The sequence below is a fragment of the Microcebus murinus genome, chromosome 8 (genome assembly GCF_040939455.1).
Source record: "Microcebus murinus isolate Inina chromosome 8, M.murinus_Inina_mat1.0, whole genome shotgun sequence".
Taxonomy (NCBI): domain Eukaryota; kingdom Metazoa; phylum Chordata; class Mammalia; order Primates; family Cheirogaleidae; genus Microcebus; species Microcebus murinus.
In genome coordinates this window covers 190,614-465,115 of record NC_134111.1, presented here as the reverse complement: position 1 = coordinate 465,115, position 274,502 = coordinate 190,614, and the positions used below count along the sequence as shown (strand labels likewise).

Below are 274,502 nucleotides of genomic sequence, written 5' to 3'. Positions count from 1 at the left end.
ACTTGCGAGTGTTGGGCAGGCAGGGTGCTGGTGTTACTGGCTGTGTCCACTCCCCCAGTGGGAGACGAGCTGGCACGGTGCTGTGTGGAACTGGTTGTGTCCACTCACCGACGGGAGATGGGCAGGCAAGGTGCTGTGTGGAACTGGTTGTTTCCACACACCCACGGGAGACGGGCAGGCACGGCACAGTGTGGAACTGGTTGTGTCCACTCACCCATGGGAGACGGGCAGGCAGGATGCTGTTTGGAACTGGTAGTGTCCACTCACCCACAGGAGACGATCAGGCAGGGAGCTGTGTGGAACTTACTCTGTCCACTCTGCCATTGGAGATGGATAGGCAGGGCGCTGTGTTGAACTGGCTGAATCCACTCACCCAAGGGAGACGGGCAGGCTGTACGCTGTGTGGAACTGGCTGTGTCCAGACACCTACAGGAGACGGACTGGAACTGCGCAGTGTGGAAATTGCTGTGTCCACACACCCACAAGAGACTTGGAGGCAGTGCGCTGAGTGGAACTGGCTGTTTCCACACACCCTAGGAAAACGGGCACGCAGGATGCTTTTTGGAAATGGCTGTGTCCACACACCCACGCGAATGGGCAGGCAAGGCGCTGTGTGAAACTGGCTATGTACACACACCCAAGGGAGATGGGCAGGCGGTACGCTGTGTGGAACTGGCTGTGTCCACACACCCACAGAAGACAGACGGGGTGCTAGGTGGAACTGGCTGTGTCCACACACCCATGGGAGATGGGCAGGCAGGGGGATGTGTGGAATGGGCTGTGTCCACACACTTAAGGAACGGGCAACCATGACTCTGTGTGGAAATTCTGTGTCCACACACCCACAGGAGACAAGCAGGCAGGGTGCTGTGTGGAGATGGCTGTGTCCACGCAGGCACGGGAGATGGGAAGACAGGGTGCTGTGTGGATATGACTGTGTCCACACACCCACGGGAGACGGGTTCGCAGTGCTCTGTGTGGATCTGTCTGTGTCCACACACCCACCGGAGATGGGCGAGCAGGACTCGATGTGGAACTAGCAGTGTCCCCACACCCATGGGACACGGACAGTCAGGGGGTTGTTTGGAACTGGCTGTGTCCATGCACCCCCAGGAGATGGGTGCGCAGGGTGTGTTGTGGAACTGGTTGTGTCAACACACCCACGGGAGACGGGCAGGCCGGGCGTTGTGTGGAACTGGCGGATTCCACACACCCACGGAGACAGGCATGACGGGTACAGTGTGTAACTGGTTGTGTCCATTCACACACTGGAGACGGGCTGGCAGGATGTTGGGTGGAACTCGCTGTGTTCACACACCCACGGGAGACAGACATGCAGGGCACTGTGTGGAACTGGCTGTATCCACACACTCATGGTAGACGGGCAGGCAGGGCGCTGTGTGGAACTGGCTGTGTCCACTCACCCACAGGAGACGGGTAGGCAGGGCGCTGTGTGGAACTTGCTGTGTCCACTCACACAAGGGAGACGGGCAGGCTGGATGTTTTGTGGAACTGGCTATGTCCAGACACCTACAGAAGACGGTCTGGAATTGCGCGGTGTGTAAACTGCTGTGTCCACACACCCACGGGAGACTTGGAGGTAGGGCGCTGAGTGGAACTAGCTGTTTCCACACACCCTAGGGAAACGGGCACGCAGGACGCTTTTTGGAAATGGCTGTGTCCACTCACCCACGCGAGATAAGCATGCAGGGCGCTGTGTGGAACTGGCTATGTACACACACCCAAGGGAGATGGGCAGGCGGTACGCTGTGTGGAACTGGCTGTGTCCACACACCCATGGGAGACAAACAGGGTGCTAGGTGGAACTGGCTGTGTCCACACACCAATGGGAGATGGGCAGGCAGGGCGCTGTGTGGAATGGGCTGTGTCCACACACCTAAGGAGACGGGCAACCATGACTGTGTGTGGAAATACTGTGTCCACACACCCACAGGAGACAAGCAGGCAGGGTGCTGTGTGGAGATGGCTGTGTCCACGCAGGCACGGGAGATGGGAAGACAGGGTGCTGTGTGGATATGACTGTGTCCACACACCCACGGGAGACGGGTTCGCAGTGCTCTGTGTGGATCTGGCTGTGTCCACGCACCCACCGGAGATGGGCGAGCAGGACGTGATGTGGAACTGGCAGTGTCCCCACACCCACGGGACATGGGCAGGCAGGGGGTTGTTTGGAACTGGCTGTGTCCATGCACCCACAGGAGACGGGTGCTCAGGGCGTGTTGTGGAACCGGTTGTGTCCACACACCCACGGGAGACGGGCAGGCAGGGCGTTGTGTGGAACTGGCGGATTCCAGACACCCACGGAGACGGGCATGTCGGGTACAGTGTGTAACTGGTTGTGTCCACTCACACACTGGAGACGGGCTGGCAGGAAGTTGGTTGGAACTCGCTGTGTTCACACACCCATGGGAGACAGACATGTAGGGAACTGTGTGGAACTGGCTGTGTCCACACACCCACGTAGACGGGCAAGGTTAGGGTTAGGGTTAGGGTTAGGGATAGGGTGAGGGTTAGGGTTAGGGTTAGGGTTAGGGTGAGGGTTAGGGTTAGGGTTAGGGTTAGGGGTAGGGTGAGGGTGAGGGTGAGGGTTAGGGTGAGGGTGAGGGTTAGTGTTAGGGTTAGGGTTAGGGTTAGGGTTATTGTCCAGGTCAGGGTCAGGGTTAGGGTCGGGTTTAGGGTTAGGGTTAAGGTTAAGAGTTGGAGTTAGGGTTAGGGTTAGTGTTAAGTGTTAGGGTTAGGGTTAGGGTTGGAGTTAGGGTGGGTGTTAGGGTTAAGGTTAGGGTTAGGGTTAGGGTTAGGGTTAGGGTTAGGGTTGGGGTTAGGGTTAGGGTTGTGTTTAGGGTTAGGGTTAGGGTCGGGGTTAGGGTTATGTTTGGGGTTAGGGTTAAGGTTGGGCTTAGCATCAGGGTTAGGGTTGGAGTTGGGTTTGTGTTGGGGTTGGGGTTAAGTTTAGCGTTGGGGTTAGGGTTAGGGTTAGGGTTAGGTTTAGAGAGGGGTTTAGGTTTAGGGTTAGTCTTAGGGTTGGGGGTCACGGTTAAGGTTAGGTTTAGGGTTGGGGTTAGGTTTAGATTTAAGGTTGGTGTTAGGGTTAGTGGTAGGGTTGGGTTGAGGGTTATGGTTAGGGTTGGTGTTAGGGTTAGCTTTAGGGTTAGGGTTAGGGTAGGTTCATCGTCAGTGTCAGTAATAGGGTTAGGGTCGGGGTTAGGGTTATGGTTGGGGTTAGGGTTAAGGTTGGAGTTGGGTTAGTGTTAGGGATGAGGTTAGGGTTAGCCTTCCGGTTTGGCTTGGGGTTAGGGAGGGGGTTAGGTTTATGGTTAGATTTAGGGTTAAGGTTAGGTTTAGGGTTAAGGGTTAGGGTTATGGATAAGGTTAGGGTTAGAGTTAGAGTTAGGACTGTGTTCACTCATTCTCTGGAGACAGATAGGCAGGGCGCTGTGTGGAACTTGCTGTGTCCTCTCACCCACGGGAGACAGGCAGCCACAGTGCTTTTGGTAACTGGCTGTGTCCACTCACCCATTGGAGATGGGTAGTCAGGATGCTATGTGGAAAAGGGTGTGTCCACTCACTCATGAGAGATGGGCAGGCTGGGCGCTGTGTGGCACTGGTTGTGTCCATTCCCCTAGGGGGAGACGGGCAGGCACGGCACTGTGTGGAACTGGCTGTGTGCACTCACCGACGGGAGATGGGCAGGCACGGTGCTGTGTGGAACTGGTTGTTTCCACACACCCACGGGAGTCGGGCTGTCACGGCGCTGTATTGAACTGGTTGTTTCCACTCACCCACGGGACACGGCTAGGCTGGGTACTGTTTGGAACTGGCTGTGTCCACTCATTCACAGGAGACGGGCAGGCAGGGCATTGTGTGGAATTTGCTGTGTCCACTCTGCCACCCGAGACGGACAGGCAGGGCGCTGTGTTGAACTGGCTGAATCCACTCACCCATGGGAGACGGGCAGGCTGTACGCTGTGTGGAACTGGCTGTGTCCAGACACCTACAGGAGACGGACTGGAACTGCGCAGTGTGGAAATTGCTGTGTCCACACACCCACGGGAGACTTGGAGGCAGGGCGCTGAGTGGAACTGGCTGTTTCCACACACCCTAGGAAAACGGGCACGCAGGACGCTTTTTGGAAATGGCTGTGTCCACACACCCACGCGAGATGGGCAGGCAAGGCGCTGTGTGGAACTGGCTGTGTCCACACACCCACGGTAGACGGGCAGGGTGCTAGTTTGAACTGGCTGTGTCCACACACCCATGGGAGACGGGCAGGCAGGGCGCTGTGTGGAACTGGCTGTGTCCACACACCCACGGTAGACGGGCAGGGTGCTAGTTTGAACTGGCTGTGTCCACACACCCATGGGAGACGGGCAGGCAGGGCGCTGTGTGGAATGGGCTATGTCCACACACCAAAGGAGATGGGCAACCATGACTGTGTGTGGAAATACTGTGTCCACACACCCACGGGAGACAAGCAGGCAGGGTGCTGTGTGGAGATGGCTGTGTCCACACAGCCACAGGAGATGGGAAGACAGGGTGCTGTGTGGATATGACACTGTCCACACACCCAAGGGAGACGGGTTCGCAGTGCTCTGTGTGGATCTGGCTGTGTCCACGAACCCACCAGAGATGGGCGAGCAGGATGTGTTGTGGAACTAGCAGTGTCCCCACACCCACGGGACATGGGTAGGCAGGGGTTGTTTGGAACTGGCTGTGTCCAGACACCTACAGGAGACGGGCTGCAATTGCGCGGTGTGGAAATTGTTGTGTCCACACACCCACAGGAGACGGACAGGCAGGACGCTGAGTGGAACTGGCTGTTTCCACACACCCTAGGGAAACGGGCACGCAGGATGCTTTTTGGAAATGGCTGTGTCCACACATCCACGGGAGATGGGCAGGCAGGTCAAAGTGTGGAACGGGTTGTGTCCACACACCCATTGGTTTGGGCAAGCTGGACTCTGTATGGAACAGGCTTTGTCCACATACCCGCTCGAGATGGGCAGGCAGGGCACTGTGTGGAACTGGCTATGTACACACACCCAAGGGAGATGGGCTGGCGGTACGCTGTGTGGAACTGGCTGTGTCCACACACCCACGGTAGAGGGGCAGGGTGCTAGTTTGAACTGGCTGTGTCCAAACACCCATGGGAGATGGGCAGGCAGGGTGCAGTATGGAATGGGCTGTGTCCACACACCTAAGGAGACGGGCAACCAAGACTCTGTGTGGAAATACTGTGTCCACACACCCACGGGAGACAAGCAGGCAGGGTGCTGTGTGGAGATGGCTGTGTCCACGCAGCCACGGTAATGGGAAGACAGCGTGCTGTGTGGATATGACTGTGTCCACACACCCATGGGAGACGGGTTCGCAGTGCTCTGTGTGGATCTGGCTGTGTCCACGCATCCACCGGAGATGGGCGAGCAGGACGCGATGTGGAACTGGCAGTGTCCCCACACCCACGGGACATAGGCAGGCAGGGGGTTGTTTGGAACTGGCTGTGTCCACGCACCCACAGGAGACAGTTGCCCAGGGCGTGTTGTGGAACTGGTTGTGTCCACACACCCACAGGAGACGGGCAGGCAGGGCGTTCTGTGGAACTGGTGGATTCCACACACCCACGGAGATGGGCATGACGGGTACAGTGTGTAACTGGTTGTGTCCACTCACACACAGGAGACAGGCTGGCAGGATGCTGGGTGGAACTCGCTGTGACCACACACCCATGGTAGACGGGCAGGGTTAGGGTTAGGGTTAGGGTGAGGGTTAGGGTTAGAGTTAGGGTTAGGGTTAGGGTTAGGGTTTGGGTTTGGGTTAGGGTTAGGGTGAGGGTGAGGGTTAGGGTTAGGGTTAGGGTTAGGGTCAGGGTTAGGGGTTAGGGTAGGTTAGGGTTAGGGTTAAGGGTTAGGGTTAGGGTTAGGTTGAGGTTTAGGGTGAGGTTTAGGGGTAGGGTCAGGGTCAGGGTTAGGGTGAGTGTCAGGGTCAGAGTTAGGGTTACGGTCAGCGTCAGGGTTAGCGTCCGGGCCGGGTGAGGGTCAGGGTTAGGGTCAGGGTCAGGGTCTGGGTTAGATCAGGGTGAGGATTAGGGTCAGTGTTAGGGTTAAGTTTTGGTTCATGGTTAGGATTAGGGTTAGGTTTAGGGTTAGGGTTAGGGTTAGGGTTAGCGTTAAGTTCAGGGTCAGCGTTAGGGCCAGGGTCAGGGTCAGGGTCAGAGTCAGGGTCACGGTCCGGGTCAGGGTCAGTGTCAGTATTATGGTGTGGGTTATGGTCAGGTTTAGGTTTAGAGTTGGGGTTAGGGTTAGGGTTGGTGTTAGTGTTAGGGTTAGGGTTAGGGTTAGGGTTGGCATTAGGTTCAGGGTTAGGGTAGTAGTTGGGGTTAGGTTAGGGGTTAGGGTTAGGTTTAGCGTTGGGGTTAGGGGTATGTTTAGGGTTATGGTTAGGGATGGGGTTAGGTTTAGGATTATAGTTAGGGTTGGGTTTAGGTTGGGTTTAGGGTTGGGGTTATGGTTAGGGTTAGGGTTGGGTTTAGGGTTAAGGTTAGGGTTAGGGTTAGGTTTAGGATTAAGGGTTGGAATTAGGGTTAGGTTTAGGGTTAAGGGTTATGGTTAGGGTTAGAATTTCGGTTAGGATTATAGTTAGGGTTAGTGTTAGGGTTAGGGTTGGGGTTATGGAGGGGGTTAGGGTTAGGGTTAAGTTTAGGGTGGGAATTAGGGTTAGGGTTTGGTTTAGGGTTAGGGTTAGATTTAGGGTTAGGGTTAGGCTTGGGGTTAAGATTATGGTTAGGGTTGAAGTTAGGTTTAGGATTGGGTTAGGGTTAGGGTTAGGGCTGTGTCCACTCACTCTCTCGTAATGTATAGGCAGGGCGCTGTGTGGAACTAGCGGTGTCCACTCACCCACGGGAGACAGGCAGGCACAATGCTTTGTGTAACTGGCTGTGTCCAGTCACCTATTGGAGACGAGCAGTCAGGGCGCTATCTGGAAGTGGCTGTGTCTACTCACTCACGAGAGGCAGGCAGGCTGGACACTGTGTGGAACTGGCTGTGTCCACTCCCGTAGGGGAAATGGGCAGGCTCGGTGCTGTGTGGAACTGGTTGTGTCCACTAACCGATGGGAGATGAGCAGGCAGGGTGCTGTGTGGAACTGGTTGTTTCCACACACCCACGGGAGATGTGCAGGCACAGCGCTGTGTGGAACTGGTTGTTTCCACTCACCCATGGGAGACAGGCAGGCAGGGCGCTGTGTGGAACTGGTTATGTCCACTCACCCACAAGAGATGGGTAACCAGGGTGCTGTTTGGGACTGGCTGTGTCCACTCACCCACGGGTGACGGGCAGGCAGGGAGCTGTGTGGAACTTGCTGTGTCCACTCTGCCACTGAAGACGGACAGGCAAGGTGCTGTGTTGAACAGGCTGAATCCACTCACCCAAGGGAGACGGGCAGGCTGGACGCTGTGTGGAACTGGCTGTGTCCAGGCACCTACAGGAGACGTGCTGGAATTGCGCGGTGTGGAAATTGCTGTGTCCACACACCCACGGGAGACTTGGAGGCAAGGCACTGAGTGGAACTGGCTGTTTCCACACACCCTAGGGAAACGGGCACGCAGGATGCTTTTTGGAAATGGCTGTGTCCACACATCCACGGGACACGGGCAGGCAGGGCGCAGTGTGGAACGGGTTGTGTCCACACACCCATGGGTTTGGGCAAGATGGACGCTGTGTGGAACAGGCATTGTCCACACACCCATGGGAGATGGGCAGGCAGGGCGCTGTGTGGAACTGGCTGTGTCCACACACCCATGGGAGACGGGCAGGCAGGGCGCTGTGTGGAATTGGCTGTGTCCACACACCTAAGGAGACGGGCAACCATGACTCTGTGTGGAAATACTGTGTCCACACACCCACGGGAGACAAGCAGGCAAGGTGCTGTGTGGAGATGGCTGTGTCCACGCAGCCACGGGAGATGGGAAGACAGGGTGCTGTGTGGATATGACTGTGTCCACACACCCACAGGAGACGGGTTCGCAGTGCTCTGTGTGGATCTGGCACCCACCGGAGACGGGCAGGCAGGGCACTGTGTGGAACTGGCAGTGTCCCCACACCCACGGGACACGGGCAGGCAGGGGGTTGTTTGGAACTGGCTGTGTCCACGCACCCACAGGAGACAGGTGCGCAGAGCGTGTTGTGGAACTGGTTGTGTCCACACACCCAAGGGAAATGGGCAAGTAGGGCACTGTGTGGATCTGGCTATGGGCGAACACCCACAGGAAAATGGCGAGCAGAGCGCTATGTGGAAATAGCTTATCCACACACCCACGGGAGACGGGCAGGCAGGACACTGTGTGTAACTGGCTGTGTCCACACACCCAACGGAGACGGGCAGGCAGGGTGTTGTGTGGATCTGGCTGTGTCCACACACTCACGGGAGATGGCAAGGCATGGCACTGTGTGGACCTGGCTGTGTCCACTCACACACGGGAGACGGGCAGGCAGGGCGCTGTGTCGAACTGGCTGTGTCCACACACCCACGGAAGACGGGCAGGTAGGGCGCAGTATGGAACTGGCTGTGTCCACACAATCATGGCAAACGGGTGGGTAGGGCGCTGTGTGGAACTGGCTGTGTCCACTCACCAATGGGAGATGGGCAGGCAGGGCACTGTGTGAATCTGGCTGTGTCCACACACCTATGGGAGACGGGCAGGCAGGGCGCTGTGTGGAACTGGCGGTGTACACACACCTATGGGAGACGGGCAGGCAGGGCGCAGTGTGGAACTGGCTATGTCCAGTCACCCACGGGAGACAGGCAGGCTTGGCGCTGTGTGGAACTGGCTGTGTCCCCTCACCCATTTGATACGGGCAGGCAGGGCGCTGTGTGGACCTGGCTGTGTCCACACTTTCACTGGAGATGGGCAGGCCAGGCGCTGTGTGGATCTGGCTGTGTCCACTCACCCACGGGACACAGCTAGGCAGGGCGACATGTGGAATTGCCTTGTCAACACACACACATGAGATGGGCAGGCAGTGCGTTGTGTGGAACTGGCTGTGTCTACTCACACACAGGTGATGGGCAGGTAGGGCGCTATGTGGATCTGGCTGTGTCCACACACCCATTGGAGAGCGGCAGGCTGGGCGCTGTGTTGAACTGGCTGTGTCCTCTCACCCACGCGAGACTGTCCGGCAGGCCCCTGTGTGGATGTGGCTCTCTCCACACATCCACTGGAGACAGGCAGGCAGGGCGCTGTGTGGAACTGGCTGTGTCCACACACCCATGCGAGACGGCAGGGAGCGCCCTGTGTGGATCTGGCTGTGTCCACAAACCCAAGGGAGACAGGCAAGCAGGGCACTGTGTGGATCTGGCTGTGTCCACACACCCAAGGGAGACGGGCAGGCAGGGCGCAGTGTGGAACTTGCTGTGTCCACTCACCCACGGGAGACAGGCAGGCAGGGTGATGTGTGGATCTGGCTGTGTCCACTCACCAACAAGAGATGGGCAGGCAGGGCCCTGTGTGGATCTGGCTGTGTCCACTCACCCACGGGAGAAGAGCAGGCAGGGCGTTTTGTGGATCTGGCTGTGTACACTCAACCATGGGAGCTGGGTAGGCAGGCCACTATGTGGATCTGGCCGTGTCCACTCACCCACGGGAGATGGGCAGTAAGGGCGCTGTGTGGAACTGCCTGTGTCCACTCACCCACGGGAGACGGGCAGGCAGGCCCCTGTGTGGAACTAGCTGTATTCACACACCCATGGGAGATCGGCAGGCTGGGCGCTGTGTTCAACTGGGAGTGTCCACTCACCCACGTTAGATGCGCAGGTAGGGCGGGGTGTGGAACTGGCTGTGTTCAGACACTCATGGGAGACAGGCAGTCATTGCGCTTCATGGAACTGGCTATGTCCACTCACCCTCAGGATACGGGCATGCAGGGTGCTGTGTGGAACTGGAGATGTCCACAAACCCATAGGAGACGGACAGGCAACGCGCTGTGTGGAACTGGGTGTCTCCACTCAACCACGGGAGATGTGCAGGCAGGGCCTTGTGGGGAACTGGCTGTGTCCACTCACTCACAGAAGACGGCCAGTCAGGGCGCTGTGTGGCACTGGCTGTGTCCACACACACACACGTGACGGGCAGGCAGTGCGCTTTTTGGAACTGGCTGAGTCCACTCACCCACAGAAGACGGGCAGGTAGGGCGCTGTGGGTATAATGGCTGTGTCCTCACACCCATGGGAGAGCGGCAGGCTGGGCGCTGTGTGGAACTAGGTGTGTACACTCGACCACGGGGACACGTGAACAGGGCGCTGTGTGGAACTGGCTGTGTCCACTCACCCACGGGCGACGGGCTGGCAGGCACTGTGTGGATGTGGCTGTGTCAATACACCCAAGGGAGACGGGCAGGCAGGGCACTGTGTGGAACTGGCTGTATCCACTCACCCACAGGAAACGGGCTGGCACTGTGCTGTGTGGAACTGGCTGTGTCCACACACACACGGGAGATGGGCAAGCAGGGCGCTGTGTGGAACTGGCTGTGTCCACATACCCTCCTGAGACGGGCAGGTAGGACGCTGTGTGGAACTGCCTGTATCCACTCACCCACAGGAAACGGGATGGCACGGTGCTGTGTGGAACTGGCTCTGTCCATACACCCACAGGACACGGGCAGGCAGGGCGCTGTGTGGAACTGGCTGTGTCCACACTCCCACGGGAATCTGGCAGGCACGTCGCTGTTCGGAACGGTCTGTGCCCAAACACCCACGGGTCACGGGCAGGCAGGGGCCGGTGTGGATCTGGCTGTGTCCACTCACCCATGGGAGATGGGCAGGAAGGGCGCTGTGTTGAACTGGCTGTGTCCACTCACACATGGGAGACGGGCAGGCATGGCGCTGTGTGGAACTGGCTGTGTCCACACACCCACGGGAGATGGGAAGGTAGAATGCTGTGTGGATCTGGCTGTGTCCACACATCCATTGGAGATGGACAGGCAGGGCACTGTCTGGAACTGGCTGTGTCCACACACCAACGAGAGATGTGCAGGTAGGATGCTGTGTGGATCTGGCTGTGTCCACACACTCATGGAAGATGGGCAGGAAGGGCCTGTTTTGGACTGACTGTGTCCACTCACCCAAGGGAGACAGGCATGCAGGGCGCTGTTTGGAACTGGCTGTATCCACACACCCAGGGGAGACGGGAAAGCAGGACGGTGTGTGGAACTGGCTGTATCCACTCAACCACGGGAGACGGGCAGGCAGGGCACGGTGTGGAACTGGCTGTGTCCACTCACCAATGGGAGACGGGCAGGCAAGGCGCTGTGTTTAACTGGCTGTGTCCACACAGCCACGGGAGACGGGCAGGCAGGGCGCGGTGTTGGACTGGCTGTGTCCACTCACTCACGGGAGACGGGCAGGCAGGGTGCTCTGTGGAACTGGCTGTGTTCACACACCCAAGGGCGACGGGCTTCCTGGGTGCTGTGTAGAACTGGCTATGTCCACTCACCCATCGGAGATGGGCAGGCAGGGCGCTGTGTGGAACTGGCTGTGTTCACTCACCCACGGAAGACGGGTAGGCTGGATGCTGTGTCGAATTGGCTGTGTCCACTCACCCACGGGAGACGGGCAGGCAGTGCCCTGTGTGGATCTGGCTGTGTCCAATCACCCACGGGAGACGGGCAGGCAGGGCGCTGTGTGGAACTGGCTGTGTCCACTCACCCACGGGAGATAGGTAGTCAGGGCGCTGTGTGGAACTGGCTGTGTACACTCACCCACGGGAGACCGGCAGGCAACGCCCTGTGTGGATCTGGCTGTGTCCATACACCCACGGGAAATGGGCAGACAGGGCACGGTGTGGAACTCGCTGTGTCCACAAAACCACGCAAGATGGGCAAGCAGGATGCTGTGTTGAACTGGCTGTGTCCACTCACCCACGGGAGACTGGCAGGTAGGGCGCAATGTTGAACTGGCTGTGACCACGAAACCACGAAGGATGGCCAGGTAGGGCGCTGTGTGGAACTGACTGTGTCCAATCACCCACGGGAGACGGGCAGGCAGCGCACTGTGTGGAACTGGCTGTGTCCACTCACCCATGAGAGAGAGGCAGGCAGCGCGCTGTGTGGAACTGGCTGTGTCCCTTCACCCATGAAAGATGGGTAGGCAGGGCGCTGTGTGGAACCGGCTGTGTCCACTCACCCATTGGAGACAGGAAGGGAGCGCGCAGTGTGGAACTGGCAGTGTCCACACACCCACGCAAGATGGGCAGGCAGGGCACTTGTGGAACTGGCTCTGTCCACACACCCATGGGGGACAGGCAGGCAGGGCGCTGTGTGGAGCTGGCTCTGTCCACACACCCACAGGGACGGGCAAGCAGGGTGCTGTGTGGAACTGGCTGTGCTACTCACCCACGGGAGACGTGAAGGCAGGGCGCTGTGTGGAACTGGCTCTGTCCACACACCCATGGGAGACGGGCAGGCAGCGCCCTGTGTGGATCTTGCTGTGTCCACACATCCAAGGAAGACGGGCAGGCAGGGCGCTGTATGGATCTGTCTGTGTCCACACCCCAATGTGAGACCAGCAGCCTGGGAACTGTGTTGAACAGGCTATGTCCACTCAGCCACGAGAGACGGGCATGCAGGGTGCTGTGTTGAACTGGCTGTGTCCACTCACCCACGGGAGAGGCGCATTTACGGCGGGGTGTGGAACTGGAGGCGTCCACAGACTCACAGGATATTGGCAGGCAGGGCGTTGTGTAGAAGTGGCTGTGTCCAGACACTCATGGGACACAGGCAGTCAGGGCGCTGTGTGGAACTGGCTGTGTCCTATCAACCACGGGAGAAGGGCAGGTAGGGCGCCACCTTGAACTGGCTGTGACCACGAAACCACGAAGAACGGGCAGGCTGGGCGCTGTGTGGAACAGGCTGTGTCCACTCACCGACGGGAGATGGGCAGGCAGCGTGCTGTGTGGAACTGGCTGTGTCCGTTCACCCTCTAAAGACGGGCAGGCAGGGCCCTGTGTGGAATTGGCTGGGTCCACTCACCAACAGGAGTCGGGCTAGTAGGGCACCGTGTTGAACTGGCTGTGTCCATTCACCCATGGGAGACGGGCAGACAGGGCGCTGTGTGGATCTGGCTGTGTCAACTCAACCATGGGAGACGGGCAGGCAGGGCGCTGTGTGGATCTAGCTCTGTCCACTCACCCACGGGAGACGGGCACGCTGCACGCTCTGTGGAATTGGCAGTGTCCCTCACCCTTGGGAGATGGGCAGGCAGGTTGCTGTGTGGTACTGGCTGTGTCCACTCACCCACGGGAGACGGGCAGTTAGGGCACTGTGTGGATCTGGTTGTGTCCACACACCCATGGGAGACCACCAGGTTGGTCGCTGTGTTGAACTGGCTGTGTCCACACACCCACGGGACACGGGCAGGCAGGGCGCTGTGTTGAACTGGCTATGTCCACACACCCATTGGAGACGGGCAGGCATGGCGCTTGGTGGTACTGGCTGTGTCCATTCACCCTTGGGAGACGGGAAGGCAGGGCGCTGTTGGTCCTGGCTGTGTCCACTAACAAATGGGAGCCGGGCAGGCAGGACGCTGTGTGGAACTGGCTGTGTCCACTCACCCACGGGAGATGGACATGCAGGGCGCCCTGTTGAACTAGCTGTGTCCACTCACCCACGGGAGACGGGCAGGCAGTGTGCTATGTTGAACTGGCTTAGTCCACTCACACACTGGAGATGGGCAGGCAGGGTGCTGTGTTAAACTGGCCGTGTCCACACACCCATGGTAGACGGGCAGGCAGGGTGCTGTGTGGAACTGGCTGTGTCCACTCACCCAAGATAGTTGGGCAGGCAGGGCGCTGTGTGGAACTGGCTGTGTCCTCACACCCATGGGAGACGTGCAGACAGGCGCTGTGTGGAACTGGCTGTGTCCACTACATACAGGAGACAGGCAGGCTGGGTGCTGGATGGAACAGGCTGTGTCGACTCACCCACGGGAGATGGGCAGGCAAGGCGCTGTGTTGAACTCACTGTTTACACTCACCCACGGGAGATGGGCAAGCAGGGCGCTGAGTTGAACTTGTTGTGTCCACTCACCCACAGGAGACTGGCAGGCAGGGAGCATTGTGGAACTGGCTGTGCCACACACCCAGGGAAGACGGGCAGGCACGGCGCTGTGTGAACTGGCAGTGTACATACACCCATGGGAGAAGGGCAGGCAGGGCATGGTGTGGATCGGGCTGTGTCCACACACCCATGGAAGACGGGCAACCCCGGCTCTGTGTGGATCTGGCTGTGTCCACTCACCCGCGAGAGACGGACAAGAAGGGCACCGTGTGGAACTGGCTGTGTCCACATACCCATGGGAGACTGGCAGGCAGGGCGCCGTGTGCAACTGCTGTGTCCACACACCCACGGTTGACGGGCAGGTACGGCACTGTGTTGAACTTGCTGTGACCACTCACCCACGAGAGATGGGCAGGAAGGGCGCTGTGTGGAACTGTCTATGTCAACACACCCATGGGAGACGGGCAGGCTGGGTGTTGTGTGTAACTAGCTGTGTCCATACACCCATGGGAGGCGGGCAAACAGGTCGCTGTGTGGAACTGGCTGTGTCCACTCACCCACGGTAGACGGGAAGGCAGGGCGCTGTCTCGATCTGACTGAGCCCACTCACCCAGGTGAGACGAGCAGGCAGGGCACTGTGTGGAACTGGCTGTGTCCACTCACCCACGGTAGATGGGCAGACACGGCTCTGTGTGGATCTGGCTGTGTCCACTAATTCATGGGAGACAGGCAGGCAGGGGGCTGTGCGGATCTGGCTATGTCCATTAACCAACGGGAGACGGGCAGGCAGGGCGCTGTGTGGAACTGACTGTGTCCACACACCCACGGGAGACGGGCAGGCTGGGCGTTGTGTGGAACTGGCTGTGTCCACTCACCCATAGGAGATGGGAAGGCAGGGCGCTATGTGGAACTTTCTAGGTCCACACACCCAGGGGAGACGGGCTGGCACGGCGCATTGTTGAACTGGCCATGTCTTCACAACCATGGGAGATGGGCAGGCAGGGCATGGTGTTGGACTGGCTATGTCCACTCACCCACGGGAGATGGGAAGGTAGAGCACGCTATGTGGAACTGGTTCTGTCTACTCACAGGAGACGGGCAGGCAAGGCGCTGTGTAGAACTTGCTGTGTCCACACACCTACGGGAGATGGGCTGGTACAGCGCATTGTTGAACTCGCCGTGTCTTCACACCCACGGGAGACGGGCAGGCTGGGCGCAGAGTTGGACTGGCTGTGTCCACTCACCCTCGGGAGACGGGATGGCTGGTCGCTGTGTGGAACTGGCTGTGTTCACACACTCATGGGCGACGGGCATGCTGGGTGCTGTTTGGAACTGGCTGTGTCCAGTCACCCAAGGGAGATGGGCAGGCAGGGCACTGTGAGAAACTGGCTGTGTCCACTCACCCACAGGAGATGGGCAGGGAGTCAGCTGTGTTGAACTGGCTGTGTCCACTCACCCACTGGAGATGGGCAGGCAAGGTGCTGTGTGGAACTGGCTGTGTCCATTCACCCACGGGAGACAGGCAGGGAGTGCGCTGTGTTTCACTAGCCGTGTCAACACACCCATGGGAGACAGGCAAGCAGGGCGCTGTGTGGAACTGGCTGTGTCCACTACCAACGGTAGACAGGCGGGCAAAGCGCTGTGTGGAACTGGCTGTGTTCACTACCCACGGTAGACGGGCAGGCATGGCACTTTGTGGAACTGGCTGTGTCCACACACCCACAGGACATGGACATGCAGGGCGCGGTGTGGATCTGGCTGTGTTCACACACCCACAGGAGACGGGCAGGCAGGGTGTGGTGTGGAACTGGCTGTTTCCACTCACCCACGGGAGATGGGCAGGCAGGGCACCATGGGGAACTGGCTGTGTCCACATACCCACAAGAGACGGGCAGGCAGGGCACTGTGTGGATCTGGCTTGTCCACACACCCACGGGAGACGGGCAGGCAGGGCGCTGTGTGGAACTGGCTGTGTCCACACACCCTCGGGAGATGGGAAGGCAGGGCGCTCTGTGTAACTGGTGTGTCCACTCACCCACGGGAAAAGGGCAGGTAGTACGTTGTGTGGAACTGGCTGTTGCCACACACCCACGGGAGATGGGCAGGTAGGGCGCTGTGTGAAACTGGCTGTGTCCACTGACCCACGGGAGACAGGAAGGCAGGGCACTGTATATATCTGGCTGTGTCCACACACCCACGGGAGACGGGCAGACAGGGCGCTCTGTGGAACTGGCTGTGTCCACACACCCATGGGAAACAGCCAGGCAGGGCGCTGTGTGGAACTGGCTGTGTCCACACACGCAATGAGGAGGGCAGTTAGGGCGCTGTGTGGAACTGGTTGTTCCACGCACTCACGGTAGAGTGGTAGGCAGGGTGCTGTGTGGAATTGGCTGTGTCCACACACCCACGGGAGACGGGCAGGCAGGGTGCTGTGTGGAACTGGCAGTGTCCACACCCCCACAGAAGACTGTCAGGCATGGCCCTGTGTGGATCTGGCTGTGTCCACACACACAGGGATATGGGCAGGCAGGACGCTGTGTGGAACTGGCCGTGTCCCCACACCCAGTGAGACGGGCAGGCAGGGCACTGTGTGGAACTGGCTATGTCCTCTCAGCCACGGGAGATAGGCAGAAAGGATGCTGTGTGGATCTGGCTGTGTCCAAACACCCACAGGAGACTGGAGGCAGGGCGCTGTGTGCATCTGTCTGTGTCCACACCCCAATGTGAGACCAGCAGCCTGGGCACTGTGTTGAACAAGCTGTGTCCACTCACAAACGGGAGACGGGCATGCAGGGTGCGGTGTGGAACTGGCTGTGTCCACTCACCCAAGGAAGATGGGCAGGTAGGGTGCTGTGTGGGTCTGGCTGTATCCACAACCCATGGGAGACGGGCAGGCAGGGCGCTGTGTGGAACTGGCTGTGTCCACTCACCCACAAGAGACGGGCAGGCAGGGCGCTGTGTGGAACTGCCTGTGTCTACTCACTGACGGGAAAAGGGCAGGCATGGCCCTGTGTGGATCTGGCTGTGTCCACTCACACACGGGAGACGGGCAAGCAGGGTGCTGTGTGTAACTGACTGTGTCCACTCACCCACAGGAGATGGGCAGGTAGGGTGCTGTGTGGATCTGGCTGTTTCCACACACCCAGGGGAGACGGGCAGGCAGGGCGCTGTGTAGAACTTGCTGTGTCCACTCACAGACGGAAGACGGGCAGGCAGGGCGCTGTGTGGATCTGGCTGTGTCCACATACCCACGGGAGACTGGCAGACAGGGCGCTGTGTGGAACTGGGTGTGTCCACTCACCCACTGGACACGGACAGGCAGGGCGCTGTGTGGAACTGGCTGTGTCCCCTCACCCATGGGAGAACGGCAGGCAAGTCGCTGTGTGGAACTGGCTGTGTCCACTAACCCACGGGAGACGGGCAGGTAGGGTGCCGTGTTGAACTGGCTGTGACCACAAAACCACGAAAGACGGGCAGGCAGTGCGATGTATGGAACTGGCCATGTCCGAACACTCACGGGATATTGGCAGGCAGGGCGCTGTGTGGATCTGGCTGTGTCCACTCACCCACGGGAGACGGGCAGGCAGCGCGCTCCGTGGAACTGGCTGTGTCCCCTCACCCATGAGAGACGGGCAGGCAGGGCGCTCTGTTGAACTGGCTGTGTCTACTCACCTACGGGAGATGGGCAGGCAGGGCGCTGTGGGTAACTGCCTGTGTCCACTAACCCACGGGAGACGGGCAGACAACGCGCTGTGTGGAACTGGCTGTGTCCACACACCCACGTGAGACGGGCATGCAGGGTGCTGTGTGGACAAGGCTGTGTCCACTCACCCACGGGAGACAGGGAGGCAGGGCCCTGTGTGGATCTGGCTGTGTCCACACACCCATGGGAGACCGTAAGGCTGGATGCAGTGTTTAACTGGCTGTGTCCACTCACCCATGGGAGACGGGCAGGCAGGGCTTTGTGTGGATCTGGCTGTGTCCACACACCCACAGGAGATGGGCAGGCAAGGCACGGTGTGGAACTGGCTGTGTCCACTCACCCATGGGAGACGGGCAGGCAGGGCACGGTGTTGGACTGGCTGTATCCACTCATCCATGGGAGATGGCCAAGCAGGGCGCTGTGTTGAACTGGATGTGTCCACACACCCATGGAATACTGCCATGCTGGGTGCTGTGTGGAAATGGCTGTGTCCAATCACCCATGGGAGATGGGCAGGTAGGGTGCTGTTTGGAACTGGCTGTATCCACTCACCCACAGTAGTCGGGCAGGCATGGGGCTGTGTGGTACTGGCTGTGTCCATTCACCCACGGAAGACGGGCATGTAGGGTGCTGTGTTGAAATGGCTGTGTCCATACACCCTTGGGAGACAGGAACGAGGGCGCTGTGTTTAACTGGCTGTGTTCCCTCACCCATAGGAGATGGGCAGACAGGGTGCTGTGTGGAACTGACTGTGTCCACTCACCCACTGGACACGGGCAGGCAGGGTGATTGGGGAACTGGCTGTGTCCAAACACTCAAGGGACAGTGGCAGGCAGGGCGCTGTGTGGAACTGGCTGTGTCCAGACACTCATGGGAGACGGGCAGGCAAGGCACTGTGTTGAACTGGCTGTGTCCACTCACCCACTGGACACGGGCAGGCAGGGCGCTGTGTGGAACTGGCTGTGTCCCCTCACCCATAGGAGACGGGCAGGCAGGGCGCTGTGTGGAACTGGCTGTGTTCCCCCCCCCATGGGAAACGTGCAGGTAGGGCGCCGTGTTGAACTGGCTGTGACCACGAGAGCTCGAAGGACGGTCAGGCAGGGCGCTGTGTGGATCTGGCTGTGTCCACTCACCCACGGGAGACGGGCAGGCAGGGGCTGAGTTCAAGTAGCTGTGTCCACTCAGTCATTGGAGACGGGCTGGCAGGGCGCTGTGTGGAACTGGCTGATCCACTCAACCACGGGAGATGGGCAGGTAGGGCGCCATGTTGAACTGGCTGTGACCACGAAACCACGAAGGACAGGCAGGCAGGGGGCTGTGTGGAACTGGTGGTGTCCACTCACCCACGGGAGACGGGCAGGCAGCGTGCTCTGTATATCTGGCTGTCTCCACACACCCATGGGAGACCGGCAGGCTGGGCCCTGTGTTGAACCGGCTGTGTCCACTCAGCCACGGGAGACGGGCAGGCAGGGCGCTGTGTGGAACTGGCTGTGTCCACTCATTCACGGGAGATAGGCATGTAGGGTGCAGGGTTGAACTGGCTGTGTCCACTCAACCACGGGAGACTTGCAGGCAGGGTGCTGTGTGGAACTGGCTGTGTCCACTCACCCACAAGAGACGGGCAGTCACGACGCTGTGTGGAACTGGCTTGTCCACACACCCACAGGAGACGGGCAGGCAGGGGGTTGTGTGGATCTGGCTGTGTGCACTCACCCACGAGAGACAGGCAGGCACGGAAATCTGTGGATCTGGTTGTGTCCACTCACCCACGGGAAAGGGGCAGGCAGGGTGTGGTGTTGAACTGGCTGTGTCCCCACACCCGCGGGAGACGGGAAGGCAGGATGCTGTGTTGAACTGGCTGTGTCCACTAACCCACGGGAGACGGGCAGGTAGGGTGCTCTGTATGTGTCTGTGTCCACACAACCATGGGAGACGGGCTGGCATGGCGCTGTGATTAACTGGCTGTGTCAACACACCCACGGGAGCCGGGCAGGCAGGGCGTTGTGTGTAACTGGCTGTGTCCACTCACCCAGGGGACACGGGCTGGCAGGGTGCTGTGTGGAACTGGCTGTGTCCACTAACCCACGGGAGACGGGCAGGTAGGGTGCTCTGTATGTGTCTGTGTCCACACAACCATGGGAGACGGGCTGGCATGGCGCTGTGATTAACTGGCTGTGTCAACACACCCACGGGAGCCGGGCAGGCAGGGCGTTGTGTGTAACTGGCTGTGTCCACTCACCCAGGGGACACGGGCTGGCAGGGTGCTGTGTGGAACTGGCTGTGTCCACTCACCCATGGGAGACGGGCAGGCAGGGCGCTGTGTGGAACTGGCTGTGTCCACTCACCCACGGGAGACGGGCAGGCAGGGCGAGGTGTGGAATAGGCTGTGTCCACTCACCTACTGGGGACGGTCAGGCAGGGTGCTGTGTTGAACTGGCTGTGTCCAAACACCCACGGGAGATGGGCAGGCAAGCCGCTGTGCGGAACGGGTCGTGTCCACACACCCATGGGAGATGGGCAGGCAGGGCACTGTGTTGAACTGGCTGTTTCCACACACCCACGGGAGACGGGAAGGTAGGATGCTGTGTGGATCTGACTGTGTCCACACACCCATGGGAGACGGGCAGGCAGGGCGGTGTGTGTAACTGGCTGTGTCCACTCACCCATGGAAGAACGGCAGGCAAGTTGCTGTGTGCAACTGGCTGTGTCCACTAACCCACGGGAGACGGGCAGGCAGGGTTATGTGTGGAAATGGCTGTGTCCTCTCACCCATGGGAGACGGGCAGGCAGGGCACTGTGTTGAACTGGCTGTTTCCACACACTCACAGGAGATGGGCAGGTAGGATGCTGTGTGGATCTGACTGTGTCCACACACACGGGAGACGGGCAGGCTGGGTGCTGTGTTGAACTGGCTGTGTCCACACACCCATGGAAGACTGGCAGAGAGTGCGCTGTATCGATCTGGCTGTGTCCACCCACCCACGGGAGACGCTCAGGCAGGGCCGGGTGTGGAACAGGCTGTGTCCATTCACCCAAGGGGGAAGGGCAGGCCAGGTGCTGTGTTGAACTGGCTTTGTCCACTCACCCATGGGGATGGAGAGGTAGGGCACTGTGTGGAACTGACTGTGTCTACTCACCCACGGGAGACGGGCAGGCAGGGTACTGTGTTGAATTGGCTGTGTCCACACACCCATGGGAGACTAGCAGCCTGGGTGCTGTGTTGAACTGGCTGTGTCCACTCACCCACGGGAGACGAGCACTCTGGGTGCTGTGTGGATCTGGCTGTGGCCACACACCCATGAGAGAAGGGCAGGCAGGACGCTGTGTTGAACTGGCAGTGTCCACATACCCATGGGAGATGGGCAGTCACAGTGCTGTGTTGAACTGAGCGTGTACTCACACCCACAAGAGACGGGCAGGCACGGCTTTCTGTGGAACTGTCTGTGTCCACTCTCCGAGAGGACAAGGGCAGGCAGGCCCTGTGTGGAACTGGCTGTGTCCACCCACCCACGTGAGACGGGCAGGCAGGGCGCCGTGTGGAACTGGCTGTGTCCACTCACCCAATGGAGACGGGCAGTCAGGGTGCTGTGTGGAACTGGCTGTGTCCACTCACCCACTGGAGATGGTCAGGTAGGGTGCTGTGAGGATATGGGTGTGTCACACACCCATGGGAGACGGGCAGGCTGGTTGCTGTGTTGAACTGGCTGTGTCCACACACCCACGGGAGACGGCCAGGCAGGGTGCCGTGTGGAATTGGCTGTGTACACTCACACATGGGAGACGGGGAGCCACAGTGCTGTGTGTAACTGGCTGTGTCCACTCACCCACTTGAGACGGGCAGGCAGGGCAAAGTGTTGAACTGGTTGTGTCCACTCACCCACGGGAGATGGGCGGGCACGGTGCTGTATGGAACTGGCTGTGTCCACACACCCACCGGAGTCGGGCACGCAGGGCGCTGTGTCGATCTGGTTGTGTCCACACACCCACGGGAGACGGGCAGGCAGGGCGCTTTGTGGAACTGGCTGTGTCCACACACCCACGGGAGACTGGCAGGCAGGGCGCAGTGTGGAACTGGCTTTGTCCACTCACCCATGGGAGACGGGCAGGCATGGCGCTGTGTTGAACTGGATCTGTCTACCCACTCACGGGAGACCGGCAGTCAGGGTGCTGTGTAAAACTGGTTGTGTCCACAAACCCTCGTGAGATGGGCAGGCATGGCGCTGTGTGGAACTGGCTGTGCCCTCTCACCCACGGGAGACCGGCAGGCAGGGCGCTGCGTGGAACTGGCTGTGTCCACACACCCGTGGGAGACGGGCAGGCACAGCGCTGTGTGGGTTAGGGTTAGGGTTTTGAGCCATGGTTACGCATAGGAGATCCTTAGAAAGAACCTTATGGTTGTTTTACGAATGTGAAGGCAAACTGTAAACACTTGTTCAGTTGTCTGGGAGACACAAGTTTATAATCAATGCACATTGTGACTTCTTTGTGTAACTGTAAATATGTGTCTTTATAATATCTGTATGATATAACTCATTGAAACTTAGCGTTGTTTTCTAAGAACTGTACACACTGCTTCCATCCTCAGAAACTGCAAGTGTGTAAGGAATGCACATTGTGGCATCTTTGTGTAAGTCGATGTGAATATTTTCCTTGGGACGTTATTTGTCTAATAACTTATTGTACCTTAGGTGTGTTTTCTATGAAACTCTACAAAATGCTTCATTCCTCAGAGAAAAGCAACTGCATTATCAATGCAATTTCTCATTTCTTTGTGTAAGTCACTTTTATATTTGGCTTTTGCGACTTCTTTATGAAGTTATAGACTGTTATTTCTGTTGGATTCACAGGAAACTAGAAACTTATCTTTCAGAGGAAGCAAGCGTATATTCAATGCACTTCTACGATAGTTTTAGGGTGAGGGTTTGGGTTTCACACTAGGGTTAGGGTTAGACTCAGGATTTAGTGTTCGATTTAGGGTTGGGGTGAAGGTCAGAGATAGAAAGAGGGGTAGAATTTTGAGCTAGGTTTAGGGTTAGGGTTAGGAAGGGCTGGGCTAATGTTAAGCTTAGGGTTAGCGTGAAGGGCAGAAATAGGGAGAGGTTTAGGGTTTTCAGCTACGGTAAGGGTTAAGGTTAAGGGCTGGGCTAGAGTTGGTACTAGGGTTCGCTTTAAGGGATGGGTTAGGGTTAGGGTTAGGGTTAGGTGTTAAGGTTAGAGTTAGGGTTAGGCGTTAGGATTAGGATTAGAGTTAGGGTCAGGGTCAAGGTGAGGGTCAGGGTCAGGGTCATGGTTACAGTCAGGGTCAGGGTCATGGGTCAGTCAGGGTCATGTTTAGCGTTAGGGTCTGGGTCATGGTCAAGGTCAAAGCCAGGGTCAGGGTAAGGGTCACGGTTAGGGTCAGTGTTCGGGTTAGAATACGATTAGAGTTAGGGTTTGGGTTAGGGTTAGGGTAGGGTTACGGTTAGGGTTATGGGTAAGGTTAGGGTAAGGGCTAAATGCAGAGCTAGGGTTAGGGTTACAGTTAGAGTTAGGGTTAGGTTTAGGGTCAGGGTCAAGGTCAGGGTCAATGTCAAGGTCAGGTTCAGGGTCATGGTTACATTCAAGGTCATGGTCAGGGTCATGGTTAGCGTTAGGGTCTTGGTCAGAGTCAAGGTCAAATCCAGAGTCAGGGTCAGTGTTGGAGTTAGAGTAAGGTTAGGGTTAGGGATAGAGTTAGGGTAGGGTTATGGATAGGGTTATGGTTAAAGTAGGGTAAGGGTTAAATGCAGAGCTAGGGTTAGGGTTAACATTACGGTTAGGGTTAGGGTCAGGGTCATGGTCTGGGTCAGCGTCAAGGTCAGGGTCAGGGTCCTGGTTACGGTCAAGGTCAGGATCAGGGTCATGGTTAGTGTTAGGGTTAGGATCAAGGTCAAAGCCAGGGTCTGGGTCAGTGTTCGGGTTAGAGTAATGTTAGAGTTAGGGTTAGGGTAGGGTTATGGTTAGGGTTATGGTTAAGGTTAGGGTAAGGGTTAAATGCCGAGCTATGGTTAGGGTTAGAGTTAGTGTTAGGGTTAGGTTTAGGGTCACGGTCAAGGTCAGGGTCAACTTCAATGTCAGGGTAAGGGTCATGGTTACATTCAAGGTCAGGTTTAGGGTCATGGTTACCTTTAGGGTCTGGGTAAGACTCAAGGTCAGAGCCAGGGTCAGGGTCTGTGTTCGGGTTTAAGTAATGTTAGGGTTAGAGTAGGGTTACAGTTAGGGTTATGGTTAAAGTTAGGGTAAGGGTTAAATGCATAGCTTGGGTTAGGGTTAGAGTTAGGATTAGCGTTAGGGTCAGGGTCAAAGTCAGTGTCAGCATCAAGGTCAGGGTCAGGGTCATGGTTACGGTCTACATCAGGTACAGGGTCATGGTTAGCGTTAGGGTCAGGTAAGAGTCAAGATCAAAGCCAGGGTCAAGGTCAGTGTTCGGGTTAGAGAAAGGTTCGAGTTAGGGTTAGTTTCAGGGTTAGGGTTAGGGTATGGTTACGGTTTGGGTTATGGTTAAGGTTAGGGTAAGGGTAAATGCAGAGGTAGGGTTACGGTTAGAGTTTTGAGCTAGCGTCAGGGTTAGGGTCCTCTATCGATATCATTGGAAGGAACAGTATGTTTGATGTATGAATATGACCAGAAACTACAAACACTGGTTCAGTAGTGAGGGAAACACAAGTTTCTTATCAATACACACTGTCACTCTATATGTAACCTTAAAGACGTATCTTTTGAATATCTTTATGATGTAACTCATTGAATCTTACGGTTGTTTCCCAAGAACTCTACGCACTGACTCCGTGTTTCAAGAAAAGCAAGTGTGTAAGTAATGTACATTGAGGCTTCTTTTGTAAGTCACTGTAAATATTTACTTTTGGAAGTTATGTATGTCATTTCTCATTGTACTTTATTCGTGTTTTTCTATGAAACTCTACGCACAGCTTCACTACTCAATGCAATTTCTTTCTTCATTGTGAACTCACTCTAAATTATTGCATTTGGAAATTCTTTATGAAAGTATATGCTGTTACTCTGTTCGATTCACAGGCAAGTACAAACACATCATTCAGAGGAAGCAAACATGTATTCAATATACTGCTAGGATAGTGTCAGCTTTAGAGTTTGGGTTTGACACTAGGGTTATGGTTAAAATTAGTGTTTCCTGGTAGTGCCAGGGGAAAGGTTAGAGTTAGGGTTAGGTTTCGGGTTCGGGTAAGGGTTAAGGGCAAGGTTAAGATTAGGGTTATTGTTTTGAGCCATGGTTTCGCATAAGGTTTTATGTGGATATCTTTAGAAAGAACCGTATGGTTGTTTTACGAATGTGAAGGCAAACTGTAAACACTTGTTCAGTTGTCCTGGAGACACAAGTTTATAATCAATGCACATTGTGACTTCTTTGTGTAACTGTAAATATGTGTCTTTATAATATCTGTATGATATAACACATTGAAATGTAGCGTTGTTTGCTAAGAACTGTACACACTGCCTCAGTTCTCAGAAACTGCAAGTGTGTAAGGAATGCACATTGTGGCATCTTTGTGTAAGTCGATGTAAATATTTTCCTTGGGACGTTATTTGTGTAATAACTTACTGTACCTTAGGTGTGTTTTCTACGAAACTCTACAAAATGCTTCATTCCTCAGAGAAAAGCAACTGCATTATCAATGCAATTTCTCATTTCTTTGTGTAAGTCACTTTAATATTTGGCTTTTGCGACTTCTTTATGAAGTTATAGACTGTTATTTCTGTTGGATTCACAGGAAACTAGAAACTTATCTTTCAGAGGAAGCAAGCGTATATTCAATGCACTTCTATAATAGTTTTAGCGTTAGGGTTTGGGTTTCACACTAGGGTTAGGGTTAGACTTAGGATTTAGTGTTCGGTTTAGGTTTGGGGTGAAGGTCAGAGATAGAAAGGGGTAGAATTTTGAGCTAGGTTTAGGGTTAGTAAGGGCTGGGCTAATGTTAAGCTTAGGGTTGGGGTGAAGGGCAGAAATAGGGAGAGGTTTAGGGTTTTCAGCTACGGTAAGGGTTGGAGTTAAGGGCTGGGCTAGGGTTAGTATTAGGGTTAGCTTTAAGGGATTGGTTAGGGTTAGGGTTAGGGTCAGGGAAAGGGTCAAGGTCAGGGTCAGGGTAATGGTTACGGTCTGGGTCAGGGTCAGGGTCATGTTTAGCTTTAGGGTCTGAGTCAGGGTCAAGGTCATAGACAGGGTCAGGGTTAGGGTTAGGGTCACGTTTAGGGTTAGTGTTCGGGTTAGAGTAAGGTTAGCGATAGAGTTAGGGTAGGGTTACTGTTAGGGTTATGGTTAAGGTATGGTAAGGGTTAAATGCAGAGCTAGGGTTAGGGTTAGAGTTAGGGTTAGGGTTATGGTCAGGGTCAATGTCTTGGTCAGCTTCAAGTTCAGGGTCAGGGTCATGGTTATGGTCAATGTCGGGATCAGGGTCATGCTTAGCGTTAGGGTCAGGGTCAGGGTCAAGGTCAAAGCCGGGGTCAGGGTCAGTGTTTGGGTTAGAGTAAGGTTAGATTTAGGGTTAGGGTAGGGTTACTCTTAGGGTTATGGTTAAGGTTAGGGTAAGGGTTAAATGCAGAGCTAGGGTTAGGGTTAGAGTTAGGGTTATTGTCAGGGTCAAGGTCAGCATCAGCATCACGGTCAAGGTCAGGGTCATGGTTACAGTCAATGTCAGGGTCAGGGTCATGATTACCGTTAGTGTCAGGGTCAGGGTCAAGATCTAAGTCAGGGTCAGAGTCAGTGTTCGGGTTAGAGTAATGTTAGAGTTAGGGTAAGGTTATGGTTAGGGTTATGGTTAAGGTTATGGTAAGGGTTAAATACAGAGCTAGGGTTAGGGTTAGAGTTTGGGTTAGGGTTAGGGTCAGGGAAAGGGTCAAGGTCAGGGTCAGGGTCATGGTTACGGTCAAGGTCAGGATCAGGGTCATGCTTAGCATTAGGGTCAGGGTAAGGTTCAAGGTCAAAGCCAGGGTCTGGGTCAGTGTTCGGGTTAGAGTAAGGTTAGAGTTAGGGTTTGGGTAGGGTTACGGTTAGGGTTATGGTTAAGTTTAGGGTAAGGGTTAAATGCAGAGCTAGGGTTAGGTTTAGAGATAGTGTTAGTGTTAGGTTTAGGGTCAGGGTCAAGGTCAATGTCAGCTTCAATGTCAGGGTAAGGGTCATGGTTACATTCAAGGTCAGGTTCAGGGTCATGGTTACCGTTAGGGTCTGGGTAAGATTCAAGGTCAAAGCCAGGGTCAGGGTCAGTGCTCGGGTTAGAGTAAGGTTAGGTTTTGGGTAGGGTTACGGTTAGGGTTATGATTAAGGTTAGGGTAAGGGTTAAATGCAGAGCTAGGGTTAGAGTTAGGATTAGGTTTAGGGTCAGGGTCAAGGTCAGGGTCAGCGTCACTATCTGGGTCAGGGTTATGGTTATGGTCAAGGTCTGGGTCAGGTTCATGGTTAGAGTTAGGGTGAAGGTCATGGTCAAGGTCAAAGACAGGGTCAGAGTCAGTGTTCGGGTTAGAGTAAGGTTAGAGTTAGGGTTAGGGTTAGGGTTCGGGTAGGGTTACGGTTAGGCTTATGGGTAAGGTTAGGGTAAGGGTTGAATGCAGAGCTAGGGTTAGGGTTACAGTTAGGGTTAGGGTTAGGTTTAGGGTCAGAGTCAAGGTCAGGGTCAGCGTCAAGGTCAATGTCAGGGTCATGGTTACGTTCAAGGTCATGAACAGGGTCAAAGTTAGCATTAGGATCTGGGTCAAAGTCAAGGTCAAATCCAGGGTCAGGGTCAGTGTTCAGTTAGAGTAAGGTTAGGGTTAGGGTTAGGGTTAGGGTAGGGTTACTGTTAGGGTTATGATTACGGTTAGGGTAAGGGTTAAATGCAGAGCTAGGGTTAGAGTTAGGGTTATCATCAGGGTCAAGGTCAGCGTCAGCGTCATGTTCAAGGTCAGGGTCATGGTTATGGTCAAGGTCAGGGTCAGGGTCATGAATACCGTTAGTGTCAGGGTCAGGGTCAAGATCTAAGTCAGGGTCAGAGTCAGTGTTCGGGTTAGAGTAATGTTAGACTTAAGGTAAGGTTACGGTTAGGGTTATGGTTTAGGTTATGTTAAGGGTTAAATGCAGAGCTAGGGTTAGGGTTAGAGTTTGGGTTAGGGTTAGGGTCAGTGTCATGGTCATGGTCAGGGTCATGATTACGGTCAACATCAGGATCAGGGTCATGGTTAGTGATAGGGTCATGTCAGCTTGAAGGTCAAAGCCAGTGTCAGGGTCAGTGTTCGGGTTAGAGTAAGGTTAGAGTTAGGGTTAGGGTACGTTTTCAGTTAGGGTTGGGTAGGGTTAGGGTTAGGGTTAGGGTTAGGGTTAAAGTTAGTGTAGGGTTACTGTTAGGGTTATGGTTAAGATTATGGTATGGGTTAAATGCAGAGCTAGGGTTAGGGTTAGACTTAGGGTTAGGGTTATGGTCTGGGTCAAGGTCAGGGTTATCGTCAAGGTCAGGGTCAGGGTCATGGTTTCGATCAAGGTCAGGGCCAGGGTCATGATTACCGTTAGAGACAGGGTGAGGGCCAAGGTCAAAGCCAGGGTCAGTGTCAGTGTTTGGGTAAGAGAAATGTTAGAGTTAGGTTAGGGTTCCGGTTAAGGTTATGGTTTAGGTTAGGTTAAGGGTTAAATGAAGAGTTACGGTTAGTGTTATAGTTAGGGTTAGGGTTAAGGTCAGGGTCAATTTCATGGTCAGCATCAAGGTCAGGGTCAGGGTCATGGTTACGGTCAATGTCAGGGTCCGGGTTATGGTTAGGGTTAGGGTTAAGGGTTAGTGTTAAGGTTAGGGTTAGGGGAGTTAGGGTTACGGCTGTGTCCACTCACTCTCTGGAGATGGATAGGCAGGGTGCTGTGTGGATCTAGCTGTGTCCTCTCACCCACGAGAGACAGGCAGGCACACTCCTTTTTGTAACTGGCTGTGTCCACTCACCAATTGGAGACTGGCAGTCAGGGTGCTATGTGGAACAGGCTGTGTCCACTCACTCATGAGAGACGGGCAGGCAGGGCGCTGTTTGTGACTGGCTGTGTCCACTCACCCATGGGAGATGGGCAGGCAGGGCACTGTGTGGAACTGGCGGTGTCCACACACCTACGGGAGACATGCAGACAGGGTGCTGGGTGGAACTGGGTGTGACCACTGACCCACGGTAGACGGCCAGGTGGGCACTTTGTGGAACTGGCTGTGTCCACTCACCCACGGGAGACGGGCAGGCAGGGCGCTGTGTGGAACTGGCTGTGTCCACAAACCCAAGGGATACGGCTATGCTGGGTGATGTGTGTAACTGGCTATGTCCAGTCACACATGGGAGATGGGCAGTTAGGGTTCCCTGTGGAACTCGCTGTGTCCACACACCCACGGGAGACGGGCAGGCAGGGCACTGTGTGGAACTGGCTATGTCCACACACCCACAGGAGACGGGCTGGCATGGCGCATTGTTGAACTGGCCATGTCCTCACACCCACGGGATATGAGCTGTCAGGGCGCTGTGTGGACCTGGCTGTGTCCACAAACCCACGGGTGATGGGCAGATACGGCGCTGTGTGGAACTGCCTGTGACCACTCACCCATATGAGACGGGCAGGCAGTGCGCTGTGTGGAACTGGCTGTGTCCACACTCCCATGGGGGACGGGCTGGCACAGCGCATTGTTGAACTGGCCATGTCCTCACACCCACGGGAGACGGGCAGGCAGGGAGCTGTTTGGAACTGTCTGTGTCCACACACCCATGGGCGACGGCCATGCTGGGTGATGTGTGGAACTGGCTGTGTCCAGTCACACATGGTAGATGGGCAGGTAGAGTGCTCTGTGGAACTGGCTGTGTCCATACACCCATGGGAGACGGGCAGGCAGGACACTGTGTTTAAACTGCTATGTACACACACCCACGGGAAATGGGTAGGCAGGGCGCTGGGTGGAACTGGCTGTGTCCACTCACCCATGGGAGACAGGCAGGCAGGGCACTGTGTGGAACTGGCTCTGCCCACTCACACACGGGAGACGGGCAGTAAGGGCGCTCTGTGGAACTGGCTGTGTCCAAACACCCACGGGAGATGGTCATGCACGGCGCTGTGGTGAACTGGGCAAGTTTTCACGCACACGGAAAACGGGCAGGTAGGGTGCTGTGTTTAATGGCTGTGTCCACTCACCCACGGGAAACGGGCAGGCAGGGTACTGTGTGAAACTGGCTGTGTCCACTCACTGACGGGAGACGGGCAGGCAGGGTGCTGTGTGGAACTGGCTGTGTCCACTCACCCACGGGAGACGGGAAGTCATGGCGCTGTGTGGATCTTACTGTGACCACTCACCCACAAAAGATGGGCAGGCAGAGCACCGTGTGGAACTGGCGGTGTCCACACACCCACGGAAATGGGCAGGCAGGGCTCAGTGTGGAACTGGCTGTGACCACTCACCCACGGGAGAGGGGCAGGTGGGCGCTGTGTGGAACTTGATTTGTCCACTCACCCACAGGGGACGGGCAGGCAGGGCGCTGTGTGGAACCAGCTGTGTCCAGTCACACATGGGAGACAGGCAGGTTGGGCGCTGTGTGGAACTGGCTGTGTCCACACACCCACGGGAGACGGACAGGAAGTGCACTGTGTTGAACTGGCTGTGTCCACTCACCCACAGGAGACAGACAAGTCGAGCGCTGTGTTTCACTGGCCGTGTACACACAGCCATGAGAGACGGGCAGGCAGGGCGCTGTGTGGAACTGGCTGTGTCCACTCACCCACAGTAGACGGGCAGGTACCGCACTGTGTGTAATTGGCTGTGTCCACTCACCCATGGGAGATGGTCAGGCAGGGTGCTGTGTAAAAGTGATTGTTTTCACACACCCACTGGAGACGGGCAGGCACGGCACTATGTGGAGCTAGCTGTTTCCACTAACCCACGGGAGACGGGCAGGCATGGCGCGGTTTGGATCTGGCTGTGTTCAAACACACATGGGAGCAGGCAGGCAGGGCGCTGTGTGGAACTGTCTGTGTCCACTCACTCACGGGAGACGGGCACGCAGGGTTCGTTGTGGAATTGGCTGTGTCCAATCACCAACAGGAGATGGGCAGGCAGGGCGCTGTGTGGAACTGGCTGTGTCCAGTCACCCACGGGAGACGGGCATCAGGGCACTGTGTGGAACTGGCTCTGTCCAGTCACCCATGGGAGACAGTCAGGCACGGTGGTGTGTGGAACTGGCTGTGTCCACACACCCACGGGGGACGGGCAGGCAGGGAGCCGAGTGGAACTGGCTGTGTCCACTGACCCACGGGAGATTGACAGGCTGGGCGTTGTTTGGAAACGGCTGTGCCCACACACCCATGGGAGACGTGCAGACAGGGCGTTGAGTGGAACAGGCTGTGTCCACTCACCCACTGGAGACGGGCAATCACGGCACTGTGTGGATCTGGGTGTGTCCACTCACCCACGGGAGACTGGCAGTCAGGGCGCTGTGTTACCGGCTGTGTCCACACACCCACTGGAGACGGGCACGCAGGGTGCTGTGTTGAACTGGCTATGTCCACACACCACAGGAGACGGGAAAGAAGGGCGCTGTGTTTAACTGGCTGTGTCCACACACCCACGGGACATGGGCAGGCAGGGTGCATTGTGGAACTGGCTGTGACACACACCCACGGAAGACGGGCAGGCACGGTGCTGTGTGGAACTGGCATTGTCCAAACACCCACTGGAGACCAGCAGATAGGACGCGGTGTGGAACTGGTTGTGTCCACACACCCACGGGTGACGGGCATGCTAGGTGCTGTGTGGAACTAGCTGTGTCCAGTCACACAATGGAGACAGGCAGGTAGGGCACTGTATGGAACTGGCTGTGTCCACACACCCACGGGAGATGGGCAGGAGGGCGCTGTGTTTCACTGGCTATGTCCACACACCCAAGGGACATGGGAAGGCAGGGCATTGGGTGGAACTGGCTGTGTCCCCTCACCCATGGGAGACGGGCAGGCAGGGCGCTGTGTGGTCCAGGCTGTGTCCACTAACACACGGGAGACAGGCAGGCAGTGCGCTGTGTTGAAATTGTGGAGTCCACTCATCCACTTGAGATGGGCAGACAGGGCTCTGTGTGGATCTGGCTGTGTCCACTCACGCATGGTAGACGGGCCGCACAGTGCTGTGTGTAATTGGCTGTGTCCACTCACCCACGGGAGATGGGCAGGCAGGCTGCTGTGTGGAACTGGTTGTTTCCACTCATCCAAGGGAGACGGGCAGGCAGGGCTCTGTGTTACTGGCTGTGTCCACTAACCCACCGGAGACGAGCAGGCAGGGTGCTGTGTGAACTGGCTATGTCCACACACCCATGGGAGACGGGTAAAAAGGGAGTTGTGTGGAACTGGCTGTGTACACTACCCACGGGAGATGAACAGGCAAGGCGCTGTGTTTACTGACCATGTCCAAATACCCATGGGAGAGGGGCAGGCAGGGCGCTGTGTGGAACTGGCTGTGTCCACTCATCCACGGGAGATGGGCAGGCAGGGCATACTGTGGAAATGGCTATGCCACACACCCATGGAAGACGGGCAGGCATGAAGCTGTGTGGAACTGGCAGTGTGACTCACCCACGGGAGAAGGGCTGGCAGTGCGCTGTGTTGAACTCGCTGAGTCCACTCACCCGCTGGAGATGGGCATACAGGGCTCTGTGTGGAACTGGCTGTGTTCACTCACCCACGGTAATTGGGCCGCACAGCGCTGTGTGTAATTGGCAGTGTCCACTCACCCACGGGAGACGGGAATGTAGGCTGCTGTATTGAACTGGCTGTGTCCACTCACCCAAGGGAGACGGGCAGGCAGGGCGCTGTGTGGAACTGGCTGTGCCACACAACCACGGAAGACGGTCAGGCACGGCGCTGTGTAGAACTGGCTGTGTCCACACACCCACGGGAGAAGGGCAGGCAGGGCGCTGTGTGGAACTGGCTGTGTCCACACAACTACAGGAGACGGGCTGGCACGTCGCATTGTTGAACTGGCCATGTCCTCACACCCACGGGAGATTGGCAGGCAGGGCGCGGTGTTGGACTGGCTGTGTCCACTAACCCACGGGAGAAGGGCAGTCAGGGCACTGTGTGGAACTGGCTGTGTCCACACACCCACGGGCGACGGGCATGCTGGGTGATGTGTGGAACTGGCTGTATCCAGTCACACAAGGGAGACGGGCCGGCAGGGCACTGTGTTGAACTGGTTGTGTCCACTAACCCACCGGAGACGAGCAGGCAGGTCGCTGTGTTGAACGGCTGTGTCCACTCACCCACGGGAGATGGGCAGGCACGGCCCTGTGTGGAACTGGTTGTGTCCACGCACCCACGTGAGTCGGACCTGTGTGACGCTGTGTGGAACTGGCCGTGTCCACACACCCATGGGAGACGTGCAGACAGGACGCTGTGTGGAACTGGCTGTGTCTACTCACCCATGGGAGACGGGCATGCAGGGTGCTGTGTGAAACTCGCTGTGTCCACACACCCACAGGAGATGGACAGGCAGGGCGCTGTGTGGAACTTGGTGTGTGCACTCACTCATGGAAGACGAGCAGGCAGGGCGCTGTGTTGAACTGGCTGTGTCCACACACTCATGGGAGACGGGGAGGCAGGGCGCTGGGTTGAACTGGCATGGTCCATTCACCCACGGCAGACGGGCATGCAGGGCGCTGTGTTGAACTGGCTGTGTCCACACACCCACAGGTGACGGGCAGGCAGGGCGCTGTGTGGAACTGGCTGTGTCCACACACCAACGGGAGATGGGCAGGTAGGGCGCTGTGTGGAACTGGCTGTGTCCACTCACCCACGGGAGACGGGAAGGCTGGGCATTGTGTGGAACTTGCTGTGTCCACACACCCATGGGAGAAGGCAGACAGGTCGCTATGTAGAACTGGCTGTGTCCACTCTCCCATGGGAGACGGGAAGGAAAGGCTCTGTGTGGAACTGACTGTGTTCACTCACCCACAGGAGATGGGCAGGCAGGGCGCTGTGTGGAACTTGCTATGTCCACACACCCACGGGAGATGGGATGGCACGGTGCATTGTTGAACTGGCCGTGTCTTCACACCCACGGGAGACGGGCAAGCAGGGCGCAGTGTTGGACTGGCTGTGTCCAGTCACACATGGAAGACGGGCAGGCAGGTCGCTGTGTGGAACTGGCTGTGTCCACAAACCCACGGGCGACAGGCATGCTGGGTGCTGTGTGGAACTGGCAGTGTCCAGTCACCCACGGGAGATGGGCATCAGGGCACTGTGTGGAACTGGCTCTGTCCAGTCACCCACAGGAGACAGGCAGGCACGGTGGTGTGTGGAACTGGCTGTGTCCACACACTCACAGGAGACGGGCAGGCAGGGCGCCCTGTGGAACTGGCTGTGTCCACACACCCACAGGAAACGGGCAGGCAGTGCGTTGTGTGGACTGGCTGTGTCAACACACCCACGGGTAACGGGCTGGTATGGCGCAGTGTGGAACTAGCTGTGACCACTCACCCATGGGACACAGGCAGACAGGGCGCTGTGTGGATCTGGCTGTGTCCACTCGCCCACAGGAGACAGGCAGGCACGGTGCTGTGTGGAACTGGCTGTGTCCACACACCCACGGGAGACGGGCAGGCAGCGTGCTGTGTGGAACTGGCAATGTCAACACACCCACAGGTAACGGGCAGGTACGGCGCAGTGTGGAACTGGCTGTGACCACTCACCCAAGGGAGATGGTCAGGCAGTGCGCTGTGTGAATCTGGCTGTGTCCACTCACCCAAGGAAAATGGGCAGGCAGGTCGCTGTGTGGTTCTGGCTGTGTTCACACACACACGGGCGACGGGCATGCAGGGTGCTGTGTGGAACTGGCACTGTCCAGTCACCCACGGGAGACGGGCAGGCACGCCCCTTGTGGAACTGGTTGTGTCCACACACCCACGGGAAACGGGCAGGCAGGGCTCAGTGTGTATCTGGCTGTGTCCACACACCATTGGGAGACGGGCAGGCACGGCACTGTGTGGAACTGGCTGTATCCACTCACCACGGGAGACGGACAGGCAGGGCGCTGTGTTAAACTGGCTGTGTCCACACACCCACAGGAGACGGGGATCCTGGGTGCTGTGTGGAACTGGCTGTGTCCACACACCCACAGGAGACGGGCAGATACGGAGCAGTGTTGAACTGGCTGTGTCCACTGACCCACGGGAGATGGACAGGCTGGGCGTTGTTTGGAAACGGCTGTGTCCACACACCGATGGGAGACGTGCAGACAGGGCATTGAGTGGAACAGGCTGTGTCCACTCACCCACCGGAGACGGGCAATCATGGCACTGTGTGGATCTGGGTGTGTCCACTCACCCACGGGAGACGGGCAGGCAGGGCACTGTGTTGAACTGGCTGTGTCCACACACCCACGGGAGACGGGCAGACAGGGCGCTGTGTGGAACTGTCTGTGTCCACTCCCCCACGGGAAACGAGCAGGCACGGCGCTTTGTGGAACTGGCTGTGTCCACTCACCTACGGGAGATGGGCAGGCAGGGTGCTGTGTGGAACTGGTGGTTTCCACTCACACACGGGAGATGGGCAGGCACGGCGCTGTGTCGAACTGGGTGTGTCCACTCACCCACGGGAGATGGGCAAGTAGGGTGCTGTGTTGAACTGGCTTTGCCAACACCCCCACTCTACACGTGCAGGCAGGGCACATGGTTGAACTGGCTGTGTCCACTCACCCACGGGAGACAGACAGGCAGGGCGCTGTGTAGAAATGGCTGTGTCCATTCACCCAAGGTAGACGGGCAGGCAGGGCGCTGTGTGGAACTGGCTGTGTCCATTCACCCAAGGTAGACAGGCAGGCAGGGCGCTGTGTGGAACTGGCTGTGTCCAATCACCCACGGAAGACGGGCAGGCAGGGCACTGTGTTTAACTGGCTGTGTCCCCTCACCCACGGGAGATGGGCAGGCAGGGGCTGTGTTGAACTAGCTGTGACCACTCACTCACTAGAGACAGGCAGGCAGGGCACTGTGTGGAACTAGCTGTGTCCACTATCCCACGGGACATGGGCAGGCACAGTGCTGTGTGGAACTGGCCGTGTCCACTCACACACTGGAGACGGGCAGTCAGGGCGCTGTGTGGAACTGGCTGTGTCCACACACCCCCGGGTGGCGGGAAGGCTGGCCTCCCTGTTGAACTGGCTGTGTCCACACACCCACGGGAGGCGAGCATACAGGGCGCTGTGTGGAACTGGCTGTGTCCATTCACCCACGGAAGACGTGCAGGCAGGGTGTTGTGTTGAATTCGCCGTGTCCACACACCAATGGGAGACGGGCAGACAGGGCGCTGTGTGGAACTGGCTGTGTACACTCACCCACGGAAGACGGGCAGGCAGGGCGCTGTGTTGAACTTTCTGTGTCCACTCACCCATGGGAGATGTGCAGGCAGGGCGCTGTGTGGAATTGTCTGTGTCCAGTCACCCACAGGAGACGGGCAGGCAGGGCGTTGTGTTGAACTCGCCATGTCCACACATCAATGGGAGACGGGCAGACAGGGCGCAGTGTGGAACTGGCTGTGTCCACTCCTCCAGGGGAGACGGGCAGGAACGGCGCTGTGTGGAACTGGCTGTGCCCACTAACCGATGGGAGATGGGCAGGCAGGGTGCTGTGTGGAACTGGTTGTTTCCACACACCCATGGCAGACGGGCAGGCACGGCGCTGTGTGGAACTAGTTGTTTCCACTCACCCATGGGAGACGGGGAGGCAGGGTGCAGTGTGGTCTGGCTGTGTCCACACACCCACGGGAGACGGGTAGGTAGGGCGCGGTGTGGACCTGGCTGTGTCCACACACACACAGGAGATGGACAGGCATGGCAGGGTGTTTAACTGGTTGTGTACACAGTGTCACGGGAGACGGGGAGTCAGGTCACTGTGTTGAACTGGCTGTGTCCACTGACCCACAGGATAAGGTCACGCATGGTGCTGTGTTGAACTGGCCGTGTTATCACACCCACGGGAGACGGGCAGGCAGGGCGTTGTGTAGACCTGGCTTCATCCACACACCCACGGGAGTCAGGCAGGCAGGGCGCTGTGTGGAACTGGCTGTGTCCACACACCCACGGGAGACGGGCAGGCAGGGCGCTGTGTTGAACTGGCTGTGTACACTCACCCACGGGAGACGGGCAGGCAGGGCGCTGTGTTGAACTGGCTGTGTACACTCACCCACGGGAGACGGACAGGCAGGGCGCTGTGTGGAACTGGCTGTGTCCACTAACCCACGGAAGAGGGACAGCCATGGCGCTGTGTGGAACTGCCTGTGTACACACACCCATGGGAGACGGACAGGCAGGGCGCTGTGTTGAACTGGCTGTGTCCACACACCCACGGGAGAACGGCAGGCATGGCACTGTGTTCAACTGGACATGTCCTCACATCCACAGGAGATGGGCAGGCAGGGTGCTGTGTGGAACTGTTGTGTCCACTCACCGACAGGAGATGGGCAGGCAAGGCGCTTTGTGGAACTGGCTGTGTCCACTCACTCACTGGAGAACGGGAGGCAGGGCGCTGTGTGGAACTAGCTGTGTCCACTCACCCATGGGAGATGGGCAGGCAGGGTGCTGTGTGGAACTGTCTGTGTCCACTCACCCACGGGTGACGGGCAGGCAGGGTGCTGTGTTAAACTGTCTATGTCCACTCCCCCACGGGAAATGGGCAGGCAGTGCGCTGTGTGGAACTGGCTGTGTCCACTCACTCTCTGGAGATGGACAGACAGGGCACTGTGTGGAACTAGCTGTGTCCACTCACCCACGGGAGACAGGCAGGTACAGTGCTGTGTGTAACTGGCTGTGTCCAATCACCCATTGGAGACGGGCAGTCAGGGCGCTATGTGGAACTGGCTGTGTCCACTCACTCATGAGAGACGGGCAGGCAGGGCACTGTGTGGAACTGGCTGTGTCCACTCACCTACGGGAGATGGGCAGGCAGGGTGCTGTGTGGAACTGGTTGTTTCCACACATCCACAGTAGACGGGCAGGAACGGCGCTCTTTGGAACTGGTTGTTTCCACTCACCCATGGGAGACGGGCAGGCAGGGCGCTGTGTGGAACTGGCTGTGTCCACTCACCCACGGGAGAAGGGCAGTCACGACGATGTGTTCAACTGGCTTTGTCCACTCACACACGGGAGAAAAAGAAGGCATGGCACTGTGTTCAACTGGCCGTGTCCTCACACCCAAGGGAGACGGGCAGGCAGGGCGCTGTGTGGAACTGGCTGTGTCTACTCACGCACCGGAGATGGGCAGGAAGAGGCTGTGTTGAACTAACTGTGTCCACTCACCCACGGGAGACGGGCAGTCAGGACGCTGTGTGGAACTGGGTGTGTCCACTCACCCACCGGACACGGGCATGTAGGGTGCTGTGTTGAACTGGCTTTGTCAACACCCCCACTCTAGATGGGCAGGCAGGTCGAAGGGTTGAACTGGCTGTGTCCACTCACCAACGGGAGACTGGCAGGCAAGGCGCTGTGTGGAACTGGCAGTTTCCAAGAACCCACGAGAGACGGGCAGGCACGGCGCTGTGTGGAACTTGCTGTGTCCACACACCCAAGGGAGACGGGCAGGCAGGGTGTTTTGTGCATCTGGCTGTGTCCACTCACCCACGGCAGATGAGCATGCAGGGCATTGTTTTGAACTGGCTCTGTCCACTCACCCACGGGAGATGGGCAAGCAGGGAGATGTGTTGTACTGGCTGTGTCTGCACACCCACGTGAGACGAGCAGGCAGGGCGCTGTGTGGAACTGGCTGTTTCCACTCACACAGAGGACATGGGCAGGTAGGGTGCTGTGTTGAACTGGATGTGTCAACAAACCAAGAGGAGACGGGCAGGCAGGGCGCTGTGTGGAACTGGCTGTTTCCACTCACCCAGGGGAGACGGGCAGGCATGGCGTGGTGTGGAACTGGCTGTGTCAACTCACCCATGGGAGACGGGAAGGTGGGGTGCTGTGTGGATCTGGCGGTGTCCACACACCCAAGGGAGATGGGAAGGTTAGGTGCTGTGTTGAACTGGCTGTGTCCACTCACCCATGCGCGAGGTGCCAGCAGGGCGTTGTTTGGAACTGGCTATGTCCACAAACCCAAGGGAGACGGGCAGGCAGGGCGCTGTGTGGAACTGGCTGTGTCACCACACCCACTGGAAACGGGAAGGCAGGGCACTGTGTGGAACTGGCTGTGTCCAAACACCCATTGGAGACGGGCAGGCAGTGCGCTGTGTGGAACTGGCTGTGTCAACTCACCCAAGGGAGACGGGCAGGCAGGGCGCTGTGTGGAACTGACTGTGTCAACTCACCCACGGGAGACGGGCAGGCAGGGTGCTGTGTGGTCCTGGTTGTGTCCACTAACACACGGAGACAGGTAGGCAGGGCGCTGTGTTGAACTGGCTGTGTCCACTCACCCACCAGAGACTGGCTGGCAGGGCGCTGTGTGGTACTGGCTGTGTCCACTCAACCAGGGGAGATGGGCAGGCAGTGCACTGTGTTGAACTGGCTGAGTCCACTTACCCACTGGAGACGGGCAGACAGGGCCCTGTGTGGAACTGGCTGTGTCCACTCACCCACGGTAGACGGGCAGGCATGGCGGTGTGTGTAATTGACTGTTTCCACTCACCCATAGGAGATGGGCAGGCAGGCTGCTGTGTGGAACTGGTTGTTTCCACTCACCCAGGGGAGACGGGCAATCAGGGCGCTGTGTAACTGGCTGTGTCCACACACCCACTGGAGTCAGGCAGGCAGGGTGCTGTGTTGAACTGGCTATGTCCACACACCCATGGGAGATGGGTAAGAAGGGCGCTATGTAGAACTGGCTGTGTCTACTCCCACGGTAGACGGGCAGGCAGGGTGCTGTGTTTAACTGACCGTGTCCACACACCCATGGGAGACGGGCAGGGAGGGCGCTGTGTGGAACTGGCTGTGTCCACTCACCCACGGGAGAGGGGCAGGCAGGGCGCTGTGTGGAACTGGCTGTGTCCACTCACCCACGGGAGAGGGGCAGGCAGGGCGATGTGTTAAACTGGTTGTGTCCACTCACATATAGAATACAGGCAGGCTGGGTGCTGTGTGGATCTGGCTGTGTCCACACACCCACCAGAGACGGGCAGGCAGAGCGCAGTGTTTAACGGGCTATGTCCACACACCCACGGGAGTCGGGCAGGCAGGGCGCTATGGGGAGCTGGCTGTGTGCACTCATCCACGGGAGAAGGGCAGGCAGGGTGCTGTATTGAAATGGCTGTGTCCACTAACCCAAGGGTGATGAGCAAGCAGGGCGCTGTGTTGATCTGGCTGTGTCCACTCACCAACGGGAGACGGGCAAGCACGACGCTGTGTGGAACTGTCTGTGTCCTCACACCCACGGTAGATGGGCAGGCAGGGCGCAGTGTGGAACTTGCCGTGTCCACACACCGATGGGAGACGGGCAGATAGGGCGCTGTGTAGAACTGGCTGTGTCCACACACCCACGGGAGACGGGAAGGCAGGGCGCTGTGTGGAACTGGCTGTGTCCACACACCCACGGGAGAGGGGCAGGCAGGGCGATGTGTTAAACTGGTTGTGTCCACTCACATATAGAATACAGGCAGGCTGGGCGCTGTGTGGAACTGGCTGTGTCCACTCACCCACGGGAGACGTGCCGGCAGGGGGCTGTGTGGAACTGGGTGTGACCACTCCCCCACGGGAAACGGGCAGGAAGTGCACTGTGTTCAACTGGCTATGTCCACAAACCAATGGGAGATGGGCAAGTAGTGAGCTGTCTTGAACTGGCTGTGTCCACACACACACTGGAGACCTGCAGGCAGGGCGCAGTGTTGAATTGGCTGTGTCCACTCTCCCACAAGAAACGGGCAGGAAGTACGCTGTGTTGAACTGTCTGTGTCCACACACCCACGGGAGATGGGCAGGCATGGCGCTGTGTGGAACTGGCTGTGTCCACTCACGCTCTGGAGACGGGCAGGCAGGGCGCTGTGTGGAACTAGCTGTGTCCACTCACCCACTGGAGACAGGCAGTCAGGGCGCTGTGTGGAATTGGCTGTGTCCACTCACCCAATGGAGATGGCAGGCATGGCGCTGTGTTTAACTGGTGTGTCCACACACCCAAGGGATACGGGCAGGCTGGGCGCTGTGTGGAACTGGCTGTGTCCACACACCCATGGGATACGGGCAGACAGGGCGCTGTGTTGTACTAGCCGTGTCCACACACTCATGGGAGACAGGAAGACAAGGCGCAGTTTGGAACTGGGTGTGTCCACACAGCCACGGGAGACGGGCAGGCAGGGCGCTGTGTGGAACTGGCTGTGTCCACTCACCCAAGGAAGATGCGCAGGCAGGGCGCTGTGTGGAACTGGCTGTGTCCACTCACTCACTGGAGACCTGCAGGCAGGGTGCTGTGTGCAACTAGCTGTGTCCACTCACCCATGGGTGACGGGCAGGCACGGCGCTGTGTGGAACTGGCTGTGTCCACTGACCCACTGGAGACGGGCAGTCAGGGCGCTGTGTTGAACTGGCTGTGTCCACACAACCACGGTTAATGGGCATACAGAGTGCTGTGTGAAACTGGCTGTGTCCACTCACCCACGGAGTACGTACAGACAGGGCGTTGTGTTGAACTGGCCGTGTCCACACACCCATGGGAGACGGGCAGAAAGGGCGCTGTGTGGAGCTGGATGTGTCCACACACCAATGGGAAACGGGCAGGCAGGGCGCTGTGTGGAACTGGCTGTGTCCACTCACCCATGGGAGACGGGCAGGCAGTGCGCTTTGTGGAACTGGCTGTGTCCACTCACTCACTGAAGAATGCCAGGCAGGGCACTTTTTGGAACTAGCTGTGTCCACTCACCCACAGGAGAGGGGCAGGCACGGCACTGTGTGGAACTGGCTGTGTTCTCTCACCCATGGGAGACAGGCAGGCAGTGCGCTTTGTGGAACTGGCTGTGTTCACTAACTCACTGAAGAACCCCAGGCAGGGCGCTTTGTGGAACTAGCTGTGTCCACTCACACACAGGAGAGGGGCAGACACGGCGCTGTGTGGAACTGGCTGTGTTCTCAAACCCACTGGAGATGGGCATTCAGTGTGCTGTGTGGAAATGGCTGTGTCCACTCACCCTCTGAAGATGGGCAGGCAGGGCACTGTGTTGAACTGGCTGTGTCCACACACCCACGGGAGATGGGCAGGCATGGCGCTTTGTGGAACTGGCTGTGTCCACTCACCTACGGGAGATGGGCAGGCAGGGTACTGTGTGGAACTGGCTGTTTACACTCACACATGAGAGACGGGCAGGCTCGGCGCTGTGTGGAACTGGGTGTGTCCACTCACCCACGGGAGACGGGCAGGTAGGGTGCTGTGTTGAACTGGCTTTGTCAACACCCCCACTCTAGACGGGCAGGCAGGGCACAGGGTTGAACTGGCTGTGTCCACTCACCCACGTGAGACGGACAGGCAGGGTGCTGGGTGGAACTGGCTGTGTCCACACACTCATGATAGACGGGCATGAACGGTGCTGTGTGGAACTTGCTGTGTCCACACACCGGTGCGAGACGGGAAGGGAGGGCGCTTTGTGCATCTGGCTGTGTCCACTCACCCACGGGAGACGGGCAGGCAGGATGCTGTGTTGAACTGGCTGTGTCCACTCACCCACGGTCACGGGCAGGCAGTGCACTGTGTTGTACAGGCTGTGTCCACACACCCACATGAGACGACCAGGCACGGCGCTGTGTGTAACTGGCCACGTTCTCACACCCACGGGAGACGGGCAGACAGGACACTGTGTGTTACTGGCTGTGTCCACTCACCCATGGCAGATGGGCAGGCAGGGCACTGTGGGGATCTGGCTGTGTCCACACACTCATGGGTAGTGGCAGGCAGGGCGCAGTGTAGAAGTGGCAGTGTCCACTCTCCCACGGGAAACGGGCAGGCAGGGCGCTGTGTGGAACTGACTGTGTCCACTCACCCACGGGAGATGGGCAGGCAGGGTGCTCTGTGGAACTGGCTGTGTCCACTCACCACGGGAGACGGGCAGGTAGGGCGCCTTGTGGTTCTGGTTGTGTCCACACACCCATGGGGGACGTGCATGTAGGGCGCTGTGTGGATCTGGCTGTGTCCACACACCCACAGGAGATGGGCAGGCAGGGCGCTGTGTGGAAATTGCTGTGTCCACTGACACCCGCGACACGGACAGGCAGGGGGCTGTGTGGATCTGGGTGTGTCCACACACCCCTGGTTGACGGGCAGGTAGGGCGCTATGTGAAACTGCCTGTGTCCACACACCCATGGGAGACAGGCAGGCAGGGTGCTGTGTGGAACAGGCTGTGTCCACTCACCTACAGGAGATGGGGAGGCAGGGCACTGTGTGGATCTGGCTGTGTCCACACAATCACAGGACACGGGCAGGCAGGGCGCTGTGTGGAACTGCCAGTGTCCACTCATCCACGGGAGACAGGCAGGCAGGGCGCTGTGTGGATCTGGCTGTGTATACACACCCATGGGAGACGAGCAGGCAGGGCCCTGTGTGGAACTGGCTGTGTATACACACCCATGGGAGACAAGCAGGCAGGGCGCTGTGTGGATCTGGCTGTGTCTACTCACCCTCGGGGGACGAGCTGGCAGGACGCTTTGTGGAACTGGCTATGTCCATTCACCCACCGTAGATAGGCAGGTAGGGCGCTGTGTGTATCTGGCTGTCTTGACACGCCCACCGAAGAGGGGCATGTAGGGCGCTGTGTGGATCTGGCTGTGTCCACACACTCAAGGGAGAGTGACAGGCAGGGTGCTGTGTGGAACTGGCTCTGTCCACTCTCCCACAGGAGACGGGCAGGCAGGGCGCTGTGTAGATCTGGCTGTGTCCACACACCCATGAGAGACGGGTAGGTAGGGCGCTGTGTGGAACTGGCTGTGACCACTGACCCACGGGAGTTGGGCAGGCAGGGCGCTGTGTGGATCTGACTGTGTCCCCACACCCACTTGAGACGGGCAGGCAGGGCGCTGTGTGGAACTGGCTGTGTCCACTCACCCACGCGAGATGGGCAGGGAAGGCGCTGGGTGGAACTGGCTGTGTCCGCTCACCCACGGGAGACGGGCAGGGAGGGCGCTGTGCAATTCTGGCTGTGTCCACACACCCACGGGAGACGGGTAGGTAGGGCGCTGTGTGGAACTGGCTGTGACCACTGACCCACGGGAGATGGGCCGGCAGGGTGCTGTGTGGAACTGGCTGTGACCACTCACCCACGGGAGATGGGCAGGGAGGGCGCTGTGTGGAACTGCCTGTGTCCACTCACCACGGGAGTCCGGCATGTAGGGCGGTGTGTGGATCTGGCTGTGTCCACACAGCCATGGGAGATGGGCAAGCAGGGCGCTGTGTGGATTAGGCTGTGTCCACTCACCCACAAGAGATGGGCAGGCAGGCGCTGTGTGGACCTGGCCGTGTCCATACACTCACGGGAGAGAGGCAGGCAGGGCGCCTTGTCGTTCTGGTTGTGTCCACACACCCATGGGAGACGTGCATGTAGGGCGCTGTGTGGATCTGGCTGTGTGCTCACACCCAAGGGAGATGGGCAAGCAAGGCGCTGTGTGGAAATGGCTGTGTCCACTGACCCACGGGACACGGGCAGGCAGGGGGCTGTGTATATCTAGGTGTGTCCACACACCCATCGTAGACGGGCAGGCAGGGCGCTGTGTGGAACTGGCTGTGTCCACACACCCATGGGAAACAGGGAGGAAGGGCGCTGTGTGGAACTGGCTGTGTCCACTCACCCACGGGAGATGGGCAGGCAGGGGGCCGTTTGGATCTGACTGAGTCCACTTACCCACGGGAGATGGGCAGGCAGGGCGCTATGTGGATCTGGCTGTATCCACACAACCTCAGGAGACGGGCTGGCAGGGCACTGTGTGATACTGGCAGTGTCCACTCACCCACGGCAGATGGGCAGGCAGGGCACTGTGTGGATTTGGCTGTGTCCACACACTCATGGGAGATGGTCAGGTAGTGCGCTGTGTGGAACTGGGAGTGTCCACTCACACACAGGAGATGGGCAGGCATGGCACTGTGTGGAATTGGCTGTGTCCACTCACCCACGGGAGATAGGCATGTTGGGCGCTGTGTGGATCTGGCTGTGTCCACTGTTTCATGGGAGACAGGCAGGCAGGGCGCTATGTGGATCTGGCTATGTCCACACACCCACGGGAGACAAGCAGGCAGGGTGCTGTGTGGAACTCTCTGTGTCCACACACCCTCGGAGGACAGGCAGACAGGGCGCTGTGGAACTGGCTGTGTCCACTCACCCAAGGGAGACGGGCAGGCAGGGTGCTGTGTGGATCTGGCTGTGTCCACTCACCCACGGGAGACGAGCAGGTAGGGTGCTGTGTGCATCTGGCTGTGTCTACACACCCACGGGACACGGGCAGGCAGGGCACTGTGTGGAACTGGCTGTGTCCATTCAGCCATGGGAGACTGGTTGGCAGGGCGCTGTGTGGATCTGGCTGTGTCCACACACCCTTGGGAGATGGGCAGGCAGGGTGCTGTGTGTATCTGGTTGTGTCCACTCAGCCATGGAGACGGGCAGGCAGGGCACTGTGTGGAACTGCTGTGTCCCTCAGCCATGGGAGACGGGCAGGCAGGACGCTGTGTGTATCTGGCTGTGTCGACACACCCACGGGAGACAGGTAGGCAGGGCGCTGTGTGGATCTGGCTTTGTCCACACACCCACAGGAGACGGACAGGCAGGGCGCTGCATGGAACTGGCTGTGTCCACTCACTCACGTGGGATGGGCAGGCAGGGGGCTTTGTGGATCTGGATGTGTCCACACACTCATGGGAGATGGTCAGGTAGGGTGCTGTGTGGAACTTGCAATGTACACTCACCCACGGGAGACGGGCATGTAGGGCGTTGTCTGGATCCCGCTGTGTCCACACACCCATGGGAGACGGGCAGGCAGCGGGCTGTTTGGATCAGGCTGTGTCCACTCACCCTCGGGAGATGGGCAGACAGGGCGCTGTGTGGATCTGGCTGTGTCCACACATCCATGGGAGACTGGATGACAGGGCACTGTGTGGAACTGGCTGTGTCCACTCACTCACGGGAGACGGGCAGGTAGGGCGCTGTGTGGAACTGGCTTTATCCACCCACCCACGGGAGACGGGCAGGCAGGGCGCTGTGTTGAACTGGCTGTGTCCACTCACCCACGGGAGACGGGCAGGCAGGGCAATGTGTGGATCTGGCTGTGTCCACTCACCCATGGGAGATGGGCAAGCAGGGCGCTCTTTAGAATTGGCTGTGTCCACACACTCACTGGGGACGGGCAGGCAGGGCGCTGTGTGGAACTGGCTGTGTACACTCTCCCACGGGAGGGGGGCAGGCAGGGCGCTGTGTGGATCTGGAAATGTCCACACACCCATGGGAGATGGGCAGGCAGGGCGCTGTCTGGATCAAGCTGTGTCCACTCACCCATGGGAGATGTTCAGTCAGGGCTCTGTGTGGTTCTGGCTGTGTCCACACACCCACGGGGTTGGGCTGGTAGGGTGCTGTGTGGACCTTGCTGTGTCTACTCACCCACGAGAGACAGGCAGGCAGGGCGCTGTGTGGATCTGGCTGTGTCCACTCACCCACGGGAGATGTGCAAGTGGGGCGCTGGGTGGAACTGACTGTGTCCACTCAGCCACGGGAGACGTGCAGGCAGGGCACAGTTTGGATCTGGCTGTGTCCACTCACCCACGGGATATGGGCAGGTAGGGCGCTATGTAGAACTGGCTGTGTCCACTCAGCCACCGGTGACGGTTTGCAGGGCACTGTGTGAAACTGGCTGTGTACGCTGAGCCACGGGAGACGGGCAGGCAGGGCAAAGTGTGTATCTGGCTGTGTCCACACACCCACGGGAGACGGACAGGCAGGGCGCAGTGTGGAACTGGCTGTGTCCACTCACCCACGGGAGACGTGTATGTAGGGCGCTGTGTGGATCTGGCTGTGTCCACACTCCCACGAGAGACGGGCAGGCAGGGCACTTGTGGAACTGGCTGTGTCCACACACCCATGGTAGATGAGCAGGCAGGGTGCTGTGTGGAAATGCCTGTGTCCACACACACACAGGAGATGGGCTGGCAGGGCGCTGTGTGATACCAGCTGTGTCCACTCACCCACGAGAGATGGGCAGTCAGGACGCTGTGAGGATCTGGCAGTGTCCACACACTCACGGGAGACGTTCAGGTAGTGCGCTGTGTGGAACTGGCAGTGTCCACTCACCCATGGGAGACGGGCAGGTAGGGCGCTGTGTGGATCTGGCTGTGTCCACACACCCATGGGAGACAGGCAGGCAGGGGGCTGTGTGGATCAGGCTGTGTCCTCTCACCCACGGGTGATGGGCATGCAGGGCACTGTGTGGATCTGGCTGTGTCCACACACCCTCGGGAGACGGGAAGGCAGGGCGCTGTATGAATCTGGCTGTGTCCACTCAACCACGGGAGATGGTCAGTTATGGCGCTGTGTGGAGCTGGCTGTGTCCACACACCCACGGGAGACGGGCAGGCAGGGCGCAGTTTGGAACTGGCTATGTCCACTCACCCACGGGAGACAGGCAGGTAGGGTGCAGTGTGGAAATGGCTGTGTCCACTCAGCCACGGGAGACGGGCAGGCAGGGCGTTCTGTGGAACTGGCTGTGTCCACACACCCATGGGAGATGGGCAGGCAGGGCGCTGTGTGGAACTGGCTGTGTTTACTCACCCAGGGGAGACGGGCAGGTAGGGCGCCGTGTTAAACTGGGTGTGACCACGAAACCAGGAATGGCGGGCAGGCAGGGTGTTGTGTGGCACTGGCTGTGTCGACTCACCCAAGGGAGACAGGCAAGAAGGGCACTGTTCTGAACTGGCTGTATCCACTCCCCCACGGGAGACGCACAAACAGGGCGCTGTGTGGATCTGGCTGTGTCCACTCACCCACGGGAGACAGGCAGGCAGGGCGCTGTGTGGAACTGGCTGTGTCCACGCAGGCACAAGATCCGGGCAGGCCGGACGCTGTGTGGATCTGGCTGTGTCCACTCATCCACGGGAGATGGGCAGGTAGGTCGGGGTGTTGAACTGGCTGTGTCCACACACTCACGGGAGCGTGGCAGGCAGGGCGCTGTGTGGAAATGGCTGTGTCCACTCACCCACGGGAGACGGGTAGGTAGGGTGCTATGTGGATCTGGCTGTGTCCACACACACACGGGATAGTGGCAGGCAGGGTGCTGTGTGGAACTGGGCGTGTCCACTCACCCACGAGAGACGGGCAGGCAGGGCACTCTGTGGAACTGGCTATGTCCACTCACCCACCGGAGACGGGCAAGCAGGGCACTGTGTGGAACTGGCTGTATCCACACACCAACGGGAGATGGACAGGCAGGGCGCTGTGTGGAACTGGCTGTGTCCACTCATCCACGGGAGACGGGCAAGCAGGGCTCTGTGTGGAACTGGCTGTGCGAATCACCAACGGGAGACGGGCATACTGTGCGCTGTGTGGAACTGGCTGTGTCCACTAACGCATGGGAGACGGGAAGGCAGGGTGTTGTGTGGAAGTGGCTGTGTCCACTCACCCACGGGAGATGGGTAGGTAGGGCACAGTGTGGATCTGGCTGTGTCCACACACACACGGGATAGTGGCAGGCAGGGTGCTGTGTGGAACTGGCTATGTCCACTCACCCACCGGAGACGGGCAAGCAGGGCACTGTGTGGAACTGGCTGTGTCCACACACCCACGGGAGACGGGCAGGCAGGGCGCTGTGTGGAACTGGCTGTGTCCACTTATCCATGGGAGATGGGCAGGCAGGGCTCTGTGTGGAACTGGCTGTGTCCACTCATCCATGGGAGACGGGCAGGCAGGGCACTCTGTGGAACTGGCTATGTCCACTCACCCACCGGAGACGGGCAAGCAGGGCACTGTGTGGAACTGGCTGTGTCCACTCATCCACGGGAGACGGGCAGGCAGGGCTCTGTGTGGAACTGGCTGTGCGAATCACCCACGGGAGACGGGCATGCAGTGCGCTGTGTGGAACTGGCTGTGTCCACTCACCCACGGGAGACGGGCAGGCAGGGCGCTGTGTAGAACTGGCTGTGTCCACTCACCCATGGGAGATGGGCAGGCAGGGCACTGTGTGGATCTGGCTGTGTCCACACACACAAGGGAGAGTGGCAGGCAGGGTTCTGTGTGGAACTGGCCGTGTCCACTCACCCATGGGAGACGGGCAGGCAGGGCGCTGAGTGGAGCTGGATGTGTCTACACACCCACGGGAGACGGGCAGGCAGGGAGTTGTGTGCAACTCGCTGTGTCCACTTACCCATGCTAGACGGGCAGGTCAGGTGCTGTGTGGAACTGGCTGTGTCCACTCTCCCACGAGAGACAGGCAGGCAGGGAGCAGTGTGGAACTGGCTGTGTCCACACACCAATGGGAGACGGGCAGGTAGGGCGCTATGTGGATCTGGTTGTGTCCACACACACAAGGGAGAGTGGCAGGCAGGGTTCTGTGTGGAACTGGCCGTGTCCACTCACCCATGGGAGACGGGCAGGCAGGGCGCTGAGTGGAGCTGGATGTGTCTACACACCCACGGGAGACGGGCAGGCAGGGAGTTGTGTGCAACTCGCTGTGTCCACTTACCCATGGGAGACGGGCAGGTCAGGTGCTGTGTGGAACTGGCTGTGTACACTCTCCCACGAGAGACAGGCAGGCAGGGAGCGGTGTGGAACTGGCTGTGTCCACACACCAATGGGAGACGGGCAGACAGGGCACTGTGTGGAAGTGGTTGTGACCACACACCCACCAGAGATGGGCAGGCACGGCGCTGTGTTGAACTGGGCGTGTCCTCACACCCATGGGAGATGAGCAGGCAGGGCACTGTGTTGAACTGGAAGTTGCCACTGACCCACGGTAGATGGGCAGGCAGGGTGCTGTGTTGAACTGGCTGTGTCCACTCTCCCACGGGAGACGGACTGGCAGGGAGCGGTGTGGAACTGGCTGTGTCCACTCACCCACGGTAGACGGGCAGGCAGAACGCTGTTTGGATCTGGCTGTGTCCACTCACCCACGGTAATGGGCAGTTAGGGCGTTGTGTGGAACTGGGTGTGTCCACTGACCCGCCGTAGACGGGCAGGTAGGGTGCTGTGTGGAACTGGCTGTGTCCACTCACCCACAAGAGTCGGTCAGTTAGGGCGCTGTGTGGAACTGGCTGTGTCCACTGACCCATGTGAGACGGGCAGGCAGGGCCCTGTGTGGAACGGGGTGTATCCACTCACCCACGGGAGTCGGGCATGTAGGGCATTGTGTGGATCTAGCTGTGTCCACACACCCACGGGAGACGGGCAGGCAGGGCACTGTGTGGAACTGGCTGTGTCCACTCACTCACTGGAGACTGGCATGTAGGGCGCTGTGTGGATCTGGCTGTGTCCACACACCCATGCGAGATGGGCAGGCAGGGCGCTGTGTGGAACTGGCTGTGTCCACACACCCACCGGAGGCGGGCAGGTAGGGCGGGGTGTGGAACTGGCTGTGTCAACACACCCACAGGAGACAGGCAGGCAGGGAACTGTGTGGAACTGACTGTGTCCAGTCACCCACCGGAGACGGGCATGTAAGGCGCTGTGTGGATCTGGCTGTGTCCACACACCCACGGAGACATGCAGGCAGGGCGCTGTGTAGAACTGGCTGTGTCCACTCACCCACGGGAGACGGGCAGGCAGGGCGCGGTGTGGAACTGGCTGTGTCCACTCATCCATGGGAGACAGGCATGCAGGGCGCTGTGTGGATCTGGCTGTGTCCACACACACCCGGGAGATGGGCAGGCAGAGCGCTTGTGGAACTGGCTGTGTGCAGTCAGTCATGGGAGAAGAGCAGGCCGGTAGCTGTGTGGATCTGGATATGTCCAGTCACCCACGGGAGAAGGGCAGGTAGGGCAGGCTGTGGAACTGGCTGTGTCTACACACTCACAGGAGAGTGGCAGAAAGGGTGCTCTGTGGATCTGGCTGTGTCCACTCACCCAGGGGACACGGGAAGGCAGGGTGCAGTGTGGAACTCGCCATGTCCACTCACCCACGGGAGACGGGCATCCAGGGCGCTGAGTGGAACTGGCTGTGTCCACACACCCACGGCAGACGGACAGGCAGGGCGTTGTGTGCAACTGGCTATGTCCACTCACCCATGGAAGACGGGCAGGTCGGGTGCTGTGTGGAACTGGCTGTGTACACTCACCCACGGGAGAAGGGGAGGCAAGGTGCGGTGTGGAACTGGCTGTATCCACACACAAACGGGAGATGGGAAGGCAGGGTGCTGTATGGAAATGCCTGTGTCCACTCTCCCACGGGAGATGGGCAGGCAGGGCTCTGTGTGGAACTGGCTGTGTCCACACACCCATGGGAGATGGGCAGACAGGGTGCTTTGTGGATCTGGCTGTGTCCACTCACCCACGGGAGACAGGCAGGCAGGGCGCTGTTGGATCTGGCTGTGTCCACACACACACGGGAGACAGGCAGGCAGGGCGCTATGTGGAACTGGCTGTGTCCACTCAGGCATGGGATCCGGGCAGGCCGGGCGCTGTGTGGATCTGGCTGTGTCCACTCACCAACGGGAGATGGGCCGGTAGGTCGGGGTGTTGAACTGGCTGTGTAAACACACTCATGGGAGCCTGGCAGGCAGGGCGCTATGTGGAAATGGCTGTGTCCACTCACACACGGGAAAAGGGCAGCCCGGGCGCGGTGTGGAACTGGCTGTGTCCACACACCCATGGGAGAGGGGCAGGCAGGGAGCTGTGTGGAACTGGCTGTGGCCACTCACATTCAGGAGATAGGCAGGTAGGGCACTCTGGTGAACTTGCTGTGCCCACTCAGCCATGGTAGAATGGTAGGTATTCATTTACCTCTCATGTCGTTCCAGCGTATTGTGGGGGCACCAATGTTAAGGTCGGGTACGTTGCCCTCTCCAAGCCTCCCCCCTCGGGTCAGAGCTTCAAGTGCGCCCATCCCCCAGTCGGTGCGCACCCACCCCATTCCTAATGGATGTGTATGCCCATCCCCTCCCCCCACCCGCCCGACACCCACCCGATGAAGGTGATTCCTCTGTGTCCACTTAGGTGTCCATCGGTTCGTACCCATTTGCCGGTGAGCGCGAGCACGTGGTGCTCGTGTGTCCATTCTTGGGATACCTGGCTTACTGGAACGGGTTCCAGCTCTGGCCAGGAGAACCACGAGAGGTGCCCTCTCACCGCTGCTCCTCACAGCCGAATAGCACTCCGTGGTGTCCACGCGCCACATTTTATTGACGCACTCGTGGGTCGATGGGCACTCGGGTCGCTTCCAGGTCTTTGCGATTGTGACTTGTGCCCTGACTCTAACCCTAGCCCTTACCCAGCCCGTCTCCTCCTCGGCCCCTGCCTGACTGACTCCTTCCCGCCCCCGGCCTGTCACCTGTCACCAACTTCAGCCCCTGCCTGACACTCTCCTCCGCACCCAGGCCGTCACTGTCCTCGGCCCCTGCCTGACGGGGCTCCTCAGTCGCCTGGGCCTTCCAAGGGCTTGGTGTGGACGCTGCTTCAAGGACGCCCTCCCAGGAAACTGGTAGCAGGGCGGCCGCAGCGTCTCCCTCAACCCAACCGTCCGTTGGCCGCCGTCGCTAAGTGGCCTGCAGAGGACGTGCTCCCGCTGTACCGCGGGCACCCAGCCTGGTGTCTTCTCTGAGGCCCCGCGGCTGCTGCTCCCCACAAGGCGAGAGCCTCGGAGGTGGGACCACCTCCTCATGGGGACGTACACCCAGCTCTCCACGTCGGATTCCGGGGCTCTCTGTCCTGCCAGAAGGCCCAGCTGGCCTGTGGGTCCTTAGAGTGGCAAAAACATCCGAAAACTGAGATTGAGGGTCCGGTGAGTGTCTGCACTTTTGTGCTGGGCACCCCAGGGAGGCCCGGGGGCTGGCTGGACAACGCGGTCTGCTGGGCGGGGGGGTTTGGAGGAGCAACTGATGCCCTTTGCACTTTGGGTAGCCAGTGTCTGAGGTTCTCAGAGCCCTGCACCATGTCCATGGAAGGAGGAAGACGAGGAGGAGGAGGAGGAGGAGCGGGGGGCCGTGACCTGCAGTCGTGTTCCCAGGTTGGCACGACATGTGGCTTCTTCCACAGGCTGCTTGGCCTGAGCTCCCTGCACCTGGGCCTTTGGAGGACTGGCCCTGTGCTTGCCAACACTTCCTGCAGGGACCCAGAGCTGGGAGGTTGCATCTCTCAGCCCTGGGTCGGGCAGAGCCCCAGCGGGCCATGCCCACAACCTCTCTCAGCACGGGTCCCCCAGAAGGCTCCTTTGGGACCAGGATTCTCTTGCGGGTGACTCTTTAAGGTCTGGCCCCTGGATGGAGGGGCACCAGGAGTAGAGGAGCAGGAAGGGGAAGGGGGTGGCCATGCGAGGGGACACTTTCAGGCCAAGTCCCAGCTTCAGCCTGATCCTCCTAGGAACCCCGGGGTGGACATCACACCTCCTGGTTGCCCCGCTCTGAGACAAGGAGCCGGGCTTCGCATTCCCACAGCAGCCAGTCGTGGGCTGAGGACACCTGGGGCGTTGGGAACTCCCTGGCTTCTCCTTGGTTTAACATCTGGAGCTGCTTGGGAATTGTGCCGCCACACACACCCGAGTGCAGGTGTCTTCTGCACAGACTGCGGGCCTCGCTCTTCTGAATGCCGCTAGCTCGCCACCCACCCACGGGTGAACCTGGTCAGGGTGCTTTCTCTCAGGGGCAGACTCTGATCCGGGCGGGCTACCGGTGTGTCTCTGTTTGCTCCTTTCTTTCTTCCATTTCGGGAAAGGCTTCCCTACTGGGTGTGGAAATCTCCTATGCCTTTCCTCGCCTATTCTGTCAGCTTTCAAATTCTCTTTCAGTTGCCACCCTCACAGATGGATTAGGAAACTCTTTCCGGTGCACTCATTAGTGAAATGACCTCAATGACGCTGGAATCCAATATCTAATCGCCGATTGTTAGCGAGTCCACACGCCAGGGTGGTTGGGGTCCAATGCAGCCCCGGCCAGGCCCAGGCCCCTTGGACTGGGCCACAGGAGGACACAGAGGAGGGTCCCGGCCCCCACGGTAGCGTTGCCGGCAGTTCTCCAAGGGCTCGGGGGTTTTCCAGAGGGAGGAGATGGAGGGGACTGATTTCTTCAGCGCCCCACAAACCACGCCACCCCACCCCACCCATGGGACACATCCCGAGAGAGAGAGACGCCCCATACACTCGCTCCCCTCCCCCGTGCGCTGTGCCCCAGCCCTGGCCCGGGGGAACAGGCGGCCGCCGGGCCACAGGGTGGGGGGAGCAGCTGAAAGGGGTTGTGGGGGAGGGCGGCCCCTGGCTGGGGTCAAAGGGCGAGCGCCCCGCCCGCCCGCGCGCAGTCAGCGGCGCTGGGGGTGGGGGCGGGGAGGTGAAGGAGGCCAGGCGAGGAGAGGAGGGGGGCTGGAAGGTCTCCACCTTGGCGGGTCCAGCCGTGGAGGCGCATCTTGTGTGAGTGTGAGTGAGAGACTGAGTGTGAGTGTGTGTGTATAGAGAGACAGCCCCCAACCCCGGCCCGCCGCTCCCTGCCCGCCCCGCCTGTCACCCCCGTCCCTGGGAGCCCGCCGGACCCGGCCGGCGAACTCAACAGGCCCGGCCCGGCGCGGGTCAGCGCCGGCGCGGGGCCTGGGGCGGGAGGAGGCGGCGGGGAAGCGCAGAGAGGCTCCGCTTCTTGAGCGGGGCAGGGGCGCCCTCCGCCGTCCACGGCCACACCACCCCGAACGCGCCCGATCCCGTCTGGTCTCGGAAGCTAAGCAGGGTCGGGCCTGGTTAGAACTTGGATGGGAGACCGCCCGGGAATACCGGGTGCCGTAGGCTTCTTCTTCTTCTTCTTTTTTTTTTTTTTGCCTCTGGTTCTGTCGCGTTTCTGGGAGTGCGGGGGCGGCCCCGGGTGGGGGTGACCCCCACCCTCAGCGCCCGCCGCGGTGCCTGGCGCCCCAGCCCGCACTGTGGGGCCTCCTCTTGTCCCGAGCCGCGACACCGCCGCCACGCGGCAGCATGCGTGGCTTCTGGACTGTCAGGTCTCAGACCAAAGGTCTGCTCTGTGGGAACCGACACGCTGGAGGAAACCTTGAGAGTCTGAGAGGGGAGGGAGTTGCAGAAGAAGGCCAGGATGTCATTTTGAGGGAGTATGTGACCAGAACTCGTCCCGTTGCTTTTGGGGTTCTATGGGCTACACGCAGGAATCTTTGGTGGTGGCACCTGATGTTGGGGGATCCGGAGTCACACCCAGACCTGCTCCACAGGCCTCCTTTGACTTTTCTCTTCGGATTCATTATTTTTAAAAAGTGTCTCTTATCTCTAGTATTGCATTTTCTTTTCTCTCTCTTTTCAAGCAGATGATGGGAGTCCAAGTATTAAGGTGACATGTGTTGCCCGTGCCCCCCTACCCCCTGTGTTCTTATTCATTTACCTCTCATGTTGTTCCAGCGTATTGTGGGGGCACCAATGTTAAGGTCGGGTACATCGCCCTCTCCCCGCCTCCCCCCTCGGGTCAGAGCTTCAAGTGCGCCCATCCCCCAGTGGGTGCGCACCCACCCCGTTCCTAAGGGATGTGTATGCCCATCCCCTCCCCACGCCCGCCCGACACCCACCCGATGAAGGTGATTCCTCTGTGTCCACTTAGGTGTCCATCGGTTCGTACCCATTTGCCGGTGAGCGCGAGCACGTGGTGCTCGTGTGTCCATTCTTGGGATACCTGGCTTACTGGAACGGGTTCCAGCTCTGGCCAGGAGAACCACGAGAGGTGCCCTCTCACCGCTGTTCCTCACAGCCGAATAGCACTCCGTGGTGTCCGCGCGCCACATTTTATTGACGCACTCGTGGGTCGATGGGCACTCGGGTCACTTCCAGGTCTTTGCGATTGTGACTTGTGCCCTGACTCTAACCCTAACCCTTACCCAGCCCGTCTCCTCCTCGGCCCCTGCCTGACTGACTCCTTCCCGCCCGGCCTGTCACCTGTCACCTGTCACCGTCCTCGGCCCCTGCCTGACGGGGCTCCTCCGTCGCCTGGGCCTTCCAAGGGCTTGGTGTGGACGCTGCTTCCAGGACGCCCTCCCAGGAACCCGGTAGCAGGGTGGCCGCAGCGTCTCGCGCAACCCAACCGTCCGCCTGCCGCCCTCGCTAAGTGGCCTGCGGGGGACGTGCTCCCGCTGTGCCGCGGGGGCCCAGCCTGGTGTCTTCTCTGAGGCCCCGCGGCTGCCACTCCCCGCAAGGGGGGAGCCGCGGAGGTGGGGACCGGCTCCTCATGGGGACGTACACCCAGCTCTCCACGTCGGATTCCGGGGCTCTCTGTCCTGCCAGAAGGCCCAGCTGGCCTGCGGGTCCTTAGAGTGGCAAAAACATCCGAAAACTGAGATTGAGGGTCCGGTGGGTGTCTGCACTTTTGTGCTGGGCACCCCAGGGAGGCCCGGGGGCTGGCTGGACAACGCGGTCTGCTGGGCTGGGGGGGGGGGTTTGGAGGAGCAACTGATGCCCTTTGCACTTTGGGTAGCAAGTGTCTGAGGTGTCTCTGGGCCCTGCGCCATGTGGGGGCGGGGGCGGGGGCAGGGTGGGAGGAGGAGGAGGAGGAGGAGGAGGAGGAGGAGGAGGAGGAGGAGGAGGAGGCGGGAAGGGCCGTGGCCTGCAGTCGTGTTCCCCGGGGTGGCACAGCATGTGGCTTCTTCCACGGGCTGCTTGGCCTGGGCTCCCTGCACCTGGGCCTTTGGAGGACTGGCCCTGTGCTTGCCAACACTTCCTGCAGGGACCCAGAGCTGGGAGGTTGCATCTCTCAGCCCTGGGTCGGGCAGAGCCCCAGCGGGCCATGCCCACAACCTCTCTCAGCACGGGTCCCCCAGAAGGCTCCTTTGGGACCAGGATTCTCTTGCGGGTGACTCTTTAAGGTCTGGCCCCTGGATGGAGGGGCACCAGGAGTAGAGGAGCAGGAAGGGGAAGGGGGTGGCCATGCGAGGGGACACTTTCAGGCCAAGTCCCAGCTTCAGCCTGATCCTCCTAGGAACCCCGGGGTGGACATCACACCTCCTGGTTGCCCCGCTCTGAGACAAGGAGCCGGGCTTCGCATTCCCACAGCAGCCAGTCGTGGGCTGAGGACACCTGGGGCGTTGGGAACTCCCTGGCTTCTCCTTGGTTTAACATCTGGAGCTGCTTGGGAATTGTGCCGCCACACACACCCGAGTGCAGGTGTCTTCTGCACAGACTGCGGGCCTCGCTCTTCTGAATGCCGCTAGCTCGCCACCCACCCACGGGTGAACCTGGTCAGGGTGCTTTCTCTCAGGGGCAGACTCTGATCCGGGCGGGCTACCGGTGTGTCTCTGTTTGCTCCTTTCTTTCTTCCATTTCGGGAAAGGCTTCCCTACTGGGTGTGGAAATCTCCTATGCCTTTCCTCGCCTATTCTGTCAGCTTTCAAATTCTCTTTCAGTTGCCACCCTCACAGATGGATTAGGAAACTCTTTCCGGTGCACTCATTAGTGAAATGACCTCAATGACGCTGGAATCCAATATCTAATCGCCGATTGTTAGCGAGTCCACACGCCAGGGTGGTTGGGGTCCAATGCAGCCCCGGCCAGGCCCAGGCCCCTTGGACTGGGCCACAGGAGGACACAGAGGAGGGTCCCGGCCCCCACGGTAGCGTTGCCGGCAGTTCTCCAAGGGCTCGGGGGTTTTCCAGAGGGAGGAGATGGAGGGGACTGATTTCTTCAGCGCCCCACAAACCACGCCACCCCACCCCACCCATGGGACACATCCCGAGAGAGAGAGAGAGAGAGAGAGAGAGAGAGAGAGACGCCCCATACACTCGCTCCCCTCCCCCGTGCGCTGTGCCCCAGCCCTGGCCCGGGGGAACAGGCGGCCGCCCGGCCACAGGGTGGGGGGAGCAGCTGAAAGGGGTTGTGGGGGAGGGCGGCCCCTGGCTGGGGTCAAAGGGCGAGCGCCCCGCCCGCCCGTGCGCAGTCAGCGGCGCTGGGGGTGGGGGCGGGGAGGTGAAGGAGGCCAGGCGAGGAGAGGAGGGGGGCTGGAAGGTCTCCACCTTGGCGGGTCCAGCCGTGGAGGCGCATCTTGTGTGAGTGTGAGTGAGAGACTGAGTGTGAGTGTGTGTGTATAGAGAGACAGCCCCCAACCCCGGCCCGCCGCTCCCTGCCCGCCCCGCCTGTCACCCCCGTCCCTGGGAGCCCGCCGGACCCGGCCGGCGAACTCAACAGGCCCGGCCCGGCGCGGGTCAGCGCCGGCGCGGGGCCTGGGGCGGGAGGAGGCGGCGGGGAAGCGCAGAGAGGCTCCGCTTCTTGAGCGGGGCAGGGGCGCCCTCCGCCGTCCACGGCCACACCACCCCGAACGCGCCCGATCTCGGAAGCTAAGCAGGGTCGGGCCTGGTTAGAACTTGGATGGGAGACCGCCGGGGAATACCGGGTGCCGTAGGCTTCTTCTTCTTCTTCTTTTTTTTTTTTGCCTCTGGTTCTGTCGCGTTTCTGGGAGTGCGGGGGCGGCCCCGGGTGGGGGTGACCCCCACCCTCAGCGCCCGCCGCGGTGCCTGGCGCCCCAGCCCGCACTGTGGGGCCTCCTCTTGTCCCGAGCCGCGACACCGCCGCCACGCGGCAGCATGCGTGGCTTCTGGACTGTCAGGTCTCAGACCAAAGGTCTGCTCTGTGGGAACCGACACGCTGGAGGAAACCTTGAGAGTCTGAGAGGGGAGGGAGTTGCAGAAGAAGGCCAGGATGTCATTTTGAGGGAGTATGTGACCAGAACTCGTCCCGTTGCTTTTGGGGTTCTATGGGCTACACGCAGGAATCTTTGGTGGTGGCACCTGATGTTGGGGGATCCGGAGTCACACCCAGACCTGCTCCACAGGCCTCCTTTGACTTTTCTCTTCGGATTCATTATTTTTAAAAAGTGTCTCTTATCTCTAGTATTGCATTTTCTTTTCTCTCTCTTTTCAAGCAGATGATGGGAGTCCAAGTATTAAGGTGACATGTGTTGCCCGTGCCCCCCTACCCCCTGTGTTCTTATTCATTTACCTCTCATGTTGTTCCAGCGTATTGTGGGGGCACCAATGTTAAGGTCGGGTACATCGCCCTCTCCCCGCCACCCCCCTCGGGTCAGAGCTTCAAGTGCGCCCATCCCCCAGTGGGTGCGCACCCACCCCGTTCCTAAGGGATGTGTATGCCCATCCCCTCCCCACGCCCGCCCGACACCCACCCGATGAAGGTGATTCCTCTGTGTCCACTTAGGTGTCCATCGGTTCGTACCCATTTGCCGGTGAGCGCGAGCACGTGGTGCTCGTGTGTCCATTCTTGGGATACCTGGCTTACTGGAACGGGTTCCAGCTCTGGCCAGGAGAACCACGAGAGGTGCCCTCTCACCGCTGTTCCTCACAGCCGAATAGCACTCCGTGGTGTCCACGCGCCACATTTTATTGACGCACTCGTGGGTCGATGGGCACTCGGGTCACTTCCAGGTCTTTGCGATTGTGACTTGTGCCCTGACTCTAACCCTAACCCTTACCCAGCCCGTCTCCTCCTCGGCCCCTGCCTGACTGACTCCTTCCCGCCCGGCCTGTCACCTGTCACCTGTCACCGTCCTCGGCCCCTGCCTGACGGGGCTCCTCCGTCGCCTGGGCCTTCCAAGGGCTTGGTGTGGACGCTGCTTCCAGGACGCCCTCCCAGGAACCCGGTAGCAGGGTGGCCGCAGCGTCTCGCGCAACCCAACCGTCCGCCTGCCGCCCTCGCTAAGTGGCCTGCGGGGGACGTGCTCCCGCTGTGCCGCGGGGGCCCAGCCTGGTGTCTTCTCTGAGGCCCCGCGGCTGCCACTCCCCGCAAGGGGGGAGCCGCGGAGGTGGGGACCGGCTCCTCATGGGGACGTACACCCAGCTCTCCACGTCGGATTCCGGGGCTCTCTGTCCTGCCAGAAGGCCCAGCTGGCCTGCGGGTCCTTAGAGTGGCAAAAACATCCGAAAACTGAGATTGAGGGTCCGGTGGGTGTCTGCACTTTTGTGCTGGGCACCCCAGGGAGGCCCGGGGGCTGGCTGGACAACGCGGTCTGCTGGGCTGGGGGGGGGTTTGGAGGAGCAACTGATGCCCTTTGCACTTTGGGTAGCAAGTGTCTGAGGTGTCTCTGGGCCCTGCGCCATGTGGGGGCGGGGGCGGGGGCAGGGTGGGAGGAGGAGGAGGAGGAGGAGGAGGAGGAGGAGGAGGAGGAGGAGGAGGAGGCGGGAAGGGCCGTGGCCTGCAGTCGTGTTCCCCGGGGTGGCACAGCATGTGGCTTCTTCCACGGGCTGCTTGGCCTGGGCTCCCTGCACCTGGGCCTTTGGAGGACTGGCCCTGTGCTTGCCAACACTTCCTGCAGGGACCCAGAGCTGGGAGGTTGCATCTCTCAGCCCTGGGTCGGGCAGAGCCCCAGCGGGCCATGCCCACAACCTCTCTCAGCACGGGTCCCCCAGAAGGCTCCTTTGGGACCAGGATTCTCTTGCGGGTGACTCTTTAAGGTCTGGCCCCTGGATGGAGGGGCACCAGGAGTAGAGGAGCAGGAAGGGGAAGGGGGTGGCCATGCGAGGGGACACTTTCAGGCCAAGTCCCAGCTTCAGCCTGATCCTCCTAGGAACCCCGGGGTGGACATCACACCTCCTGGTTGCCCCGCTCTGAGACAAGGAGCCGGGCTTCGCATTCCCACAGCAGCCAGTCGTGGGCTGAGGACACCTGGGGCGTTGGGAACTCCCTGGCTTCTCCTTGGTTTAACATCTGGAGCTGCTTGGGAATTGTGCCGCCACACACACCCGAGTGCAGGTGTCTTCTGCACAGACTGCGGGCCTCGCTCTTCTGAATGCCGCTAGCTCGCCACCCACCCACGGGTGAACCTGGTCAGGGTGCTTTCTCTCAGGGGCAGACTCTGATCCGGGCGGGCTACCGGTGTGTCTCTGTTTGCTCCTTTCTTTCTTCCATTTCGGGAAAGGCTTCCCTACTGGGTGTGGAAATCTCCTATGCCTTTCCTCGCCTATTCTGTCAGCTTTCAAATTCTCTTTCAGTTGCCACCCTCACAGATGGATTAGGAAACTCTTTCCGGTGCACTCATTAGTGAAATGACCTCAATGACGCTGGAATCCAATATCTAATCGCCGATTGTTAGCGAGTCCACACGCCAGGGTGGTCGGGGTCCAATGCAGCCCCGGCCAGGCCCAGGCCCCTTGGACTGGGCCACAGGAGGACACAGAGGAGGGTCCCGGCCCCCACGAAGCGGTGCCGGCAGTTCTCCAAGGGCTCGGGGGTTTTCCAGAGGGAGGAGATGGAGGGGACTGATTTCTTCAGCGCCCCACAAACCACGCCACCCCACCCCACCCATGGGACACATCCCGAGAGAGAGAGAGACGCCCCATACACTCGCTCCCCTCCCCCGTGCGCTGTGCCCCAGCCCTGGCCCGGGGGAACAGGCGGCCGCCCGGCCACAGGGTGGGGGGAGCAGCTGAAAGGGGTTGTGGGGGAGGGCGGCCCCTGGCTGGGGTCAAAGGGCGAGCGCCCCGCCCGCCCGTGCGCAGTCAGCGGCGCTGGGGGTGGGGGCGGGGAGGTGAAGGAGGCCAGGCGAGGAGAGGAGGGGGGCTGGAAGGTCTCCACCTTGGCGGGTCCAGCCGTGGAGGCGCATCTTGTGTGAGTGTGAGTGAGAGACTGAGTGTGAGTGTGTGTGTATAGAGAGACAGCCCCCAACCCCGGCCCGCCGCTCCCTGCCCGCCCCGCCTGTCACCCCCGTCCCTGGGAGCCCGCCGGACCCGGCCGGCGAACTCAACAGGCCCGGCCCGGCGCGGGTCAGCGCCGGCGCGGGGCCTGGGGCGGGAGGAGGCGGCGGGGAAGCGCAGAGAGGCTCCGCTTCTTGAGCGGGGCAGGGGCGCCCTCCGCCGTCCACGGCCACACCACCCCGAACGCGCCCGATCTCGGAAGCTAAGCAGGGTCGGGCCTGGTTAGAACTTGGATGGGAGACCGCCGGGGAATACCGGGTGCCGTAGGCTTCTTCTTCTTCTTCTTTTTTTTTTTTTTGCCTCTGGTTCTGTCGCGTTTCTGGGAGTGCGGGGGCGGCCCCGGGTGGGGGTGACCCCCACCCTCAGCGCCCGCCGCGGTGCCTGGCGCCCCAGCCCGCACTGTGGGGCCTCCTCTTGTCCCGAGCCGCGACACCGCCGCCACGCGGCAGCATGCGTGGCTTCTGGACTGTCAGGTCTCAGACCAAAGGTCTGCTCTGTGGGAACCGACACGCTGGAGGAAACCTTGAGAGTCTGAGAGGGGAGGGAGTTGCAGAAGAAGGCCAGGATGTCATTTTGAGGGAGTATGTGACCAGAACTCGTCCCGTTGCTTTTGGGGTTCTATGGGCTACACGCAGGAATCTTTGGTGGTGGCACCTGATGTTGGGGGATCCGGAGTCACACCCAGACCTGCTCCACAGGCCTCCTTTGACTTTTCTCTTCGGATTCATTATTTTTAAAAAGTGTCTCTTATCTCTAGTATTGCATTTTCTTTTCTCTCTCTTTTCAAGCAGATGATGGGAGTCCAAGTATTAAGGTGACATGTGTTGCCCGTGCCCCCCTACCCCCTGTGTTCTTATTCATTTACCTCTCATGTTGTTCCAGCGTATTGTGGGGGCACCAATGTTAAGGTCGGGTACATCGCCCTCTCCCCGCCTCCCCCCTCGGGTCAGAGCTTCAAGTGCGCCCATCCCCCAGTGGGTGCGCACCCACCCCGTTCCTAAGGGATGTGTATGCCCATCCCCTCCCCACGCCCGCCCGACACCCACCCGATGAAGGTGATTCCTCTGTGTCCACTTAGGTGTCCATCGGTTCGTACCCATTTGCCGGTGAGCGCGAGCACGTGGTGCTCGTGTGTCCATTCTTGGGATACCTGGCTTACTGGAACGGGTTCCAGCTCTGGCCAGGAGAACCACGAGAGGTGCCCTCTCACCGCTGTTCCTCACAGCCGAATAGCACTCCGTGGTGTCCACGCGCCACATTTTATTGACGCACTCGTGGGTCGATGGGCACTCGGGTCACTTCCAGGTCTTTGCGATTGTGACTTGTGCCCTGACTCTAACCCTAACCCTTACCCAGCCCGTCTCCTCCTCGGCCCCTGCCTGACTGACTCCTTCCCGCCCGGCCTGTCACCTGTCACCTGTCACCGTCCTCGGCCCCTGCCTGACGGGGCTCCTCCGTCGCCTGGGCCTTCCAAGGGCTTGGTGTGGACGCTGCTTCCAGGACGCCCTCCCAGGAACCCGGTAGCAGGGTGGCCGCAGCGTCTCGCGCAACCCAACCGTCCGCCTGCCGCCCTCGCTAAGTGGCCTGCGGGGGACGTGCTCCCGCTGTGCCGCGGGGGCCCAGCCTGGTGTCTTCTCTGAGGCCCCGCGGCTGCCACTCCCCGCAAGGGGGGAGCCGCGGAGGTGGGGACCGGCTCCTCATGGGGACGTACACCCAGCTCTCCACGTCGGATTCCGGGGCTCTCTGTCCTGCCAGAAGGCCCAGCTGGCCTGCGGGTCCTTAGAGTGGCAAAAACATCCGAAAACTGAGATTGAGGGTCCGGTGGGTGTCTGCACTTTTGTGCTGGGCACCCCAGGGAGGCCCGGGGGCTGGCTGGACAACGCGGTCTGCTGGGCTGGGGGGGGGGTTTGGAGGAGCAACTGATGCCCTTTGCACTTTGGGTAGCAAGTGTCTGAGGTGTCTCTGGGCCCTGCGCCATGTGGGGGCGGGGGCGGGGGCAGGGTGGGAGGAGGAGGAGGAGGAGGAGGAGGAGGAGGAGGAGGAGGCGGGAAGGGCCGTGGCCTGCAGTCGTGTTCCCCGGGGTGGCACAGCATGTGGCTTCTTCCACGGGCTGCTTGGCCTGGGCTCCCTGCACCTGGGCCTTTGGAGGACTGGCCCTGTGCTTGCCAACACTTCCTGCAGAGACCCAGAGCTGGGAGGTTGCATCTCTCAGCCCTGGGTCGGGCAGAGCCCCAGCGGGCCATGCCCACAACCTCTCTCAGCACGGGTCCCCCAGAAGGCTCCTTTGGGACCAGGATTCTCTTGCGGGTGACTCTTTAAGGTCTGGCCCCTGGATGGAGGGGCACCAGGAGTAGAGGAGCAGGAAGGGGAAGGGGGTGGCCATGCGAGGGGACACTTTCAGGCCAAGTCCCAGCTTCAGCCTGATCCTCCTAGGAACCCCGGGGTGGACATCACACCTCCTGGTTGCCCCGCTCTGAGACAAGGAGCCGGGCTTCGCATTCCCACAGCAGCCAGTCGTGGGCTGAGGACACCTGGGGCGTTGGGAACTCCCTGGCTTCTCCTTGGTTTAACATCTGGAGCTGCTTGGGAATTGTGCCGCCACACACACCCGAGTGCAGGTGTCTTCTGCACAGACTGCGGGCCTCGCTCTTCTGAATGCCGCTAGCTCGCCACCCACCCACGGGTGAACCTGGTCAGGGTGCTTTCTCTCAGGGGCAGACTCTGATCCGGGCGGGCTACCGGTGTGTCTCTGTTTGCTCCTTTCTTTCTTCCATTTCGGGAAAGGCTTCCCTACTGGGTGTGGAAATCTCCTATGCCTTTCCTCGCCTATTCTGTCAGCTTTCAAATTCTCTTTCAGTTGCCACCTTCACAGATGGATTAGGAAACTCTTTCCGGTGCACTCATTAGTGAAATGACCTCAATGACGCTGGAATCCAATATCTAATCGCCGATTGTTAGCGAGTCCACACGCCAGGGTGGTTGGGGGGCAATGCAGCCCCGGCCAGGCCCAGGCCCCTTGGACTGGGCCACAGGAGGACACAGAGGAGGGTCCCGGCCCCCACGAAGCGGTGCCGGCAGTTCTCCAAGGGCTCGGGGGTTTTCCAGAGGGAGGAGATGGAGGGGACTGATTTCTTCAGCGCCCCACAAACCACGCCACCCCACCCCACCCATGGGACACATCCCGAGAGAGAGAGACGCCCCATACACTCGCTCCCCTCCCCCGTGCGCTGTGCCCCAGCCCTGGCCCGGGGGAACAGGCGGCCGCCTGGCCACAGGGTGGGGGGAGCAGCTGAAAGGGGTTGTGGGGGAGGGCGGCCCCTGGCTGGGGTCAAAGGGCGAGCGCCCCGCCCGCCCGCGGGCAGTCAGCGGCGCTGGGGGTGGGGGCGGGGAGGTGAAGGAGGCCAGGCGAGGAGAGGAGGGGGGCTGGAAGGTCTCCACCTTGGCGGGTCCAGCCGTGGAGGCGCATCTTGTGTGAGTGTGAGTGAGAGACTGAGTGTGAGTGTGTGTGTATAGAGAGACAGCCCCCAACCCCGGCCCGCCGCTCCCTGCCCGCCCCGCCTGTCACCCCCGTCCCTGGGAGCCCGCCGGACCCGGCCGGCGAACTCAACAGGCCCGGCCCGGCGCGGGTCAGCGCCGGCGCGGGGCCTGGGGCGGGAGGAGGCGGCGGGGAAGCGCAGAGAGGCTCCGCTTCTTGAGCGGGGCAGGGGCGCCCTCCGCCGTCCACGGCCACACCACCCCGAACGCGCCCGATCTCGGAAGCTAAGCAGGGTCGGGCCTGGTTAGAACTTGGATGGGAGACCGCCGGGGAATACCGGGTGCCGTAGGCTTCTTCTTCTTCTTCTTTTTTTTTTTTTTTGCCTCTGGTTCTGTCGCGTTTCTGGGAGTGCGGGGGCGGCCCCGGGTGGGGGTGACCCCCACCCTCAGCGCCCGCCGCGGTGCCTGGCGCCCCAGCCCGCACTGTGGGGCCTCCTCTTGTCCCGAGCCGCGACACCGCCGCCACGCGGCAGCATGCGTGGCTTCTGGACTGTCAGGTCTCAGACCAAAGGTCTGCTCTGTGGGAACCGACACGCTGGAGGAAACCTTGAGAGTCTGAGAGGGGAGGGAGTTGCAGAAGAAGGCCAGGATGTCATTTTGAGGGAGTATGTGACCAGAACTCGTCCCGTTGCTTTTGGGGTTCTATGGGCTACACGCAGGAATCTTTGGTGGTGGCACCTGATGTTGGGGGATCCGGAGTCACACCCAGACCTGCTCCACAGGCCTCCTTTGACTTTTCTCTTCGGATTCATTATTTTTAAAAAGTGTCTCTTATCTCTAGTATTGCATTTTCTTTTCTCTCTCTTTTCAAGCAGATGATGGGAGTCCAAGTATTAAGGTGACATGTGTTGCCCGTGCCCCCCTACCCCCTGTGTTCTTATTCATTTACCTCTCATGTTGTTCCAGCGTATTGTGGGGGCACCAATGTTAAGGTCGGGTACATCGCCCTCTCCCCGCCTCCCCCCTCGGGTCAGAGCTTCAAGTGCGCCCATCCCCCAGTGGGTGCGCACCCACCCCGTTCCTAAGGGATGTGTATGCCCATCCCCTCCCCACGCCCGCCCGACACCCACCCGATGAAGGTGATTCCTCTGTGTCCACTTAGGTGTCCATCGGTTCGTACCCATTTGCCGGTGAGCGCGAGCACGTGGTGCTCGTGTGTCCATTCTTGGGATACCTGGCTTACTGGAACGGGTTCCAGCTCTGGCCAGGAGAACCACGAGAGGTGCCCTCTCACCGCTGTTCCTCACAGCCGAATAGCACTCCGTGGTGTCCACGCGCCACATTTTATTGACGCACTCGTGGGTCGATGGGCACTCGGGTCACTTCCAGGTCTTTGCGATTGTGACTTGTGCCCTGACTCTAACCCTAACCCTTACCCAGCCCGTCTCCTCCTCGGCCCCTGCCTGACTGACTCCTTCCCGCCCGGCCTGTCACCTGTCACCTGTCACCGTCCTCGGCCCCTGCCTGACGGGGCTCCTCCGTCGCCTGGGCCTTCCAAGGGCTTGGTGTGGACGCTGCTTCCCGGACGCCCTCCCAGGAACCGGGTAGCAGGGTGGCCGCAGCGTCTCGCGCAACCCAACCGTCCGCCTGCCGCCCTCGCTAAGTGGCCTGCGGGGGACGTGCTCCCGCTGTGCCGCGGGGGCCCAGCCTGGTGTCTTCTCTGAGGCCCCGCGGCTGCCACTCCCCGCAAGGGGGGAGCCGCGGAGGTGGGGACCGGCTCCTCATGGGGACGTACACCCAGCTCTCCACGTCGGATTCCGGGGCTCTCTGTCCTGCCAGAAGGCCCAGCTGGCCTGCGGGTCCTTAGAGTGGCAAAAACATCCGAAAACTGAGATTGAGGGTCCGGTGGGTGTCTGCACTTTTGTGCTGGGCACCCCAGGGAGGCCCGGGGGCTGGCTGGACAACGCGGTCTGCTGGGCTGGGGGGGGGGTTTGGAGGAGCAACTGATGCCCTTTGCACTTTGGGTAGCAAGTGTCTGAGGTGTCTCTGGGCCCTGCGCCATGTGGGGGCGGGGGCGGGGGCAGGGTGGGAGGAGGAGGAGGAGGAGGAGGAGGAGGAGGAGGAGGAGGAGGAGGAGGAGGAGGAGGAGGAGGCGGGAAGGGCCGTGGCCTGCAGTCGTGTTCCCCGGGGTGGCACAGCATGTGGCTTCTTCCACGGGCTGCTTGGCCTGGGCTCCCTGCACCTGGGCCTTTGGAGGACTGGCCCTGTGCTTGCCAACACTTCCTGCAGGGACCCAGAGCTGGGAGGTTGCATCTCTCAGCCCTGGGTCGGGCAGAGCCCCAGCGGGCCATGCCCACAACCTCTCTCAGCACGGGTCCCCCAGAAGGCTCCTTTGGGACCAGGATTCTCTTGCGGGTGACTCTTTAAGGTCTGGCCCCTGGATGGAGGGGCACCAGGAGTAGAGGAGCAGGAAGGGGAAGGGGGTGGCCATGCGAGGGGACACTTTCAGGCCAAGTCCCAGCTTCAGCCTGATCCTCCTAGGAACCCCGGGGTGGACATCACACCTCCTGGTTGCCCCGCTCTGAGACAAGGAGCCGGGCTTCGCATTCCCACAGCAGCCAGTCGTGGGCTGAGGACACCTGGGGCGTTGGGAACTCCCTGGCTTCTCCTTGGTTTAACATCTGGAGCTGCTTGGGAATTGTGCCGCCACACACACCCGAGTGCAGGTGTCTTCTGCACAGACTGCGGGCCTCGCTCTTCTGAATGCCGCTAGCTCGCCACCCACCCACGGGTGAACCTGGTCAGGGTGCTTTCTCTCAGGGGCAGACTCTGATCCGGGCGGGCTACCGGTGTGTCTCTGTTTGCTCCTTTCTTTCTTCCATTTCGGGAAAGGCTTCCCTACTGGGTGTGGAAATCTCCTATGCCTTTCCTCGCCTATTCTGTCAGCTTTCAAATTCTCTTTCAGTTGCCACCCTCACAGATGGATTAGGAAACTCTTTCCGGTGCACTCATTAGTGAAATGACCTCAATGACGCTGGAATCCAATATCTAATCGCCGATTGTTAGCGAGTCCACACGCCAGGGTGGTTGGGGTCCAATGCAGCCCCGGCCAGGCCCAGGCCCCTTGGACTGGGCCACAGGAGGACACAGAGGAGGGTCCCGGCCCCCACGGTAGCGTTGCCGGCAGTTCTCCAAGGGCTCGGGGGTTTTCCAGAGGGAGGAGATGGAGGGGACTGATTTCTTCAGCGCCCCACAAACCACGCCACCCCACCCCACCCATGGGACACATCCCGAGAGAGAGAGAGAGAGAGAGAGAGAGAGAGAGAGAGAGAGAGAGACGCCCCATACACTCGCTCCCCTCCCCCGTGCGCTGTGCCCCAGCCCTGGCCCGGGGGAACAGGCGGCCGCCCGGCCACAGGGTGGGGGGAGCAGCTGAAAGGGGTTGTGGGGGAGGGCGGCCCCTGGCTGGGGTCAAAGGGCGAGCGCCCCGCCCGCCCGTGCGCAGTCAGCGGCGCTGGGGGTGGGGGCGGGGAGGTGAAGGAGGCCAGGCGAGGAGAGGAGGGGGGCTGGAAGGTCTCCACCTTGGCGGGTCCAGCCGTGGAGGCGCATCTTGTGTGAGTGTGAGTGAGAGACTGAGTGTGAGTGTGTGTGTATAGAGAGACAGCCCCCAACCCCGGCCCGCCGCTCCCTGCCCGCCCCGCCTGTCACCCCCGTCCCTGGGAGCCCGCCGGACCCGGCCGGCGAACTCAACAGGCCCGGCCCGGCGCGGGTCAGCGCCGGCGCGGGGCCTGGGGCGGGAGGAGGCGGCGGGGAAGCGCAGAGAGGCTCCGCTTCTTGAGCGGGGCAGGGGCGCCCTCCGCCGTCCACGGCCACACCACCCCGAACGCGCCCGATCTCGGAAGCTAAGCAGGGTCGGGCCTGGTTAGAACTTGGATGGGAGACCGCCGGGGAATACCGGGTGCCGTAGGCTTCTTCTTCTTCTTCTTTTTTTTTTTTTGCCTCTGGTTCTGTCGCGTTTCTGGGAGTGCGGGGGCGGCCCCGGGTGGGGGTGACCCCCACCCTCAGCGCCCGCCGCGGTGCCTGGCGCCCCAGCCCGCACTGTGGGGCCTCCTCTTGTCCCGAGCCGCGACACCGCCGCCACGCGGCAGCATGCGTGGCTTCTGGACTGTCAGGTCTCAGACCAAAGGTCTGCTCTGTGGGAACCGACACGCTGGAGGAAACCTTGAGAGTCTGAGAGGGGAGGGAGTTGCAGAAGAAGGCCAGGATGTCATTTTGAGGGAGTATGTGACCAGAACTCGTCCCGTTGCTTTTGGGGTTTATGGGCTACACGCAGGAATCTTTGGTGGTGGCACCTGATGTTGGGGGATCCGGAGTCACACCCAGACCTGCTCCACAGGCCTCCTTTGACTTTTCTCTTCGGATTCATTATTTTTAAAAAGTGTCTCTTATCTCTAGTATTGCATTTTCTTTTCTCTCTCTTTTCAAGCAGATGATGGGAGTCCAAGTATTAAGGTGACATGTGTTGCCCGTGCCCCCCTACCCCCTGTGTTCTTATTCATTTACCTCTCATGTTGTTCCAGCGTATTGTGGGGGCACCAATGTTAAGGTCGGGTACATCGCCCTCTCCCCGCCACCCCTCTCGGGTCAGAGCTTCAAGTGCGCCCATCCCCCAGTGGGTGCGCACCCACCCCGTTCCTAAGGGATGTGTATGCCCATCCCCTCCCCACGCCCGCCCGACACCCACCCGATGAAGGTGATTCCTCTGTGTCCACTTAGGTGTCCATCGGTTCGTACCCATTTGCCGGTGAGCGCGAGCACGTGGTGCTCGTGTGTCCATTCTTGGGATACCTGGCTTACTGGAACGGGTTCCAGCTCTGGCCAGGAGAACCACGAGAGGTGCCCTCTCACCGCTGTTCCTCACAGCCGAATAGCACTCCGTGGTGTCCACGCGCCACATTTTATTGACGCACTCGTGGGTCGATGGGCACTCGGGTCACTTCCAGGTCTTTGCGATTGTGACTTGTGCCCTGACTCTAACCCTAACCCTTACCCAGCCCGTCTCCTCCTCGGCCCCTGCCTGACTGACTCCTTCCCGCCCGGCCTGTCACCTGTCACCTGTCACCGTCCTCGGCCCCTGCCTGACGGGGCTCCTCCGTCGCCTGGGCCTTCCAAGGGCTTGGTGTGGACGCTGCTTCCAGGACGCCCTCCCAGGAACCCGGTAGCAGGGTGGCCGCAGCGTCTCGCGCAACCCAACCGTCCGCCTGCCGCCCTCGCTAAGTGGCCTGCGGGGGACGTGCTCCCGCTGTGCCGCGGGGGCCCAGCCTGGTGTCTTCTCTGAGGCCCCGCGGCTGCCACTCCCCGCAAGGGGGGAGCCGCGGAGGTGGGGACCGGCTCCTCATGGGGACGTACACCCAGCTCTCCACGTCGGATTCCGGGGCTCTCTGTCCTGCCAGAAGGCCCAGCTGGCCTGCGGGTCCTTAGAGTGGCAAAAACATCCGAAAACTGAGATTGAGGGTCCGGTGGGTGTCTGCACTTTTGTGCTGGGCACCCCAGGGAGGCCCGGGGGCTGGCTGGACAACGCGGTCTGCTGGGCTGGGGGGGGGGTTTGGAGGAGCAACTGATGCCCTTTGCACTTTGGGTAGCAAGTGTCTGAGGTGTCTCTGGGCCCTGCGCCATGTGGGGGCGGGGGCGGGGGCAGGGTGGGAGGAGGAGGAGGAGGAGGAGGAGGAGGAGGAGGAGGAGGAGGAGGAGGCGGGAAGGGCCGTGGCCTGCAGTCGTGTTCCCCGGGGTGGCACAGCATGTGGCTTCTTCCACGGGCTGCTTGGCCTGGGCTCCCTGCACCTGGGCCTTTGGAGGACTGGCCCTGTGCTTGCCAACACTTCCTGCAGGGACCCAGAGCTGGGAGGTTGCATCTCTCAGCCCTGGGTCGGGCAGAGCCCCAGCGGGCCATGCCCACAACCTCTCTCAGCACGGGTCCCCCAGAAGGCTCCTTTGGGACCAGGATTCTCTTGCGGGTGACTCTTTAAGGTCTGGCCCCTGGATGGAGGGGCACCAGGAGTAGAGGAGCAGGAAGGGGAAGGGGGTGGCCATGCGAGGGGACACTTTCAGGCCAAGTCCCAGCTTCAGCCTGATCCTCCTAGGAACCCCGGGGTGGACATCACACCTCCTGGTTGCCCCGCTCTGAGACAAGGAGCCGGGCTTCGCATTCCCACAGCAGCCAGTCGTGGGCTGAGGACACCTGGGGCGTTGGGAACTCCCTGGCTTCTCCTTGGTTTAACATCTGGAGCTGCTTGGGAATTGTGCCGCCACACACACCCGAGTGCAGGTGTCTTCTGCACAGACTGCGGGCCTCGCTCTTCTGAATGCCGCTAGCTCGCCACCCACCCACGGGTGAACCTGGTCAGGGTGCTTTCTCTCAGGGGCAGACTCTGATCCGGGCGGGCTACCGGTGTGTCTCTGTTTGCTCCTTTCTTTCTTCCATTTCGGGAAAGGCTTCCCTACTGGGTGTGGAAATCTCCTATGCCTTTCCTCGCCTATTCTGTCAGCTTTCAAATTCTCTTTCAGTTGCCACCCTCACAGATGGATTAGGAAACTCTTTCCGGTGCACTCATTAGTGAAATGACCTCAATGACGCTGGAATCCAATATCTAATCGCCGATTGTTAGCGAGTCCACACGCCAGGGTGGTCGGGGTCCAATGCAGCCCCGGCCAGGCCCAGGCCCCTTGGACTGGGCCACAGGAGGACACAGAGGAGGGTCCCGGCCCCCACGAAGCGGTGCCGGCAGTTCTCCAAGGGCTCGGGGGTTTTCCAGAGGGAGGAGATGGAGGGGACTGATTTCTTCAGCGCCCCACAAACCACGCCACCCCACCCCACCCATGGGACACATCCCGAGAGAGAGAGAGACGCCCCATACACTCGCTCCCCTCCCCCGTGCGCTGTGCCCCAGCCCTGGCCCGGGGGAACAGGCGGCCGCCCGACCACAGGGTGGGGGGAGCAGCTGAAAGGGGTTGTGGGGGAGGGCGGCCCCTGGCTGGGGTCAAAGGGCGAGCGCCCCGCCCGCCCGTGCGCAGTCAGCGGCGCTGGGGGTGGGGGCGGGGAGGTGAAGGAGGCCAGGCGAGGAGAGGAGGGGGGCTGGAAGGTCTCCACCTTGGCGGGTCCAGCCGTGGAGGCGCATCTTGTGTGAGTGTGAGTGAGAGACTGAGTGTGAGTGTGTGTGTATAGAGAGACAGCCCCCAACCCCGGCCCGCCGCTCCCTGCCCGCCCCGCCTGTCACCCCCGTCCCTGGGAGCCCGCCGGACCCGGCCGGCGAACTCAACAGGCCCGGCCCGGCGCGGGTCAGCGCCGGCGCGGGGCCTGGGGCGGGAGGAGGCGGCGGGGAAGCGCAGAGAGGCTCCGCTTCTTGAGCGGGGCAGGGGCGCCCTCCGCCGTCCACGGCCACACCACCCCGAACGCGCCCGATCTCGGAAGCTAAGCAGGGTCGGGCCTGGTTAGAACTTGGATGGGAGACCGCCGGGGAATACCGGGTGCCGTAGGCTTCTTCTTCTTCTTCTTTTTTTTTTTTTTTGCCTCTGGTTCTGTCGCGTTTCTGGGAGTGCGGGGGCGGCCCCGGGTGGGGGTGACCCCCACCCTCAGCGCCCGCCGCGGTGCCTGGCGCCCCAGCCCGCACTGTGGGGCCTCCTCTTGTCCCGAGCCGCGACACCGCCGCCACGCGGCAGCATGCGTGGCTTCTGGACTGTCAGGTCTCAGACCAAAGGTCTGCTCTGTGGGAACCGACACGCTGGAGGAAACCTTGAGAGTCTGAGAGGGGAGGGAGTTGCAGAAGAAGGCCAGGATGTCATTTTGAGGGAGTATGTGACCAGAACTCGTCCCGTTGCTTTTGGGGTTCTATGGGCTACACGCAGGAATCTTTGGTGGTGGCACCTGATGTTGGGGGATCCGGAGTCACACCCAGACCTGCTCCACAGGCCTCCTTTGACTTTTCTCTTCGGATTCATTATTTTTAAAAAGTGTCTCTTATCTCTAGTATTGCATTTTCTTTTCTCTCTCTTTTCAAGCAGATGATGGGAGTCCAAGTATTAAGGTGACATGTGTTGCCCGTGCCCCCCTACCCCCTGTGTTCTTATTCATTTACCTCTCATGTTGTTCCAGCGTATTGTGGGGGCACCAATGTTAAGGTCGGGTACATCGCCCTCTCCCCGCCTCCCCCCTCGGGTCAGAGCTTCAAGTGCGCCCATCCCCCAGTGGGTGCGCACCCACCCCGTTCCTAAGGGATGTGTATGCCCATCCCCTCCCCACGCCCGCCCGACACCCACCCGATGAAGGTGATTCCTCTGTGTCCACTTAGGTGTCCATCGGTTCGTACCCATTTGCCGGTGAGCGCGAGCACGTGGTGCTCGTGTGTCCATTCTTGGGATACCTGGCTTACTGGAACGGGTTCCAGCTCTGGCCAGGAGAACCACGAGAGGTGCCCTCTCACCGCTGTTCCTCACAGCCGAATAGCACTCCGTGGTGTCCACGCGCCACATTTTATTGACGCACTCGTGGGTCGATGGGCACTCGGGTCACTTCCAGGTCTTTGCGATTGTGACTTGTGCCCTGACTCTAACCCTAACCCTTACCCAGCCCGTCTCCTCCTCGGCCCCTGCCTGACTGACTCCTTCCCGCCCGGCCTGTCACCTGTCACCTGTCACCGTCCTCGGCCCCTGCCTGACGGGGCTCCTCCGTCGCCTGGGCCTTCCAAGGGCTTGGTGTGGACGCTGCTTCCCGGACGCCCTCCCAGGAACCGGGTAGCAGGGTGGCCGCAGCGTCTCGCGCAACCCAACCGTCCGCCTGCCGCCCTCGCTAAGTGGCCTGCGGGGGACGTGCTCCCGCTGTGCCGCGGGGGCCCAGCCTGGTGTCTTCTCTGAGGCCCCGCGGCTGCCACTCCCCGCAAGGGGGGAGCCGCGGAGGTGGGGACCGGCTCCTCATGGGGACGTACACCCAGCTCTCCACGTCGGATTCCGGGGCTCTCTGTCCTGCCAGAAGGCCCAGCTGGCCTGCGGGTCCTTAGAGTGGCAAAAACATCCGAAAACTGAGATTGAGGGTCCGGTGGGTGTCTGCACTTTTGTGCTGGGCACCCCAGGGAGGCCCGGGGGCTGGCTGGACAACGCGGTCTGCTGGGCTGGGGGGGGGGTTTGGAGGAGCAACTGATGCCCTTTGCACTTTGGGTAGCAAGTGTCTGAGGTGTCTCTGGGCCCTGCGCCATGTGGGGGCGGGGGCGGGGGCAGGGTGGGAGGAGGAGGAGGAGGAGGAGGAGGAGGAGGAGGAGGAGGAGGAGGAGGAGGAGGAGGAGGAGGCGGGAAGGGCCGTGGCCTGCAGTCGTGTTCCCCGGGGTGGCACAGCATGTGGCTTCTTCCACGGGCTGCTTGGCCTGGGCTCCCTGCACCTGGGCCTTTGGAGGACTGGCCCTGTGCTTGCCAACACTTCCTGCAGGGACCCAGAGCTGGGAGGTTGCATCTCTCAGCCCTGGGTCGGGCAGAGCCCCAGCGGGCCATGCCCACAACCTCTCTCAGCACGGGTCCCCCAGAAGGCTCCTTTGGGACCAGGATTCTCTTGCGGGTGACTCTTTAAGGTCTGGCCCCTGGATGGAGGGGCACCAGGAGTAGAGGAGCAGGAAGGGGAAGGGGGTGGCCATGCGAGGGGACACTTTCAGGCCAAGTCCCAGCTTCAGCCTGATCCTCCTAGGAACCCCGGGGTGGACATCACACCTCCTGGTTGCCCCGCTCTGAGACAAGGAGCCGGGCTTCGCATTCCCACAGCAGCCAGTCGTGGGCTGAGGACACCTGGGGCGTTGGGAACTCCCTGGCTTCTCCTTGGTTTAACATCTGGAGCTGCTTGGGAATTGTGCCGCCACACACACCCGAGTGCAGGTGTCTTCTGCACAGACTGCGGGCCTCGCTCTTCTGAATGCCGCTAGCTCGCCACCCACCCACGGGTGAACCTGGTCAGGGTGCTTTCTCTCAGGGGCAGACTCTGATCCGGGCGGGCTACCGGTGTGTCTCTGTTTGCTCCTTTCTTTCTTCCATTTCGGGAAAGGCTTCCCTACTGGGTGTGGAAATCTCCTATGCCTTTCCTCGCCTATTCTGTCAGCTTTCAAATTCTCTTTCAGTTGCCACCCTCACAGATGGATTAGGAAACTCTTTCCGGTGCACTCATTAGTGAAATGACCTCAATGACGCTGGAATCCAATATCTAATCGCCGATTGTTAGCGAGTCCACACGCCAGGGTGGTTGGGGTCCAATGCAGCCCCGGCCAGGCCCAGGCCCCTTGGACTGGGCCACAGGAGGACACAGAGGAGGGTCCCGGCCCCCACGGTAGCGTTGCCGGCAGTTCTCCAAGGGCTCGGGGGTTTTCCAGAGGGAGGAGATGGAGGGGACTGATTTCTTCAGCGCCCCACAAACCACGCCACCCCACCCCACCCATGGGACACATCCCGAGAGAGAGAGAGAGAGAGAGAGAGAGAGAGAGAGAGAGAGAGAGAGACGCCCCATACACTCGCTCCCCTCCCCCGTGCGCTGTGCCCCAGCCCTGGCCCGGGGGAACAGGCGGCCGCCCGGCCACAGGGTGGGGGGAGCAGCTGAAAGGGGTTGTGGGGGAGGGCGGCCCCTGGCTGGGGTCAAAGGGCGAGCGCCCCGCCCGCCCGTGCGCAGTCAGCGGCGCTGGGGGTGGGGGCGGGGAGGTGAAGGAGGCCAGGCGAGGAGAGGAGGGGGGCTGGAAGGTCTCCACCTTGGCGGGTCCAGCCGTGGAGGCGCATCTTGTGTGAGTGTGAGTGAGAGACTGAGTGTGAGTGTGTGTGTATAGAGAGACAGCCCCCAACCCCGGCCCGCCGCTCCCTGCCCGCCCCGCCTGTCACCCCCGTCCCTGGGAGCCCGCCGGACCCGGCCGGCGAACTCAACAGGCCCGGCCCGGCGCGGGTCAGCGCCGGCGCGGGGCCTGGGGCGGGAGGAGGCGGCGGGGAAGCGCAGAGAGGCTCCGCTTCTTGAGCGGGGCAGGGGCGCCCTCCGCCGTCCACGGCCACACCACCCCGAACGCGCCCGATCTCGGAAGCTAAGCAGGGTCGGGCCTGGTTAGAACTTGGATGGGAGACCGCCGGGGAATACCGGGTGCCGTAGGCTTCTTCTTCTTCTTCTTTTTTTTTTTTTGCCTCTGGTTCTGTCGCGTTTCTGGGAGTGCGGGGGCGGCCCCGGGTGGGGGTGACCCCCACCCTCAGCGCCCGCCGCGGTGCCTGGCGCCCCAGCCCGCACTGTGGGGCCTCCTCTTGTCCCGAGCCGCGACACCGCCGCCACGCGGCAGCATGCGTGGCTTCTGGACTGTCAGGTCTCAGACCAAAGGTCTGCTCTGTGGGAACCGACACGCTGGAGGAAACCTTGAGAGTCTGAGAGGGGAGGGAGTTGCAGAAGAAGGCCAGGATGTCATTTTGAGGGAGTATGTGACCAGAACTCGTCCCGTTGCTTTTGGGGTTTATGGGCTACACGCAGGAATCTTTGGTGGTGGCACCTGATGTTGGGGGATCCGGAGTCACACCCAGACCTGCTCCACAGGCCTCCTTTGACTTTTCTCTTCGGATTCATTATTTTTAAAAAGTGTCTCTTATCTCTAGTATTGCATTTTCTTTTCTCTCTCTTTTCAAGCAGATGATGGGAGTCCAAGTATTAAGGTGACATGTGTTGCCCGTGCCCCCCTACCCCCTGTGTTCTTATTCATTTACCTCTCATGTTGTTCCAGCGTATTGTGGGGGCACCAATGTTAAGGTCGGGTACATCGCCCTCTCCCCGCCACCCCTCTCGGGTCAGAGCTTCAAGTGCGCCCATCCCCCAGTGGGTGCGCACCCACCCCGTTCCTAAGGGATGTGTATGCCCATCCCCTCCCCACGCCCGCCCGACACCCACCCGATGAAGGTGATTCCTCTGTGTCCACTTAGGTGTCCATCGGTTCGTACCCATTTGCCGGTGAGCGCGAGCACGTGGTGCTCGTGTGTCCATTCTTGGGATACCTGGCTTACTGGAACGGGTTCCAGCTCTGGCCAGGAGAACCACGAGAGGTGCCCTCTCACCGCTGTTCCTCACAGCCGAATAGCACTCCGTGGTGTCCACGCGCCACATTTTATTGACGCACTCGTGGGTCGATGGGCACTCGGGTCACTTCCAGGTCTTTGCGATTGTGACTTGTGCCCTGACTCTAACCCTAACCCTTACCCAGCCCGTCTCCTCCTCGGCCCCTGCCTGACTGACTCCTTCCCGCCCGGCCTGTCACCTGTCACCTGTCACCGTCCTCGGCCCCTGCCTGACGGGGCTCCTCCGTCGCCTGGGCCTTCCAAGGGCTTGGTGTGGACGCTGCTTCCAGGACGCCCTCCCAGGAACCCGGTAGCAGGGTGGCCGCAGCGTCTCGCGCAACCCAACCGTCCGCCTGCCGCCCTCGCTAAGTGGCCTGCGGGGGACGTGCTCCCGCTGTGCCGCGGGGGCCCAGCCTGGTGTCTTCTCTGAGGCCCCGCGGCTGCCACTCCCCGCAAGGGGGGAGCCGCGGAGGTGGGGACCGGCTCCTCATGGGGACGTACACCCAGCTCTCCACGTCGGATTCCGGGGCTCTCTGTCCTGCCAGAAGGCCCAGCTGGCCTGCGGGTCCTTAGAGTGGCAAAAACATCCGAAAACTGAGATTGAGGGTCCGGTGGGTGTCTGCACTTTTGTGCTGGGCACCCCAGGGAGGCCCGGGGGCTGGCTGGACAACGCGGTCTGCTGGGCTGGGGGGGGGGTTTGGAGGAGCAACTGATGCCCTTTGCACTTTGGGTAGCAAGTGTCTGAGGTGTCTCTGGGCCCTGCGCCATGTGGGGGCGGGGGCGGGGGCAGGGTGGGAGGAGGAGGAGGAGGAGGAGGAGGAGGAGGAGGAGGAGGCGGGAAGGGCCGTGGCCTGCAGTCGTGTTCCCCGGGGTGGCACAGCATGTGGCTTCTTCCACGGGCTGCTTGGCCTGGGCTCCCTGCACCTGGGCCTTTGGAGGACTGGCCCTGTGCTTGCCAACACTTCCTGCAGGGACCCAGAGCTGGGAGGTTGCATCTCTCAGCCCTGGGTCGGGCAGAGCCCCAGCGGGCCATGCCCACAACCTCTCTCAGCACGGGTCCCCCAGAAGGCTCCTTTGGGACCAGGATTCTCTTGCGGGTGACTCTTTAAGGTCTGGCCCCTGGATGGAGGGGCACCAGGAGTAGAGGAGCAGGAAGGGGAAGGGGGTGGCCATGCGAGGGGACACTTTCAGGCCAAGTCCCAGCTTCAGCCTGATCCTCCTAGGAACCCCGGGGTGGACATCACACCTCCTGGTTGCCCCGCTCTGAGACAAGGAGCCGGGCTTCGCATTCCCACAGCAGCCAGTCGTGGGCTGAGGACACCTGGGGCGTTGGGAACTCCCTGGCTTCTCCTTGGTTTAACATCTGGAGCTGCTTGGGAATTGTGCCGCCACACACACCCGAGTGCAGGTGTCTTCTGCACAGACTGCGGGCCTCGCTCTTCTGAATGCCGCTAGCTCGCCACCCACCCACGGGTGAACCTGGTCAGGGTGCTTTCTCTCAGGGGCAGACTCTGATCCGGGCGGGCTACCGGTGTGTCTCTGTTTGCTCCTTTCTTTCTTCCATTTCGGGAAAGGCTTCCCTACTGGGTGTGGAAATCTCCTATGCCTTTCCTCGCCTATTCTGTCAGCTTTCAAATTCTCTTTCAGTTGCCACCTTCACAGATGGATTAGGAAACTCTTTCCGGTGCACTCATTAGTGAAATGACCTCAATGACGCTGGAATCCAATATCTAATCGCCGATTGTTAGCGAGTCCACACGCCAGGGTGGTTGGGGGGCAATGCAGCCCCGGCCAGGCCCAGGCCCCTTGGACTGGGCCACAGGAGGACACAGAGGAGGGTCCCGGCCCCCACGAAGCGGTGCCGGCAGTTCTCCAAGGGCTCGGGGGTTTTCCAGAGGGAGGAGATGGAGGGGACTGATTTCTTCAGCGCCCCACAAACCACGCCACCCCACCCCACCCATGGGACACATCCCGAGAGAGAGAGACGCCCCATACACTCGCTCCCCTCCCCCGTGCGCTGTGCCCCAGCCCTGGCCCGGGGGAACAGGCGGCCGCCCGGCCACAGGGTGGGGGGAGCAGCTGAAAGGGGTTGTGGGGGAGGGCGGCCCCTGGCTGGGGTCAAAGGGCGAGCGCCCCGCCCGCCCGTGCGCAGTCAGCGGCGCTGGGGGTGGGGGCGGGGAGGTGAAGGAGGCCAGGCGAGGAGAGGAGGGGGGCTGGAAGGTCTCCACCTTGGCGGGTCCAGCCGTGGAGGCGCATCTTGTGTGAGTGTGAGTGAGAGACTGAGTGTGAGTGTGTGTGTATAGAGAGACAGCCCCCAACCCCGGCCCGCCGCTCCCTGCCCGCCCCGCCTGTCACCCCCGTCCCTGGGAGCCCGCCGGACCCGGCCGGCGAACTCAACAGGCCCGGCCCGGCGCGGGTCAGCGCCGGCGCGGGGCCTGGGGCGGGAGGAGGCGGCGGGGAAGCGCAGAGAGGCTCCGCTTCTTGAGCGGGGCAGGGGCGCCCTCCGCCGTCCACGGCCACACCACCCCGAACGCGCCCGATCTCGGAAGCTAAGCAGGGTCGGGCCTGGTTAGAACTTGGATGGGAGACCGCCGGGGAATACCGGGTGCCGTAGGCTTCTTCTTCTTCTTCTTTTTTTTTTTTTTGCCTCTGGTTCTGTCGCGTTTCTGGGAGTGCGGGGGCGGCCCCGGGTGGGGGTGACCCCCACCCTCAGCGCCCGCCGCGGTGCCTGGCGCCCCAGCCCGCACTGTGGGGCCTCCTCTTGTCCCGAGCCGCGACACCGCCGCCACGCGGCAGCATGCGTGGCTTCTGGACTGTCAGGTCTCAGACCAAAGGTCTGCTCTGTGGGAACCGACACGCTGGAGGAAACCTTGAGAGTCTGAGAGGGGAGGGAGTTGCAGAAGAAGGCCAGGATGTCATTTTGAGGGAGTATGTGACCAGAACTCGTCCCGTTGCTTTTGGGGTTCTATGGGCTACACGCAGGAATCTTTGGTGGTGGCACCTGATGTTGGGGGATCCGGAGTCACACCCAGACCTGCTCCACAGGCCTCCTTTGACTTTTCTCTTCGGATTCATTATTTTTAAAAAGTGTCTCTTATCTCTAGTATTGCATTTTCTTTTCTCTCTCTTTTCAAGCAGATGATGGGAGTCCAAGTATTAAGGTGACATGTGTTGCCCGTGCCCCCCTACCCCCTGTGTTCTTATTCATTTACCTCTCATGTTGTTCCAGCGTATTGTGGGGGCACCAATGTTAAGGTCGGGTACATCGCCCTCTCCCCGCCTCCCCCCTCGGGTCAGAGCTTCAAGTGCGCCCATCCCCCAGTGGGTGCGCACCCACCCCGTTCCTAAGGGATGTGTATGCCCATCCCCTCCCCACGCCCGCCCGACACCCACCCGATGAAGGTGATTCCTCTGTGTCCACTTAGGTGTCCATCGGTTCGTACCCATTTGCCGGTGAGCGCGAGCACGTGGTGCTCGTGTGTCCATTCTTGGGATACCTGGCTTACTGGAACGGGTTCCAGCTCTGGCCAGGAGAACCACGAGAGGTGCCCTCTCACCGCTGTTCCTCACAGCCGAATAGCACTCCGTGGTGTCCACGCGCCACATTTTATTGACGCACTCGTGGGTCGATGGGCACTCGGGTCACTTCCAGGTCTTTGCGATTGTGACTTGTGCCCTGACTCTAACCCTAACCCTTACCCAGCCCGTCTCCTCCTCGGCCCCTGCCTGACTGACTCCTTCCCGCCCGGCCTGTCACCTGTCACCTGTCACCGTCCTCGGCCCCTGCCTGACGGGGCTCCTCCGTCGCCTGGGCCTTCCAAGGGCTTGGTGTGGACGCTGCTTCCAGGACGCCCTCCCAGGAACCCGGTAGCAGGGTGGCCGCAGCGTCTCGCGCAACCCAACCGTCCGCCTGCCGCCCTCGCTAAGTGGCCTGCGGGGGACGTGCTCCCGCTGTGCCGCGGGGGCCCAGCCTGGTGTCTTCTCTGAGGCCCCGCGGCTGCCACTCCTCGCAAGGGGGGAGCCGCGGAGGTGGGGACCGGCTCCTCATGGGGACGTACACCCAGCTCTCCACGTCGGATTCCGGGGCTCTCTGTCCTGCCAGAAGGCCCAGCTGGCCTGCGGGTCCTTAGAGTGGCAAAAACATCCGAAAACTGAGATTGAGGGTCCGGTGGGTGTCTGCACTTTTGTGCTGGGCACCCCAGGGAGGCCCGGGGGCTGGCTGGACAACGCGGTCTGCTGGGCTGGGGGGGGGGTTTGGAGGAGCAACTGATGCCCTTTGCACTTTGGGTAGCAAGTGTCTGAGGTGTCTCTGGGCCCTGCGCCATGTGGGGGCGGGGGCGGGGGCAGGGTGGGAGGAGGAGGAGGAGGAGGAGGAGGAGGAGGAGGAGGAGGAGGCGGGAAGGGCCGTGGCCTGCAGTCGTGTTCCCCGGGGTGGCACAGCATGTGGCTTCTTCCACGGGCTGCTTGGCCTGGGCTCCCTGCACCTGGGCCTTTGGAGGACTGGCCCTGTGCTTGCCAACACTTCCTGCAGGGACCCAGAGCTGGGAGGTTGCATCTCTCAGCCCTGGGTCGGGCAGAGCCCCAGCGGGCCATGCCCACAACCTCTCTCAGCACGGGTCCCCCAGAAGGCTCCTTTGGGACCAGGATTCTCTTGCGGGTGACTCTTTAAGGTCTGGCCCCTGGATGGAGGGGCACCAGGAGTAGAGGAGCAGGAAGGGGAAGGGGGTGGCCATGCGAGGGGACACTTTCAGGCCAAGTCCCAGCTTCAGCCTGATCCTCCTAGGAACCCCGGGGTGGACATCACACCTCCTGGTTGCCCCGCTCTGAGACAAGGAGCCGGGCTTCGCATTCCCACAGCAGCCAGTCGTGGGCTGAGGACACCTGGGGCGTTGGGAACTCCCTGGCTTCTCCTTGGTTTAACATCTGGAGCTGCTTGGGAATTGTGCCGCCACACACACCCGAGTGCAGGTGTCTTCTGCACAGACTGCGGGCCTCGCTCTTCTGAATGCCGCTAGCTCGCCACCCACCCACGGGTGAACCTGGTCAGGGTGCTTTCTCTCAGGGGCAGACTCTGATCCGGGCGGGCTACCGGTGTGTCTCTGTTTGCTCCTTTCTTTCTTCCATTTCGGGAAAGGCTTCCCTACTGGGTGTGGAAATCTCCTATGCCTTTCCTCGCCTATTCTGTCAGCTTTCAAATTCTCTTTCAGTTGCCACCCTCACAGATGGATTAGGAAACTCTTTCCGGTGCACTCATTAGTGAAATGACCTCAATGACGCTGGAATCCAATATCTAATCGCCGATTGTTAGCGAGTCCACACGCCAGGGTGGTCGGGGTCCAATGCAGCCCCGGCCAGGCCCAGGCCCCTTGGACTGGGCCACAGGAGGACACAGAGGAGGGTCCCGGCCCCCACGAAGCGGTGCCGGCAGTTCTCCAAGGGCTCGGGGGTTTTCCAGAGGGAGGAGATGGAGGGGACTGATTTCTTCAGCGCCCCACAAACCACGCCACCCCACCCCACCCATGGGACACATCCCGAGAGAGAGAGAGACGCCCCATACACTCGCTCCCCTCCCCCCGTGCGCTGTGCCCCAGCCCTGGCCCGGGGGAACAGGCGGCCGCCCGGCCACAGGGTGGGGGGAGCAGCTGAAAGGGGTTGTGGGGGAGGGCGGCCCCTGGCTGGGGTCAAAGGGCGAGCGCCCCGCCCGCCCGTGCGCAGTCAGCGGCGCTGGGGGTGGGGGCGGGGAGGTGAAGGAGGGAAGGCGAGGAGAGGAGGGGGGCTGGAAGGTCTCCACCTTGGCGGGTCCAGCCGTGGAGGCGCATCTTGTGTGAGTGTGAGTGAGCGACTGAGTGTGAGTGTGTGTGTATAGAGAGACAGCCCCCAACCCCGGCCCGCCGCTCCCTGCCCGCCCCGCCTGTCACCCCCGTCCCTGGGAGCCCGCCGGACCCGGCCGGCGAACTCAACAGGACCGGCCCGGCGCGGGTCAGCGCCGGCGCGGGGCCTGGGGCGGGAGGAGGCGGCGGGGAAGCGCAGAGAGGCTCCGCTTCTTGAGCGGGGCAGGGGCGCCCTCCGCCGTCCACGGCCACACCACCCCGAACGCGCCCGATCTCGGAAGCTAAGCAGGGTCGGGCCTGGTTAGAACTTGGATGGGAGACCGCCCGGGAATACCGGGTGCCGTAGGCTTCTTCTTCTTCTTCTTTTTTTTTTTTTGCCTCTGGTTCTGTCGCGTTTCTGGGAGTGCGGGGGCGGCCCCGGGTGGGGGTGACCCCCACCCTCAGCGCCCGCCGCGGTGCCTGGCGCCCCAGCCCGCACTGTGGGGCCTCCTCTTGTCCCGAGCCGCGACACCGCCGCCACGCGGCAGCATGCGTGGCTTCTGGACTGTCAGGTCTCAGACCAAAGGTCTGCTCTGTGGGAACCGACACGCTGGAGGAAACCTTGAGAGTCTGAGAGGGGAGGGAGTTGCAGAAGAAGGCCAGGATGTCATTTTGAGGGAGTATGTGACCAGAACTCGTCCCGTTGCTTTTGGGGTTTATGGGCTACACGCAGGAATCTTTGGTGGTGGCACCTGATGTTGGGGGATCCGGAGTCACACCCAGACCTGCTCCACAGGCCTCCTTTGACTTTTCTCTTCGGATTCATTATTTTTAAAAAGTGTCTCTTATCTCTAGTATTGCATTTTCTTTTCTCTCTCTTTTCAAGCAGATGATGGGAGTCCAAGTATTAAGGTGACATGTGTTGCCCGTGCCCCCCTACCCCCTGTGTTCTTATTCATTTACCTCTCATGTTGTTCCAGCGTATTGTGGGGGCACCAATGTTAAGGTCGGGTACATCGCCCTCTCCCCGCCACCCCTCTCGGGTCAGAGCTTCAAGTGCGCCCATCCCCCAGTGGGTGCGCACCCACCCCGTTCCTAAGGGATGTGTATGCCCATCCCCTCCCCACGCCCGCCCGACACCCACCCGATGAAGGTGATTCCTCTGTGTCCACTTAGGTGTCCATCGGTTCGTACCCATTTGCCGGTGAGCGCGAGCACGTGGTGCTCGTGTGTCCATTCTTGGGATACCTGGCTTACTGGAACGGGTTCCAGCTCTGGCCAGGAGAACCACGAGAGGTGCCCTCTCACCGCTGTTCCTCACAGCCGAATAGCACTCCGTGGTGTCCACGCGCCACATTTTATTGACGCACTCGTGGGTCGATGGGCACTCGGGTCACTTCCAGGTCTTTGCGATTGTGACTTGTGCCCTGACTCTAACCCTAACCCTTACCCAGCCCGTCTCCTCCTCGGCCCCTGCCTGACTGACTCCTTCCCGCCCGGCCTGTCACCTGTCACCTGTCACCGTCCTCGGCCCCTGCCTGACGGGGCTCCTCCGTCGCCTGGGCCTTCCAAGGGCTTGGTGTGGACGCTGCTTCCAGGACGCCCTCCCAGGAACCCGGTAGCAGGGTGGCCGCAGCGTCTCGCGCAACCCAACCGTCCGCCTGCCGCCCTCGCTAAGTGGCCTGCGGGGGACGTGCTCCCGCTGTGCCGCGGGGGCCCAGCCTGGTGTCTTCTCTGAGGCCCCGCGGCTGCCACTCCCCGCAAGGGGGGAGCCGCGGAGGTGGGGACCGGCTCCTCATGGGGACGTACACCCAGCTCTCCACGTCGGATTCCGGGGCTCTCTGTCCTGCCAGAAGGCCCAGCTGGCCTGCGGGTCCTTAGAGTGGCAAAAACATCCGAAAACTGAGATTGAGGGTCCGGTGGGTGTCTGCACTTTTGTGCTGGGCACCCCAGGGAGGCCCGGGGGCTGGCTGGACAACGCGGTCTGCTGGGCTGGGGGGGGGGTTTGGAGGAGCAACTGATGCCCTTTGCACTTTGGGTAGCAAGTGTCTGAGGTGTCTCTGGGCCCTGCGCCATGTGGGGGCGGGGGCGGGGGCAGGGTGGGAGGAGGAGGAGGAGGAGGAGGAGGAGGAGGAGGAGGAGGAGGAGGAGGAGGCGGGAAGGGCCGTGGCCTGCAGTCGTGTTCCCCGGGGTGGCACAGCATGTGGCTTCTTCCACGGGCTGCTTGGCCTGGGCTCCCTGCACCTGGGCCTTTGGAGGACTGGCCCTGTGCTTGCCAACACTTCCTGCAGGGACCCAGAGCTGGGAGGTTGCATCTCTCAGCCCTGGGTCGGGCAGAGCCCCAGCGGGCCATGCCCACAACCTCTCTCAGCACGGGTCCCCCAGAAGGCTCCTTTGGGACCAGGATTCTCTTGCGGGTGACTCTTTAAGGTCTGGCCCCTGGATGGAGGGGCACCAGGAGTAGAGGAGCAGGAAGGGGAAGGGGGTGGCCATGCGAGGGGACACTTTCAGGCCAAGTCCCAGCTTCAGCCTGATCCTCCTAGGAACCCCGGGGTGGACATCACACCTCCTGGTTGCCCCGCTCTGAGACAAGGAGCCGGGCTTCGCATTCCCACAGCAGCCAGTCGTGGGCTGAGGACACCTGGGGCGTTGGGAACTCCCTGGCTTCTCCTTGGTTTAACATCTGGAGCTGCTTGGGAATTGTGCCGCCACACACACCCGAGTGCAGGTGTCTTCTGCACAGACTGCGGGCCTCGCTCTTCTGAATGCCGCTAGCTCGCCACCCACCCACGGGTGAACCTGGTCAGGGTGCTTTCTCTCAGGGGCAGACTCTGATCCGGGCGGGCTACCGGTGTGTCTCTGTTTGCTCCTTTCTTTCTTCCATTTCGGGAAAGGCTTCCCTACTGGGTGTGGAAATCTCCTATGCCTTTCCTCGCCTATTCTGTCAGCTTTCAAATTCTCTTTCAGTTGCCACCCTCACAGATGGATTAGGAAACTCTTTCCGGTGCACTCATTAGTGAAATGACCTCAATGACGCTGGAATCCAATATCTAATCGCCGATTGTTAGCGAGTCCACACGCCAGGGTGGTCGGGGTCCAATGCAGCCCCGGCCAGGCCCAGGCCCCTTGGACTGGGCCACAGGAGGACACAGAGGAGGGTCCCGGCCCCCACGAAGCGGTGCCGGCAGTTCTCCAAGGGCTCGGGGGTTTTCCAGAGGGAGGAGATGGAGGGGACTGATTTCTTCAGCGCCCCACAAACCACGCCACCCCACCCCACCCATGGGACACATCCCGAGAGAGAGAGAGACGCCCCATACACTCGCTCCCCTCCCCCCGTGCGCTGTGCCCCAGCCCTGGCCCGGGGGAACAGGCGGCCGCCCGGCCACAGGGTGGGGGGAGCAGCTGAAAGGGGTTGTGGGGGAGGGCGGCCCCTGGCTGGGGTCAAAGGGCGAGCGCCCCGCCCGCCCGTGCGCAGTCAGCGGCGCTGGGGGTGGGGGCGGGGAGGTGAAGGAGGGAAGGCGAGGAGAGGAGGGGGGCTGGAAGGTCTCCACCTTGGCGGGTCCAGCCGTGGAGGCGCATCTTGTGTGAGTGTGAGTGAGCGACTGAGTGTGAGTGTGTGTGTATAGAGAGACAGCCCCCAACCCCGGCCCGCCGCTCCCTGCCCGCCCCGCCTGTCACCCCCGTCCCTGGGAGCCCGCCGGACCCGGCCGGCGAACTCAACAGGACCGGCCCGGCGCGGGTCAGCGCCGGCGCGGGGCCTGGGGCGGGAGGAGGTGGCGGGGAAGCGCAGAGAGGCTCCGCTTCTTGAGCGGGGCAGGGGCGCCCTCCGCCGTCCACGGCCACACCACCCCGAACGCGCCCGATCTCGGAAGCTAAGCAGGGTCGGGCCTGGTTAGAACTTGGATGGGAGACCGCCCGGGAATACCGGGTGCCGTAGGCTTCTTCTTCTTCTTTTTTTTTTTTTGCCTCTGGTTCTGTCGCGTTTCTGGGAGTGCGGGGGCGGCCCCGGGTGGGGGTGACCCCCACCCTCAGCGCCCGCCGCGGTGCCTGGCGCCCCAGCCCGCACTGTGGGGCCTCCTCTTGTCCCGAGCCGCGACACCGCCGCCACGCGGCAGCATGCGTGGCTTCTGGACTGTCAGGTCTCAGACCAAAGGTCTGCTCTGTGGGAACCGACACGCTGGAGGAAACCTTGAGAGTCTGAGAGGGGAGGGAGTTGCAGAAGAAGGCCAGGATGTCATTTTGAGGGAGTATGTGACCAGAACTCGTCCCGTTGCTTTTGGGGTTTATGGGCTACACGCAGGAATCTTTGGTGGTGGCACCTGATGTTGGGGGATCCGGAGTCACACCCAGACCTGCTCCACAGGCCTCCTTTGACTTTTCTCTTCGGATTCATTATTTTTAAAAAGTGTCTCTTATCTCTAGTATTGCATTTTCTTTTCTCTCTCTTTTCAAGCAGATGATGGGAGTCCAAGTATTAAGGTGACATGTGTTGCCCGTGCCCCCCTACCCCCTGTGTTCTTATTCATTTACCTCTCATGTTGTTCCAGCGTATTGTGGGGGCACCAATGTTAAGGTCGGGTACATCGCCCTCTCCCCGCCACCCCTCTCGGGTCAGAGCTTCAAGTGCGCCCATCCCCCAGTGGGTGCGCACCCACCCCGTTCCTAAGGGATGTGTATGCCCATCCCCTCCCCACGCCCGCCCGACACCCACCCGATGAAGGTGATTCCTCTGTGTCCACTTAGGTGTCCATCGGTTCGTACCCATTTGCCGGTGAGCGCGAGCACGTGGTGCTCGTGTGTCCATTCTTGGGATACCTGGCTTACTGGAACGGGTTCCAGCTCTGGCCAGGAGAACCACGAGAGGTGCCCTCTCACCGCTGTTCCTCACAGCCGAATAGCACTCCGTGGTGTCCACGCGCCACATTTTATTGACGCACTCGTGGGTCGATGGGCACTCGGGTCACTTCCAGGTCTTTGCGATTGTGACTTGTGCCCTGACTCTAACCCTAACCCTTACCCAGCCCGTCTCCTCCTCGGCCCCTGCCTGACTGACTCCTTCCCGCCCGGCCTGTCACCTGTCACCTGTCACCGTCCTCGGCCCCTGCCTGACGGGGCTCCTCCGTCGCCTGGGCCTTCCAAGGGCTTGGTGTGGACGCTGCTTCCAGGACGCCCTCCCAGGAACCCGGTAGCAGGGTGGCCGCAGCGTCTCGCGCAACCCAACCGTCCGCCTGCCGCCCTCGCTAAGTGGCCTGCGGGGGACGTGCTCCCGCTGTGCCGCGGGGGCCCAGCCTGGTGTCTTCTCTGAGGCCCCGCGGCTGCCACTCCCCGCAAGGGGGGAGCCGCGGAGGTGGGGACCGGCTCCTCATGGGGACGTACACCCAGCTCTCCACGTCGGATTCCGGGGCTCTCTGTCCTGCCAGAAGGCCCAGCTGGCCTGCGGGTCCTTAGAGTGGCAAAAACATCCGAAAACTGAGATTGAGGGTCCGGTGGGTGTCTGCACTTTTGTGCTGGGCACCCCAGGGAGGCCCGGGGGCTGGCTGGACAACGCGGTCTGCTGGGCTGGGGGGGGGGTTTGGAGGAGCAACTGATGCCCTTTGCACTTTGGGTAGCAAGTGTCTGAGGTGTCTCTGGGCCCTGCGCCATGTGGGGGCGGGGGCGGGGGCAGGGTGGGAGGAGGAGGAGGAGGAGGAGGAGGAGGAGGAGGAGGAGGAGGAGGAGGAGGCGGGAAGGGCCGTGGCCTGCAGTCGTGTTCCCCGGGGTGGCACAGCATGTGGCTTCTTCCACGGGCTGCTTGGCCTGGGCTCCCTGCACCTGGGCCTTTGGAGGACTGGCCCTGTGCTTGCCAACACTTCCTGCAGGGACCCAGAGCTGGGAGGTTGCATCTCTCAGCCCTGGGTCGGGCAGAGCCCCAGCGGGCCATGCCCACAACCTCTCTCAGCACGGGTCCCCCAGAAGGCTCCTTTGGGACCAGGATTCTCTTGCGGGTGACTCTTTAAGGTCTGGCCCCTGGATGGAGGGGCACCAGGAGTAGAGGAGCAGGAAGGGGAAGGGGGTGGCCATGCGAGGGGACACTTTCAGGCCAAGTCCCAGCTTCAGCCTGATCCTCCTAGGAACCCCGGGGTGGACATCACACCTCCTGGTTGCCCCGCTCTGAGACAAGGAGCCGGGCTTCGCATTCCCACAGCAGCCAGTCGTGGGCTGAGGACACCTGGGGCGTTGGGAACTCCCTGGCTTCTCCTTGGTTTAACATCTGGAGCTGCTTGGGAATTGTGCCGCCACACACACCCGAGTGCAGGTGTCTTCTGCACAGACTGCGGGCCTCGCTCTTCTGAATGCCGCTAGCTCGCCACCCACCCACGGGTGAACCTGGTCAGGGTGCTTTCTCTCAGGGGCAGACTCTGATCCGGGCGGGCTACCGGTGTGTCTCTGTTTGCTCCTTTCTTTCTTCCATTTCGGGAAAGGCTTCCCTACTGGGTGTGGAAATCTCCTATGCCTTTCCTCGCCTATTCTGTCAGCTTTCAAATTCTCTTTCAGTTGCCACCCTCACAGATGGATTAGGAAACTCTTTCCGGTGCACTCATTAGTGAAATGACCTCAATGACGCTGGAATCCAATATCTAATCGCCGATTGTTAGCGAGTCCACACGCCAGGGTGGTCGGGGTCCAATGCAGCCCCGGCCAGGCCCAGGCCCCTTGGACTGGGCCACAGGAGGACACAGAGGAGGGTCCCGGCCCCCACGAAGCGGTGCCGGCAGTTCTCCAAGGGCTCGGGGGTTTTCCAGAGGGAGGAGATGGAGGGGACTGATTTCTTCAGCGCCCCACAAACCACGCCACCCCACCCCACCCATGGGACACATCCCGAGAGAGAGAGAGACGCCCCATACACTCGCTCCCCTCCCCCCGTGCGCTGTGCCCCAGCCCTGGCCCGGGGGAACAGGCGGCCGCCCTACCACAGGGTGGGGGGAGCAGCTGAAAGGGGTTGTGGGGGAGGGCGGCCCCTGGCTGGGGTCAAAGGGCGAGCGCCCCGCCCGCCCGTGCGCAGTCAGCGGCGCTGGGGGTGGGGGCGGGGAGGTGAAGGAGGCCAGGCGAGGAGAGGAGGGGGGCTGGAAGGTCTCCACCTTGGCGGGTCCAGCCGTGGAGGCGCATCTTGTGTGAGTGTGAGTGAGAGACTGAGTGTGAGTGTGTGTGTATAGAGAGACAGCCCCCAACCCCGGCCCGCCGCTCCCTGCCCGCCCCGCCTGTCACCCCCGTCCCTGGGAGCCCGCCGGACCCGGCCGGCGAACTCAACAGGCCCGGCCCGGCGCGGGTCAGCGCCGGCGCGGGGCCTGGGGCGGGAGGAGGCGGCGGGGAAGCGCAGAGAGGCTCCGCTTCTTGAGCGGGGCAGGGGCGCCCTCCGCCGTCCACGGCCACACCACCCCGAACGCGCCCGATCTCGGAAGCTAAGCAGGGTCGGGCCTGGTTAGAACTTGGATGGGAGACCGCCCGGGAATACCGGGTGCCGTAGGCTTCTTCTTCTTCTTCTTTTTTTTTTTTTGCCTCTGGTTCTGTCGCGTTTCTGGGAGTGCGGGGGCGGCCCCGGGTGGGGGTGACCCCCACCCTCAGCGCCCGCCGCGGTGCCTGGCGCCCCAGCCCGCACTGTGGGGCCTCCTCTTGTCCCGAGCCGCGACACCGCCGCCACGCGGCAGCATGCGTGGCTTCTGGACTGTCAGGTCTCAGACCAAAGGTCTGCTCTGTGGGAACCGACACGCTGGAGGAAACCTTGAGAGTCTGAGAGGGGAGGGAGTTGCAGAAGAAGGCCAGGATGTCATTTTGAGGGAGTATGTGACCAGAACTCGTCCCGTTGCTTTTGGGGTTCTATGGGCTACACGCAGGAATCTTTGGTGGTGGCACCTGATGTTGGGGTATCCGGAGTCACACCCAGACCTGCTCCACAGGCCTCCTTTGACTTTTCTCTTCGGATTCATTATTTTTAAAAAGTGTCTCTTATCTCTAGTATTGCATTTTCTTTTCTCTCTCTTTTCAAGCAGATGATGGGAGTCCAAGTATTAAGGTGACATGTGTTGCCCGTGCCCCCCTACCCCCTGTGTTCTTATTCATTTACCTCTCATGTTGTTCCAGCGTATTGTGGGGGCACCAATGTTAAGGTCGGGTACATCGCCCTCTCCCCGCCTCCCCCCTCGGGTCAGAGCTTCAAGTGCGCCCATCCCCCAGTGGGTGCGCACCCACCCCGTTCCTAAGGGATGTGTATGCCCATCCCCTCCCCACGCCCGCCCGACACCCACCCGATGAAGGTGATTCCTCTGTGTCCACTTAGGTGTCCATCGGTTCGTACCCATTTGCCGGTGAGCGCGAGCACGTGGTGCTCGTGTGTCCATTCTTGGGATACCTGGCTTACTGGAACGGGTTCCAGCTCTGGCCAGGAGAACCACGAGAGGTGCCCTCTCACCGCTGTTCCTCACAGCCGAATAGCACTCCGTGGTGTCCACGCGCCACATTTTATTGACGCACTCGTGGGTCGATGGGCACTCGGGTCACTTCCAGGTCTTTGCGATTGTGACTTGTGCCCTGACTCTAACCCTAACCCTTACCCAGCCCGTCTCCTCCTCGGCCCCTGCCTGACTGACTCCTTCCCGCCCGGCCTGTCACCTGTCACCTGTCACCGTCCTCGGCCCCTGCCTGACGGGGCTCCTCCGTCGCCTGGGCCTTCCAAGGGCTTGGTGTGGACGCTGCTTCCAGGACGCCCTCCCAGGAACCCGGTAGCAGGGTGGCCGCAGCGTCTCGCGCAACCCAACCGTCCGCCTGCCGCCCTCGCTAAGTGGCCTGCGGGGGACGTGCTCCCGCTGTGCCGCGGGGGCCCAGCCTGGTGTCTTCTCTGAGGCCCCGCGGCTGCCACTCCCCGCAAGGGGGGAGCCGCGGAGGTGGGGACCGGCTCCTCATGGGGACGTACACCCAGCTCTCCACGTCGGATTCCGGGGCTCTCTGTCCTGCCAGAAGGCCCAGCTGGCCTGCGGGTCCTTAGAGTGGCAAAAACATCCGAAAACTGAGATTGAGGGTCCGGTGGGTGTCTGCACTTTTGTGCTGGGCACCCCAGGGAGGCCCGGGGGCTGGCTGGACAACGCGGTCTGCTGGGCTGGGGGGGGGGGTTTGGAGGAGCAACTGATGCCCTTTGCACTTTGGGTAGCAAGTGTCTGAGGTGTCTCTGGGCCCTGCGCCATGTGGGGGCGGGGGCGGGGGCAGGGTGGGAGGAGGAGGAGGAGGAGGAGGAGGAGGAGGAGGCGGGAAGGGCCGTGGCCTGCAGTCGTGTTCCCCGGGGTGGCACAGCATGTGGCTTCTTCCACGGGCTGCTTGGCCTGGGCTCCCTGCACCTGGGCCTTTGGAGGACTGGCCCTGTGCTTGCCAACACTTCCTGCAGGGACCCAGAGCTGGGAGGTTGCATCTCTCAGCCCTGGGTCGGGCAGAGCCCCAGCGGGCCATGCCCACAACCTCTCTCAGCACGGGTCCCCCAGAAGGCTCCTTTGGGACCAGGATTCTCTTGCGGGTGACTCTTTAAGGTCTGGCCCCTGGATGGAGGGGCACCAGGAGTAGAGGAGCAGGAAGGGGAAGGGGGTGGCCATGCGAGGGGACACTTTCAGGCCAAGTCCCAGCTTCAGCCTGATCCTCCTAGGAACCCCGGGGTGGACATCACACCTCCTGGTTGCCCCGCTCTGAGACAAGGAGCCGGGCTTCGCATTCCCACAGCAGCCAGTCGTGGGCTGAGGACACCTGGGGCGTTGGGAACTCCCTGGCTTCTCCTTGGTTTAACATCTGGAGCTGCTTGGGAATTGTGCCGCCACACACACCCGAGTGCAGGTGTCTTCTGCACAGACTGCGGGCCTCGCTCTTCTGAATGCCGCTAGCTCGCCACCCACCCACGGGTGAACCTGGTCAGGGTGCTTTCTCTCAGGGGCAGACTCTGATCCGGGCGGGCTACCGGTGTGTCTCTGTTTGCTCCTTTCTTTCTTCCATTTCGGGAAAGGCTTCCCTACTGGGTGTGGAAATCTCCTATGCCTTTCCTCGCCTATTCTGTCAGCTTTCAAATTCTCTTTCAGTTGCCACCCTCACAGATGGATTAGGAAACTCTTTCCGGTGCACTCATTAGTGAAATGACCTCAATGACGCTGGAATCCAATATCTAATCGCCGATTGTTAGCGAGTCCACACGCCAGGGTGGTTGGGGTCCAATGCAGCCCCGGCCAGGCCCAGGCCCCTTGGACTGGGCCACAGGAGGACACAGAGGAGGGTCCCGGCCCCCACGGTAGCGTTGCCGGCAGTTCTCCAAGGGCTCGGGGGTTTTCCAGAGGGAGGAGATGGAGGGGACTGATTTCTTCAGCGCCCCACAAACCACGCCACCCCACCCCACCCATGGGACACATCCCGAGAGAGAGAGAGAGAGAGAGAGAGAGAGAGAGACGCCCCATACACTCGCTCCCCTCCCCCGTGCGCTGTGCCCCAGCCCTGGCCCGGGGGAACAGGCGGCCGCCCGGCCACAGGGTGGGGGGAGCAGCTGAAAGGGGTTGTGGGGGAGGGCGGCCCCTGGCTGGGGTCAAAGGGCGAGCGCCCCGCCCGCCCGTGCGCAGTCAGCGGCGCTGGGGGTGGGGGCGGGGAGGTGAAGGAGGCCAGGCGAGGAGAGGAGGGGGGCTGGAAGGTCTCCACCTTGGCGGGTCCAGCCGTGGAGGCGCATCTTGTGTGAGTGTGAGTGAGAGACTGAGTGTGAGTGTGTGTGTATAGAGAGACAGCCCCCAACCCCGGCCCGCCGCTCCCTGCCCGCCCCGCCTGTCACCCCCGTCCCTGGGAGCCCGCCGGACCCGGCCGGCGAACTCAACAGGCCCGGCCCGGCGCGGGTCAGCGCCGGCGCGGGGCCTGGGGCGGGAGGAGGCGGCGGGGAAGCGCAGAGAGGCTCCGCTTCTTGAGCGGGGCAGGGGCGCCCTCCGCCGTCCACGGCCACACCACCCCGAACGCGCCCGATCCCGTCTGGTCTCGGAAGCTAAGCAGGGTCGGGCCTGGTTAGAACTTGGATGGGAGACCGCCCGGGAATACCGGGTGCCGTAGGCTTCTTCTTCTTCTTCTTTTTTTTTTTTGCCTCTGGTTCTGTCGCGTTTCTGGGAGTGCGGGGGCGGCCCCGGGTGGGGGTGACCCCCACCCTCAGCGCCCGCCGCGGTGCCTGGCGCCCCAGCCCGCACTGTGGGGCCTCCTCTTGTCCCGAGCCGCGACACCGCCGCCACGCGGCAGCATGCGTGGCTTCTGGACTGTCAGGTCTCAGACCAAAGGTCTGCTCTGTGGGAACCGACACGCTGGAGGAAACCTTGAGAGTCTGAGAGGGGAGGGAGTTGCAGAAGAAGGCCAGGATGTCATTTTGAGGGAGTATGTGACCAGAACTCGTCCCGTTGCTTTTGGGGTTCTATGGGCTACACGCAGGAATCTTTGGTGGTGGCACCTGATGTTGGGGGATCCGGAGTCACACCCAGACCTGCTCCACAGGCCTCCTTTGACTTTTCTCTTCGGATTCATTATTTTTAAAAAGTGTCTCTTATCTCTAGTATTGCATTTTCTTTTCTCTCTCTTTTCAAGCAGATGATGGGAGTCCAAGTATTAAGGTGACATGTGTTGCCCGTGCCCCCCTACCCCCTGTGTTCTTATTCATTTACCTCTCATGTTGTTCCAGCGTATTGTGGGGGCACCAATGTTAAGGTCGGGTACATCGCCCTCTCCCCGCCTCCCCCCTCGGGTCAGAGCTTCAAGTGCGCCCATCCCCCAGTGGGTGCGCACCCACCCCGTTCCTAAGGGATGTGTATGCCCATCCCCTCCCCACGCCCGCCCGACACCCACCCGATGAAGGTGATTCCTCTGTGTCCACTTAGGTGTCCATCGGTTCGTACCCATTTGCCGGTGAGCGCGAGCACGTGGTGCTCGTGTGTCCATTCTTGGGATACCTGGCTTACTGGAACGGGTTCCAGCTCTGGCCAGGAGAACCACGAGAGGTGCCCTCTCACCGCTGTTCCTCACAGCCGAATAGCACTCCGTGGTGTCCACGCGCCACATTTTATTGACGCACTCGTGGGTCGATGGGCACTCGGGTCACTTCCAGGTCTTTGCGATTGTGACTTGTGCCCTGACTCTAACCCTAACCCTTACCCAGCCCGTCTCCTCCTCGGCCCCTGCCTGACTGACTCCTTCCCGCCCGGCCTGTCACCTGTCACCTGTCACCGTCCTCGGCCCCTGCCTGACGGGGCTCCTCCGTCGCCTGGGCCTTCCAAGGGCTTGGTGTGGACGCTGCTTCCAGGACGCCCTCCCAGGAACCCGGTAGCAGGGTGGCCGCAGCGTCTCGCGCAACCCAACCGTCCGCCTGCCGCCCTCGCTAAGTGGCCTGCGGGGGACGTGCTCCCGCTGTGCCGCGGGGGCCCAGCCTGGTGTCTTCTCTGAGGCCCCGCGGCTGCCACTCCCCGCAAGGGGGGAGCCGCGGAGGTGGGGACCGGCTCCTCATGGGGACGTACACCCAGCTCTCCACGTCGGATTCCGGGGCTCTCTGTCCTGCCAGAAGGCCCAGCTGGCCTGCGGGTCCTTAGAGTGGCAAAAACATCCGAAAACTGAGATTGAGGGTCCGGTGGGTGTCTGCACTTTTGTGCTGGGCACCCCAGGGAGGCCCGGGGGCTGGCTGGACAACGCGGTCTGCTGGGCTGGGGGGGGGGTTTGGAGGAGCAACTGATGCCCTTTGCACTTTGGGTAGCAAGTGTCTGAGGTGTCTCTGGGCCCTGCGCCATGTGGGGGCGGGGGCGGGGGCAGGGTGGGAGGAGGAGGAGGAGGAGGAGGAGGAGGAGGAGGAGGAGGAGGAGGCGGGAAGGGCCGTGGCCTGCAGTCGTGTTCCCCGGGGTGGCACAGCATGTGGCTTCTTCCACGGGCTGCTTGGCCTGGGCTCCCTGCACCTGGGCCTTTGGAGGACTGGCCCTGTGCTTGCCAACACTTCCTGCAGGGACCCAGAGCTGGGAGGTTGCATCTCTCAGCCCTGGGTCGGGCAGAGCCCCAGCGGGCCATGCCCACAACCTCTCTCAGCACGGGTCCCCCAGAAGGCTCCTTTGGGACCAGGATTCTCTTGCGGGTGACTCTTTAAGGTCTGGCCCCTGGATGGAGGGGCACCAGGAGTAGAGGAGCAGGAAGGGGAAGGGGGTGGCCATGCGAGGGGACACTTTCAGGCCAAGTCCCAGCTTCAGCCTGATCCTCCTAGGAACCCCGGGGTGGACATCACACCTCCTGGTTGCCCCGCTCTGAGACAAGGAGCCGGGCTTCGCATTCCCACAGCAGCCAGTCGTGGGCTGAGGACACCTGGGGCGTTGGGAACTCCCTGGCTTCTCCTTGGTTTAACATCTGGAGCTGCTTGGGAATTGTGCCGCCACACACACCCGAGTGCAGGTGTCTTCTGCACAGACTGCGGGCCTCGCTCTTCTGAATGCCGCTAGCTCGCCACCCACCCACGGGTGAACCTGGTCAGGGTGCTTTCTCTCAGGGGCAGACTCTGATCCGGGCGGGCTACCGGTGTGTCTCTGTTTGCTCCTTTCTTTCTTCCATTTCGGGAAAGGCTTCCCTACTGGGTGTGGAAATCTCCTATGCCTTTCCTCGCCTATTCTGTCAGCTTTCAAATTCTCTTTCAGTTGCCACCCTCACAGATGGATTAGGAAACTCTTTCCGGTGCACTCATTAGTGAAATGACCTCAATGACGCTGGAATCCAATATCTAATCGCCGATTGTTAGCGAGTCCACACGCCAGGGTGGTCGGGGTCCAATGCAGCCCCGGCCAGGCCCAGGCCCCTTGGACTGGGCCACAGGAGGACACAGAGGAGGGTCCCGGCCCCCACGAAGCGGTGCCGGCAGTTCTCCAAGGGCTCGGGGGTTTTCCAGAGGGAGGAGATGGAGGGGACTGATTTCTTCAGCGCCCCACAAACCACGCCACCCCACCCCACCCATGGGACACATCCCGAGAGAGAGAGAGACGCCCCATACACTCGCTCCCCTCCCCCCGTGCGCTGTGCCCCAGCCCTGGCCCGGGGGAACAGGCGGCCGCCCGGCCACAGGGTGGGGGGAGCAGCTGAAAGGGGTTGTGGGGGAGGGCGGCCCCTGGCTGGGGTCAAAGGGCGAGCGCCCCGCCCGCCCGTGCGCAGTCAGCGGCGCTGGGGGTGGGGGCGGGGAGGTGAAGGAGGGAAGGCGAGGAGAGGAGGGGGGCTGGAAGGTCTCCACCTTGGCGGGTCCAGCCGTGGAGGCGCATCTTGTGTGAGTGTGAGTGAGCGACTGAGTGTGAGTGTGTGTGTATAGAGAGACAGCCCCCAACCCCGGCCCGCCGCTCCCTGCCCGCCCCGCCTGTCACCCCCGTCCCTGGGAGCCCGCCGGACCCGGCCGGCGAACTCAACAGGACCGGCCCGGCGCGGGTCAGCGCCGGCGCGGGGCCTGGGGCGGGAGGAGGCGGCGGGGAAGCGCAGAGAGGCTCCGCTTCTTGAGCGGGGCAGGGGCGCCCTCCGCCGTCCACGGCCACACCACCCCGAACGCGCCCGATCTCGGAAGCTAAGCAGGGTCGGGCCTGGTTAGAACTTGGATGGGAGACCGCCCGGGAATACCGGGTGCCGTAGGCTTCTTCTTCTTCTTCTTTTTTTTTTTTTGCCTCTGGTTCTGTCGCGTTTCTGGGAGTGCGGGGGCGGCCCCGGGTGGGGGTGACCCCCACCCTCAGCGCCCGCCGCGGTGCCTGGCGCCCCAGCCCGCACTGTGGGGCCTCCTCTTGTCCCGAGCCGCGACACCGCCGCCACGCGGCAGCATGCGTGGCTTCTGGACTGTCAGGTCTCAGACCAAAGGTCTGCTCTGTGGGAACCGACACGCTGGAGGAAACCTTGAGAGTCTGAGAGGGGAGGGAGTTGCAGAAGAAGGCCAGGATGTCATTTTGAGGGAGTATGTGACCAGAACTCGTCCCGTTGCTTTTGGGGTTTATGGGCTACACGCAGGAATCTTTGGTGGTGGCACCTGATGTTGGGGGATCCGGAGTCACACCCAGACCTGCTCCACAGGCCTCCTTTGACTTTTCTCTTCGGATTCATTATTTTTAAAAAGTGTCTCTTATCTCTAGTATTGCATTTTCTTTTCTCTCTCTTTTCAAGCAGATGATGGGAGTCCAAGTATTAAGGTGACATGTGTTGCCCGTGCCCCCCTACCCCCTGTGTTCTTATTCATTTACCTCTCATGTTGTTCCAGCGTATTGTGGGGGCACCAATGTTAAGGTCGGGTACATCGCCCTCTCCCCGCCACCCCTCTCGGGTCAGAGCTTCAAGTGCGCCCATCCCCCAGTGGGTGCGCACCCACCCCGTTCCTAAGGGATGTGTATGCCCATCCCCTCCCCACGCCCGCCCGACACCCACCCGATGAAGGTGATTCCTCTGTGTCCACTTAGGTGTCCATCGGTTCGTACCCATTTGCCGGTGAGCGCGAGCACGTGGTGCTCGTGTGTCCATTCTTGGGATACCTGGCTTACTGGAACGGGTTCCAGCTCTGGCCAGGAGAACCACGAGAGGTGCCCTCTCACCGCTGTTCCTCACAGCCGAATAGCACTCCGTGGTGTCCACGCGCCACATTTTATTGACGCACTCGTGGGTCGATGGGCACTCGGGTCACTTCCAGGTCTTTGCGATTGTGACTTGTGCCCTGACTCTAACCCTAACCCTTACCCAGCCCGTCTCCTCCTCGGCCCCTGCCTGACTGACTCCTTCCCGCCCGGCCTGTCACCTGTCACCTGTCACCGTCCTCGGCCCCTGCCTGACGGGGCTCCTCCGTCGCCTGGGCCTTCCAAGGGCTTGGTGTGGACGCTGCTTCCAGGACGCCCTCCCAGGAACCCGGTAGCAGGGTGGCCGCAGCGTCTCGCGCAACCCAACCGTCCGCCTGCCGCCCTCGCTAAGTGGCCTGCGGGGGACGTGCTCCCGCTGTGCCGCGGGGGCCCAGCCTGGTGTCTTCTCTGAGGCCCCGCGGCTGCCACTCCCCGCAAGGGGGGAGCCGCGGAGGTGGGGACCGGCTCCTCATGGGGACGTACACCCAGCTCTCCACGTCGGATTCCGGGGCTCTCTGTCCTGCCAGAAGGCCCAGCTGGCCTGCGGGTCCTTAGAGTGGCAAAAACATCCGAAAACTGAGATTGAGGGTCCGGTGGGTGTCTGCACTTTTGTGCTGGGCACCCCAGGGAGGCCCGGGGGCTGGCTGGACAACGCGGTCTGCTGGGCTGGGGGGGGGGTTTGGAGGAGCAACTGATGCCCTTTGCACTTTGGGTAGCAAGTGTCTGAGGTGTCTCTGGGCCCTGCGCCATGTGGGGGCGGGGGCGGGGGCAGGGTGGGAGGAGGAGGAGGAGGAGGAGGAGGAGGAGGAGGAGGAGGAGGAGGAGGAGGCGGGAAGGGCCGTGGCCTGCAGTCGTGTTCCCCGGGGTGGCACAGCATGTGGCTTCTTCCACGGGCTGCTTGGCCTGGGCTCCCTGCACCTGGGCCTTTGGAGGACTGGCCCTGTGCTTGCCAACACTTCCTGCAGGGACCCAGAGCTGGGAGGTTGCATCTCTCAGCCCTGGGTCGGGCAGAGCCCCAGCGGGCCATGCCCACAACCTCTCTCAGCACGGGTCCCCCAGAAGGCTCCTTTGGGACCAGGATTCTCTTGCGGGTGACTCTTTAAGGTCTGGCCCCTGGATGGAGGGGCACCAGGAGTAGAGGAGCAGGAAGGGGAAGGGGGTGGCCATGCGAGGGGACACTTTCAGGCCAAGTCCCAGCTTCAGCCTGATCCTCCTAGGAACCCCGGGGTGGACATCACACCTCCTGGTTGCCCCGCTCTGAGACAAGGAGCCGGGCTTCGCATTCCCACAGCAGCCAGTCGTGGGCTGAGGACACCTGGGGCGTTGGGAACTCCCTGGCTTCTCCTTGGTTTAACATCTGGAGCTGCTTGGGAATTGTGCCGCCACACACACCCGAGTGCAGGTGTCTTCTGCACAGACTGCGGGCCTCGCTCTTCTGAATGCCGCTAGCTCGCCACCCACCCACGGGTGAACCTGGTCAGGGTGCTTTCTCTCAGGGGCAGACTCTGATCCGGGCGGGCTACCGGTGTGTCTCTGTTTGCTCCTTTCTTTCTTCCATTTCGGGAAAGGCTTCCCTACTGGGTGTGGAAATCTCCTATGCCTTTCCTCGCCTATTCTGTCAGCTTTCAAATTCTCTTTCAGTTGCCACCCTCACAGATGGATTAGGAAACTCTTTCCGGTGCACTCATTAGTGAAATGACCTCAATGACGCTGGAATCCAATATCTAATCGCCGATTGTTAGCGAGTCCACACGCCAGGGTGGTCGGGGTCCAATGCAGCCCCGGCCAGGCCCAGGCCCCTTGGACTGGGCCACAGGAGGACACAGAGGAGGGTCCCGGCCCCCACGAAGCGGTGCCGGCAGTTCTCCAAGGGCTCGGGGGTTTTCCAGAGGGAGGAGATGGAGGGGACTGATTTCTTCAGCGCCCCACAAACCACGCCACCCCACCCCACCCATGGGACACATCCCGAGAGAGAGAGAGACGCCCCATACACTCGCTCCCCTCCCCCCGTGCGCTGTGCCCCAGCCCTGGCCCGGGGGAACAGGCGGCCGCCCGGCCACAGGGTGGGGGGAGCAGCTGAAAGGGGTTGTGGGGGAGGGCGGCCCCTGGCTGGGGTCAAAGGGCGAGCGCCCCGCCCGCCCGTGCGCAGTCAGCGGCGCTGGGGGTGGGGGCGGGGAGGTGAAGGAGGGAAGGCGAGGAGAGGAGGGGGGCTGGAAGGTCTCCACCTTGGCGGGTCCAGCCGTGGAGGCGCATCTTGTGTGAGTGTGAGTGAGCGACTGAGTGTGAGTGTGTGTGTATAGAGAGACAGCCCCCAACCCCGGCCCGCCGCTCCCTGCCCGCCCCGCCTGTCACCCCCGTCCCTGGGAGCCCGCCGGACCCGGCCGGCGAACTCAACAGGACCGGCCCGGCGCGGGTCAGCGCCGGCGCGGGGCCTGGGGCGGGAGGAGGTGGCGGGGAAGCGCAGAGAGGCTCCGCTTCTTGAGCGGGGCAGGGGCGCCCTCCGCCGTCCACGGCCACACCACCCCGAACGCGCCCGATCTCGGAAGCTAAGCAGGGTCGGGCCTGGTTAGAACTTGGATGGGAGACCGCCCGGGAATACCGGGTGCCGTAGGCTTCTTCTTCTTCTTTTTTTTTTTTTGCCTCTGGTTCTGTCGCGTTTCTGGGAGTGCGGGGGCGGCCCCGGGTGGGGGTGACCCCCACCCTCAGCGCCCGCCGCGGTGCCTGGCGCCCCAGCCCGCACTGTGGGGCCTCCTCTTGTCCCGAGCCGCGACACCGCCGCCACGCGGCAGCATGCGTGGCTTCTGGACTGTCAGGTCTCAGACCAAAGGTCTGCTCTGTGGGAACCGACACGCTGGAGGAAACCTTGAGAGTCTGAGAGGGGAGGGAGTTGCAGAAGAAGGCCAGGATGTCATTTTGAGGGAGTATGTGACCAGAACTCGTCCCGTTGCTTTTGGGGTTTATGGGCTACACGCAGGAATCTTTGGTGGTGGCACCTGATGTTGGGGGATCCGGAGTCACACCCAGACCTGCTCCACAGGCCTCCTTTGACTTTTCTCTTCGGATTCATTATTTTTAAAAAGTGTCTCTTATCTCTAGTATTGCATTTTCTTTTCTCTCTCTTTTCAAGCAGATGATGGGAGTCCAAGTATTAAGGTGACATGTGTTGCCCGTGCCCCCCTACCCCCTGTGTTCTTATTCATTTACCTCTCATGTTGTTCCAGCGTATTGTGGGGGCACCAATGTTAAGGTCGGGTACATCGCCCTCTCCCCGCCACCCCTCTCGGGTCAGAGCTTCAAGTGCGCCCATCCCCCAGTGGGTGCGCACCCACCCCGTTCCTAAGGGATGTGTATGCCCATCCCCTCCCCACGCCCGCCCGACACCCACCCGATGAAGGTGATTCCTCTGTGTCCACTTAGGTGTCCATCGGTTCGTACCCATTTGCCGGTGAGCGCGAGCACGTGGTGCTCGTGTGTCCATTCTTGGGATACCTGGCTTACTGGAACGGGTTCCAGCTCTGGCCAGGAGAACCACGAGAGGTGCCCTCTCACCGCTGTTCCTCACAGCCGAATAGCACTCCGTGGTGTCCACGCGCCACATTTTATTGACGCACTCGTGGGTCGATGGGCACTCGGGTCACTTCCAGGTCTTTGCGATTGTGACTTGTGCCCTGACTCTAACCCTAACCCTTACCCAGCCCGTCTCCTCCTCGGCCCCTGCCTGACTGACTCCTTCCCGCCCGGCCTGTCACCTGTCACCTGTCACCGTCCTCGGCCCCTGCCTGACGGGGCTCCTCCGTCGCCTGGGCCTTCCAAGGGCTTGGTGTGGACGCTGCTTCCAGGACGCCCTCCCAGGAACCCGGTAGCAGGGTGGCCGCAGCGTCTCGCGCAACCCAACCGTCCGCCTGCCGCCCTCGCTAAGTGGCCTGCGGGGGACGTGCTCCCGCTGTGCCGCGGGGGCCCAGCCTGGTGTCTTCTCTGAGGCCCCGCGGCTGCCACTCCCCGCAAGGGGGGAGCCGCGGAGGTGGGGACCGGCTCCTCATGGGGACGTACACCCAGCTCTCCACGTCGGATTCCGGGGCTCTCTGTCCTGCCAGAAGGCCCAGCTGGCCTGCGGGTCCTTAGAGTGGCAAAAACATCCGAAAACTGAGATTGAGGGTCCGGTGGGTGTCTGCACTTTTGTGCTGGGCACCCCAGGGAGGCCCGGGGGCTGGCTGGACAACGCGGTCTGCTGGGCTGGGGGGGGGGTTTGGAGGAGCAACTGATGCCCTTTGCACTTTGGGTAGCAAGTGTCTGAGGTGTCTCTGGGCCCTGCGCCATGTGGGGGCGGGGGCGGGGGCAGGGTGGGAGGAGGAGGAGGAGGAGGAGGAGGAGGAGGAGGAGGAGGAGGAGGAGGAGGCGGGAAGGGCCGTGGCCTGCAGTCGTGTTCCCCGGGGTGGCACAGCATGTGGCTTCTTCCACGGGCTGCTTGGCCTGGGCTCCCTGCACCTGGGCCTTTGGAGGACTGGCCCTGTGCTTGCCAACACTTCCTGCAGGGACCCAGAGCTGGGAGGTTGCATCTCTCAGCCCTGGGTCGGGCAGAGCCCCAGCGGGCCATGCCCACAACCTCTCTCAGCACGGGTCCCCCAGAAGGCTCCTTTGGGACCAGGATTCTCTTGCGGGTGACTCTTTAAGGTCTGGCCCCTGGATGGAGGGGCACCAGGAGTAGAGGAGCAGGAAGGGGAAGGGGGTGGCCATGCGAGGGGACACTTTCAGGCCAAGTCCCAGCTTCAGCCTGATCCTCCTAGGAACCCCGGGGTGGACATCACACCTCCTGGTTGCCCCGCTCTGAGACAAGGAGCCGGGCTTCGCATTCCCACAGCAGCCAGTCGTGGGCTGAGGACACCTGGGGCGTTGGGAACTCCCTGGCTTCTCCTTGGTTTAACATCTGGAGCTGCTTGGGAATTGTGCCGCCACACACACCCGAGTGCAGGTGTCTTCTGCACAGACTGCGGGCCTCGCTCTTCTGAATGCCGCTAGCTCGCCACCCACCCACGGGTGAACCTGGTCAGGGTGCTTTCTCTCAGGGGCAGACTCTGATCCGGGCGGGCTACCGGTGTGTCTCTGTTTGCTCCTTTCTTTCTTCCATTTCGGGAAAGGCTTCCCTACTGGGTGTGGAAATCTCCTATGCCTTTCCTCGCCTATTCTGTCAGCTTTCAAATTCTCTTTCAGTTGCCACCCTCACAGATGGATTAGGAAACTCTTTCCGGTGCACTCATTAGTGAAATGACCTCAATGACGCTGGAATCCAATATCTAATCGCCGATTGTTAGCGAGTCCACACGCCAGGGTGGTCGGGGTCCAATGCAGCCCCGGCCAGGCCCAGGCCCCTTGGACTGGGCCACAGGAGGACACAGAGGAGGGTCCCGGCCCCCACGAAGCGGTGCCGGCAGTTCTCCAAGGGCTCGGGGGTTTTCCAGAGGGAGGAGATGGAGGGGACTGATTTCTTCAGCGCCCCACAAACCACGCCACCCCACCCCACCCATGGGACACATCCCGAGAGAGAGAGAGACGCCCCATACACTCGCTCCCCTCCCCCCGTGCGCTGTGCCCCAGCCCTGGCCCGGGGGAACAGGCGGCCGCCCTACCACAGGGTGGGGGGAGCAGCTGAAAGGGGTTGTGGGGGAGGGCGGCCCCTGGCTGGGGTCAAAGGGCGAGCGCCCCGCCCGCCCGTGCGCAGTCAGCGGCGCTGGGGGTGGGGGCGGGGAGGTGAAGGAGGCCAGGCGAGGAGAGGAGGGGGGCTGGAAGGTCTCCACCTTGGCGGGTCCAGCCGTGGAGGCGCATCTTGTGTGAGTGTGAGTGAGAGACTGAGTGTGAGTGTGTGTGTATAGAGAGACAGCCCCCAACCCCGGCCCGCCGCTCCCTGCCCGCCCCGCCTGTCACCCCCGTCCCTGGGAGCCCGCCGGACCCGGCCGGCGAACTCAACAGGCCCGGCCCGGCGCGGGTCAGCGCCGGCGCGGGGCCTGGGGCGGGAGGAGGCGGCGGGGAAGCGCAGAGAGGCTCCGCTTCTTGAGCGGGGCAGGGGCGCCCTCCGCCGTCCACGGCCACACCACCCCGAACGCGCCCGATCTCGGAAGCTAAGCAGGGTCGGGCCTGGTTAGAACTTGGATGGGAGACCGCCCGGGAATACCGGGTGCCGTAGGCTTCTTCTTCTTCTTCTTTTTTTTTTTTTGCCTCTGGTTCTGTCGCGTTTCTGGGAGTGCGGGGGCGGCCCCGGGTGGGGGTGACCCCCACCCTCAGCGCCCGCCGCGGTGCCTGGCGCCCCAGCCCGCACTGTGGGGCCTCCTCTTGTCCCGAGCCGCGACACCGCCGCCACGCGGCAGCATGCGTGGCTTCTGGACTGTCAGGTCTCAGACCAAAGGTCTGCTCTGTGGGAACCGACACGCTGGAGGAAACCTTGAGAGTCTGAGAGGGGAGGGAGTTGCAGAAGAAGGCCAGGATGTCATTTTGAGGGAGTATGTGACCAGAACTCGTCCCGTTGCTTTTGGGGTTCTATGGGCTACACGCAGGAATCTTTGGTGGTGGCACCTGATGTTGGGGTATCCGGAGTCACACCCAGACCTGCTCCACAGGCCTCCTTTGACTTTTCTCTTCGGATTCATTATTTTTAAAAAGTGTCTCTTATCTCTAGTATTGCATTTTCTTTTCTCTCTCTTTTCAAGCAGATGATGGGAGTCCAAGTATTAAGGTGACATGTGTTGCCCGTGCCCCCCTACCCCCTGTGTTCTTATTCATTTACCTCTCATGTTGTTCCAGCGTATTGTGGGGGCACCAATGTTAAGGTCGGGTACATCGCCCTCTCCCCGCCTCCCCCCTCGGGTCAGAGCTTCAAGTGCGCCCATCCCCCAGTGGGTGCGCACCCACCCCGTTCCTAAGGGATGTGTATGCCCATCCCCTCCCCACGCCCGCCCGACACCCACCCGATGAAGGTGATTCCTCTGTGTCCACTTAGGTGTCCATCGGTTCGTACCCATTTGCCGGTGAGCGCGAGCACGTGGTGCTCGTGTGTCCATTCTTGGGATACCTGGCTTACTGGAACGGGTTCCAGCTCTGGCCAGGAGAACCACGAGAGGTGCCCTCTCACCGCTGTTCCTCACAGCCGAATAGCACTCCGTGGTGTCCACGCGCCACATTTTATTGACGCACTCGTGGGTCGATGGGCACTCGGGTCACTTCCAGGTCTTTGCGATTGTGACTTGTGCCCTGACTCTAACCCTAACCCTTACCCAGCCCGTCTCCTCCTCGGCCCCTGCCTGACTGACTCCTTCCCGCCCGGCCTGTCACCTGTCACCTGTCACCGTCCTCGGCCCCTGCCTGACGGGGCTCCTCCGTCGCCTGGGCCTTCCAAGGGCTTGGTGTGGACGCTGCTTCCAGGACGCCCTCCCAGGAACCCGGTAGCAGGGTGGCCGCAGCGTCTCGCGCAACCCAACCGTCCGCCTGCCGCCCTCGCTAAGTGGCCTGCGGGGGACGTGCTCCCGCTGTGCCGCGGGGGCCCAGCCTGGTGTCTTCTCTGAGGCCCCGCGGCTGCCACTCCCCGCAAGGGGGGAGCCGCGGAGGTGGGGACCGGCTCCTCATGGGGACGTACACCCAGCTCTCCACGTCGGATTCCGGGGCTCTCTGTCCTGCCAGAAGGCCCAGCTGGCCTGCGGGTCCTTAGAGTGGCAAAAACATCCGAAAACTGAGATTGAGGGTCCGGTGGGTGTCTGCACTTTTGTGCTGGGCACCCCAGGGAGGCCCGGGGGCTGGCTGGACAACGCGGTCTGCTGGGCTGGGGGGGGGGGTTTGGAGGAGCAACTGATGCCCTTTGCACTTTGGGTAGCAAGTGTCTGAGGTGTCTCTGGGCCCTGCGCCATGTGGGGGCGGGGGCGGGGGCAGGGTGGGAGGAGGAGGAGGAGGAGGAGGAGGAGGAGGAGGCGGGAAGGGCCGTGGCCTGCAGTCGTGTTCCCCGGGGTGGCACAGCATGTGGCTTCTTCCACGGGCTGCTTGGCCTGGGCTCCCTGCACCTGGGCCTTTGGAGGACTGGCCCTGTGCTTGCCAACACTTCCTGCAGGGACCCAGAGCTGGGAGGTTGCATCTCTCAGCCCTGGGTCGGGCAGAGCCCCAGCGGGCCATGCCCACAACCTCTCTCAGCACGGGTCCCCCAGAAGGCTCCTTTGGGACCAGGATTCTCTTGCGGGTGACTCTTTAAGGTCTGGCCCCTGGATGGAGGGGCACCAGGAGTAGAGGAGCAGGAAGGGGAAGGGGGTGGCCATGCGAGGGGACACTTTCAGGCCAAGTCCCAGCTTCAGCCTGATCCTCCTAGGAACCCCGGGGTGGACATCACACCTCCTGGTTGCCCCGCTCTGAGACAAGGAGCCGGGCTTCGCATTCCCACAGCAGCCAGTCGTGGGCTGAGGACACCTGGGGCGTTGGGAACTCCCTGGCTTCTCCTTGGTTTAACATCTGGAGCTGCTTGGGAATTGTGCCGCCACACACACCCGAGTGCAGGTGTCTTCTGCACAGACTGCGGGCCTCGCTCTTCTGAATGCCGCTAGCTCGCCACCCACCCACGGGTGAACCTGGTCAGGGTGCTTTCTCTCAGGGGCAGACTCTGATCCGGGCGGGCTACCGGTGTGTCTCTGTTTGCTCCTTTCTTTCTTCCATTTCGGGAAAGGCTTCCCTACTGGGTGTGGAAATCTCCTATGCCTTTCCTCGCCTATTCTGTCAGCTTTCAAATTCTCTTTCAGTTGCCACCCTCACAGATGGATTAGGAAACTCTTTCCGGTGCACTCATTAGTGAAATGACCTCAATGACGCTGGAATCCAATATCTAATCGCCGATTGTTAGCGAGTCCACACGCCAGGGTGGTTGGGGTCCAATGCAGCCCCGGCCAGGCCCAGGCCCCTTGGACTGGGCCACAGGAGGACACAGAGGAGGGTCCCGGCCCCCACGGTAGCGTTGCCGGCAGTTCTCCAAGGGCTCGGGGGTTTTCCAGAGGGAGGAGATGGAGGGGACTGATTTCTTCAGCGCCCCACAAACCACGCCACCCCACCCCACCCATGGGACACATCCCGAGAGAGAGAGAGAGAGAGAGAGAGAGAGAGAGACGCCCCATACACTCGCTCCCCTCCCCCGTGCGCTGTGCCCCAGCCCTGGCCCGGGGGAACAGGCGGCCGCCCGGCCACAGGGTGGGGGGAGCAGCTGAAAGGGGTTGTGGGGGAGGGCGGCCCCTGGCTGGGGTCAAAGGGCGAGCGCCCCGCCCGCCCGTGCGCAGTCAGCGGCGCTGGGGGTGGGGGCGGGGAGGTGAAGGAGGCCAGGCGAGGAGAGGAGGGGGGCTGGAAGGTCTCCACCTTGGCGGGTCCAGCCGTGGAGGCGCATCTTGTGTGAGTGTGAGTGAGAGACTGAGTGTGAGTGTGTGTGTATAGAGAGACAGCCCCCAACCCCGGCCCGCCGCTCCCTGCCCGCCCCGCCTGTCACCCCCGTCCCTGGGAGCCCGCCGGACCCGGCCGGCGAACTCAACAGGCCCGGCCCGGCGCGGGTCAGCGCCGGCGCGGGGCCTGGGGCGGGAGGAGGCGGCGGGGAAGCGCAGAGAGGCTCCGCTTCTTGAGCGGGGCAGGGGCGCCCTCCGCCGTCCACGGCCACACCACCCCGAACGCGCCCGATCCCGTCTGGTCTCGGAAGCTAAGCAGGGTCGGGCCTGGTTAGAACTTGGATGGGAGACCGCCCGGGAATACCGGGTGCCGTAGGCTTCTTCTTCTTCTTCTTTTTTTTTTTTGCCTCTGGTTCTGTCGCGTTTCTGGGAGTGCGGGGGCGGCCCCGGGTGGGGGTGACCCCCACCCTCAGCGCCCGCCGCGGTGCCTGGCGCCCCAGCCCGCACTGTGGGGCCTCCTCTTGTCCCGAGCCGCGACACCGCCGCCACGCGGCAGCATGCGTGGCTTCTGGACTGTCAGGTCTCAGACCAAAGGTCTGCTCTGTGGGAACCGACACGCTGGAGGAAACCTTGAGAGTCTGAGAGGGGAGGGAGTTGCAGAAGAAGGCCAGGATGTCATTTTGAGGGAGTATGTGACCAGAACTCGTCCCGTTGCTTTTGGGGTTCTATGGGCTACACGCAGGAATCTTTGGTGGTGGCACCTGATGTTGGGGGATCCGGAGTCACACCCAGACCTGCTCCACAGGCCTCCTTTGACTTTTCTCTTCGGATTCATTATTTTTAAAAAGTGTCTCTTATCTCTAGTATTGCATTTTCTTTTCTCTCTCTTTTCAAGCAGATGATGGGAGTCCAAGTATTAAGGTGACATGTGTTGCCCGTGCCCCCCTACCCCCTGTGTTCTTATTCATTTACCTCTCATGTTGTTCCAGCGTATTGTGGGGGCACCAATGTTAAGGTCGGGTACATCGCCCTCTCCCCGCCTCCCCCCTCGGGTCAGAGCTTCAAGTGCGCCCATCCCCCAGTGGGTGCGCACCCACCCCGTTCCTAAGGGATGTGTATGCCCATCCCCTCCCCACGCCCGCCCGACACCCACCCGATGAAGGTGATTCCTCTGTGTCCACTTAGGTGTCCATCGGTTCGTACCCATTTGCCGGTGAGCGCGAGCACGTGGTGCTCGTGTGTCCATTCTTGGGATACCTGGCTTACTGGAACGGGTTCCAGCTCTGGCCAGGAGAACCACGAGAGGTGCCCTCTCACCGCTGTTCCTCACAGCCGAATAGCACTCCGTGGTGTCCACGCGCCACATTTTATTGACGCACTCGTGGGTCGATGGGCACTCGGGTCACTTCCAGGTCTTTGCGATTGTGACTTGTGCCCTGACTCTAACCCTAACCCTTACCCAGCCCGTCTCCTCCTCGGCCCCTGCCTGACTGACTCCTTCCCGCCCGGCCTGTCACCTGTCACCTGTCACCGTCCTCGGCCCCTGCCTGACGGGGCTCCTCCGTCGCCTGGGCCTTCCAAGGGCTTGGTGTGGACGCTGCTTCCAGGACGCCCTCCCAGGAACCCGGTAGCAGGGTGGCCGCAGCGTCTCGCGCAACCCAACCGTCCGCCTGCCGCCCTCGCTAAGTGGCCTGCGGGGGACGTGCTCCCGCTGTGCCGCGGGGGCCCAGCCTGGTGTCTTCTCTGAGGCCCCGCGGCTGCCACTCCCCGCAAGGGGGGAGCCGCGGAGGTGGGGACCGGCTCCTCATGGGGACGTACACCCAGCTCTCCACGTCGGATTCCGGGGCTCTCTGTCCTGCCAGAAGGCCCAGCTGGCCTGCGGGTCCTTAGAGTGGCAAAAACATCCGAAAACTGAGATTGAGGGTCCGGTGGGTGTCTGCACTTTTGTGCTGGGCACCCCAGGGAGGCCCGGGGGCTGGCTGGACAACGCGGTCTGCTGGGCTGGGGGGGGGGTTTGGAGGAGCAACTGATGCCCTTTGCACTTTGGGTAGCAAGTGTCTGAGGTGTCTCTGGGCCCTGCGCCATGTGGGGGCGGGGGCGGGGGCAGGGTGGGAGGAGGAGGAGGAGGAGGAGGAGGAGGAGGAGGAGGAGGAGGAGGCGGGAAGGGCCGTGGCCTGCAGTCGTGTTCCCCGGGGTGGCACAGCATGTGGCTTCTTCCACGGGCTGCTTGGCCTGGGCTCCCTGCACCTGGGCCTTTGGAGGACTGGCCCTGTGCTTGCCAACACTTCCTGCAGGGACCCAGAGCTGGGAGGTTGCATCTCTCAGCCCTGGGTCGGGCAGAGCCCCAGCGGGCCATGCCCACAACCTCTCTCAGCACGGGTCCCCCAGAAGGCTCCTTTGGGACCAGGATTCTCTTGCGGGTGACTCTTTAAGGTCTGGCCCCTGGATGGAGGGGCACCAGGAGTAGAGGAGCAGGAAGGGGAAGGGGGTGGCCATGCGAGGGGACACTTTCAGGCCAAGTCCCAGCTTCAGCCTGATCCTCCTAGGAACCCCGGGGTGGACATCACACCTCCTGGTTGCCCCGCTCTGAGACAAGGAGCCGGGCTTCGCATTCCCACAGCAGCCAGTCGTGGGCTGAGGACACCTGGGGCGTTGGGAACTCCCTGGCTTCTCCTTGGTTTAACATCTGGAGCTGCTTGGGAATTGTGCCGCCACACACACCCGAGTGCAGGTGTCTTCTGCACAGACTGCGGGCCTCGCTCTTCTGAATGCCGCTAGCTCGCCACCCACCCACGGGTGAACCTGGTCAGGGTGCTTTCTCTCAGGGGCAGACTCTGATCCGGGCGGGCTACCGGTGTGTCTCTGTTTGCTCCTTTCTTTCTTCCATTTCGGGAAAGGCTTCCCTACTGGGTGTGGAAATCTCCTATGCCTTTCCTCGCCTATTCTGTCAGCTTTCAAATTCTCTTTCAGTTGCCACCCTCACAGATGGATTAGGAAACTCTTTCCGGTGCACTCATTAGTGAAATGACCTCAATGACGCTGGAATCCAATATCTAATCGCCGATTGTTAGCGAGTCCACACGCCAGGGTGGTTGGGGTCCAATGCAGCCCCGGCCAGGCCCAGGCCCCTTGGACTGGGCCACAGGAGGACACAGAGGAGGGTCCCGGCCCCCACGAAGCGGTGCCGGCAGTTCTCCAAGGGCTCGGGGGTTTTCCAGAGGGAGGAGATGGAGGGGACTGATTTCTTCAGCGCCCCACAAACCACGCCACCCCACCCCACCCATGGGACACATCCCGAGAGAGAGAGAGACGCCCCATACACTCGCTCCCCTCCCCCGTGCGCTGTGCCCCAGCCCTGGCCCGGGGGAACAGGCGGCCGCCCGGCCACAGGGTGGGGGGAGCAGCTGAAAGGGGTTGTGGGGGAGGGCGGCCCCTGGCTGGGGTCAAAGGGCGAGCGCCCCGCCCGCCCGCGCGCAGTCAGCGGCGCTGGGGGTGGGGGCGGGGAGGTGAAGGAGGCCAGGCGAGGAGAGGAGGGGGGCTGGAAGGTCTCCACCTTGGCGGGTCCAGCCGTGGAGGCGCATCTTGTGTGAGTGTGAGTGAGAGACTGAGTGTGAGTGTGTGTGTATAGAGAGACAGCCCCCAACCCCGGCCCGCCGCTCCCTGCCCGCCCCGCCTGTCACCCCCGTCCCTGGGAGCCCGCCGGACCCGGCCGGCGAACTCAACAGGCCCGGCCCGGCGCGGGTCAGCGCCGGCGCGGGGCCTGGGGCGGGAGGAGGCGGCGGGGAAGCGCAGAGAGGCTCCGCTTCTTGAGCGGGGCAGGGGCGCCCTCCGCCGTCCACGGCCACACCACCCCGAACGCGCCCGATCTCGGAAGCTAAGCAGGGTCGGGCCTGGTTAGAACTTGGATGGGAGACCGCCCGGGAATACCGGGTGCCGTAGGCTTCTTCTTCTTCTTCTTTTTTTTTTTTTTGCCTCTGGTTCTGTCGCGTTTCTGGGAGTGCGGGGGCGGCCCCGGGTGGGGGTGACCCCCACCCTCAGCGCCCGCCGCGGTGCCTGGCGCCCCAGCCCGCACTGTGGGGCCTCCTCTTGTCCCGAGCCGCGACACCGCCGCCACGCGGCAGCATGCGTGGCTTCTGGACTGTCAGGTCTCAGACCAAAGGTCTGCTCTGTGGGAACCGACACGCTGGAGGAAACCTTGAGAGTCTGAGAGGGGAGGGAGTTGCAGAAGAAGGCCAGGATGTCATTTTGAGGGAGTATGTGACCAGAACTCGTCCCGTTGCTTTTGGGGTTCTATGGGCTACACGCAGGAATCTTTGGTGGTGGCACCTGATGTTGGGGTATCCGGAGTCACACCCAGACCTGCTCCACAGGCCTCCTTTGACTTTTCTCTTCGGATTCATTATTTTTAAAAAGTGTCTCTTATCTCTAGTATTGCATTTTCTTTTCTCTCTCTTTTCAAGCAGATGATGGGAGTCCAAGTATTAAGGTGACATGTGTTGCCCGTGCCCCCCTACCCCCTGTGTTCTTATTCATTTACCTCTCATGTTGTTCCAGCGTATTGTGGGGGCACCAATGTTAAGGTCGGGTACATCGCCCTCTCCCCGCCTCCCCCCTCGGGTCAGAGCTTCAAGTGCGCCCATCCCCCAGTGGGTGCGCACCCACCCCGTTCCTAAGGGATGTGTATGCCCATCCCCTCCCCACGCCCGCCCGACACCCACCCGATGAAGGTGATTCCTCTGTGTCCACTTAGGTGTCCATCGGTTCGTACCCATTTGCCGGTGAGCGCGAGCACGTGGTGCTCGTGTGTCCATTCTTGGGATACCTGGCTTACTGGAACGGGTTCCAGCTCTGGCCAGGAGAACCACGAGAGGTGCCCTCTCACCGCTGTTCCTCACAGCCGAATAGCACTCCGTGGTGTCCACGCGCCACATTTTATTGACGCACTCGTGGGTCGATGGGCACTCGGGTCACTTCCAGGTCTTTGCGATTGTGACTTGTGCCCTGACTCTAACCCTAACCCTTACCCAGCCCGTCTCCTCCTCGGCCCCTGCCTGACTGACTCCTTCCCGCCCGGCCTGTCACCTGTCACCTGTCACCGTCCTCGGCCCCTGCCTGACGGGGCTCCTCCGTCGCCTGGGCCTTCCAAGGGCTTGGTGTGGACGCTGCTTCCAGGACGCCCTCCCAGGAACCCGGTAGCAGGGTGGCCGCAGCGTCTCGCGCAACCCAACCGTCCGCCTGCCGCCCTCGCTAAGTGGCCTGCGGGGGACGTGCTCCCGCTGTGCCGCGGGGGCCCAGCCTGGTGTCTTCTCTGAGGCCCCGCGGCTGCCACTCCCCGCAAGGGGGGAGCCGCGGAGGTGGGGACCGGCTCCTCATGGGGACGTACACCCAGCTCTCCACGTCGGATTCCGGGGCTCTCTGTCCTGCCAGAAGGCCCAGCTGGCCTGCGGGTCCTTAGAGTGGCAAAAACATCCGAAAACTGAGATTGAGGGTCCGGTGGGTGTCTGCACTTTTGTGCTGGGCACCCCAGGGAGGCCCGGGGGCTGGCTGGACAACGCGGTCTGCTGGGCTGGGGGGGGGGTTTGGAGGAGCAACTGATGCCCTTTGCACTTTGGGTAGCAAGTGTCTGAGGTGTCTCTGGGCCCTGCGCCATGTGGGGGCGGGGGCGGGGGCAGGGTGGGAGGAGGAGGAGGAGGAGGAGGAGGAGGAGGAGGAGGAGGCGGGAAGGGCCGTGGCCTGCAGTCGTGTTCCCCGGGGTGGCACAGCATGTGGCTTCTTCCACGGGCTGCTTGGCCTGGGCTCCCTGCACCTGGGCCTTTGGAGGACTGGCCCTGTGCTTGCCAACACTTCCTGCAGGGACCCAGAGCTGGGAGGTTGCATCTCTCAGCCCTGGGTCGGGCAGAGCCCCAGCGGGCCATGCCCACAACCTCTCTCAGCACGGGTCCCCCAGAAGGCTCCTTTGGGACCAGGATTCTCTTGCGGGTGACTCTTTAAGGTCTGGCCCCTGGATGGAGGGGCACCAGGAGTAGAGGAGCAGGAAGGGGAAGGGGGTGGCCATGCGAGGGGACACTTTCAGGCCAAGTCCCAGCTTCAGCCTGATCCTCCTAGGAACCCCGGGGTGGACATCACACCTCCTGGTTGCCCCGCTCTGAGACAAGGAGCCGGGCTTCGCATTCCCACAGCAGCCAGTCGTGGGCTGAGGACACCTGGGGCGTTGGGAACTCCCTGGCTTCTCCTTGGTTTAACATCTGGAGCTGCTTGGGAATTGTGCCGCCACACACACCCGAGTGCAGGTGTCTTCTGCACAGACTGCGGGCCTCGCTCTTCTGAATGCCGCTAGCTCGCCACCCACCCACGGGTGAACCTGGTCAGGGTGCTTTCTCTCAGGGGCAGACTCTGATCCGGGCGGGCTACCGGTGTGTCTCTGTTTGCTCCTTTCTTTCTTCCATTTCGGGAAAGGCTTCCCTACTGGGTGTGGAAATCTCCTATGCCTTTCCTCGCCTATTCTGTCAGCTTTCAAATTCTCTTTCAGTTGCCACCCTCACAGATGGATTAGGAAACTCTTTCCGGTGCACTCATTAGTGAAATGACCTCAATGACGCTGGAATCCAATATCTAATCGCCGATTGTTAGCGAGTCCACACGCCAGGGTGGTTGGGGTCCAATGCAGCCCCGGCCAGGCCCAGGCCCCTTGGACTGGGCCACAGGAGGACACAGAGGAGGGTCCCGGCCCCCACGAAGCGGTGCCGGCAGTTCTCCAAGGGCTCGGGGGTTTTCCAGAGGGAGGAGATGGAGGGGACTGATTTCTTCAGCGCCCCACAAACCACGCCACCCCACCCCACCCATGGGACACATCCCGAGAGAGAGAGAGACGCCCCATACACTCGCTCCCCTCCCCCGTGCGCTGTGCCCCAGCCCTGGCCCGGGGGAACAGGCGGCCGCCCGGCCACAGGGTGGGGGGAGCAGCTGAAAGGGGTTGTGGGGGAGGGCGGCCCCTGGCTGGGGTCAAAGGGCGAGCGCCCCGCCCGCCCGCGCGCAGTCAGCGGCGCTGGGGGTGGGGGCGGGGAGGTGAAGGAGGCCAGGCGAGGAGAGGAGGGGGGCTGGAAGGTCTCCACCTTGGCGGGTCCAGCCGTGGAGGCGCATCTTGTGTGAGTGTGAGTGAGAGACTGAGTGTGAGTGTGTGTGTATAGAGAGACAGCCCCCAACCCCGGCCCGCCGCTCCCTGCCCGCCCCGCCTGTCACCCCCGTCCCTGGGAGCCCGCCGGACCCGGCCGGCGAACTCAACAGGCCCGGCCCGGCGCGGGTCAGCGCCGGCGCGGGGCCTGGGGCGGGAGGAGGCGGCGGGGAAGCGCAGAGAGGCTCCGCTTCTTGAGCGGGGCAGGGGCGCCCTCCGCCGTCCACGGCCACACCACCCCGAACGCGCCCGATCCCGTCTGGTCTCGGAAGCTAAGCAGGGTCGGGCCTGGTTAGAACTTGGATGGGAGACCGCCCAGGAATACCGGGTGCCGTAGGCTTCTTCTTCTTCTTCTTTTTTTTTTTTTGCCTCTGGTTCTGTCGCGTTTCTGGGAGTGCGGGGGCGGCCCCGGGTGGGGGTGACCCCCACCCTCAGCGCCCGCCGCGGTGCCTGGCGCCCCAGCCCGCACTGTGGGGCCTCCTCTTGTCCCGAGCCGCGACACCGCCGCCACGCGGCAGCATGCGTGGCTTCTGGACTGTCAGGTCTCAGACCAAAGGTCTGCTCTGTGGGAACCGACACGCTGGAGGAAACCTTGAGAGTCTGAGAGGGGAGGGAGTTGCAGAAGAAGGCCAGGATGTCATTTTGAGGGAGTATGTGACCAGAACTCGTCCCGTTGCTTTTGGGGTTCTATGGGCTACACGCAGGAATCTTTGGTGGTGGCACCTGATGTTGGGGGATCCGGAGTCACACCCAGACCTGCTCCACAGGCCTCCTTTGACTTTTCTCTTCGGATTCATTATTTTTAAAAAGTGTCTCTTATCTCTAGTATTGCATTTTCTTTTCTCTCTCTTTTCAAGCAGATGATGGGAGTCCAAGTATTAAGGTGACATGTGTTGCCCGTGCCCCCCTACCCCCTGTGTTCTTATTCATTTACCTCTCATGTTGTTCCAGCGTATTGTGGGGGCACCAATGTTAAGGTCGGGTACATCGCCCTCTCCCCGCCTCCCCCCTCGGGTCAGAGCTTCAAGTGCGCCCATCCCCCAGTGGGTGCGCACCCACCCCGTTCCTAAGGGATGTGTATGCCCATCCCGTCCCCACGCCCGCCCGACACCCACCCGATGAAGGTGATTCCTCTGTGTCCACTTAGGTGTCCATCGGTTCGTACCCATTTGCCGGTGAGCGCGAGCACGTGGTGCTCGTGTGTCCATTCTTGGGATACCTGGCTTACTGGAACGGGTTCCAGCTCTGGCCAGGAGAACCACGAGAGGTGCCCTCTCACCGCTGTTCCTCACAGCCGAATAGCACTCCGTGGTGTCCACGCGCCACATTTTATTGACGCACTCGTGGGTCGATGGGCACTCGGGTCACTTCCAGGTCTTTGCGATTGTGACTTGTGCCCTGACTCTAACCCTAACCCTTACCCAGCCCGTCTCCTCCTCGGCCCCTGCCTGACTGACTCCTTCCCGCCCGGCCTGTCACCTGTCACCTGTCACCGTCCTCGGCCCCTGCCTGACGGGGCTCCTCCGTCGCCTGGGCCTTCCAAGGGCTTGGTGTGGACGCTGCTTCCAGGACGCCCTCCCAGGAACCCGGTAGCAGGGTGGCCGCAGCGTCTCGCGCAACCCAACCGTCCGCCTGCCGCCCTCGCTAAGTGGCCTGCGGGGGACGTGCTCCCGCTGTGCCGCGGGGGCCCAGCCTGGTGTCTTCTCTGAGGCCCCGCGGCTGCCACTCCCCGCAAGGGGGGAGCCGCGGAGGTGGGGACCGGCTCCTCATGGGGACGTACACCCAGCTCTCCACGTCGGATTCCGGGGCTCTCTGTCCTGCCAGAAGGCCCAGCTGGCCTGCGGGTCCTTAGAGTGGCAAAAACATCCGAAAACTGAGATTGAGGGTCCGGTGGGTGTCTGCACTTTTGTGCTGGGCACCCCAGGGAGGCCCGGGGGCTGGCTGGACAACGCGGTCTGCTGGGCTGGGGGGGGGGTTTGGAGGAGCAACTGATGCCCTTTGCACTTTGGGTAGCAAGTGTCTGAGGTGTCTCTGGGCCCTGCGCCATGTGGGGGCGGGGGCGGGGGCAGGGTGGGAGGAGGAGGAGGAGGAGGAGGAGGAGGAGGAGGAGGAGGAGGAGGAGGCGGGAAGGGCCGTGGCCTGCAGTCGTGTTCCCCGGGGTGGCACAGCATGTGGCTTCTTCCACGGGCTGCTTGGCCTGGGCTCCCTGCACCTGGGCCTTTGGAGGACTGGCCCTGTGCTTGCCAACACTTCCTGCAGGGACCCAGAGCTGGGAGGTTGCATCTCTCAGCCCTGGGTCGGGCAGAGCCCCAGCGGGCCATGCCCACAACCTCTCTCAGCACGGGTCCCCCAGAAGGCTCCTTTGGGACCAGGATTCTCTTGCGGGTGACTCTTTAAGGTCTGGCCCCTGGATGGAGGGGCACCAGGAGTAGAGGAGCAGGAAGGGGAAGGGGGTGGCCATGCGAGGGGACACTTTCAGGCCAAGTCCCAGCTTCAGCCTGATCCTCCTAGGAACCCCGGGGTGGACATCACACCTCCTGGTTGCCCCGCTCTGAGACAAGGAGCCGGGCTTCGCATTCCCACAGCAGCCAGTCGTGGGCTGAGGACACCTGGGGCGTTGGGAACTCCCTGGCTTCTCCTTGGTTTAACATCTGGAGCTGCTTGGGAATTGTGCCGCCACACACACCCGAGTGCAGGTGTCTTCTGCACAGACTGCGGGCCTCGCTCTTCTGAATGCCGCTAGCTCGCCACCCACCCACGGGTGAACCTGGTCAGGGTGCTTTCTCTCAGGGGCAGACTCTGATCCGGGCGGGCTACCGGTGTGTCTCTGTTTGCTCCTTTCTTTCTTCCATTTCGGGAAAGGCTTCCCTACTGGGTGTGGAAATCTCCTATGCCTTTCCTCGCCTATTCTGTCAGCTTTCAAATTCTCTTTCAGTTGCCACCCTCACAGATGGATTAGGAAACTCTTTCCGGTGCACTCATTAGTGAAATGACCTCAATGACGCTGGAATCCAATATCTAATCGCCGATTGTTAGCGAGTCCACACGCCAGGGTGGTTGGGGGGCAATGCAGCCCCGGCCAGGCCCAGGCCCCTTGGACTGGGCCACAGGAGGACACAGAGGAGGGTCCCGGCCCCCACGAAGCGGTGCCGGCAGTTCTCCAAGGGCTCGGGGGTTTTCCAGAGGGAGGAGATGGAGGGGACTGATTTCTTCAGCGCCCCACAAACCACGCCACCCCACCCCACCCATGGGACACATCCCGAGAGAGAGAGAGACGCCCCATACACTCGCTCCCCTCCCCCGTGCGCTGTGCCCCAGCCCTGGCCCGGGGGAACAGGCGGCCGCCCGGCCACAGGGTGGGGGGAGCAGCTGAAAGGGGTTGTGGGGGAGGGCGGCCCCTGGCTGGGGTCAAAGGGCGAGCGCCCCGCCCGCCCGCGCGCAGTCAGCGGCGCTGGGGGTGGGGGCGGGGAGGTGAAGGAGGCCAGGCGAGGAGAGGAGGGGGGCTGGAAGGTCTCCACCTTGGCGGGTCCAGCCGTGGAGGCGCATCTTGTGTGAGTGTGAGTGAGAGACTGAGTGTGAGTGTGTGTGTATAGAGAGACAGCCCCCAACCCCGGCCCGCCGCTCCCTGCCCGCCCCGCCTGTCACCCCCGTCCCTGGGAGCCCGCCGGACCCGGCCGGCGAACTCAACAGGCCCGGCCCGGCGCGGGTCAGCGCCGGCGCGGGGCCTGGGGCGGGAGGAGGCGGCGGGGAAGCGCAGAGAGGCTCCGCTTCTTGAGCGGGGCAGGGGCGCCCTCCGCCGTCCACGGCCACACCACCCCGAACGCGCCCGATCTCGGAAGCTAAGCAGGGTCGGGCCTGGTTAGAACTTGGATGGGAGACCGCCCGGGAATACCGGGTGCCGTAGGCTTCTTCTTCTTCTTCTTTTTTTTTTTTTGCCTCTGGTTCTGTCGCGTTTCTGGGAGTGCGGGGGCGGCCCCGGGTGGGGGTGACCCCCACCCTCAGCGCCCGCCGCGGTGCCTGGCGCCCCAGCCCGCACTGTGGGGCCTCCTCTTGTCCCGAGCCGCGACACCGCCGCCACGCGGCAGCATGCGTGGCTTCTGGACTGTCAGGTCTCAGACCAAAGGTCTGCTCTGTGGGAACCGACACGCTGGAGGAAACCTTGAGAGTCTGAGAGGGGAGGGAGTTGCAGAAGAAGGCCAGGATGTCATTTTGAGGGAGTATGTGACCAGAACTCGTCCCGTTGCTTTTGGGGTTTATGGGCTACACGCAGGAATCTTTGGTGGTGGCACCTGATGTTGGGGGATCCGGAGTCACACCCAGACCTGCTCCACAGGCCTCCTTTGACTTTTCTCTTCGGATTCATTATTTTTAAAAAGTGTCTCTTATCTCTAGTATTGCATTTTCTTTTCTCTCTCTTTTCAAGCAGATGATGGGAGTCCAAGTATTAAGGTGACATGTGTTGCCCGTGCCCCCCTACCCCCTGTGTTCTTATTCATTTACCTCTCATGTTGTTCCAGCGTATTGTGGGGGCACCAATGTTAAGGTCGGGTACATCGCCCTCTCCCCGCCACCCCTCTCGGGTCAGAGCTTCAAGTGCGCCCATCCCCCAGTGGGTGCGCACCCACCCCGTTCCTAAGGGATGTGTATGCCCATCCCCTCCCCACGCCCGCCCGACACCCACCCGATGAAGGTGATTCCTCTGTGTCCACTTAGGTGTCCATCGGTTCGTACCCATTTGCCGGTGAGCGCGAGCACGTGGTGCTCGTGTGTCCATTCTTGGGATACCTGGCTTACTGGAACGGGTTCCAGCTCTGGCCAGGAGAACCACGAGAGGTGCCCTCTCACCGCTGTTCCTCACAGCCGAATAGCACTCCGTGGTGTCCACGCGCCACATTTTATTGACGCACTCGTGGGTCGATGGGCACTCGGGTCACTTCCAGGTCTTTGCGATTGTGACTTGTGCCCTGACTCTAACCCTAACCCTTACCCAGCCCGTCTCCTCCTCGGCCCCTGCCTGACTGACTCCTTCCCGCCCGGCCTGTCACCTGTCACCTGTCACCGTCCTCGGCCCCTGCCTGACGGGGCTCCTCCGTCGCCTGGGCCTTCCAAGGGCTTGGTGTGGACGCTGCTTCCAGGACGCCCTCCCAGGAACCCGGTAGCAGGGTGGCCGCAGCGTCTCGCGCAACCCAACCGTCCGCCTGCCGCCCTCGCTAAGTGGCCTGCGGGGGACGTGCTCCCGCTGTGCCGCGGGGGCCCAGCCTGGTGTCTTCTCTGAGGCCCCGCGGCTGCCACTCCCCGCAAGGGGGGAGCCGCGGAGGTGGGGACCGGCTCCTCATGGGGACGTACACCCAGCTCTCCACGTCGGATTCCGGGGCTCTCTGTCCTGCCAGAAGGCCCAGCTGGCCTGCGGGTCCTTAGAGTGGCAAAAACATCCGAAAACTGAGATTGAGGGTCCGGTGGGTGTCTGCACTTTTGTGCTGGGCACCCCAGGGAGGCCCGGGGGCTGGCTGGACAACGCGGTCTGCTGGGCTGGGGGGGGGGTTTGGAGGAGCAACTGATGCCCTTTGCACTTTGGGTAGCAAGTGTCTGAGGTGTCTCTGGGCCCTGCGCCATGTGGGGGCGGGGGCGGGGGCAGGGTGGGAGGAGGAGGAGGAGGAGGAGGAGGAGGAGGAGGAGGAGGAGGAGGCGGGAAGGGCCGTGGCCTGCAGTCGTGTTCCCCGGGGTGGCACAGCATGTGGCTTCTTCCACGGGCTGCTTGGCCTGGGCTCCCTGCACCTGGGCCTTTGGAGGACTGGCCCTGTGCTTGCCAACACTTCCTGCAGGGACCCAGAGCTGGGAGGTTGCATCTCTCAGCCCTGGGTCGGGCAGAGCCCCAGCGGGCCATGCCCACAACCTCTCTCAGCACGGGTCCCCCAGAAGGCTCCTTTGGGACCAGGATTCTCTTGCGGGTGACTCTTTAAGGTCTGGCCCCTGGATGGAGGGGCACCAGGAGTAGAGGAGCAGGAAGGGGAAGGGGGTGGCCATGCGAGGGGACACTTTCAGGCCAAGTCCCAGCTTCAGCCTGATCCTCCTAGGAACCCCGGGGTGGACATCACACCTCCTGGTTGCCCCGCTCTGAGACAAGGAGCCGGGCTTCGCATTCCCACAGCAGCCAGTCGTGGGCTGAGGACACCTGGGGCGTTGGGAACTCCCTGGCTTCTCCTTGGTTTAACATCTGGAGCTGCTTGGGAATTGTGCCGCCACACACACCCGAGTGCAGGTGTCTTCTGCACAGACTGCGGGCCTCGCTCTTCTGAATGCCGCTAGCTCGCCACCCACCCACGGGTGAACCTGGTCAGGGTGCTTTCTCTCAGGGGCAGACTCTGATCCGGGCGGGCTACCGGTGTGTCTCTGTTTGCTCCTTTCTTTCTTCCATTTCGGGAAAGGCTTCCCTACTGGGTGTGGAAATCTCCTATGCCTTTCCTCGCCTATTCTGTCAGCTTTCAAATTCTCTTTCAGTTGCCACCCTCACAGATGGATTAGGAAACTCTTTCCGGTGCACTCATTAGTGAAATGACCTCAATGACGCTGGAATCCAATATCTAATCGCCGATTGTTAGCGAGTCCACACGCCAGGGTGGTCGGGGTCCAATGCAGCCCCGGCCAGGCCCAGGCCCCTTGGACTGGGCCACAGGAGGACACAGAGGAGGGTCCCGGCCCCCACGAAGCGGTGCCGGCAGTTCTCCAAGGGCTCGGGGGTTTTCCAGAGGGAGGAGATGGAGGGGACTGATTTCTTCAGCGCCCCACAAACCACGCCACCCCACCCCACCCATGGGACACATCCCGAGAGAGAGAGAGACGCCCCATACACTCGCTCCCCTCCCCCGTGCGCTGTGCCCCAGCCCTGGCCCGGGGGAACAGGCGGCCGCCCGACCACAGGGTGGGGGGAGCAGCTGAAAGGGGTTGTGGGGGAGGGCGGCCCCTGGCTGGGGTCAAAGGGCGAGCGCCCCGCCCGCCCGTGCGCAGTCAGCGGCGCTGGGGGTGGGGGCGGGGAGGTGAAGGAGGCCAGGCGAGGAGAGGAGGGGGGCTGGAAGGTCTCCACCTTGGCGGGTCCAGCCGTGGAGGCGCATCTTGTGTGAGTGTGAGTGAGAGACTGAGTGTGAGTGTGTGTGTATAGAGAGACAGCCCCCAACCCCGGCCCGCCGCTCCCTGCCCGCCCCGCCTGTCACCCCCGTCCCTGGGAGCCCGCCGGACCCGGCCGGCGAACTCAACAGGCCCGGCCCGGCGCGGGTCAGCGCCGGCGCGGGGCCTGGGGCGGGAGGAGGCGGCGGGGAAGCGCAGAGAGGCTCCGCTTCTTGAGCGGGGCAGGGGCGCCCTCCGCCGTCCACGGCCACACCACCCCGAACGCGCCCGATCTCGGAAGCTAAGCAGGGTCGGGCCTGGTTAGAACTTGGATGGGAGACCGCCGGGGAATACCGGGTGCCGTAGGCTTCTTCTTCTTCTTCTTTTTTTTTTTTTTGCCTCTGGTTCTGTCGCGTTTCTGGGAGTGCGGGGGCGGCCCCGGGTGGGGGTGACCCCCACCCTCAGCGCCCGCCGCGGTGCCTGGCGCCCCAGCCCGCACTGTGGGGCCTCCTCTTGTCCCGAGCCGCGACACCGCCGCCACGCGGCAGCATGCGTGGCTTCTGGACTGTCAGGTCTCAGACCAAAGGTCTGCTCTGTGGGAACCGACACGCTGGAGGAAACCTTGAGAGTCTGAGAGGGGAGGGAGTTGCAGAAGAAGGCCAGGATGTCATTTTGAGGGAGTATGTGACCAGAACTCGTCCCGTTGCTTTTGGGGTTCTATGGGCTACACGCAGGAATCTTTGGTGGTGGCACCTGATGTTGGGGGATCCGGAGTCACACCCAGACCTGCTCCACAGGCCTCCTTTGACTTTTCTCTTCGGATTCATTATTTTTAAAAAGTGTCTCTTATCTCTAGTATTGCATTTTCTTTTCTCTCTCTTTTCAAGCAGATGATGGGAGTCCAAGTATTAAGGTGACATGTGTTGCCCGTGCCCCCCTACCCCCTGTGTTCTTATTCATTTACCTCTCATGTTGTTCCAGCGTATTGTGGGGGCACCAATGTTAAGGTCGGGTACATCGCCCTCTCCCCGCCACCCCCCTCGGGTCAGAGCTTCAAGTGCGCCCATCCCCCAGTGGGTGCGCACCCACCCCGTTCCTAAGGGATGTGTATGCCCATCCCCTCCCCACGCCCGCCCGACACCCACCCGATGAAGGTGATTCCTCTGTGTCCACTTAGGTGTCCATCGGTTCGTACCCATTTGCCGGTGAGCGCGAGCACGTGGTGCTCGTGTGTCCATTCTTGGGATACCTGGCTTACTGGAACGGGTTCCAGCTCTGGCCAGGAGAACCACGAGAGGTGCCCTCTCACCGCTGTTCCTCACAGCCGAATAGCACTCCGTGGTGTCCACGCGCCACATTTTATTGACGCACTCGTGGGTCGATGGGCACTCGGGTCACTTCCAGGTCTTTGCGATTGTGACTTGTGCCCTGACTCTAACCCTAACCCTTACCCAGCCCGTCTCCTCCTCGGCCCCTGCCTGACTGACTCCTTCCCGCCCGGCCTGTCACCTGTCACCTGTCACCGTCCTCGGCCCCTGCCTGACGGGGCTCCTCCGTCGCCTGGGCCTTCCAAGGGCTTGGTGTGGACGCTGCTTCCAGGACGCCCTCCCAGGAACCCGGTAGCAGGGTGGCCGCAGCGTCTCGCGCAACCCAACCGTCCGCCTGCCGCCCTCGCTAAGTGGCCTGCGGGGGACGTGCTCCCGCTGTGCCGCGGGGGCCCAGCCTGGTGTCTTCTCTGAGGCCCCGCGGCTGCCACTCCCCGCAAGGGGGGAGCCGCGGAGGTGGGGACCGGCTCCTCATGGGGACGTACACCCAGCTCTCCACGTCGGATTCCGGGGCTCTCTGTCCTGCCAGAAGGCCCAGCTGGCCTGCGGGTCCTTAGAGTGGCAAAAACATCCGAAAACTGAGATTGAGGGTCCAGTGGGTGTCTGCACTTTTGTGCTGGGCACCCCAGGGAGGCCCGGGGGCTGGCTGGACAACGCGGTCTGCTGGGCTGGGGGGGGGGTTTGGAGGAGCAACTGATGCCCTTTGCACTTTGGGTAGCAAGTGTCTGAGGTGTCTCTGGGCCCTGCGCCATGTGGGGGCGGGGGCGGGGGCAGGGTGGGAGGAGGAGGAGGAGGAGGAGGAGGAGGAGGAGGAGGAGGCGGGAAGGGCCGTGGCCTGCAGTCGTGTTCCCCGGGGTGGCACAGCATGTGGCTTCTTCCACGGGCTGCTTGGCCTGGGCTCCCTGCACCTGGGCCTTTGGAGGACTGGCCCTGTGCTTGCCAACACTTCCTGCAGGGACCCAGAGCTGGGAGGTTGCATCTCTCAGCCCTGGGTCGGGCAGAGCCCCAGCGGGCCATGCCCACAACCTCTCTCAGCACGGGTCCCCCAGAAGGCTCCTTTGGGACCAGGATTCTCTTGCGGGTGACTCTTTAAGGTCTGGCCCCTGGATGGAGGGGCACCAGGAGTAGAGGAGCAGGAAGGGGAAGGGGGTGGCCATGCGAGGGGACACTTTCAGGCCAAGTCCCAGCTTCAGCCTGATCCTCCTAGGAACCCCGGGGTGGACATCACACCTCCTGGTTGCCCCGCTCTGAGACAAGGAGCCGGGCTTCGCATTCCCACAGCAGCCAGTCGTGGGCTGAGGACACCTGGGGCGTTGGGAACTCCCTGGCTTCTCCTTGGTTTAACATCTGGAGCTGCTTGGGAATTGTGCCGCCACACACACCCGAGTGCAGGTGTCTTCTGCACAGACTGCGGGCCTCGCTCTTCTGAATGCCGCTAGCTCGCCACCCACCCACGGGTGAACCTGGTCAGGGTGCTTTCTCTCAGGGGCAGACTCTGATCCGGGCGGGCTACCGGTGTGTCTCTGTTTGCTCCTTTCTTTCTTCCATTTCGGGAAAGGCTTCCCTACTGGGTGTGGAAATCTCCTATGCCTTTCCTCGCCTATTCTGTCAGCTTTCAAATTCTCTTTCAGTTGCCACCCTCACAGATGGATTAGGAAACTCTTTCCGGTGCACTCATTAGTGAAATGACCTCAATGACGCTGGAATCCAATATCTAATCGCCGATTGTTAGCGAGTCCACACGCCAGGGTGGTCGGGGTCCAATGCAGCCCCGGCCAGGCCCAGGCCCCTTGGACTGGGCCACAGGAGGACACAGAGGAGGGTCCCGGCCCCCACGAAGCGGTGCCGGCAGTTCTCCAAGGGCTCGGGGGTTTTCCAGAGGGAGGAGATGGAGGGGACTGATTTCTTCAGCGCCCCACAAACCACGCCACCCCACCCCACCCATGGGACACATCCCGAGAGAGAGAGAGACGCCCCATACACTCGCTCCCCTCCCCCGTGCGCTGTGCCCCAGCCCTGGCCCGGGGGAACAGGCGGCCGCCCGACCACAGGGTGGGGGGAGCAGCTGAAAGGGGTTGTGGGGGAGGGCGGCCCCTGGCTGGGGTCAAAGGGCGAGCGCCCCGCCCGCCCGTGCGCAGTCAGCGGCGCTGGGGGTGGGGGCGGGGAGGTGAAGGAGGCCAGGCGAGGAGAGGAGGGGGGCTGGAAGGTCTCCACCTTGGCGGGTCCAGCCGTGGAGGCGCATCTTGTGTGAGTGTGAGTGAGAGACTGAGTGTGAGTGTGTGTGTATAGAGAGACAGCCCCCAACCCCGGCCCGCCGCTCCCTGCCCGCCCCGCCTGTCACCCCCGTCCCTGGGAGCCCGCCGGACCCGGCCGGCGAACTCAACAGGCCCGGCCCGGCGCGGGTCAGCGCCGGCGCGGGGCCTGGGGCGGGAGGAGGCGGCGGGGAAGCGCAGAGAGGCTCCGCTTCTTGAGCGGGGCAGGGGCGCCCTCCGCCGTCCACGGCCACACCACCCCGAACGCGCCCGATCTCGGAAGCTAAGCAGGGTCGGGCCTGGTTAGAACTTGGATGGGAGACCGCCGGGGAATACCGGGTGCCGTAGGCTTCTTCTTCTTCTTCTTTTTTTTTTTTTTGCCTCTGGTTCTGTCGCGTTTCTGGGAGTGCGGGGGCGGCCCCGGGTGGGGGTGACCCCCACCCTCAGCGCCCGCCGCGGTGCCTGGCGCCCCAGCCCGCACTGTGGGGCCTCCTCTTGTCCCGAGCCGCGACACCGCCGCCACGCGGCAGCATGCGTGGCTTCTGGACTGTCAGGTCTCAGACCAAAGGTCTGCTCTGTGGGAACCGACACGCTGGAGGAAACCTTGAGAGTCTGAGAGGGGAGGGAGTTGCAGAAGAAGGCCAGGATGTCATTTTGAGGGAGTATGTGACCAGAACTCGTCCCGTTGCTTTTGGGGTTCTATGGGCTACACGCAGGAATCTTTGGTGGTGGCACCTGATGTTGGGGGATCCGGAGTCACACCCAGACCTGCTCCACAGGCCTCCTTTGACTTTTCTCTTCGGATTCATTATTTTTAAAAAGTGTCTCTTATCTCTAGTATTGCATTTTCTTTTCTCTCTCTTTTCAAGCAGATGATGGGAGTCCAAGTATTAAGGTGACATGTGTTGCCCGTGCCCCCCTACCCCCTGTGTTCTTATTCATTTACCTCTCATGTTGTTCCAGCGTATTGTGGGGGCACCAATGTTAAGGTCGGGTACATCGCCCTCTCCCCGCCACCCCCCTCGGGTCAGAGCTTCAAGTGCGCCCATCCCCCAGTGGGTGCGCACCCACCCCGTTCCTAAGGGATGTGTATGCCCATCCCCTCCCCACGCCCGCCCGACACCCACCCGATGAAGGTGATTCCTCTGTGTCCACTTAGGTGTCCATCGGTTCGTACCCATTTGCCGGTGAGCGCGAGCACGTGGTGCTCGTGTGTCCATTCTTGGGATACCTGGCTTACTGGAACGGGTTCCAGCTCTGGCCAGGAGAACCACGAGAGGTGCCCTCTCACCGCTGTTCCTCACAGCCGAATAGCACTCCGTGGTGTCCACGCGCCACATTTTATTGACGCACTCGTGGGTCGATGGGCACTCGGGTCACTTCCAGGTCTTTGCGATTGTGACTTGTGCCCTGACTCTAACCCTAACCCTTACCCAGCCCGTCTCCTCCTCGGCCCCTGCCTGACTGACTCCTTCCCGCCCGGCCTGTCACCTGTCACCTGTCACCGTCCTCGGCCCCTGCCTGACGGGGCTCCTCCGTCGCCTGGGCCTTCCAAGGGCTTGGTGTGGACGCTGCTTCCAGGACGCCCTCCCAGGAACCCGGTAGCAGGGTGGCCGCAGCGTCTCGCGCAACCCAACCGTCCGCCTGCCGCCCTCGCTAAGTGGCCTGCGGGGGACGTGCTCCCGCTGTGCCGCGGGGGCCCAGCCTGGTGTCTTCTCTGAGGCCCCGCGGCTGCCACTCCCCGCAAGGGGGGAGCCGCGGAGGTGGGGACCGGCTCCTCATGGGGACGTACACCCAGCTCTCCACGTCGGATTCCGGGGCTCTCTGTCCTGCCAGAAGGCCCAGCTGGCCTGCGGGTCCTTAGAGTGGCAAAAACATCCGAAAACTGAGATTGAGGGTCCAGTGGGTGTCTGCACTTTTGTGCTGGGCACCCCAGGGAGGCCCGGGGGCTGGCTGGACAACGCGGTCTGCTGGGCTGGGGGGGGGGTTTGGAGGAGCAACTGATGCCCTTTGCACTTTGGGTAGCAAGTGTCTGAGGTGTCTCTGGGCCCTGCGCCATGTGGGGGCGGGGGCGGGGGCAGGGTGGGAGGAGGAGGAGGAGGAGGAGGAGGAGGAGGAGGAGGAGGCGGGAAGGGCCGTGGCCTGCAGTCGTGTTCCCCGGGGTGGCACAGCATGTGGCTTCTTCCACGGGCTGCTTGGCCTGGGCTCCCTGCACCTGGGCCTTTGGAGGACTGGCCCTGTGCTTGCCAACACTTCCTGCAGGGACCCAGAGCTGGGAGGTTGCATCTCTCAGCCCTGGGTCGGGCAGAGCCCCAGCGGGCCATGCCCACAACCTCTCTCAGCACGGGTCCCCCAGAAGGCTCCTTTGGGACCAGGATTCTCTTGCGGGTGACTCTTTAAGGTCTGGCCCCTGGATGGAGGGGCACCAGGAGTAGAGGAGCAGGAAGGGGAAGGGGGTGGCCATGCGAGGGGACACTTTCAGGCCAAGTCCCAGCTTCAGCCTGATCCTCCTAGGAACCCCGGGGTGGACATCACACCTCCTGGTTGCCCCGCTCTGAGACAAGGAGCCGGGCTTCGCATTCCCACAGCAGCCAGTCGTGGGCTGAGGACACCTGGGGCGTTGGGAACTCCCTGGCTTCTCCTTGGTTTAACATCTGGAGCTGCTTGGGAATTGTGCCGCCACACACACCCGAGTGCAGGTGTCTTCTGCACAGACTGCGGGCCTCGCTCTTCTGAATGCCGCTAGCTCGCCACCCACCCACGGGTGAACCTGGTCAGGGTGCTTTCTCTCAGGGGCAGACTCTGATCCGGGCGGGCTACCGGTGTGTCTCTGTTTGCTCCTTTCTTTCTTCCATTTCGGGAAAGGCTTCCCTACTGGGTGTGGAAATCTCCTATGCCTTTCCTCGCCTATTCTGTCAGCTTTCAAATTCTCTTTCAGTTGCCACCCTCACAGATGGATTAGGAAACTCTTTCCGGTGCACTCATTAGTGAAATGACCTCAATGACGCTGGAATCCAATATCTAATCGCCGATTGTTAGCGAGTCCACACGCCAGGGTGGTCGGGGTCCAATGCAGCCCCGGCCAGGCCCAGGCCCCTTGGACTGGGCCACAGGAGGACACAGAGGAGGGTCCCGGCCCCCACGAAGCGGTGCCGGCAGTTCTCCAAGGGCTCGGGGGTTTTCCAGAGGGAGGAGATGGAGGGGACTGATTTCTTCAGCGCCCCACAAACCACGCCACCCCACCCCACCCATGGGACACATCCCGAGAGAGAGAGAGACGCCCCATACACTCGCTCCCCTCCCCCGTGCGCTGTGCCCCAGCCCTGGCCCGGGGGAACAGGCGGCCGCCCGACCACAGGGTGGGGGGAGCAGCTGAAAGGGGTTGTGGGGGAGGGCGGCCCCTGGCTGGGGTCAAAGGGCGAGCGCCCCGCCCGCCCGTGCGCAGTCAGCGGCGCTGGGGGTGGGGGCGGGGAGGTGAAGGAGGCCAGGCGAGGAGAGGAGGGGGGCTGGAAGGTCTCCACCTTGGCGGGTCCAGCCGTGGAGGCGCATCTTGTGTGAGTGTGAGTGAGAGACTGAGTGTGAGTGTGTGTGTATAGAGAGACAGCCCCCAACCCCGGCCCGCCGCTCCCTGCCCGCCCCGCCTGTCATCCCCGTCCCTGGGAGCCCGCCGGACCCGGCCGGCGAACTCAACAGGCCCGGCCCGGCGCGGGTCAGCGCCGGCGCGGGGCCTGGGGCGGGAGGAGGCGGCGGGGAAGCGCAGAGAGGCTCCGCTTCTTGAGCGGGGCAGGGGCGCCCTCCGCCGTCCACGGCCACACCACCCCGAACGCGCCCGATCTCGGAAGCTAAGCAGGGTCGGGCCTGGTTAGAACTTGGATGGGAGACCGCCCGGGAATACCGGGTGCCGTAGGCTTCTTCTTCTTCTTCTTTTTTTTTTTTTTGCCTCTGGTTCTGTCGCGTTTCTGGGAGTGCGGGGGCGGCCCCGGGTGGGGGTGACCCCCACCCTCAGCGCCCGCCGCGGTGCCTGGCGCCCCAGCCCGCACTGTGGGGCCTCCTCTTGTCCCGAGCCGCGACACCGCCGCCACGCGGCAGCATGCGTGGCTTCTGGACTGTCAGGTCTCAGACCAAAGGTCTGCTCTGTGGGAACCGACACGCTGGAGGAAACCTTGAGAGTCTGAGAGGGGAGGGAGTTGCAGAAGAAGGCCAGGATGTCATTTTGAGGGAGTATGTGACCAGAACTCGTCCCGTTGCTTTTGGGGTTCTATGGGCTACACGCAGGAATCTTTGGTGGTGGCACCTGATGTTGGGGGATCCGGAGTCACACCCAGACCTGCTCCACAGGCCTCCTTTGACTTTTCTCTTCGGATTCATTATTTTTAAAAAGTGTCTCTTATCTCTAGTATTGCATTTTCTTTTCTCTCTCTTTTCAAGCAGATGATGGGAGTCCAAGTATTAAGGTGACATGTGTTGCCCGTGCCCCCCTACCCCCTGTGTTCTTATTCATTTACCTCTCATGTTGTTCCAGCGTATTGTGGGGGCACCAATGTTAAGGTCGGGTACATCGCCCTCTCCCCGCCACCCCCCTCGGGTCAGAGCTTCAAGTGCGCCCATCCCCCAGTGGGTGCGCACCCACCCCGTTCCTAAGGGATGTGTATGCCCATCCCCTCCCCACGCCCGCCCGACACCCACCCGATGAAGGTGATTCCTCTGTGTCCACTTAGGTGTCCATCGGTTCGTACCCATTTGCCGGTGAGCGCGAGCACGTGGTGCTCGTGTGTCCATTCTTGGGATACCTGGCTTACTGGAACGGGTTCCAGCTCTGGCCAGGAGAACCACGAGAGGTGCCCTCTCACCGCTGTTCCTCACAGCCGAATAGCACTCCGTGGTGTCCACGCGCCACATTTTATTGACGCACTCGTGGGTCGATGGGCACTCGGGTCACTTCCAGGTCTTTGCGATTGTGACTTGTGCCCTGACTCTAACCCTAACCCTTACCCAGCCCGTCTCCTCCTCGGCCCCTGCCTGACTGACTCCTTCCCGCCCGGCCTGTCACCTGTCACCTGTCACCGTCCTCGGCCCCTGCCTGACGGGGCTCCTCCGTCGCCTGGGCCTTCCAAGGGCTTGGTGTGGACGCTGCTTCCAGGACGCCCTCCCAGGAACCCGGTAGCAGGGTGGCCGCAGCGTCTCGCGCAACCCAACCGTCCGCCTGCCGCCCTCGCTAAGTGGCCTGCGGGGGACGTGCTCCCGCTGTGCCGCGGGGGCCCAGCCTGGTGTCTTCTCTGAGGCCCCGCGGCTGCCACTCCCCGCAAGGGGGGAGCCGCGGAGGTGGGGACCGGCTCCTCATGGGGACGTACACCCAGCTCTCCACGTCGGATTCCGGGGCTCTCTGTCCTGCCAGAAGGCCCAGCTGGCCTGCGGGTCCTTAGAGTGGCAAAAACATCCGAAAACTGAGATTGAGGGTCCGGTGGGTGTCTGCACTTTTGTGCTGGGCACCCCAGGGAGGCCCGGGGGCTGGCTGGACAACGCGGTCTGCTGGGCTGGGGGGGGGGTTTGGAGGAGCAACTGATGCCCTTTGCACTTTGGGTAGCAAGTGTCTGAGGTGTCTCTGGGCCCTGCGCCATGTGGGGGCGGGGGCGGGGGCAGGGTGGGAGGAGGAGGAGGAGGAGGAGGAGGAGGAGGAGGAGGAGGCGGGAAGGGCCGTGGCCTGCAGTCGTGTTCCCCGGGGTGGCACAGCATGTGGCTTCTTCCACGGGCTGCTTGGCCTGGGCTCCCTGCACCTGGGCCTTTGGAGGACTGGCCCTGTGCTTGCCAACACTTCCTGCAGGGACCCAGAGCTGGGAGGTTGCATCTCTCAGCCCTGGGTCGGGCAGAGCCCCAGCGGGCCATGCCCACAACCTCTCTCAGCACGGGTCCCCCAGAAGGCTCCTTTGGGACCAGGATTCTCTTGCGGGTGACTCTTTAAGGTCTGGCCCCTGGATGGAGGGGCACCAGGAGTAGAGGAGCAGGAAGGGGAAGGGGGTGGCCATGCGAGGGGACACTTTCAGGCCAAGTCCCAGCTTCAGCCTGATCCTCCTAGGAACCCCGGGGTGGACATCACACCTCCTGGTTGCCCCGCTCTGAGACAAGGAGCCGGGCTTCGCATTCCCACAGCAGCCAGTCGTGGGCTGAGGACACCTGGGGCGTTGGGAACTCCCTGGCTTCTCCTTGGTTTAACATCTGGAGCTGCTTGGGAATTGTGCCGCCACACACACCCGAGTGCAGGTGTCTTCTGCACAGACTGCGGGCCTCGCTCTTCTGAATGCCGCTAGCTCGCCACCCACCCACGGGTGAACCTGGTCAGGGTGCTTTCTCTCAGGGGCAGACTCTGATCCGGGCGGGCTACCGGTGTGTCTCTGTTTGCTCCTTTCTTTCTTCCATTTCGGGAAAGGCTTCCCTACTGGGTGTGGAAATCTCCTATGCCTTTCCTCGCCTATTCTGTCAGCTTTCAAATTCTCTTTCAGTTGCCACCCTCACAGATGGATTAGGAAACTCTTTCCGGTGCACTCATTAGTGAAATGACCTCAATGACGCTGGAATCCAATATCTAATCGCCGATTGTTAGCGAGTCCACACGCCAGGGTGGTCGGGGTCCAATGCAGCCCCGGCCAGGCCCAGGCCCCTTGGACTGGGCCACAGGAGGACACAGAGGAGGGTCCCGGCCCCCACGAAGCGGTGCCGGCAGTTCTCCAAGGGCTCGGGGGTTTTCCAGAGGGAGGAGATGGAGGGGACTGATTTCTTCAGCGCCCCACAAACCACGCCACCCCACCCCACCCATGGGACACATCCCGAGAGAGAGAGAGACGCCCCATACACTCGCTCCCCTCCCCCGTGCGCTGTGCCCCAGCCCTGGCCCGGGGGAACAGGCGGCCGCCCGACCACAGGGTGGGGGGAGCAGCTGAAAGGGGTTGTGGGGGAGGGCGGCCCCTGGCTGGGGTCAAAGGGCGAGCGCCCCGCCCGCCCGTGCGCAGTCAGCGGCGCTGGGGGTGGGGGCGGGGAGGTGAAGGAGGCCAGGCGAGGAGAGGAGGGGGGCTGGAAGGTCTCCACCTTGGCGGGTCCAGCCGTGGAGGCGCATCTTGTGTGAGTGTGAGTGAGAGACTGAGTGTGAGTGTGTGTGTATAGAGAGACAGCCCCCAACCCCGGCCCGCCGCTCCCTGCCCGCCCCGCCTGTCACCCCCGTCCCTGGGAGCCCGCCGGACCCGGCCGGCGAACTCAACAGGCCCGGCCCGGCGCGGGTCAGCGCCGGCGCGGGGCCTGGGGCGGGAGGAGGCGGCGGGGAAGCGCAGAGAGGCTCCGCTTCTTGAGCGGGGCAGGGGCGCCCTCCGCCGTCCACGGCCACACCACCCCGAACGCGCCCGATCTCGGAAGCTAAGCAGGGTCGGGCCTGGTTAGAACTTGGATGGGAGACCGCCGGGGAATACCGGGTGCCGTAGGCTTCTTCTTCTTCTTCTTTTTTTTTTTTTTGCCTCTGGTTCTGTCGCGTTTCTGGGAGTGCGGGGGCGGCCCCGGGTGGGGGTGACCCCCACCCTCAGCGCCCGCCGCGGTGCCTGGCGCCCCAGCCCGCACTGTGGGGCCTCCTCTTGTCCCGAGCCGCGACACCGCCGCCACGCGGCAGCATGCGTGGCTTCTGGACTGTCAGGTCTCAGACCAAAGGTCTGCTCTGTGGGAACCGACACGCTGGAGGAAACCTTGAGAGTCTGAGAGGGGAGGGAGTTGCAGAAGAAGGCCAGGATGTCATTTTGAGGGAGTATGTGACCAGAACTCGTCCCGTTGCTTTTGGGGTTCTATGGGCTACACGCAGGAATCTTTGGTGGTGGCACCTGATGTTGGGGGATCCGGAGTCACACCCAGACCTGCTCCACAGGCCTCCTTTGACTTTTCTCTTCGGATTCATTATTTTTAAAAAGTGTCTCTTATCTCTAGTATTGCATTTTCTTTTCTCTCTCTTTTCAAGCAGATGATGGGAGTCCAAGTATTAAGGTGACATGTGTTGCCCGTGCCCCCCTACCCCCTGTGTTCTTATTCATTTACCTCTCATGTTGTTCCAGCGTATTGTGGGGGCACCAATGTTAAGGTCGGGTACATCGCCCTCTCCCCGCCACCCCCCTCGGGTCAGAGCTTCAAGTGCGCCCATCCCCCAGTGGGTGCGCACCCACCCCGTTCCTAAGGGATGTGTATGCCCATCCCCTCCCCACGCCCGCCCGACACCCACCCGATGAAGGTGATTCCTCTGTGTCCACTTAGGTGTCCATCGGTTCGTACCCATTTGCCGGTGAGCGCGAGCACGTGGTGCTCGTGTGTCCATTCTTGGGATACCTGGCTTACTGGAACGGGTTCCAGCTCTGGCCAGGAGAACCACGAGAGGTGCCCTCTCACCGCTGTTCCTCACAGCCGAATAGCACTCCGTGGTGTCCACGCGCCACATTTTATTGACGCACTCGTGGGTCGATGGGCACTCGGGTCACTTCCAGGTCTTTGCGATTGTGACTTGTGCCCTGACTCTAACCCTAACCCTTACCCAGCCCGTCTCCTCCTCGGCCCCTGCCTGACTGACTCCTTCCCGCCCGGCCTGTCACCTGTCACCTGTCACCGTCCTCGGCCCCTGCCTGACGGGGCTCCTCCGTCGCCTGGGCCTTCCAAGGGCTTGGTGTGGACGCTGCTTCCAGGACGCCCTCCCAGGAACCCGGTAGCAGGGTGGCCGCAGCGTCTCGCGCAACCCAACCGTCCGCCTGCCGCCCTCGCTAAGTGGCCTGCGGGGGACGTGCTCCCGCTGTGCCGCGGGGGCCCAGCCTGGTGTCTTCTCTGAGGCCCCGCGGCTGCCACTCCCCGCAAGGGGGGAGCCGCGGAGGTGGGGACCGGCTCCTCATGGGGACGTACACCCAGCTCTCCACGTCGGATTCCGGGGCTCTCTGTCCTGCCAGAAGGCCCAGCTGGCCTGCGGGTCCTTAGAGTGGCAAAAACATCCGAAAACTGAGATTGAGGGTCCGGTGGGTGTCTGCACTTTTGTGCTGGGCACCCCAGGGAGGCCCGGGGGCTGGCTGGACAACGCGGTCTGCTGGGCTGGGGGGGGGGTTTGGAGGAGCAACTGATGCCCTTTGCACTTTGGGTAGCAAGTGTCTGAGGTGTCTCTGGGCCCTGCGCCATGTGGGGGCGGGGGCGGGGGCAGGGTGGGAGGAGGAGGAGGAGGAGGAGGAGGAGGAGGAGGAGGAGGCGGGAAGGGCCGTGGCCTGCAGTCGTGTTCCCCGGGGTGGCACAGCATGTGGCTTCTTCCACGGGCTGCTTGGCCTGGGCTCCCTGCACCTGGGCCTTTGGAGGACTGGCCCTGTGCTTGCCAACACTTCCTGCAGGGACCCAGAGCTGGGAGGTTGCATCTCTCAGCCCTGGGTCGGGCAGAGCCCCAGCGGGCCATGCCCACAACCTCTCTCAGCACGGGTCCCCCAGAAGGCTCCTTTGGGACCAGGATTCTCTTGCGGGTGACTCTTTAAGGTCTGGCCCCTGGATGGAGGGGCACCAGGAGTAGAGGAGCAGGAAGGGGAAGGGGGTGGCCATGCGAGGGGACACTTTCAGGCCAAGTCCCAGCTTCAGCCTGATCCTCCTAGGAACCCCGGGGTGGACATCACACCTCCTGGTTGCCCCGCTCTGAGACAAGGAGCCGGGCTTCGCATTCCCACAGCAGCCAGTCGTGGGCTGAGGACACCTGGGGCGTTGGGAACTCCCTGGCTTCTCCTTGGTTTAACATCTGGAGCTGCTTGGGAATTGTGCCGCCACACACACCCGAGTGCAGGTGTCTTCTGCACAGACTGCGGGCCTCGCTCTTCTGAATGCCGCTAGCTCGCCACCCACCCACGGGTGAACCTGGTCAGGGTGCTTTCTCTCAGGGGCAGACTCTGATCCGGGCGGGCTACCGGTGTGTCTCTGTTTGCTCCTTTCTTTCTTCCATTTCGGGAAAGGCTTCCCTACTGGGTGTGGAAATCTCCTATGCCTTTCCTCGCCTATTCTGTCAGCTTTCAAATTCTCTTTCAGTTGCCACCTTCGCAGATGGATTAGGAAACTCTTTCCGGTGCACTCATTAGTGAAATGACCTCAATGACGCTGGAATCCAATATCTAATCGCCGATTGTTAGCGAGTCCACACGCCAGGGTGGTTGGGGGGCAATGCAGCCCCGGCCAGGCCCAGGCCCCTTGGACTGGGCCACAGGAGGACACAGAGGAGGGTCCCGGCCCCCACGAAGCGGTGCCGGCAGTTCTCCAAGGGCTCGGGGGTTTTCCAGAGGGAGGAGATGGAGGGGACTGATTTCTTCAGCGCCCCACAAACCACGCCACCCCACCCCACCCATGGGACACATCCCGAGAGAGAGAGACGCCCCATACACTCGCTCCCCTCCCCCGTGCGCTGTGCCCCAGCCCTGGCCCGGGGGAACAGGCGGCCGCCTGGCCACAGGGTGGGGGGAGCAGCTGAAAGGGGTTGTGGGGGAGGGCGGCCCCTGGCTGGGGTCAAAGGGCGAGCGCCCCGCCCGCCCGCGGGCAGTCAGCGGCGCTGGGGGTGGGGGCGGGGAGGTGAAGGAGGCCAGGCGAGGAGAGGAGGGGGGCTGGAAGGTCTCCACCTTGGCGGGTCCAGCCGTGGAGGCGCATCTTGTGTGAGTGTGAGTGAGAGACTGAGTGTGAGTGTGTGTGTATAGAGAGACAGCCCCCAACCCCGGCCCGCCGCTCCCTGCCCGCCCCGCCTGTCACCCCCGTCCCTGGGAGCCCGCCGGACCCGGCCGGCGAACTCAACAGGCCCGGCCCGGCGCGGGTCAGCGCCGGCGCGGGGCCTGGGGCGGGAGGAGGCGGCGGGGAAGCGCAGAGAGGCTCCGCTTCTTGAGCGGGGCAGGGGCGCCCTCCGCCGTCCACGGCCACACCACCCCGAACGCGCCCGATCTCGGAAGCTAAGCAGGGTCGGGCCTGGTTAGAACTTGGATGGGAGACCGCCGGGGAATACCGGGTGCCGTAGGCTTCTTCTTCTTCTTCTTTTTTTTTTTTTTGCCTCTGGTTCTGTCGCGTTTCTGGGAGTGCGGGGGCGGCCCCGGGTGGGGGTGACCCCCACCCTCAGCGCCCGCCGCGGTGCCTGGCGCCCCAGCCCGCACTGTGGGGCCTCCTCTTGTCCCGAGCCGCGACACCGCCGCCACGCGGCAGCATGCGTGGCTTCTGGACTGTCAGGTCTCAGACCAAAGGTCTGCTCTGTGGGAACCGACACGCTGGAGGAAACCTTGAGAGTCTGAGAGGGGAGGGAGTTGCAGAAGAAGGCCAGGATGTCATTTTGAGGGAGTATGTGACCAGAACTCGTCCCGTTGCTTTTGGGGTTCTATGGGCTACACGCAGGAATCTTTGGTGGTGGCACCTGATGTTGGGGGATCCGGAGTCACACCCAGACCTGCTCCACAGGCCTCCTTTGACTTTTCTCTTCGGATTCATTATTTTTAAAAAGTGTCTCTTATCTCTAGTATTGCATTTTCTTTTCTCTCTCTTTTCAAGCAGATGATGGGAGTCCAAGTATTAAGGTGACATGTGTTGCCCGTGCCCCCCTACCCCCTGTGTTCTTATTCATTTACCTCTCATGTTGTTCCAGCGTATTGTGGGGGCACCAATGTTAAGGTCGGGTACATCGCCCTCTCCCCGCCACCCCCCTCGGGTCAGAGCTTCAAGTGCGCCCATCCCCCAGTGGGTGCGCACCCACCCCGTTCCTAAGGGATGTGTATGCCCATCCCCTCCCCACGCCCGCCCGACACCCACCCGATGAAGGTGATTCCTCTGTGTCCACTTAGGTGTCCATCGGTTCGTACCCATTTGCCGGTGAGCGCGAGCACGTGGTGCTCGTGTGTCCATTCTTGGGATACCTGGCTTACTGGAACGGGTTCCAGCTCTGGCCAGGAGAACCACGAGAGGTGCCCTCTCACCGCTGTTCCTCACAGCCGAATAGCACTCCGTGGTGTCCACGCGCCACATTTTATTGACGCACTCGTGGGTCGATGGGCACTCGGGTCACTTCCAGGTCTTTGCGATTGTGACTTGTGCCCTGACTCTAACCCTAACCCTTACCCAGCCCGTCTCCTCCTCGGCCCCTGCCTGACTGACTCCTTCCCGCCCGGCCTGTCACCTGTCACCTGTCACCGTCCTCGGCCCCTGCCTGACGGGGCTCCTCCGTCGCCTGGGCCTTCCAAGGGCTTGGTGTGGACGCTGCTTCCAGGACGCCCTCCCAGGAACCCGGTAGCAGGGTGGCCGCAGCGTCTCGCGCAACCCAACCGTCCGCCTGCCGCCCTCGCTAAGTGGCCTGCGGGGGACGTGCTCCCGCTGTGCCGCGGGGGCCCAGCCTGGTGTCTTCTCTGAGGCCCCGCGGCTGCCACTCCCCGCAAGGGGGGAGCCGCGGAGGTGGGGACCGGCTCCTCATGGGGACGTACACCCAGCTCTCCACGTCGGATTCCGGGGCTCTCTGTCCTGCCAGAAGGCCCAGCTGGCCTGCGGGTCCTTAGAGTGGCAAAAACATCCGAAAACTGAGATTGAGGGTCCAGTGGGTGTCTGCACTTTTGTGCTGGGCACCCCAGGGAGGCCCGGGGGCTGGCTGGACAACGCGGTCTGCTGGGCTGGGGGGGGGGTTTGGAGGAGCAACTGATGCCCTTTGCACTTTGGGTAGCAAGTGTCTGAGGTGTCTCTGGGCCCTGCGCCATGTGGGGGCGGGGGCGGGGGCAGGGTGGGAGGAGGAGGAGGAGGAGGAGGAGGAGGAGGAGGAGGAGGCGGGAAGGGCCGTGGCCTGCAGTCGTGTTCCCCGGGGTGGCACAGCATGTGGCTTCTTCCACGGGCTGCTTGGCCTGGGCTCCCTGCACCTGGGCCTTTGGAGGACTGGCCCTGTGCTTGCCAACACTTCCTGCAGGGACCCAGAGCTGGGAGGTTGCATCTCTCAGCCCTGGGTCGGGCAGAGCCCCAGCGGGCCATGCCCACAACCTCTCTCAGCACGGGTCCCCCAGAAGGCTCCTTTGGGACCAGGATTCTCTTGCGGGTGACTCTTTAAGGTCTGGCCCCTGGATGGAGGGGCACCAGGAGTAGAGGAGCAGGAAGGGGAAGGGGGTGGCCATGCGAGGGGACACTTTCAGGCCAAGTCCCAGCTTCAGCCTGATCCTCCTAGGAACCCCGGGGTGGACATCACACCTCCTGGTTGCCCCGCTCTGAGACAAGGAGCCGGGCTTCGCATTCCCACAGCAGCCAGTCGTGGGCTGAGGACACCTGGGGCGTTGGGAACTCCCTGGCTTCTCCTTGGTTTAACATCTGGAGCTGCTTGGGAATTGTGCCGCCACACACACCCGAGTGCAGGTGTCTTCTGCACAGACTGCGGGCCTCGCTCTTCTGAATGCCGCTAGCTCGCCACCCACCCACGGGTGAACCTGGTCAGGGTGCTTTCTCTCAGGGGCAGACTCTGATCCGGGCGGGCTACCGGTGTGTCTCTGTTTGCTCCTTTCTTTCTTCCATTTCGGGAAAGGCTTCCCTACTGGGTGTGGAAATCTCCTATGCCTTTCCTCGCCTATTCTGTCAGCTTTCAAATTCTCTTTCAGTTGCCACCCTCACAGATGGATTAGGAAACTCTTTCCGGTGCACTCATTAGTGAAATGACCTCAATGACGCTGGAATCCAATATCTAATCGCCGATTGTTAGCGAGTCCACACGCCAGGGTGGTCGGGGTCCAATGCAGCCCCGGCCAGGCCCAGGCCCCTTGGACTGGGCCACAGGAGGACACAGAGGAGGGTCCCGGCCCCCACGAAGCGGTGCCGGCAGTTCTCCAAGGGCTCGGGGGTTTTCCAGAGGGAGGAGATGGAGGGGACTGATTTCTTCAGCGCCCCACAAACCACGCCACCCCACCCCACCCATGGGACACATCCCGAGAGAGAGAGAGACGCCCCATACACTCGCTCCCCTCCCCCGTGCGCTGTGCCCCAGCCCTGGCCCGGGGGAACAGGCGGCCGCCCGACCACAGGGTGGGGGGAGCAGCTGAAAGGGGTTGTGGGGGAGGGCGGCCCCTGGCTGGGGTCAAAGGGCGAGCGCCCCGCCCGCCCGTGCGCAGTCAGCGGCGCTGGGGGTGGGGGCGGGGAGGTGAAGGAGGCCAGGCGAGGAGAGGAGGGGGGCTGGAAGGTCTCCACCTTGGCGGGTCCAGCCGTGGAGGCGCATCTTGTGTGAGTGTGAGTGAGAGACTGAGTGTGAGTGTGTGTGTATAGAGAGACAGCCCCCAACCCCGGCCCGCCGCTCCCTGCCCGCCCCGCCTGTCATCCCCGTCCCTGGGAGCCCGCCGGACCCGGCCGGCGAACTCAACAGGCCCGGCCCGGCGCGGGTCAGCGCCGGCGCGGGGCCTGGGGCGGGAGGAGGCGGCGGGGAAGCGCAGAGAGGCTCCGCTTCTTGAGCGGGGCAGGGGCGCCCTCCGCCGTCCACGGCCACACCACCCCGAACGCGCCCGATCTCGGAAGCTAAGCAGGGTCGGGCCTGGTTAGAACTTGGATGGGAGACCGCCCGGGAATACCGGGTGCCGTAGGCTTCTTCTTCTTCTTCTTTTTTTTTTTTTTGCCTCTGGTTCTGTCGCGTTTCTGGGAGTGCGGGGGCGGCCCCGGGTGGGGGTGACCCCCACCCTCAGCGCCCGCCGCGGTGCCTGGCGCCCCAGCCCGCACTGTGGGGCCTCCTCTTGTCCCGAGCCGCGACACCGCCGCCACGCGGCAGCATGCGTGGCTTCTGGACTGTCAGGTCTCAGACCAAAGGTCTGCTCTGTGGGAACCGACACGCTGGAGGAAACCTTGAGAGTCTGAGAGGGGAGGGAGTTGCAGAAGAAGGCCAGGATGTCATTTTGAGGGAGTATGTGACCAGAACTCGTCCCGTTGCTTTTGGGGTTCTATGGGCTACACGCAGGAATCTTTGGTGGTGGCACCTGATGTTGGGGGATCCGGAGTCACACCCAGACCTGCTCCACAGGCCTCCTTTGACTTTTCTCTTCGGATTCATTATTTTTAAAAAGTGTCTCTTATCTCTAGTATTGCATTTTCTTTTCTCTCTCTTTTCAAGCAGATGATGGGAGTCCAAGTATTAAGGTGACATGTGTTGCCCGTGCCCCCCTACCCCCTGTGTTCTTATTCATTTACCTCTCATGTTGTTCCAGCGTATTGTGGGGGCACCAATGTTAAGGTCGGGTACATCGCCCTCTCCCCGCCACCCCCCTCGGGTCAGAGCTTCAAGTGCGCCCATCCCCCAGTGGGTGCGCACCCACCCCGTTCCTAAGGGATGTGTATGCCCATCCCCTCCCCACGCCCGCCCGACACCCACCCGATGAAGGTGATTCCTCTGTGTCCACTTAGGTGTCCATCGGTTCGTACCCATTTGCCGGTGAGCGCGAGCACGTGGTGCTCGTGTGTCCATTCTTGGGATACCTGGCTTACTGGAACGGGTTCCAGCTCTGGCCAGGAGAACCACGAGAGGTGCCCTCTCACCGCTGTTCCTCACAGCCGAATAGCACTCCGTGGTGTCCACGCGCCACATTTTATTGACGCACTCGTGGGTCGATGGGCACTCGGGTCACTTCCAGGTCTTTGCGATTGTGACTTGTGCCCTGACTCTAACCCTAACCCTTACCCAGCCCGTCTCCTCCTCGGCCCCTGCCTGACTGACTCCTTCCCGCCCGGCCTGTCACCTGTCACCTGTCACCGTCCTCGGCCCCTGCCTGACGGGGCTCCTCCGTCGCCTGGGCCTTCCAAGGGCTTGGTGTGGACGCTGCTTCCAGGACGCCCTCCCAGGAACCCGGTAGCAGGGTGGCCGCAGCGTCTCGCGCAACCCAACCGTCCGCCTGCCGCCCTCGCTAAGTGGCCTGCGGGGGACGTGCTCCCGCTGTGCCGCGGGGGCCCAGCCTGGTGTCTTCTCTGAGGCCCCGCGGCTGCCACTCCCCGCAAGGGGGGAGCCGCGGAGGTGGGGACCGGCTCCTCATGGGGACGTACACCCAGCTCTCCACGTCGGATTCCGGGGCTCTCTGTCCTGCCAGAAGGCCCAGCTGGCCTGCGGGTCCTTAGAGTGGCAAAAACATCCGAAAACTGAGATTGAGGGTCCGGTGGGTGTCTGCACTTTTGTGCTGGGCACCCCAGGGAGGCCCGGGGGCTGGCTGGACAACGCGGTCTGCTGGGCTGGGGGGGGGGTTTGGAGGAGCAACTGATGGCCTTTGCACTTTGGGTAGCAAGTGTCTGAGGTGTCTCTGGGCCCTGCGCCATGTGGGGGCGGGGGCGGGGGCAGGGTGGGAGGAGGAGGAGGAGGAGGAGGAGGAGGAGGAGGAGGAGGAGGAGGCGGGAAGGGCCGTGGCCTGCAGTCGTGTTCCCCGGGGTGGCACAGCATGTGGCTTCTTCCACGGGCTGCTTGGCCTGGGCTCCCTGCACCTGGGCCTTTGGAGGACTGGCCCTGTGCTTGCCAACACTTCCTGCAGGGACCCAGAGCTGGGAGGTTGCATCTCTCAGCCCTGGGTCGGGCAGAGCCCCAGCGGGCCATGCCCACAACCTCTCTCAGCACGGGTCCCCCAGAAGGCTCCTTTGGGACCAGGATTCTCTTGCGGGTGACTCTTTAAGGTCTGGCCCCTGGATGGAGGGGCACCAGGAGTAGAGGAGCAGGAAGGGGAAGGGGGTGGCCATGCGAGGGGACACTTTCAGGCCAAGTCCCAGCTTCAGCCTGATCCTCCTAGGAACCCCGGGGTGGACATCACACCTCCTGGTTGCCCCGCTCTGAGACAAGGAGCCGGGCTTCGCATTCCCACAGCAGCCAGTCGTGGGCTGAGGACACCTGGGGCGTTGGGAACTCCCTGGCTTCTCCTTGGTTTAACATCTGGAGCTGCTTGGGAATTGTGCCGCCACACACACCCGAGTGCAGGTGTCTTCTGCACAGACTGCGGGCCTCGCTCTTCTGAATGCCGCTAGCTCGCCACCCACCCACGGGTGAACCTGGTCAGGGTGCTTTCTCTCAGGGGCAGACTCTGATCCGGGCGGGCTACCGGTGTGTCTCTGTTTGCTCCTTTCTTTCTTCCATTTCGGGAAAGGCTTCCCTACTGGGTGTGGAAATCTCCTATGCCTTTCCTCGCCTATTCTGTCAGCTTTCAAATTCTCTTTCAGTTGCCACCCTCACAGATGGATTAGGAAACTCTTTCCGGTGCACTCATTAGTGAAATGACCTCAATGACGCTGGAATCCAATATCTAATCGCCGATTGTTAGCGAGTCCACACGCCAGGGTGGTCGGGGTCCAATGCAGCCCCGGCCAGGCCCAGGCCCCTTGGACTGGGCCACAGGAGGACACAGAGGAGGGTCCCGGCCCCCACGAAGCGGTGCCGGCAGTTCTCCAAGGGCTCGGGGGTTTTCCAGAGGGAGGAGATGGAGGGGACTGATTTCTTCAGCGCCCCACAAACCACGCCACCCCACCCCACCCATGGGACACATCCCGAGAGAGAGAGAGACGCCCCATACACTCGCTCCCCTCCCCCGTGCGCTGTGCCCCAGCCCTGGCCCGGGGGAACAGGCGGCCGCCCGACCACAGGGTGGGGGGAGCAGCTGAAAGGGGTTGTGGGGGAGGGCGGCCCCTGGCTGGGGTCAAAGGGCGAGCGCCCCGCCCGCCCGTGCGCAGTCAGCGGCGCTGGGGGTGGGGGCGGGGAGGTGAAGGAGGCCAGGCGAGGAGAGGAGGGGGGCTGGAAGGTCTCCACCTTGGCGGGTCCAGCCGTGGAGGCGCATCTTGTGTGAGTGTGAGTGAGAGACTGAGTGTGAGTGTGTGTGTATAGAGAGACAGCCCCCAACCCCGGCCCGCCGCTCCCTGCCCGCCCCGCCTGTCATCCCCGTCCCTGGGAGCCCGCCGGACCCGGCCGGCGAACTCAACAGGCCCGGCCCGGCGCGGGTCAGCGCCGGCGCGGGGCCTGGGGCGGGAGGAGGCGGCGGGGAAGCGCAGAGAGGCTCCGCTTCTTGAGCGGGGCAGGGGCGCCCTCCGCCGTCCACGGCCACACCACCCCGAACGCGCCCGATCTCGGAAGCTAAGCAGGGTCGGGCCTGGTTAGAACTTGGATGGGAGACCGCCCGGGAATACCGGGTGCCGTAGGCTTCTTCTTCTTCTTCTTTTTTTTTTTTTTGCCTCTGGTTCTGTCGCGTTTCTGGGAGTGCGGGGGCGGCCCCGGGTGGGGGTGACCCCCACCCTCAGCGCCCGCCGCGGTGCCTGGCGCCCCAGCCCGCACTGTGGGGCCTCCTCTTGTCCCGAGCCGCGACACCGCCGCCACGCGGCAGCATGCGTGGCTTCTGGACTGTCAGGTCTCAGACCAAAGGTCTGCTCTGTGGGAACCGACACGCTGGAGGAAACCTTGAGAGTCTGAGAGGGGAGGGAGTTGCAGAAGAAGGCCAGGATGTCATTTTGAGGGAGTATGTGACCAGAACTCGTCCCGTTGCTTTTGGGGTTCTATGGGCTACACGCAGGAATCTTTGGTGGTGGCACCTGATGTTGGGGGATCCGGAGTCACACCCAGACCTGCTCCACAGGCCTCCTTTGACTTTTCTCTTCGGATTCATTATTTTTAAAAAGTGTCTCTTATCTCTAGTATTGCATTTTCTTTTCTCTCTCTTTTCAAGCAGATGATGGGAGTCCAAGTATTAAGGTGACATGTGTTGCCCGTGCCCCCCTACCCCCTGTGTTCTTATTCATTTACCTCTCATGTTGTTCCAGCGTATTGTGGGGGCACCAATGTTAAGGTCGGGTACATCGCCCTCTCCCCGCCACCCCCCTCGGGTCAGAGCTTCAAGTGCGCCCATCCCCCAGTGGGTGCGCACCCACCCCGTTCCTAAGGGATGTGTATGCCCATCCCCTCCCCACGCCCGCCCGACACCCACCCGATGAAGGTGATTCCTCTGTGTCCACTTAGGTGTCCATCGGTTCGTACCCATTTGCCGGTGAGCGCGAGCACGTGGTGCTCGTGTGTCCATTCTTGGGATACCTGGCTTACTGGAACGGGTTCCAGCTCTGGCCAGGAGAACCACGAGAGGTGCCCTCTCACCGCTGTTCCTCACAGCCGAATAGCACTCCGTGGTGTCCACGCGCCACATTTTATTGACGCACTCGTGGGTCGATGGGCACTCGGGTCACTTCCAGGTCTTTGCGATTGTGACTTGTGCCCTGACTCTAACCCTAACCCTTACCCAGCCCGTCTCCTCCTCGGCCCCTGCCTGACTGACTCCTTCCCGCCCGGCCTGTCACCTGTCACCTGTCACCGTCCTCGGCCCCTGCCTGACGGGGCTCCTCCGTCGCCTGGGCCTTCCAAGGGCTTGGTGTGGACGCTGCTTCCAGGACGCCCTCCCAGGAACCCGGTAGCAGGGTGGCCGCAGCGTCTCGCGCAACCCAACCGTCCGCCTGCCGCCCTCGCTAAGTGGCCTGCGGGGGACGTGCTCCCGCTGTGCCGCGGGGGCCCAGCCTGGTGTCTTCTCTGAGGCCCCGCGGCTGCCACTCCCCGCAAGGGGGGAGCCGCGGAGGTGGGGACCGGCTCCTCATGGGGACGTACACCCAGCTCTCCACGTCGGATTCCGGGGCTCTCTGTCCTGCCAGAAGGCCCAGCTGGCCTGCGGGTCCTTAGAGTGGCAAAAACATCCGAAAACTGAGATTGAGGGTCCGGTGGGTGTCTGCACTTTTGTGCTGGGCACCCCAGGGAGGCCCGGGGGCTGGCTGGACAACGCGGTCTGCTGGGCTGGGGGGGGGGTTTGGAGGAGCAACTGATGCCCTTTGCACTTTGGGTAGCAAGTGTCTGAGGTGTCTCTGGGCCCTGCGCCATGTGGGGGCGGGGGCGGGGGCAGGGTGGGAGGAGGAGGAGGAGGAGGAGGAGGAGGAGGAGGAGGAGGAGGAGGCGGGAAGGGCCGTGGCCTGCAGTCGTGTTCCCCGGGGTGGCACAGCATGTGGCTTCTTCCACGGGCTGCTTGGCCTGGGCTCCCTGCACCTGGGCCTTTGGAGGACTGGCCCTGTGCTTGCCAACACTTCCTGCAGGGACCCAGAGCTGGGAGGTTGCATCTCTCAGCCCTGGGTCGGGCAGAGCCCCAGCGGGCCATGCCCACAACCTCTCTCAGCACGGGTCCCCCAGAAGGCTCCTTTGGGACCAGGATTCTCTTGCGGGTGACTCTTTAAGGTCTGGCCCCTGGATGGAGGGGCACCAGGAGTAGAGGAGCAGGAAGGGGAAGGGGGTGGCCATGCGAGGGGACACTTTCAGGCCAAGTCCCAGCTTCAGCCTGATCCTCCTAGGAACCCCGGGGTGGACATCACACCTCCTGGTTGCCCCGCTCTGAGACAAGGAGCCGGGCTTCGCATTCCCACAGCAGCCAGTCGTGGGCTGAGGACACCTGGGGCGTTGGGAACTCCCTGGCTTCTCCTTGGTTTAACATCTGGAGCTGCTTGGGAATTGTGCCGCCACACACACCCGAGTGCAGGTGTCTTCTGCACAGACTGCGGGCCTCGCTCTTCTGAATGCCGCTAGCTCGCCACCCACCCACGGGTGAACCTGGTCAGGGTGCTTTCTCTCAGGGGCAGACTCTGATCCGGGCGGGCTACCGGTGTGTCTCTGTTTGCTCCTTTCTTTCTTCCATTTCGGGAAAGGCTTCCCTACTGGGTGTGGAAATCTCCTATGCCTTTCCTCGCCTATTCTGTCAGCTTTCAAATTCTCTTTCAGTTGCCACCCTCACAGATGGATTAGGAAACTCTTTCCGGTGCACTCATTAGTGAAATGACCTCAATGACGCTGGAATCCAATATCTAATCGCCGATTGTTAGCGAGTCCACACGCCAGGGTGGTCGGGGTCCAATGCAGCCCCGGCCAGGCCCAGGCCCCTTGGACTGGGCCACAGGAGGACACAGAGGAGGGTCCCGGCCCCCACGAAGCGGTGCCGGCAGTTCTCCAAGGGCTCGGGGGTTTTCCAGAGGGAGGAGATGGAGGGGACTGATTTCTTCAGCGCCCCACAAACCACGCCACCCCACCCCACCCATGGGACACATCCCGAGAGAGAGAGAGACGCCCCATACACTCGCTCCCCTCCCCCGTGCGCTGTGCCCCAGCCCTGGCCCGGGGGAACAGGCGGCCGCCCGACCACAGGGTGGGGGGAGCAGCTGAAAGGGGTTGTGGGGGAGGGCGGCCCCTGGCTGGGGTCAAAGGGCGAGCGCCCCGCCCGCCCGTGCGCAGTCAGCGGCGCTGGGGGTGGGGGCGGGGAGGTGAAGGAGGCCAGGCGAGGAGAGGAGGGGGGCTGGAAGGTCTCCACCTTGGCGGGTCCAGCCGTGGAGGCGCATCTTGTGTGAGTGTGAGTGAGAGACTGAGTGTGAGTGTGTGTGTATAGAGAGACAGCCCCCAACCCCGGCCCGCCGCTCCCTGCCCGCCCCGCCTGTCACCCCCGTCCCTGGGAGCCCGCCGGACCCGGCCGGCGAACTCAACAGGCCCGGCCCGGCGCGGGTCAGCGCCGGCGCGGGGCCTGGGGCGGGAGGAGGCGGCGGGGAAGCGCAGAGAGGCTCCGCTTCTTGAGCGGGGCAGGGGCGCCCTCCGCCGTCCACGGCCACACCACCCCGAACGCGCCCGATCTCGGAAGCTAAGCAGGGTCGGGCCTGGTTAGAACTTGGATGGGAGACCGCCGGGGAATACCGGGTGCCGTAGGCTTCTTCTTCTTCTTCTTTTTTTTTTTTTTTGCCTCTGGTTCTGTCGCGTTTCTGGGAGTGCGGGGGCGGCCCCGGGTGGGGGTGACCCCCACCCTCAGCGCCCGCCGCGGTGCCTGGCGCCCCAGCCCGCACTGTGGGGCCTCCTCTTGTCCCGAGCCGCGACACCGCCGCCACGCGGCAGCATGCGTGGCTTCTGGACTGTCAGGTCTCAGACCAAAGGTCTGCTCTGTGGGAACCGACACGCTGGAGGAAACCTTGAGAGTCTGAGAGGGGAGGGAGTTGCAGAAGAAGGCCAGGATGTCATTTTGAGGGAGTATGTGACCAGAACTCGTCCCGTTGCTTTTGGGGTTCTATGGGCTACACGCAGGAATCTTTGGTGGTGGCACCTGATGTTGGGGGATCCGGAGTCACACCCAGACCTGCTCCACAGGCCTCCTTTGACTTTTCTCTTCGGATTCATTATTTTTAAAAAGTGTCTCTTATCTCTAGTATTGCATTTTCTTTTCTCTCTCTTTTCAAGCAGATGATGGGAGTCCAAGTATTAAGGTGACATGTGTTGCCCGTGCCCCCCTACCCCCTGTGTTCTTATTCATTTACCTCTCATGTTGTTCCAGCGTATTGTGGGGGCACCAATGTTAAGGTCGGGTACATCGCCCTCTCCCCGCCTCCCCCCTCGGGTCAGAGCTTCAAGTGCGCCCATCCCCCAGTGGGTGCGCACCCACCCCGTTCCTAAGGGATGTGTATGCCCATCCCCTCCCCACGCCCGCCCGACACCCACCCGATGAAGGTGATTCCTCTGTGTCCACTTAGGTGTCCATCGGTTCGTACCCATTTGCCGGTGAGCGCGAGCACGTGGTGCTCGTGTGTCCATTCTTGGGATACCTGGCTTACTGGAACGGGTTCCAGCTCTGGCCAGGAGAACCACGAGAGGTGCCCTCTCACCGCTGTTCCTCACAGCCGAATAGCACTCCGTGGTGTCCACGCGCCACATTTTATTGACGCACTCGTGGGTCGATGGGCACTCGGGTCACTTCCAGGTCTTTGCGATTGTGACTTGTGCCCTGACTCTAACCCTAACCCTTACCCAGCCCGTCTCCTCCTCGGCCCCTGCCTGACTGACTCCTTCCCGCCCGGCCTGTCACCTGTCACCTGTCACCGTCCTCGGCCCCTGCCTGACGGGGCTCCTCCGTCGCCTGGGCCTTCCAAGGGCTTGGTGTGGACGCTGCTTCCAGGACGCCCTCCCAGGAACCCGGTAGCAGGGTGGCCGCAGCGTCTCGCGCAACCCAACCGTCCGCCTGCCGCCCTCGCTAAGTGGCCTGCGGGGGACGTGCTCCCGCTGTGCCGCGGGGGCCCAGCCTGGTGTCTTCTCTGAGGCCCCGCGGCTGCCACTCCCCGCAAGGGGGGAGCCGCGGAGGTGGGGACCGGCTCCTCATGGGGACGTACACCCAGCTCTCCACGTCGGATTCCGGGGCTCTCTGTCCTGCCAGAAGGCCCAGCTGGCCTGCGGGTCCTTAGAGTGGCAAAAACATCCGAAAACTGAGATTGAGGGTCCGGTGGGTGTCTGCACTTTTGTGCTGGGCACCCCAGGGAGGCCCGGGGGCTGGCTGGACAACGCGGTCTGCTGGGCTGGGGGGGGGGTTTGGAGGAGCAACTGATGCCCTTTGCACTTTGGGTAGCAAGTGTCTGAGGTGTCTCTGGGCCCTGCGCCATGTGGGGGCGGGGGCGGGGGCAGGGTGGGAGGAGGAGGAGGAGGAGGAGGAGGAGGAGGAGGAGGAGGCGGGAAGGGCCGTGGCCTGCAGTCGTGTTCCCCGGGGTGGCACAGCATGTGGCTTCTTCCACGGGCTGCTTGGCCTGGGCTCCCTGCACCTGGGCCTTTGGAGGACTGGCCCTGTGCTTGCCAACACTTCCTGCAGAGACCCAGAGCTGGGAGGTTGCATCTCTCAGCCCTGGGTCGGGCAGAGCCCCAGCGGGCCATGCCCACAACCTCTCTCAGCACGGGTCCCCCAGAAGGCTCCTTTGGGACCAGGATTCTCTTGCGGGTGACTCTTTAAGGTCTGGCCCCTGGATGGAGGGGCACCAGGAGTAGAGGAGCAGGAAGGGGAAGGGGGTGGCCATGCGAGGGGACACTTTCAGGCCAAGTCCCAGCTTCAGCCTGATCCTCCTAGGAACCCCGGGGTGGACATCACACCTCCTGGTTGCCCCGCTCTGAGACAAGGAGCCGGGCTTCGCATTCCCACAGCAGCCAGTCGTGGGCTGAGGACACCTGGGGCGTTGGGAACTCCCTGGCTTCTCCTTGGTTTAACATCTGGAGCTGCTTGGGAATTGTGCCGCCACACACACCCGAGTGCAGGTGTCTTCTGCACAGACTGCGGGCCTCGCTCTTCTGAATGCCGCTAGCTCGCCACCCACCCACGGGTGAACCTGGTCAGGGTGCTTTCTCTCAGGGGCAGACTCTGATCCGGGCGGGCTACCGGTGTGTCTCTGTTTGCTCCTTTCTTTCTTCCATTTCGGGAAAGGCTTCCCTACTGGGTGTGGAAATCTCCTATGCCTTTCCTCGCCTATTCTGTCAGCTTTCAAATTCTCTTTCAGTTGCCACCTTCACAGATGGATTAGGAAACTCTTTCCGGTGCACTCATTAGTGAAATGACCTCAATGACGCTGGAATCCAATATCTAATCGCCGATTGTTAGCGAGTCCACACGCCAGGGTGGTTGGGGGGCAATGCAGCCCCGGCCAGGCCCAGGCCCCTTGGACTGGGCCACAGGAGGACACAGAGGAGGGTCCCGGCCCCCACGAAGCGGTGCCGGCAGTTCTCCAAGGGCTCGGGGGTTTTCCAGAGGGAGGAGATGGAGGGGACTGATTTCTTCAGCGCCCCACAAACCACGCCACCCCACCCCACCCATGGGACACATCCCGAGAGAGAGAGAGACGCCCCATACACTCGCTCCCCTCCCCCGTGCGCTGTGCCCCAGCCCTGGCCCGGGGGAACAGGCGGCCGCCTGGCCACAGGGTGGGGGGAGCAGCTGAAAGGGGTTGTGGGGGAGGGCGGCCCCTGGCTGGGGTCAAAGGGCGAGCGCCCCGCCCGCCCGCGGGCAGTCAGCGGCGCTGGGGGTGGGGGCGGGGAGGTGAAGGAGGCCAGGCGAGGAGAGGAGGGGGGCTGGAAGGTCTCCACCTTGGCGGGTCCAGCCGTGGAGGCGCATCTTGTGTGAGTGTGAGTGAGAGACTGAGTGTGAGTGTGTGTGTATAGAGAGACAGCCCCCAACCCCGGCCCGCCGCTCCCTGCCCGCCCCGCCTGTCACCCCCGTCCCTGGGAGCCCGCCGGACCCGGCCGGCGAACTCAACAGGCCCGGCCCGGCGCGGGTCAGCGCCGGCGCGGGGCCTGGGGCGGGAGGAGGCGGCGGGGAAGCGCAGAGAGGCTCCGCTTCTTGAGCGGGGCAGGGGCGCCCTCCGCCGTCCACGGCCACACCACCCCGAACGCGCCCGATCTCGGAAGCTAAGCAGGGTCGGGCCTGGTTAGAACTTGGATGGGAGACCGCCCGGGAATACCGGGTGCCGTAGGCTTCTTCTTCTTCTTCTTTTTTTTTTTTTTGCCTCTGGTTCTGTCGCGTTTCTGGGAGTGCGGGGGCGGCCCCGGGTGGGGGTGACCCCCACCCTCAGCGCCCGCCGCGGTGCCTGGCGCCCCAGCCCGCACTGTGGGGCCTCCTCTTGTCCCGAGCCGCGACACCGCCGCCACGCGGCAGCATGCGTGGCTTCTGGACTGTCAGGTCTCAGACCAAAGGTCTGCTCTGTGGGAACCGACACGCTGGAGGAAACCTTGAGAGTCTGAGAGGGGAGGGAGTTGCAGAAGAAGGCCAGGATGTCATTTTGAGGGAGTATGTGACCAGAACTCGTCCCGTTGCTTTTGGGGTTCTATGGGCTACACGCAGGAATCTTTGGTGGTGGCACCTGATGTTGGGGGATCCGGAGTCACACCCAGACCTGCTCCACAGGCCTCCTTTGACTTTTCTCTTCGGATTCATTATTTTTAAAAAGTGTCTCTTATCTCTAGTATTGCATTTTCTTTTCTCTCTCTTTTCAAGCAGATGATGGGAGTCCAAGTATTAAGGTGACATGTGTTGCCCGTGCCCCCCTACCCCCTGTGTTCTTATTCATTTACCTCTCATGTTGTTCCAGCGTATTGTGGGGGCACCAATGTTAAGGTCGGGTACATCGCCCTCTCCCCGCCACCCCCCTCGGGTCAGAGCTTCAAGTGCGCCCATCCCCCAGTGGGTGCGCACCCACCCCGTTCCTAAGGGATGTGTATGCCCATCCCCTCCCCACGCCCGCCCGACACCCACCCGATGAAGGTGATTCCTCTGTGTCCACTTAGGTGTCCATCGGTTCGTACCCATTTGCCGGTGAGCGCGAGCACGTGGTGCTCGTGTGTCCATTCTTGGGATACCTGGCTTACTGGAACGGGTTCCAGCTCTGGCCAGGAGAACCACGAGAGGTGCCCTCTCACCGCTGTTCCTCACAGCCGAATAGCACTCCGTGGTGTCCACGCGCCACATTTTATTGACGCACTCGTGGGTCGATGGGCACTCGGGTCACTTCCAGGTCTTTGCGATTGTGACTTGTGCCCTGACTCTAACCCTAACCCTTACCCAGCCCGTCTCCTCCTCGGCCCCTGCCTGACTGACTCCTTCCCGCCCGGCCTGTCACCTGTCACCTGTCACCGTCCTCGGCCCCTGCCTGACGGGGCTCCTCCGTCGCCTGGGCCTTCCAAGGGCTTGGTGTGGACGCTGCTTCCAGGACGCCCTCCCAGGAACCCGGTAGCAGGGTGGCCGCAGCGTCTCGCGCAACCCAACCGTCCGCCTGCCGCCCTCGCTAAGTGGCCTGCGGGGGACGTGCTCCCGCTGTGCCGCGGGGGCCCAGCCTGGTGTCTTCTCTGAGGCCCCGCGGCTGCCACTCCCCGCAAGGGGGGAGCCGCGGAGGTGGGGACCGGCTCCTCATGGGGACGTACACCCAGCTCTCCACGTCGGATTCCGGGGCTCTCTGTCCTGCCAGAAGGCCCAGCTGGCCTGCGGGTCCTTAGAGTGGCAAAAACATCCGAAAACTGAGATTGAGGGTCCGGTGGGTGTCTGCACTTTTGTGCTGGGCACCCCAGGGAGGCCCGGGGGCTGGCTGGACAACGCGGTCTGCTGGGCTGGGGGGGGGGTTTGGAGGAGCAACTGATGCCCTTTGCACTTTGGGTAGCAAGTGTCTGAGGTGTCTCTGGGCCCTGCGCCATGTGGGGGCGGGGGCGGGGGCAGGGTGGGAGGAGGAGGAGGAGGAGGAGGAGGAGGAGGAGGAGGAGGAGGAGGCGGGAAGGGCCGTGGCCTGCAGTCGTGTTCCCCGGGGTGGCACAGCATGTGGCTTCTTCCACGGGCTGCTTGGCCTGGGCTCCCTGCACCTGGGCCTTTGGAGGACTGGCCCTGTGCTTGCCAACACTTCCTGCAGGGACCCAGAGCTGGGAGGTTGCATCTCTCAGCCCTGGGTCGGGCAGAGCCCCAGCGGGCCATGCCCACAACCTCTCTCAGCACGGGTCCCCCAGAAGGCTCCTTTGGGACCAGGATTCTCTTGCGGGTGACTCTTTAAGGTCTGGCCCCTGGATGGAGGGGCACCAGGAGTAGAGGAGCAGGAAGGGGAAGGGGGTGGCCATGCGAGGGGACACTTTCAGGCCAAGTCCCAGCTTCAGCCTGATCCTCCTAGGAACCCCGGGGTGGACATCACACCTCCTGGTTGCCCCGCTCTGAGACAAGGAGCCGGGCTTCGCATTCCCACAGCAGCCAGTCGTGGGCTGAGGACACCTGGGGCGTTGGGAACTCCCTGGCTTCTCCTTGGTTTAACATCTGGAGCTGCTTGGGAATTGTGCCGCCACACACACCCGAGTGCAGGTGTCTTCTGCACAGACTGCGGGCCTCGCTCTTCTGAATGCCGCTAGCTCGCCACCCACCCACGGGTGAACCTGGTCAGGGTGCTTTCTCTCAGGGGCAGACTCTGATCCGGGCGGGCTACCGGTGTGTCTCTGTTTGCTCCTTTCTTTCTTCCATTTCGGGAAAGGCTTCCCTACTGGGTGTGGAAATCTCCTATGCCTTTCCTCGCCTATTCTGTCAGCTTTCAAATTCTCTTTCAGTTGCCACCCTCACAGATGGATTAGGAAACTCTTTCCGGTGCACTCATTAGTGAAATGACCTCAATGACGCTGGAATCCAATATCTAATCGCCGATTGTTAGCGAGTCCACACGCCAGGGTGGTCGGGGTCCAATGCAGCCCCGGCCAGGCCCAGGCCCCTTGGACTGGGCCACAGGAGGACACAGAGGAGGGTCCCGGCCCCCACGAAGCGGTGCCGGCAGTTCTCCAAGGGCTCGGGGGTTTTCCAGAGGGAGGAGATGGAGGGGACTGATTTCTTCAGCGCCCCACAAACCACGCCACCCCACCCCACCCATGGGACACATCCCGAGAGAGAGAGAGACGCCCCATACACTCGCTCCCCTCCCCCGTGCGCTGTGCCCCAGCCCTGGCCCGGGGGAACAGGCGGCCGCCCGACCACAGGGTGGGGGGAGCAGCTGAAAGGGGTTGTGGGGGAGGGCGGCCCCTGGCTGGGGTCAAAGGGCGAGCGCCCCGCCCGCCCGTGCGCAGTCAGCGGCGCTGGGGGTGGGGGCGGGGAGGTGAAGGAGGCCAGGCGAGGAGAGGAGGGGGGCTGGAAGGTCTCCACCTTGGCGGGTCCAGCCGTGGAGGCGCATCTTGTGTGAGTGTGAGTGAGAGACTGAGTGTGAGTGTGTGTGTATAGAGAGACAGCCCCCAACCCCGGCCCGCCGCTCCCTGCCCGCCCCGCCTGTCACCCCCGTCCCTGGGAGCCCGCCGGACCCGGCCGGCGAACTCAACAGGCCCGGCCCGGCGCGGGTCAGCGCCGGCGCGGGGCCTGGGGCGGGAGGAGGCGGCGGGGAAGCGCAGAGAGGCTCCGCTTCTTGAGCGGGGCAGGGGCGCCCTCCGCCGTCCACGGCCACACCACCCCGAACGCGCCCGATCTCGGAAGCTAAGCAGGGTCGGGCCTGGTTAGAACTTGGATGGGAGACCGCCGGGGAATACCGGGTGCCGTAGGCTTCTTCTTCTTCTTCTTTTTTTTTTTTTTTGCCTCTGGTTCTGTCGCGTTTCTGGGAGTGCGGGGGCGGCCCCGGGTGGGGGTGACCCCCACCCTCAGCGCCCGCCGCGGTGCCTGGCGCCCCAGCCCGCACTGTGGGGCCTCCTCTTGTCCCGAGCCGCGACACCGCCGCCACGCGGCAGCATGCGTGGCTTCTGGACTGTCAGGTCTCAGACCAAAGGTCTGCTCTGTGGGAACCGACACGCTGGAGGAAACCTTGAGAGTCTGAGAGGGGAGGGAGTTGCAGAAGAAGGCCAGGATGTCATTTTGAGGGAGTATGTGACCAGAACTCGTCCCGTTGCTTTTGGGGTTCTATGGGCTACACGCAGGAATCTTTGGTGGTGGCACCTGATGTTGGGGGATCCGGAGTCACACCCAGACCTGCTCCACAGGCCTCCTTTGACTTTTCTCTTCGGATTCATTATTTTTAAAAAGTGTCTCTTATCTCTAGTATTGCATTTTCTTTTCTCTCTCTTTTCAAGCAGATGATGGGAGTCCAAGTATTAAGGTGACATGTGTTGCCCGTGCCCCCCTACCCCCTGTGTTCTTATTCATTTACCTCTCATGTTGTTCCAGCGTATTGTGGGGGCACCAATGTTAAGGTCGGGTACATCGCCCTCTCCCCGCCTCCCCCCTCGGGTCAGAGCTTCAAGTGCGCCCATCCCCCAGTGGGTGCGCACCCACCCCGTTCCTAAGGGATGTGTATGCCCATCCCCTCCCCACGCCCGCCCGACACCCACCCGATGAAGGTGATTCCTCTGTGTCCACTTAGGTGTCCATCGGTTCGTACCCATTTGCCGGTGAGCGCGAGCACGTGGTGCTCGTGTGTCCATTCTTGGGATACCTGGCTTACTGGAACGGGTTCCAGCTCTGGCCAGGAGAACCACGAGAGGTGCCCTCTCACCGCTGTTCCTCACAGCCGAATAGCACTCCGTGGTGTCCACGCGCCACATTTTATTGACGCACTCGTGGGTCGATGGGCACTCGGGTCACTTCCAGGTCTTTGCGATTGTGACTTGTGCCCTGACTCTAACCCTAACCCTTACCCAGCCCGTCTCCTCCTCGGCCCCTGCCTGACTGACTCCTTCCCGCCCGGCCTGTCACCTGTCACCTGTCACCGTCCTCGGCCCCTGCCTGACGGGGCTCCTCCGTCGCCTGGGCCTTCCAAGGGCTTGGTGTGGACGCTGCTTCCAGGACGCCCTCCCAGGAACCCGGTAGCAGGGTGGCCGCAGCGTCTCGCGCAACCCAACCGTCCGCCTGCCGCCCTCGCTAAGTGGCCTGCGGGGGACGTGCTCCCGCTGTGCCGCGGGGGCCCAGCCTGGTGTCTTCTCTGAGGCCCCGCGGCTGCCACTCCCCGCAAGGGGGGAGCCGCGGAGGTGGGGACCGGCTCCTCATGGGGACGTACACCCAGCTCTCCACGTCGGATTCCGGGGCTCTCTGTCCTGCCAGAAGGCCCAGCTGGCCTGCGGGTCCTTAGAGTGGCAAAAACATCCGAAAACTGAGATTGAGGGTCCGGTGGGTGTCTGCACTTTTGTGCTGGGCACCCCAGGGAGGCCCGGGGGCTGGCTGGACAACGCGGTCTGCTGGGCTGGGGGGGGGGTTTGGAGGAGCAACTGATGCCCTTTGCACTTTGGGTAGCAAGTGTCTGAGGTGTCTCTGGGCCCTGCGCCATGTGGGGGCGGGGGCGGGGGCAGGGTGGGAGGAGGAGGAGGAGGAGGAGGAGGAGGAGGAGGAGGAGGCGGGAAGGGCCGTGGCCTGCAGTCGTGTTCCCCGGGGTGGCACAGCATGTGGCTTCTTCCACGGGCTGCTTGGCCTGGGCTCCCTGCACCTGGGCCTTTGGAGGACTGGCCCTGTGCTTGCCAACACTTCCTGCAGAGACCCAGAGCTGGGAGGTTGCATCTCTCAGCCCTGGGTCGGGCAGAGCCCCAGCGGGCCATGCCCACAACCTCTCTCAGCACGGGTCCCCCAGAAGGCTCCTTTGGGACCAGGATTCTCTTGCGGGTGACTCTTTAAGGTCTGGCCCCTGGATGGAGGGGCACCAGGAGTAGAGGAGCAGGAAGGGGAAGGGGGTGGCCATGCGAGGGGACACTTTCAGGCCAAGTCCCAGCTTCAGCCTGATCCTCCTAGGAACCCCGGGGTGGACATCACACCTCCTGGTTGCCCCGCTCTGAGACAAGGAGCCGGGCTTCGCATTCCCACAGCAGCCAGTCGTGGGCTGAGGACACCTGGGGCGTTGGGAACTCCCTGGCTTCTCCTTGGTTTAACATCTGGAGCTGCTTGGGAATTGTGCCGCCACACACACCCGAGTGCAGGTGTCTTCTGCACAGACTGCGGGCCTCGCTCTTCTGAATGCCGCTAGCTCGCCACCCACCCACGGGTGAACCTGGTCAGGGTGCTTTCTCTCAGGGGCAGACTCTGATCCGGGCGGGCTACCGGTGTGTCTCTGTTTGCTCCTTTCTTTCTTCCATTTCGGGAAAGGCTTCCCTACTGGGTGTGGAAATCTCCTATGCCTTTCCTCGCCTATTCTGTCAGCTTTCAAATTCTCTTTCAGTTGCCACCTTCACAGATGGATTAGGAAACTCTTTCCGGTGCACTCATTAGTGAAATGACCTCAATGACGCTGGAATCCAATATCTAATCGCCGATTGTTAGCGAGTCCACACGCCAGGGTGGTTGGGGGGCAATGCAGCCCCGGCCAGGCCCAGGCCCCTTGGACTGGGCCACAGGAGGACACAGAGGAGGGTCCCGGCCCCCACGAAGCGGTGCCGGCAGTTCTCCAAGGGCTCGGGGGTTTTCCAGAGGGAGGAGATGGAGGGGACTGATTTCTTCAGCGCCCCACAAACCACGCCACCCCACCCCACCCATGGGACACATCCCGAGAGAGAGAGAGACGCCCCATACACTCGCTCCCCTCCCCCGTGCGCTGTGCCCCAGCCCTGGCCCGGGGGAACAGGCGGCCGCCTGGCCACAGGGTGGGGGGAGCAGCTGAAAGGGGTTGTGGGGGAGGGCGGCCCCTGGCTGGGGTCAAAGGGCGAGCGCCCCGCCCGCCCGCGGGCAGTCAGCGGCGCTGGGGGTGGGGGCGGGGAGGTGAAGGAGGCCAGGCGAGGAGAGGAGGGGGGCTGGAAGGTCTCCACCTTGGCGGGTCCAGCCGTGGAGGCGCATCTTGTGTGAGTGTGAGTGAGAGACTGAGTGTGAGTGTGTGTGTATAGAGAGACAGCCCCCAACCCCGGCCCGCCGCTCCCTGCCCGCCCCGCCTGTCACCCCCGTCCCTGGGAGCCCGCCGGACCCGGCCGGCGAACTCAACAGGCCCGGCCCGGCGCGGGTCAGCGCCGGCGCGGGGCCTGGGGCGGGAGGAGGCGGCGGGGAAGCGCAGAGAGGCTCCGCTTCTTGAGCGGGGCAGGGGCGCCCTCCGCCGTCCACGGCCACACCACCCCGAACGCGCCCGATCTCGGAAGCTAAGCAGGGTCGGGCCTGGTTAGAACTTGGATGGGAGACCGCCCGGGAATACCGGGTGCCGTAGGCTTCTTCTTCTTCTTCTTTTTTTTTTTTTTGCCTCTGGTTCTGTCGCGTTTCTGGGAGTGCGGGGGCGGCCCCGGGTGGGGGTGACCCCCACCCTCAGCGCCCGCCGCGGTGCCTGGCGCCCCAGCCCGCACTGTGGGGCCTCCTCTTGTCCCGAGCCGCGACACCGCCGCCACGCGGCAGCATGCGTGGCTTCTGGACTGTCAGGTCTCAGACCAAAGGTCTGCTCTGTGGGAACCGACACGCTGGAGGAAACCTTGAGAGTCTGAGAGGGGAGGGAGTTGCAGAAGAAGGCCAGGATGTCATTTTGAGGGAGTATGTGACCAGAACTCGTCCCGTTGCTTTTGGGGTTCTATGGGCTACACGCAGGAATCTTTGGTGGTGGCACCTGATGTTGGGGGATCCGGAGTCACACCCAGACCTGCTCCACAGGCCTCCTTTGACTTTTCTCTTCGGATTCATTATTTTTAAAAAGTGTCTCTTATCTCTAGTATTGCATTTTCTTTTCTCTCTCTTTTCAAGCAGATGATGGGAGTCCAAGTATTAAGGTGACATGTGTTGCCCGTGCCCCCCTACCCCCTGTGTTCTTATTCATTTACCTCTCATGTTGTTCCAGCGTATTGTGGGGGCACCAATGTTAAGGTCGGGTACATCGCCCTCTCCCCGCCACCCCCCTCGGGTCAGAGCTTCAAGTGCGCCCATCCCCCAGTGGGTGCGCACCCACCCCGTTCCTAAGGGATGTGTATGCCCATCCCCTCCCCACGCCCGCCCGACACCCACCCGATGAAGGTGATTCCTCTGTGTCCACTTAGGTGTCCATCGGTTCGTACCCATTTGCCGGTGAGCGCGAGCACGTGGTGCTCGTGTGTCCATTCTTGGGATACCTGGCTTACTGGAACGGGTTCCAGCTCTGGCCAGGAGAACCACGAGAGGTGCCCTCTCACCGCTGTTCCTCACAGCCGAATAGCACTCCGTGGTGTCCACGCGCCACATTTTATTGACGCACTCGTGGGTCGATGGGCACTCGGGTCACTTCCAGGTCTTTGCGATTGTGACTTGTGCCCTGACTCTAACCCTAACCCTTACCCAGCCCGTCTCCTCCTCGGCCCCTGCCTGACTGACTCCTTCCCGCCCGGCCTGTCACCTGTCACCTGTCACCGTCCTCGGCCCCTGCCTGACGGGGCTCCTCCGTCGCCTGGGCCTTCCAAGGGCTTGGTGTGGACGCTGCTTCCAGGACGCCCTCCCAGGAACCCGGTAGCAGGGTGGCCGCAGCGTCTCGCGCAACCCAACCGTCCGCCTGCCGCCCTCGCTAAGTGGCCTGCGGGGGACGTGCTCCCGCTGTGCCGCGGGGGCCCAGCCTGGTGTCTTCTCTGAGGCCCCGCGGCTGCCACTCCCCGCAAGGGGGGAGCCGCGGAGGTGGGGACCGGCTCCTCATGGGGACGTACACCCAGCTCTCCACGTCGGATTCCGGGGCTCTCTGTCCTGCCAGAAGGCCCAGCTGGCCTGCGGGTCCTTAGAGTGGCAAAAACATCCGAAAACTGAGATTGAGGGTCCGGTGGGTGTCTGCACTTTTGTGCTGGGCACCCCAGGGAGGCCCGGGGGCTGGCTGGACAACGCGGTCTGCTGGGCTGGGGGGGGGGTTTGGAGGAGCAACTGATGCCCTTTGCACTTTGGGTAGCAAGTGTCTGAGGTGTCTCTGGGCCCTGCGCCATGTGGGGGCGGGGGCGGGGGCAGGGTGGGAGGAGGAGGAGGAGGAGGAGGAGGAGGAGGAGGAGGAGGAGGAGGCGGGAAGGGCCGTGGCCTGCAGTCGTGTTCCCCGGGGTGGCACAGCATGTGGCTTCTTCCACGGGCTGCTTGGCCTGGGCTCCCTGCACCTGGGCCTTTGGAGGACTGGCCCTGTGCTTGCCAACACTTCCTGCAGGGACCCAGAGCTGGGAGGTTGCATCTCTCAGCCCTGGGTCGGGCAGAGCCCCAGCGGGCCATGCCCACAACCTCTCTCAGCACGGGTCCCCCAGAAGGCTCCTTTGGGACCAGGATTCTCTTGCGGGTGACTCTTTAAGGTCTGGCCCCTGGATGGAGGGGCACCAGGAGTAGAGGAGCAGGAAGGGGAAGGGGGTGGCCATGCGAGGGGACACTTTCAGGCCAAGTCCCAGCTTCAGCCTGATCCTCCTAGGAACCCCGGGGTGGACATCACACCTCCTGGTTGCCCCGCTCTGAGACAAGGAGCCGGGCTTCGCATTCCCACAGCAGCCAGTCGTGGGCTGAGGACACCTGGGGCGTTGGGAACTCCCTGGCTTCTCCTTGGTTTAACATCTGGAGCTGCTTGGGAATTGTGCCGCCACACACACCCGAGTGCAGGTGTCTTCTGCACAGACTGCGGGCCTCGCTCTTCTGAATGCCGCTAGCTCGCCACCCACCCACGGGTGAACCTGGTCAGGGTGCTTTCTCTCAGGGGCAGACTCTGATCCGGGCGGGCTACCGGTGTGTCTCTGTTTGCTCCTTTCTTTCTTCCATTTCGGGAAAGGCTTCCCTACTGGGTGTGGAAATCTCCTATGCCTTTCCTCGCCTATTCTGTCAGCTTTCAAATTCTCTTTCAGTTGCCACCCTCACAGATGGATTAGGAAACTCTTTCCGGTGCACTCATTAGTGAAATGACCTCAATGACGCTGGAATCCAATATCTAATCGCCGATTGTTAGCGAGTCCACACGCCAGGGTGGTCGGGGTCCAATGCAGCCCCGGCCAGGCCCAGGCCCCTTGGACTGGGCCACAGGAGGACACAGAGGAGGGTCCCGGCCCCCACGAAGCGGTGCCGGCAGTTCTCCAAGGGCTCGGGGGTTTTCCAGAGGGAGGAGATGGAGGGGACTGATTTCTTCAGCGCCCCACAAACCACGCCACCCCACCCCACCCATGGGACACATCCCGAGAGAGAGAGAGACGCCCCATACACTCGCTCCCCTCCCCCGTGCGCTGTGCCCCAGCCCTGGCCCGGGGGAACAGGCGGCCGCCCGACCACAGGGTGGGGGGAGCAGCTGAAAGGGGTTGTGGGGGAGGGCGGCCCCTGGCTGGGGTCAAAGGGCGAGCGCCCCGCCCGCCCGTGCGCAGTCAGCGGCGCTGGGGGTGGGGGCGGGGAGGTGAAGGAGGCCAGGCGAGGAGAGGAGGGGGGCTGGAAGGTCTCCACCTTGGCGGGTCCAGCTGTGGAGGCGCATCTTGTGTGAGTGTGAGTGAGAGACTGAGTGTGAGTGTGTGTGTATAGAGAGACAGCCCCCAACCCCGGCCCGCCGCTCCCTGCCCGCCCCGCCTGTCACCCCCGTCCCTGGGAGCCCGCCGGACCCGGCCGGCGAACTCAACAGGCCCGGCCCGGCGCGGGTCAGCGCCGGCGCGGGGCCTGGGGCGGGAGGAGGCGGCGGGGAAGCGCAGAGAGGCTCCGCTTCTTGAGCGGGGCAGGGGCGCCCTCCGCCGTCCACGGCCACACCACCCCGAACGCGCCCGATCTCGGAAGCTAAGCAGGGTCGGGCCTGGTTAGAACTTGGATGGGAGACCGCCGGGGAATACCGGGTGCCGTAGGCTTCTTCTTCTTCTTCTTTTTTTTTTTTTTTGCCTCTGGTTCTGTCGCGTTTCTGGGAGTGCGGGGGCGGCCCCGGGTGGGGGTGACCCCCACCCTCAGCGCCCGCCGCGGTGCCTGGCGCCCCAGCCCGCACTGTGGGGCCTCCTCTTGTCCCGAGCCGCGACACCGCCGCCACGCGGCAGCATGCGTGGCTTCTGGACTGTCAGGTCTCAGACCAAAGGTCTGCTCTGTGGGAACCGACACGCTGGAGGAAACCTTGAGAGTCTGAGAGGGGAGGGAGTTGCAGAAGAAGGCCAGGATGTCATTTTGAGGGAGTATGTGACCAGAACTCGTCCCGTTGCTTTTGGGGTTCTATGGGCTACACGCAGGAATCTTTGGTGGTGGCACCTGATGTTGGGGGATCCGGAGTCACACCCAGACCTGCTCCACAGGCCTCCTTTGACTTTTCTCTTCGGATTCATTATTTTTAAAAAGTGTCTCTTATCTCTAGTATTGCATTTTCTTTTCTCTCTCTTTTCAAGCAGATGATGGGAGTCCAAGTATTAAGGTGACATGTGTTGCCCGTGCCCCCCTACCCCCTGTGTTCTTATTCATTTACCTCTCATGTTGTTCCAGCGTATTGTGGGGGCACCAATGTTAAGGTCGGGTACATCGCCCTCTCCCCGCCTCCCCCCTCGGGTCAGAGCTTCAAGTGCGCCCATCCCCCAGTGGGTGCGCACCCACCCCGTTCCTAAGGGATGTGTATGCCCATCCCCTCCCCACGCCCGCCCGACACCCACCCGATGAAGGTGATTCCTCTGTGTCCACTTAGGTGTCCATCGGTTCGTACCCATTTGCCGGTGAGCGCGAGCACGTGGTGCTCGTGTGTCCATTCTTGGGATACCTGGCTTACTGGAACGGGTTCCAGCTCTGGCCAGGAGAACCACGAGAGGTGCCCTCTCACCGCTGTTCCTCACAGCCGAATAGCACTCCGTGGTGTCCACGCGCCACATTTTATTGACGCACTCGTGGGTCGATGGGCACTCGGGTCACTTCCAGGTCTTTGCGATTGTGACTTGTGCCCTGACTCTAACCCTAACCCTTACCCAGCCCGTCTCCTCCTCGGCCCCTGCCTGACTGACTCCTTCCCGCCCGGCCTGTCACCTGTCACCTGTCACCGTCCTCGGCCCCTGCCTGACGGGGCTCCTCCGTCGCCTGGGCCTTCCAAGGGCTTGGTGTGGACGCTGCTTCCAGGACGCCCTCCCAGGAACCCGGTAGCAGGGTGGCCGCAGCGTCTCGCGCAACCCAACCGTCCGCCTGCCGCCCTCGCTAAGTGGCCTGCGGGGGACGTGCTCCCGCTGTGCCGCGGGGGCCCAGCCTGGTGTCTTCTCTGAGGCCCCGCGGCTGCCACTCCCCGCAAGGGGGGAGCCGCGGAGGTGGGGACCGGCTCCTCATGGGGACGTACACCCAGCTCTCCACGTCGGATTCCGGGGCTCTCTGTCCTGCCAGAAGGCCCAGCTGGCCTGCGGGTCCTTAGAGTGGCAAAAACATCCGAAAACTGAGATTGAGGGTCCGGTGGGTGTCTGCACTTTTGTGCTGGGCACCCCAGGGAGGCCCGGGGGCTGGCTGGACAACGCGGTCTGCTGGGCTGGGGGGGGGGTTTGGAGGAGCAACTGATGCCCTTTGCACTTTGGGTAGCAAGTGTCTGAGGTGTCTCTGGGCCCTGCGCCATGTGGGGGCGGGGGCGGGGGCAGGGTGGGAGGAGGAGGAGGAGGAGGAGGAGGAGGAGGAGGAGGAGGCGGGAAGGGCCGTGGCCTGCAGTCGTGTTCCCCGGGGTGGCACAGCATGTGGCTTCTTCCACGGGCTGCTTGGCCTGGGCTCCCTGCACCTGGGCCTTTGGAGGACTGGCCCTGTGCTTGCCAACACTTCCTGCAGAGACCCAGAGCTGGGAGGTTGCATCTCTCAGCCCTGGGTCGGGCAGAGCCCCAGCGGGCCATGCCCACAACCTCTCTCAGCACGGGTCCCCCAGAAGGCTCCTTTGGGACCAGGATTCTCTTGCGGGTGACTCTTTAAGGTCTGGCCCCTGGATGGAGGGGCACCAGGAGTAGAGGAGCAGGAAGGGGAAGGGGGTGGCCATGCGAGGGGACACTTTCAGGCCAAGTCCCAGCTTCAGCCTGATCCTCCTAGGAACCCCGGGGTGGACATCACACCTCCTGGTTGCCCCGCTCTGAGACAAGGAGCCGGGCTTCGCATTCCCACAGCAGCCAGTCGTGGGCTGAGGACACCTGGGGCGTTGGGAACTCCCTGGCTTCTCCTTGGTTTAACATCTGGAGCTGCTTGGGAATTGTGCCGCCACACACACCCGAGTGCAGGTGTCTTCTGCACAGACTGCGGGCCTCGCTCTTCTGAATGCCGCTAGCTCGCCACCCACCCACGGGTGAACCTGGTCAGGGTGCTTTCTCTCAGGGGCAGACTCTGATCCGGGCGGGCTACCGGTGTGTCTCTGTTTGCTCCTTTCTTTCTTCCATTTCGGGAAAGGCTTCCCTACTGGGTGTGGAAATCTCCTATGCCTTTCCTCGCCTATTCTGTCAGCTTTCAAATTCTCTTTCAGTTGCCACCTTCACAGATGGATTAGGAAACTCTTTCCGGTGCACTCATTAGTGAAATGACCTCAATGACGCTGGAATCCAATATCTAATCGCCGATTGTTAGCGAGTCCACACGCCAGGGTGGTTGGGGGGCAATGCAGCCCCGGCCAGGCCCAGGCCCCTTGGACTGGGCCACAGGAGGACACAGAGGAGGGTCCCGGCCCCCACGAAGCGGTGCCGGCAGTTCTCCAAGGGCTCGGGGGTTTTCCAGAGGGAGGAGATGGAGGGGACTGATTTCTTCAGCGCCCCACAAACCACGCCACCCCACCCCACCCATGGGACACATCCCGAGAGAGAGAGAGACGCCCCATACACTCGCTCCCCTCCCCCGTGCGCTGTGCCCCAGCCCTGGCCCGGGGGAACAGGCGGCCGCCTGGCCACAGGGTGGGGGGAGCAGCTGAAAGGGGTTGTGGGGGAGGGCGGCCCCTGGCTGGGGTCAAAGGGCGAGCGCCCCGCCCGCCCGCGGGCAGTCAGCGGCGCTGGGGGTGGGGGCGGGGAGGTGAAGGAGGCCAGGCGAGGAGAGGAGGGGGGCTGGAAGGTCTCCACCTTGGCGGGTCCAGCCGTGGAGGCGCATCTTGTGTGAGTGTGAGTGAGAGACTGAGTGTGAGTGTGTGTGTATAGAGAGACAGCCCCCAACCCCGGCCCGCCGCTCCCTGCCCGCCCCGCCTGTCACCCCCGTCCCTGGGAGCCCGCCGGACCCGGCCGGCGAACTCAACAGGCCCGGCCCGGCGCGGGTCAGCGCCGGCGCGGGGCCTGGGGCGGGAGGAGGCGGCGGGGAAGCGCAGAGAGGCTCCGCTTCTTGAGCGGGGCAGGGGCGCCCTCCGCCGTCCACGGCCACACCACCCCGAACGCGCCCGATCTCGGAAGCTAAGCAGGGTCGGGCCTGGTTAGAACTTGGATGGGAGACCGCCCGGGAATACCGGGTGCCGTAGGCTTCTTCTTCTTCTTCTTTTTTTTTTTTTTGCCTCTGGTTCTGTCGCGTTTCTGGGAGTGCGGGGGCGGCCCCGGGTGGGGGTGACCCCCACCCTCAGCGCCCGCCGCGGTGCCTGGCGCCCCAGCCCGCACTGTGGGGCCTCCTCTTGTCCCGAGCCGCGACACCGCCGCCACGCGGCAGCATGCGTGGCTTCTGGACTGTCAGGTCTCAGACCAAAGGTCTGCTCTGTGGGAACCGACACGCTGGAGGAAACCTTGAGAGTCTGAGAGGGGAGGGAGTTGCAGAAGAAGGCCAGGATGTCATTTTGAGGGAGTATGTGACCAGAACTCGTCCCGTTGCTTTTGGGGTTCTATGGGCTACACGCAGGAATCTTTGGTGGTGGCACCTGATGTTGGGGGATCCGGAGTCACACCCAGACCTGCTCCACAGGCCTCCTTTGACTTTTCTCTTCGGATTCATTATTTTTAAAAAGTGTCTCTTATCTCTAGTATTGCATTTTCTTTTCTCTCTCTTTTCAAGCAGATGATGGGAGTCCAAGTATTAAGGTGACATGTGTTGCCCGTGCCCCCCTACCCCCTGTGTTCTTATTCATTTACCTCTCATGTTGTTCCAGCGTATTGTGGGGGCACCAATGTTAAGGTCGGGTACATCGCCCTCTCCCCGCCACCCCCCTCGGGTCAGAGCTTCAAGTGCGCCCATCCCCCAGTGGGTGCGCACCCACCCCGTTCCTAAGGGATGTGTATGCCCATCCCCTCCCCACGCCCGCCCGACACCCACCCGATGAAGGTGATTCCTCTGTGTCCACTTAGGTGTCCATCGGTTCGTACCCATTTGCCGGTGAGCGCGAGCACGTGGTGCTCGTGTGTCCATTCTTGGGATACCTGGCTTACTGGAACGGGTTCCAGCTCTGGCCAGGAGAACCACGAGAGGTGCCCTCTCACCGCTGTTCCTCACAGCCGAATAGCACTCCGTGGTGTCCACGCGCCACATTTTATTGACGCACTCGTGGGTCGATGGGCACTCGGGTCACTTCCAGGTCTTTGCGATTGTGACTTGTGCCCTGACTCTAACCCTAACCCTTACCCAGCCCGTCTCCTCCTCGGCCCCTGCCTGACTGACTCCTTCCCGCCCGGCCTGTCACCTGTCACCTGTCACCGTCCTCGGCCCCTGCCTGACGGGGCTCCTCCGTCGCCTGGGCCTTCCAAGGGCTTGGTGTGGACGCTGCTTCCAGGACGCCCTCCCAGGAACCCGGTAGCAGGGTGGCCGCAGCGTCTCGCGCAACCCAACCGTCCGCCTGCCGCCCTCGCTAAGTGGCCTGCGGGGGACGTGCTCCCGCTGTGCCGCGGGGGCCCAGCCTGGTGTCTTCTCTGAGGCCCCGCGGCTGCCACTCCCCGCAAGGGGGGAGCCGCGGAGGTGGGGACCGGCTCCTCATGGGGACGTACACCCAGCTCTCCACGTCGGATTCCGGGGCTCTCTGTCCTGCCAGAAGGCCCAGCTGGCCTGCGGGTCCTTAGAGTGGCAAAAACATCCGAAAACTGAGATTGAGGGTCCGGTGGGTGTCTGCACTTTTGTGCTGGGCACCCCAGGGAGGCCCGGGGGCTGGCTGGACAACGCGGTCTGCTGGGCTGGGGGGGGGGTTTGGAGGAGCAACTGATGCCCTTTGCACTTTGGGTAGCAAGTGTCTGAGGTGTCTCTGGGCCCTGCGCCATGTGGGGGCGGGGGCGGGGGCAGGGTGGGAGGAGGAGGAGGAGGAGGAGGAGGAGGAGGAGGAGGAGGAGGAGGCGGGAAGGGCCGTGGCCTGCAGTCGTGTTCCCCGGGGTGGCACAGCATGTGGCTTCTTCCACGGGCTGCTTGGCCTGGGCTCCCTGCACCTGGGCCTTTGGAGGACTGGCCCTGTGCTTGCCAACACTTCCTGCAGGGACCCAGAGCTGGGAGGTTGCATCTCTCAGCCCTGGGTCGGGCAGAGCCCCAGCGGGCCATGCCCACAACCTCTCTCAGCACGGGTCCCCCAGAAGGCTCCTTTGGGACCAGGATTCTCTTGCGGGTGACTCTTTAAGGTCTGGCCCCTGGATGGAGGGGCACCAGGAGTAGAGGAGCAGGAAGGGGAAGGGGGTGGCCATGCGAGGGGACACTTTCAGGCCAAGTCCCAGCTTCAGCCTGATCCTCCTAGGAACCCCGGGGTGGACATCACACCTCCTGGTTGCCCCGCTCTGAGACAAGGAGCCGGGCTTCGCATTCCCACAGCAGCCAGTCGTGGGCTGAGGACACCTGGGGCGTTGGGAACTCCCTGGCTTCTCCTTGGTTTAACATCTGGAGCTGCTTGGGAATTGTGCCGCCACACACACCCGAGTGCAGGTGTCTTCTGCACAGACTGCGGGCCTCGCTCTTCTGAATGCCGCTAGCTCGCCACCCACCCACGGGTGAACCTGGTCAGGGTGCTTTCTCTCAGGGGCAGACTCTGATCCGGGCGGGCTACCGGTGTGTCTCTGTTTGCTCCTTTCTTTCTTCCATTTCGGGAAAGGCTTCCCTACTGGGTGTGGAAATCTCCTATGCCTTTCCTCGCCTATTCTGTCAGCTTTCAAATTCTCTTTCAGTTGCCACCCTCACAGATGGATTAGGAAACTCTTTCCGGTGCACTCATTAGTGAAATGACCTCAATGACGCTGGAATCCAATATCTAATCGCCGATTGTTAGCGAGTCCACACGCCAGGGTGGTCGGGGTCCAATGCAGCCCCGGCCAGGCCCAGGCCCCTTGGACTGGGCCACAGGAGGACACAGAGGAGGGTCCCGGCCCCCACGAAGCGGTGCCGGCAGTTCTCCAAGGGCTCGGGGGTTTTCCAGAGGGAGGAGATGGAGGGGACTGATTTCTTCAGCGCCCCACAAACCACGCCACCCCACCCCACCCATGGGACACATCCCGAGAGAGAGAGAGACGCCCCATACACTCGCTCCCCTCCCCCGTGCGCTGTGCCCCAGCCCTGGCCCGGGGGAACAGGCGGCCGCCCGACCACAGGGTGGGGGGAGCAGCTGAAAGGGGTTGTGGGGGAGGGCGGCCCCTGGCTGGGGTCAAAGGGCGAGCGCCCCGCCCGCCCGTGCGCAGTCAGCGGCGCTGGGGGTGGGGGCGGGGAGGTGAAGGAGGCCAGGCGAGGAGAGGAGGGGGGCTGGAAGGTCTCCACCTTGGCGGGTCCAGCCGTGGAGGCGCATCTTGTGTGAGTGTGAGTGAGAGACTGAGTGTGAGTGTGTGTGTATAGAGAGACAGCCCCCAACCCCGGCCCGCCGCTCCCTGCCCGCCCCGCCTGTCACCCCCGTCCCTGGGAGCCCGCCGGACCCGGCCGGCGAACTCAACAGGCCCGGCCCGGCGCGGGTCAGCGCCGGCGCGGGGCCTGGGGCGGGAGGAGGCGGCGGGGAAGCGCAGAGAGGCTCCGCTTCTTGAGCGGGGCAGGGGCGCCCTCCGCCGTCCACGGCCACACCACCCCGAACGCGCCCGATCTCGGAAGCTAAGCAGGGTCGGGCCTGGTTAGAACTTGGATGGGAGACCGCCGGGGAATACCGGGTGCCGTAGGCTTCTTCTTCTTCTTCTTTTTTTTTTTTTTTGCCTCTGGTTCTGTCGCGTTTCTGGGAGTGCGGGGGCGGCCCCGGGTGGGGGTGACCCCCACCCTCAGCGCCCGCCGCGGTGCCTGGCGCCCCAGCCCGCACTGTGGGGCCTCCTCTTGTCCCGAGCCGCGACACCGCCGCCACGCGGCAGCATGCGTGGCTTCTGGACTGTCAGGTCTCAGACCAAAGGTCTGCTCTGTGGGAACCGACACGCTGGAGGAAACCTTGAGAGTCTGAGAGGGGAGGGAGTTGCAGAAGAAGGCCAGGATGTCATTTTGAGGGAGTATGTGACCAGAACTCGTCCCGTTGCTTTTGGGGTTCTATGGGCTACACGCAGGAATCTTTGGTGGTGGCACCTGATGTTGGGGGATCCGGAGTCACACCCAGACCTGCTCCACAGGCCTCCTTTGACTTTTCTCTTCGGATTCATTATTTTTAAAAAGTGTCTCTTATCTCTAGTATTGCATTTTCTTTTCTCTCTCTTTTCAAGCAGATGATGGGAGTCCAAGTATTAAGGTGACATGTGTTGCCCGTGCCCCCCTACCCCCTGTGTTCTTATTCATTTACCTCTCATGTTGTTCCAGCGTATTGTGGGGGCACCAATGTTAAGGTCGGGTACATCGCCCTCTCCCCGCCTCCCCCCTCGGGTCAGAGCTTCAAGTGCGCCCATCCCCCAGTGGGTGCGCACCCACCCCGTTCCTAAGGGATGTGTATGCCCATCCCCTCCCCACGCCCGCCCGACACCCACCCGATGAAGGTGATTCCTCTGTGTCCACTTAGGTGTCCATCGGTTCGTACCCATTTGCCGGTGAGCGCGAGCACGTGGTGCTCGTGTGTCCATTCTTGGGATACCTGGCTTACTGGAACGGGTTCCAGCTCTGGCCAGGAGAACCACGAGAGGTGCCCTCTCACCGCTGTTCCTCACAGCCGAATAGCACTCCGTGGTGTCCACGCGCCACATTTTATTGACGCACTCGTGGGTCGATGGGCACTCGGGTCACTTCCAGGTCTTTGCGATTGTGACTTGTGCCCTGACTCTAACCCTAACCCTTACCCAGCCCGTCTCCTCCTCGGCCCCTGCCTGACTGACTCCTTCCCGCCCGGCCTGTCACCTGTCACCTGTCACCGTCCTCGGCCCCTGCCTGACGGGGCTCCTCCGTCGCCTGGGCCTTCCAAGGGCTTGGTGTGGACGCTGCTTCCAGGACGCCCTCCCAGGAACCCGGTAGCAGGGTGGCCGCAGCGTCTCGCGCAACCCAACCGTCCGCCTGCCGCCCTCGCTAAGTGGCCTGCGGGGGACGTGCTCCCGCTGTGCCGCGGGGGCCCAGCCTGGTGTCTTCTCTGAGGCCCCGCGGCTGCCACTCCCCGCAAGGGGGGAGCCGCGGAGGTGGGGACCGGCTCCTCATGGGGACGTACACCCAGCTCTCCACGTCGGATTCCGGGGCTCTCTGTCCTGCCAGAAGGCCCAGCTGGCCTGCGGGTCCTTAGAGTGGCAAAAACATCCGAAAACTGAGATTGAGGGTCCGGTGGGTGTCTGCACTTTTGTGCTGGGCACCCCAGGGAGGCCCGGGGGCTGGCTGGACAACGCGGTCTGCTGGGCTGGGGGGGGGGTTTGGAGGAGCAACTGATGCCCTTTGCACTTTGGGTAGCAAGTGTCTGAGGTGTCTCTGGGCCCTGCGCCATGTGGGGGCGGGGGCGGGGGCAGGGTGGGAGGAGGAGGAGGAGGAGGAGGAGGAGGAGGAGGAGGAGGCGGGAAGGGCCGTGGCCTGCAGTCGTGTTCCCCGGGGTGGCACAGCATGTGGCTTCTTCCACGGGCTGCTTGGCCTGGGCTCCCTGCACCTGGGCCTTTGGAGGACTGGCCCTGTGCTTGCCAACACTTCCTGCAGAGACCCAGAGCTGGGAGGTTGCATCTCTCAGCCCTGGGTCGGGCAGAGCCCCAGCGGGCCATGCCCACAACCTCTCTCAGCACGGGTCCCCCAGAAGGCTCCTTTGGGACCAGGATTCTCTTGCGGGTGACTCTTTAAGGTCTGGCCCCTGGATGGAGGGGCACCAGGAGTAGAGGAGCAGGAAGGGGAAGGGGGTGGCCATGCGAGGGGACACTTTCAGGCCAAGTCCCAGCTTCAGCCTGATCCTCCTAGGAACCCCGGGGTGGACATCACACCTCCTGGTTGCCCCGCTCTGAGACAAGGAGCCGGGCTTCGCATTCCCACAGCAGCCAGTCGTGGGCTGAGGACACCTGGGGCGTTGGGAACTCCCTGGCTTCTCCTTGGTTTAACATCTGGAGCTGCTTGGGAATTGTGCCGCCACACACACCCGAGTGCAGGTGTCTTCTGCACAGACTGCGGGCCTCGCTCTTCTGAATGCCGCTAGCTCGCCACCCACCCACGGGTGAACCTGGTCAGGGTGCTTTCTCTCAGGGGCAGACTCTGATCCGGGCGGGCTACCGGTGTGTCTCTGTTTGCTCCTTTCTTTCTTCCATTTCGGGAAAGGCTTCCCTACTGGGTGTGGAAATCTCCTATGCCTTTCCTCGCCTATTCTGTCAGCTTTCAAATTCTCTTTCAGTTGCCACCTTCACAGATGGATTAGGAAACTCTTTCCGGTGCACTCATTAGTGAAATGACCTCAATGACGCTGGAATCCAATATCTAATCGCCGATTGTTAGCGAGTCCACACGCCAGGGTGGTTGGGGGGCAATGCAGCCCCGGCCAGGCCCAGGCCCCTTGGACTGGGCCACAGGAGGACACAGAGGAGGGTCCCGGCCCCCACGAAGCGGTGCCGGCAGTTCTCCAAGGGCTCGGGGGTTTTCCAGAGGGAGGAGATGGAGGGGACTGATTTCTTCAGCGCCCCACAAACCACGCCACCCCACCCCACCCATGGGACACATCCCGAGAGAGAGAGACGCCCCATACACTCGCTCCCCTCCCCCGTGCGCTGTGCCCCAGCCCTGGCCCAGGGGAACAGGCGGCCGCCTGGCCACAGGGTGGGGGGAGCAGCTGAAAGGGGTTGTGGGGGAGGGCGGCCCCTGGCTGGGGTCAAAGGGCGAGCGCCCCGCCCGCCCGCGGGCAGTCAGCGGCGCTGGGGGTGGGGGCGGGGAGGTGAAGGAGGCCAGGCGAGGAGAGGAGGGGGGCTGGAAGGTCTCCACCTTGGCGGGTCCAGCCGTGGAGGCGCATCTTGTGTGAGTGTGAGTGAGAGACTGAGTGTGAGTGTGTGTGTATAGAGAGACAGCCCCCAACCCCGGCCCGCCGCTCCCTGCCCGCCCCGCCTGTCACCCCCGTCCCTGGGAGCCCGCCGGACCCGGCCGGCGAACTCAACAGGCCCGGCCCGGCGCGGGTCAGCGCCGGCGCGGGGCCTGGGGCGGGAGGAGGCGGCGGGGAAGCGCAGAGAGGCTCCGCTTCTTGAGCGGGGCAGGGGCGCCCTCCGCCGTCCACGGCCACACCACCCCGAACGCGCCCGATCCCGTCTGGTCTCGGAAGCTAAGCAGGGTCGGGCCTGGTTAGAACTTGGATGGGAGACCGCCCGGGAATACCGGGTGCCGTAGGCTTCTTCTTCTTCTTCTTTTTTTTTTTTTTGCCTCTGGTTCTGTCGCGTTTCTGGGAGTGCGGGGGCGGCCCCGGGTGGGGGTGACCCCCACCCTCAGCGCCCGCCGCGGTGCCTGGCGCCCCAGCCCGCACTGTGGGGCCTCCTCTTGTCCCGAGCCGCGACACCGCCGCCACGCGGCAGCATGCGTGGCTTCTGGACTGTCAGGTCTCAGACCAAAGGTCTGCTCTGTGGGAACCGACACGCTGGAGGAAACCTTGAGAGTCTGAGAGGGGAGGGAGTTGCAGAAGAAGGCCAGGATGTCATTTTGAGGGAGTATGTGACCAGAACTCGTCCCGTTGCTTTTGGGGTTCTATGGGCTACACGCAGGAATCTTTGGTGGTGGCACCTGATGTTGGGGGATCCGGAGTCACACCCAGACCTGCTCCACAGGCCTCCTTTGACTTTTCTCTTCGGATTCATTATTTTTAAAAAGTGTCTCTTATCTCTAGTATTGCATTTTCTTTTCTCTCTCTTTTCAAGCAGATGATGGGAGTCCAAGTATTAAGGTGACATGTGTTGCCCGTGCCCCCCTACCCCCTGTGTTCTTATTCATTTACCTCTCATGTTGTTCCAGCGTATTGTGGGGGCACCAATGTTAAGGTCGGGTACATCGCCCTCTCCCCGCCACCCCTCTCGGGTCAGAGCTTCAAGTGCGCCCATCCCCCAGTGGGTGCGCACCCACCCCGTTCCTAAGGGATGTGTATGCCCATCCCCTCCCCACGCCCGCCCGACACCCACCCGATGAAGGTGATTCCTCTGTGTCCACTTAGGTGTCCATCGGTTCGTACCCATTTGCCGGTGAGCGCGAGCACGTGGTGCTCGTGTGTCCATTCTTGGGATACCTGGCTTACTGGAACGGGTTCCAGCTCTGGCCAGGAGAACCACGAGAGGTGCCCTCTCACCGCTGTTCCTCACAGCCGAATAGCACTCCGTGGTGTCCACGCGCCACATTTTATTGACGCACTCGTGGGTCGATGGGCACTCGGGTCACTTCCAGGTCTTTGCGATTGTGACTTGTGCCCTGACTCTAACCCTAACCCTTACCCAGCCCGTCTCCTCCTCGGCCCCTGCCTGACTGACTCCTTCCCGCCCGGCCTGTCACCTGTCACCTGTCACCGTCCTCGGCCCCTGCCTGACGGGGCTCCTCCGTCGCCTGGGCCTTCCAAGGGCTTGGTGTGGACGCTGCTTCCAGGACGCCCTCCCAGGAACCCGGTAGCAGGGTGGCCGCAGCGTCTCGCGCAACCCAACCGTCCGCCTGCCGCCCTCGCTAAGTGGCCTGCGGGGGACGTGCTCCCGCTGTGCCGCGGGGGCCCAGCCTGGTGTCTTCTCTGAGGCCCCGCGGCTGCCACTCCCCGCAAGGGGGGAGCCGCGGAGGTGGGGACCGGCTCCTCATGGGGACGTACACCCAGCTCTCCACGTCGGATTCCGGGGCTCTCTGTCCTGCCAGAAGGCCCAGCTGGCCTGCGGGTCCTTAGAGTGGCAAAAACATCCGAAAACTGAGATTGAGGGTCCGGTGGGTGTCTGCACTTTTGTGCTGGGCACCCCAGGGAGGCCCGGGGGCTGGCTGGACAACGCGGTCTGCTGGGCTGGGGGGGGGGTTTGGAGGAGCAACTGATGCCCTTTGCACTTTGGGTAGCAAGTGTCTGAGGTGTCTCTGGGCCCTGCGCCATGTGGGGGCGGGGGCGGGGGCAGGGTGGGAGGAGGAGGAGGAGGAGGAGGAGGAGGAGGAGGAGGAGGCGGGAAGGGCCGTGGCCTGCAGTCGTGTTCCCCGGGGTGGCACAGCATGTGGCTTCTTCCACGGGCTGCTTGGCCTGGGCTCCCTGCACCTGGGCCTTTGGAGGACTGGCCCTGTGCTTGCCAACACTTCCTGCAGAGACCCAGAGCTGGGAGGTTGCATCTCTCAGCCCTGGGTCGGGCAGAGCCCCAGCGGGCCATGCCCACAACCTCTCTCAGCACGGGTCCCCCAGAAGGCTCCTTTGGGACCAGGATTCTCTTGCGGGTGACTCTTTAAGGTCTGGCCCCTGGATGGAGGGGCACCAGGAGTAGAGGAGCAGGAAGGGGAAGGGGGTGGCCATGCGAGGGGACACTTTCAGGCCAAGTCCCAGCTTCAGCCTGATCCTCCTAGGAACCCCGGGGTGGACATCACACCTCCTGGTTGCCCCGCTCTGAGACAAGGAGCCGGGCTTCGCATTCCCACAGCAGCCAGTCGTGGGCTGAGGACACCTGGGGCGTTGGGAACTCCCTGGCTTCTCCTTGGTTTAACATCTGGAGCTGCTTGGGAATTGTGCCGCCACACACACCCGAGTGCAGGTGTCTTCTGCACAGACTGCGGGCCTCGCTCTTCTGAATGCCGCTAGCTCGCCACCCACCCACGGGTGAACCTGGTCAGGGTGCTTTCTCTCAGGGGCAGACTCTGATCCGGGCGGGCTACCGGTGTGTCTCTGTTTGCTCCTTTCTTTCTTCCATTTCGGGAAAGGCTTCCCTACTGGGTGTGGAAATCTCCTATGCCTTTCCTCGCCTATTCTGTCAGCTTTCAAATTCTCTTTCAGTTGCCACCCTCACAGATGGATTAGGAAACTCTTTCCGGTGCACTCATTAGTGAAATGACCTCAATGACGCTGGAATCCAATATCTAATCGCCGATTGTTAGCGAGTCCACACGCCAGGGTGGTCGGGGTCCAATGCAGCCCCGGCCAGGCCCAGGTCCCTTGGACTGGGCCACAGGAGGACACAGAGGAGGGTCCCGGCCCCCACGAAGCGGTGCCGGCAGTTCTCCAAGGGCTCGGGGGTTTTCCAGAGGGAGGAGATGGAGGGGACTGATTTCTTCAGCGCCCCACAAACCACGCCACCCCACCCCACCCATGGGACACATCCCGAGAGAGAGAGAGAGAGACGCCCCATACACTCGCTCCCCTCCCCCGTGCGCTGTGCCCCAGCCCTGGCCCGGGGGAACAGGCGGCCGCCCGGCCACAGGGTGGGGGGAGCAGCTGAAAGGGGTTGTGGGGGAGGGCGGCCCCTGGCTGGGGTCAAAGGGCGAGCGCCCCGCCCGCCCGTGCGCAGTCAGCGGCGCTGGGGGTGGGGGCGGGGAGGTGAAGGAGGCCAGGCGAGGAGAGGAGGGGGGCTGGAAGGTCTCCACCTTGGCGGGTCCAGCCGTGGAGACGCATCTTGTGTGAGTGTGAGTGAGAGACTGAGTGTGAGTGTGTGTGTATAGAGAGACAGCCCCCAACCCCGGCCCGCCGCTCCCTGCCCGCCCCGCCTGTCACCCCCGTCCCTGGGAGCCCGCCGGACCCGGCCGGCGAACTCAACAGGCCCGGCCCGGCGCGGGTCAGCGCCGGCGCGGGGCCTGGGGCGGGAGGAGGCGGCGGGGAAGCGCAGAGAGGCTCCGCTTCTTGAGCGGGGCAGGGGCGCCCTCCGCCGTCCACGGCCACACCACCCCGAACGCGCCCGATCTCGGAAGCTAAGCAGGGTCGGGCCTGGTTAGAACTTGGATGGGAGACCGCCGGGGAATACCGGGTGCCGTAGGCTTCTTCTTCTTCTTCTTTTTTTTTTTTTTGCCTCTGGTTCTGTCGCGTTTCTGGGAGTGCGGGGGCGGCCCCGGGTGGGGGTGACCCCCACCCTCAGCGCCCGCCGCGGTGCCTGGCGCCCCAGCCCGCACTGTGGGGCCTCCTCTTGTCCCGAGCCGCGACACCGCCGCCACGCGGCAGCATGCGTGGCTTCTGGACTGTCAGGTCTCAGACCAAAGGTCTGCTCTGTGGGAACCGACACGCTGGAGGAAACCTTGAGAGTCTGAGAGGGGAGGGAGTTGCAGAAGAAGGCCAGGATGTCATTTTGAGGGAGTATGTGACCAGAACTCGTCCCGTTGCTTTTGGGGTTCTATGGGCTACACGCAGGAATCTTTGGTGGTGGCACCTGATGTTGGGGGATCCAGAGTCACACCCAGACCTGCTCCACAGGCCTCCTTTGACTTTTCTCTTCGGATTCATTATTTTTAAAAAGTGTCTCTTATCTCTAGTATTGCATTTTCTTTTCTCTCTCTTTTCAAGCAGATGATGGGAGTCCAAGTATTAAGGTGACATGTGTTGCCCGTGCCCCCCTACCCCCTGTGTTCTTATTCATTTACCTCTCATGTTGTTCCAGCGTATTGTGGGGGCACCAATGTTAAGGTCGGGTACATCGCCCTCTCCCCGCCTCCCCCCTCGGGTCAGAGCTTCAAGTGCGCCCATCCCCCAGTGGGTGCGCACCCACCCCGTTCCTAAGGGATGTGTATGCCCATCCCCTCCCCACGCCCGCCCGACACCCACCCGATGAAGGTGATTCCTCTGTGTCCACTTAGGTGTCCATCGGTTCGTACCCATTTGCCGGTGAGCGCGAGCACGTGGTGCTCGTGTGTCCATTCTTGGGATACCTGGCTTACTGGAACGGGTTCCAGCTCTGGCCAGGAGAACCACGAGAGGTGCCCTCTCACCGCTGTTCCTCACAGCCGAATAGCACTCCGTGGTGTCCACGCGCCACATTTTATTGACGCACTCGTGGGTCGATGGGCACTCGGGTCACTTCCAGGTCTTTGCGATTGTGACTTGTGCCCTGACTCTAACCCTAACCCTTACCCAGCCCGTCTCCTCCTCGGCCCCTGCCTGACTGACTCCTTCCCGCCCGGCCTGTCACCTGTCACCTGTCACCGTCCTCGGCCCCTGCCTGACGGGGCTCCTCCGTCGCCTGGGCCTTCCAAGGGCTTGGTGTGGACGCTGCTTCCAGGACGCCCTCCCAGGAACCCGGTAGCAGGGTGGCCGCAGCGTCTCGCGCAACCCAACCGTCCGCCTGCCGCCCTCGCTAAGTGGCCTGCGGGGGACGTGCTCCCGCTGTGCCGCGGGGGCCCAGCCTGGTGTCTTCTCTGAGGCCCCGCGGCTGCCACTCCCCGCAAGGGGGGAGCCGCGGAGGTGGGGACCGGCTCCTCATGGGGACGTACACCCAGCTCTCCACGTCGGATTCCGGGGCTCTCTGTCCTGCCAGAAGGCCCAGCTGGCCTGCGGGTCCTTAGAGTGGCAAAAACATCCGAAAACTGAGATTGAGGGTCCGGTGGGTGTCTGCACTTTTGTGCTGGGCACCCCAGGGAGGCCCGGGGGCTGGCTGGACAACGCGGTCTGCTGGGCTGGGGGGGGGGTTTGGAGGAGCAACTGATGCCCTTTGCACTTTGGGTAGCAAGTGTCTGAGGTGTCTCTGGGCCCTGCGCCATGTGGGGGCGGGGGCGGGGGCAGGGTGGGAGGAGGAGGAGGAGGAGGAGGAGGAGGAGGAGGAGGAGGAGGAGGCGGGAAGGGCCGTGGCCTGCAGTCGTGTTCCCCGGGGTGGCACAGCATGTGGCTTCTTCCACGGGCTGCTTGGCCTGGGCTCCCTGCACCTGGGCCTTTGGAGGACTGGCCCTGTGCTTGCCAACACTTCCTGCAGGGACCCAGAGCTGGGAGGTTGCATCTCTCAGCCCTGGGTCGGGCAGAGCCCCAGCGGGCCATGCCCACAACCTCTCTCAGCACGGGTCCCCCAGAAGGCTCCTTTGGGACCAGGATTCTCTTGCGGGTGACTCTTTAAGGTCTGGCCCCTGGATGGAGGGGCACCAGGAGTAGAGGAGCAGGAAGGGGAAGGGGGTGGCCATGCGAGGGGACACTTTCAGGCCAAGTCCCAGCTTCAGCCTGATCCTCCTAGGAACCCCGGGGTGGACATCACACCTCCTGGTTGCCCCGCTCTGAGACAAGGAGCCGGGCTTCGCATTCCCACAGCAGCCAGTCGTGGGCTGAGGACACCTGGGGCGTTGGGAACTCCCTGGCTTCTCCTTGGTTTAACATCTGGAGCTGCTTGGGAATTGTGCCGCCACACACACCCGAGTGCAGGTGTCTTCTGCACAGACTGCGGGCCTCGCTCTTCTGAATGCCGCTAGCTCGCCACCCACCCACGGGTGAACCTGGTCAGGGTGCTTTCTCTCAGGGGCAGACTCTGATCCGGGCGGGCTACCGGTGTGTCTCTGTTTGCTCCTTTCTTTCTTCCATTTCGGGAAAGGCTTCCCTACTGGGTGTGGAAATCTCCTATGCCTTTCCTCGCCTATTCTGTCAGCTTTCAAATTCTCTTTCAGTTGCCACCCTCACAGATGGATTAGGAAACTCTTTCCGGTGCACTCATTAGTGAAATGACCTCAATGACGCTGGAATCCAATATCTAATCGCCGATTGTTAGCGAGTCCACACGCCAGGGTGGTCGGGGTCCAATGCAGCCCCGGCCAGGCCCAGGCCCCTTGGACTGGGCCACAGGAGGACACAGAGGAGGGTCCCGGCCCCCACGAAGCGGTGCCGGCAGTTCTCCAAGGGCTCGGGGGTTTTCCAGAGGGAGGAGATGGAGGGGACTGATTTCTTCAGCGCCCCACAAACCACGCCACCCCACCCCACCCATGGGACACATCCCGAGAGAGAGAGAGACGCCCCATACACTCGCTCCCCTCCCCCCGTGCGCTGTGCCCCAGCCCTGGCCCGGGGGAACAGGCGGCCGCCCGGCCACAGGGTGGGGGGAGCAGCTGAAAGGGGTTGTGGGGGAGGGCGGCCCCTGGCTGGGGTCAAAGGGCGAGCGCCCCGCCCGCCCGTGCGCAGTCAGCGGCGCTGGGGGTGGGGGCGGGGAGGTGAAGGAGGGAAGGCGAGGAGAGGAGGGGGGCTGGAAGGTCTCCACCTTGGCGGGTCCAGCCGTGGAGGCGCATCTTGTGTGAGTGTGAGTGAGCGACTGAGTGTGAGTGTGTGTGTATAGAGAGACAGCCCCCAACCCCGGCCCGCCGCTCCCTGCCCGCCCCGCCTGTCACCCCCGTCCCTGGGAGCCCGCCGGACCCGGCCGGCGAACTCAACAGGACCGGCCCGGCGCGGGTCAGCGCCGGCGCGGGGCCTGGGGCGGGAGGAGGCGGCGGGGAAGCGCAGAGAGGCTCCGCTTCTTGAGCGGGGCAGGGGCGCCCTCCGCCGTCCACGGCCACACCACCCCGAACGCGCCCGATCTCGGAAGCTAAGCAGGGTCGGGCCTGGTTAGAACTTGGATGGGAGACCGCCCGGGAATACCGGGTGCCGTAGGCTTCTTCTTCTTCTTCTTTTTTTTTTTTTGCCTCTGGTTCTGTCGCGTTTCTGGGAGTGCGGGGGCGGCCCCGGGTGGGGGTGACCCCCACCCTCAGCGCCCGCCGCGGTGCCTGGCGCCCCAGCCCGCACTGTGGGGCCTCCTCTTGTCCCGAGCCGCGACACCGCCGCCACGCGGCAGCATGCGTGGCTTCTGGACTGTCAGGTCTCAGACCAAAGGTCTGCTCTGTGGGAACCGACACGCTGGAGGAAACCTTGAGAGTCTGAGAGGGGAGGGAGTTGCAGAAGAAGGCCAGGATGTCATTTTGAGGGAGTATGTGACCAGAACTCGTCCCGTTGCTTTTGGGGTTTATGGGCTACACGCAGGAATCTTTGGTGGTGGCACCTGATGTTGGGGGATCCGGAGTCACACCCAGACCTGCTCCACAGGCCTCCTTTGACTTTTCTCTTCGGATTCATTATTTTTAAAAAGTGTCTCTTATCTCTAGTATTGCATTTTCTTTTCTCTCTCTTTTCAAGCAGATGATGGGAGTCCAAGTATTAAGGTGACATGTGTTGCCCGTGCCCCCCTACCCCCTGTGTTCTTATTCATTTACCTCTCATGTTGTTCCAGCGTATTGTGGGGGCACCAATGTTAAGGTCGGGTACATCGCCCTCTCCCCGCCACCCCTCTCGGGTCAGAGCTTCAAGTGCGCCCATCCCCCAGTGGGTGCGCACCCACCCCGTTCCTAAGGGATGTGTATGCCCATCCCCTCCCCACGCCCGCCCGACACCCACCCGATGAAGGTGATTCCTCTGTGTCCACTTAGGTGTCCATCGGTTCGTACCCATTTGCCGGTGAGCGCGAGCACGTGGTGCTCGTGTGTCCATTCTTGGGATACCTGGCTTACTGGAACGGGTTCCAGCTCTGGCCAGGAGAACCACGAGAGGTGCCCTCTCACCGCTGTTCCTCACAGCCGAATAGCACTCCGTGGTGTCCACGCGCCACATTTTATTGACGCACTCGTGGGTCGATGGGCACTCGGGTCACTTCCAGGTCTTTGCGATTGTGACTTGTGCCCTGACTCTAACCCTAACCCTTACCCAGCCCGTCTCCTCCTCGGCCCCTGCCTGACTGACTCCTTCCCGCCCGGCCTGTCACCTGTCACCTGTCACCGTCCTCGGCCCCTGCCTGACGGGGCTCCTCCGTCGCCTGGGCCTTCCAAGGGCTTGGTGTGGACGCTGCTTCCAGGACGCCCTCCCAGGAACCCGGTAGCAGGGTGGCCGCAGCGTCTCGCGCAACCCAACCGTCCGCCTGCCGCCCTCGCTAAGTGGCCTGCGGGGGACGTGCTCCCGCTGTGCCGCGGGGGCCCAGCCTGGTGTCTTCTCTGAGGCCCCGCGGCTGCCACTCCCCGCAAGGGGGGAGCCGCGGAGGTGGGGACCGGCTCCTCATGGGGACGTACACCCAGCTCTCCACGTCGGATTCCGGGGCTCTCTGTCCTGCCAGAAGGCCCAGCTGGCCTGCGGGTCCTTAGAGTGGCAAAAACATCCGAAAACTGAGATTGAGGGTCCGGTGGGTGTCTGCACTTTTGTGCTGGGCACCCCAGGGAGGCCCGGGGGCTGGCTGGACAACGCGGTCTGCTGGGCTGGGGGGGGGGTTTGGAGGAGCAACTGATGCCCTTTGCACTTTGGGTAGCAAGTGTCTGAGGTGTCTCTGGGCCCTGCGCCATGTGGGGGCGGGGGCGGGGGCAGGGTGGGAGGAGGAGGAGGAGGAGGAGGAGGAGGAGGAGGCGGGAAGGGCCGTGGCCTGCAGTCGTGTTCCCCGGGGTGGCACAGCATGTGGCTTCTTCCACGGGCTGCTTGGCCTGGGCTCCCTGCACCTGGGCCTTTGGAGGACTGGCCCTGTGCTTGCCAACACTTCCTGCAGGGACCCAGAGCTGGGAGGTTGCATCTCTCAGCCCTGGGTCGGGCAGAGCCCCAGCGGGCCATGCCCACAACCTCTCTCAGCACGGGTCCCCCAGAAGGCTCCTTTGGGACCAGGATTCTCTTGCGGGTGACTCTTTAAGGTCTGGCCCCTGGATGGAGGGGCACCAGGAGTAGAGGAGCAGGAAGGGGAAGGGGGTGGCCATGCGAGGGGACACTTTCAGGCCAAGTCCCAGCTTCAGCCTGATCCTCCTAGGAACCCCGGGGTGGACATCACACCTCCTGGTTGCCCCGCTCTGAGACAAGGAGCCGGGCTTCGCATTCCCACAGCAGCCAGTCGTGGGCTGAGGACACCTGGGGCGTTGGGAACTCCCTGGCTTCTCCTTGGTTTAACATCTGGAGCTGCTTGGGAATTGTGCCGCCACACACACCCGAGTGCAGGTGTCTTCTGCACAGACTGCGGGCCTCGCTCTTCTGAATGCCGCTAGCTCGCCACCCACCCACGGGTGAACCTGGTCAGGGTGCTTTCTCTCAGGGGCAGACTCTGATCCGGGCGGGCTACCGGTGTGTCTCTGTTTGCTCCTTTCTTTCTTCCATTTCGGGAAAGGCTTCCCTACTGGGTGTGGAAATCTCCTATGCCTTTCCTCGCCTATTCTGTCAGCTTTCAAATTCTCTTTCAGTTGCCACCCTCACAGATGGATTAGGAAACTCTTTCCGGTGCACTCATTAGTGAAATGACCTCAATGACGCTGGAATCCAATATCTAATCGCCGATTGTTAGCGAGTCCACACGCCAGGGTGGTTGGGGTCCAATGCAGCCCCGGCCAGGCCCAGGCCCCTTGGACTGGGCCACAGGAGGACACAGAGGAGGGTCCCGGCCCCCACGGTAGCGTTGCCGGCAGTTCTCCAAGGGCTCGGGGGTTTTCCAGAGGGAGGAGATGGAGGGGACTGATTTCTTCAGCGCCCCACAAACCACGCCACCCCACCCCACCCATGGGACACATCCCGAGAGAGAGAGAGAGAGAGAGAGAGAGAGAGAGAGAGAGAGACGCCCCATACACTCGCTCCCCTCCCCCGTGCGCTGTGCCCCAGCCCTGGCCCGGGGGAACAGGCGGCCGCCCGGCCACAGGGTGGGGGGAGCAGCTGAAAGGGGTTGTGGGGGAGGGCGGCCCCTGGCTGGGGTCAAAGGGCGAGCGCCCCGCCCGCCCGTGCGCAGTCAGCGGCGCTGGGGGTGGGGGCGGGGAGGTGAAGGAGGCCAGGCGAGGAGAGGAGGGGGGCTGGAAGGTCTCCACCTTGGCGGGTCCAGCCGTGGAGGCGCATCTTGTGTGAGTGTGAGTGAGAGACTGAGTGTGAGTGTGTGTGTATAGAGAGACAGCCCCCAACCCCGGCCCGCCGCTCCCTGCCCGCCCCGCCTGTCACCCCCGTCCCTGGGAGCCCGCCGGACCCGGCCGGCGAACTCAACAGGCCCGGCCCGGCGCGGGTCAGCGCCGGCGCGGGGCCTGGGGCGGGAGGAGGCGGCGGGGAAGCGCAGAGAGGCTCCGCTTCTTGAGCGGGGCAGGGGCGCCCTCCGCCGTCCACGGCCACACCACCCCGAACGCGCCCGATCTCGGAAGCTAAGCAGGGTCGGGCCTGGTTAGAACTTGGATGGGAGACCGCCGGGGAATACCGGGTGCCGTAGGCTTCTTCTTCTTCTTCTTTTTTTTTTTTTTTGCCTCTGGTTCTGTCGCGTTTCTGGGAGTGCGGGGGCGGCCCCGGGTGGGGGTGACCCCCACCCTCAGCGCCCGCCGCGGTGCCTGGCGCCCCAGCCCGCACTGTGGGGCCTCCTCTTGTCCCGAGCCGCGACACCGCCGCCACGCGGCAGCATGCGTGGCTTCTGGACTGTCAGGTCTCAGACCAAAGGTCTGCTCTGTGGGAACCGACACGCTGGAGGAAACCTTGAGAGTCTGAGAGGGGAGGGAGTTGCAGAAGAAGGCCAGGATGTCATTTTGAGGGAGTATGTGACCAGAACTCGTCCCGTTGCTTTTGGGGTTCTATGGGCTACACGCAGGAATCTTTGGTGGTGGCACCTGATGTTGGGGGATCCGGAGTCACACCCAGACCTGCTCCACAGGCCTCCTTTGACTTTTCTCTTCGGATTCATTATTTTTAAAAAGTGTCTCTTATCTCTAGTATTGCATTTTCTTTTCTCTCTCTTTTCAAGCAGATGATGGGAGTCCAAGTATTAAGGTGACATGTGTTGCCCGTGCCCCCCTACCCCCTGTGTTCTTATTCATTTACCTCTCATGTTGTTCCAGCGTATTGTGGGGGCACCAATGTTAAGGTCGGGTACATCGCCCTCTCCCCGCCTCCCCCCTCGGGTCAGAGCTTCAAGTGCGCCCATCCCCCAGTGGGTGCGCACCCACCCCGTTCCTAAGGGATGTGTATGCCCATCCCCTCCCCACGCCCGCCCGACACCCACCCGATGAAGGTGATTCCTCTGTGTCCACTTAGGTGTCCATCGGTTCGTACCCATTTGCCGGTGAGCGCGAGCACGTGGTGCTCGTGTGTCCATTCTTGGGATACCTGGCTTACTGGAACGGGTTCCAGCTCTGGCCAGGAGAACCACGAGAGGTGCCCTCTCACCGCTGTTCCTCACAGCCGAATAGCACTCCGTGGTGTCCACGCGCCACATTTTATTGACGCACTCGTGGGTCGATGGGCACTCGGGTCACTTCCAGGTCTTTGCGATTGTGACTTGTGCCCTGACTCTAACCCTAACCCTTACCCAGCCCGTCTCCTCCTCGGCCCCTGCCTGACTGACTCCTTCCCGCCCGGCCTGTCACCTGTCACCTGTCACCGTCCTCGGCCCCTGCCTGACGGGGCTCCTCCGTCGCCTGGGCCTTCCAAGGGCTTGGTGTGGACGCTGCTTCCAGGACGCCCTCCCAGGAACCCGGTAGCAGGGTGGCCGCAGCGTCTCGCGCAACCCAACCGTCCGCCTGCCGCCCTCGCTAAGTGGCCTGCGGGGGACGTGCTCCCGCTGTGCCGCGGGGGCCCAGCCTGGTGTCTTCTCTGAGGCCCCGCGGCTGCCACTCCCCGCAAGGGGGGAGCCGCGGAGGTGGGGACCGGCTCCTCATGGGGACGTACACCCAGCTCTCCACGTCGGATTCCGGGGCTCTCTGTCCTGCCAGAAGGCCCAGCTGGCCTGCGGGTCCTTAGAGTGGCAAAAACATCCGAAAACTGAGATTGAGGGTCCGGTGGGTGTCTGCACTTTTGTGCTGGGCACCCCAGGGAGGCCCGGGGGCTGGCTGGACAACGCGGTCTGCTGGGCTGGGGGGGGGGTTTGGAGGAGCAACTGATGCCCTTTGCACTTTGGGTAGCAAGTGTCTGAGGTGTCTCTGGGCCCTGCGCCATGTGGGGGCGGGGGCGGGGGCAGGGTGGGAGGAGGAGGAGGAGGAGGAGGAGGAGGAGGAGGCGGGAAGGGCCGTGGCCTGCAGTCGTGTTCCCCGGGGTGGCACAGCATGTGGCTTCTTCCACGGGCTGCTTGGCCTGGGCTCCCTGCACCTGGGCCTTTGGAGGACTGGCCCTGTGCTTGCCAACACTTCCTGCAGAGACCCAGAGCTGGGAGGTTGCATCTCTCAGCCCTGGGTCGGGCAGAGCCCCAGCGGGCCATGCCCACAACCTCTCTCAGCACGGGTCCCCCAGAAGGCTCCTTTGGGACCAGGATTCTCTTGCGGGTGACTCTTTAAGGTCTGGCCCCTGGATGGAGGGGCACCAGGAGTAGAGGAGCAGGAAGGGGAAGGGGGTGGCCATGCGAGGGGACACTTTCAGGCCAAGTCCCAGCTTCAGCCTGATCCTCCTAGGAACCCCGGGGTGGACATCACACCTCCTGGTTGCCCCGCTCTGAGACAAGGAGCCGGGCTTCGCATTCCCACAGCAGCCAGTCGTGGGCTGAGGACACCTGGGGCGTTGGGAACTCCCTGGCTTCTCCTTGGTTTAACATCTGGAGCTGCTTGGGAATTGTGCCGCCACACACACCCGAGTGCAGGTGTCTTCTGCACAGACTGCGGGCCTCGCTCTTCTGAATGCCGCTAGCTCGCCACCCACCCACGGGTGAACCTGGTCAGGGTGCTTTCTCTCAGGGGCAGACTCTGATCCGGGCGGGCTACCGGTGTGTCTCTGTTTGCTCCTTTCTTTCTTCCATTTCGGGAAAGGCTTCCCTACTGGGTGTGGAAATCTCCTATGCCTTTCCTCGCCTATTCTGTCAGCTTTCAAATTCTCTTTCAGTTGCCACCTTCACAGATGGATTAGGAAACTCTTTCCGGTGCACTCATTAGTGAAATGACCTCAATGACGCTGGAATCCAATATCTAATCGCCGATTGTTAGCGAGTCCACACGCCAGGGTGGTTGGGGGGCAATGCAGCCCCGGCCAGGCCCAGGCCCCTTGGACTGGGCCACAGGAGGACACAGAGGAGGGTCCCGGCCCCCACGAAGCGGTGCCGGCAGTTCTCCAAGGGCTCGGGGGTTTTCCAGAGGGAGGAGATGGAGGGGACTGATTTCTTCAGCGCCCCACAAACCACGCCACCCCACCCCACCCATGGGACACATCCCGAGAGAGAGAGACGCCCCATACACTCGCTCCCCTCCCCCGTGCGCTGTGCCCCAGCCCTGGCCCGGGGGAACAGGCGGCCGCCTGGCCACAGGGTGGGGGGAGCAGCTGAAAGGGGTTGTGGGGGAGGGCGGCCCCTGGCTGGGGTCAAAGGGCGAGCGCCCCGCCCGCCCGCGGGCAGTCAGCGGCGCTGGGGGTGGGGGCGGGGAGGTGAAGGAGGCCAGGCGAGGAGAGGAGGGGGGCTGGAAGGTCTCCACCTTGGCGGGTCCAGCCGTGGAGGCGCATCTTGTGTGAGTGTGAGTGAGAGACTGAGTGTGAGTGTGTGTGTATAGAGAGACAGCCCCCAACCCCGGCCCGCCGCTCCCTGCCCGCCCCGCCTGTCACCCCCGTCCCTGGGAGCCCGCCGGACCCGGCCGGCGAACTCAACAGGCCCGGCCCGGCGCGGGTCAGCGCCGGCGCGGGGCCTGGGGCGGGAGGAGGCGGCGGGGAAGCGCAGAGAGGCTCCGCTTCTTGAGCGGGGCAGGGGCGCCCTCCGCCGTCCACGGCCACACCACCCCGAACGCGCCCGATCTCGGAAGCTAAGCAGGGTCGGGCCTGGTTAGAACTTGGATGGGAGACCGCCCGGGAATACCGGGTGCCATAGGCTTCTTCTTCTTCTTCTTTTTTTTTTTTTTGCCTCTGGTTCTGTCGCGTTTCTGGGAGTGCGGGGGCGGCCCCGGGTGGGGGTGACCCCCACCCTCAGCGCCCGCCGCGGTGCCTGGCGCCCCAGCCCGCACTGTGGGGCCTCCTCTTGTCCCGAGCCGCGACACCGCCGCCACGCGGCAGCATGCGTGGCTTCTGGACTGTCAGGTCTCAGACCAAAGGTCTGCTCTGTGGGAACCGACACGCTGGAGGAAACCTTGAGAGTCTGAGAGGGGAGGGAGTTGCAGAAGAAGGCCAGGATGTCATTTTGAGGGAGTATGTGACCAGAACTCGTCCCGTTGCTTTTGGGGTTCTATGGGCTACACGCAGGAATCTTTGGTGGTGGCACCTGATGTTGGGGGATCCGGAGTCACACCCAGACCTGCTCCACAGGCCTCCTTTGACTTTTCTCTTCGGATTCATTATTTTTAAAAAGTGTCTCTTATCTCTAGTATTGCATTTTCTTTTCTCTCTCTTTTCAAGCAGATGATGGGAGTCCAAGTATTAAGGTGACATGTGTTGCCCGTGCCCCCCTACCCCCTGTGTTCTTATTCATTTACCTCTCATGTTGTTCCAGCGTATTGTGGGGGCACCAATGTTAAGGTCGGGTACATCGCCCTCTCCCCGCCTCCCCCCTCGGGTCAGAGCTTCAAGTGCGCCCATCCCCCAGTGGGTGCGCACCCACCCCGTTCCTAAGGGATGTGTATGCCCATCCCCTCCCCACGCCCGCCCGACACCCACCCGATGAAGGTGATTCCTCTGTGTCCACTTAGGTGTCCATCGGTTCGTACCCATTTGCCGGTGAGCGCGAGCACGTGGTGCTCGTGTGTCCATTCTTGGGATACCTGGCTTACTGGAACGGGTTCCAGCTCTGGCCAGGAGAACCACGAGAGGTGCCCTCTCACCGCTGTTCCTCACAGCCGAATAGCACTCCGTGGTGTCCACGCGCCACATTTTATTGACGCACTCGTGGGTCGATGGGCACTCGGGTCACTTCCAGGTCTTTGCGATTGTGACTTGTGCCCTGACTCTAACCCTAACCCTTACCCAGCCCGTCTCCTCCTCGGCCCCTGCCTGACTGACTCCTTCCCGCCCGGCCTGTCACCTGTCACCTGTCACCGTCCTCGGCCCCTGCCTGACGGGGCTCCTCCGTCGCCTGGGCCTTCCAAGGGCTTGGTGTGGACGCTGCTTCCAGGACGCCCTCCCAGGAACCCGGTAGCAGGGTGGCCGCAGCGTCTCGCGCAACCCAACCGTCCGCCTGCCGCCCTCGCTAAGTGGCCTGCGGGGGACGTGCTCCCGCTGTGCCGCGGGGGCCCAGCCTGGTGTCTTCTCTGAGGCCCCGCGGCTGCCACTCCCCGCAAGGGGGGAGCCGCGGAGGTGGGGACCGGCTCCTCATGGGGACGTACACCCAGCTCTCCACGTCGGATTCCGGGGCTCTCTGTCCTGCCAGAAGGCCCAGCTGGCCTGCGGGTCCTTAGAGTGGCAAAAACATCCGAAAACTGAGATTGAGGGTCCGGTGGGTGTCTGCACTTTTGTGCTGGGCACCCCAGGGAGGCCCGGGGGCTGGCTGGACAACGCGGTCTGCTGGGCTGGGGGGGGGGTTTGGAGGAGCAACTGATGCCCTTTGCACTTTGGGTAGCAAGTGTCTGAGGTGTCTCTGGGCCCTGCGCCATGTGGGGGCGGGGGCGGGGGCAGGGTGGGAGGAGGAGGAGGAGGAGGAGGAGGAGGAGGAGGAGGAGGCGGGAAGGGCCGTGGCCTGCAGTCGTGTTCCCCGGGGTGGCACAGCATGTGGCTTCTTCCACGGGCTGCTTGGCCTGGGCTCCCTGCACCTGGGCCTTTGGAGGACTGGCCCTGTGCTTGCCAACACTTCCTGCAGAGACCCAGAGCTGGGAGGTTGCATCTCTCAGCCCTGGGTCGGGCAGAGCCCCAGCGGGCCATGCCCACAACCTCTCTCAGCACGGGTCCCCCAGAAGGCTCCTTTGGGACCAGGATTCTCTTGCGGGTGACTCTTTAAGGTCTGGCCCCTGGATGGAGGGGCACCAGGAGTAGAGGAGCAGGAAGGGGAAGGGGGTGGCCATGCGAGGGGACACTTTCAGGCCAAGTCCCAGCTTCAGCCTGATCCTCCTAGGAACCCCGGGGTGGACATCACACCTCCTGGTTGCCCCGCTCTGAGACAAGGAGCCGGGCTTCGCATTCCCACAGCAGCCAGTCGTGGGCTGAGGACACCTGGGGCGTTGGGAACTCCCTGGCTTCTCCTTGGTTTAACATCTGGAGCTGCTTGGGAATTGTGCCGCCACACACACCCGAGTGCAGGTGTCTTCTGCACAGACTGCGGGCCTCGCTCTTCTGAATGCCGCTAGCTCGCCACCCACCCACGGGTGAACCTGGTCAGGGTGCTTTCTCTCAGGGGCAGACTCTGATCCGGGCGGGCTACCGGTGTGTCTCTGTTTGCTCCTTTCTTTCTTCCATTTCGGGAAAGGCTTCCCTACTGGGTGTGGAAATCTCCTATGCCTTTCCTCGCCTATTCTGTCAGCTTTCAAATTCTCTTTCAGTTGCCACCCTCACAGATGGATTAGGAAACTCTTTCCGGTGCACTCATTAGTGAAATGACCTCAATGACGCTGGAATCCAATATCTAATCGCCGATTGTTAGCGAGTCCACACGCCAGGGTGGTCGGGGTCCAATGCAGCCCCGGCCAGGCCCAGGTCCCTTGGACTGGGCCACAGGAGGACACAGAGGAGGGTCCCGGCCCCCACGAAGCGGTGCCGGCAGTTCTCCAAGGGCTCGGGGGTTTTCCAGAGGGAGGAGATGGAGGGGACTGATTTCTTCAGCGCCCCACAAACCACGCCACCCCACCCCACCCATGGGACACATCCCGAGAGAGAGAGAGAGACGCCCCATACACTCGCTCCCCTCCCCCGTGCGCTGTGCCCCAGCCCTGGCCCGGGGGAACAGGCGGCCGCCCGGCCACAGGGTGGGGGGAGCAGCTGAAAGGGGTTGTGGGGGAGGGCGGCCCCTGGCTGGGGTCAAAGGGCGAGCGCCCCGCCCGCCCGTGCGCAGTCAGCGGCGCTGGGGGTGGGGGCGGGGAGGTGAAGGAGGCCAGGCGAGGAGAGGAGGGGGGCTGGAAGGTCTCCACCTTGGCGGGTCCAGCCGTGGAGACGCATCTTGTGTGAGTGTGAGTGAGAGACTGAGTGTGAGTGTGTGTGTATAGAGAGACAGCCCCCAACCCCGGCCCGCCGCTCCCTGCCCGCCCCGCCTGTCACCCCCGTCCCTGGGAGCCCGCCGGACCCGGCCGGCGAACTCAACAGGCCCGGCCCGGCGCGGGTCAGCGCCGGCGCGGGGCCTGGGGCGGGAGGAGGCGGCGGGGAAGCGCAGAGAGGCTCCGCTTCTTGAGCGGGGCAGGGGCGCCCTCCGCCGTCCACGGCCACACCACCCCGAACGCGCCCGATCTCGGAAGCTAAGCAGGGTCGGGCCTGGTTAGAACTTGGATGGGAGACCGCCGGGGAATACCGGGTGCCGTAGGCTTCTTCTTCTTCTTCTTTTTTTTTTTTTTTGCCTCTGGTTCTGTCGCGTTTCTGGGAGTGCGGGGGCGGCCCCGGGTGGGGGTGACCCCCACCCTCAGCGCCCGCCGCGGTGCCTGGCGCCCCAGCCCGCACTGTGGGGCCTCCTCTTGTCCCGAGCCGCGACACCGCCGCCACGCGGCAGCATGCGTGGCTTCTGGACTGTCAGGTCTCAGACCAAAGGTCTGCTCTGTGGGAACCGACACGCTGGAGGAAACCTTGAGAGTCTGAGAGGGGAGGGAGTTGCAGAAGAAGGCCAGGATGTCATTTTGAGGGAGTATGTGACCAGAACTCGTCCCGTTGCTTTTGGGGTTCTATGGGCTACACGCAGGAATCTTTGGTGGTGGCACCTGATGTTGGGGGATCCGGAGTCACACCCAGACCTGCTCCACAGGCCTCCTTTGACTTTTCTCTTCGGATTCATTATTTTTAAAAAGTGTCTCTTATCTCTAGTATTGCATTTTCTTTTCTCTCTCTTTTCAAGCAGATGATGGGAGTCCAAGTATTAAGGTGACATGTGTTGCCCGTGCCCCCCTACCCCCTGTGTTCTTATTCATTTACCTCTCATGTTGTTCCAGCGTATTGTGGGGGCACCAATGTTAAGGTCGGGTACATCGCCCTCTCCCCGCCTCCCCCCTCGGGTCAGAGCTTCAAGTGCGCCCATCCCCCAGTGGGTGCGCACCCACCCCGTTCCTAAGGGATGTGTATGCCCATCCCCTCCCCACGCCCGCCCGACACCCACCCGATGAAGGTGATTCCTCTGTGTCCACTTAGGTGTCCATCGGTTCGTACCCATTTGCCGGTGAGCGCGAGCACGTGGTGCTCGTGTGTCCATTCTTGGGATACCTGGCTTACTGGAACGGGTTCCAGCTCTGGCCAGGAGAACCACGAGAGGTGCCCTCTCACCGCTGTTCCTCACAGCCGAATAGCACTCCGTGGTGTCCACGCGCCACATTTTATTGACGCACTCGTGGGTCGATGGGCACTCGGGTCACTTCCAGGTCTTTGCGATTGTGACTTGTGCCCTGACTCTAACCCTAACCCTTACCCAGCCCGTCTCCTCCTCGGCCCCTGCCTGACTGACTCCTTCCCGCCCGGCCTGTCACCTGTCACCTGTCACCGTCCTCGGCCCCTGCCTGACGGGGCTCCTCCGTCGCCTGGGCCTTCCAAGGGCTTGGTGTGGACGCTGCTTCCAGGACGCCCTCCCAGGAACCCGGTAGCAGGGTGGCCGCAGCGTCTCGCGCAACCCAACCGTCCGCCTGCCGCCCTCGCTAAGTGGCCTGCGGGGGACGTGCTCCCGCTGTGCCGCGGGGGCCCAGCCTGGTGTCTTCTCTGAGGCCCCGCGGCTGCCACTCCCCGCAAGGGGGGAGCCGCGGAGGTGGGGACCGGCTCCTCATGGGGACGTACACCCAGCTCTCCACGTCGGATTCCGGGGCTCTCTGTCCTGCCAGAAGGCCCAGCTGGCCTGCGGGTCCTTAGAGTGGCAAAAACATCCGAAAACTGAGATTGAGGGTCCGGTGGGTGTCTGCACTTTTGTGCTGGGCACCCCAGGGAGGCCCGGGGGCTGGCTGGACAACGCGGTCTGCTGGGCTGGGGGGGGGGTTTGGAGGAGCAACTGATGCCCTTTGCACTTTGGGTAGCAAGTGTCTGAGGTGTCTCTGGGCCCTGCGCCATGTGGGGGCGGGGGCGGGGGCAGGGTGGGAGGAGGAGGAGGAGGAGGAGGAGGAGGAGGAGGAGGAGGCGGGAAGGGCCGTGGCCTGCAGTCGTGTTCCCCGGGGTGGCACAGCATGTGGCTTCTTCCACGGGCTGCTTGGCCTGGGCTCCCTGCACCTGGGCCTTTGGAGGACTGGCCCTGTGCTTGCCAACACTTCCTGCAGGGACCCAGAGCTGGGAGGTTGCATCTCTCAGCCCTGGGTCGGGCAGAGCCCCAGCGGGCCATGCCCACAACCTCTCTCAGCACGGGTCCCCCAGAAGGCTCCTTTGGGACCAGGATTCTCTTGCGGGTGACTCTTTAAGGTCTGGCCCCTGGATGGAGGGGCACCAGGAGTAGAGGAGCAGGAAGGGGAAGGGGGTGGCCATGCGAGGGGACACTTTCAGGCCAAGTCCCAGCTTCAGCCTGATCCTCCTAGGAACCCCGGGGTGGACATCACACCTCCTGGTTGCCCCGCTCTGAGACAAGGAGCCGGGCTTCGCATTCCCACAGCAGCCAGTCGTGGGCTGAGGACACCTGGGGCGTTGGGAACTCCCTGGCTTCTCCTTGGTTTAACATCTGGAGCTGCTTGGGAATTGTGCCGCCACACACACCCGAGTGCAGGTGTCTTCTGCACAGACTGCGGGCCTCGCTCTTCTGAATGCCGCTAGCTCGCCACCCACCCACGGGTGAACCTGGTCAGGGTGCTTTCTCTCAGGGGCAGACTCTGATCCGGGCGGGCTACCGGTGTGTCTCTGTTTGCTCCTTTCTTTCTTCCATTTCGGGAAAGGCTTCCCTACTGGGTGTGGAAATCTCCTATGCCTTTCCTCGCCTATTCTGTCAGCTTTCAAATTCTCTTTCAGTTGCCACCCTCACAGATGGATTAGGAAACTCTTTCCGGTGCACTCATTAGTGAAATGACCTCAATGACGCTGGAATCCAATATCTAATCGCCGATTGTTAGCGAGTCCACACGCCAGGGTGGTTGGGGTCCAATGCAGCCCCGGCCAGGCCCAGGCCCCTTGGACTGGGCCACAGGAGGACACAGAGGAGGGTCCCGGCCCCCACGGTAGCGTTGCCGGCAGTTCTCCAAGGGCTCGGGGGTTTTCCAGAGGGAGGAGATGGAGGGGACTGATTTCTTCAGCGCCCCACAAACCACGCCACCCCACCCCACCCATGGGACACATCCCGAGAGAGAGAGAGAGAGAGAGAGAGAGAGAGAGAGAGAGAGAGAGAGACGCCCCATACACTCGCTCCCCTCCCCCGTGCGCTGTGCCCCAGCCCTGGCCCGGGGGAACAGGCGGCCGCCCGGCCACAGGGTGGGGGGAGCAGCTGAAAGGGGTTGTGGGGGAGGGCGGCCCCTGGCTGGGGTCAAAGGGCGAGCGCCCCGCCCGCCCGTGCGCAGTCAGCGGCGCTGGGGGTGGGGGCGGGGAGGTGAAGGAGGCCAGGCGAGGAGAGGAGGGGGGCTGGAAGGTCTCCACCTTGGCGGGTCCAGCCGTGGAGGCGCATCTTGTGTGAGTGTGAGTGAGAGACTGAGTGTGAGTGTGTGTGTATAGAGAGACAGCCCCCAACCCCGGCCCGCCGCTCCCTGCCCGCCCCGCCTGTCACCCCCGTCCCTGGGAGCCCGCCGGACCCGGCCGGCGAACTCAACAGGCCCGGCCCGGCGCGGGTCAGCGCCGGCGCGGGGCCTGGGGCGGGAGGAGGCGGCGGGGAAGCGCAGAGAGGCTCCGCTTCTTGAGCGGGGCAGGGGCGCCCTCCGCCGTCCACGGCCACACCACCCCGAACGCGCCCGATCTCGGAAGCTAAGCAGGGTCGGGCCTGGTTAGAACTTGGATGGGAGACCGCCGGGGAATACCGGGTGCCGTAGGCTTCTTCTTCTTCTTCTTTTTTTTTTTTTTGCCTCTGGTTCTGTCGCGTTTCTGGGAGTGCGGGGGCGGCCCCGGGTGGGGGTGACCCCCACCCTCAGCGCCCGCCGCGGTGCCTGGCGCCCCAGCCCGCACTGTGGGGCCTCCTCTTGTCCCGAGCCGCGACACCGCCGCCACGCGGCAGCATGCGTGGCTTCTGGACTGTCAGGTCTCAGACCAAAGGTCTGCTCTGTGGGAACCGACACGCTGGAGGAAACCTTGAGAGTCTGAGAGGGGAGGGAGTTGCAGAAGAAGGCCAGGATGTCATTTTGAGGGAGTATGTGACCAGAACTCGTCCCGTTGCTTTTGGGGTTTATGGGCTACACGCAGGAATCTTTGGTGGTGGCACCTGATGTTGGGGGATCCGGAGTCACACCCAGACCTGCTCCACAGGCCTCCTTTGACTTTTCTCTTCGGATTCATTATTTTTAAAAAGTGTCTCTTATCTCTAGTATTGCATTTTCTTTTCTCTCTCTTTTCAAGCAGATGATGGGAGTCCAAGTATTAAGGTGACATGTGTTGCCCGTGCCCCCCTACCCCCTGTGTTCTTATTCATTTACCTCTCATGTTGTTCCAGCGTATTGTGGGGGCACCAATGTTAAGGTCGGGTACATCGCCCTCTCCCCGCCACCCCTCTCGGGTCAGAGCTTCAAGTGCGCCCATCCCCCAGTGGGTGCGCACCCACCCCGTTCCTAAGGGATGTGTATGCCCATCCCCTCCCCACGCCCGCCCGACACCCACCCGATGAAGGTGATTCCTCTGTGTCCACTTAGGTGTCCATCGGTTCGTACCCATTTGCCGGTGAGCGCGAGCACGTGGTGCTCGTGTGTCCATTCTTGGGATACCTGGCTTACTGGAACGGGTTCCAGCTCTGGCCAGGAGAACCACGAGAGGTGCCCTCTCACCGCTGTTCCTCACAGCCGAATAGCACTCCGTGGTGTCCACGCGCCACATTTTATTGACGCACTCGTGGGTCGATGGGCACTCGGGTCACTTCCAGGTCTTTGCGATTGTGACTTGTGCCCTGACTCTAACCCTAACCCTTACCCAGCCCGTCTCCTCCTCGGCCCCTGCCTGACTGACTCCTTCCCGCCCGGCCTGTCACCTGTCACCTGTCACCGTCCTCGGCCCCTGCCTGACGGGGCTCCTCCGTCGCCTGGGCCTTCCAAGGGCTTGGTGTGGACGCTGCTTCCAGGACGCCCTCCCAGGAACCCGGTAGCAGGGTGGCCGCAGCGTCTCGCGCAACCCAACCGTCCGCCTGCCGCCCTCGCTAAGTGGCCTGCGGGGGACGTGCTCCCGCTGTGCCGCGGGGGCCCAGCCTGGTGTCTTCTCTGAGGCCCCGCGGCTGCCACTCCCCGCAAGGGGGGAGCCGCGGAGGTGGGGACCGGCTCCTCATGGGGACGTACACCCAGCTCTCCACGTCGGATTCCGGGGCTCTCTGTCCTGCCAGAAGGCCCAGCTGGCCTGCGGGTCCTTAGAGTGGCAAAAACATCCGAAAACTGAGATTGAGGGTCCGGTGGGTGTCTGCACTTTTGTGCTGGGCACCCCAGGGAGGCCCGGGGGCTGGCTGGACAACGCGGTCTGCTGGGCTGGGGGGGGGGTTTGGAGGAGCAACTGATGCCCTTTGCACTTTGGGTAGCAAGTGTCTGAGGTGTCTCTGGGCCCTGCGCCATGTGGGGGCGGGGGCGGGGGCAGGGTGGGAGGAGGAGGAGGAGGAGGAGGAGGAGGAGGAGGAGGAGGAGGAGGAGGAGGAGGAGGAGGCGGGAAGGGCCGTGGCCTGCAGTCGTGTTCCCCGGGGTGGCACAGCATGTGGCTTCTTCCACGGGCTGCTTGGCCTGGGCTCCCTGCACCTGGGCCTTTGGAGGACTGGCCCTGTGCTTGCCAACACTTCCTGCAGGGACCCAGAGCTGGGAGGTTGCATCTCTCAGCCCTGGGTCGGGCAGAGCCCCAGCGGGCCATGCCCACAACCTCTCTCAGCACGGGTCCCCCAGAAGGCTCCTTTGGGACCAGGATTCTCTTGCGGGTGACTCTTTAAGGTCTGGCCCCTGGATGGAGGGGCACCAGGAGTAGAGGAGCAGGAAGGGGAAGGGGGTGGCCATGCGAGGGGACACTTTCAGGCCAAGTCCCAGCTTCAGCCTGATCCTCCTAGGAACCCCGGGGTGGACATCACACCTCCTGGTTGCCCCGCTCTGAGACAAGGAGCCGGGCTTCGCATTCCCACAGCAGCCAGTCGTGGGCTGAGGACACCTGGGGCGTTGGGAACTCCCTGGCTTCTCCTTGGTTTAACATCTGGAGCTGCTTGGGAATTGTGCCGCCACACACACCCGAGTGCAGGTGTCTTCTGCACAGACTGCGGGCCTCGCTCTTCTGAATGCCGCTAGCTCGCCACCCACCCACGGGTGAACCTGGTCAGGGTGCTTTCTCTCAGGGGCAGACTCTGATCCGGGCGGGCTACCGGTGTGTCTCTGTTTGCTCCTTTCTTTCTTCCATTTCGGGAAAGGCTTCCCTACTGGGTGTGGAAATCTCCTATGCCTTTCCTCGCCTATTCTGTCAGCTTTCAAATTCTCTTTCAGTTGCCACCCTCACAGATGGATTAGGAAACTCTTTCCGGTGCACTCATTAGTGAAATGACCTCAATGACGCTGGAATCCAATATCTAATCGCCGATTGTTAGCGAGTCCACACGCCAGGGTGGTCGGGGTCCAATGCAGCCCCGGCCAGGCCCAGGCCCCTTGGACTGGGCCACAGGAGGACACAGAGGAGGGTCCCGGCCCCCACGAAGCGGTGCCGGCAGTTCTCCAAGGGCTCGGGGGTTTTCCAGAGGGAGGAGATGGAGGGGACTGATTTCTTCAGCGCCCCACAAACCACGCCACCCCACCCCACCCATGGGACACATCCCGAGAGAGAGAGAGACGCCCCATACACTCGCTCCCCTCCCCCCGTGCGCTGTGCCCCAGCCCTGGCCCGGGGGAACAGGCGGCCGCCCGGCCACAGGGTGGGGGGAGCAGCTGAAAGGGGTTGTGGGGGAGGGCGGCCCCTGGCTGGGGTCAAAGGGCGAGCGCCCCGCCCGCCCGTGCGCAGTCAGCGGCGCTGGGGGTGGGGGCGGGGAGGTGAAGGAGGCCAGGCGAGGAGAGGAGGGGGGCTGGAAGGTCTCCACCTTGGCGGGTCCAGCCGTGGAGGCGCATCTTGTGTGAGTGTGAGTGAGAGACTGAGTGTGAGTGTGTGTGTATAGAGAGACAGCCCCCAACCCCGGCCCGCCGCTCCCTGCCCGCCCCGCCTGTCACCCCCGTCCCTGGGAGCCCGCCGGACCCGGCCGGCGAACTCAACAGGCCCGGCCCGGCGCGGGTCAGCGCCGGCGCGGGGCCTGGGGCGGGAGGAGGCGGCGGGGAAGCGCAGAGAGGCTCCGCTTCTTGAGCGGGGCAGGGGCGCCCTCCGCCGTCCACGGCCACACCACCCCGAACGCGCCCGATCTCGGAAGCTAAGCAGGGTCGGGCCTGGTTAGAACTTGGATGGGAGACCGCCGGGGAATACCGGGTGCCGTAGGCTTCTTCTTCTTCTTCTTTTTTTTTTTTTGCCTCTGGTTCTGTCGCGTTTCTGGGAGTGCGGGGGCGGCCCCGGGTGGGGGTGACCCCCACCCTCAGCGCCCGCCGCGGTGCCTGGCGCCCCAGCCCGCACTGTGGGGCCTCCTCTTGTCCCGAGCCGCGACACCGCCGCCACGCGGCAGCATGCGTGGCTTCTGGACTGTCAGGTCTCAGACCAAAGGTCTGCTCTGTGGGAACCGACACGCTGGAGGAAACCTTGAGAGTCTGAGAGGGGAGGGAGTTGCAGAAGAAGGCCAGGATGTCATTTTGAGGGAGTATGTGACCAGAACTCGTCCCGTTGCTTTTGGGGTTTATGGGCTACACGCAGGAATCTTTGGTGGTGGCACCTGATGTTGGGGGATCCGGAGTCACACCCAGACCTGCTCCACAGGCCTCCTTTGACTTTTCTCTTCGGATTCATTATTTTTAAAAAGTGTCTCTTATCTCTAGTATTGCATTTTCTTTTCTCTCTCTTTTCAAGCAGATGATGGGAGTCCAAGTATTAAGGTGACATGTGTTGCCCGTGCCCCCCTACCCCCTGTGTTCTTATTCATTTACCTCTCATGTTGTTCCAGCGTATTGTGGGGGCACCAATGTTAAGGTCGGGTACATCGCCCTCTCCCCGCCACCCCTCTCGGGTCAGAGCTTCAAGTGCGCCCATCCCCCAGTGGGTGCGCACCCACCCCGTTCCTAAGGGATGTGTATGCCCATCCCCTCCCCACGCCCGCCCGACACCCACCCGATGAAGGTGATTCCTCTGTGTCCACTTAGGTGTCCATCGGTTCGTACCCATTTGCCGGTGAGCGCGAGCACGTGGTGCTCGTGTGTCCATTCTTGGGATACCTGGCTTACTGGAACGGGTTCCAGCTCTGGCCAGGAGAACCACGAGAGGTGCCCTCTCACCGCTGTTCCTCACAGCCGAATAGCACTCCGTGGTGTCCACGCGCCACATTTTATTGACGCACTCGTGGGTCGATGGGCACTCGGGTCACTTCCAGGTCTTTGCGATTGTGACTTGTGCCCTGACTCTAACCCTAACCCTTACCCAGCCCGTCTCCTCCTCGGCCCCTGCCTGACTGACTCCTTCCCGCCCGGCCTGTCACCTGTCACCTGTCACCGTCCTCGGCCCCTGCCTGACGGGGCTCCTCCGTCGCCTGGGCCTTCCAAGGGCTTGGTGTGGACGCTGCTTCCAGGACGCCCTCCCAGGAACCCGGTAGCAGGGTGGCCGCAGCGTCTCGCGCAACCCAACCGTCCGCCTGCCGCCCTCGCTAAGTGGCCTGCGGGGGACGTGCTCCCGCTGTGCCGCGGGGGCCCAGCCTGGTGTCTTCTCTGAGGCCCCGCGGCTGCCACTCCCCGCAAGGGGGGAGCCGCGGAGGTGGGGACCGGCTCCTCATGGGGACGTACACCCAGCTCTCCACGTCGGATTCCGGGGCTCTCTGTCCTGCCAGAAGGCCCAGCTGGCCTGCGGGTCCTTAGAGTGGCAAAAACATCCGAAAACTGAGATTGAGGGTCCGGTGGGTGTCTGCACTTTTGTGCTGGGCACCCCAGGGAGGCCCGGGGGCTGGCTGGACAACGCGGTCTGCTGGGCTGGGGGGGGGGTTTGGAGGAGCAACTGATGCCCTTTGCACTTTGGGTAGCAAGTGTCTGAGGTGTCTCTGGGCCCTGCGCCATGTGGGGGCGGGGGCGGGGGCAGGGTGGGAGGAGGAGGAGGAGGAGGAGGAGGAGGAGGAGGAGGAGGAGGAGGAGGAGGAGGAGGAGGCGGGAAGGGCCGTGGCCTGCAGTCGTGTTCCCCGGGGTGGCACAGCATGTGGCTTCTTCCACGGGCTGCTTGGCCTGGGCTCCCTGCACCTGGGCCTTTGGAGGACTGGCCCTGTGCTTGCCAACACTTCCTGCAGGGACCCAGAGCTGGGAGGTTGCATCTCTCAGCCCTGGGTCGGGCAGAGCCCCAGCGGGCCATGCCCACAACCTCTCTCAGCACGGGTCCCCCAGAAGGCTCCTTTGGGACCAGGATTCTCTTGCGGGTGACTCTTTAAGGTCTGGCCCCTGGATGGAGGGGCACCAGGAGTAGAGGAGCAGGAAGGGGAAGGGGGTGGCCATGCGAGGGGACACTTTCAGGCCAAGTCCCAGCTTCAGCCTGATCCTCCTAGGAACCCCGGGGTGGACATCACACCTCCTGGTTGCCCCGCTCTGAGACAAGGAGCCGGGCTTCGCATTCCCACAGCAGCCAGTCGTGGGCTGAGGACACCTGGGGCGTTGGGAACTCCCTGGCTTCTCCTTGGTTTAACATCTGGAGCTGCTTGGGAATTGTGCCGCCACACACACCCGAGTGCAGGTGTCTTCTGCACAGACTGCGGGCCTCGCTCTTCTGAATGCCGCTAGCTCGCCACCCACCCACGGGTGAACCTGGTCAGGGTGCTTTCTCTCAGGGGCAGACTCTGATCCGGGCGGGCTACCGGTGTGTCTCTGTTTGCTCCTTTCTTTCTTCCATTTCGGGAAAGGCTTCCCTACTGGGTGTGGAAATCTCCTATGCCTTTCCTCGCCTATTCTGTCAGCTTTCAAATTCTCTTTCAGTTGCCACCCTCACAGATGGATTAGGAAACTCTTTCCGGTGCACTCATTAGTGAAATGACCTCAATGACGCTGGAATCCAATATCTAATCGCCGATTGTTAGCGAGTCCACACGCCAGGGTGGTCGGGGTCCAATGCAGCCCCGGCCAGGCCCAGGCCCCTTGGACTGGGCCACAGGAGGACACAGAGGAGGGTCCCGGCCCCCACGAAGCGGTGCCGGCAGTTCTCCAAGGGCTCGGGGGTTTTCCAGAGGGAGGAGATGGAGGGGACTGATTTCTTCAGCGCCCCACAAACCACGCCACCCCACCCCACCCATGGGACACATCCCGAGAGAGAGAGAGAGACGCCCCATACACTCGCTCCCCTCCCCCGTGCGCTGTGCCCCAGCCCTGGCCCGGGGGAACAGGCGGCCGCCCGGCCACAGGGTGGGGGGAGCAGCTGAAAGGGGTTGTGGGGGAGGGCGGCCCCTGGCTGGGGTCAAAGGGCGAGCGCCCCGCCCGCCCGTGCGCAGTCAGCGGCGCTGGGGGTGGGGGCGGGGAGGTGAAGGAGGCCAGGCGAGGAGAGGAGGGGGGCTGGAAGGTCTCCACCTTGGCGGGTCCAGCCGTGGAGGCGCATCTTGTGTGAGTGTGAGTGAGAGACTGAGTGTGAGTGTGTGTGTATAGAGAGACAGCCCCCAACCCCGGCCCGCCGCTCCCTGCCCGCCCCGCCTGTCACCCCCGTCCCTGGGAGCCCGCCGGACCCGGCCGGCGAACTCAACAGGCCCGGCCCGGCGCGGGTCAGCGCCGGCGCGGGGCCTGGGGCGGGAGGAGGCGGCGGGGAAGCGCAGAGAGGCTCCGCTTCTTGAGCGGGGCAGGGGCGCCCTCCGCCGTCCACGGCCACACCACCCCGAACGCGCCCGATCTCGGAAGCTAAGCAGGGTCGGGCCTGGTTAGAACTTGGATGGGAGACCGCCGGGGAATACCGGGTGCCGTAGGCTTCTTCTTCTTCTTCTTTTTTTTTTTTTTTGCCTCTGGTTCTGTCGCGTTTCTGGGAGTGCGGGGGCGGCCCCGGGTGGGGGTGACCCCCACCCTCAGCGCCCGCCGCGGTGCCTGGCGCCCCAGCCCGCACTGTGGGGCCTCCTCTTGTCCCGAGCCGCGACACCGCCGCCACGCGGCAGCATGCGTGGCTTCTGGACTGTCAGGTCTCAGACCAAAGGTCTGCTCTGTGGGAACCGACACGCTGGAGGAAACCTTGAGAGTCTGAGAGGGGAGGGAGTTGCAGAAGAAGGCCAGGATGTCATTTTGAGGGAGTATGTGACCAGAACTCGTCCCGTTGCTTTTGGGGTTCTATGGGCTACACGCAGGAATCTTTGGTGGTGGCACCTGATGTTGGGGGATCCGGAGTCACACCCAGACCTGCTCCACAGGCCTCCTTTGACTTTTCTCTTCGGATTCATTATTTTTAAAAAGTGTCTCTTATCTCTAGTATTGCATTTTCTTTTCTCTCTCTTTTCAAGCAGATGATGGGAGTCCAAGTATTAAGGTGACATGTGTTGCCCGTGCCCCCCTACCCCCTGTGTTCTTATTCATTTACCTCTCATGTTGTTCCAGCGTATTGTGGGGGCACCAATGTTAAGGTCGGGTACATCGCCCTCTCCCCGCCTCCCCCCTCGGGTCAGAGCTTCAAGTGCGCCCATCCCCCAGTGGGTGCGCACCCACCCCGTTCCTAAGGGATGTGTATGCCCATCCCCTCCCCACGCCCGCCCGACACCCACCCGATGAAGGTGATTCCTCTGTGTCCACTTAGGTGTCCATCGGTTCGTACCCATTTGCCGGTGAGCGCGAGCACGTGGTGCTCGTGTGTCCATTCTTGGGATACCTGGCTTACTGGAACGGGTTCCAGCTCTGGCCAGGAGAACCACGAGAGGTGCCCTCTCACCGCTGTTCCTCACAGCCGAATAGCACTCCGTGGTGTCCACGCGCCACATTTTATTGACGCACTCGTGGGTCGATGGGCACTCGGGTCACTTCCAGGTCTTTGCGATTGTGACTTGTGCCCTGACTCTAACCCTAACCCTTACCCAGCCCGTCTCCTCCTCGGCCCCTGCCTGACTGACTCCTTCCCGCCCGGCCTGTCACCTGTCACCTGTCACCGTCCTCGGCCCCTGCCTGACGGGGCTCCTCCGTCGCCTGGGCCTTCCAAGGGCTTGGTGTGGACGCTGCTTCCAGGACGCCCTCCCAGGAACCCGGTAGCAGGGTGGCCGCAGCGTCTCGCGCAACCCAACCGTCCGCCTGCCGCCCTCGCTAAGTGGCCTGCGGGGGACGTGCTCCCGCTGTGCCGCGGGGGCCCAGCCTGGTGTCTTCTCTGAGGCCCCGCGGCTGCCACTCCCCGCAAGGGGGGAGCCGCGGAGGTGGGGACCGGCTCCTCATGGGGACGTACACCCAGCTCTCCACGTCGGATTCCGGGGCTCTCTGTCCTGCCAGAAGGCCCAGCTGGCCTGCGGGTCCTTAGAGTGGCAAAAACATCCGAAAACTGAGATTGAGGGTCCGGTGGGTGTCTGCACTTTTGTGCTGGGCACCCCAGGGAGGCCCGGGGGCTGGCTGGACAACGCGGTCTGCTGGGCTGGGGGGGGGGTTTGGAGGAGCAACTGATGCCCTTTGCACTTTGGGTAGCAAGTGTCTGAGGTGTCTCTGGGCCCTGCGCCATGTGGGGGCGGGGGCGGGGGCAGGGTGGGAGGAGGAGGAGGAGGAGGAGGAGGAGGAGGAGGAGGAGGAGGAGGAGGAGGAGGAGGAGGCGGGAAGGGCCGTGGCCTGCAGTCGTGTTCCCCGGGGTGGCACAGCATGTGGCTTCTTCCACGGGCTGCTTGGCCTGGGCTCCCTGCACCTGGGCCTTTGGAGGACTGGCCCTGTGCTTGCCAACACTTCCTGCAGGGACCCAGAGCTGGGAGGTTGCATCTCTCAGCCCTGGGTCGGGCAGAGCCCCAGCGGGCCATGCCCACAACCTCTCTCAGCACGGGTCCCCCAGAAGGCTCCTTTGGGACCAGGATTCTCTTGCGGGTGACTCTTTAAGGTCTGGCCCCTGGATGGAGGGGCACCAGGAGTAGAGGAGCAGGAAGGGGAAGGGGGTGGCCATGCGAGGGGACACTTTCAGGCCAAGTCCCAGCTTCAGCCTGATCCTCCTAGGAACCCCGGGGTGGACATCACACCTCCTGGTTGCCCCGCTCTGAGACAAGGAGCCGGGCTTCGCATTCCCACAGCAGCCAGTCGTGGGCTGAGGACACCTGGGGCGTTGGGAACTCCCTGGCTTCTCCTTGGTTTAACATCTGGAGCTGCTTGGGAATTGTGCCGCCACACACACCCGAGTGCAGGTGTCTTCTGCACAGACTGCGGGCCTCGCTCTTCTGAATGCCGCTAGCTCGCCACCCACCCACGGGTGAACCTGGTCAGGGTGCTTTCTCTCAGGGGCAGACTCTGATCCGGGCGGGCTACCGGTGTGTCTCTGTTTGCTCCTTTCTTTCTTCCATTTCGGGAAAGGCTTCCCTACTGGGTGTGGAAATCTCCTATGCCTTTCCTCGCCTATTCTGTCAGCTTTCAAATTCTCTTTCAGTTGCCACCCTCACAGATGGATTAGGAAACTCTTTCCGGTGCACTCATTAGTGAAATGACCTCAATGACGCTGGAATCCAATATCTAATCGCCGATTGTTAGCGAGTCCACACGCCAGGGTGGTTGGGGTCCAATGCAGCCCCGGCCAGGCCCAGGCCCCTTGGACTGGGCCACAGGAGGACACAGAGGAGGGTCCCGGCCCCCACGGTAGCGTTGCCGGCAGTTCTCCAAGGGCTCGGGGGTTTTCCAGAGGGAGGAGATGGAGGGGACTGATTTCTTCAGCGCCCCACAAACCACGCCACCCCACCCCACCCATGGGACACATCCCGAGAGAGAGAGAGAGAGAGAGAGAGAGAGAGAGAGAGAGACGCCCCATACACTCGCTCCCCTCCCCCGTGCGCTGTGCCCCAGCCCTGGCCCGGGGGAACAGGCGGCCGCCCGGCCACAGGGTGGGGGGAGCAGCTGAAAGGGGTTGTGGGGGAGGGCGGCCCCTGGCTGGGGTCAAAGGGCGAGCGCCCCGCCCGCCCGTGCGCAGTCAGCGGCGCTGGGGGTGGGGGCGGGGAGGTGAAGGAGGCCAGGCGAGGAGAGGAGGGGGGCTGGAAGGTCTCCACCTTGGCGGGTCCAGCCGTGGAGGCGCATCTTGTGTGAGTGTGAGTGAGAGACTGAGTGTGAGTGTGTGTGTATAGAGAGACAGCCCCCAACCCCGGCCCGCCGCTCCCTGCCCGCCCCGCCTGTCACCCCCGTCCCTGGGAGCCCGCCGGACCCGGCCGGCGAACTCAACAGGCCCGGCCCGGCGCGGGTCAGCGCCGGCGCGGGGCCTGGGGCGGGAGGAGGCGGCGGGGAAGCGCAGAGAGGCTCCGCTTCTTGAGCGGGGCAGGGGCGCCCTCCGCCGTCCACGGCCACACCACCCCGAACGCGCCCGATCTCGGAAGCTAAGCAGGGTCGGGCCTGGTTAGAACTTGGATGGGAGACCGCCGGGGAATACCGGGTGCCGTAGGCTTCTTCTTCTTCTTCTTTTTTTTTTTTTTGCCTCTGGTTCTGTCGCGTTTCTGGGAGTGCGGGGGCGGCCCCGGGTGGGGGTGACCCCCACCCTCAGCGCCCGCCGCGGTGCCTGGCGCCCCAGCCCGCACTGTGGGGCCTCCTCTTGTCCCGAGCCGCGACACCGCCGCCACGCGGCAGCATGCGTGGCTTCTGGACTGTCAGGTCTCAGACCAAAGGTCTGCTCTGTGGGAACCGACACGCTGGAGGAAACCTTGAGAGTCTGAGAGGGGAGGGAGTTGCAGAAGAAGGCCAGGATGTCATTTTGAGGGAGTATGTGACCAGAACTCGTCCCGTTGCTTTTGGGGTTCTATGGGCTACACGCAGGAATCTTTGGTGGTGGCACCTGATGTTGGGGGATCCGGAGTCACACCCAGACCTGCTCCACAGGCCTCCTTTGACTTTTCTCTTCGGATTCATTATTTTTAAAAAGTGTCTCTTATCTCTAGTATTGCATTTTCTTTTCTCTCTCTTTTCAAGCAGATGATGGGAGTCCAAGTATTAAGGTGACATGTGTTGCCCGTGCCCCCCTACCCCCTGTGTTCTTATTCATTTACCTCTCATGTTGTTCCAGCGTATTGTGGGGGCACCAATGTTAAGGTCGGGTACATCGCCCTCTCCCCGCCTCCCCCCTCGGGTCAGAGCTTCAAGTGCGCCCATCCCCCAGTGGGTGCGCACCCACCCCGTTCCTAAGGGATGTGTATGCCCATCCCCTCCCCACGCCCGCCCGACACCCACCCGATGAAGGTGATTCCTCTGTGTCCACTTAGGTGTCCATCGGTTCGTACCCATTTGCCGGTGAGCGCGAGCACGTGGTGCTCGTGTGTCCATTCTTGGGATACCTGGCTTACTGGAACGGGTTCCAGCTCTGGCCAGGAGAACCACGAGAGGTGCCCTCTCACCGCTGTTCCTCACAGCCGAATAGCACTCCGTGGTGTCCACGCGCCACATTTTATTGACGCACTCGTGGGTCGATGGGCACTCGGGTCACTTCCAGGTCTTTGCGATTGTGACTTGTGCCCTGACTCTAACCCTAACCCTTACCCAGCCCGTCTCCTCCTCGGCCCCTGCCTGACTGACTCCTTCCCGCCCGGCCTGTCACCTGTCACCTGTCACCGTCCTCGGCCCCTGCCTGACGGGGCTCCTCCGTCGCCTGGGCCTTCCAAGGGCTTGGTGTGGACGCTGCTTCCAGGACGCCCTCCCAGGAACCCGGTAGCAGGGTGGCCGCAGCGTCTCGCGCAACCCAACCGTCCGCCTGCCGCCCTCGCTAAGTGGCCTGCGGGGGACGTGCTCCCGCTGTGCCGCGGGGGCCCAGCCTGGTGTCTTCTCTGAGGCCCCGCGGCTGCCACTCCCCGCAAGGGGGGAGCCGCGGAGGTGGGGACCGGCTCCTCATGGGGACGTACACCCAGCTCTCCACGTCGGATTCCGGGGCTCTCTGTCCTGCCAGAAGGCCCAGCTGGCCTGCGGGTCCTTAGAGTGGCAAAAACATCCGAAAACTGAGATTGAGGGTCCGGTGGGTGTCTGCACTTTTGTGCTGGGCACCCCAGGGAGGCCCGGGGGCTGGCTGGACAACGCGGTCTGCTGGGCTGGGGGGGGGGTTTGGAGGAGCAACTGATGCCCTTTGCACTTTGGGTAGCAAGTGTCTGAGGTGTCTCTGGGCCCTGCGCCATGTGGGGGCGGGGGCGGGGGCAGGGTGGGAGGAGGAGGAGGAGGAGGAGGAGGAGGAGGAGGAGGAGGAGGAGGCGGGAAGGGCCGTGGCCTGCAGTCGTGTTCCCCGGGGTGGCACAGCATGTGGCTTCTTCCACGGGCTGCTTGGCCTGGGCTCCCTGCACCTGGGCCTTTGGAGGACTGGCCCTGTGCTTGCCAACACTTCCTGCAGGGACCCAGAGCTGGGAGGTTGCATCTCTCAGCCCTGGGTCGGGCAGAGCCCCAGCGGGCCATGCCCACAACCTCTCTCAGCACGGGTCCCCCAGAAGGCTCCTTTGGGACCAGGATTCTCTTGCGGGTGACTCTTTAAGGTCTGGCCCCTGGATGGAGGGGCACCAGGAGTAGAGGAGCAGGAAGGGGAAGGGGGTGGCCATGCGAGGGGACACTTTCAGGCCAAGTCCCAGCTTCAGCCTGATCCTCCTAGGAACCCCGGGGTGGACATCACACCTCCTGGTTGCCCCGCTCTGAGACAAGGAGCCGGGCTTCGCATTCCCACAGCAGCCAGTCGTGGGCTGAGGACACCTGGGGCGTTGGGAACTCCCTGGCTTCTCCTTGGTTTAACATCTGGAGCTGCTTGGGAATTGTGCCGCCACACACACCCGAGTGCAGGTGTCTTCTGCACAGACTGCGGGCCTCGCTCTTCTGAATGCCGCTAGCTCGCCACCCACCCACGGGTGAACCTGGTCAGGGTGCTTTCTCTCAGGGGCAGACTCTGATCCGGGCGGGCTACCGGTGTGTCTCTGTTTGCTCCTTTCTTTCTTCCATTTCGGGAAAGGCTTCCCTACTGGGTGTGGAAATCTCCTATGCCTTTCCTCGCCTATTCTGTCAGCTTTCAAATTCTCTTTCAGTTGCCACCCTCACAGATGGATTAGGAAACTCTTTCCGGTGCACTCATTAGTGAAATGACCTCAATGACGCTGGAATCCAATATCTAATCGCCGATTGTTAGCGAGTCCACACGCCAGGGTGGTCGGGGTCCAATGCAGCCCCGGCCAGGCCCAGGCCCCTTGGACTGGGCCACAGGAGGACACAGAGGAGGGTCCCGGCCCCCACGAAGCGGTGCCGGCAGTTCTCCAAGGGCTCGGGGGTTTTCCAGAGGGAGGAGATGGAGGGGACTGATTTCTTCAGCGCCCCACAAACCACGCCACCCCACCCCACCCATGGGACACATCCCGAGAGAGAGAGAGACGCCCCATACACTCGCTCCCCTCCCCCCGTGCGCTGTGCCCCAGCCCTGGCCCGGGGGAACAGGCGGCCGCCCGACCACAGGGTGGGGGGAGCAGCTGAAAGGGGTTGTGGGGGAGGGCGGCCCCTGGCTGGGGTCAAAGGGCGAGCGCCCCGCCCGCCCGTGCGCAGTCAGCGGCGCTGGGGGTGGGGGCGGGGAGGTGAAGGAGGCCAGGCGAGGAGAGGAGGGGGGCTGGAAGGTCTCCACCTTGGCGGGTCCAGCCGTGGAGGCGCATCTTGTGTGAGTGTGAGTGAGAGACTGAGTGTGAGTGTGTGTGTATAGAGAGACAGCCCCCAACCCCGGCCCGCCGCTCCCTGCCCGCCCCGCCTGTCACCCCCGTCCCTGGGAGCCCGCCGGACCCGGCCGGCGAACTCAACAGGCCCGGCCCGGCGCGGGTCAGCGCCGGCGCGGGGCCTGGGGCGGGAGGAGGCGGCGGGGAAGCGCAGAGAGGCTCCGCTTCTTGAGCGGGGCAGGGGCGCCCTCCGCCGTCCACGGCCACACCACCCCGAACGCGCCCGATCTCGGAAGCTAAGCAGGGTCGGGCCTGGTTAGAACTTGGATGGGAGACCGCCGGGGAATACCGGGTGCCGTAGGCTTCTTCTTCTTCTTCTTTTTTTTTTTTTTGCCTCTGGTTCTGTCGCGTTTCTGGGAGTGCGGGGGCGGCCCCGGGTGGGGGTGACCCCCACCCTCAGCGCCCGCCGCGGTGCCTGGCGCCCCAGCCCGCACTGTGGGGCCTCCTCTTGTCCCGAGCCGCGACACCGCCGCCACGCGGCAGCATGCGTGGCTTCTGGACTGTCAGGTCTCAGACCAAAGGTCTGCTCTGTGGGAACCGACACGCTGGAGGAAACCTTGAGAGTCTGAGAGGGGAGGGAGTTGCAGAAGAAGGCCAGGATGTCATTTTGAGGGAGTATGTGACCAGAACTCGTCCCGTTGCTTTTGGGGTTCTATGGGCTACACGCAGGAATCTTTGGTGGTGGCACCTGATGTTGGGGGATCCGGAGTCACACCCAGACCTGCTCCACAGGCCTCCTTTGACTTTTCTCTTCGGATTCATTATTTTTAAAAAGTGTCTCTTATCTCTAGTATTGCATTTTCTTTTCTCTCTCTTTTCAAGCAGATGATGGGAGTCCAAGTATTAAGGTGACATGTGTTGCCCGTGCCCCCCTACCCCCTGTGTTCTTATTCATTTACCTCTCATGTTGTTCCAGCGTATTGTGGGGGCACCAATGTTAAGGTCGGGTACATCGCCCTCTCCCCGCCTCCCCCCTCGGGTCAGAGCTTCAAGTGCGCCCATCCCCCAGTGGGTGCGCACCCACCCCGTTCCTAAGGGATGTGTATGCCCATCCCCTCCCCACGCCCGCCCGACACCCACCCGATGAAGGTGATTCCTCTGTGTCCACTTAGGTGTCCATCGGTTCGTACCCATTTGCCGGTGAGCGCGAGCACGTGGTGCTCGTGTGTCCATTCTTGGGATACCTGGCTTACTGGAACGGGTTCCAGCTCTGGCCAGGAGAACCACGAGAGGTGCCCTCTCACCGCTGTTCCTCACAGCCGAATAGCACTCCGTGGTGTCCACGCGCCACATTTTATTGACGCACTCGTGGGTCGATGGGCACTCGGGTCACTTCCAGGTCTTTGCGATTGTGACTTGTGCCCTGACTCTAACCCTAACCCTTACCCAGCCCGTCTCCTCCTCGGCCCCTGCCTGACTGACTCCTTCCCGCCCGGCCTGTCACCTGTCACCTGTCACCGTCCTCGGCCCCTGCCTGACGGGGCTCCTCCGTCGCCTGGGCCTTCCAAGGGCTTGGTGTGGACGCTGCTTCCAGGACGCCCTCCCAGGAACCCGGTAGCAGGGTGGCCGCAGCGTCTCGCGCAACCCAACCGTCCGCCTGCCGCCCTCGCTAAGTGGCCTGCGGGGGACGTGCTCCCGCTGTGCCGCGGGGGCCCAGCCTGGTGTCTTCTCTGAGGCCCCGCGGCTGCCACTCCCCGCAAGGGGGGAGCCGCGGAGGTGGGGACCGGCTCCTCATGGGGACGTACACCCAGCTCTCCACGTCGGATTCCGGGGCTCTCTGTCCTGCCAGAAGGCCCAGCTGGCCTGCGGGTCCTTAGAGTGGCAAAAACATCCGAAAACTGAGATTGAGGGTCCGGTGGGTGTCTGCACTTTTGTGCTGGGCACCCCAGGGAGGCCCGGGGGCTGGCTGGACAACGCGGTCTGCTGGGCTGGGGGGGGGGTTTGGAGGAGCAACTGATGCCCTTTGCACTTTGGGTAGCAAGTGTCTGAGGTGTCTCTGGGCCCTGCGCCATGTGGGGGCGGGGGCGGGGGCAGGGTGGGAGGAGGAGGAGGAGGAGGAGGAGGAGGAGGAGGAGGAGGCGGGAAGGGCCGTGGCCTGCAGTCGTGTTCCCCGGGGTGGCACAGCATGTGGCTTCTTCCACGGGCTGCTTGGCCTGGGCTCCCTGCACCTGGGCCTTTGGAGGACTGGCCCTGTGCTTGCCAACACTTCCTGCAGAGACCCAGAGCTGGGAGGTTGCATCTCTCAGCCCTGGGTCGGGCAGAGCCCCAGCGGGCCATGCCCACAACCTCTCTCAGCACGGGTCCCCCAGAAGGCTCCTTTGGGACCAGGATTCTCTTGCGGGTGACTCTTTAAGGTCTGGCCCCTGGATGGAGGGGCACCAGGAGTAGAGGAGCAGGAAGGGGAAGGGGGTGGCCATGCGAGGGGACACTTTCAGGCCAAGTCCCAGCTTCAGCCTGATCCTCCTAGGAACCCCGGGGTGGACATCACACCTCCTGGTTGCCCCGCTCTGAGACAAGGAGCCGGGCTTCGCATTCCCACAGCAGCCAGTCGTGGGCTGAGGACACCTGGGGCGTTGGGAACTCCCTGGCTTCTCCTTGGTTTAACATCTGGAGCTGCTTGGGAATTGTGCCGCCACACACACCCGAGTGCAGGTGTCTTCTGCACAGACTGCGGGCCTCGCTCTTCTGAATGCCGCTAGCTCGCCACCCACCCACGGGTGAACCTGGTCAGGGTGCTTTCTCTCAGGGGCAGACTCTGATCCGGGCGGGCTACCGGTGTGTCTCTGTTTGCTCCTTTCTTTCTTCCATTTCGGGAAAGGCTTCCCTACTGGGTGTGGAAATCTCCTATGCCTTTCCTCGCCTATTCTGTCAGCTTTCAAATTCTCTTTCAGTTGCCACCTTCACAGATGGATTAGGAAACTCTTTCCGGTGCACTCATTAGTGAAATGACCTCAATGACGCTGGAATCCAATATCTAATCGCCGATTGTTAGCGAGTCCACACGCCAGGGTGGTTGGGGGGCAATGCAGCCCCGGCCAGGCCCAGGCCCCTTGGACTGGGCCACAGGAGGACACAGAGGAGGGTCCCGGCCCCCACGAAGCGGTGCCGGCAGTTCTCCAAGGGCTCGGGGGTTTTCCAGAGGGAGGAGATGGAGGAGACTGATTTCTTCAGCGCCCCACAAACCACGCCACCCCACCCCACCCATGGGACACATCCCGAGAGAGAGAGACGCCCCATACACTCGCTCCCCTCCCCCGTGCGCTGTGCCCCAGCCCTGGCCCGGGGGAACAGGCGGCCGCCTGGCCACAGGGTGGGGGGAGCAGCTGAAAGGGGTTGTGGGGGAGGGCGGCCCCTGGCTGGGGTCAAAGGGCGAGCGCCCCGCCCGCCCGCGGGCAGTCAGCGGCGCTGGGGGTGGGGGCGGGGAGGTGAAGGAGGCCAGGCGAGGAGAGGAGGGGGGCTGGAAGGTCTCCACCTTGGCGGGTCCAGCCGTGGAGGCGCATCTTGTGTGAGTGTGAGTGAGAGACTGAGTGTGAGTGTGTGTGTATAGAGAGACAGCCCCCAACCCCGGCCCGCCGCTCCCTGCCCGCCCCGCCTGTCACCCCCGTCCCTGGGAGCCCGCCGGACCCGGCCGGCGAACTCAACAGGCCCGGCCCGGCGCGGGTCAGCGCCGGCGCGGGGCCTGGGGCGGGAGGAGGCGGCGGGGAAGCGCAGAGAGGCTCCGCTTCTTGAGCGGGGCAGGGGCGCCCTCCGCCGTCCACGGCCACACCACCCCGAACGCGCCCGATCCCGTCTGGTCTCGGAAGCTAAGCAGGGTCGGGCCTGGTTAGAACTTGGATGGGAGACCGCCCGGGAATACCGGGTGCCGTAGGCTTCTTCTTCTTCTTCTTTTTTTTTTTTTTGCCTCTGGTTCTGTCGCGTTTCTGGGAGTGCGGGGGCGGCCCCGGGTGGGGGTGACCCCCACCCTCAGCGCCCGCCGCGGTGCCTGGCGCCCCAGCCCGCACTGTGGGGCCTCCTCTTGTCCCGAGCCGCGACACCGCCGCCACGCGGCAGCATGCGTGGCTTCTGGACTGTCAGGTCTCAGACCAAAGGTCTGCTCTGTGGGAACCGACACGCTGGAGGAAACCTTGAGAGTCTGAGAGGGGAGGGAGTTGCAGAAGAAGGCCAGGATGTCATTTTGAGGGAGTATGTGACCAGAACTCGTCCCGTTGCTTTTGGGGTTCTATGGGCTACACGCAGGAATCTTTGGTGGTGGCACCTGATGTTGGGGGATCCGGAGTCACACCCAGACCTGCTCCACAGGCCTCCTTTGACTTTTCTCTTCGGATTCATTATTTTTAAAAAGTGTCTCTTATCTCTAGTATTGCATTTTCTTTTCTCTCTCTTTTCAAGCAGATGATGGGAGTCCAAGTATTAAGGTGACATGTGTTGCCCGTGCCCCCCTACCCCCTGTGTTCTTATTCATTTACCTCTCATGTTGTTCCAGCGTATTGTGGGGGCACCAATGTTAAGGTCGGGTACATCGCCCTCTCCCCGCCTCCCCCCTCGGGTCAGAGCTTCAAGTGCGCCCATCCCCCAGTGGGTGCGCACCCACCCCGTTCCTAAGGGATGTGTATGCCCATCCCCTCCCCACGCCCGCCCGACACCCACCCGATGAAGGTGATTCCTCTGTGTCCACTTAGGTGTCCATCGGTTCGTACCCATTTGCCGGTGAGCGCGAGCACGTGGTGCTCGTGTGTCCATTCTTGGGATACCTGGCTTACTGGAACGGGTTCCAGCTCTGGCCAGGAGAACCACGAGAGGTGCCCTCTCACCGCTGTTCCTCACAGCCGAATAGCACTCCGTGGTGTCCACGCGCCACATTTTATTGACGCACTCGTGGGTCGATGGGCACTCGGGTCACTTCCAGGTCTTTGCGATTGTGACTTGTGCCCTGACTCTAACCCTAACCCTTACCCAGCCCGTCTCCTCCTCGGCCCCTGCCTGACTGACTCCTTCCCGCCCGGCCTGTCACCTGTCACCTGTCACCGTCCTCGGCCCCTGCCTGACGGGGCTCCTCCGTCGCCTGGGCCTTCCAAGGGCTTGGTGTGGACGCTGCTTCCAGGACGCCCTCCCAGGAACCCGGTAGCAGGGTGGCCGCAGCGTCTCGCGCAACCCAACCGTCCGCCTGCCGCCCTCGCTAAGTGGCCTGCGGGGGACGTGCTCCCGCTGTGCCGCGGGGGCCCAGCCTGGTGTCTTCTCTGAGGCCCCGCGGCTGCCACTCCTCGCAAGGGGGGAGCCGCGGAGGTGGGGACCGGCTCCTCATGGGGACGTACACCCAGCTCTCCACGTCGGATTCCGGGGCTCTCTGTCCTGCCAGAAGGCCCAGCTGGCCTGCGGGTCCTTAGAGTGGCAAAAACATCCGAAAACTGAGATTGAGGGTCCGGTGGGTGTCTGCACTTTTGTGCTGGGCACCCCAGGGAGGCCCGGGGGCTGGCTGGACAACGCGGTCTGCTGGGCTGGGGGGGGGGTTTGGAGGAGCAACTGATGCCCTTTGCACTTTGGGTAGCAAGTGTCTGAGGTGTCTCTGGGCCCTGCGCCATGTGGGGGCGGGGGCGGGGGCAGGGTGGGAGGAGGAGGAGGAGGAGGAGGAGGAGGAGGAGGAGGAGGAGGAGGCGGGAAGGGCCGTGGCCTGCAGTCGTGTTCCCCGGGGTGGCACAGCATGTGGCTTCTTCCACGGGCTGCTTGGCCTGGGCTCCCTGCACCTGGGCCTTTGGAGGACTGGCCCTGTGCTTGCCAACACTTCCTGCAGGGACCCAGAGCTGGGAGGTTGCATCTCTCAGCCCTGGGTCGGGCAGAGCCCCAGCGGGCCATGCCCACAACCTCTCTCAGCACGGGTCCCCCAGAAGGCTCCTTTGGGACCAGGATTCTCTTGCGGGTGACTCTTTAAGGTCTGGCCCCTGGATGGAGGGGCACCAGGAGTAGAGGAGCAGGAAGGGGAAGGGGGTGGCCATGCGAGGGGACACTTTCAGGCCAAGTCCCAGCTTCAGCCTGATCCTCCTAGGAACCCCGGGGTGGACATCACACCTCCTGGTTGCCCCGCTCTGAGACAAGGAGCCGGGCTTCGCATTCCCACAGCAGCCAGTCGTGGGCTGAGGACACCTGGGGCGTTGGGAACTCCCTGGCTTCTCCTTGGTTTAACATCTGGAGCTGCTTGGGAATTGTGCCGCCACACACACCCGAGTGCAGGTGTCTTCTGCACAGACTGCGGGCCTCGCTCTTCTGAATGCCGCTAGCTCGCCACCCACCCACGGGTGAACCTGGTCAGGGTGCTTTCTCTCAGGGGCAGACTCTGATCCGGGCGGGCTACCGGTGTGTCTCTGTTTGCTCCTTTCTTTCTTCCATTTCGGGAAAGGCTTCCCTACTGGGTGTGGAAATCTCCTATGCCTTTCCTCGCCTATTCTGTCAGCTTTCAAATTCTCTTTCAGTTGCCACCCTCACAGATGGATTAGGAAACTCTTTCCGGTGCACTCATTAGTGAAATGACCTCAATGACGCTGGAATCCAATATCTAATCGCCGATTGTTAGCGAGTCCACACGCCAGGGTGGTCGGGGTCCAATGCAGCCCCGGCCAGGCCCAGGCCCCTTGGACTGGGCCACAGGAGGACACAGAGGAGGGTCCCGGCCCCCACGAAGCGGTGCCGGCAGTTCTCCAAGGGCTCGGGGGTTTTCCAGAGGGAGGAGATGGAGGGGACTGATTTCTTCAGCGCCCCACAAACCACGCCACCCCACCCCACCCATGGGACACATCCCGAGAGAGAGAGAGACGCCCCATACACTCGCTCCCCTCCCCCCGTGCGCTGTGCCCCAGCCCTGGCCCGGGGGAACAGGCGGCCGCCCGGCCACAGGGTGGGGGGAGCAGCTGAAAGGGGTTGTGGGGGAGGGCGGCCCCTGGCTGGGGTCAAAGGGGGAGCGCCCCGCCCGCCCGTGCGCAGTCAGTGGCGCTGGGGGTGGGGGCGGGGAGGTGAAGGAGGGAAGGCGAGGAGAGGAGGGGGGCTGGAAGGTCTCCACCTTGGCGGGTCCAGCCGTGGAGGCGCATCTTGTGTGAGTGTGAGTGAGCGACTGAGTGTGAGTGTGTGTGTATAGAGAGACAGCCCCCAACCCCGGCCCGCCGCTCCCTGCCCGCCCCGCCTGTCACCCCCGTCCCTGGGAGCCCGCCGGACCCGGCCGGCGAACTCAACAGGACCGGCCCGGCGCGGGTCAGCGCCGGCGCGGGGCCTGGGGCGGGAGGAGGCGGCGGGGAAGCGCAGAGAGGCTCCGCTTCTTGAGCGGGGCAGGGGCGCCCTCCGCCGTCCACGGCCACACCACCCCGAACGCGCCCGATCTCGGAAGCTAAGCAGGGTCGGGCCTGGTTAGAACTTGGATGGGAGACCGCCGGGGAATACCGGGTGCCGTAGGCTTCTTCTTCTTCTTCTTTTTTTTTTTTTGCCTCTGGTTCTGTCGCGTTTCTGGGAGTGCGGGGGCGGCCCCGGGTGGGGGTGACCCCCACCCTCAGCGCCCGCCGCGGTGCCTGGCGCCCCAGCCCGCACTGTGGGGCCTCCTCTTGTCCCGAGCCGCGACACCGCCGCCACGCGGCAGCATGCGTGGCTTCTGGACTGTCAGGTCTCAGACCAAAGGTCTGCTCTGTGGGAACCGACACGCTGGAGGAAACCTTGAGAGTCTGAGAGGGGAGGGAGTTGCAGAAGAAGGCCAGGATGTCATTTTGAGGGAGTATGTGACCAGAACTCGTCCCGTTGCTTTTGGGGTTTATGGGCTACACGCAGGAATCTTTGGTGGTGGCACCTGATGTTGGGGGATCCGGAGTCACACCCAGACCTGCTCCACAGGCCTCCTTTGACTTTTCTCTTCGGATTCATTATTTTTAAAAAGTGTCTCTTATCTCTAGTATTGCATTTTCTTTTCTCTCTCTTTTCAAGCAGATGATGGGAGTCCAAGTATTAAGGTGACATGTGTTGCCCGTGCCCCCCTACCCCCTGTGTTCTTATTCATTTACCTCTCATGTTGTTCCAGCGTATTGTGGGGGCACCAATGTTAAGGTCGGGTACATCGCCCTCTCCCCGCCACCCCTCTCGGGTCAGAGCTTCAAGTGCGCCCATCCCCCAGTGGGTGCGCACCCACCCCGTTCCTAAGGGATGTGTATGCCCATCCCCTCCCCACGCCCGCCCGACACCCACCCGATGAAGGTGATTCCTCTGTGTCCACTTAGGTGTCCATCGGTTCGTACCCATTTGCCGGTGAGCGCGAGCACGTGGTGCTCGTGTGTCCATTCTTGGGATACCTGGCTTACTGGAACGGGTTCCAGCTCTGGCCAGGAGAACCACGAGAGGTGCCCTCTCACCGCTGTTCCTCACAGCCGAATAGCACTCCGTGGTGTCCACGCGCCACATTTTATTGACGCACTCGTGGGTCGATGGGCACTCGGGTCACTTCCAGGTCTTTGCGATTGTGACTTGTGCCCTGACTCTAACCCTAACCCTTACCCAGCCCGTCTCCTCCTCGGCCCCTGCCTGACTGACTCCTTCCCGCCCGGCCTGTCACCTGTCACCTGTCACCGTCCTCGGCCCCTGCCTGACGGGGCTCCTCCGTCGCCTGGGCCTTCCAAGGGCTTGGTGTGGACGCTGCTTCCAGGACGCCCTCCCAGGAACCCGGTAGCAGGGTGGCCGCAGCGTCTCGCGCAACCCAACCGTCCGCCTGCCGCCCTCGCTAAGTGGCCTGCGGGGGACGTGCTCCCGCTGTGCCGCGGGGGCCCAGCCTGGTGTCTTCTCTGAGGCCCCGCGGCTGCCACTCCCCGCAAGGGGGGAGCCGCGGAGGTGGGGACCGGCTCCTCATGGGGACGTACACCCAGCTCTCCACGTCGGATTCCGGGGCTCTCTGTCCTGCCAGAAGGCCCAGCTGGCCTGCGGGTCCTTAGAGTGGCAAAAACATCCGAAAACTGAGATTGAGGGTCCGGTGGGTGTCTGCACTTTTGTGCTGGGCACCCCAGGGAGGCCCGGGGGCTGGCTGGACAACGCGGTCTGCTGGGCTGGGGGGGGGGTTTGGAGGAGCAACTGATGCCCTTTGCACTTTGGGTAGCAAGTGTCTGAGGTGTCTCTGGGCCCTGCGCCATGTGGGGGCGGGGGCGGGGGCAGGGTGGGAGGAGGAGGAGGAGGAGGAGGAGGAGGAGGAGGAGGAGGCGGGAAGGGCCGTGGCCTGCAGTCGTGTTCCCCGGGGTGGCACAGCATGTGGCTTCTTCCACGGGCTGCTTGGCCTGGGCTCCCTGCACCTGGGCCTTTGGAGGACTGGCCCTGTGCTTGCCAACACTTCCTGCAGGGACCCAGAGCTGGGAGGTTGCATCTCTCAGCCCTGGGTCGGGCAGAGCCCCAGCGGGCCATGCCCACAACCTCTCTCAGCACGGGTCCCCCAGAAGGCTCCTTTGGGACCAGGATTCTCTTGCGGGTGACTCTTTAAGGTCTGGCCCCTGGATGGAGGGGCACCAGGAGTAGAGGAGCAGGAAGGGGAAGGGGGTGGCCATGCGAGGGGACACTTTCAGGCCAAGTCCCAGCTTCAGCCTGATCCTCCTAGGAACCCCGGGGTGGACATCACACCTCCTGGTTGCCCCGCTCTGAGACAAGGAGCCGGGCTTCGCATTCCCACAGCAGCCAGTCGTGGGCTGAGGACACCTGGGGCGTTGGGAACTCCCTGGCTTCTCCTTGGTTTAACATCTGGAGCTGCTTGGGAATTGTGCCGCCACACACACCCGAGTGCAGGTGTCTTCTGCACAGACTGCGGGCCTCGCTCTTCTGAATGCCGCTAGCTCGCCACCCACCCACGGGTGAACCTGGTCAGGGTGCTTTCTCTCAGGGGCAGACTCTGATCCGGGCGGGCTACCGGTGTGTCTCTGTTTGCTCCTTTCTTTCTTCCATTTCGGGAAAGGCTTCCCTACTGGGTGTGGAAATCTCCTATGCCTTTCCTCGCCTATTCTGTCAGCTTTCAAATTCTCTTTCAGTTGCCACCCTCACAGATGGATTAGGAAACTCTTTCCGGTGCACTCATTAGTGAAATGACCTCAATGACGCTGGAATCCAATATCTAATCGCCGATTGTTAGCGAGTCCACACGCCAGGGTGGTCGGGGTCCAATGCAGCCCCGGCCAGGCCCAGGCCCCTTGGACTGGGCCACAGGAGGACACAGAGGAGGGTCCCGGCCCCCACGAAGCGGTGCCGGCAGTTCTCCAAGGGCTCGGGGGTTTTCCAGAGGGAGGAGATGGAGGGGACTGATTTCTTCAGCGCCCCACAAACCACGCCACCCCACCCCACCCATGGGACACATCCCGAGAGAGAGAGAGACGCCCCATACACTCGCTCCCCTCCCCCCGTGCGCTGTGCCCCAGCCCTGGCCCGGGGGAACAGGCGGCCGCCCGACCACAGGGTGGGGGGAGCAGCTGAAAGGGGTTGTGGGGGAGGGCGGCCCCTGGCTGGGGTCAAAGGGCGAGCGCCCCGCCCGCCCGTGCGCAGTCAGCGGCGCTGGGGGTGGGGGCGGGGAGGTGAAGGAGGCCAGGCGAGGAGAGGAGGGGGGCTGGAAGGTCTCCACCTTGGCGGGTCCAGCCGTGGAGGCGCATCTTGTGTGAGTGTGAGTGAGAGACTGAGTGTGAGTGTGTGTGTATAGAGAGACAGCCCCCAACCCCGGCCCGCCGCTCCCTGCCCGCCCCGCCTGTCACCCCCGTCCCTGGGAGCCCGCCGGACCCGGCCGGCGAACTCAACAGGCCCGGCCCGGCGCGGGTCAGCGCCGGCGCGGGGCCTGGGGCGGGAGGAGGCGGCGGGGAAGCGCAGAGAGGCTCCGCTTCTTGAGCGGGGCAGGGGCGCCCTCCGCCGTCCACGGCCACACCACCCCGAACGCGCCCGATCTCGGAAGCTAAGCAGGGTCGGGCCTGGTTAGAACTTGGATGGGAGACCGCCGGGGAATACCGGGTGCCGTAGGCTTCTTCTTCTTCTTCTTTTTTTTTTTTTTGCCTCTGGTTCTGTCGCGTTTCTGGGAGTGCGGGGGCGGCCCCGGGTGGGGGTGACCCCCACCCTCAGCGCCCGCCGCGGTGCCTGGCGCCCCAGCCCGCACTGTGGGGCCTCCTCTTGTCCCGAGCCGCGACACCGCCGCCACGCGGCAGCATGCGTGGCTTCTGGACTGTCAGGTCTCAGACCAAAGGTCTGCTCTGTGGGAACCGACACGCTGGAGGAAACCTTGAGAGTCTGAGAGGGGAGGGAGTTGCAGAAGAAGGCCAGGATGTCATTTTGAGGGAGTATGTGACCAGAACTCGTCCCGTTGCTTTTGGGGTTCTATGGGCTACACGCAGGAATCTTTGGTGGTGGCACCTGATGTTGGGGGATCCGGAGTCACACCCAGACCTGCTCCACAGGCCTCCTTTGACTTTTCTCTTCGGATTCATTATTTTTAAAAAGTGTCTCTTATCTCTAGTATTGCATTTTCTTTTCTCTCTCTTTTCAAGCAGATGATGGGAGTCCAAGTATTAAGGTGACATGTGTTGCCCGTGCCCCCCTACCCCCTGTGTTCTTATTCATTTACCTCTCATGTTGTTCCAGCGTATTGTGGGGGCACCAATGTTAAGGTCGGGTACATCGCCCTCTCCCCGCCTCCCCCCTCGGGTCAGAGCTTCAAGTGCGCCCATCCCCCAGTGGGTGCGCACCCACCCCGTTCCTAAGGGATGTGTATGCCCATCCCCTCCCCACGCCCGCCCGACACCCACCCGATGAAGGTGATTCCTCTGTGTCCACTTAGGTGTCCATCGGTTCGTACCCATTTGCCGGTGAGCGCGAGCACGTGGTGCTCGTGTGTCCATTCTTGGGATACCTGGCTTACTGGAACGGGTTCCAGCTCTGGCCAGGAGAACCACGAGAGGTGCCCTCTCACCGCTGTTCCTCACAGCCGAATAGCACTCCGTGGTGTCCACGCGCCACATTTTATTGACGCACTCGTGGGTCGATGGGCACTCGGGTCACTTCCAGGTCTTTGCGATTGTGACTTGTGCCCTGACTCTAACCCTAACCCTTACCCAGCCCGTCTCCTCCTCGGCCCCTGCCTGACTGACTCCTTCCCGCCCGGCCTGTCACCTGTCACCTGTCACCGTCCTCGGCCCCTGCCTGACGGGGCTCCTCCGTCGCCTGGGCCTTCCAAGGGCTTGGTGTGGACGCTGCTTCCAGGACGCCCTCCCAGGAACCCGGTAGCAGGGTGGCCGCAGCGTCTCGCGCAACCCAACCGTCCGCCTGCCGCCCTCGCTAAGTGGCCTGCGGGGGACGTGCTCCCGCTGTGCCGCGGGGGCCCAGCCTGGTGTCTTCTCTGAGGCCCCGCGGCTGCCACTCCCCGCAAGGGGGGAGCCGCGGAGGTGGGGACCGGCTCCTCATGGGGACGTACACCCAGCTCTCCACGTCGGATTCCGGGGCTCTCTGTCCTGCCAGAAGGCCCAGCTGGCCTGCGGGTCCTTAGAGTGGCAAAAACATCCGAAAACTGAGATTGAGGGTCCGGTGGGTGTCTGCACTTTTGTGCTGGGCACCCCAGGGAGGCCCGGGGGCTGGCTGGACAACGCGGTCTGCTGGGCTGGGGGGGGGGGTTTGGAGGAGCAACTGATGCCCTTTGCACTTTGGGTAGCAAGTGTCTGAGGTGTCTCTGGGCCCTGCGCCATGTGGGGGCGGGGGCGGGGGCAGGGTGGGAGGAGGAGGAGGAGGAGGAGGAGGAGGAGGAGGAGGAGGCGGGAAGGGCCGTGGCCTGCAGTCGTGTTCCCCGGGGTGGCACAGCATGTGGCTTCTTCCACGGGCTGCTTGGCCTGGGCTCCCTGCACCTGGGCCTTTGGAGGACTGGCCCTGTGCTTGCCAACACTTCCTGCAGGGACCCAGAGCTGGGAGGTTGCATCTCTCAGCCCTGGGTCGGGCAGAGCCCCAGCGGGCCATGCCCACAACCTCTCTCAGCACGGGTCCCCCAGAAGGCTCCTTTGGGACCAGGATTCTCTTGCGGGTGACTCTTTAAGGTCTGGCCCCTGGATGGAGGGGCACCAGGAGTAGAGGAGCAGGAAGGGGAAGGGGGTGGCCATGCGAGGGGACACTTTCAGGCCAAGTCCCAGCTTCAGCCTGATCCTCCTAGGAACCCCGGGGTGGACATCACACCTCCTGGTTGCCCCGCTCTGAGACAAGGAGCCGGGCTTCGCATTCCCACAGCAGCCAGTCGTGGGCTGAGGACACCTGGGGCGTTGGGAACTCCCTGGCTTCTCCTTGGTTTAACATCTGGAGCTGCTTGGGAATTGTGCCGCCACACACACCCGAGTGCAGGTGTCTTCTGCACAGACTGCGGGCCTCGCTCTTCTGAATGCCGCTAGCTCGCCACCCACCCACGGGTGAACCTGGTCAGGGTGCTTTCTCTCAGGGGCAGACTCTGATCCGGGCGGGCTACCGGTGTGTCTCTGTTTGCTCCTTTCTTTCTTCCATTTCGGGAAAGGCTTCCCTACTGGGTGTGGAAATCTCCTATGCCTTTCCTCGCCTATTCTGTCAGCTTTCAAATTCTCTTTCAGTTGCCACCCTCACAGATGGATTAGGAAACTCTTTCCGGTGCACTCATTAGTGAAATGACCTCAATGACGCTGGAATCCAATATCTAATCGCCGATTGTTAGCGAGTCCACACGCCAGGGTGGTTGGGGTCCAATGCAGCCCCGGCCAGGCCCAGGCCCCTTGGACTGGGCCACAGGAGGACACAGAGGAGGGTCCCGGCCCCCACGGTAGCGTTGCCGGCAGTTCTCCAAGGGCTCGGGGGTTTTCCAGAGGGAGGAGATGGAGGGGACTGATTTCTTCAGCGCCCCACAAACCACGCCACCCCACCCCACCCATGGGACACATCCCGAGAGAGAGAGAGAGAGAGAGAGAGAGAGAGACGCCCCATACACTCGCTCCCCTCCCCCGTGCGCTGTGCCCCAGCCCTGGCCCGGGGGAACAGGCGGCCGCCCGGCCACAGGGTGGGGGGAGCAGCTGAAAGGGGTTGTGGGGGAGGGCGGCCCCTGGCTGGGGTCAAAGGGCGAGCGCCCCGCCCGCCCGTGCGCAGTCAGCGGCGCTGGGGGTGGGGGCGGGGAGGTGAAGGAGGCCAGGCGAGGAGAGGAGGGGGGCTGGAAGGTCTCCACCTTGGCGGGTCCAGCCGTGGAGGCGCATCTTGTGTGAGTGTGAGTGAGAGACTGAGTGTGAGTGTGTGTGTATAGAGAGACAGCCCCCAACCCCGGCCCGCCGCTCCCTGCCCGCCCCGCCTGTCACCCCCGTCCCTGGGAGCCCGCCGGACCCGGCCGGCGAACTCAACAGGCCCGGCCCGGCGCGGGTCAGCGCCGGCGCGGGGCCTGGGGCGGGAGGAGGCGGCGGGGAAGCGCAGAGAGGCTCCGCTTCTTGAGCGGGGCAGGGGCGCCCTCCGCCGTCCACGGCCACACCACCCCGAACGCGCCCGATCTCGGAAGCTAAGCAGGGTCGGGCCTGGTTAGAACTTGGATGGGAGACCGCCGGGGAATACCGGGTGCCGTAGGCTTCTTCTTCTTCTTCTTTTTTTTTTTTTTGCCTCTGGTTCTGTCGCGTTTCTGGGAGTGCGGGGGCGGCCCCGGGTGGGGGTGACCCCCACCCTCAGCGCCCGCCGCGGTGCCTGGCGCCCCAGCCCGCACTGTGGGGCCTCCTCTTGTCCCGAGCCGCGACACCGCCGCCACGCGGCAGCATGCGTGGCTTCTGGACTGTCAGGTCTCAGACCAAAGGTCTGCTCTGTGGGAACCGACACGCTGGAGGAAACCTTGAGAGTCTGAGAGGGGAGGGAGTTGCAGAAGAAGGCCAGGATGTCATTTTGAGGGAGTATGTGACCAGAACTCGTCCCGTTGCTTTTGGGGTTCTATGGGCTACACGCAGGAATCTTTGGTGGTGGCACCTGATGTTGGGGGATCCGGAGTCACACCCAGACCTGCTCCACAGGCCTCCTTTGACTTTTCTCTTCGGATTCATTATTTTTAAAAAGTGTCTCTTATCTCTAGTATTGCATTTTCTTTTCTCTCTCTTTTCAAGCAGATGATGGGAGTCCAAGTATTAAGGTGACATGTGTTGCCCGTGCCCCCCTACCCCCTGTGTTCTTATTCATTTACCTCTCATGTTGTTCCAGCGTATTGTGGGGGCACCAATGTTAAGGTCGGGTACATCGCCCTCTCCCCGCCTCCCCCCTCGGGTCAGAGCTTCAAGTGCGCCCATCCCCCAGTGGGTGCGCACCCACCCCGTTCCTAAGGGATGTGTATGCCCATCCCCTCCCCACGCCCGCCCGACACCCACCCGATGAAGGTGATTCCTCTGTGTCCACTTAGGTGTCCATCGGTTCGTACCCATTTGCCGGTGAGCGCGAGCACGTGGTGCTCGTGTGTCCATTCTTGGGATACCTGGCTTACTGGAACGGGTTCCAGCTCTGGCCAGGAGAACCACGAGAGGTGCCCTCTCACCGCTGTTCCTCACAGCCGAATAGCACTCCGTGGTGTCCACGCGCCACATTTTATTGACGCACTCGTGGGTCGATGGGCACTCGGGTCACTTCCAGGTCTTTGCGATTGTGACTTGTGCCCTGACTCTAACCCTAACCCTTACCCAGCCCGTCTCCTCCTCGGCCCCTGCCTGACTGACTCCTTCCCGCCCGGCCTGTCACCTGTCACCTGTCACCGTCCTCGGCCCCTGCCTGACGGGGCTCCTCCGTCGCCTGGGCCTTCCAAGGGCTTGGTGTGGACGCTGCTTCCAGGACGCCCTCCCAGGAACCCGGTAGCAGGGTGGCCGCAGCGTCTCGCGCAACCCAACCGTCCGCCTGCCGCCCTCGCTAAGTGGCCTGCGGGGGACGTGCTCCCGCTGTGCCGCGGGGGCCCAGCCTGGTGTCTTCTCTGAGGCCCCGCGGCTGCCACTCCCCGCAAGGGGGGAGCCGCGGAGGTGGGGACCGGCTCCTCATGGGGACGTACACCCAGCTCTCCACGTCGGATTCCGGGGCTCTCTGTCCTGCCAGAAGGCCCAGCTGGCCTGCGGGTCCTTAGAGTGGCAAAAACATCCGAAAACTGAGATTGAGGGTCCGGTGGGTGTCTGCACTTTTGTGCTGGGCACCCCAGGGAGGCCCGGGGGCTGGCTGGACAACGCGGTCTGCTGGGCTGGGGGGGGGGTTTGGAGGAGCAACTGATGCCCTTTGCACTTTGGGTAGCAAGTGTCTGAGGTGTCTCTGGGCCCTGCGCCATGTGGGGGCGGGGGCGGGGGCAGGGTGGGAGGAGGAGGAGGAGGAGGAGGAGGAGGAGGAGGAGGAGGAGGAGGAGGCGGGAAGGGCCGTGGCCTGCAGTCGTGTTCCCCGGGGTGGCACAGCATGTGGCTTCTTCCACGGGCTGCTTGGCCTGGGCTCCCTGCACCTGGGCCTTTGGAGGACTGGCCCTGTGCTTGCCAACACTTCCTGCAGGGACCCAGAGCTGGGAGGTTGCATCTCTCAGCCCTGGGTCGGGCAGAGCCCCAGCGGGCCATGCCCACAACCTCTCTCAGCACGGGTCCCCCAGAAGGCTCCTTTGGGACCAGGATTCTCTTGCGGGTGACTCTTTAAGGTCTGGCCCCTGGATGGAGGGGCACCAGGAGTAGAGGAGCAGGAAGGGGAAGGGGGTGGCCATGCGAGGGGACACTTTCAGGCCAAGTCCCAGCTTCAGCCTGATCCTCCTAGGAACCCCGGGGTGGACATCACACCTCCTGGTTGCCCCGCTCTGAGACAAGGAGCCGGGCTTCGCATTCCCACAGCAGCCAGTCGTGGGCTGAGGACACCTGGGGCGTTGGGAACTCCCTGGCTTCTCCTTGGTTTAACATCTGGAGCTGCTTGGGAATTGTGCCGCCACACACACCCGAGTGCAGGTGTCTTCTGCACAGACTGCGGGCCTCGCTCTTCTGAATGCCGCTAGCTCGCCACCCACCCACGGGTGAACCTGGTCAGGGTGCTTTCTCTCAGGGGCAGACTCTGATCCGGGCGGGCTACCGGTGTGTCTCTGTTTGCTCCTTTCTTTCTTCCATTTCGGGAAAGGCTTCCCTACTGGGTGTGGAAATCTCCTATGCCTTTCCTCGCCTATTCTGTCAGCTTTCAAATTCTCTTTCAGTTGCCACCCTCACAGATGGATTAGGAAACTCTTTCCGGTGCACTCATTAGTGAAATGACCTCAATGACGCTGGAATCCAATATCTAATCGCCGATTGTTAGCGAGTCCACACGCCAGGGTGGTTGGGGTCCAATGCAGCCCCGGCCAGGCCCAGGCCCCTTGGACTGGGCCACAGGAGGACACAGAGGAGGGTCCCGGCCCCCACGGTAGCGTTGCCGGCAGTTCTCCAAGGGCTCGGGGGTTTTCCAGAGGGAGGAGATGGAGGGGACTGATTTCTTCAGCGCCCCACAAACCACGCCACCCCACCCCACCCATGGGACACATCCCGAGAGAGAGAGAGAGAGAGAGAGAGAGAGAGAGAGAGAGAGACGCCCCATACACTCGCTCCCCTCCCCCGTGCGCTGTGCCCCAGCCCTGGCCCGGGGGAACAGGCGGCCGCCCGGCCACAGGGTGGGGGGAACAGCTGAAAGGGGTTGTGGGGGAGGGCGGCCCCTGGCTGGGGTCAAAGGGCGAGCGCCCCGCCCGCCCGTGCGCAGTCAGCGGCGCTGGGGGTGGGGGCGGGGAGGTGAAGGAGGCCAGGCGAGGAGAGGAGGGGGGCTGGAAGGTCTCCACCTTGGCGGGTCCAGCCGTGGAGGCGCATCTTGTGTGAGTGTGAGTGAGAGACTGAGTGTGAGTGTGTGTGTATAGAGAGACAGCCCCCAACCCCGGCCCGCCGCTCCCTGCCCGCCCCGCCTGTCACCCCCGTCCCTGGGAGCCCGCCGGACCCGGCCGGCGAACTCAACAGGCCCGGCCCGGCGCGGGTCAGCGCCGGCGCGGGGCCTGGGGCGGGAGGAGGCGGCGGGGAAGCGCAGAGAGGCTCCGCTTCTTGAGCGGGGCAGGGGCGCCCTCCGCCGTCCACGGCCACACCACCCCGAACGCGCCCGATCCCGTCTGGTCTCGGAAGCTAAGCAGGGTCGGGCCTGGTTAGAACTTGGATGGGAGACCGCCCGGGAATACCGGGTGCCGTAGGCTTCTTCTTCTTCTTCTTTTTTTTTTTTTGCCTCTGGTTCTGTCGCGTTTCTGGGAGTGCGGGGGCGGCCCCGGGTGGGGGTGACCCCCACCCTCAGCGCCCGCCGCGGTGCCTGGCGCCCCAGCCCGCACTGTGGGGCCTCCTCTTGTCCCGAGCCGCGACACCGCCGCCACGCGGCAGCATGCGTGGCTTCTGGACTGTCAGGTCTCAGACCAAAGGTCTGCTCTGTGGGAACCGACACGCTGGAGGAAACCTTGAGAGTCTGAGAGGGGAGGGAGTTGCAGAAGAAGGCCAGGATGTCATTTTGAGGGAGTATGTGACCAGAACTCGTCCCGTTGCTTTTGGGGTTCTATGGGCTACACGCAGGAATCTTTGGTGGTGGCACCTGATGTTGGGGGATCCGGAGTCACACCCAGACCTGCTCCACAGGCCTCCTTTGACTTTTCTCTTCGGATTCATTATTTTTAAAAAGTGTCTCTTATCTCTAGTATTGCATTTTCTTTTCTCTCTCTTTTCAAGCAGATGATGGGAGTCCAAGTATTAAGGTGACATGTGTTGCCCGTGCCCCCCTACCCCCTGTGTTCTTATTCATTTACCTCTCATGTTGTTCCAGCGTATTGTGGGGGCACCAATGTTAAGGTCGGGTACATCGCCCTCTCCCCGCCTCCCCCCTCGGGTCAGAGCTTCAAGTGCGCCCATCCCCCAGTGGGTGCGCACCCACCCCGTTCCTAAGGGATGTGTATGCCCATCCCCTCCCCACGCCCGCCCGACACCCACCCGATGAAGGTGATTCCTCTGTGTCCACTTAGGTGTCCATCGGTTCGTACCCATTTGCCGGTGAGCGCGAGCACGTGGTGCTCGTGTGTCCATTCTTGGGATACCTGGCTTACTGGAACGGGTTCCAGCTCTGGCCAGGAGAACCACGAGAGGTGCCCTCTCACCGCTGTTCCTCACAGCCGAATAGCACTCCGTGGTGTCCACGCGCCACATTTTATTGACGCACTCGTGGGTCGATGGGCACTCGGGTCACTTCCAGGTCTTTGCGATTGTGACTTGTGCCCTGACTCTAACCCTAACCCTTACCCAGCCCGTCTCCTCCTCGGCCCCTGCCTGACTGACTCCTTCCCGCCCGGCCTGTCACCTGTCACCTGTCACCGTCCTCGGCCCCTGCCTGACGGGGCTCCTCCGTCGCCTGGGCCTTCCAAGGGCTTGGTGTGGACGCTGCTTCCAGGACGCCCTCCCAGGAACCCGGTAGCAGGGTGGCCGCAGCGTCTCGCGCAACCCAACCGTCCGCCTGCCGCCCTCGCTAAGTGGCCTGCGGGGGACGTGCTCCCGCTGTGCCGCGGGGGCCCAGCCTGGTGTCTTCTCTGAGGCCCCGCGGCTGCCACTCCCCGCAAGGGGGGAGCCGCGGAGGTGGGGACCGGCTCCTCATGGGGACGTACACCCAGCTCTCCACGTCGGATTCCGGGGCTCTCTGTCCTGCCAGAAGGCCCAGCTGGCCTGCGGGTCCTTAGAGTGGCAAAAACATCCGAAAACTGAGATTGAGGGTCCGGTGGGTGTCTGCACTTTTGTGCTGGGCACCCCAGGGAGGCCCGGGGGCTGGCTGGACAACGCGGTCTGCTGGGCTGGGGGGGGGGTTTGGAGGAGCAACTGATGCCCTTTGCACTTTGGGTAGCAAGTGTCTGAGGTGTCTCTGGGCCCTGCGCCATGTGGGGGCGGGGGCGGGGGCAGGGTGGGAGGAGGAGGAGGAGGAGGAGGAGGAGGAGGAGGAGGAGGAGGCGGGAAGGGCCGTGGCCTGCAGTCGTGTTCCCCGGGGTGGCACAGCATGTGGCTTCTTCCACGGGCTGCTTGGCCTGGGCTCCCTGCACCTGGGCCTTTGGAGGACTGGCCCTGTGCTTGCCAACACTTCCTGCAGGGACCCAGAGCTGGGAGGTTGCATCTCTCAGCCCTGGGTCGGGCAGAGCCCCAGCGGGCCATGCCCACAACCTCTCTCAGCACGGGTCCCCCAGAAGGCTCCTTTGGGACCAGGATTCTCTTGCGGGTGACTCTTTAAGGTCTGGCCCCTGGATGGAGGGGCACCAGGAGTAGAGGAGCAGGAAGGGGAAGGGGGTGGCCATGCGAGGGGACACTTTCAGGCCAAGTCCCAGCTTCAGCCTGATCCTCCTAGGAACCCCGGGGTGGACATCACACCTCCTGGTTGCCCCGCTCTGAGACAAGGAGCCGGGCTTCGCATTCCCACAGCAGCCAGTCGTGGGCTGAGGACACCTGGGGCGTTGGGAACTCCCTGGCTTCTCCTTGGTTTAACATCTGGAGCTGCTTGGGAATTGTGCCGCCACACACACCCGAGTGCAGGTGTCTTCTGCACAGACTGCGGGCCTCGCTCTTCTGAATGCCGCTAGCTCGCCACCCACCCACGGGTGAACCTGGTCAGGGTGCTTTCTCTCAGGGGCAGACTCTGATCCGGGCGGGCTACCGGTGTGTCTCTGTTTGCTCCTTTCTTTCTTCCATTTCGGGAAAGGCTTCCCTACTGGGTGTGGAAATCTCCTATGCCTTTCCTCGCCTATTCTGTCAGCTTTCAAATTCTCTTTCAGTTGCCACCCTCACAGATGGATTAGGAAACTCTTTCCGGTGCACTCATTAGTGAAATGACCTCAATGACGCTGGAATCCAATATCTAATCGCCGATTGTTAGCGAGTCCACACGCCAGGGTGGTCGGGGTCCAATGCAGCCCCGGCCAGGCCCAGGCCCCTTGGACTGGGCCACAGGAGGACACAGAGGAGGGTCCCGGCCCCCACGAAGCGGTGCCGGCAGTTCTCCAAGGGCTCGGGGGTTTTCCAGAGGGAGGAGATGGAGGGGACTGATTTCTTCAGCGCCCCACAAACCACGCCACCCCACCCCACCCATGGGACACATCCCGAGAGAGAGAGAGAGACGCCCCATACACTCGCTCCCCTCCCCCGTGCGCTGTGCCCCAGCCCTGGCCCGGGGGAACAGGCGGCCGCCCGGCCACAGGGTGGGGGGAGCAGCTGAAAGGGGTTGTGGGGGAGGGCGGCCCCTGGCTGGGGTCAAAGGGCGAGCGCCCCGCCCGCCCGCGCGCAGTCAGCGGCGCTGGGGGTGGGGGCGGGGAGGTGAAGGAGGCCAGGCGAGGAGAGGAGGGGGGCTGGAAGGTCTCCACCTTGGCGGGTCCAGCCGTGGAGGCGCATCTTGTGTGAGTGTGAGTGAGAGACTGAGTGTGAGTGTGTGTGTATAGAGAGACAGCCCCCAACCCCGGCCCGCCGCTCCCTGCCCGCCCCGCCTGTCACCCCCGTCCCTGGGAGCCCGCCGGACCCGGCCGGCGAACTCAACAGGCCCGGCCCGGCGCGGGTCAGCGCCGGCGCGGGGCCTGGGGCGGGAGGAGGCGGCGGGGAAGCGCAGAGAGGCTCCGCTTCTTGAGCGGGGCAGGGGCGCCCTCCGCCGTCCACGGCCACACCACCCCGAACGCGCCCGATCTCGGAAGCTAAGCAGGGTCGGGCCTGGTTAGAACTTGGATGGGAGCCCGCGCGGGAATACCGGGTGCCGTAGGCTTCTTCTTCTTCTTCTTTTTTTTTTTTTTGCCTCTGGTTCTGTCGCGTTTCTGGGAGTGCGGGGGCGGCCCCGGGTGGGGGTGACCCCCACCCTCAGCGCCCGCCGCGGTGCCTGGCGCCCCAGCCCGCACTGTGGGGCCTCCTCTTGTCCCGAGCCGCGACACCGCCGCCACGCGGCAGCATGCGTGGCTTCTGGACTGTCAGGTCTCAGACCAAAGGTCTGCTCTGTGGGAACCGACACGCTGGAGGAAACCTTGAGAGTCTGAGAGGGGAGGGAGTTGCAGAAGAAGGCCAGGATGTCATTTTGAGGGAGTATGTGACCAGAACTCGTCCCGTTGCTTTTGGGGTTCTATGGGCTACACGCAGGAATCTTTGGTGGTGGCACCTGATGTTGGGGTATCCGGAGTCACACCCAGACCTGCTCCACAGGCCTCCTTTGACTTTTCTCTTCGGATTCATTATTTTTAAAAAGTGTCTCTTATCTCTAGTATTGCATTTTCTTTTCTCTCTCTTTTCAAGCAGATGATGGGAGTCCAAGTATTAAGGTGACATGTGTTGCCCGTGCCCCCCTACCCCCTGTGTTCTTATTCATTTACCTCTCATGTTGTTCCAGCGTATTGTGGGGGCACCAATGTTAAGGTCGGGTACATCGCCCTCTCCCCGCCTCCCCCCTCGGGTCAGAGCTTCAAGTGCGCCCATCCCCCAGTGGGTGCGCACCCACCCCGTTCCTAAGGGATGTGTATGCCCATCCCCTCCCCACGCCCGCCCGACACCCACCCGATGAAGGTGATTCCTCTGTGTCCACTTAGGTGTCCATCGGTTCGTACCCATTTGCCGGTGAGCGCGAGCACGTGGTGCTCGTGTGTCCATTCTTGGGATACCTGGCTTACTGGAACGGGTTCCAGCTCTGGCCAGGAGAACCACGAGAGGTGCCCTCTCACCGCTGTTCCTCACAGCCGAATAGCACTCCGTGGTGTCCACGCGCCACATTTTATTGACGCACTCGTGGGTCGATGGGCACTCGGGTCACTTCCAGGTCTTTGCGATTGTGACTTGTGCCCTGACTCTAACCCTAACCCTTACCCAGCCCGTCTCCTCCTCGGCCCCTGCCTGACTGACTCCTTCCCGCCCGGCCTGTCACCTGTCACCTGTCACCGTCCTCGGCCCCTGCCTGACGGGGCTCCTCCGTCGCCTGGGCCTTCCAAGGGCTTGGTGTGGACGCTGCTTCCAGGACGCCCTCCCAGGAACCCGGTAGCAGGGTGGCCGCAGCGTCTCGCGCAACCCAACCGTCCGCCTGCCGCCCTCGCTAAGTGGCCTGCGGGGGACGTGCTCCCGCTGTGCCGCGGGGGCCCAGCCTGGTGTCTTCTCTGAGGCCCCGCGGCTGCCACTCCCCGCAAGGGGGGAGCCGCGGAGGTGGGGACCGGCTCCTCATGGGGACGTACACCCAGCTCTCCACGTCAGATTCCGGGGCTCTCTGTCCTGCCAGAAGGCCCAGCTGGCCTGCGGGTCCTTAGAGTGGCAAAAACATCCGAAAACTGAGATTGAGGGTCCGGTGGGTGTCTGCACTTTTGTGCTGGGCACCCCAGGGAGGCCCGGGGGCTGGCTGGACAACGCGGTCTGCTGGGCTGGGGGGGGGGTTTGGAGGAGCAACTGATGCCCTTTGCACTTTGGGTAGCAAGTGTCTGAGGTGTCTCTGGGCCCTGCGCCATGTGGGGGCGGGGGCGGGGGCAGGGTGGGAGGAGGAGGAGGAGGAGGAGGAGGAGGAGGAGGCGGGAAGGGCCGTGGCCTGCAGTCGTGTTCCCCGGGGTGGCACAGCATGTGGCTTCTTCCACGGGCTGCTTGGCCTGGGCTCCCTGCACCTGGGCCTTTGGAGGACTGGCCCTGTGCTTGCCAACACTTCCTGCAGGGACCCAGAGCTGGGAGGTTGCATCTCTCAGCCCTGGGTCGGGCAGAGCCCCAGCGGGCCATGCCCACAACCTCTCTCAGCACGGGTCCCCCAGAAGGCTCCTTTGGGACCAGGATTCTCTTGCGGGTGACTCTTTAAGGTCTGGCCCCTGGATGGAGGGGCACCAGGAGTAGAGGAGCAGGAAGGGGAAGGGGGTGGCCATGCGAGGGGACACTTTCAGGCCAAGTCCCAGCTTCAGCCTGATCCTCCTAGGAACCCCGGGGTGGACATCACACCTCCTGGTTGCCCCGCTCTGAGACAAGGAGCCGGGCTTCGCATTCCCACAGCAGCCAGTCGTGGGCTGAGGACACCTGGGGCGTTGGGAACTCCCTGGCTTCTCCTTGGTTTAACATCTGGAGCTGCTTGGGAATTGTGCCGCCACACACACCCGAGTGCAGGTGTCTTCTGCACAGACTGCGGGCCTCGCTCTTCTGAATGCCGCTAGCTCGCCACCCACCCACGGGTGAACCTGGTCAGGGTGCTTTCTCTCAGGGGCAGACTCTGATCCGGGCGGGCTACCGGTGTGTCTCTGTTTGCTCCTTTCTTTCTTCCATTTCGGGAAAGGCTTCCCTACTGGGTGTGGAAATCTCCTATGCCTTTCCTCGCCTATTCTGTCAGCTTTCAAATTCTCTTTCAGTTGCCACCCTCACAGATGGATTAGGAAACTCTTTCCGGTGCACTCATTAGTGAAATGACCTCAATGACGCTGGAATCCAATATCTAATCGCCGATTGTTAGCGAGTCCACACGCCAGGGTGGTCGGGGTCCAATGCAGCCCCGGCCAGGCCCAGGTCCCTTGGACTGGGCCACAGGAGGACACAGAGGAGGGTCCCGGCCCCCACGAAGCGGTGCCGGCAGTTCTCCAAGGGCTCGGGGGTTTTCCAGAGGGAGGAGATGGAGGGGACTGATTTCTTCAGCGCCCCACAAACCACGCCACCCCACCCCACCCATGGGACACATCCCGAGAGAGAGAGAGACGCCCCATACACTCGCTCCCCTCCCCCGTGCGCTGTGCCCCAGCCCTGGCCCGGGGGAACAGGCGGCCGCCCGGCCACAGGGTGGGGGGAGCAGCTGAAAGGGGTTGTGGGGGAGGGCGGCCCCTGGCTGGGGTCAAAGGGCGAGCGCCCCGCCCGCCCGTGCGCAGTCAGCGGCGCTGGGGGTGGGGGCGGGGAGGTGAAGGAGGCCAGGCGAGGAGAGGAGGGGGGCTGGAAGGTCTCCACCTTGGCGGGTCCAGCCGTGGAGGCGCATCTTGTGTGAGTGTGAGTGAGAGACTGAGTGTGAGTGTGTGTGTATAGAGAGACAGCCCCCAACCCCGGCCCGCCGCTCCCTGCCCGCCCCGCCTGTCACCCCCGTCCCTGGGAGCCCGCCGGACCCGGCCGGCGAACTCAACAGGCCCGGCCCGGCGCGGGTCAGCGCCGGCGCGGGGCCTGGGGCGGGAGGAGGCGGCGGGGAAGCGCAGAGAGGCTCCGCTTCTTGAGCGGGGCAGGGGCGCCCTCCGCCGTCCACGGCCACACCACCCCGAACGCGCCCGATCTCGGAAGCTAAGCAGGGTCGGGCCTGGTTAGAACTTGGATGGGAGACCGCCGGGGAATACCGGGTGCCGTAGGCTTCTTCTTCTTCTTCTTTTTTTTTTTTGCCTCTGGTTCTGTCGCGTTTCTGGGAGTGCGGGGGCGGCCCCGGGTGGGGGTGACCCCCACCCTCAGCGCCCGCCGCGGTGCCTGGCGCCCCAGCCCGCACTGTGGGGCCTCCTCTTGTCCCGAGCCGCGACACCGCCGCCACGCGGCAGCATGCGTGGCTTCTGGACTGTCAGGTCTCAGACCAAAGGTCTGCTCTGTGGGAACCGACACGCTGGAGGAAACCTTGAGAGTCTGAGAGGGGAGGGAGTTGCAGAAGAAGGCCAGGATGTCATTTTGAGGGAGTATGTGACCAGAACTCGTCCCGTTGCTTTTGGGGTTCTATGGGCTACACGCAGGAATCTTTGGTGGTGGCACCTGATGTTGGGGGATCCGGAGTCACACCCAGACCTGCTCCACAGGCCTCCTTTGACTTTTCTCTTCGGATTCATTATTTTTAAAAAGTGTCTCTTATCTCTAGTATTGCATTTTCTTTTCTCTCTCTTTTCAAGCAGATGATGGGAGTCCAAGTATTAAGGTGACATGTGTTGCCCGTGCCCCCCTACCCCCTGTGTTCTTATTCATTTACCTCTCATGTTGTTCCAGCGTATTGTGGGGGCACCAATGTTAAGGTCGGGTACATCGCCCTCTCCCCGCCACCCCCCTCGGGTCAGAGCTTCAAGTGCGCCCATCCCCCAGTGGGTGCGCACCCACCCCGTTCCTAAGGGATGTGTATGCCCATCCCCTCCCCACGCCCGCCCGACACCCACCCGATGAAGGTGATTCCTCTGTGTCCACTTAGGTGTCCATCGGTTCGTACCCATTTGCCGGTGAGCGCGAGCACGTGGTGCTCGTGTGTCCATTCTTGGGATACCTGGCTTACTGGAACGGGTTCCAGCTCTGGCCAGGAGAACCACGAGAGGTGCCCTCTCACCGCTGTTCCTCACAGCCGAATAGCACTCCGTGGTGTCCACGCGCCACATTTTATTGACGCACTCGTGGGTCGATGGGCACTCGGGTCACTTCCAGGTCTTTGCGATTGTGACTTGTGCCCTGACTCTAACCCTAACCCTTACCCAGCCCGTCTCCTCCTCGGCCCCTGCCTGACTGACTCCTTCCCGCCCGGCCTGTCACCTGTCACCTGTCACCGTCCTCGGCCCCTGCCTGACGGGGCTCCTCCGTCGCCTGGGCCTTCCAAGGGCTTGGTGTGGACGCTGCTTCCAGGACGCCCTCCCAGGAACCCGGTAGCAGGGTGGCCGCAGCGTCTCGCGCAACCCAACCGTCCGCCTGCCGCCCTCGCTAAGTGGCCTGCGGGGGACGTGCTCCCGCTGTGCCGCGGGGGCCCAGCCTGGTGTCTTCTCTGAGGCCCCGCGGCTGCCACTCCCCGCAAGGGGGGAGCCGCGGAGGTGGGGACCGGCTCCTCATGGGGACGTACACCCAGCTCTCCACGTCGGATTCCGGGGCTCTCTGTCCTGCCAGAAGGCCCAGCTGGCCTGCGGGTCCTTAGAGTGGCAAAAACATCCGAAAACTGAGATTGAGGGTCCGGTGGGTGTCTGCACTTTTGTGCTGGGCACCCCAGGGAGGCCCGGGGGCTGGCTGGACAACGCGGTCTGCTGGGCTGGGGGGGGGGTTTGGAGGAGCAACTGATGCCCTTTGCACTTTGGGTAGCAAGTGTCTGAGGTGTCTCTGGGCCCTGCGCCATGTGGGGGCGGGGGCGGGGGCAGGGTGGGAGGAGGAGGAGGAGGAGGAGGAGGAGGAGGAGGAGGAGGAGGAGGAGGAGGCGGGAAGGGCCGTGGCCTGCAGTCGTGTTCCCCGGGGTGGCACAGCATGTGGCTTCTTCCACGGGCTGCTTGGCCTGGGCTCCCTGCACCTGGGCCTTTGGAGGACTGGCCCTGTGCTTGCCAACACTTCCTGCAGGGACCCAGAGCTGGGAGGTTGCATCTCTCAGCCCTGGGTCGGGCAGAGCCCCAGCGGGCCATGCCCACAACCTCTCTCAGCACGGGTCCCCCAGAAGGCTCCTTTGGGACCAGGATTCTCTTGCGGGTGACTCTTTAAGGTCTGGCCCCTGGATGGAGGGGCACCAGGAGTAGAGGAGCAGGAAGGGGAAGGGGGTGGCCATGCGAGGGGACACTTTCAGGCCAAGTCCCAGCTTCAGCCTGATCCTCCTAGGAACCCCGGGGTGGACATCACACCTCCTGGTTGCCCCGCTCTGAGACAAGGAGCCGGGCTTCGCATTCCCACAGCAGCCAGTCGTGGGCTGAGGACACCTGGGGCGTTGGGAACTCCCTGGCTTCTCCTTGGTTTAACATCTGGAGCTGCTTGGGAATTGTGCCGCCACACACACCCGAGTGCAGGTGTCTTCTGCACAGACTGCGGGCCTCGCTCTTCTGAATGCCGCTAGCTCGCCACCCACCCACGGGTGAACCTGGTCAGGGTGCTTTCTCTCAGGGGCAGACTCTGATCCGGGCGGGCTACCGGTGTGTCTCTGTTTGCTCCTTTCTTTCTTCCATTTCGGGAAAGGCTTCCCTACTGGGTGTGGAAATCTCCTATGCCTTTCCTCGCCTATTCTGTCAGCTTTCAAATTCTCTTTCAGTTGCCACCCTCACAGATGGATTAGGAAACTCTTTCCGGTGCACTCATTAGTGAAATGACCTCAATGACGCTGGAATCCAATATCTAATCGCCGATTGTTAGCGAGTCCACACGCCAGGGTGGTCGGGGTCCAATGCAGCCCCGGCCAGGCCCAGGCCCCTTGGACTGGGCCACAGGAGGACACAGAGGAGGGTCCCGGCCCCCACGAAGCGGTGCCGGCAGTTCTCCAAGGGCTCGGGGGTTTTCCAGAGGGAGGAGATGGAGGGGACTGATTTCTTCAGCGCCCCACAAACCACGCCACCCCACCCCACCCATGGGACACATCCCGAGAGAGAGAGAGACGCCCCATACACTCGCTCCCCTCCCCCGTGCGCTGTGCCCCAGCCCTGGCCCGGGGGAACAGGCGGCCGCCCGACCACAGGGTGGGGGGAGCAGCTGAAAGGGGTTGTGGGGGAGGGCGGCCCCTGGCTGGGGTCAAAGGGCGAGCGCCCCGCCCGCCCGTGCGCAGTCAGCGGCGCTGGGGGTGGGGGCGGGGAGGTGAAGGAGGCCAGGCGAGGAGAGGAGGGGGGCTGGAAGGTCTCCACCTTGGCGGGTCCAGCCGTGGAGGCGCATCTTGTGTGAGTGTGAGTGAGAGACTGAGTGTGAGTGTGTGTGTATAGAGAGACAGCCCCCAACCCCGGCCCGCCGCTCCCTGCCCGCCCCGCCTGTCACCCCCGTCCCTGGGAGCCCGCCGGACCCGGCCGGCGAACTCAACAGGCCCGGCCCGGCGCGGGTCAGCGCCGGCGCGGGGCCTGGGGCGGGAGGAGGCGGCGGGGAAGCGCAGAGAGGCTCCGCTTCTTGAGCGGGGCAGGGGCGCCCTCCGCCGTCCACGGCCACACCACCCCGAACGCGCCCGATCTCGGAAGCTAAGCAGGGTCGGGCCTGGTTAGAACTTGGATGGGAGACCGCCCGGGAATACCGGGTGCCGTAGGCTTCTTCTTCTTCTTCTTTTTTTTTTTTTTGCCTCTGGTTCTGTCGCGTTTCTGGGAGTGCGGGGGCGGCCCCGGGTGGGGGTGACCCCCACCCTCAGCGCCCGCCGCGGTGCCTGGCGCCCCAGCCCGCACTGTGGGGCCTCCTCTTGTCCCGAGCCGCGACACCGCCGCCACGCGGCAGCATGCGTGGCTTCTGGACTGTCAGGTCTCAGACCAAAGGTCTGCTCTGTGGGAACCGACACGCTGGAGGAAACCTTGAGAGTCTGAGAGGGGAGGGAGTTGCAGAAGAAGGCCAGGATGTCATTTTGAGGGAGTATGTGACCAGAACTCGTCCCGTTGCTTTTGGGGTTCTATGGGCTACACGCAGGAATCTTTGGTGGTGGCACCTGATGTTGGGGGATCCGGAGTCACACCCAGACCTGCTCCACAGGCCTCCTTTGACTTTTCTCTTCGGATTCATTATTTTTAAAAAGTGTCTCTTATCTCTAGTATTGCATTTTCTTTTCTCTCTCTTTTCAAGCAGATGATGGGAGTCCAAGTATTAAGGTGACATGTGTTGCCCGTGCCCCCCTACCCCCTGTGTTCTTATTCATTTACCTCTCATGTTGTTCCAGCGTATTGTGGGGGCACCAATGTTAAGGTCGGGTACATCGCCCTCTCCCCGCCACCCCCCTCGGGTCAGAGCTTCAAGTGCGCCCATCCCCCAGTGGGTGCGCACCCACCCCGTTCCTAAGGGATGTGTATGCCCATCCCCTCCCCACGCCCGCCCGACACCCACCCGATGAAGGTGATTCCTCTGTGTCCACTTAGGTGTCCATCGGTTCGTACCCATTTGCCGGTGAGCGCGAGCACGTGGTGCTCGTGTGTCCATTCTTGGGATACCTGGCTTACTGGAACGGGTTCCAGCTCTGGCCAGGAGAACCACGAGAGGTGCCCTCTCACCGCTGTTCCTCACAGCCGAATAGCACTCCGTGGTGTCCACGCGCCACATTTTATTGACGCACTCGTGGGTCGATGGGCACTCGGGTCACTTCCAGGTCTTTGCGATTGTGACTTGTGCCCTGACTCTAACCCTAACCCTTACCCAGCCCGTCTCCTCCTCGGCCCCTGCCTGACTGACTCCTTCCCGCCCGGCCTGTCACCTGTCACCTGTCACCGTCCTCGGCCCCTGCCTGACGGGGCTCCTCCGTCGCCTGGGCCTTCCAAGGGCTTGGTGTGGACGCTGCTTCCAGGACGCCCTCCCAGGAACCCGGTAGCAGGGTGGCCGCAGCGTCTCGCGCAACCCAACCGTCCGCCTGCCGCCCTCGCTAAGTGGCCTGCGGGGGACGTGCTCCCGCTGTGCCGCGGGGGCCCAGCCTGGTGTCTTCTCTGAGGCCCCGCGGCTGCCACTCCCCGCAAGGGGGGAGCCGCGGAGGTGGGGACCGGCTCCTCATGGGGACGTACACCCAGCTCTCCACGTCGGATTCCGGGGCTCTCTGTCCTGCCAGAAGGCCCAGCTGGCCTGCGGGTCCTTAGAGTGGCAAAAACATCCGAAAACTGAGATTGAGGGTCCGGTGGGTGTCTGCACTTTTGTGCTGGGCACCCCAGGGAGGCCCGGGGGCTGGCTGGACAACGCGGTCTGCTGGGCTGGGGGGGGGGTTTGGAGGAGCAACTGATGCCCTTTGCACTTTGGGTAGCAAGTGTCTGAGGTGTCTCTGGGCCCTGCGCCATGTGGGGGCGGGGGCGGGGGCAGGGTGGGAGGAGGAGGAGGAGGAGGAGGAGGAGGAGGAGGAGGAGGAGGAGGCGGGAAGGGCCGTGGCCTGCAGTCGTGTTCCCCGGGGTGGCACAGCATGTGGCTTCTTCCACGGGCTGCTTGGCCTGGGCTCCCTGCACCTGGGCCTTTGGAGGACTGGCCCTGTGCTTGCCAACACTTCCTGCAGGGACCCAGAGCTGGGAGGTTGCATCTCTCAGCCCTGGGTCGGGCAGAGCCCCAGCGGGCCATGCCCACAACCTCTCTCAGCACGGGTCCCCCAGAAGGCTCCTTTGGGACCAGGATTCTCTTGCGGGTGACTCTTTAAGGTCTGGCCCCTGGATGGAGGGGCACCAGGAGTAGAGGAGCAGGAAGGGGAAGGGGGTGGCCATGCGAGGGGACACTTTCAGGCCAAGTCCCAGCTTCAGCCTGATCCTCCTAGGAACCCCGGGGTGGACATCACACCTCCTGGTTGCCCCGCTCTGAGACAAGGAGCCGGGCTTCGCATTCCCACAGCAGCCAGTCGTGGGCTGAGGACACCTGGGGCGTTGGGAACTCCCTGGCTTCTCCTTGGTTTAACATCTGGAGCTGCTTGGGAATTGTGCCGCCACACACACCCGAGTGCAGGTGTCTTCTGCACAGACTGCGGGCCTCGCTCTTCTGAATGCCGCTAGCTCGCCACCCACCCACGGGTGAACCTGGTCAGGGTGCTTTCTCTCAGGGGCAGACTCTGATCCGGGCGGGCTACCGGTGTGTCTCTGTTTGCTCCTTTCTTTCTTCCATTTCGGGAAAGGCTTCCCTACTGGGTGTGGAAATCTCCTATGCCTTTCCTCGCCTATTCTGTCAGCTTTCAAATTCTCTTTCAGTTGCCACCCTCACAGATGGATTAGGAAACTCTTTCCGGTGCACTCATTAGTGAAATGACCTCAATGACGCTGGAATCCAATATCTAATCGCCGATTGTTAGCGAGTCCACACGCCAGGGTGGTCGGGGTCCAATGCAGCCCCGGCCAGGCCCAGGCCCCTTGGACTGGGCCACAGGAGGACACAGAGGAGGGTCCCGGCCCCCACGAAGCGGTGCCGGCAGTTCTCCAAGGGCTCGGGGGTTTTCCAGAGGGAGGAGATGGAGGGGACTGATTTCTTCAGCGCCCCACAAACCACGCCACCCCACCCCACCCATGGGACACATCCCGAGAGAGAGAGAGACGCCCCATACACTCGCTCCCCTCCCCCGTGCGCTGTGCCCCAGCCCTGGCCCGGGGGAACAGGCGGCCGCCCGACCACAGGGTGGGGGGAGCAGCTGAAAGGGGTTGTGGGGGAGGGCGGCCCCTGGCTGGGGTCAAAGGGCGAGCGCCCCGCCCGCCCGTGCGCAGTCAGCGGCGCTGGGGGTGGGGGCGGGGAGGTGAAGGAGGCCAGGCGAGGAGAGGAGGGGGGCTGGAAGGTCTCCACCTTGGCGGGTCCAGCCGTGGAGGCGCATCTTGTGTGAGTGTGAGTGAGAGACTGAGTGTGAGTGTGTGTGTATAGAGAGACAGCCCCCAACCCCGGCCCGCCGCTCCCTGCCCGCCCCGCCTGTCACCCCCGTCCCTGGGAGCCCGCCGGACCCGGCCGGCGAACTCAACAGGCCCGGCCCGGCGCGGGTCAGCGCCGGCGCGGGGCCTGGGGCGGGAGGAGGCGGCGGGGAAGCGCAGAGAGGCTCCGCTTCTTGAGCGGGGCAGGGGCGCCCTCCGCCGTCCACGGCCACACCACCCCGAACGCGCCCGATCTCGGAAGCTAAGCAGGGTCGGGCCTGGTTAGAACTTGGATGGGAGACCGCCCGGGAATACCGGGTGCCGTAGGCTTCTTCTTCTTCTTCTTTTTTTTTTTTTTGCCTCTGGTTCTGTCGCGTTTCTGGGAGTGCGGGGGCGGCCCCGGGTGGGGGTGACCCCCACCCTCAGCGCCCGCCGCGGTGCCTGGCGCCCCAGCCCGCACTGTGGGGCCTCCTCTTGTCCCGAGCCGCGACACCGCCGCCACGCGGCAGCATGCGTGGCTTCTGGACTGTCAGGTCTCAGACCAAAGGTCTGCTCTGTGGGAACCGACACGCTGGAGGAAACCTTGAGAGTCTGAGAGGGGAGGGAGTTGCAGAAGAAGGCCAGGATGTCATTTTGAGGGAGTATGTGACCAGAACTCGTCCCGTTGCTTTTGGGGTTCTATGGGCTACACGCAGGAATCTTTGGTGGTGGCACCTGATGTTGGGGGATCCGGAGTCACACCCAGACCTGCTCCACAGGCCTCCTTTGACTTTTCTCTTCGGATTCATTATTTTTAAAAAGTGTCTCTTATCTCTAGTATTGCATTTTCTTTTCTCTCTCTTTTCAAGCAGATGATGGGAGTCCAAGTATTAAGGTGACATGTGTTGCCCGTGCCCCCCTACCCCCTGTGTTCTTATTCATTTACCTCTCATGTTGTTCCAGCGTATTGTGGGGGCACCAATGTTAAGGTCGGGTACATCGCCCTCTCCCCGCCACCCCCCTCGGGTCAGAGCTTCAAGTGCGCCCATCCCCCAGTGGGTGCGCACCCACCCCGTTCCTAAGGGATGTGTATGCCCATCCCCTCCCCACGCCCGCCCGACACCCACCCGATGAAGGTGATTCCTCTGTGTCCACTTAGGTGTCCATCGGTTCGTACCCATTTGCCGGTGAGCGCGAGCACGTGGTGCTCGTGTGTCCATTCTTGGGATACCTGGCTTACTGGAACGGGTTCCAGCTCTGGCCAGGAGAACCACGAGAGGTGCCCTCTCACCGCTGTTCCTCACAGCCGAATAGCACTCCGTGGTGTCCACGCGCCACATTTTATTGACGCACTCGTGGGTCGATGGGCACTCGGGTCACTTCCAGGTCTTTGCGATTGTGACTTGTGCCCTGACTCTAACCCTAACCCTTACCCAGCCCGTCTCCTCCTCGGCCCCTGCCTGACTGACTCCTTCCCGCCCGGCCTGTCACCTGTCACCTGTCACCGTCCTCGGCCCCTGCCTGACGGGGCTCCTCCGTCGCCTGGGCCTTCCAAGGGCTTGGTGTGGACGCTGCTTCCAGGACGCCCTCCCAGGAACCCGGTAGCAGGGTGGCCGCAGCGTCTCGCGCAACCCAACCGTCCGCCTGCCGCCCTCGCTAAGTGGCCTGCGGGGGACGTGCTCCCGCTGTGCCGCGGGGGCCCAGCCTGGTGTCTTCTCTGAGGCCCCGCGGCTGCCACTCCCCGCAAGGGGGGAGCCGCGGAGGTGGGGACCGGCTCCTCATGGGGACGTACACCCAGCTCTCCACGTCGGATTCCGGGGCTCTCTGTCCTGCCAGAAGGCCCAGCTGGCCTGCGGGTCCTTAGAGTGGCAAAAACATCCGAAAACTGAGATTGAGGGTCCGGTGGGTGTCTGCACTTTTGTGCTGGGCACCCCAGGGAGGCCCGGGGGCTGGCTGGACAACGCGGTCTGCTGGGCTGGGGGGGGGGTTTGGAGGAGCAACTGATGCCCTTTGCACTTTGGGTAGCAAGTGTCTGAGGTGTCTCTGGGCCCTGCGCCATGTGGGGGCGGGGGCGGGGGCAGGGTGGGAGGAGGAGGAGGAGGAGGAGGAGGAGGAGGAGGAGGAGGAGGAGGCGGGAAGGGCCGTGGCCTGCAGTCGTGTTCCCCGGGGTGGCACAGCATGTGGCTTCTTCCACGGGCTGCTTGGCCTGGGCTCCCTGCACCTGGGCCTTTGGAGGACTGGCCCTGTGCTTGCCAACACTTCCTGCAGGGACCCAGAGCTGGGAGGTTGCATCTCTCAGCCCTGGGTCGGGCAGAGCCCCAGCGGGCCATGCCCACAACCTCTCTCAGCACGGGTCCCCCAGAAGGCTCCTTTGGGACCAGGATTCTCTTGCGGGTGACTCTTTAAGGTCTGGCCCCTGGATGGAGGGGCACCAGGAGTAGAGGAGCAGGAAGGGGAAGGGGGTGGCCATGCGAGGGGACACTTTCAGGCCAAGTCCCAGCTTCAGCCTGATCCTCCTAGGAACCCCGGGGTGGACATCACACCTCCTGGTTGCCCCGCTCTGAGACAAGGAGCCGGGCTTCGCATTCCCACAGCAGCCAGTCGTGGGCTGAGGACACCTGGGGCGTTGGGAACTCCCTGGCTTCTCCTTGGTTTAACATCTGGAGCTGCTTGGGAATTGTGCCGCCACACACACCCGAGTGCAGGTGTCTTCTGCACAGACTGCGGGCCTCGCTCTTCTGAATGCCGCTAGCTCGCCACCCACCCACGGGTGAACCTGGTCAGGGTGCTTTCTCTCAGGGGCAGACTCTGATCCGGGCGGGCTACCGGTGTGTCTCTGTTTGCTCCTTTCTTTCTTCCATTTCGGGAAAGGCTTCCCTACTGGGTGTGGAAATCTCCTATGCCTTTCCTCGCCTATTCTGTCAGCTTTCAAATTCTCTTTCAGTTGCCACCCTCACAGATGGATTAGGAAACTCTTTCCGGTGCACTCATTAGTGAAATGACCTCAATGACGCTGGAATCCAATATCTAATCGCCGATTGTTAGCGAGTCCACACGCCAGGGTGGTCGGGGTCCAATGCAGCCCCGGCCAGGCCCAGGCCCCTTGGACTGGGCCACAGGAGGACACAGAGGAGGGTCCCGGCCCCCACGAAGCGGTGCCGGCAGTTCTCCAAGGGCTCGGGGGTTTTCCAGAGGGAGGAGATGGAGGGGACTGATTTCTTCAGCGCCCCACAAACCACGCCACCCCACCCCACCCATGGGACACATCCCGAGAGAGAGAGAGACGCCCCATACACTCGCTCCCCTCCCCCGTGCGCTGTGCCCCAGCCCTGGCCCGGGGGAACAGGCGGCCGCCCGACCACAGGGTGGGGGGAGCAGCTGAAAGGGGTTGTGGGGGAGGGCGGCCCCTGGCTGGGGTCAAAGGGCGAGCGCCCCGCCCGCCCGTGCGCAGTCAGCGGCGCTGGGGGTGGGGGCGGGGAGGTGAAGGAGGCCAGGCGAGGAGAGGAGGGGGGCTGGAAGGTCTCCACCTTGGCGGGTCCAGCCGTGGAGGCGCATCTTGTGTGAGTGTGAGTGAGAGACTGAGTGTGAGTGTGTGTGTATAGAGAGACAGCCCCCAACCCCGGCCCGCCGCTCCCTGCCCGCCCCGCCTGTCACCCCCGTCCCTGGGAGCCCGCCGGACCCGGCCGGCGAACTCAACAGGCCCGGCCCGGCGCGGGTCAGCGCCGGCGCGGGGCCTGGGGCGGGAGGAGGCGGCGGGGAAGCGCAGAGAGGCTCCGCTTCTTGAGCGGGGCAGGGGCGCCCTCCGCCGTCCACGGCCACACCACCCCGAACGCGCCCGATCTCGGAAGCTAAGCAGGGTCGGGCCTGGTTAGAACTTGGATGGGAGACCGCCGGGGAATACCGGGTGCCGTAGGCTTCTTCTTCTTCTTCTTTTTTTTTTTTTTTGCCTCTGGTTCTGTCGCGTTTCTGGGAGTGCGGGGGCGGCCCCGGGTGGGGGTGACCCCCACCCTCAGCGCCCGCCGCGGTGCCTGGCGCCCCAGCCCGCACTGTGGGGCCTCCTCTTGTCCCGAGCCGCGACACCGCCGCCACGCGGCAGCATGCGTGGCTTCTGGACTGTCAGGTCTCAGACCAAAGGTCTGCTCTGTGGGAACCGACACGCTGGAGGAAACCTTGAGAGTCTGAGAGGGGAGGGAGTTGCAGAAGAAGGCCAGGATGTCATTTTGAGGGAGTATGTGACCAGAACTCGTCCCGTTGCTTTTGGGGTTCTATGGGCTACACGCAGGAATCTTTGGTGGTGGCACCTGATGTTGGGGGATCCGGAGTCACACCCAGACCTGCTCCACAGGCCTCCTTTGACTTTTCTCTTCGGATTCATTATTTTTAAAAAGTGTCTCTTATCTCTAGTATTGCATTTTCTTTTCTCTCTCTTTTCAAGCAGATGATGGGAGTCCAAGTATTAAGGTGACATGTGTTGCCCGTGCCCCCCTACCCCCTGTGTTCTTATTCATTTACCTCTCATGTTGTTCCAGCGTATTGTGGGGGCACCAATGTTAAGGTCGGGTACATCGCCCTCTCCCCGCCTCCCCCCTCGGGTCAGAGCTTCAAGTGCGCCCATCCCCCAGTGGGTGCGCACCCACCCCGTTCCTAAGGGATGTGTATGCCCATCCCCTCCCCACGCCCGCCCGACACCCACCCGATGAAGGTGATTCCTCTGTGTCCACTTAGGTGTCCATCGGTTCGTACCCATTTGCCGGTGAGCGCGAGCACGTGGTGCTCGTGTGTCCATTCTTGGGATACCTGGCTTACTGGAACGGGTTCCAGCTCTGGCCAGGAGAACCACGAGAGGTGCCCTCTCACCGCTGTTCCTCACAGCCGAATAGCACTCCGTGGTGTCCACGCGCCACATTTTATTGACGCACTCGTGGGTCGATGGGCACTCGGGTCACTTCCAGGTCTTTGCGATTGTGACTTGTGCCCTGACTCTAACCCTAACCCTTACCCAGCCCGTCTCCTCCTCGGCCCCTGCCTGACTGACTCCTTCCCGCCCGGCCTGTCACCTGTCACCTGTCACCGTCCTCGGCCCCTGCCTGACGGGGCTCCTCCGTCGCCTGGGCCTTCCAAGGGCTTGGTGTGGACGCTGCTTCCAGGACGCCCTCCCAGGAACCCGGTAGCAGGGTGGCCGCAGCGTCTCGCGCAACCCAACCGTCCGCCTGCCGCCCTCGCTAAGTGGCCTGCGGGGGACGTGCTCCCGCTGTGCCGCGGGGGCCCAGCCTGGTGTCTTCTCTGAGGCCCCGCGGCTGCCACTCCCCGCAAGGGGGGAGCCGCGGAGGTGGGGACCGGCTCCTCATGGGGACGTACACCCAGCTCTCCACGTCGGATTCCGGGGCTCTCTGTCCTGCCAGAAGGCCCAGCTGGCCTGCGGGTCCTTAGAGTGGCAAAAACATCCGAAAACTGAGATTGAGGGTCCGGTGGGTGTCTGCACTTTTGTGCTGGGCACCCCAGGGAGGCCCGGGGGCTGGCTGGACAACGCGGTCTGCTGGGCTGGGGGGGGGGTTTGGAGGAGCAACTGATGCCCTTTGCACTTTGGGTAGCAAGTGTCTGAGGTGTCTCTGGGCCCTGCGCCATGTGGGGGCGGGGGCGGGGGCAGGGTGGGAGGAGGAGGAGGAGGAGGAGGAGGAGGAGGAGGAGGAGGAGGAGGCGGGAAGGGCCGTGGCCTGCAGTCGTGTTCCCCGGGGTGGCACAGCATGTGGCTTCTTCCACGGGCTGCTTGGCCTGGGCTCCCTGCACCTGGGCCTTTGGAGGACTGGCCCTGTGCTTGCCAACACTTCCTGCAGGGACCCAGAGCTGGGAGGTTGCATCTCTCAGCCCTGGGTCGGGCAGAGCCCCAGCGGGCCATGCCCACAACCTCTCTCAGCACGGGTCCCCCAGAAGGCTCCTTTGGGACCAGGATTCTCTTGCGGGTGACTCTTTAAGGTCTGGCCCCTGGATGGAGGGGCACCAGGAGTAGAGGAGCAGGAAGGGGAAGGGGGTGGCCATGCGAGGGGACACTTTCAGGCCAAGTCCCAGCTTCAGCCTGATCCTCCTAGGAACCCCGGGGTGGACATCACACCTCCTGGTTGCCCCGCTCTGAGACAAGGAGCCGGGCTTCGCATTCCCACAGCAGCCAGTCGTGGGCTGAGGACACCTGGGGCGTTGGGAACTCCCTGGCTTCTCCTTGGTTTAACATCTGGAGCTGCTTGGGAATTGTGCCGCCACACACACCCGAGTGCAGGTGTCTTCTGCACAGACTGCGGGCCTCGCTCTTCTGAATGCCGCTAGCTCGCCACCCACCCACGGGTGAACCTGGTCAGGGTGCTTTCTCTCAGGGGCAGACTCTGATCCGGGCGGGCTACCGGTGTGTCTCTGTTTGCTCCTTTCTTTCTTCCATTTCGGGAAAGGCTTCCCTACTGGGTGTGGAAATCTCCTATGCCTTTCCTCGCCTATTCTGTCAGCTTTCAAATTCTCTTTCAGTTGCCACCCTCACAGATGGATTAGGAAACTCTTTCCGGTGCACTCATTAGTGAAATGACCTCAATGACGCTGGAATCCAATATCTAATCGCCGATTGTTAGCGAGTCCACACGCCAGGGTGGTCGGGGTCCAATGCAGCCCCGGCCAGGCCCAGGCCCCTTGGACTGGGCCACAGGAGGACACAGAGGAGGGTCCCGGCCCCCACGAAGCGGTGCCGGCAGTTCTCCAAGGGCTCGGGGGTTTTCCAGAGGGAGGAGATGGAGGGGACTGATTTCTTCAGCGCCCCACAAACCACGCCACCCCACCCCACCCATGGGACACATCCCGAGAGAGAGAGAGACGCCCCATACACTCGCTCCCCTCCCCCGTGCGCTGTGCCCCAGCCCTGGCCCGGGGGAACAGGCGGCCGCCCGGCCACAGGGTGGGGGGAGCAGCTGAAAGGGGTTGTGGGGGAGGGCGGCCCCTGGCTGGGGTCAAAGGGCGAGCGCCCCGCCCGCCCGCGCGCAGTCAGCGGCGCTGGGGGTGGGGGCGGGGAGGTGAAGGAGGCCAGGCGAGGAGAGGAGGGGGGCTGGAAGGTCTCCACCTTGGCGGGTCCAGCCGTGGAGGCGCATCTTGTGTGAGTGTGAGTGAGAGACTGAGTGTGAGTGTGTGTGTATAGAGAGACAGCCCCCAACCCCGGCCCGCCGCTCCCTGCCCGCCCCGCCTGTCACCCCCGTCCCTGGGAGCCCGCCGGACCCGGCCGGCGAACTCAACAGGCCCGGCCCGGCGCGGGTCAGCGCCGGCGCGGGGCCTGGGGCGGGAGGAGGCGGCGGGGAAGCGCAGAGAGGCTCGGCTTCTTGAGCGGGGCAGGGGCGCCCTCCGCCGTCCACGGCCACACCACCCCGAACGCGCCCGATCTCGGAAGCTAAGCAGGGTCGGGCCTGGTTAGAACTTGGATGGGAGACCGCCGGGGAATACCGGGTGCCGTAGGCTTCTTCTTCTTCTTCTTTTTTTTTTTTTTTGCCTCTGGTTCTGTCGCGTTTCTGGGAGTGCGGGGGCGGCCCCGGGTGGGGGTGACCCCCACCCTCAGCGCCCGCCGCGGTGCCTGGCGCCCCAGCCCGCACTGTGGGGCCTCCTCTTGTCCCGAGCCGCGACACCGCCGCCACGCGGCAGCATGCGTGGCTTCTGGACTGTCAGGTCTCAGACCAAAGGTCTGCTCTGTGGGAACCGACACGCTGGAGGAAACCTTGAGAGTCTGAGAGGGGAGGGAGTTGCAGAAGAAGGCCAGGATGTCATTTTGAGGGAGTATGTGACCAGAACTCGTCCCGTTGCTTTTGGGGTTCTATGGGCTACACGCAGGAATCTTTGGTGGTGGCACCTGATGTTGGGGGATCCGGAGTCACACCCAGACCTGCTCCACAGGCCTCCTTTGACTTTTCTCTTCGGATTCATTATTTTTAAAAAGTGTCTCTTATCTCTAGTATTGCATTTTCTTTTCTCTCTCTTTTCAAGCAGATGATGGGAGTCCAAGTATTAAGGTGACATGTGTTGCCCGTGCCCCCCTACCCCCTGTGTTCTTATTCATTTACCTCTCATGTTGTTCCAGCGTATTGTGGGGGCACCAATGTTAAGGTCGGGTACATCGCCCTCTCCCCGCCTCCCCCCTCGGGTCAGAGCTTCAAGTGCGCCCATCCCCCAGTGGGTGCGCACCCACCCCGTTCCTAAGGGATGTGTATGCCCATCCCCTCCCCACGCCCGCCCGACACCCACCCGATGAAGGTGATTCCTCTGTGTCCACTTAGGTGTCCATCGGTTCGTACCCATTTGCCGGTGAGCGCGAGCACGTGGTGCTCGTGTGTCCATTCTTGGGATACCTGGCTTACTGGAACGGGTTCCAGCTCTGGCCAGGAGAACCACGAGAGGTGCCCTCTCACCGCTGTTCCTCACAGCCGAATAGCACTCCGTGGTGTCCACGCGCCACATTTTATTGACGCACTCGTGGGTCGATGGGCACTCGGGTCACTTCCAGGTCTTTGCGATTGTGACTTGTGCCCTGACTCTAACCCTAACCCTTACCCAGCCCGTCTCCTCCTCGGCCCCTGCCTGACTGACTCCTTCCCGCCCGGCCTGTCACCTGTCACCTGTCACCGTCCTCGGCCCCTGCCTGACGGGGCTCCTCCGTCGCCTGGGCCTTCCAAGGGCTTGGTGTGGACGCTGCTTCCAGGACGCCCTCCCAGGAACCCGGTAGCAGGGTGGCCGCAGCGTCTCGCGCAACCCAACCGTCCGCCTGCCGCCCTCGCTAAGTGGCCTGCGGGGGACGTGCTCCCGCTGTGCCGCGGGGGCCCAGCCTGGTGTCTTCTCTGAGGCCCCGCGGCTGCCACTCCCCGCAAGGGGGGAGCCGCGGAGGTGGGGACCGGCTCCTCATGGGGACGTACACCCAGCTCTCCACGTCGGATTCCGGGGCTCTCTGTCCTGCCAGAAGGCCCAGCTGGCCTGCGGGTCCTTAGAGTGGCAAAAACATCCGAAAACTGAGATTGAGGGTCCGGTGGGTGTCTGCACTTTTGTGCTGGGCACCCCAGGGAGGCCCGGGGGCTGGCTGGACAACGCGGTCTGCTGGGCTGGGGGGGGGGTTTGGAGGAGCAACTGATGCCCTTTGCACTTTGGGTAGCAAGTGTCTGAGGTGTCTCTGGGCCCTGCGCCATGTGGGGGCGGGGGCGGGGGCAGGGTGGGAGGAGGAGGAGGAGGAGGAGGAGGAGGAGGAGGAGGAGGAGGAGGAGGCGGGAAGGGCCGTGGCCTGCAGTCGTGTTCCCCGGGGTGGCACAGCATGTGGCTTCTTCCACGGGCTGCTTGGCCTGGGCTCCCTGCACCTGGGCCTTTGGAGGACTGGCCCTGTGCTTGCCAACACTTCCTGCAGGGACCCAGAGCTGGGAGGTTGCATCTCTCAGCCCTGGGTCGGGCAGAGCCCCAGCGGGCCATGCCCACAACCTCTCTCAGCACGGGTCCCCCAGAAGGCTCCTTTGGGACCAGGATTCTCTTGCGGGTGACTCTTTAAGGTCTGGCCCCTGGATGGAGGGGCACCAGGAGTAGAGGAGCAGGAAGGGGAAGGGGGTGGCCATGCGAGGGGACACTTTCAGGCCAAGTCCCAGCTTCAGCCTGATCCTCCTAGGAACCCCGGGGTGGACATCACACCTCCTGGTTGCCCCGCTCTGAGACAAGGAGCCGGGCTTCGCATTCCCACAGCAGCCAGTCGTGGGCTGAGGACACCTGGGGCGTTGGGAACTCCCTGGCTTCTCCTTGGTTTAACATCTGGAGCTGCTTGGGAATTGTGCCGCCACACACACCCGAGTGCAGGTGTCTTCTGCACAGACTGCGGGCCTCGCTCTTCTGAATGCCGCTAGCTCGCCACCCACCCACGGGTGAACCTGGTCAGGGTGCTTTCTCTCAGGGGCAGACTCTGATCCGGGCGGGCTACCGGTGTGTCTCTGTTTGCTCCTTTCTTTCTTCCATTTCGGGAAAGGCTTCCCTACTGGGTGTGGAAATCTCCTATGCCTTTCCTCGCCTATTCTGTCAGCTTTCAAATTCTCTTTCAGTTGCCACCCTCACAGATGGATTAGGAAACTCTTTCCGGTGCACTCATTAGTGAAATGACCTCAATGACGCTGGAATCCAATATCTAATCGCCGATTGTTAGCGAGTCCACACGCCAGGGTGGTCGGGGTCCAATGCAGCCCCGGCCAGGCCCAGGCCCCTTGGACTGGGCCACAGGAGGACACAGAGGAGGGTCCCGGCCCCCACGAAGCGGTGCCGGCAGTTCTCCAAGGGCTCGGGGGTTTTCCAGAGGGAGGAGATGGAGGGGACTGATTTCTTCAGCGCCCCACAAACCACGCCACCCCACCCCACCCATGGGACACATCCCGAGAGAGAGAGAGACGCCCCATACACTCGCTCCCCTCCCCCGTGCGCTGTGCCCCAGCCCTGGCCCGGGGGAACAGGCGGCCGCCCGGCCACAGGGTGGGGGGAGCAGCTGAAAGGGGTTGTGGGGGAGGGCGGCCCCTGGCTGGGGTCAAAGGGCGAGCGCCCCGCCCGCCCGCGCGCAGTCAGCGGCGCTGGGGGTGGGGGCGGGGAGGTGAAGGAGGCCAGGCGAGGAGAGGAGGGGGGCTGGAAGGTCTCCACCTTGGCGGGTCCAGCCGTGGAGGCGCATCTTGTGTGAGTGTGAGTGAGAGACTGAGTGTGAGTGTGTGTGTATAGAGAGACAGCCCCCAACCCCGGCCCGCCGCTCCCTGCCCGCCCCGCCTGTCACCCCCGTCCCTGGGAGCCCGCCGGACCCGGCCGGCGAACTCAACAGGCCCGGCCCGGCGCGGGTCAGCGCCGGCGCGGGGCCTGGGGCGGGAGGAGGCGGCGGGGAAGCGCAGAGAGGCTCGGCTTCTTGAGCGGGGCAGGGGCGCCCTCCGCCGTCCACGGCCACACCACCCCGAACGCGCCCGATCTCGGAAGCTAAGCAGGGTCGGGCCTGGTTAGAACTTGGATGGGAGACCGCCGGGGAATACCGGGTGCCGTAGGCTTCTTCTTCTTCTTCTTTTTTTTTTTTTTTGCCTCTGGTTCTGTCGCGTTTCTGGGAGTGCGGGGGCGGCCCCGGGTGGGGGTGACCCCCACCCTCAGCGCCCGCCGCGGTGCCTGGCGCCCCAGCCCGCACTGTGGGGCCTCCTCTTGTCCCGAGCCGCGACACCGCCGCCACGCGGCAGCATGCGTGGCTTCTGGACTGTCAGGTCTCAGACCAAAGGTCTGCTCTGTGGGAACCGACACGCTGGAGGAAACCTTGAGAGTCTGAGAGGGGAGGGAGTTGCAGAAGAAGGCCAGGATGTCATTTTGAGGGAGTATGTGACCAGAACTCGTCCCGTTGCTTTTGGGGTTCTATGGGCTACACGCAGGAATCTTTGGTGGTGGCACCTGATGTTGGGGGATCCGGAGTCACACCCAGACCTGCTCCACAGGCCTCCTTTGACTTTTCTCTTCGGATTCATTATTTTTAAAAAGTGTCTCTTATCTCTAGTATTGCATTTTCTTTTCTCTCTCTTTTCAAGCAGATGATGGGAGTCCAAGTATTAAGGTGACATGTGTTGCCCGTGCCCCCCTACCCCCTGTGTTCTTATTCATTTACCTCTCATGTTGTTCCAGCGTATTGTGGGGGCACCAATGTTAAGGTCGGGTACATCGCCCTCTCCCCGCCTCCCCCCTCGGGTCAGAGCTTCAAGTGCGCCCATCCCCCAGTGGGTGCGCACCCACCCCGTTCCTAAGGGATGTGTATGCCCATCCCCTCCCCACGCCCGCCCGACACCCACCCGATGAAGGTGATTCCTCTGTGTCCACTTAGGTGTCCATCGGTTCGTACCCATTTGCCGGTGAGCGCGAGCACGTGGTGCTCGTGTGTCCATTCTTGGGATACCTGGCTTACTGGAACGGGTTCCAGCTCTGGCCAGGAGAACCACGAGAGGTGCCCTCTCACCGCTGTTCCTCACAGCCGAATAGCACTCCGTGGTGTCCACGCGCCACATTTTATTGACGCACTCGTGGGTCGATGGGCACTCGGGTCACTTCCAGGTCTTTGCGATTGTGACTTGTGCCCTGACTCTAACCCTAACCCTTACCCAGCCCGTCTCCTCCTCGGCCCCTGCCTGACTGACTCCTTCCCGCCCGGCCTGTCACCTGTCACCTGTCACCGTCCTCGGCCCCTGCCTGACGGGGCTCCTCCGTCGCCTGGGCCTTCCAAGGGCTTGGTGTGGACGCTGCTTCCAGGACGCCCTCCCAGGAACCCGGTAGCAGGGTGGCCGCAGCGTCTCGCGCAACCCAACCGTCCGCCTGCCGCCCTCGCTAAGTGGCCTGCGGGGGACGTGCTCCCGCTGTGCCGCGGGGGCCCAGCCTGGTGTCTTCTCTGAGGCCCCGCGGCTGCCACTCCCCGCAAGGGGGGAGCCGCGGAGGTGGGGACCGGCTCCTCATGGGGACGTACACCCAGCTCTCCACGTCGGATTCCGGGGCTCTCTGTCCTGCCAGAAGGCCCAGCTGGCCTGCGGGTCCTTAGAGTGGCAAAAACATCCGAAAACTGAGATTGAGGGTCCGGTGGGTGTCTGCACTTTTGTGCTGGGCACCCCAGGGAGGCCCGGGGGCTGGCTGGACAACGCGGTCTGCTGGGCTGGGGGGGGGGTTTGGAGGAGCAACTGATGCCCTTTGCACTTTGGGTAGCAAGTGTCTGAGGTGTCTCTGGGCCCTGCGCCATGTGGGGGCGGGGGCGGGGGCAGGGTGGGAGGAGGAGGAGGAGGAGGAGGAGGAGGAGGAGGAGGAGGCGGGAAGGGCCGTGGCCTGCAGTCGTGTTCCCCGGGGTGGCACAGCATGTGGCTTCTTCCACGGGCTGCTTGGCCTGGGCTCCCTGCACCTGGGCCTTTGGAGGACTGGCCCTGTGCTTGCCAACACTTCCTGCAGGGACCCAGAGCTGGGAGGTTGCATCTCTCAGCCCTGGGTCGGGCAGAGCCCCAGCGGGCCATGCCCACAACCTCTCTCAGCACGGGTCCCCCAGAAGGCTCCTTTGGGACCAGGATTCTCTTGCGGGTGACTCTTTAAGGTCTGGCCCCTGGATGGAGGGGCACCAGGAGTAGAGGAGCAGGAAGGGGAAGGGGGTGGCCATGCGAGGGGACACTTTCAGGCCAAGTCCCAGCTTCAGCCTGATCCTCCTAGGAACCCCGGGGTGGACATCACACCTCCTGGTTGCCCCGCTCTGAGACAAGGAGCCGGGCTTCGCATTCCCACAGCAGCCAGTCGTGGGCTGAGGACACCTGGGGCGTTGGGAACTCCCTGGCTTCTCCTTGGTTTAACATCTGGAGCTGCTTGGGAATTGTGCCGCCACACACACCCGAGTGCAGGTGTCTTCTGCACAGACTGCGGGCCTCGCTCTTCTGAATGCCGCTAGCTCGCCACCCACCCACGGGTGAACCTGGTCAGGGTGCTTTCTCTCAGGGGCAGACTCTGATCCGGGCGGGCTACCGGTGTGTCTCTGTTTGCTCCTTTCTTTCTTCCATTTCGGGAAAGGCTTCCCTACTGGGTGTGGAAATCTCCTATGCCTTTCCTCGCCTATTCTGTCAGCTTTCAAATTCTCTTTCAGTTGCCACCCTCACAGATGGATTAGGAAACTCTTTCCGGTGCACTCATTAGTGAAATGACCTCAATGACGCTGGAATCCAATATCTAATCGCCGATTGTTAGCGAGTCCACACGCCAGGGTGGTCGGGGTCCAATGCAGCCCCGGCCAGGCCCAGGTCCCTTGGACTGGGCCACAGGAGGACACAGAGGAGGGTCCCGGCCCCCAGGAAGCGGTGCCGGCAGTTCTCCAAGGGCTCGGGGGTTTTCCAGAGGGAGGAGATGGAGGGGACTGATTTCTTCAGCGCCCCACAAACCACGCCACCCCACCCCACCCATGGGACACATCCCGAGAGAGAGAGAGACGCCCCATACACTCGCTCCCCTCCCCCGTGCGCTGTGCCCCAGCCCTGGCCCGGGGGAACAGGCGGCCGCCCGGCCACAGGGTGGGGGGAGCAGCTGAAAGGGGTTGTGGGGGAGGGCGGCCCCTGGCTGGGGTCAAAGGGCGAGCGCCCCGCCCGCCCGTGCGCAGTCAGCGGCGCTGGGGGTGGGGGCGGGGAGGTGAAGGAGGCCAGGCGAGGAGAGGAGGGGGGCTGGAAGGTCTCCACCTTGGCGGGTCCAGCCGTGGAGGCGCATCTTGTGTGAGTGTGAGTGAGAGACTGAGTGTGAGTGTGTGTGTATAGAGAGACAGCCCCCAACCCCGGCCCGCCGCTCCCTGCCCGCCCCGCCTGTCACCCCCGTCCCTGGGAGCCCGCCGGACCCGGCCGGCGAACTCAACAGGCCCGGCCCGGCGCGGGTCAGCGCCGGCGCGGGGCCTGGGGCGGGAGGAGGCGGCGGGGAAGCGCAGAGAGGCTCCGCTTCTTGAGCGGGGCAGGGGCGCCCTCCGCCGTCCACGGCCACACCACCCCGAACGCGCCCGATCTCGGAAGCTAAGCAGGGTCGGGCCTGGTTAGAACTTGGATGGGAGACCGCCGGGGAATACCGGGTGCCGTAGGCTTCTTCTTCTTCTTCTTTTTTTTTTTTTTGCCTCTGGTTCTGTCGCGTTTCTGGGAGTGCGGGGGCGGCCCCGGGTGGGGGTGACCCCCACCCTCAGCGCCCGCCGCGGTGCCTGGCGCCCCAGCCCGCACTGTGGGGCCTCCTCTTGTCCCGAGCCGCGACACCGCCGCCACGCGGCAGCATGCGTGGCTTCTGGACTGTCAGGTCTCAGACCAAAGGTCTGCTCTGTGGGAACCGACACGCTGGAGGAAACCTTGAGAGTCTGAGAGGGGAGGGAGTTGCAGAAGAAGGCCAGGATGTCATTTTGAGGGAGTATGTGACCAGAACTCGTCCCGTTGCTTTTGGGGTTCTATGGGCTACACGCAGGAATCTTTGGTGGTGGCACCTGATGTTGGGGGATCCGGAGTCACACCCAGACCTGCTCCACAGGCCTCCTTTGACTTTTCTCTTCGGATTCATTATTTTTAAAAAGTGTCTCTTATCTCTAGTATTGCATTTTCTTTTCTCTCTCTTTTCAAGCAGATGATGGGAGTCCAAGTATTAAGGTGACATGTGTTGCCCGTGCCCCCCTACCCCCTGTGTTCTTATTCATTTACCTCTCATGTTGTTCCAGCGTATTGTGGGGGCACCAATGTTAAGGTCGGGTACATCGCCCTCTCCCCGCCACCCCCCTCGGGTCAGAGCTTCAAGTGCGCCCATCCCCCAGTGGGTGCGCACCCACCCCGTTCCTAAGGGATGTGTATGCCCATCCCCTCCCCACGCCCGCCCGACACCCACCCGATGAAGGTGATTCCTCTGTGTCCACTTAGGTGTCCATCGGTTCGTACCCATTTGCCGGTGAGCGCGAGCACGTGGTGCTCGTGTGTCCATTCTTGGGATACCTGGCTTACTGGAACGGGTTCCAGCTCTGGCCAGGAGAACCACGAGAGGTGCCCTCTCACCGCTGTTCCTCACAGCCGAATAGCACTCCGTGGTGTCCACGCGCCACATTTTATTGACGCACTCGTGGGTCGATGGGCACTCGGGTCACTTCCAGGTCTTTGCGATTGTGACTTGTGCCCTGACTCTAACCCTAACCCTTACCCAGCCCGTCTCCTCCTCGGCCCCTGCCTGACTGACTCCTTCCCGCCCGGCCTGTCACCTGTCACCTGTCACCGTCCTCGGCCCCTGCCTGACGGGGCTCCTCCGTCGCCTGGGCCTTCCAAGGGCTTGGTGTGGACGCTGCTTCCAGGACGCCCTCCCAGGAACCCGGTAGCAGGGTGGCCGCAGCGTCTCGCGCAACCCAACCGTCCGCCTGCCGCCCTCGCTAAGTGGCCTGCGGGGGACGTGCTCCCGCTGTGCCGCGGGGGCCCAGCCTGGTGTCTTCTCTGAGGCCCCGCGGCTGCCACTCCCCGCAAGGGGGGAGCCGCGGAGGTGGGGACCGGCTCCTCATGGGGACGTACACCCAGCTCTCCACGTCGGATTCCGGGGCTCTCTGTCCTGCCAGAAGGCCCAGCTGGCCTGCGGGTCCTTAGAGTGGCAAAAACATCCGAAAACTGAGATTGAGGGTCCGGTGGGTGTCTGCACTTTTGTGCTGGGCACCCCAGGGAGGCCCGGGGGCTGGCTGGACAACGCGGTCTGCTGGGCTGGGGGGGGGGTTTGGAGGAGCAACTGATGCCCTTTGCACTTTGGGTAGCAAGTGTCTGAGGTGTCTCTGGGCCCTGCGCCATGTGGGGGCGGGGGCGGGGGCAGGGTGGGAGGAGGAGGAGGAGGAGGAGGAGGAGGAGGAGGAGGAGGCGGGAAGGGCCGTGGCCTGCAGTCGTGTTCCCCGGGGTGGCACAGCATGTGGCTTCTTCCACGGGCTGCTTGGCCTGGGCTCCCTGCACCTGGGCCTTTGGAGGACTGGCCCTGTGCTTGCCAACACTTCCTGCAGGGACCCAGAGCTGGGAGGTTGCATCTCTCAGCCCTGGGTCGGGCAGAGCCCCAGCGGGCCATGCCCACAACCTCTCTCAGCACGGGTCCCCCAGAAGGCTCCTTTGGGACCAGGATTCTCTTGCGGGTGACTCTTTAAGGTCTGGCCCCTGGATGGAGGGGCACCAGGAGTAGAGGAGCAGGAAGGGGAAGGGGGTGGCCATGCGAGGGGACACTTTCAGGCCAAGTCCCAGCTTCAGCCTGATCCTCCTAGGAACCCCGGGGTGGACATCACACCTCCTGGTTGCCCCGCTCTGAGACAAGGAGCCGGGCTTCGCATTCCCACAGCAGCCAGTCGTGGGCTGAGGACACCTGGGGCGTTGGGAACTCCCTGGCTTCTCCTTGGTTTAACATCTGGAGCTGCTTGGGAATTGTGCCGCCACACACACCCGAGTGCAGGTGTCTTCTGCACAGACTGCGGGCCTCGCTCTTCTGAATGCCGCTAGCTCGCCACCCACCCACGGGTGAACCTGGTCAGGGTGCTTTCTCTCAGGGGCAGACTCTGATCCGGGCGGGCTACCGGTGTGTCTCTGTTTGCTCCTTTCTTTCTTCCATTTCGGGAAAGGCTTCCCTACTGGGTGTGGAAATCTCCTATGCCTTTCCTCGCCTATTCTGTCAGCTTTCAAATTCTCTTTCAGTTGCCACCCTCACAGATGGATTAGGAAACTCTTTCCGGTGCACTCATTAGTGAAATGACCTCAATGACGCTGGAATCCAATATCTAATCGCCGATTGTTAGCGAGTCCACACGCCAGGGTGGTCGGGGTCCAATGCAGCCCCGGCCAGGCCCAGGCCCCTTGGACTGGGCCACAGGAGGACACAGAGGAGGGTCCCGGCCCCCACGAAGCGGTGCCGGCAGTTCTCCAAGGGCTCGGGGGTTTTCCAGAGGGAGGAGATGGAGGGGACTGATTTCTTCAGCGCCCCACAAACCACGCCACCCCACCCCACCCATGGGACACATCCCGAGAGAGAGAGAGACGCCCCATACACTCGCTCCCCTCCCCCGTGCGCTGTGCCCCAGCCCTGGCCCGGGGGAACAGGCGGCCGCCCGGCCACAGGGTGGGGGGAGCAGCTGAAAGGGGTTGTGGGGGAGGGCGGCCCCTGGCTGGGGTCAAAGGGCGAGCGCCCCGCCCGCCCGCGCGCAGTCAGCGGCGCTGGGGGTGGGGGCGGGGAGGTGAAGGAGGCCAGGCGAGGAGAGGAGGGGGGCTGGAAGGTCTCCACCTTGGCGGGTCCAGCCGTGGAGGCGCATCTTGTGTGAGTGTGAGTGAGAGACTGAGTGTGAGTGTGTGTGTATAGAGAGACAGCCCCCAACCCCGGCCCGCCGCTCCCTGCCCGCCCCGCCTGTCACCCCCGTCCCTGGGAGCCCGCCGGACCCGGCCGGCGAACTCAACAGGCCCGGCCCGGCGCGGGTCAGCGCCGGCGCGGGGCCTGGGGCGGGAGGAGGCGGCGGGGAAGCGCAGAGAGGCTCGGCTTCTTGAGCGGGGCAGGGGCGCCCTCCGCCGTCCACGGCCACACCACCCCGAACGCGCCCGATCTCGGAAGCTAAGCAGGGTCGGGCCTGGTTAGAACTTGGATGGGAGACCGCCGGGGAATACCGGGTGCCGTAGGCTTCTTCTTCTTCTTCTTTTTTTTTTTTTTTGCCTCTGGTTCTGTCGCGTTTCTGGGAGTGCGGGGGCGGCCCCGGGTGGGGGTGACCCCCACCCTCAGCGCCCGCCGCGGTGCCTGGCGCCCCAGCCCGCACTGTGGGGCCTCCTCTTGTCCCGAGCCGCGACACCGCCGCCACGCGGCAGCATGCGTGGCTTCTGGACTGTCAGGTCTCAGACCAAAGGTCTGCTCTGTGGGAACCGACACGCTGGAGGAAACCTTGAGAGTCTGAGAGGGGAGGGAGTTGCAGAAGAAGGCCAGGATGTCATTTTGAGGGAGTATGTGACCAGAACTCGTCCCGTTGCTTTTGGGGTTCTATGGGCTACACGCAGGAATCTTTGGTGGTGGCACCTGATGTTGGGGGATCCGGAGTCACACCCAGACCTGCTCCACAGGCCTCCTTTGACTTTTCTCTTCGGATTCATTATTTTTAAAAAGTGTCTCTTATCTCTAGTATTGCATTTTCTTTTCTCTCTCTTTTCAAGCAGATGATGGGAGTCCAAGTATTAAGGTGACATGTGTTGCCCGTGCCCCCCTACCCCCTGTGTTCTTATTCATTTACCTCTCATGTTGTTCCAGCGTATTGTGGGGGCACCAATGTTAAGGTCGGGTACATCGCCCTCTCCCCGCCTCCCCCCTCGGGTCAGAGCTTCAAGTGCGCCCATCCCCCAGTGGGTGCGCACCCACCCCGTTCCTAAGGGATGTGTATGCCCATCCCCTCCCCACGCCCGCCCGACACCCACCCGATGAAGGTGATTCCTCTGTGTCCACTTAGGTGTCCATCGGTTCGTACCCATTTGCCGGTGAGCGCGAGCACGTGGTGCTCGTGTGTCCATTCTTGGGATACCTGGCTTACTGGAACGGGTTCCAGCTCTGGCCAGGAGAACCACGAGAGGTGCCCTCTCACCGCTGTTCCTCACAGCCGAATAGCACTCCGTGGTGTCCACGCGCCACATTTTATTGACGCACTCGTGGGTCGATGGGCACTCGGGTCACTTCCAGGTCTTTGCGATTGTGACTTGTGCCCTGACTCTAACCCTAACCCTTACCCAGCCCGTCTCCTCCTCGGCCCCTGCCTGACTGACTCCTTCCCGCCCGGCCTGTCACCTGTCACCTGTCACCGTCCTCGGCCCCTGCCTGACGGGGCTCCTCCGTCGCCTGGGCCTTCCAAGGGCTTGGTGTGGACGCTGCTTCCAGGACGCCCTCCCAGGAACCCGGTAGCAGGGTGGCCGCAGCGTCTCGCGCAACCCAACCGTCCGCCTGCCGCCCTCGCTAAGTGGCCTGCGGGGGACGTGCTCCCGCTGTGCCGCGGGGGCCCAGCCTGGTGTCTTCTCTGAGGCCCCGCGGCTGCCACTCCCCGCAAGGGGGGAGCCGCGGAGGTGGGGACCGGCTCCTCATGGGGACGTACACCCAGCTCTCCACGTCGGATTCCGGGGCTCTCTGTCCTGCCAGAAGGCCCAGCTGGCCTGCGGGTCCTTAGAGTGGCAAAAACATCCGAAAACTGAGATTGAGGGTCCGGTGGGTGTCTGCACTTTTGTGCTGGGCACCCCAGGGAGGCCCGGGGGCTGGCTGGACAACGCGGTCTGCTGGGCTGGGGGGGGGGTTTGGAGGAGCAACTGATGCCCTTTGCACTTTGGGTAGCAAGTGTCTGAGGTGTCTCTGGGCCCTGCGCCATGTGGGGGCGGGGGCGGGGGCAGGGTGGGAGGAGGAGGAGGAGGAGGAGGAGGAGGAGGAGGAGGAGGCGGGAAGGGCCGTGGCCTGCAGTCGTGTTCCCCGGGGTGGCACAGCATGTGGCTTCTTCCACGGGCTGCTTGGCCTGGGCTCCCTGCACCTGGGCCTTTGGAGGACTGGCCCTGTGCTTGCCAACACTTCCTGCAGGGACCCAGAGCTGGGAGGTTGCATCTCTCAGCCCTGGGTCGGGCAGAGCCCCAGCGGGCCATGCCCACAACCTCTCTCAGCACGGGTCCCCCAGAAGGCTCCTTTGGGACCAGGATTCTCTTGCGGGTGACTCTTTAAGGTCTGGCCCCTGGATGGAGGGGCACCAGGAGTAGAGGAGCAGGAAGGGGAAGGGGGTGGCCATGCGAGGGGACACTTTCAGGCCAAGTCCCAGCTTCAGCCTGATCCTCCTAGGAACCCCGGGGTGGACATCACACCTCCTGGTTGCCCCGCTCTGAGACAAGGAGCCGGGCTTCGCATTCCCACAGCAGCCAGTCGTGGGCTGAGGACACCTGGGGCGTTGGGAACTCCCTGGCTTCTCCTTGGTTTAACATCTGGAGCTGCTTGGGAATTGTGCCGCCACACACACCCGAGTGCAGGTGTCTTCTGCACAGACTGCGGGCCTCGCTCTTCTGAATGCCGCTAGCTCGCCACCCACCCACGGGTGAACCTGGTCAGGGTGCTTTCTCTCAGGGGCAGACTCTGATCCGGGCGGGCTACCGGTGTGTCTCTGTTTGCTCCTTTCTTTCTTCCATTTCGGGAAAGGCTTCCCTACTGGGTGTGGAAATCTCCTATGCCTTTCCTCGCCTATTCTGTCAGCTTTCAAATTCTCTTTCAGTTGCCACCCTCACAGATGGATTAGGAAACTCTTTCCGGTGCACTCATTAGTGAAATGACCTCAATGACGCTGGAATCCAATATCTAATCGCCGATTGTTAGCGAGTCCACACGCCAGGGTGGTCGGGGTCCAATGCAGCCCCGGCCAGGCCCAGGTCCCTTGGACTGGGCCACAGGAGGACACAGAGGAGGGTCCCGGCCCCCAGGAAGCGGTGCCGGCAGTTCTCCAAGGGCTCGGGGGTTTTCCAGAGGGAGGAGATGGAGGGGACTGATTTCTTCAGCGCCCCACAAACCACGCCACCCCACCCCACCCATGGGACACATCCCGAGAGAGAGAGAGACGCCCCATACACTCGCTCCCCTCCCCCGTGCGCTGTGCCCCAGCCCTGGCCCGGGGGAACAGGCGGCCGCCCGGCCACAGGGTGGGGGGAGCAGCTGAAAGGGGTTGTGGGGGAGGGCGGCCCCTGGCTGGGGTCAAAGGGCGAGCGCCCCGCCCGCCCGTGCGCAGTCAGCGGCGCTGGGGGTGGGGGCGGGGAGGTGAAGGAGGCCAGGCGAGGAGAGGAGGGGGGCTGGAAGGTCTCCACCTTGGCGGGTCCAGCCGTGGAGGCGCATCTTGTGTGAGTGTGAGTGAGAGACTGAGTGTGAGTGTGTGTGTATAGAGAGACAGCCCCCAACCCCGGCCCGCCGCTCCCTGCCCGCCCCGCCTGTCACCCCCGTCCCTGGGAGCCCGCCGGACCCGGCCGGCGAACTCAACAGGCCCGGCCCGGCGCGGGTCAGCGCCGGCGCGGGGCCTGGGGCGGGAGGAGGCGGCGGGGAAGCGCAGAGAGGCTCCGCTTCTTGAGCGGGGCAGGGGCGCCCTCCGCCGTCCACGGCCACACCACCCCGAACGCGCCCGATCTCGGAAGCTAAGCAGGGTCGGGCCTGGTTAGAACTTGGATGGGAGACCGCCGGGGAATACCGGGTGCCGTAGGCTTCTTCTTCTTCTTCTTTTTTTTTTTTTTGCCTCTGGTTCTGTCGCGTTTCTGGGAGTGCGGGGGCGGCCCCGGGTGGGGGTGACCCCCACCCTCAGCGCCCGCCGCGGTGCCTGGCGCCCCAGCCCGCACTGTGGGGCCTCCTCTTGTCCCGAGCCGCGACACCGCCGCCACGCGGCAGCATGCGTGGCTTCTGGACTGTCAGGTCTCAGACCAAAGGTCTGCTCTGTGGGAACCGACACGCTGGAGGAAACCTTGAGAGTCTGAGAGGGGAGGGAGTTGCAGAAGAAGGCCAGGATGTCATTTTGAGGGAGTATGTGACCAGAACTCGTCCCGTTGCTTTTGGGGTTCTATGGGCTACACGCAGGAATCTTTGGTGGTGGCACCTGATGTTGGGGGATCCGGAGTCACACCCAGACCTGCTCCACAGGCCTCCTTTGACTTTTCTCTTCGGATTCATTATTTTTAAAAAGTGTCTCTTATCTCTAGTATTGCATTTTCTTTTCTCTCTCTTTTCAAGCAGATGATGGGAGTCCAAGTATTAAGGTGACATGTGTTGCCCGTGCCCCCCTACCCCCTGTGTTCTTATTCATTTACCTCTCATGTTGTTCCAGCGTATTGTGGGGGCACCAATGTTAAGGTCGGGTACATCGCCCTCTCCCCGCCACCCCCCTCGGGTCAGAGCTTCAAGTGCGCCCATCCCCCAGTGGGTGCGCACCCACCCCGTTCCTAAGGGATGTGTATGCCCATCCCCTCCCCACGCCCGCCCGACACCCACCCGATGAAGGTGATTCCTCTGTGTCCACTTAGGTGTCCATCGGTTCGTACCCATTTGCCGGTGAGCGCGAGCACGTGGTGCTCGTGTGTCCATTCTTGGGATACCTGGCTTACTGGAACGGGTTCCAGCTCTGGCCAGGAGAACCACGAGAGGTGCCCTCTCACCGCTGTTCCTCACAGCCGAATAGCACTCCGTGGTGTCCACGCGCCACATTTTATTGACGCACTCGTGGGTCGATGGGCACTCGGGTCACTTCCAGGTCTTTGCGATTGTGACTTGTGCCCTGACTCTAACCCTAACCCTTACCCAGCCCGTCTCCTCCTCGGCCCCTGCCTGACTGACTCCTTCCCGCCCGGCCTGTCACCTGTCACCTGTCACCGTCCTCGGCCCCTGCCTGACGGGGCTCCTCCGTCGCCTGGGCCTTCCAAGGGCTTGGTGTGGACGCTGCTTCCAGGACGCCCTCCCAGGAACCCGGTAGCAGGGTGGCCGCAGCGTCTCGCGCAACCCAACCGTCCGCCTGCCGCCCTCGCTAAGTGGCCTGCGGGGGACGTGCTCCCGCTGTGCCGCGGGGGCCCAGCCTGGTGTCTTCTCTGAGGCCCCGCGGCTGCCACTCCCCGCAAGGGGGGAGCCGCGGAGGTGGGGACCGGCTCCTCATGGGGACGTACACCCAGCTCTCCACGTCGGATTCCGGGGCTCTCTGTCCTGCCAGAAGGCCCAGCTGGCCTGCGGGTCCTTAGAGTGGCAAAAACATCCGAAAACTGAGATTGAGGGTCCGGTGGGTGTCTGCACTTTTGTGCTGGGCACCCCAGGGAGGCCCGGGGGCTGGCTGGACAACGCGGTCTGCTGGGCTGGGGGGGGGTTTGGAGGAGCAACTGATGCCCTTTGCACTTTGGGTAGCAAGTGTCTGAGGTGTCTCTGGGCCCTGCGCCATGTGGGGGCGGGGGCGGGGGCAGGGTGGGAGGAGGAGGAGGAGGAGGAGGAGGAGGAGGAGGAGGAGGCGGGAAGGGCCGTGGCCTGCAGTCGTGTTCCCCGGGGTGGCACAGCATGTGGCTTCTTCCACGGGCTGCTTGGCCTGGGCTCCCTGCACCTGGGCCTTTGGAGGACTGGCCCTGTGCTTGCCAACACTTCCTGCAGGGACCCAGAGCTGGGAGGTTGCATCTCTCAGCCCTGGGTCGGGCAGAGCCCCAGCGGGCCATGCCCACAACCTCTCTCAGCACGGGTCCCCCAGAAGGCTCCTTTGGGACCAGGATTCTCTTGCGGGTGACTCTTTAAGGTCTGGCCCCTGGATGGAGGGGCACCAGGAGTAGAGGAGCAGGAAGGGGAAGGGGGTGGCCATGCGAGGGGACACTTTCAGGCCAAGTCCCAGCTTCAGCCTGATCCTCCTAGGAACCCCGGGGTGGACATCACACCTCCTGGTTGCCCCGCTCTGAGACAAGGAGCCGGGCTTCGCATTCCCACAGCAGCCAGTCGTGGGCTGAGGACACCTGGGGCGTTGGGAACTCCCTGGCTTCTCCTTGGTTTAACATCTGGAGCTGCTTGGGAATTGTGCCGCCACACACACCCGAGTGCAGGTGTCTTCTGCACAGACTGCGGGCCTCGCTCTTCTGAATGCCGCTAGCTCGCCACCCACCCACGGGTGAACCTGGTCAGGGTGCTTTCTCTCAGGGGCAGACTCTGATCCGGGCGGGCTACCGGTGTGTCTCTGTTTGCTCCTTTCTTTCTTCCATTTCGGGAAAGGCTTCCCTACTGGGTGTGGAAATCTCCTATGCCTTTCCTCGCCTATTCTGTCAGCTTTCAAATTCTCTTTCAGTTGCCACCCTCACAGATGGATTAGGAAACTCTTTCCGGTGCACTCATTAGTGAAATGACCTCAATGACGCTGGAATCCAATATCTAATCGCCGATTGTTAGCGAGTCCACACGCCAGGGTGGTCGGGGTCCAATGCAGCCCCGGCCAGGCCCAGGCCCCTTGGACTGGGCCACAGGAGGACACAGAGGAGGGTCCCGGCCCCCACGAAGCGGTGCCGGCAGTTCTCCAAGGGCTCGGGGGTTTTCCAGAGGGAGGAGATGGAGGGGACTGATTTCTTCAGCGCCCCACAAACCACGCCACCCCACCCCACCCATGGGACACATCCCGAGAGAGAGAGAGAGACGCCCCATACACTCGCTCCCCTCCCCCGTGCGCTGTGCCCCAGCCCTGGCCCGGGGGAACAGGCGGCCGCCCGGCCACAGGGTGGGGGGAGCAGCTGAAAGGGGTTGTGGGGGAGGGCGGCCCCTGGCTGGGGTCAAAGGGCGAGCGCCCCGCCCGCCCGTGCGCAGTCAGCGGCGCTGGGGGTGGGGGCGGGGAGGTGAAGGAGGCCAGGCGAGGAGAGGAGGGGGGCTGGAAGGTCTCCACCTTGGCGGGTCCAGCCGTGGAGGCGCATCTTGTGTGAGTGTGAGTGAGAGACTGAGTGTGAGTGTGTGTGTATAGAGAGACAGCCCCCAACCCCGGCCCGCCGCTCCCTGCCCGCCCCGCCTGTCACCCCCGTCCCTGGGAGCCCGCCGGACCCGGCCGGCGAACTCAACAGGCCCGGCCCGGCGCGGGTCAGCGCCGGCGCGGGGCCTGGGGCGGGAGGAGGCGGCGGGGAAGCGCAGAGAGGCTCCGCTTCTTGAGCGGGGCAGGGGCGCCCTCCGCCGTCCACGGCCACACCACCCCGAACGCGCCCGATCTCGGAAGCTAAGCAGGGTCGGGCCTGGTTAGAACTTGGATGGGAGACCGCCGGGGAATACCGGGTGCCGTAGGCTTCTTCTTCTTCTTCTTTTTTTTTTTTTTTGCCTCTGGTTCTGTCGCGTTTCTGGGAGTGCGGGGGCGGCCCCGGGTGGGGGTGACCCCCACCCTCAGCGCCCGCCGCGGTGCCTGGCGCCCCAGCCCGCACTGTGGGGCCTCCTCTTGTCCCGAGCCGCGACACCGCCGCCACGCGGCAGCATGCGTGGCTTCTGGACTGTCAGGTCTCAGACCAAAGGTCTGCTCTGTGGGAACCGACACGCTGGAGGAAACCTTGAGAGTCTGAGAGGGGAGGGAGTTGCAGAAGAAGGCCAGGATGTCATTTTGAGGGAGTATGTGACCAGAACTCGTCCCGTTGCTTTTGGGGTTCTATGGGCTACACGCAGGAATCTTTGGTGGTGGCACCTGATGTTGGGGGATCCGGAGTCACACCCAGACCTGCTCCACAGGCCTCCTTTGACTTTTCTCTTCGGATTCATTATTTTTAAAAAGTGTCTCTTATCTCTAGTATTGCATTTTCTTTTCTCTCTCTTTTCAAGCAGATGATGGGAGTCCAAGTATTAAGGTGACATGTGTTGCCCGTGCCCCCCTACCCCCTGTGTTCTTATTCATTTACCTCTCATGTTGTTCCAGCGTATTGTGGGGGCACCAATGTTAAGGTCGGGTACATCGCCCTCTCCCCGCCACCCCCCTCGGGTCAGAGCTTCAAGTGCGCCCATCCCCCAGTGGGTGCGCACCCACCCCGTTCCTAAGGGATGTGTATGCCCATCCCCTCCCCACGCCCGCCCGACACCCACCCGATGAAGGTGATTCCTCTGTGTCCACTTAGGTGTCCATCGGTTCGTACCCATTTGCCGGTGAGCGCGAGCACGTGGTGCTCGTGTGTCCATTCTTGGGATACCTGGCTTACTGGAACGGGTTCCAGCTCTGGCCAGGAGAACCACGAGAGGTGCCCTCTCACCGCTGTTCCTCACAGCCGAATAGCACTCCGTGGTGTCCACGCGCCACATTTTATTGACGCACTCGTGGGTCGATGGGCACTCGGGTCACTTCCAGGTCTTTGCGATTGTGACTTGTGCCCTGACTCTAACCCTAACCCTTACCCAGCCCGTCTCCTCCTCGGCCCCTGCCTGACTGACTCCTTCCCGCCCGGCCTGTCACCTGTCACCTGTCACCGTCCTCGGCCCCTGCCTGACGGGGCTCCTCCGTCGCCTGGGCCTTCCAAGGGCTTGGTGTGGACGCTGCTTCCAGGACGCCCTCCCAGGAACCCGGTAGCAGGGTGGCCGCAGCGTCTCGCGCAACCCAACCGTCCGCCTGCCGCCCTCGCTAAGTGGCCTGCGGGGGACGTGCTCCCGCTGTGCCGCGGGGGCCCAGCCTGGTGTCTTCTCTGAGGCCCCGCGGCTGCCACTCCCCGCAAGGGGGGAGCCGCGGAGGTGGGGACCGGCTCCTCATGGGGACGTACACCCAGCTCTCCACGTCGGATTCCGGGGCTCTCTGTCCTGCCAGAAGGCCCAGCTGGCCTGCGGGTCCTTAGAGTGGCAAAAACATCCGAAAACTGAGATTGAGGGTCCGGTGGGTGTCTGCACTTTTGTGCTGGGCACCCCAGGGAGGCCCGGGGGCTGGCTGGACAACGCGGTCTGCTGGGCTGGGGGGGGGTTTGGAGGAGCAACTGATGCCCTTTGCACTTTGGGTAGCAAGTGTCTGAGGTGTCTCTGGGCCCTGCGCCATGTGGGGGCGGGGGCGGGGGCAGGGTGGGAGGAGGAGGAGGAGGAGGAGGAGGAGGAGGAGGAGGAGGCGGGAAGGGCCGTGGCCTGCAGTCGTGTTCCCCGGGGTGGCACAGCATGTGGCTTCTTCCACGGGCTGCTTGGCCTGGGCTCCCTGCACCTGGGCCTTTGGAGGACTGGCCCTGTGCTTGCCAACACTTCCTGCAGGGACCCAGAGCTGGGAGGTTGCATCTCTCAGCCCTGGGTCGGGCAGAGCCCCAGCGGGCCATGCCCACAACCTCTCTCAGCACGGGTCCCCCAGAAGGCTCCTTTGGGACCAGGATTCTCTTGCGGGTGACTCTTTAAGGTCTGGCCCCTGGATGGAGGGGCACCAGGAGTAGAGGAGCAGGAAGGGGAAGGGGGTGGCCATGCGAGGGGACACTTTCAGGCCAAGTCCCAGCTTCAGCCTGATCCTCCTAGGAACCCCGGGGTGGACATCACACCTCCTGGTTGCCCCGCTCTGAGACAAGGAGCCGGGCTTCGCATTCCCACAGCAGCCAGTCGTGGGCTGAGGACACCTGGGGCGTTGGGAACTCCCTGGCTTCTCCTTGGTTTAACATCTGGAGCTGCTTGGGAATTGTGCCGCCACACACACCCGAGTGCAGGTGTCTTCTGCACAGACTGCGGGCCTCGCTCTTCTGAATGCCGCTAGCTCGCCACCCACCCACGGGTGAACCTGGTCAGGGTGCTTTCTCTCAGGGGCAGACTCTGATCCGGGCGGGCTACCGGTGTGTCTCTGTTTGCTCCTTTCTTTCTTCCATTTCGGGAAAGGCTTCCCTACTGGGTGTGGAAATCTCCTATGCCTTTCCTCGCCTATTCTGTCAGCTTTCAAATTCTCTTTCAGTTGCCACCCTCACAGATGGATTAGGAAACTCTTTCCGGTGCACTCATTAGTGAAATGACCTCAATGACGCTGGAATCCAATATCTAATCGCCGATTGTTAGCGAGTCCACACGCCAGGGTGGTCGGGGTCCAATGCAGCCCCGGCCAGGCCCAGGCCCCTTGGACTGGGCCACAGGAGGACACAGAGGAGGGTCCCGGCCCCCACGAAGCGGTGCCGGCAGTTCTCCAAGGGCTCGGGGGTTTTCCAGAGGGAGGAGATGGAGGGGACTGATTTCTTCAGCGCCCCACAAACCACGCCACCCCACCCCACCCATGGGACACATCCCGAGAGAGAGAGAGAGACGCCCCATACACTCGCTCCCCTCCCCCGTGCGCTGTGCCCCAGCCCTGGCCCGGGGGAACAGGCGGCCGCCCGGCCACAGGGTGGGGGGAGCAGCTGAAAGGGGTTGTGGGGGAGGGCGGCCCCTGGCTGGGGTCAAAGGGCGAGCGCCCCGCCCGCCCGTGCGCAGTCAGCGGCGCTGGGGGTGGGGGCGGGGAGGTGAAGGAGGCCAGGCGAGGAGAGGAGGGGGGCTGGAAGGTCTCCACCTTGGCGGGTCCAGCCGTGGAGGCGCATCTTGTGTGAGTGTGAGTGAGAGACTGAGTGTGAGTGTGTGTGTATAGAGAGACAGCCCCCAACCCCGGCCCGCCGCTCCCTGCCCGCCCCGCCTGTCACCCCCGTCCCTGGGAGCCCGCCGGACCCGGCCGGCGAACTCAACAGGCCCGGCCCGGCGCGGGTCAGCGCCGGCGCGGGGCCTGGGGCGGGAGGAGGCGGCGGGGAAGCGCAGAGAGGCTCCGCTTCTTGAGCGGGGCAGGGGCGCCCTCCGCCGTCCACGGCCACACCACCCCGAACGCGCCCGATCTCGGAAGCTAAGCAGGGTCGGGCCTGGTTAGAACTTGGATGGGAGACCGCCGGGGAATACCGGGTGCCGTAGGCTTCTTCTTCTTCTTCTTTTTTTTTTTTTTTGCCTCTGGTTCTGTCGCGTTTCTGGGAGTGCGGGGGCGGCCCCGGGTGGGGGTGACCCCCACCCTCAGCGCCCGCCGCGGTGCCTGGCGCCCCAGCCCGCACTGTGGGGCCTCCTCTTGTCCCGAGCCGCGACACCGCCGCCACGCGGCAGCATGCGTGGCTTCTGGACTGTCAGGTCTCAGACCAAAGGTCTGCTCTGTGGGAACCGACACGCTGGAGGAAACCTTGAGAGTCTGAGAGGGGAGGGAGTTGCAGAAGAAGGCCAGGATGTCATTTTGAGGGAGTATGTGACCAGAACTCGTCCCGTTGCTTTTGGGGTTCTATGGGCTACACGCAGGAATCTTTGGTGGTGGCACCTGATGTTGGGGGATCCGGAGTCACACCCAGACCTGCTCCACAGGCCTCCTTTGACTTTTCTCTTCGGATTCATTATTTTTAAAAAGTGTCTCTTATCTCTAGTATTGCATTTTCTTTTCTCTCTCTTTTCAAGCAGATGATGGGAGTCCAAGTATTAAGGTGACATGTGTTGCCCGTGCCCCCCTACCCCCTGTGTTCTTATTCATTTACCTCTCATGTTGTTCCAGCGTATTGTGGGGGCACCAATGTTAAGGTCGGGTACATCGCCCTCTCCCCGCCTCCCCCCTCGGGTCAGAGCTTCAAGTGCGCCCATCCCCCAGTGGGTGCGCACCCACCCCGTTCCTAAGGGATGTGTATGCCCATCCCCTCCCCACGCCCGCCCGACACCCACCCGATGAAGGTGATTCCTCTGTGTCCACTTAGGTGTCCATCGGTTCGTACCCATTTGCCGGTGAGCGCGAGCACGTGGTGCTCGTGTGTCCATTCTTGGGATACCTGGCTTACTGGAACGGGTTCCAGCTCTGGCCAGGAGAACCACGAGAGGTGCCCTCTCACCGCTGTTCCTCACAGCCGAATAGCACTCCGTGGTGTCCACGCGCCACATTTTATTGACGCACTCGTGGGTCGATGGGCACTCGGGTCACTTCCAGGTCTTTGCGATTGTGACTTGTGCCCTGACTCTAACCCTAACCCTTACCCAGCCCGTCTCCTCCTCGGCCCCTGCCTGACTGACTCCTTCCCGCCCGGCCTGTCACCTGTCACCTGTCACCGTCCTCGGCCCCTGCCTGACGGGGCTCCTCCGTCGCCTGGGCCTTCCAAGGGCTTGGTGTGGACGCTGCTTCCAGGACGCCCTCCCAGGAACCCGGTAGCAGGGTGGCCGCAGCGTCTCGCGCAACCCAACCGTCCGCCTGCCGCCCTCGCTAAGTGGCCTGCGGGGGACGTGCTCCCGCTGTGCCGCGGGGGCCCAGCCTGGTGTCTTCTCTGAGGCCCCGCGGCTGCCACTCCCCGCAAGGGGGGAGCCGCGGAGGTGGGGACCGGCTCCTCATGGGGACGTACACCCAGCTCTCCACGTCGGATTCCGGGGCTCTCTGTCCTGCCAGAAGGCCCAGCTGGCCTGCGGGTCCTTAGAGTGGCAAAAACATCCGAAAACTGAGATTGAGGGTCCGGTGGGTGTCTGCACTTTTGTGCTGGGCACCCCAGGGAGGCCCGGGGGCTGGCTGGACAACGCGGTCTGCTGGGCTGGGGGGGGGGTTTGGAGGAGCAACTGATGCCCTTTGCACTTTGGGTAGCAAGTGTCTGAGGTGTCTCTGGGCCCTGCGCCATGTGGGGGCGGGGGCGGGGGCAGGGTGGGAGGAGGAGGAGGAGGAGGAGGAGGAGGAGGAGGAGGAGGCGGGAAGGGCCGTGGCCTGCAGTCGTGTTCCCCGGGGTGGCACAGCATGTGGCTTCTTCCACGGGCTGCTTGGCCTGGGCTCCCTGCACCTGGGCCTTTGGAGGACTGGCCCTGTGCTTGCCAACACTTCCTGCAGGGACCCAGAGCTGGGAGGTTGCATCTCTCAGCCCTGGGTCGGGCAGAGCCCCAGCGGGCCATGCCCACAACCTCTCTCAGCACGGGTCCCCCAGAAGGCTCCTTTGGGACCAGGATTCTCTTGCGGGTGACTCTTTAAGGTCTGGCCCCTGGATGGAGGGGCACCAGGAGTAGAGGAGCAGGAAGGGGAAGGGGGTGGCCATGCGAGGGGACACTTTCAGGCCAAGTCCCAGCTTCAGCCTGATCCTCCTAGGAACCCCGGGGTGGACATCACACCTCCTGGTTGCCCCGCTCTGAGACAAGGAGCCGGGCTTCGCATTCCCACAGCAGCCAGTCGTGGGCTGAGGACACCTGGGGCGTTGGGAACTCCCTGGCTTCTCCTTGGTTTAACATCTGGAGCTGCTTGGGAATTGTGCCGCCACACACACCCGAGTGCAGGTGTCTTCTGCACAGACTGCGGGCCTCGCTCTTCTGAATGCCGCTAGCTCGCCACCCACCCACGGGTGAACCTGGTCAGGGTGCTTTCTCTCAGGGGCAGACTCTGATCCGGGCGGGCTACCGGTGTGTCTCTGTTTGCTCCTTTCTTTCTTCCATTTCGGGAAAGGCTTCCCTACTGGGTGTGGAAATCTCCTATGCCTTTCCTCGCCTATTCTGTCAGCTTTCAAATTCTCTTTCAGTTGCCACCCTCACAGATGGATTAGGAAACTCTTTCCGGTGCACTCATTAGTGAAATGACCTCAATGACGCTGGAATCCAATATCTAATCGCCGATTGTTAGCGAGTCCACACGCCAGGGTGGTCGGGGTCCAATGCAGCCCCGGCCAGGCCCAGGCCCCTTGGACTGGGCCACAGGAGGACACAGAGGAGGGTCCCGGCCCCCACGAAGCGGTGCCGGCAGTTCTCCAAGGGCTCGGGGGTTTTCCAGAGGGAGGAGATGGAGGGGACTGATTTCTTCAGCGCCCCACAAACCACGCCACCCCACCCCACCCATGGGACACATCCCGAGAGAGAGAGAGACGCCCCATACACTCGCTCCCCTCCCCCGTGCGCTGTGCCCCAGCCCTGGCCCGGGGGAACAGGCGGCCGCCCGGCCACAGGGTGGGGGGAGCAGCTGAAAGGGGTTGTGGGGGAGGGCGGCCCCTGGCTGGGGTCAAAGGGCGAGCGCCCCGCCCGCCCGCGCGCAGTCAGCGGCGCTGGGGGTGGGGGCGGGGAGGTGAAGGAGGCCAGGCGAGGAGAGGAGGGGGGCTGGAAGGTCTCCACCTTGGCGGGTCCAGCCGTGGAGGCGCATCTTGTGTGAGTGTGAGTGAGAGACTGAGTGTGAGTGTGTGTGTATAGAGAGACAGCCCCCAACCCCGGCCCGCCGCTCCCTGCCCGCCCCGCCTGTCACCCCCGTCCCTGGGAGCCCGCCGGACCCGGCCGGCGAACTCAACAGGCCCGGCCCGGCGCGGGTCAGCGCCGGCGCGGGGCCTGGGGCGGGAGGAGGCGGCGGGGAAGCGCAGAGAGGCTCCGCTTCTTGAGCGGGGCAGGGGCGCCCTCCGCCGTCCACGGCCACACCACCCCGAACGCGCCCGATCTCGGAAGCTAAGCAGGGTCGGGCCTGGTTAGAACTTGGATGGGAGACCGCCGGGGAATACCGGGTGCCGTAGGCTTCTTCTTCTTCTTCTTTTTTTTTTTTTTTGCCTCTGGTTCTGTCGCGTTTCTGGGAGTGCGGGGGCGGCCCCGGGTGGGGGTGACCCCCACCCTCAGCGCCCGCCGCGGTGCCTGGCGCCCCAGCCCGCACTGTGGGGCCTCCTCTTGTCCCGAGCCGCGACACCGCCGCCACGCGGCAGCATGCGTGGCTTCTGGACTGTCAGGTCTCAGACCAAAGGTCTGCTCTGTGGGAACCGACACGCTGGAGGAAACCTTGAGAGTCTGAGAGGGGAGGGAGTTGCAGAAGAAGGCCAGGATGTCATTTTGAGGGAGTATGTGACCAGAACTCGTCCCGTTGCTTTTGGGGTTCTATGGGCTACACGCAGGAATCTTTGGTGGTGGCACCTGATGTTGGGGGATCCGGAGTCACACCCAGACCTGCTCCACAGGCCTCCTTTGACTTTTCTCTTCGGATTCATTATTTTTAAAAAGTGTCTCTTATCTCTAGTATTGCATTTTCTTTTCTCTCTCTTTTCAAGCAGATGATGGGAGTCCAAGTATTAAGGTGACATGTGTTGCCCGTGCCCCCCTACCCCCTGTGTTCTTATTCATTTACCTCTCATGTTGTTCCAGCGTATTGTGGGGGCACCAATGTTAAGGTCGGGTACATCGCCCTCTCCCCGCCTCCCCCCTCGGGTCAGAGCTTCAAGTGCGCCCATCCCCCAGTGGGTGCGCACCCACCCCGTTCCTAAGGGATGTGTATGCCCATCCCCTCCCCACGCCCGCCCGACACCCACCCGATGAAGGTGATTCCTCTGTGTCCACTTAGGTGTCCATCGGTTCGTACCCATTTGCCGGTGAGCGCGAGCACGTGGTGCTCGTGTGTCCATTCTTGGGATACCTGGCTTACTGGAACGGGTTCCAGCTCTGGCCAGGAGAACCACGAGAGGTGCCCTCTCACCGCTGTTCCTCACAGCCGAATAGCACTCCGTGGTGTCCACGCGCCACATTTTATTGACGCACTCGTGGGTCGATGGGCACTCGGGTCACTTCCAGGTCTTTGCGATTGTGACTTGTGCCCTGACTCTAACCCTAACCCTTACCCAGCCCGTCTCCTCCTCGGCCCCTGCCTGACTGACTCCTTCCCGCCCGGCCTGTCACCTGTCACCTGTCACCGTCCTCGGCCCCTGCCTGACGGGGCTCCTCCGTCGCCTGGGCCTTCCAAGGGCTTGGTGTGGACGCTGCTTCCAGGACGCCCTCCCAGGAACCCGGTAGCAGGGTGGCCGCAGCGTCTCGCGCAACCCAACCGTCCGCCTGCCGCCCTCGCTAAGTGGCCTGCGGGGGACGTGCTCCCGCTGTGCCGCGGGGGCCCAGCCTGGTGTCTTCTCTGAGGCCCCGCGGCTGCCACTCCCCGCAAGGGGGGAGCCGCGGAGGTGGGGACCGGCTCCTCATGGGGACGTACACCCAGCTCTCCACGTCGGATTCCGGGGCTCTCTGTCCTGCCAGAAGGCCCAGCTGGCCTGCGGGTCCTTAGAGTGGCAAAAACATCCGAAAACTGAGATTGAGGGTCCGGTGGGTGTCTGCACTTTTGTGCTGGGCACCCCAGGGAGGCCCGGGGGCTGGCTGGACAACGCGGTCTGCTGGGCTGGGGGGGGGGGTTTGGAGGAGCAACTGATGCCCTTTGCACTTTGGGTAGCAAGTGTCTGAGGTGTCTCTGGGCCCTGCGCCATGTGGGGGCGGGGGCGGGGGCAGGGTGGGAGGAGGAGGAGGAGGAGGAGGAGGAGGAGGAGGAGGAGGAGGAGGAGGAGGCGGGAAGGGCCGTGGCCTGCAGTCGTGTTCCCCGGGGTGGCACAGCATGTGGCTTCTTCCACGGGCTGCTTGGCCTGGGCTCCCTGCACCTGGGCCTTTGGAGGACTGGCCCTGTGCTTGCCAACACTTCCTGCAGGGACCCAGAGCTGGGAGGTTGCATCTCTCAGCCCTGGGTCGGGCAGAGCCCCAGCGGGCCATGCCCACAACCTCTCTCAGCACGGGTCCCCCAGAAGGCTCCTTTGGGACCAGGATTCTCTTGCGGGTGACTCTTTAAGGTCTGGCCCCTGGATGGAGGGGCACCAGGAGTAGAGGAGCAGGAAGGGGAAGGGGGTGGCCATGCGAGGGGACACTTTCAGGCCAAGTCCCAGCTTCAGCCTGATCCTC

At 62.6% G+C, this 274,502-nt stretch overlaps 62 pseudogenes; all 62 read left to right on the top strand.

Moving 5' to 3' along the window:
• The first annotated feature begins 54,498 nt into the window (after window positions 1-54,498).
• LOC142872592 (uncharacterized) lies at window positions 54,499-54,617 on the top strand (annotated as a pseudogene).
• A 3,486-nt stretch (window positions 54,618-58,103) lies between these two features.
• On the top strand, window positions 58,104-58,212 carry LOC142872720 (uncharacterized; annotated as a pseudogene).
• Window positions 58,213-61,671: 3,459 nt separating this feature from the next.
• Window positions 61,672-61,780, top strand: LOC142872719 (uncharacterized; annotated as a pseudogene).
• A 3,448-nt stretch (window positions 61,781-65,228) lies between these two features.
• On the top strand, window positions 65,229-65,337 carry LOC142872718 (uncharacterized; annotated as a pseudogene).
• Window positions 65,338-68,845: 3,508 nt separating this feature from the next.
• LOC142872717 (uncharacterized) lies at window positions 68,846-68,954 on the top strand (annotated as a pseudogene).
• A 3,457-nt stretch (window positions 68,955-72,411) lies between these two features.
• Window positions 72,412-72,520, top strand: LOC142872716 (uncharacterized; annotated as a pseudogene).
• A 3,510-nt stretch (window positions 72,521-76,030) lies between these two features.
• Window positions 76,031-76,139, top strand: LOC142872715 (uncharacterized; annotated as a pseudogene).
• A 3,446-nt stretch (window positions 76,140-79,585) lies between these two features.
• On the top strand, window positions 79,586-79,694 carry LOC142872714 (uncharacterized; annotated as a pseudogene).
• A 3,454-nt stretch (window positions 79,695-83,148) lies between these two features.
• On the top strand, window positions 83,149-83,257 carry LOC142872630 (uncharacterized; annotated as a pseudogene).
• Window positions 83,258-86,718: 3,461 nt separating this feature from the next.
• LOC142872629 (uncharacterized) lies at window positions 86,719-86,827 on the top strand (annotated as a pseudogene).
• Window positions 86,828-90,285: 3,458 nt separating this feature from the next.
• Window positions 90,286-90,394, top strand: LOC142872628 (uncharacterized; annotated as a pseudogene).
• Window positions 90,395-93,859: 3,465 nt separating this feature from the next.
• LOC142872591 (uncharacterized) lies at window positions 93,860-93,978 on the top strand (annotated as a pseudogene).
• Window positions 93,979-97,433: 3,455 nt separating this feature from the next.
• Window positions 97,434-97,542, top strand: LOC142872627 (uncharacterized; annotated as a pseudogene).
• Window positions 97,543-101,003: 3,461 nt separating this feature from the next.
• Window positions 101,004-101,112, top strand: LOC142872626 (uncharacterized; annotated as a pseudogene).
• A 3,458-nt stretch (window positions 101,113-104,570) lies between these two features.
• On the top strand, window positions 104,571-104,679 carry LOC142872625 (uncharacterized; annotated as a pseudogene).
• A 3,465-nt stretch (window positions 104,680-108,144) lies between these two features.
• LOC142872589 (uncharacterized) lies at window positions 108,145-108,263 on the top strand (annotated as a pseudogene).
• A 3,454-nt stretch (window positions 108,264-111,717) lies between these two features.
• Window positions 111,718-111,826, top strand: LOC142872624 (uncharacterized; annotated as a pseudogene).
• A 3,450-nt stretch (window positions 111,827-115,276) lies between these two features.
• On the top strand, window positions 115,277-115,395 carry LOC142872608 (uncharacterized; annotated as a pseudogene).
• Window positions 115,396-118,853: 3,458 nt separating this feature from the next.
• Window positions 118,854-118,962, top strand: LOC142872622 (uncharacterized; annotated as a pseudogene).
• Window positions 118,963-122,416: 3,454 nt separating this feature from the next.
• On the top strand, window positions 122,417-122,525 carry LOC142872713 (uncharacterized; annotated as a pseudogene).
• A 3,450-nt stretch (window positions 122,526-125,975) lies between these two features.
• LOC142872711 (uncharacterized) lies at window positions 125,976-126,084 on the top strand (annotated as a pseudogene).
• Window positions 126,085-129,534: 3,450 nt separating this feature from the next.
• LOC142872621 (uncharacterized) lies at window positions 129,535-129,643 on the top strand (annotated as a pseudogene).
• A 3,450-nt stretch (window positions 129,644-133,093) lies between these two features.
• Window positions 133,094-133,202, top strand: LOC142872710 (uncharacterized; annotated as a pseudogene).
• Window positions 133,203-136,650: 3,448 nt separating this feature from the next.
• Window positions 136,651-136,759, top strand: LOC142872709 (uncharacterized; annotated as a pseudogene).
• A 3,450-nt stretch (window positions 136,760-140,209) lies between these two features.
• LOC142872620 (uncharacterized) lies at window positions 140,210-140,318 on the top strand (annotated as a pseudogene).
• A 3,456-nt stretch (window positions 140,319-143,774) lies between these two features.
• On the top strand, window positions 143,775-143,883 carry LOC142872619 (uncharacterized; annotated as a pseudogene).
• Window positions 143,884-147,339: 3,456 nt separating this feature from the next.
• LOC142872708 (uncharacterized) lies at window positions 147,340-147,448 on the top strand (annotated as a pseudogene).
• A 3,451-nt stretch (window positions 147,449-150,899) lies between these two features.
• On the top strand, window positions 150,900-151,008 carry LOC142872618 (uncharacterized; annotated as a pseudogene).
• Window positions 151,009-154,464: 3,456 nt separating this feature from the next.
• On the top strand, window positions 154,465-154,573 carry LOC142872707 (uncharacterized; annotated as a pseudogene).
• A 3,451-nt stretch (window positions 154,574-158,024) lies between these two features.
• LOC142872617 (uncharacterized) lies at window positions 158,025-158,133 on the top strand (annotated as a pseudogene).
• Window positions 158,134-161,589: 3,456 nt separating this feature from the next.
• LOC142872706 (uncharacterized) lies at window positions 161,590-161,698 on the top strand (annotated as a pseudogene).
• Window positions 161,699-165,149: 3,451 nt separating this feature from the next.
• On the top strand, window positions 165,150-165,258 carry LOC142872616 (uncharacterized; annotated as a pseudogene).
• Window positions 165,259-168,714: 3,456 nt separating this feature from the next.
• On the top strand, window positions 168,715-168,823 carry LOC142872705 (uncharacterized; annotated as a pseudogene).
• Window positions 168,824-172,272: 3,449 nt separating this feature from the next.
• Window positions 172,273-172,391, top strand: LOC142872588 (uncharacterized; annotated as a pseudogene).
• Window positions 172,392-175,845: 3,454 nt separating this feature from the next.
• LOC142872704 (uncharacterized) lies at window positions 175,846-175,954 on the top strand (annotated as a pseudogene).
• A 3,457-nt stretch (window positions 175,955-179,411) lies between these two features.
• LOC142872615 (uncharacterized) lies at window positions 179,412-179,520 on the top strand (annotated as a pseudogene).
• A 3,471-nt stretch (window positions 179,521-182,991) lies between these two features.
• LOC142872703 (uncharacterized) lies at window positions 182,992-183,100 on the top strand (annotated as a pseudogene).
• Window positions 183,101-186,543: 3,443 nt separating this feature from the next.
• On the top strand, window positions 186,544-186,652 carry LOC142872754 (uncharacterized; annotated as a pseudogene).
• A 3,452-nt stretch (window positions 186,653-190,104) lies between these two features.
• Window positions 190,105-190,213, top strand: LOC142872702 (uncharacterized; annotated as a pseudogene).
• Window positions 190,214-193,699: 3,486 nt separating this feature from the next.
• Window positions 193,700-193,808, top strand: LOC142872700 (uncharacterized; annotated as a pseudogene).
• A 3,471-nt stretch (window positions 193,809-197,279) lies between these two features.
• On the top strand, window positions 197,280-197,388 carry LOC142872699 (uncharacterized; annotated as a pseudogene).
• Window positions 197,389-200,859: 3,471 nt separating this feature from the next.
• On the top strand, window positions 200,860-200,968 carry LOC142872698 (uncharacterized; annotated as a pseudogene).
• Window positions 200,969-204,467: 3,499 nt separating this feature from the next.
• Window positions 204,468-204,576, top strand: LOC142872697 (uncharacterized; annotated as a pseudogene).
• A 3,457-nt stretch (window positions 204,577-208,033) lies between these two features.
• LOC142872696 (uncharacterized) lies at window positions 208,034-208,142 on the top strand (annotated as a pseudogene).
• A 3,448-nt stretch (window positions 208,143-211,590) lies between these two features.
• Window positions 211,591-211,709, top strand: LOC142872587 (uncharacterized; annotated as a pseudogene).
• A 3,457-nt stretch (window positions 211,710-215,166) lies between these two features.
• LOC142872695 (uncharacterized) lies at window positions 215,167-215,275 on the top strand (annotated as a pseudogene).
• A 3,449-nt stretch (window positions 215,276-218,724) lies between these two features.
• On the top strand, window positions 218,725-218,833 carry LOC142872694 (uncharacterized; annotated as a pseudogene).
• Window positions 218,834-222,303: 3,470 nt separating this feature from the next.
• Window positions 222,304-222,412, top strand: LOC142872693 (uncharacterized; annotated as a pseudogene).
• A 3,488-nt stretch (window positions 222,413-225,900) lies between these two features.
• LOC142872586 (uncharacterized) lies at window positions 225,901-226,019 on the top strand (annotated as a pseudogene).
• Window positions 226,020-229,473: 3,454 nt separating this feature from the next.
• On the top strand, window positions 229,474-229,582 carry LOC142872753 (uncharacterized; annotated as a pseudogene).
• A 3,444-nt stretch (window positions 229,583-233,026) lies between these two features.
• On the top strand, window positions 233,027-233,135 carry LOC142872692 (uncharacterized; annotated as a pseudogene).
• Window positions 233,136-236,595: 3,460 nt separating this feature from the next.
• On the top strand, window positions 236,596-236,704 carry LOC142872614 (uncharacterized; annotated as a pseudogene).
• A 3,456-nt stretch (window positions 236,705-240,160) lies between these two features.
• Window positions 240,161-240,269, top strand: LOC142872613 (uncharacterized; annotated as a pseudogene).
• A 3,456-nt stretch (window positions 240,270-243,725) lies between these two features.
• On the top strand, window positions 243,726-243,834 carry LOC142872691 (uncharacterized; annotated as a pseudogene).
• Window positions 243,835-247,291: 3,457 nt separating this feature from the next.
• On the top strand, window positions 247,292-247,400 carry LOC142872689 (uncharacterized; annotated as a pseudogene).
• Window positions 247,401-250,860: 3,460 nt separating this feature from the next.
• On the top strand, window positions 250,861-250,969 carry LOC142872688 (uncharacterized; annotated as a pseudogene).
• A 3,451-nt stretch (window positions 250,970-254,420) lies between these two features.
• Window positions 254,421-254,529, top strand: LOC142872687 (uncharacterized; annotated as a pseudogene).
• A 3,450-nt stretch (window positions 254,530-257,979) lies between these two features.
• On the top strand, window positions 257,980-258,088 carry LOC142872686 (uncharacterized; annotated as a pseudogene).
• A 3,451-nt stretch (window positions 258,089-261,539) lies between these two features.
• On the top strand, window positions 261,540-261,648 carry LOC142872685 (uncharacterized; annotated as a pseudogene).
• Window positions 261,649-265,099: 3,451 nt separating this feature from the next.
• On the top strand, window positions 265,100-265,208 carry LOC142872683 (uncharacterized; annotated as a pseudogene).
• Window positions 265,209-268,660: 3,452 nt separating this feature from the next.
• LOC142872682 (uncharacterized) lies at window positions 268,661-268,769 on the top strand (annotated as a pseudogene).
• Window positions 268,770-272,220: 3,451 nt separating this feature from the next.
• LOC142872681 (uncharacterized) lies at window positions 272,221-272,329 on the top strand (annotated as a pseudogene).
• Window positions 272,330-274,502: the final 2,173 nt, after the last annotated feature.